The sequence below is a fragment of the Anser brachyrhynchus genome (assembly GCF_964034855.1).
Source record: "Anser brachyrhynchus genome assembly, chromosome: W".
Lineage (NCBI taxonomy): Eukaryota > Metazoa > Chordata > Aves > Anseriformes > Anatidae > Anser > Anser brachyrhynchus.
The window spans coordinates 26,197,022-26,483,038 of record NC_137704.1 but is presented as its reverse complement, the minus strand read 5'-3'; the positions used below and the strand labels follow the sequence as shown (position 1 = coordinate 26,483,038).

The 286,017-nt window shown below is 47.9% G+C and overlaps 1 protein-coding gene and 4 long non-coding RNA genes across 45 annotated transcripts; 2 read left to right on the top strand and 3 right to left on the bottom strand.

Moving 5' to 3' along the window:
• Positions 1-62,350: 62,350 nt before the first annotated feature.
• On the top strand, positions 62,351-273,912 carry TCF4 (transcription factor 4). Of its 41 annotated transcripts, none has more exons than XM_080571847.1 (20): positions 62,351-62,554; positions 64,869-64,960; positions 66,647-66,719; positions 127,127-127,188; positions 129,239-129,335; positions 166,042-166,106; positions 187,266-187,395; positions 187,820-187,869; positions 231,209-231,314; positions 233,463-233,596; positions 236,924-237,056; positions 245,671-245,738; positions 247,034-247,112; positions 249,753-249,829; positions 252,025-252,228; positions 264,911-265,046; positions 265,578-265,740; positions 268,075-268,304; positions 268,807-268,949; positions 269,222-273,912. In XM_080571847.1, the coding sequence occupies exons 2-19, from the start codon at positions 64,889-64,891 to the stop codon at positions 268,941-268,943; spliced, it is 2,016 nt and encodes a 671-aa protein (XP_080427973.1). In that variant the 5' UTR covers positions 62,351-62,554; positions 64,869-64,888; the 3' UTR covers positions 268,944-268,949; positions 269,222-273,912. The 41 variants fall into 41 exon arrangements, with proteins under 41 accessions (XP_080427973.1, XP_080428011.1, XP_080427974.1 ...); XM_080571885.1 differs by having other exon boundaries at positions 62,351-62,558; XM_080571848.1 differs by having other exon boundaries at positions 62,462-62,480.
• Positions 67,341-83,195, bottom strand: LOC308184639. Its single transcript, XR_013942735.1, has 2 exons — positions 82,207-83,195; positions 67,341-77,243 (listed from the first exon to the last, which is right to left on the bottom strand). It is a non-coding gene; the product is annotated as an uncharacterized lncRNA (long non-coding RNA).
• LOC308184637 lies at positions 83,330-93,010 on the top strand. The gene is made up of 2 exons (XR_013942733.1): positions 83,330-83,516; positions 91,389-93,010. It is a non-coding gene; the product is annotated as an uncharacterized lncRNA (long non-coding RNA).
• LOC308184636 lies at positions 96,733-103,521 on the bottom strand. The gene is made up of 2 exons (XR_013942732.1): positions 99,435-103,521; positions 96,733-99,400 (listed from the first exon to the last, which is right to left on the bottom strand). It is a non-coding gene; the product is annotated as an uncharacterized lncRNA (long non-coding RNA).
• Positions 210,208-223,513, bottom strand: LOC308184638. Its single transcript, XR_013942734.1, has 2 exons — positions 215,279-223,513; positions 210,208-214,965 (listed from the first exon to the last, which is right to left on the bottom strand). It is a non-coding gene; the product is annotated as an uncharacterized lncRNA (long non-coding RNA).
• Positions 273,913-286,017: the final 12,105 nt, after the last annotated feature.

The window sequence follows — 286,017 nt, the reverse complement described above, 5'->3', positions numbered from 1 at the left end:
AGCTGTGAAATCCAGTCCGATACAGCCACAAGGCTCTACACAAGCTGGAGGTGAAAAGCACGAAAGGAATGCGACTCGGGGGTGCTCAGGGTCCTGCTCGGAGCTAAAGAATGGCCCCAAATGACTGAGATCTGAGGTGAGCTAATCAAGATATATGAGAAAAGAAGAGATGTAAGAATCCTAGATATTAGCAAACACCCTCCACTGAGCAAGTCAGAAACACAAAGCAAAGGGTGAGGAGAGGTTTTTGCGTAGATATATTCAGATATAATAAAAGCTGCAGAAAAGGCAAGAGGTGAAGGGGAAGAACAAAGCCTGGTCTCAAGAAGCTGAAGTGCCCTGGGGAGCATGAGCAGGGGCAGACACTCAGAGCACTCAGCTTGGAAAACCACCAGGAGATACTCATTTGGGAACAAGGATGTCTCTGTGCTCCCCGGTGCGAGAGATGGCACGAAAAGGTGGGTCAAATGGTACCAGAAGTTACATGGAGGATTGGTAGAAAAAGGAGTTTAGAGGCACGCAAGTTGAAAGCCTGCCAGGGACAGAAGAAGAGAAACAGAACATCTTGTTGGAGAGAGCAGTCAGTACTCATCAAACACAAAAGCCCAGAAATACATGATGTACCAGCAGTATGGATCCATCAGTTGTGTGTGCTACCAGCAAAGGAGAAGATATTAATGAAAGACAGGAAAAGGTGCCCTTGAAAAATACTCAAAAATGGCCTGAAGAACTACTCAGGATAGTCTTCCTTGAATGTGATGAATAGGTTTGCTTCAGAAGATTCAGAACTCAGACAGAAATAAATAGCATTGCCTTATTTGTGACATTTGTGACATTTCAAGTGAAGTGGTGCAGGGGCCAGCAGGGTCTGTGGTTAACTATTTGCAGTGTCTTAAAAATCAAAGCTTGCAATTGCCTTCAGAAAACAGGATAAAATCTGTGATTCCAGCTGACACAGAAGTTCAGAAGTCTGATGATCAGCGGAGAGCATACCCAATAATGCCTTCACAAGCACCTGCCTGTTGTGCCATGGGGACACTGAGCTACATCCTCACGAATATGAAGAGCACAGACATTAGCAACCAGCAGCTTGCTGGTGATGCCCATCTTTTAGATGAAGAAGGATAAGGGTTTGCAGAGTGGACCAGCACCTACTATAACAGTGACAGTCTTCAAATGAATGCGGTAGCAAAACAAATACTTGTGTGAGAGGAAGAGAGAAAACTCAGAGATGTCAACAAAGGGGCAAACAGCTTTTTCTTCTTGCTAAACTAACACATAGGACGTACTTGCTTTCAGATGCATTTGACGATTCTGCTATCGCATGCAGTACAATTGATTTGTAGCCCACGGGAAAAGAAAGGCGAGCCTCAGACACAAAGCTCAGGCTGCTCAACACACATGAGTTCTTGATGTTCTGCGCAGTGGAAACATGAGCAGCTAGATGTCTGGACATCAAAACACAGTGTTACAAGCTATTACAGATAATTCTGTACCTCCCAGGAAAAATTAGAGTGTTATTGATCTGTTTTGAATGCTTAGGAATATATCCATCATGTTGCTTTTGTGTTTGGGAAGGGGAGGCAAGAGAAGAGAATGTGATGCAGAACTTTATTAATAAGAGCAGTAATATGTGTAATTTCATGTGCACTGCACTGGGAAATTACTGCTTGCTATCTAAAACATGTTCCTAATTTAAAAGAGAAAGAGAGAGAGAGAGACGAAAAAGAAGAAGAAAGTAGAAAAAGATTCGAGAGTGGAAAATCAGATAAAATCATGGAGTTTCCTCTAAATAAATATGAGAAATATGCAAAGAATGTTAGAACAGAAGATCATATAAATCTGTTGTACCTGTCCTGTACTTACAGACAGATTTTTAGCAGTGAGTTCAGAATAGAAAGCTAGCTTTGCTTTTGTTATTTTACTTCTAGAAGTAATGCTCTTAAACAAGGTAACTCCTTGCAACAGGAATGCCTTTTCTTCATTAGAAAAATAGTGGATTTATGCCTAACTGCAACACCATTTTCTCTTTATGTGGTATGTTCATTCGGTATGGTCACTGGCCGTGTACTAACACGCAGCTCCACATCAGCTGAAATCTGCACAGTTTGTTTGCAGCCTTTCTTAAAACTAAAGCTCGCTTCTGCTGTTGGCTCTGATGGGCTTTCTATTCTGCTCCACATAAATCAGCAGCAAGGCTGCCACTGGCTTTGCTGGAGCACCTACAAGCCCATAACGAAGCTCTGCATGAAATGGTTCTCATTCTCCTCGTTTCAGTACAAATAGGAAGAACAGTATTTGTATTTGGTTTGTGCAAAAAGGCCTCTTTTTGTACAATCAGCTGGGCAACTTTGCATTTGGCACCATCCAAGCACATAAATAACCATTTCATGACTCCAGAGCTGTAATACATGGTTTGGTGTATTCTATGCAGTAGTATAAAAGCAATATCAAAGCAATCTGCAGGACAAGCCAAATTTTAATCCACTCCTATTACTAATCTCTAATAACACTGCAGCAGTCCTTCAAATGAACTGTTCCTCTAGGACCAACAGCTACGAGGCAGTTGCCCTGGCCTGTGCACACACACGTGCGAGTAGTGCAGAACACCCCATTGCCTGAATTTCGGCTCAGAGACTTACCCGAGCTGGTGCTGTCGCTCAGGAAGAAAGCAGGAGTCTCCTAGCTCTGTGTTGACTGCAGTAAGCTGCAGAAAGGAGCAGGCAAAGAACTAAATCTGGCTTTTGTAGCGTAGGTGCCTGCTATGCCATGATTCTATTAGCTATACCTACAAAAAACATGCACCACTAAGGTCTCTTTAATATGTAAAAACTTAACTAGCACCACTTTCAATTTTTGCCACATATTCATCAATACCCTCAAAAGCTAATGAAACAATTTAATCTTTAAGTAAATACCTTCCATAAAATACCAACACATGTACAATTCATTACAAGCTTGGGCTGTGCTGTTAGTATGGTACTGCCTAACGTGGCCTAACTGCCACTAGGACAGGCAACTTCATGTGCTATTTCCTTATGCATGACAAATCTAAAAGTCAACTGCTCTTCTTTCAGGATGAGTGCCCAAGCTTGAGATGCAAAGCTTCTAAAGCTACTGCCTGAGAACAAAACTCTTCAAAAGTGGTAGTATTTATTATTTTACAATGGTTACAAGTACTCTGGATCCTTTTCAATTACACATGAAACACATGCACTCTCCCCAGTTGCTTTACAAGGAAGGCTAGACATGAACTGATGCTGTGCTGGGAATGAGGATGAGGATGAGGATGTCCTCTCCAGGTCCTTTCAGACTACTTTTTTTTTATTTGGCGAGAGCAGACACGAAGTTTGGCAAGGCAGACACAAAGTTTGGCAAGGTAAGGGTCTATGAAGGTCACTGCAGACCATCATGCTAGCAGGCTGCATGCTGCCATGCGATCATTATGGAATACACAACTTTTTCTTCCACCCATTTCACTTTTGCATTTTCCCATCAAAAATCCATTTTCAAAAGAGCTAAAGAGAATGGTCAACACAGTAAAACAATTCATATGGTGAATGACAGGATTTTTTCCCCCATTTTGACACATTCAAATGTTTGTTATGCATTGGCCTGCCCATTAAAAGCAGCCAGTGTCTCCTGACATCTGCACTATATAGCCAGCCTTATGCTATTAACCATCCCCGCTACCACAACCGCTGCTGCAATATCCCTGCTCTCAGCCATGCAGTCATACACATCTCGACTTGTTTCCTGGCACAACCTGTACTTTTAAAAGTAGCAGCAGTTTTCCGAGCTGCACCGAAGCCTAAAAAGAGCTGGCACGGGGCGAAAAGGGGCCCCGGAGCCCCCTTGCCGCGGCCGCGCGGTGCCGCACACATGGCCCACCTTCTCACCCTTCCCTCGCTCTGCTGTGGGCCACGCAAGCTGCCTCGCTTTTGTCAATGCTTTCTTTAAATATTATTTTGTGCTTTTGGCACGGCGATGAAGCTGCAGTAACCAGCTGGCACTGCCTCTTCCCTTTGATTGCAGCATTGATTGTGCACCACATGCCCTTCGCCTCCTCCTCCTCCTCGGTTTGCTACATCACTGAAGCTGATTGCTGTGGCCACTCGTAGAGAAGGTTTGGCAGCTGCAAGACCCAGATGCCAATTTCTTTCGGCAGTGGCCTGTGGGTGTCAGCTTGTCTCCCTGTTTGGCATTTCCTCTGGCAACGAAACCTGCTCTGTGTCAGTGTGGAGTCTGCAGAATGGAAAAGTTATCATGGAAATACATCAGAGCGAGCCGTGGCGAGGCTGGAAGGAAAACTCGTTTGAAGTTTGCGTGTGAGAAGGGAGATACAAACCTATCTTTAACTCGGGACTTGCCCAAACAGCCTTTGCCATGGTCACACAACCCAGGTGGCTCAGGCAGCACGGGCATGAGGACTGCGCATGGGGCGCCCAGCGGGGCCTGCTCGCGGGGCCTTGCCTTGTGTCGGCGCGGGCTGTGCCCTGGCACCACCCGCCGGGATGCAGGAGAGCCCCAAGGCCTGTACACGTGCTGCGGCACACCGAGAGGCACCGGGTACCCCCCGGGGCAAAGTTTCTGGCAGCAGTGTGTGCCATACACAGCCCCCCGCCTTCCTATCACTGGCGGCATCTCCACCACGCAGGGATTCAGCCACATGTCGGGCCGCCGTGCGCTGTGGGTGCCTTTCGTGCCGTGGTCCCGGCACCAAACTGGGCCCCAGGCACGTCTGGTGGCCATGTGGCGTGCACAGGGAAGGGGACTGGGAGCATGAAGCCACTGGGCAGGACACGTGCGGCCAGTGGAAAAGGCCCACGGAGCTGAGCGGCCTGCCAGCCGTCTGTTTGTGTGCCGCCACTTCCAGAAGTCACCGTACTTCCTTTCCGCCCTTCTCCACCATCGTTCTCATTGAAACAACACCAAGTTTTCTGATTGCTTTCAAAATATTATATATCAACGGAGTTGCAACTGGGAAAAGCGGCTAGAGAGAGATGTAAGGAGCCAGGGAAACAGCCCTGCCACAGTGAGGGGATCGTTATCTACACAGAGAGGACTGTATTTCTTATTAAAAAGAAAAATGTACTTAAAAAGGTTTTCTTGGGAAAAGACATACTCAGAGCAATGTTTTAATCAGTAAGACTTGGCTACCAAAATATAAATAAAAAATTGCATGACCAGTTTGGTATTTTTACAACAATTTTCCTCTATATATCTGAAGTTTACTTCTTTTATGACAGATTTTTACTTGTCACATTAATCTAAAATATCATTTACTAAGAAGTAAGAATTTTACTAAGAATACTAACAATTTTATTTTGTACATAAATCTTTTAAAATGTCCAACACCCTACAAAACAGTGAAAAAGATAAGTGAAACAAGCTCTAAACATACTTTTTCTTTAAATAACATTTTAATGCAAATTTCACAGTTGGTTAAGGCCTAAGTAAGGGTCTTTGCCTTCCTGGAGCTGCTAGAACTGACTATCAGAGAAAGGAAGTCATAAATGGAAACCTGATTATTTTCACAATGAAACTGAGGGGTTTTGCTGCCAATCTCAGCTGGAAAAAAAAAGGGGGGGGGGGGGGGGGGAGCTTAGCAATTTGGTTGGAAAATTTGTGAATGATTGCTTGTGCCTTCTATATAGTTAAAATAATGGCCGGATCGCCATCTGCAGCAATTAGAAATCCTGCTTTTCTCCAGCCTAGCCTTAAGAATTTATTTTATTTATTTATAGATACACAATTAATGCCACTTTTCCTCGCTTAACACCTACACGGGTTCTCAGGCCACCTCCCTGGAGAAGGGCGGTGCAGGGCTCAACCAGGACAGACCTGGGGCTCGCGGGATGCCCCTGCCCTTCCCGCAGGAGCGGCTGCAGTGGCACCAGGCATGGCACTGCGGGGCTGGGAGCAGGGCTCGGGGCACTGCTCTGCTGTCCCCTGCTCGGGACGGCGGAAATCCAGAGAAAAATGAAGCTGAAGCTGCTCGGTTCACCGAACGTGCCTGAGACTCTCGAGGGGGTGTGAGGCTGTCACAGTCCCCGAGTGCAGAAGAGAAATTTGACAACGGGAGACCCACATATGGTAGAAAAAATGTGGCTAAACACAGAACCTAGACAAATTTAATGTAGGAATAAGGCATATTTTAAACAGTGAGGCTACTTAGCTACTGGAACAACTTACAGCTCATCACAGGAAATTTTAACATCACAATTGTATTTTTTGTTTGTTTGTCTTCTTTACCCCCAAAAACCTTTGTTTCTGGGATCAAAGGCAAGAGCCACTGCCCGCCCCAGGTCAAACTGAAGGACCACAACAGGTCCCTTGAAATGCTCACCTCTATACCAAGGGGTTGGATTCAAGCCATAGGTGCCATTCTCTCCTTTTGAGCTCTGATCCAGCTGCTACAAGCACTTCCTCCAGCTGCATATCCTGGGCAATTTGCTGTGCTGGAGTAACTCGGCTCCTTCGGAGGCTGCAGGGCTGTGTCACATCAGCATCACATCTTTTCTTGTGACTGTTAAAAACCAACTCTCTAAATTGTATTTTGTTGTCCTGTCTTTACCTCTTAGCATTTAAAGGCGTGGGGACTACAGCTCCTCACTTCCACTTCTAACTGAAAGTCCTCCCAGTAGTGCCACAGCTGCTCTTCTTGTGTTTCTAGCATAACCCTGGCCCAGGGAGCATCTTCCTCTTCTGTACACAAGCACTGTTGAGCACAGCAGGGCTGAAAAATTTAGGCACTCAAATAAATAAGTAATAATAATGCACCACAGCACGTAGGCAGAGGAACATCAGCGAGCTCCTCTCATACTGGCACCGCAGCCCTGCCTGCACTGAGGACAGCAGGACATCGGGAGGCAGGAGAAGGAAGGACTCTGCCTGCATCCAAGGGAGGTTTGCATGCCGTGGTCCGAGAATCCCCCCTCAGAACCTGAGTGACCTCCATTAGCAGTACGGCTGTGAAAAGATTTGTTGGTCCAGGTTTTATTTAGAGAGGCAGCACGAAGGATGCCACACGTGGGGGTGCAGGGAACAAGCCCAGGTCTGCTCTGCATGCGGCAGGGAGCTGGATGCAACCAACCCACCTCTTGACCTTGTTCCTGGGATGTTCACGGTAGTCGCAGCAGCTGGTTTACCCAGCAGTGGCTTGCTCAGACACAGGGGCAAGGCAGGAAAACAGAAACACTGTTTTGGGAGCCAACACTGGCCCTAAATAGCCACCGCGCTCTGCGGTCACAGCCCTACCGCCCCGCTTTGCTAGCTCGATGGGCTTCCTCGGGAGTGAATTAGTCCCAGGGAAGGAGTGGGGATCAGCAGGGTCAAGGGTTAAAATGACACCAGCTCCCTTGAGGAGTTAAATTTAGACAGAAAGACAAGCTTGGAGACTGCAAGCTCCAAGGTGCCAAATGGGAGCCTCGGAGAAGTGGAGCACACTGGGGTCTGCTCCAGGAGATCAGTTAAAACCTTAAAACCGAGTTTTCAAATCCTTTTATGTGTTCTTTCTGCTTTTTAGATTAAACAGCACTAAGTCTGGCTTGGGTCACTGTAATCCCCTGTTTCCTCGTGGTCCCCGGGGAGACAGGCCGCAGCTGCGGGCCGGCCGGGAGCGGGGCCGGGAGCAGCCGGTGTGGACGTGGGGCCGGGAGCGGGGCCGGGAGCAGCCGGTGTGGATGGACACGGGGCCGGGCAGGCAGCCCCCGGTGTCCCGGTGCAGGAGGAGCCCCGTGCCCGGCCCTCGGCGGGTCCCAGGGGGCTGGGGAAGGCGTCAGCAGCACCTCCTGCCTTCACGCACCTTCTGCCTCGCTCGCTTCGCAAGCACACAAACATGCACACGAGCCCATATTTAATGCTTTCAGATCTATGTATATACACACACATATGCTGTTATTTTTATAACATTTGATATAGATTGTTGAGAATAACAGCTCACAAGTGGAAATATTTTACCTATGGCTGAGTAATATAAACCGAAGTTAAAACGCTCTTTTCCTCAATAGGGTCCTGAAATAATGGCGTGGCTTTAAAACACAGTTTCTAACTTTAATTAACCTTGGGCTCCTCTAGGGAAGGACAGAACAGGGGGTCGGTGTGGCAGGGACCTCTGAGGAGGGAACTTTTCAGCCGGTCTGGAACAGGCAGGAGAGAGATCTCGCCCTGCGCTCAGCCGGGCTCACCACGGCAGCCCCTGCTCCGGGAGGGCATTTCTTGGTCAACACGCCCGCACGGTGGGGGGATTAGCAGAGGAAAACGCCGCCTGCCTGGGGAGCACAGACAGCCATCACGTCGGCCTCAGAGAAAACTAGAGCAGGAATTAGCTACGCCTGGGGCAGGACTCCAAAAAAGGAGCATTTTGCGGGGTCACAGAATCATGATATCCCTGAGAATTAAAGCATCCGGCTGTGTTTCAGGCCTCGGTTCCCAGTGGTCACTTGGAAGTGAATCTCAGTGCCTCAATAGGCTTTTAGGAATTTCCAAGGATTAGGTTTAATCAGTGATCTGAGGTAATTTAATATATTTCCAGTGCTCTCTTCTTTAATACTTAATGACTGATGATTAGGTTTGTGTATCAGATCTGAAATCTGCAAGTTATGTGGCAATTAATGTTTGAAGTACACTGTAACTTCAAATATAATGATCGTATTTGCAAAGTAATTACAGAATATATGTGCCTAATAAATAATAACACTTAGCACTTACGCAGCACTATTCACCTGAGGAGCTCTAAATGAAAAAAATCCCCAAAATAATGGAAGCATTTCAGATGCGAAGCAGGTTTTCAGCGGCAGCTCACGAGCAACGACGTGACAGTTTCTGTGCAGAGCACCGTGCATTCACCGGTGCTAGTAAAGCCCCGTGAGCTGCACGTACCACAGGTGACCAAACATTTTCCCCGGGTTTGGGCAGGGAACCGGGGGTGTAGCTGCTGGAGGAGTTTTTCAGTGCAAAGGCAGCGCGGGGAGCTGCTGCCTCTGCCCCGTGCCTTTTTGGCTGTGCTTGAACAAGGGTGCACGGTTCAGAATATATATATATATACACACAAACTTTAAAAAGCTCAGACCACTTAACCGAAGGACCACAAGGCAGCCCCATGCTCAGCAGCCAGTTCCCCCTGCACAGCCTTATCATGCCCCGCACAGAGGAGCGATGTGGGACGGCAGGCACGCAGCGGGACGTCGCTGACGCCCTGCAGCTCGGCCACGCTCAGTGGGAACAAGCAGGTGAAAGCCCAGCACAGCGGGGCAGCCAGGCCCAGCACGGCCCCAGGGGCAGCAGGCGAGCACCCCGCTGCCAGCATCCTCGTCCTCATCCTCGTCCTGCTCCCCTGCAGGGCACTCGATGCTCCCCTCCCTCGCGCGCCCGCTCCTTGCCCGGTCAGCAGCCGAGCGAGGCACCCGGGGGTGATGTAACGCGGCGGGGTCCGGCCGCGCTCGTTTCCATTACACCAACTTCCTCCCTGCTTAATTCCTGGTTGACCTTGAAGTTTAATTGCAGCCTAAAAAGAACGGTTACGTAACGGAGGCAGCAAACCTAAATAAAACAAAAACAGAAGGGCCATATGCCACATAGCCCAGAAAAATCTAGAATCAAATTACACTCTTTGAATTATTTACAATATTTCTTCGTGCCAAATCTAAGCAAATATTCCACTTGCTTCAACTGCACTGTAAGAGCTTTAACTGTTTACTGTAAACCCAAGCATACAATAGCTCTTTCATCAAGCATTTAACTGCACATTTCACATTAATAAATATTACAAGGATGTTATGAATGCTTCCTTATTATAATAGAGGCTAGATGTAGTTTTCATGAGTCCTCTAGCTGCTGCACAGAAAATGAGTCTGAACAAGACGTTTCCTCTCAGGCCATGTAGCCTAGTAGCATTTGAGCTACTGAGTAAATATAGCGAAGCTAATATTATTATTATTTTAATAGTGGTTTCCCACCGCACATTGAAATAGAGAAAATGAACAAGGAAGCATTTCATAATCATGCAGTGTGTTTGCTTAGATTCTTGTTGTTGTAATATGATTATAAACCACTATGTACTCCTATTCAGTCTCTCAGATTAGGCAAGTGTCTGAACTGGCCTATCCTTATTTTCAGCAGGGAGCAAAACATGGTTTGTGCAGTAGGAGAGCTTCCACCACCGTGGGTCATCCCATTTTCAGACATTTAAATTAAAGATTTTGATGACAGAACATGGATTTGGTAACCTCATTTGGAAAATGGTGACCACTGGCTTAGTTCCCTTATCTGGAAAACCAGGATAATACTTGTTTGCCTGCACCGTAGGAACCTCCTGAGGGTTGCTGACATTTGAATGGCACTGTGAAGAAGTAACAAAGTGACGTGATTAATCACTGTGTAAGCTCTGTGCTTTACAGCGAGGTGAGATGAGAACATCCCTGCCTTGACAAGATGCGCTCTTGAAAGACAATGTAGAAATAAAGAATAAGGAAGGTTGGAAGAGTAGAAATGAAGAAGGAAAGAAGATATAGCAGACTCAAGCAGTGATTTCCAGCTCCATACTCCCACCCCGTGCCACCTCCTCTGCCTTCACCAGGCATGGCTGGCGATGAGGAGGTGGCCCCCGGTGCAGCAGGGCACCGACCACCACTCCTGACCACCGCTTTGGCTCTCTGATGATGTGAATCCCAAACTTTTACCCTCTTTGCAGTTGGAAGTAGACTGTTTTCTCCTCTACCTCCATACTCCTGGTAGGTACGTATCCAGTGCTCCCAAAATAAACTTAGCTTGGATCTAACTTGAGACAGGAATTGACAGCATGAATCATGCTGGTGCAAACGTCATCTCAGTAATTGGAACATGGATATATGCCTGTGGAAATTATAAAAGTAGCAAATAACTGTATTATAGAGCTAAGGAGAGGAAACCTGGCTCTGCCAAATCAAAGAAAGCTTTACTTGGCCTTCAGTAATGTCAAGAGCTAGTCTCATTGCCACTTATTACAGCTGACAGTGTATTCTGCTTACTTCACTCGTCTGCAGATGGGATTCATTGCACCTAACTTTAGTCATATAGGAGTTGGCATGCTGGTCTGAGCCACGCTTCTCTGCTCGTCTTGCTGTAAATGGAAGAGGTGAGTGCCTCAAGAAGAGGTAGTTCATCACATCTATTTCTAAGAGCCAACTTAGGTCAGGACAAATCACCTCTCAAGAGTCCAATATCTCTCTCTATTAATTATAAAGGGAACCTGGATTTTCTTAGACTAAAACAACTAATTTGCACGTAGCCAATGACAGATGTGATAAATCTGGCCATGTGGATTGTACAAAGATTTTTACTGTTACCCACAGTTCAGATATTTCCAAATCTCTGTCATCCTTGTCAAATGGTGATCAATACTTCACATCAAGAAATATTATGGAACTGGTGATTTGTTCTTTTGAGTACATTATGAAAGATAGACCTCTGCCATAATGCTTTGGAGCACCTCATATAATATCCTCATAAATATAAAATGAGTTGAATTATCCATACTGTATCCACATTTCTCTTCGCTATGACATGCCAAATTCATCTCCTCTCATGGATCACAATTCAGGTAAGTGCAAGCAAGCCAGGAAGATGTTTATTTCATTTTTAATGACTTAAAGCTGTCTCGAGGTCCTTCTGGTTATTTGAGAGACAGTATTTCTCAGCTGCTTTATTTTATTCATTACACTAAGCTGCTTCCTTCTGTGCTCCTGGAAGTGCTCAAAAGAGTCTGAAGAAGTCAAACGTGAGGTTCCCTCCAGACAACATGTCCTCGTATATATTTTTACAATCTGAGGAAAACATCCAGCTCACAGAGCTGTGTTAAGAAGTAGAGTAACTTTAATTCAGATGCCTCATGCTTGTGGGACACGGGTACCCCTTATTCTGTCGTTTCTGTCATCCAACAGCTCTTCCTCAGCCCTTTTGACCAGCTAGGCCCCTCACTGCTGTCATAAGCTTTTGTCCAACTTCTGTCTCATTGCCAACTGGGGCTTCTCTGAAAGCACACCCCAAAGTAGAAGTGTTTTATAGGTTTGTGCTTGGTGAGAAGAAATTAGGGGGAAGAGTTCTTTCTTACTTGGATATGAAAACTAGACTCTGGGAAATATCAGAAAAAGCAAGACAATCTCTCTCTTCTCCCACACGGTAAGCAGAGCCCGTGTCTGCATATAAAACATGTGGAAGAGAAAGCCACACGTGAAGCCTTTATTTGATGAAGAGCCATTTCCCTCAGGAATACAACCTCTCTGCACACCCTTTGATACAAATAGAGATAAACCAGGAAGACACTTGACGGAGGAGCAGCTTGTGGCTTATGAAATCAGCCAAGCTGGTTACGATGAGCCAGATCCAGAACACAGAAGAAATTTGCTTAAGTGGATCATTATGAAAATGATACCTTTGAGGCCTTGGGAAAAATCCCAGAGAACTGGGAACACGGCTAGCACGGACACCGTGTCACCTAGCTCAGGAACAGACATCTTCTCCTGACCAAACCCCTTCGTGCAGCTTGGGAGAGTGCCAAAACCAACGGTGGCTACCAAGGCAGGTTTAGCTCCAGCCTGCCACATCTGAAAGCAACGCTAGCTCTCCCCTTCCCCCTTCTCAAGTCTTTCACCTACTTGGACCCGTACCAGAAAGAGCCCGAACAAAAGTGAGAGACCCTGAAGCTCGAAGCCACTCTAAAGTTAGAAGCCGCACTAAGATTAGACAGCGAGAAGTGTGAGATAGCTGAAAGCCTGTGAATCGTGCTAAGGATAGAAAGTTAGAAGTAGGAGGCAGCCAAACCCGATACTGAGAAATCAGAAGTTAAGCACTAAAGTTGGATGAGATTTATGGGTAGGGAACACAGCCTCTTATTGCTCTGGAGGCAAGGTAGTGCCTAGCAGCCAAGGATGTTCTGACAAGCCACTCTGTTCAGATCTGATAGCCTGCTTCCCAAAATAGGGATTATATCACATCTTTTGATAGAACACGTTATGCACGTAAAGTACCAGAAGACCAGAAAATATGCTTTTCATTCCCGTAGCTCCCAGGGAAAGTCCTGTCTCCCTTCAGTGCTCTAGACGGAGCCGGCAGCGCGCCAGGTTACCGTGCCTTCGGAGGTGCTCTGACTTCGTGCAGTGCTTCCACAGCCAGGAGATTTGCATCGCATAGATCTGCCTCTAGATTCTAGAAACATGGTAAAGTAGTGAACTAGCGAAAAGGAAGGGGTGAATGACAGTACTTTTATTGCTGCTGCCTCTTTCAAGCAGCAAGGAGTGAACACCATGAGCTGCTCTTACCCTCGGAATTGATTTAAAACGTGGCACTAGCCAGTTCAAGTCCTCCAGCCGTTTCCAAGGTTCATCTCCAGAGCGTCTGAAGCACTGTTCTTCACGCCTTTGGAAAATTAATCCAAACACCTTACTAATTGTATTAAATGCGAGCATGGTAGCATGGGAAATCACAGATCATCTGTGATGAAAAGCCAGGGGTCTACTGGGTCTCACTAAACCTGGGGAAATTGTCACTTGCTATATTGAAAGGTCTGTAACCATTTAAAACCCACCACGAGTTTTAGCAACAGGAAGTGCGGTAGAACCAAGAGCTCAAAAATTGATTCCCATTAAAAAAAGTAATAAAAAAAAGCAGGAAGCAGATTTTTTTTCGCTGCTTTTAATCCCCATTGAAAACCAAAGTCTGTCAGTCAGGAGCAGTCAAGTACAGCAGGCCAGAGATCACCTGGCAGAGCAGGTTAGCAGGAGACAAAAGGCACATTGGAGCTGGGCTCGTAGGCAAACCTAGCAGCCTCCAGTTGTTACAGTAATTAGGAAAGACCAGGGAGAACCAAGTTCTGTGCGATCAGAGGAGGCTCCGTGCCATCACTGTACTCAGCCTCTACTTACTGGATATCCTGAGCAGGAAAAATGTCTGAGCACACTGGCTATAAGCGAGGGATGCTGGCAAGCCTCTGCTGGAGGCGCCTTCTCAGCAGAAATCTGCATTCATCGCAAATGAAGGACCCTCATGTTTAGGCCACACTTCTAAAAGTGAACAATGCAGCAGCTTTTCAGATCATGGTCAATTAAGTGTTGGCAAGATTGCATAACTTCATCCAGGCTGTGGATGGCCGTGATCAGCAGCAGCTGAAAAGTAGCCAAGAAACATGTGGATTTGTGTCGTACGGGCTAGAAGAGGCAATTTTAACCATTAAAGTGCATAAATGTAGAACTCGAGCAATCAGGATTAATTACAGAGACTACAGACTGGAGGAGGGGGTGGTGGTAGGAAAAGGAGAACGCTCTGCAGATCTTTACAGGTGAAGACCCTTCCTTGTGCATTGGTCTTTCCACAGACCATAAGACAGGTTTGTCTGTGAAAAGATTTGCAAAGTACCGTGTGAGTGATGTAGAAAGTTCCAGTGCGATGCCCCTCTTTTTAGTGGGCCCCATTAGAGTTGTAAACCCACACAGAGATTTTGTTAAATGTTTGTGAATAAATCCGGAGCTGGTAAGAGGAATGTTGGTGGCGAGGTCTGTCCTCACTAGCTGAAATTTTAAAAAGATTTAAGTTGTTTACAGAGGCTCCAGACACACGGGTTAGGAAGCCTGCTCTGGCAGGTGAAAGAAAGTAAGAAAAGCTGCCTTTGCTTTTTCAAGCAAAAAACATGAACGCCATGTGAACAAAGGTGTTAAGTAAGCCTTACACCATTGTGTGAACCGCCAGTCAAGTGAAATATAAGTCCTGAAGGATCTTTGTCACCTGGAGCGACAAGGTGAGCAAGGCTTGCTGCAAGGACCCCAGAGCTTTGACACGCAGGACATGCACATCGCAGGCAAGGAGAACGTAGCAAAAGGTTTGCTAGCATAAACTGGCAGTCCCATGCTTCCCTCCCTGTCCCCAAAACAACACCAAGACAAAAATGCAGCCAACCCCTGACGCCTTTCTGAGGCAGAACATGTCACACGGTCTCTCAAACAGTAGTCTGGGAGTCAATCATCCCAACCCATTATCACTGCAAAGTGATTGCCATCGCAGCTGGCTTCAATCAAAGCCACTAATGCTCTTCTTGCATCAGCATCATTTATTGAGTGTGTGACATGAGACTGCCAAGTTGTGTAGTTTATAGCGGTGTCAGGTTCTATGTACAACGAATCTTTACCCAGAACTCGAGCATAGTCCCCCCAAGCTTTACAGCAGATGAACTATCTCACAACAGCTAAGCACCACAATGTCAGTGGTGCAACGGGAAGAGCTTTGGTAACTCTTCTAGTTCCGTTGAGAAAGATAACGTCATGTAAAGGACTCGTGAAGATCAGTACCCGAGTGGTGCTGCAGGGAAGCCAAGGGAAGAAACTGGGTGTAAAAGCAAACGAGTGACCTCAGGCCAGGTTCTTTTTTTTTTTTCTGAGTGCAACTTGAGGATGCAGGAGGTAGGATCCCAACCATAAAATTAGGTAACTGTCTAAACGGGCTGCCAGCTGGATCACGGGATGAAGGGGCAGAATTGTGCCTTTCTCCCCAGATGCTCTTATAACAAACATAACTATGTTCTTTGGGTTTTGAAAACACATCATTTGAGTTAATTTCTTCTAGCTTATGATAAGGGTGATGTTGAAATAACTAGGAAACACCAAAGCAGAGCAGTTCCTTAAACCAGAACACTGGCTCATTCCTCTAACAGCTCACACCCCAAATGGCGTTTGGGTGTTTTCCAGAATAACCAAATAGGATACCTCTGCTTAGCTGCTGAGCTAATTCATGAGTTAATGAGGCAGAAACTCTGTGGAAGGAGCACTTTCTGATGAAGAGCATTACCCTTGGCAAGCCTCAGTACAGTGGAGAGCAATAGTCCCACCTTGGGGTATGCGTTACACCTGCCATCGTCTGCAACAAATGGCTGGGGCTACGCAGAGACCTTCCGCATGCAGTCGGGACAAATCTGCCCCGCTCCAGTCATCCCAAGTGCGGTCTGCGTGTGCAGATGCCCCAGTGAAGGGACAAGGCCGTGTTCTGTGTCTTGGAGCATTCTGCATGTGCCAAGCTGAGAGCCCATTAACTCGAGTCCCCTGGGAACTCTCAGTGCTTCAGACGTGATCCCTCGCATGAATTGGTATCACGCAGGCTTTTTCAAAAAAACAGGGAGGAAGAAAAAGCAAAATTAATGACCGGTTTTGGAAACATTTCTGTAAGTTCCTTAACAGCTTCCTCCTCTCTGCCTCTGCCATTTTCCAACTTCTGCAATGATGGGGACGATGTCCGAGGGCAGAAGTTTCCGTCACTACCCATCTCAGAGCTCTGAACAGCAAGCCTGTCTGAGGCAGAGCCCTTGGCAGAAGAAACCAACCCCTTTGTGTGCCACCTGGGGTACTTCTAGCATGCATCGTTTTAGCTAATTATGTTACTAACATATATATGTACGCATACGTGTATGTAGGTCTGGGAAAAGCGAGTTATCCAAAACCCTGCATAGCTTGTCAGATTTAAAGTGCTGTTACAAGGTATAGGAACAGGCAGGAACAAAGGCAATCTTAAGAGCACGATTTAATTTTGGAAAGTCAAATCTCCAGTTGCACTAAGAGGCAACCTAAGTACCTTGGCTCTCGCAAAATCCCATGAATCAGATTTTGGTTTTGCAAAGCTGTACCTTAAACCAGAAGTATTTTGAATATAAATTCCAAAGTTTGGAGTAGGATTAGATAAAATATTCTAATGTAAGCCCACGTCTAGTTAATGGATAGAGTTCTCCTCCAGTATTTATCTTTCTGCTGCTCTTTCTTTATCACTACTTGATCCCCAGCTAATCTCTACTTCATAACTGAATGTTTTCTGTGCATATCTTAATCAGCTCTGCCTTCCAGGTCAAAGATCAGGGCATATATTTTAAAAGGGTATTTCAGACCAGAGCAGACACTCGATTGTTACGGTTGCAGTATAAATCATTTATGGAGAGGGAATCTTTCTGGCTAATTCTCAGAGATATGCAAATGATAACTTCTGCTTGCTGCGTGTTTACAATGCAGCAGCCATAAATGGAGATAAAATACGAAAAGTCCGTGTCCCACAGAGGGAGGGGAGGGCTGCTCTCAAATTGCGGAGGGTTTGAGAAAGAACAGATAGTTTGCAATAAATATCCGAACTTCTAGGGCAGGTTTTGCGCTTTCATTCTTTACACAGCGAAACAATACAAGGAAACCACACAGGAACAGCTGGATCCCAAACATCCCTGTTTCCAGAATATATGCAGCGAGATATGCGCGTGCTGCTGCTCAGGGGGCTGCTGGTGGCTTTTAAAGCATGGAGCACAGCAAGCGCTGTGGGAGGGCTCACAGGCTGTTAAAAGGGAATCTCGGCTGTTCCTGCAGGGGCGGTTAGCCGTGGTGCAGCTCGGCTCCCATTGAAGTCAATGGGAGTTTTACTTCAATGGAGCAGAGTTAGGTTAATGCTGAATGTTTTGGAAAACACCATTCCCACTTGCCAGCCTGAATCCTCTGAGATCTTCCCATCATTAGTTTAATTCAACCATAAATGTTTGGAACAGCAGCCAAGGGATTAAAATGATCAACAAAGTCAATTGCTTTGTTTGTAAATGTTCTTTTGCTTAGTTTTCTGCAATGTAAAAGTTGTTCTATGAACCTTGTTTTGACTCATTTAAACCCCATTTAGTAATCCTGCAGGAAATACAGTATTTGTGATGTTAGTGTGATATCTTCTGCCTAGAATAACATCCCCTACCCTTATGAACTTCAAGTAGCTTGTCCCAGATTGGGCTGGTAAGGGCATTTCTGTTTTGCGGACATGTGAAGTGCTCATATTTCAGTAAGGAATTTAAGAAAAAAAATGCCAGAATATTGTTCTTTTTTTTTTTCCAGAGTTTTTGAAGATGAAGACATCGAAGCTTTTAGAAATGCCTGGCGCCACATTTTCTGAAAGACACATTAGCCTGCTTTTGTATTTCAGAATTGACTTTGTCTAGAAGCCTCACATGTATTTTCATATGCTGAGCCTCACAGAGAAATAATGAGCAGGTGGAAATGCCAAAATTAACTGAAATGAAAAGCAACTAATTTTAACTGCTCTTCAGAAATCTGCAGCGATCTGCAGAGATCTGTCTAGGTGAGGTTACTCTTGGTTCAGGCTACACGGAGAGCGCCTTTTGGCCATGCAGATTAGGAGATCAGCTCTGCCGTGACAGAAACCGTTACCTCCTAGCACTCACGAGATGCTGCCACCTCCCCGTTCTTCATCCCTGTCCTCCCTGCACAAGTCCTGCCCACAGCACTGCACTGCGGTCCCCAGCAGCCCCACGGCCCTGGCAGTGGTTTTGGTCGTGCAAATCAGCACCGGGCAGCGAGCTGTGGGGTGCGTGAGGGGGTGTTTTTCCCCTTCTTGTCCTTTCCGAAGGAGGGGTGGGCTGGAAGGCCTGCCCGTTGGCTTCACAGCGGTCTTACGATGGCTATCTGCCCTCTGAACCCTTGGGTGGTATCCCCCCTCCACCCCCTGGCCGTAGCTGCAGCCCCTCATTCTGGAGAGGGATGTCAGATCTCTCCTTCTTTAATCGCCACCTTGCATTGTGATAATTAAATCGCAAATTTGGCTCTGAACTGGGCCAAAAGAAGCTTTAAAATCGGAGGCCTGCGGACCTGCCTCTACCATTTTGCCTTTCGCTTGATGTGTGTGCTTCCCAGCCATTTGATATTCCCCACTCTCTTTGTGATTGATAAATGTGCGTTTGTGCACAGGTGATTTTTCCACCTCTCTAGTCACACCAGCTACTATACCTCCCATTGAGGTAATGGAAAGCATCCACTGCTTATCTCTGAGCAGCACATTAAACAAAGCAACATAATGAGCTGCATTTTGTTGAGGGCTCTCCAGGTCCCCCAAATCCTTCTCAAATGTTATTGTTTATAAAATGTTTGATAAAAAATAAATGATGCTTTCAATTTAAACAAAACCTCACACTGTTACCGGTTTTAATAACAGTTTTGACAGATGAGATTTTCATCATCTGTTTTTTCTTTGTAAAGGCTTCTTCAATAAACTAAAAATGCTTTAAACTAACAGATGTGACTATAAAGTAAGGCTGAGCGTGAGACATCAGGAGCTGAGGTTTGTCAAATGCTACAATATATAAATTAATTCCTAGTTTAAGCTTCCATTGAGCATTGGAACCGCTGTTTTCCCTGGTTCTTGGTTACTGAATGGTTATCTGACCTTGCAAAGGTGTCACACACAGAGAAAAACGGAGCCTGAGAAATCTATACTTGTGTGATTAAAATTATATATGTGTTTTGGACACTAAATAGCGCAATGATTTATTGATGGCGAGTAAGTAGTTTGAAGCCAGAGCTATACACCTGATAATGGTCTGGTATCCACCAACGGTGGGCTTTTTTCACTTCCCTTGAATTCTCAGCACTTTTAAAATCCAGGTAGCCTGAATGCCAATGGAGGAGCTCTGAAAGCTGTTTTGAGGCAAGAATTTTAAAACCTGCAGCCTCAGTTCCTCCCTAGCATTCCTCCACCTTTTCTTTATGTCTAATCCATTTAGCTTCTCTTATGTCACAGACGTGTCTAACAGCCACCCCAGAATCAATTTACGATAATGTTGATCCTTGAATAACTGATAAGCTGTGTATATTTTATCTGTGAAAACTCCAGAAATTAGAATTTCCAATGATATTCTGTTTGCTGTAAACAACTTATATTTACTGATTTGGAGAGGAGTTTTGCTTTGTTTAATGGGCTTTAAGCAAGGCAATTTTAAAAGCTTGATTGCTTGTAAACCCTAATACTGTTTGTTTTTAAATTTCTGATATTATTATTATTCTCGTGCTTTGCATGCTTTTCACCGGTTCTGCTTCTCTGATGATTTGAGCTTCTGCGGCGTAACAGGGGCTTTGCACGGGAGAGGGTGGCCGTGATGCTCTGTTCTGCTGACGGTGCAGCCCCCTGCTCGGACAGCAGGGAACAGCTCTAGAGAAAACCCGACGTGACCTGCACATTGCCCCGCTCCTCGCCCCTGCTGTCAGTCCCAGAGGTGCTTCCAGAGCAGGCTCCTGCTGGGTGACCTGGAGGCAAAGGAGGATCGGAGAAAGGAGAGCATCCCAGGCCACAGGTCTCCTCTGGCCGGGCGCAGCTTGTCCAAAGCTTCCGAAGCACTCAAATCAAAGTGTGGGGCTTCGCGTTGTGCTCACCGGTGCTAGGGAGGGAACCCGCCTTCCCAGGAGAAAAGGTTTGACCTGTTGGCATTTCACTTCTGGTGGTACCCCAGTCCCATGCAGCCCGCCCTGACCACAGCCTCTGAATGAAGAAGTCATTTCACAGGTCACAGGGCATCCCGACTCCGCAGGACGCACTGACACCGCATACAACGAGATCATAGGATCATGTACATTGCTTGGATTTTCACCAAGTATTTTCAGGTATAGCAGCTTCCAAGTGTCACTGCATTGAGACAGAACATTTCTCTGGAAAATTAGGTCCCAAAGCAAATAAGGTGTGAAAGACTGCAAGCAACACCCTGAATTAGGCAGTACAGTCACCGGTATCTTTGCTGTGACAGCCTCCCCAGAGCGCAACGCCAATATGCTGGCAATTTACTCAAGTCTGCTTCGGCTCTGGAACTTCAGAGCATCTGATACAGAGCACAAGATATTAATAGAAGAAACAAATAATATACTCTGAATAAAGGTACGAAATGACCAGCAGCTCAGGAGATCTAAGTACAGCCTGCATACCTGCCTTCGTGACAGACACACCAAGTCACTTTATTTTTCTTTTGCAATTCTTATTAATGAGTCAAGGCTATTAGGTTTCTTTATGTTCAGATAAACCACTTATACAATTCATCCATTGCTTCAGCAACATCTCCAGGTTTTACTGTAACACCAACAATAATAAAGAATAAATAAGACATAATGGGGTCTTGCCTCATGACTATGATTCTTAGGTGCTGCAGTAACACAAAGGCATGCATAAATGAATTAATAATAACCTCAGGGGTGATGGTATGTAAATATATTAGCTCAGGATAGGAAGAAAAGGGAGGATGAAACAAAAGTCACGGTGTCATAAAAATTCGAAAATAAAATTATTTGGGAGTATTGATTTGATAAGTGAAAACTTAAATAAGACTTCGGAAGAGAGATTTTCCAAAAGACACAACTCCACTGAGATCCCTGCTGTCAGATACAGACAAGGTGCAACAAGGACGAATTCTCCATCTGAGAAGTCTTGGATATTTATGTAGATTCTTGAAAAGGTACATTATACTTACTTTTATTTGATGTTTCCTTACGGAGTCCCAGAGACTCCAATGGAATAACTCCTCATTGTCACCGTTTTTATACCTCGATATCGCTCTATCTCAGATTCTCTTTTCAAACTCAGAATGCCGTTCATTAAATTCTTTCTTCTATGGAGCCATAAATGCAGTAATCTAGATCCTGATAAAGGCTTTAAAGCTATCCCATAGGATACTTGCGGTTGGAACTGATGGAACATTAGTGTCAAGGAAGCATATTATTTGAGTCTCAATATAATTAATAAACCCTTTCTCTCCCCCACAGGAATGTGCTAAATCTCCGAGTCTTGTTTGTGTTAGGCAAAAGATTTAGTTACCTCTAACAGAAAAGAGGGAAAAAAAAAAAGATGAAAAAGGCTTTAAATATTTAACAGTTTAAACCCTACATAAATTGGAGATTTGAATAAAAAATCAGCCCAAGTATATTTGTATGAAACTGGTGAACAGAAGGAATATACATGCTCAGAGGAATAGATTTTATGCCAAACATCAATCAATCCCAGCTTCGAAGCCTATTTATAATACTGTGGGGGTTCTGGACGGTTGCACTTCACACTGTGAGGACCAATCCATGACATTATCTGTTGAACAATTGAAGTCTTTACAAATAATTAAAACTCTGTTTGAAAATGGAGATATTTTCCACGGCTTTTGTGTCCATGCACCGGATCATAGATATTTGAGTGTGTAAATAATGACTAGTTAATGTTGAGAGCCTGTAGCGTATTTGCCTTGCAGTTCAGCTCTGTGCTGTGTCTTTCTGCCTATCGATGCCCCCATTGGCACAAACACATACTTATTTCCACCTTACGCTTCCCTCTCCCCTTGCCTCCATCCAGGGTAACTGAGTGCTGTTCCAGACCCTGAAGCAAAAGAAAAAAAAATAATTTTGCCTGCCATTGCAACCGCCGTCCTCCCCCCAGACTCCTCTCTGTCTCCTTGAGGTAGCACAAAATTTCCAATCATTTCCATGTCCTCTGGGCCTGTCAGCAGTGCCAGGCCAGGCCCTGTTGGTTGTCCTACTTACACCTCTGAAAACTAGGGCTAATGCTCCGCAGGCCCGAGTGCCTCGCTGCCAGAGGTGTAGGACTCACCAGGCTATCTACAGTGAGGAAATAGGTTGACAATCGCACAAATTGAGTAACTCCTCCGTTGTGATTTCAAAATGATGGAGGAGTTAGTTGGTCGTCGTCTCATGGACGCATCACCTCATGGTGCTTCATACCCTAAGGAACTGCCCCAGCTTGATGAATTTCGTCAGGGATACTTGGTCCAGGTCCTAACGAAGGGAAACAGTGGAGGTGGGTTTTCTTTCTACAGGTATGTAAGGAACTGTCGTCACAGAAATAGACTTCAGTCCCACTTCCGTGGTGCCATGCTGCTCTGATGTGCCGTGCTGATCCTTTCGGTGAGGGGCCTGCTGATGGGACACGGAGTCACGGCTGAATAGCAGTGCCACGGCTCTGCCCTTGTATTTAGAGACTACAGCTAAGTAGTGTGTGATAATAGGAATGTAATGCAGTGAAAGACCCATAGATCAAAGCAAATGGTGCCAAGGACCCAACATCTATACATCACATATGCATATGTACATATACATACACATATACGTCTGTCCTATCCCTATCCCTATGACCTCTAACATAGGCTATTGAGCAAACGCCCATTAGTAGGTGTCAGTGGTGTTCCTAGACCATTTTATTTTTATTTAAATCTGTAAGAAATGTTTTTTCTTGCTCCAAGGTCACTGAGCAGCGTGTGACACATGGCGTAGCCAGAAGATTCACCTCAAAAGCAGGCTCCTGGCGAGAGCTCAGATGCCAGTGCCGCTGCACCCAGGGAGCGGGGTCACACTGCTGCCCTGTGCTGGCACCGTGCGGGATGACACCAGCACACCCAGTAACAGGACACGAGGCGCTTAGCAGGACTGGTGGGCCTGGGGGGCAGCTGCCCAGCACCCCGCTTGCTGTGCGACGGGGAATGTGCGAGCCCTTGCTCACCGGCACAACGTTCACAGCTTCTGTGTAGGGGGGAATCTGCAAACAGCCTCAAACGGAGGTGAATTCAGATGCGGGAGCATGGGTGGAGTTCACATTGGCATGGAGCACCCCGGCATGCTCCAGAGCCAGAGTTTGTATTTCTGCACAGAATTGGGTGTGGGTGCTTTGGGCGTGAGGAGCACGGAGCAGAGGACCTCCAACTGTGCAGGCTGTGCTGAGACGCTGCTCAGCACAAAGAGCCCTCATTTCCCCAGGCTTCTCAAGGATGTGCGTATTCTAAACATCAGGTTTATTCCCTAAAAATTAATGAAACCTTTCAGCGCTTGAGGTAAGTCAAGTGCTCATATACCTTTTCCTGGACCAGGGCCCGAGTAAACAATAAAAAGAAAAATAAACTACCTGTCAAATCGAACACGTGTGAATTTCTCGAGGCCACATCCAGTATTAGGTCAAAGGAACTCGCATTTCAAAAGAAACCTTGTAGAACTTATTTAAATTTTAAAAATAGTTTAAATGATTTTAATATTTTTCTTACTAGTATTTCATGCTTTATAAGCAGCGCCCATCCACAGTTAAAACATCCAGATGTTTTAACTAAAGTTAAACTATGAAACAGAACAAAAATAAAACCCATGGAATACTTGCCAGATAGCTCAACCACATCTGTTCAGAAAACCATAATACTAGTTCAAAATAATAACAGCAACTATCATTTTCAAGCATGCACAGGATTAAAATAAAAACAAACATGCTTTTGTGCAGAGGATGAAGAACTGGAAAGCTGAGATTCTGCTCTGGGAATATCACTCGCTCCCCCTTTGAACTGGGAAATACGTGCTCGAGCGAGGCCCGACGGAGGCCGAGGCCCACCTCCGCGGCACGGAGGAGTGTTTGTTCCTCTGCTCTTGGATCGGCAGCAGAGGAGCTGAGCCCCGCGGGGAGCACAGCCCTGCTCGCTCGCCCCCCGGCCCGGCGGCGGTGTCGGGTGGGTCACCGCATCCCACCCAAGCGCTCGTCACAGATCCGGCCTTGGATGGCTTAGGCCATGCCGGCACTGCCCGACAGCATGGCTGCTGTACTCAGGAAAAAGGAGCTTTAGGGGCTTGGTTCCTAAAAGAACAAAGTGAGGGGCTTGCCGCCTCCTTGGGGCCTCACCAGGAGCAATAACATCAGTTAGGCTTCTGTCTTGCCTTCAGCACCTGGACGCAGCACCTTCAGCGAGCATTTTCCTGCTGCCAGCATGGCACCATTAGTAACACGGCTGAAGGCCGATGGATGCAACTCCCCAGACACCCCCAGGTTTATTGCTCTGGCACCCCAAATGCGCAGGAGGGAGAAGCGCAGGCAGTGCTGCCATGGGAGCTCTCGGTGGGGAGTACCTAGGGACCCCTCCCCGCCGCATTATTCGGGCTCTGGGGGCAGAGAGGCCTTCCCCTACACCCCGGGAGCTCAGCACCGTGGGATGTGCCCACTGCAGGACTCTGCCCTTCACTGCCACGCTTGGTGCTTCCCAACCGGCCTCACCTACACGCTTGGATGGAGAGGTCGCGCCAAAACCTTGGCGCTTCGGCACTTCTCCCCTGCCGAGACGCAGCTCTCCGGCTTTGTGCCACCCCATTAGACAGCACTTGCTAAACCCACCCCGGCTCTTCTCCTTGCGAATAGCCCCCCTATTTTTCTCCCTGGGTTTGCAGGGAGCCGTGGCCGGGCTGCGGTGCCCGGCGGCGAGGCGAGGCCACCGGCGGAGCGGGCTGCGTGCGGCAGAGCAGCAGGGGGAGCTCAGACATCCCATTTGGCTCTCTCAAAATGTCAGTCCTTGAGACCTTCTGAGCAATTAAACAAAATTTAGTGTGAATCAATCATACAGACATGAGGGTGTAAAATAATGAAGATAGATGTTGTTTAAACCCTTAGAAGAGTTCCTGCCTGCGCTAGATATCATCCTGAGCAGTATTAGATTATCCAAGTGACCTTAGAAGCGTTCAAGTGTCCACATCAGCACGTCGAGATAGGAGGAAGCGGGTGGCGATGTGCAGCTCCACCAGCTCATTTGCCTCCTGGTTTCGGTCCCTTCTTTTTCAAAGTACCTCCTTCCCCCAGCGCTGCGGGCACGATTCGGGTCCACACAGAGGCTGAGCACCGCGGCGAGCGGTGCCCGCAGCCGGGCGGCAGCAACTGCTGGAGCGAGAGGAGCTCTCCTCCCCTGCGTTCTTTCTGTCTTGCTATAGGGAAATAAATCTTTTGCTTTGAGAGTGAAAATCCGCCTTAAAAACTTCCCAGATGTGGGACCAATATATTCAGTTTCACTGAAGGTTCCTGAATCCGAGGTCTGTGCCGGGCTGGCCGCTCGCTCCTGTTTCCTCATCTGTGCTTTACAGAGGAAGCAGGTGGGTTTAAAGCTCTCTAAAGACACCAAAGCAGTTCTTTACAAAGTGACTTGCAAAGCAAAAATGAAAAAAAAAAAAAAAAGATTATTTTTTCCCAGGGATTTTTGAGCATACGAAGCACAAAAATAATCACATAAATGACACAAAGAAAAAGAAAAAAAAAGCAAGCATTAGTCTAAGTCAGCAATCCAAATGCAGCCTCCCTGCTGCTTCGCCTCCATGCCCCCGTGACACGACACGTATGTCTGGATTGCAATGAGCTCTTCTGCTTAGTGGAGACCCCTGTCCTGGAGAATCCCCCATCTCCCTGCTCCTGGCCATGCACAGGCATGAAGTGCTCTATGCATCCTCCAGACGCCTCTCCCAAGCAGAGAGGTTTCCATCCTTGTCTACAGCTCTTTCCCTCTTCTGCCACTTCTTAAATAAAATAAGTAAATAATGCAGTAAAAAACATTGTTCCTCTCGAAAAAATCCAGATCTGTATCTTCCGCCCCTAGGAAAACACGTACAGCATCAAGAACCGATGCTGGCATCTCCTTTCTTCCTGACCTGTGCCAAATATGCAGGTGGCTTTGGAGCAGCCAGAGATGAGCACATGCAGCCCCATCTTGAGCGGTTACCGCCCTTGGTCTAGACAGTTGGGTTTTGCTCCAGAAATTTGTGATAATTTTCATTGAGAAATCTCTTAGAAAAAGAAATGCCCTGGGAGCAGCGGCCGGGGTGTGGTGAGGCCGGCAGGCTCGCAGCCGAGCGCAGGGCTTCCTTTCCCTGTGCCTTCCCGCGGGGATCCTGCAGCCCCGCACACCCCAGAGCCGCCGGGAGCCCCCGCGCTCACCGGGGTCTGTGCAGAGCCTCGGCCTCGGAGCTCGCCCCCCTGCCGGGCCGCGGGCCTTCTCACCGAGCTGTGCTTGGCTTCAGGTGCACATTGCACATTGCACTGGGGAGTCGGTTGTTTTGTCTTGGGCTGAAACAAAAGTGGCATAAAGTCAGCTTAATTTCAGTGATTTCACTAATGCGGTGGGAAAAGAGGAAACTGGCTTCTTCCAAGGAAGAAATGCTGATGCTCTTTCATAATTTCTATAATGACATTTGATATTATGGTGATGAGTGCCTTAGAAATACATATGATAATCATTATAATCAAGCACATGTGTCTGGAGAGTGTAATAGGTACATTCGATAAATTGGAAAATAAACATGTGTTAAGGAACGACTTCTAATATTAATTTCCATTTTTAGAAAGCAAGGTCCCAGATCCAAACGGGGATTAAAGAGCCAAAACGGGACTTTAAATGGGACAGATGCCTAAATCCAGAATCATAATCCCCAGCCCTCCCACTCGGCCGCTGCTAACGGTGGAAGCAACTGCTCTCGCGCGGTGACTCAGTGTGGGAGCGTGCACGTGGCCGCGCCACCAAAATTCTCCAGCAGTGAGGTGTTCCCCACGCCTGGCTCGCTCGGCAGCTGGGCGCTGGTGGGGACACCCTCGGATGGGTGGGTTGGTGGATGGATGGGTGGATGGATGGATGGATGGATGGATGGATGGATGGATGGATGGATGGATGGATTGATGGAAGCACCCCCGGGCTGGCTGCTGCCTCTCGTGCCATGGCTCTCCCATATTGTCGGGACGCCTGTGGGCAGAACCTGAGTTTATTTTCCCGTGCTGAAACACAGTTCTGCTCCTGCAATTAAACGCAAACATACAAATGTGCCACTGCACCTACAATTTAGCAGTAAGCAATGGAAGGCCTCTTACAAAAGCCAGTAAATAACGATAAGTAAGAGCCCCGATTCACCTCTACGCCGCTGGAGCTTTGCAGCGATGTAATGCTACGGCACGCAGCAGAATTACTCCGGGACAAAAGTAGGGCAATGCTCTGCTGAATGAGGCACATCGCATTCTTTTTGAATGGAATAAAAACAAAATATCACTTCATGGACTTCTCAGGCAAGTCCAACAGCTGTTGTAAATCAGAGTAACCCCACTGGCTTCAGTGGATCTACTGCAATTTATAGCAGCTGGGAATCTGGCCTCGCGTTCCCCAGATAGGTACTGGATTTTACCATTAGCAGTTTAATCCTGTAAGTAGGGATTTATTACAGAAAGGAAAACATGAATAACTGTGAACACAATGAGCAGTGCTATATTTTGAAAAGAGTAAAAGAATATTATTAGAAGGTGCATAATAACTCTTAAGAAACAAAATTAATATAACAAAGCCAGAGCAACCAGGCGCTGCAGTTATTTGGCCTCCTGAGCTGAGGAATTTAACTTTTCCAGAAAACCTTGGCCCTTGACTGAAGTGCTGGTAAGATGGAAGACACTGTCTCCATTGCACTACACAGCCTATTGATTTTATAAGTCATCAATGTATATTGTCTGTCTATACTATTAACAGGACAAGCAGGAGGTGCACATAGTCATTTGACTGCATAAGCCAGTTGTCCCATGCTGTGCCCTATGGGAAGCCACTGATTCTTACACTTGGAGCAGGGACAATGCAACTTAATCAGACTGACAGGAAACAGGCAGCAATTACAGTGTGCAGCTACATCTGCTGGGTTCCACTTCACTGAAGGAAGAGTTATCTCAATTTTAATGTACATCCCTTTTTCATGTTTCATTTAACCTCTGCTGTATTATTAAACACATCAAAATATAATGACAGTCGTTAAAAAAGAAAAAGAGAACATTTTGGAAATTTTGGACTCTCCCCCTTTATCTGTAATTTAACAGTACCGGTTTTACTCTCCTGTAACGTTCTGCAGCAGTGGAAGTCTAATTTAATATATAGTAGTGTTTATTTTAAATAGCGAGTACAGACCCAATCCCTCTTCTCACAAAGTCAATGGCAAAATAACTACTGATTCGCTGAGAGCAAGATGTGACCTGCTGATACCACGTCTTATTAATTTAGACAGCGGAGTGAAGCCTTCCCAATACTTTGCTCATTTTCACAAATTGTGTTGCTAACCTTGAGAGGTTCTTATTGTTAGTGTTTCACTGGCAAAGGAACAACTTGGGATTCTTGAAAATGTTGGTGTGAAAACTGGGGTCAGGGAAGGGAAAACTGCCTCTTGAAAGCCAAGAGGAGCTGCCCATGGGCTGCGAGGGATGGGACCTTGTCCCTAGTGCCTCAAGCAGGTGGCTACGGCGCCGCATGCCCGGGGCCAGGACTGGGGATCCTGGAGATCCCAGAGAGCAGGGTGATGCTCTACCAGCGTGCATCCCACCGGGAGTGTTTGTGAGATCAGGGACAGCTTCTTGCTCGTGTGGCCAATGGTCAGACACCTCCACGCATACGAAGAACAAGCCAGTATTGAGCTTCGTTTAGCGACAGATACAAATTGAGATGCAGGAATCACTGGGCTGGAAATGGGACCACAGGCTTAGTGTCTCAGGTCCATGTGAAATACCAAAACTCTTGGTTGTGGTGTCTGGTGCAGACAAGGATGGGTTTATCACCAGCCATACAGCATACTGCTAGTGCTGCAGGGTGGTTTATTAAATATTTTTAATAAAATGCCTAAATGTGTTCAGGTATCCGCTAAGAACATTCTTACCATTCACTTTTTATTATCGCCACTAAAAACAGGATTGGGGGCTTACCATACCCAACTTGCCTCAAACTTTCAGAAATATCCTTTCTGGCCAGATGTTAATTTATTTTTTTTATTTTTACACGACACTTCCGGTAGATGTGAATTTCTTAATATTGCTGTATAAAACCTATCTGCATGACATCTCCAGAGGTTTACAACCTGGTGCTGCTGTCAAGATTCGGTGCTCTTTCCTCTCCAGCTGATCATTGGCTACCTTTCAGTTTTATCTGGGAGTTTTACGGTCAAAACCTCCTCAGGTGCCCCCAGGGATTCAGCCGGGTCGCGTTTACCTTGCTGAGCGCTCCAGCTGGGGACCGGCATGGAGGCCCCACGGGGCAGTGGCCAGGCCCGGCTGGGCGCTGAGGCCTGCAGCTGCCGCAGGGCACGGAGCTGCCGCGGCCAGCTCAGGCCTTAGCCACGTCTCTGCCTTGATCCTTCCTGTTTGCTCCCTTCTCCTCTGCTGATGTTACCAGCCTGCTACAGCTTAGAGTTTCCTTCTGCTCCTGTGTCCACGCTAAGGCCTGGTTTGGTCCCTCATTTGGCGGCCTACCAAACGTCGCTGTCTTCTCTCTGCCCCATCAGGCTGTAATTTGTAAAGCCAACAAAAGAGCGAGTCAACACTATCTCTTGAGTTTCCAGTGTCATCTTTTATCAGTGTGTATCTTCCAGATCCAGCCAACGCTGCCTGTAATCACTCTTGAGCTTGTGAGAAGTCTTACTGAATCACCTTCCCGGGTCAGCAGGGCCATTTACACGCTTCCAGCCCGACGGCGTGCACTGCTGTTTGCAGAAGCAAAGCCGCCTGTCGTAAGCTCCCTAGAACCAAGGCTGAGTTTATTTGTGTAAAAAAGTAAGAACAAAACAAATTAGTATGATGATACCATTGCACTAATTATTACTACTTGGTAATAATCCTAGAATTGGATGCAGAATAATCCCGCAGGAATATATTGTTATAATTTATTTATGTAATATTTTGTTCACTGAGGGAGGCATATGAGTTGTGCATCTTAAGTCAGATTCTCAATCGATTAAATCTATACTGAATTCAGAAGAAATAAAGTGATCTACACCACTGAAGGATCTCTGTTTCGCAGAAGCTTCCAGCAAGTCTTTCCACTGCAGAGACTGCACAGTTCTCCAGGACGACCGCATCGCGCACAAATGTCTGAATTGTTATGCAGGTAGTTCTGAGCAGCAGCAACACCAGCTCATTTCATACTGATGAGCTTCCTTGCCATAAAGGAGGAAAGCGTTCTGACAGATATCAGGGTGAGAAGCCAGCGTGGTGAAGCTCTACCAAAAGCTGCAGCCAGGAGTGCAGTGGCATAAATAACTCCATGGCTACAGCCCTCAGTAGAGACGCGGCAGTGACAGAACATTTTGGGTTTCATTTCTGGGTGGCAGAAATGCATCTAAACCACAAAATCCATAGGTTTGAAATTTTTCATAATCACAGTGCTTCACAGTGGTGCCTTCATAGCATCTAGGATACCTTTGGTATAATTCAGACGCCTTGTAAACAATGTTTGAACAGTCTCATATTCCGATGAGATATATAACAGTACAGATGCATTAGAGGCAAATTTGGGCACAGAAAACAATTAGAGCTCCAATATCAAGAAACTTTAACTTCATAGCAAGAGGGTTATTTCTCTGCCAGGGTGCCGCTGGGACCTGCTCCCATGACAACCCCAGAGGCTGGAACACCTTACCACGGCATCAAATTGCAGCCCCTCATCCTCTGAAAATAACTCTCAAGTACAGGCCAGGTGCATCCATGCTGCATGCCAGATGAAACATCTTATATGAAGCCAACCAGCTCCCGAGCCCGTACTGCACATCTGGAAAGGCCCTGCTGACTTCTGCACGAGGCACGGCTTGTTTGCACTGCGCAGCTTCCACGATGCAGAGTGCCCTCCTGTGCCGCATCTATCTCGTAGCTGACTGCTGGCAGAAGGAGGCAGGAGGGAGAGTGAGGGCAAGAGAGATGGTGCCGGGGGTTAAAATAACCTGTTCTGTACTGCTGGACCCAACAGCACACCCATAACCTGGGGCAGTGCTCCCATAACATCTTCCATGCAATGGAGGCTACCTTATCCCAACTGGACCAAAGCATGGACTGTTTGACAGGCGCTAAAGAGGAGCACCAGAAACCCACCGTCCTTGTCAGCAGAACCAACCCGTAGGCCCAGAGAAGCTGCCAGAAGTTGTCTGTGTCAAAAAGTTCAAATTAGTCCGGTAAGTGCAGGGCCACAGTCCTCTTCCCATCACACGGCCCAGTCAGACAGCTTACTCATGCCTCTGTAACGCTTAACAACTGCTCGCATAACCCACAGCCCACTTGTGTTACTGACATCTCCCTGCATAAAGAGCATTGGCCATGCCTTGGGGGTTTTTGCACAGCTAAATTCAGGAAAGTGCTGCCTGACCAGCTCATCTGCTCAGCGGGAAGCTACTTTTAACAGGGCACTTCGAGAAAGGCCTAATACGTGTTCAGAGCTAAGCAGGGATCAAGTCTACAAGACCCTGCTCTGGGAAAGTCTCTTCGTTTTGGAAAACCAGCACAGTGCTGTAATAGCAGGGCAACTTCCCCGAGAAGCTCTCACCCAGCCGGCCTGGAGCTTACATGACCCTGCAGCCCTGAATTCAAACTGTTTGTATCAGGCTTTGTATCAGTGCTTTCCTCACTGCTTGAGCAAACTGGGCAGAGGACAGGGTATGCTGGTTTGGAACGGGTTCTGCCGGCTGCCCTAGCATCCACGAGTCAGGGAGAAGGAAGGGTGATGCTGGCGGGCAGTCATGAGCGGGAGGTAGCTACAGAAACACCCTCGGGACGAGATGAGCTGCATCTGGCACTCGCTGAACTACGGGATCTGCTTAGCTGGAATGGTCCAGGGCTGACCTGCAGGTGATGGCCCGGCAGCATTTTGCCCGTTTTGCCCCTAGTCCCTACACGATTAAGACGTTCACAAAGGCACTAGAGCTGCCACCCTATTGCACGGTCAGTCTCTTGGTTCCTCAGGCAGGTGCCTGGATTTGCCTCTGACAAAGCCAGCCGGGGCCTCTGGGCACCCTTGGGGTCAGGCAGTGTGGACAATGGGCCGATTTGGTGCTAAGGACGTGATTGCAGGGCAGAACACAAACAAACAAACACTGTGGGTAATTTGCACAGGGAATGGCTGCAAAATTAGCAAGGATTTACATGGTGTATCATGTTCTGAAATCGTGTCACCTGGCTCGGGTAAAGGCACAAGCACTTTTAGAGTATGTTCAAGACCTCCGGGCTTTCACCAGCTGTGCAGGGCACTGGTACTCCCGCAGCCCTGCTGCAGTGACAAGTCTCCTCCATTTACTGCTCCAGCTATCAGGCACTGCTTGCTGAAGTGCACGCAGGAAGCAGCTCAGCAGCAGGTGAAAGGCTGCAGCTGCACTGATGTAAATGTTCTCCTCCTTTGTGTAACCAAAACGTGCCAGGACCCATCGCCGAGGATGACAGGTTTTTTCTAGCTGGAAACCAGCTTTTCTAACACTCTTTTTATGTGTGAGCTTCCAGTCTATTTACCCCAGCTACGTTGCACTGTCACACTAAGTGCAGGGCTTGGATGTGGCCATTTAAAGAAGGGAGGGAGTCACTAAAGTTTTCTCAAAGGTTTTAGTTTCAGTTTTGGAGACAGGTTTGTTCCCCCTTGTTGAAAGATGAGAATCCTGGCATGCACTGTGAAGCCCAGGTGATAGGCACCCCACGCCTCCGGGTTTATTACAGCTCATTCAGCGATGATTACAGCTCCCACAAGTCCTACCTGGGTTACTAATAAAGTCTGACCGTTAAAAATTGGATCCGTTCTACCACTTCAGATGAAGGGCATGGCATTTAAGAGGAAGAAATAATTATCCGTTCTGATTTGCTCTCTGTGTAAGCACAGTGCCCTGTCTGTTGCCCAGTTCTCCTTCCCCGAGAGGCCCAGGACAGCCTCCACCATGCCACGATTCCCACCTGCTGAATGCCTACCTACAGTTCTTGCCTCCAGCCTCATTATGCACTTAATTAAGAATCACTGGTTTACATGTGTCAGTCTAAAACTGGCTTGTCTAACATAAATTGAAAGTGTTAAACCAAGATGATACTTTTAAGCTGTAACCTAAAGAAAATATATGAAAGCAACTACTCCGCCTGGAAAACAATGAAGAAACCAACCGGAGGGGGTAATCAGCATTTGAGGAGTCTTTAATCTAACAAGGACATCTTAAGTGAAGTTGCCTGAAAAAAAAAAAAAAAGGTTATGTGCAATTGCCAAACACCTACCCATATTCAGAGGATTCCTCTGAAGCACCACATGTTAATTGGAAGGAAGTTGGAAAGCTTTCTATCAGGATCTGATAATAAGCTTCATTAATATGGGGTACAGTGGTGCATTGCATATTAATAAAAAGGCAGCTAAGATAATTAAAGGGTGAGTTGGTTGAGACGTATATGTCTATACGATGTGGTAAAAAGGTCTAACCCAGCACTATCTGACATCCACATGCTTGTCAAAATAAATATATACATATACAGATAAGAGAACATGCACCAGTAAGAGATGTAAGGTGCTACGGGTAACTGAGGAAAGCGTGGCTCAGCTGGAGGTGGTAAACAGAAGCAAACGCCCCGCAGAAATGGAGGAGAGTACTTCCATTTCCTTAAGACTTTGCGAGTGCAGGGCCTAAAGAGGTTGTTTGTTTGGGACAAATGACCCTAACATGTAAAAAGTATTGCTGCTCAACTCTAAGAGCACAACTAAAAGAATTGTTCTGTTGAGCAAGACCTTAGATTAGATATGAATTATTCCATTTTCATTTCATTTAGTTTGATTTTCTCTCTATTTCCTATTTTCTAAATTAAATAAACCTTGCTTGATTTAAGATAATTTTCCTTTACTGACTATTACTTAGGGATAAGCGTTGCAAAGCCATTCCATGAGAGGAGGAAGACAAAATTGAAGGTTTAGAGGAACAGAAGTAAAGCAGATATCCAAGCGAGATATATGACGAAAGGTGAGCTGTCTACACCTCAGCCCAAGAACCGTTGCAAATTCAGGGAGATTCTGGATAGAAAGGAAACAGGGGAAAGTCTTAAAACGAAGGTGCTAGATAAAAAGAGACATGTTCTAAAAGAGACCATGTACAACCTGTATATTATATGTCTTGTTCAAATACTTGGTCTCTCTCTCCACATCTAATATCACTGCCACATCGTACCACTCCACATACATACCCACAACTCGTCTTATTGCCATCAAATAAATAACAGAATTGTTTCATATTTCACTGAAGAGACATTTCTGCTTGTAACATCATCTGTGAATTAAAGTTTTATTAAAACGTACAGCTTTAAGAAATAAGCTGGCTTTGATCAATACCACACGCTTTTCCAGTGCTTCTAGAGACACTGCCGAGCTTCCTTTGCTTCTCCTATTCTTAAAATTTTCATAAGTTGAGCTACTCTTGTATTTACAGATAGTACAGCAAGAGGGACCCATAACTGGTAAATAGAGTTGGATGATATACCTTTTTTCTTGGGAGTTATGTGAAGAGATTATGGGCTTCAACAATTTAACTGCCTTGTTTTATTTCTACTTTATATTGCAGTTGCATCTGGAAATCAGAAAATTCAGTTCTGAAAATAAGAGAGGGAGAGACCGGGGAACAGAGGAGAGGAGGAAAGCAAGAAAAAGGAGAGAAATTGGAGCAGGTTAGTCTGGACATGTTCAGTCGCTCATTTGGCTTGATTCAATCACAGAGTTTTTGCCCAAACTATTAATATCTGCAAGCTGAATGCCATTTTTCTCCATATTTTTTTGTTTTGTTTTTCTGCTTCCAGAGAGATGGGCAGCAAAGCATCTCTCTAACATTGTACCTTCAACCCCATGAACATCCTTAACAGATTAATGCCTCCAGTCTTGTAGCTCTTCAGTAGCCACTAATGTATGCAAAGCAAATCGTTTTGGATTTACCTAGAACATCACTGCCCACCCTGTAATTTGTAACTGCTGTTTGCAGTGACAGAAACTCTTAATCACGCGACAGGCCAGACGTATGCCTTAAACTCATTAAAAGCAGCAAACTTTTTAAGGACGAAACACCAGAAGCGGCTAATCTCCACCTGGGCGATCAGACCCGAGCCACGTTTTCCCAGGGGACCAATATCCTTCCCACAGACCGTGCTGGTGGGGCAGGCACCCAGAGGCTTCTGTCCCCCCGCCGCTCCCACCCCACGGCCCCTCTGCACCCACCTGCACCCAGAGGTCCGGGTCTGTGCTCGGTGCTGCCGCTGCGCCTGCCCGAGGACAGCCCCGACGTGCCCCCTGCACGGAGACTTTCCCTTTGCATCGGTTCGGATCCGAGAGCTGGCTTTGCATGGGGAGGTGCCTTCGTTCCCAGCTGTGCACAGCACCGTTCTAACACCACTTGCACTCTCCAAACTCTTGCTTCACCGGAAACAGTAACCAAAGCAAACTACAAGAAAAAGAAAAAAAAAAAAAAGAAAAGAAAAAAGGAAAAAAAAAAGACAAAAATGAGCAACAAATAGGGAAAAAAAAAAACAAGGAAATGCTGAAGCAATCACTCCTCTTTATACATTTGTTTTGCTGTTTGACACACGCAATAGATTGTAAGAGTTACCAAATAACCATTGAAGTTCAAATGATGTACACAAATCTATAATCTCAGTTAGCTGCTCGCTGGCATACTTCAGGAATGCCACTGTGTCCTCCAGTGTAATTCTGTATCAATGACTTTTCCAAATAAATCTAGTTGCTGGTTTATATTAATGAACTGTCACAGTTCCCATTGTTTTCCCATGGTCTTGCAGCTGCATTCTTTCACAGGTGCTTGGCAAATTAAAATGATGCTGGTTTGGGGTTTCAGCCTGATACAAAATCACTCCTTCAGCAGATTGTTAGGGAGTTATTCAAGCAAGAAACACATCTTTACTTTAGACATTCTGCTTTTCTCCTCATCCTTCCCTTCCTTCACTGACCCTTTCTGATGCTTCCCGGTGATGAAATAAAAAGCAAGATTGCTTCTTGTTTCTACTTAGAGAATAACTCATTTGACAGTAATAAGCTGGGAGAGAAAAGCACGGCTCGAGTCTGCTCGGTTATCCTGCTGTAAATCAAAAGCCCTCCCAGCGAAGCTAGCGTGCTGGGCCTCGTGGTGGTGGGAAGCGCCATCGCCCTGCTGGTTTGTGGAGCTGAGCTCGCACACCGACGGGCCAAGGGTCTGGCACAGCTCAGACGGGTAGAGCTGGTGGGATAATGGGGCTGGTGAATTTGTTAATCAAAAAAAATAAATAAATAGAGCAATAATGGTAATTACGATTGTTTCATTTCTAAGCACAATCCGGAGTGGAATCTCAGAGCATCAGGAGCACTGATGGGACAACTCTGCCGCTGCCCCTGGGAGCAGGAGCCCGGCTGCGTCCCCTGAAGGCGGCAGGCGATGCTGGCGTTGCCACTTCTCAGCCTCAGCGCTCCCCCTGCTCCGAGGTAAGGCACACGCTGTGTTCTCAGCCCTGGGGCAAGGCCGATCTCAAGGGCGTGTAGAAAGGGCCATGGAGGAGCCTGCAGAGCCCGCTGGCCACCGGGCTCCGAGGATCCACGGGAAATGTGTGCACCAGCTGTGCTCCGTGATTCCCCGCCGAACCCAAAGGCTCGCTATTAAAGTCGCGGGTGAGGATGAGATATTAAATATTTGCCATGAGGTTCAACAGTTCTTGAAACAATCCAGTAGGGCATCATTGCTTTTATTTAAAATCTTTCACTTGTGACTCAACATTAACAATAACAATGAGAACATTTAATATGCAAGAACATATTCATTTACACTAGCCAGACGCAGTTTTGCTTTGCATTTCCTCCCTCTAGTGCTTTTTTTTTTTTTAACCTAATCCCCTATTTCTTTTCAACTTTTTAAGCTCTCTCTCATTTTACAGACAACACAATCAATGTATCTGAAAAAGGCTCTAGAGTTCCTGCTGGGGAACAGGAGATTATTATATTTTAGGGATAACTTCATGCATTTCCATTACTCCTTCTAAACCAATTTTAAGATATTTAATTATATTTAATGCATATTAAGCAGCAAAAGCCACCACATCCTCATCCCTCGCCTGCTTCCTGCTGCACTTTTGCAGTTTCCTGCAGGTCAGCCTAAGGACGTCACCCACCGTGGGGACCTCGCCGGTCACACTGCTGTGCAGAACTTGAGTCCCTCCGCAAAGAGACCCAGGGCAGTCTCAAGGTAAAATTCAGCTCGATGCTCTCACCGCAAAACCGAAGAGCCACAGAACTGCACCAACGCGATTACCAGAAAAGCTCACGGGATTTGATTCTGCTGTTTCCTCTCTTCAGGCAAAAGCTGTCGGCTCAGGGCCGGAGAGAGGTGTGTGGCCGTTCCTAGCCCAAACGAAGTGCACGGTGCGTTTATTTGCTGGCACAAACGTGACTGGGTTGAAGCAGCAGCTGCCGGTTTGCAGAGGAACCACCGACAGACAGACCCCCCCGGAGCTATCACCCAGCAAGCTTCCTCCGGTTCCCCAGTCCCAGTACGATTAATGAGGCAGGTTCCTAACAAAGATGACAACTTAAGGTAAATTATATGGATTCATATGCTTTTGAACTTATAATAAGCTTCTGCTGCGGGCCCCAGTGTCCGACACAACACACGCTATCCATAACATGTGCTTGCCCCCAGACTCCAGCTCCTGGGTTGGGTCCCAAAAGACTGGGATGTGTGGGGAATCCGGCCAAGCCACGTTTTTCTGAATGGGACTGCGGCAGAAAAGTGAAGGACATTTTATTTTTCAGGAAAGACAGCTTACACCAAAAAAAAAACAACACATCTTGATCCCATTGGTTCTCATACCAACCATGAGCTTTCAGTGCAACTTCTTTTGTTTTTAGTCTTCCTCCCAAATTTACCGGTTCTGAGCATGAGAAAGCTCAGCCCATTGTGTGACGCTAATTGTGTCAGTAAAAATGGCATATCACCATCCCACATTTTGCAAAAACTGTGAGCAGGTTTCAACTGTAAAAAAGAAGACTCCAGAGATTTAAGATTCCGGAGCTCCTATTAGTAATATCATGTTAGTTATCAATGCAGAACTCTTAAAGTGGGTACACAAATCTGTCCAGTTTATTTTTAAAAATAATGGGAGAATCTTTAAAAAAAAATCCTAAAACTACAATATTTCTGCAATCAACATGATAAAGGGATGATTTCAAGTAGTTGAGGATTAAAATTTAGCTTTTTATTGAATAGAAAACATTCTACAAAAGCCAAACCCTGTTTCACTCTCTCCTGACCGTCTTCTTGCTATCTTCCCCCTAAACCTTGCCTCATTAGAAAATCTGCCCAGTTAAGGATGGAAAAAACTTTGGAATTTGATCTCATTTTTACTAAAAATGTCCTCTTGCCTTTTAGGAATCACTGCTTAAAATAATATTTACATTGGATTTAACCACTGCCCTACAATGCTATTTTAGCCCACAGAGGGCTTGCTACCGGTTTGTGCAGAAATGACAAGACATGGGGTGTTTCATCTCTTTCCCACCAGCTGCTAATTGCATTACAAGATGCTAACTTAAAGCGTATGAAAGTATTGTTTCCAGCCTCCGAGCAGAGAGGCAAGTCCAGAGAGGTGCTGCGCACCTGCAGCTCCAGCACGATTTGCTCTAATCAGGTTATTCTCCCTCTCCTGGGTGCTTCCAGGCAGCCTGTTATCTTAGCAGTTGGGTATTTCAGTTCAAACCCAACACTCCCCGGTATTTCAGGCAAATAACTCCGTCCCCACGAGACAGACAGGGTGTGCTGAAGCTTAGTTACTGCCCAAGACCGCAGCAGGCATTTGTGAGGTTTGACCCAGACCCCGTCTGCTCAGGACAGGTGGGAGCCTAACCACTGTCCATCCTTTTCCCCCCTCTGCGAGCCAGTGAGATCCCGTTGGTGCCTGAATTACAGAAGCGTTACCAAAGCACAGGAAACAACCCTTAGACTTTTTCCAGATAAGCAAATTCAGCAAACACAGCAAGAGCACACTTGGGCTTGATTTTGTCCCATTTGTCAGAAATATTTCTTCCTGATCTGCTGGCTTATCACTATATCGTGCTATCCCATCTTTTCCCTTTGCCACGGGGTGAGGCATTGTGTCTCCTTGGTGCTTTTTGCTGAGATGTCTTTGATGTATTTTATGGTTTCTCGTAGCCGGAGGAAGTTTCTCCTTGCACTTCCTCACATTGGACACTGGGTTGAAAGGCACGGCACAGGACTTGGTCACGAGTGAAGTGCAAAAAGTAAACAGATGTTATAAGTGAAAAGAAAGAAAGAAAAAAGAAAAAAAAAGAAAAAAACACACTAAATTAGATTGTGGAATTTCAGAATTGTTTTTCCCAGTCACAGCCGGGAAGTTATTAGGAACAGAAATAAGGATTTGTATTTTCTTTTGTTATCTTATTTTCAACCTGAGACAACTTGCTTGAGCTCATCTTAGAACTGTGGCACTACAGAGTCACCTCTCAGCCACTTTTACATTCACCTATTTTGAGGTTGTCAAACCCATCAAAGACTGTGAGGTGGAAATTTAAGATCCCCCCTGTAGCCAGTGGAGATATGTGGGTGCAAGGTGGCCAAACATAGGTGTCTACACTAGGGTGAGCAGACACATACCTCCCATGTAAACACCCGAAGTGCAGACAGCCTAAATTTAGATATCTGAGTCAAGAGTAAATCTTTCCTGCAGCGATAAGAAGCACTTCATCGGGATCCAAGACCAACAGAGGTTTGATGCTAGAAAACTCATGCCGCTATGGGTTTTCTGCTCTTTGTATTACTGTTTCCTTTCCAAAATCATGAAGATGAAAGTTAAGCTGTTCCTAGGTCTGTGCAGTAATTGCACAGTGGAATATAAACCAGCTGCCCTTATAACTTGTGAATAAAAATAACAACAGAGCTGGGGAATTCAGATCTCACAGTTCAGCAGGAGCCTTCCCACTAATCCTGTTATGACTCCACTCTCTCAACAGAAATGTAACGCTTTATGAACTGACTTGCATACAGACTGTATTCTTATTCATTGTTCCTGATTACTTGTTGAATGATACCGGCTAAATACCCCACTTTTAAAATGCCATCTATAATTGGGCTGCTCTTCTTGAGCAGGGCACATCTTTAGATAAGGCACGCCATCAGTTTGCATTGTTAGATGCGACACATCAGAAGTTCAGAAGTAGGTTGAGGAGTGGACAAAAAAAAAATATTTCTGCAAATATAAAGCAGAAGGTACTAGACTGACTGTTTCTTGGCAGAGGACACGCAGACTGACTGCCTGTGCCCACACAAGAGGCTGGAAACTAGTGACAGATCTGGCTTCAAATGAGAGCAATTCATGTTCTCCGTTGGTTAAAGAAGCTTACGTTTTCACCGCTTGGGGACCTCTAAATCAGTCCAGTGATCTGGACTGAGATTAGAGCAGGTTATTTTAGATAAAATAAACAATAATTTCTGGGATGATATCGATCAAAAAGATTATTCCAGCTTCTTTGCCAGAAGCATAGCATAATTCTGAGATCAGCTGTACTCCTCTCAACAGTTTCCATGCCCATTGTGTTAAGGGCTCGTTCATCGATCATTCCCTTACTGCCCCTTCCTCTCTGCCAGAGGCAGCCTTCACTCCTCTGTATCTCCACCGATTACAGCAAATCTATAGGGAGAAAAGGCTGCCATTTCCTCCTCAAATCTTTCTACACTGGCACTATTAAAAATCCAGAAATCTCCATGGGAACACGACCTTATTTTGGGTGTTGTATTCCCTTTCTTTACCAACGTCAATGGGAGTGACATATCTACTGAAGAAGTTGTCTCAGGGAAAGCAGAAGCACACCTGTCCTCACCCCACGGTCGCACCACATTTGCCCCCCAAATCCCAACCTCATACATGTCCGCACCTGAAAAACTTCTCACCCACGTGCAGTAATAATTCAGGGCCAGGCTCCTGGCAAAGCGAAGCCCCCACGTACAAAGACCCACGGCCCTCTGGAACTGAGATCCTCTGCAGAACGTGGGCTGCATGGATAGCCTGGGCTGTGGGGAGCACAGTCCTTCACAAATAACTTCTCACAATTTGCAGCGAAACAGGATGAGCTCTTCAAACCTTCTCATTCAATAAATCCAAATATTTTTTGCTGTGCAAAATATTACAAAAAAAATTTACTTAGGAATCATGTAGCTATCAGCATTTTAAGTCTTCCTCTGCCTTCTGCCAAAAGAGACAGAGTTAAACAACACGACATAAAAAAAAAATAATAAAATTCAAATATCCTGGATTTTCTCATTTTTCTCCCAAAGTTGGAAGACTGAAGGGCCAAGCGTACAAGCTCTTTTCCACATCCATGAAGGCAAGAACTCTATTTTCCTTCCATGCACTAGCCTCAGGTAATGATGCCCTACAGTCCCTGTAGTTTGTTGGGACATTAGGCAAATGCAATCTGTTTTAATTAATAAGAATTTCAGTCAATATTCATCATCCGTGAATATACACACAGGAAGAGGTCAGCAGAAGAAGACAATGTACCAGCCCTTCCTTTCCGTTGTTAATACTCTTGGAATTCAATAACAGTAAAAGAAACAATTACGTGGACAATTATTTCAGTGTTTCCTTTTAAAACAATATAAAAGGTACAAAATGAACATTTTTATATGATATAGTATATTCGCTCCGATAGTATTCTGATGTTTTCAATTACTCTTGTTTCCAAGATTACTTTGCACAGATAAAATAGTCATCTTGGAACATTAAAAAGAAAAAAATCACTCTCCATTTATGTAAATTTTATTCTTGACTTTTATAATGAAGGCCACATAGAGAAGTTAGTGCATTTGCAATATCATTCTATTCATGCCTTCATTTTTTTTTTGCCGTGATTGTTCAAAATTCCACTGAATAATTAAATGAATAGATGATAGCTCAGAAGAATATATTCTTTTAAAGAAGACATTTAATTATTATGTTTTATATACTGTGGAACATTAAAGTCACTTGGAAACAGCTTCAAAAAAGTGGGTTTATTTATTTATTTATTTTTAAGTGGGGTTTGTTCAAGATTGTTTGTTTTGGGTAAACGAGTGTTTTAAAAGTACACAGGTGACTTAGGAGCCTAAATCCAGGAAAAAGGCAATGAAAGCAGAGCTGTTAAGGTTCCTAAGTATCTTTGTAGAAGGTGTCATAAATAATTTTGAACAAGAAAAGATTGAGACGAAGACAAATTTGTCTAGAATGTGAATAAAATTGGACCATTAATTGGCGATGTCTGATGTGAAATATCTTATGTGAAAGTGAATATGCATACATATGTAAGCCTTATGTACATCTGAATAGGGTTTTTAATGTCATGTATATTACACTTTTTATTATGCCTAACTTCACGTACATGATTCAAAGGGGATCTAAGGGAAATTCTTTTGTGTGAAGCAAAACAAGTAGAGCAGTAGCAAAACGAAGGCTCACTAAGCGAATAGAAAATAAGGTATTAATTGCAGAGAGACTTGCTTTATGGCCCCAGGTAAAGCAGCAGTGTGTATACTTCCAAGGTCAGGGGATAACGGGAGTACCACAGGCTTTGTGTTACCGAGTGCCACGGACAGGCAGAGGATTCCCCGACGGAGGAGTGTTTCCCGTCTCTGCGCACGCAGAAGATATTTGGGCTGAATGGAATTCATCCCATTTTGCCACAAAGCCGTAAGCCTACTCACCTGAATTTTCTTTTCCAAGGAATTTGGTCAACAAGTGCCGTTTTGTTTCTGAAGAAGCTGCTTTACGTTCATTTTATCGACTCGCCGAGGCGGAGCCCCACGTGGGTAAGCACTTGGCTGGTGCCAGACACAACTGGGTTGTATTTGCGGGGCGCTCGGGATGCAGAGAGCTGGTGCAAAACCAGAAGCCGTGCCCAGGACACCCCACCCCGGGCCGCCCCCCGTCCCCCTGCCCACCCCCTGCCTGCCAGGTGCTCGCCGCCTCGTGTGGGGCAAGCTTGCAGGAACCAAGGGGGATCAGGCAGCCAAACGCACACCCGGCCTGCCTCTTCACATCGCTGGCACCACAATGGAGATTAACTGAACTCGGTACGCTTTGGTTTATTATTTCAGTAATTGTTAGGTTTTACCCAGCGATCTGGCACTCAGATTTGCTTGGAGTGTATTATCCGCTGCTCATGCGGCTCCTGCTCGGCAATAGCGAGACTCAGAGCTGCTCGTGTCCTATCTCTTTTTTTCAGAAGAGCTACTTTTAAAACCTGGTGCAGACTGAATTTCTAATCCTTAAAACATTTGCAGAAATAGAGATTTCATCCCACACAATGGATTATCCAAAAGAGAAAGAAATATTGGCACAAGTATCACTCTGGCTGGGGTTTATTCTACAGCAAAGCAAATAATCTGAGAGAGCAGCAGAAGCCTGGTGGCCTGGCTCCCATGTGTAGGTAGCATTGATGAGTAACGTCAAATTTCAATCTGCAATGCTTAACTATAACTTCAGCTAGTCATCTCGTGCCTTAAATAGACCAGAAAGCTCTTCATTACAACGAAAAGAGATGTCAGCTTTTGCAAGCCGAGTCTCCTTTCAGGAAACAACAAGTAAATTTTACAGCCTTGCACTTCACCGTGTTCTGACAAAATGTGACCATCTTCCTGCGTGTCCCTTGTGTGCTGGCGCTTCTCCTTTGAGAAACACCCAGCCCAGCCAGGCTGAGGTTTTCCCGTGAGGTGTGTGTATGGCTGCTCAGGTTTCTCATGCTCAGCCCAGATGTGTGCTCGGGAGCCTTCAGGACCCGGACATTTGGGAAGGTGCGATGGGCTGCCACCACCACGGGCGCGACTGAGGACAAGCAGGGACCTCAGAATCGGTATTCGTGCCAAAACTTCTTCGGGCTCCATGGAAGAAGTAACCGCCCCCTGGTTTGACCACCCGAAGGACAGACAAACAGACAAACATTCTGATGTTCATTAAAGGCGAGTACACCTGACCGGTGTAACAGCATTTGATATAGCTGCTCTCTGGGGCACAAAGCACTCATCCCGTTTTGAAACGAGCAGGAAATTTCCAGATAAGCATGGGTAGAGAACACTGTGTGGAGTTTAACTTCATGTGTTGATTGGTAAGGCAGCTTGAGAGAAAAAGGTGATGAGCATCTGCTGAGCAAAAGCAAAAAAAAAAAAAAAGAGGTGGTAAGCTTGCTAACCCCTATAGCATATGATACAGTCATATATTGTCAGTATGGAAAGCTGTAGTTTATTGAAAAGTAGGTGTGCTTGGATGAGTAATATAAATTATGCCTAATTTTATAATATATATATATAACACGGGGACAAAATGGCATTACATCTACCATTCATTGTCACACTTCAAAAAAAAAAAAAAAGCTCAGACTAAAATTCTAAAGGTAAACTTTGTTTTAAAATTAATTGCATTTTAGAAATAGAAAATTTGAAAATTATTTTTTAAGAATTAATTATTTCCTCAGTTGGCAACACCAGGACTAGAGGATGATAAGCGTAATGCAGATTTCAAAGGAAGATCTCCTACCTGAAGTATTGTGCTCTAAAATTTTTATTTAATCTTTGCAGGCATCCTGGTCTTAGCCATCGTCTCAGATTTTATCAGTGTGTTAAAAGTCAGGGGCAGAGGGCAGAGATTTTCTGTGGCACCCAGATATAAGGTAAAACTTGAAAACTAACTGACATTTAAGGGGGAGATAACTCGATTTTCACGTATTACAGCATTCAGTAGAAAGCTACTGTCTTATTACATTAGCAAAATCATTCTGTTATCAATTTTAAAACACAGAAAAAAAAAATCCTTCTTCGGGAAATCACTAAATAGAGGACAGAATCTTCCTTTCTGTTACATTGGTTTTCATAGCTACTAATTAATGTGAGTTTTCAAAAGCTTCGAACAGCGTGTCTCTGAACTTGTAAAGGTAATGTAATGAAATGCCCATGAAACGCAATTGTGCATTTCGCTTCATCTCACAGAGAAAATCATCTCGAATGGTCTCGGTTTTTGGGCGATGGCTACGTCAGAACACATGCCACCACTGCACAGGAAGGACCCTTGGCCTGTGGTTCACATACCAAGAAACTCATTTTTCCCTCTCATAGTTCCCTGTGCCATGATTATATTTACATTTCTGTAAAGTCTATCGTTAACATTAACCTGAAATAGTTCTTTAAGTCTTGTGATGAACCACCGAGCCTGTGGATGCTTTACAACGGCCTCCTGTATGTAGACTGGAATACAGGGAAACTACCACGATTACAAAATCATTGATCTCTATTTCTGCATTAACATGTAGAAATCATTAACTGTTCTTTGCTGGACAGTTAGATGTTATATTGGAGACAATATGGGATTTTTTTATAATTATTATTTTTGAATATCTGAAAAATATGAACGAGCTAGCTTGTTAAAACAACCAAGGCACTGAGATTCATTCTGCAAGCCAGGTTTTTTACAATGTAGCCCCTCAAAGTAAAGATTAAATGAATGATGCTTTTCATCTCATAAGCTCCCACTAAATGGCCATAAACATTTTTCCTTATTTTTTCCAAAAACGTTTGCATGTGAGAATGAATAGTTCAGGGAAGGGTTCATGATGGGTGCAAGAAAGGGAGGTTTTCTACACTGATTCATATCTAGGGTAAGCTTTTATAGCACACTATCTGCTCTGGGCTGCCACTGCCAGGCTGCAGTTACAGAGCGGTGCAGCGAGCTCCTTGCTACGCAGCCATCAAGGTGCCCAGCCAGTTGTCTCATTACCTCCTGAAAACAGCTTGAACTTTCTCAAGACTCAGGGGGTGCCTTCCTTTAGTTCACAGCTGAAGTCACCGCTACCAAATAGACTACTCAGCAAAGAGAAGAAGAGAAATATTTTTTATCAGAAAAGGTTTCTGTAGTTCTGAAGTCGCAGGAAGGAAAGAGGGCACAGTTCCTGAGGCAGAGCCTAAAAATAGCAATTTAGGTTTTGACTCCAAAAGAGCACTAAATACATGTTTAATTTTAACCACATGTGTGTTCCCATCTTGATTCAACACAATGTTTTAGCATGAAGCACATGCTCAACTAGGATTTAAAAATACACCCAGGGAGTTAAGCACATACGTGTGTGCTTAAAACCACAGAGATAAAACTGCTCATGTCCCTACTTCTGAGCATATATTTAAGTGTCTTCTTGTCATTGTGCATAAGAAAATTGAGTGCTTTGTTCCAGTAAAGGCTGCTCTATTGCCACGGAAAGCACCACAGTGGTCCAAAGACATCTGCTTAGAGTGCTTGTTTCATTGCAATCCTCTGAAGTAAAGCCTGGGGTGTGGAAAATAGATGGAAGAAAGTAAGCATCTGTTTTCATACGGAATGTACTCCTGCAAGACGATAGACGTTTTTTTTTCCCCCCCCCCGACTTCAAATCCTGAAAAGAAGGCCTATGGAAGAAAGAAACTCACTGCAAAGCCAGCTGTGAGAGCAAAGGGTGTAAGAGGGCGGAGGAGACATTTCGTTAGGAAAAGGGAACGAGGTAGGATGCCCACCTAGGACTTTCTTGCTGTAAAGACGGAAATCCCTGAGGATTTGGGGTGACTTTTTGCAGTGACGGTGGACATCAGGCAAAGTGGGAAGTGGAAAACTCAGCAACGCCACAGCGAGTCACTGTTCTGTCAGAAGGGATGGTGCTGCTGGTGCCCAGGGAGGAGAGCCTCACATCTGACGGTGACAAGCTCCTGAGCGGACGCGAAATGTAAAGCGGAGTTTGTGGAGTGAGACTGCAGGGTGTCTTCTCACCCTGCGGAGTGAGAATGTGATCCTCCTGCCTTGCACGTTCGTCCACATGACACAACAGTGGGAGAGCGTCCAAGGCACTTATTAGCCCAAAGTGTGAATGTTGGCCAGATGGTTTCCTTGGATTCGGAATAGTCAAGAGGATCAGACCTGTGATTTATTGTAGGGTCGGTGAGATATGCGGCTACGATAGGCCTTGCTGCTGTTGTTTGGTCAGCGATGGTCGCATGTTCATGCTGCTCATTGCTTTACTGAATCCAGATGCTTTGGGTGAAATGGTGGGCTTACCAGAAGCCAAAACAGCAGTAGCCAAAGACAGCTGAACAGATTGTCTTGCAGCTCTTTGAACTGTCTCATTGGTCATTTGAATATCTACTGCCAGCTTTGATATAGCATTTTCCTTTATGTCATTAGCAAGAACAGTCAGTTTAAATCAACAGTCCAGAAAATAGCCCTAAATGTATTTCCTGAACGCTGGGACACGGGCTCTTTGGACTCGCTCCCCAAACATTTTGGCATCAGTGGAAAGACTCCCTGGGGATTTAATTTTCTCTTTACATGAAGAAGTTTTTTCATTAACTGCACCAGAATGAAAAAAATTCCGCTTTTGTAATATATAGCTGGTCTAGATATACGTGTTCAATACTTAACTCTCTGAAGGCTTGGTCATATGTCTAAAAAAAAAAAAAAACCACTTAGAAAGCAGACCAACGTGGGCCTTTTCTGTTCTCAGTTCACTTCACAGATTTAGTCCCCACTACAGGCTTTCCCTGACCCCTCTCCGAAATGCAGAATTAGCTAAAATATTCTGACCAGCTTCCCGGTAGGAAACACAGTAACATTCCCAGAGCTGCACGAAGCCCTCTGGTTTTCCATCAAGTACTGAGTTATTTTATTGCCTTTGGTAATATTCAAATGCAATGTGAAAGATGCACATACATTTACTCTTTCAATATATATATTTCCTCTTTCTGCGCTTATTTTATGATTGTTCAAACAATCATAAAATGGATTTAATCTATTAAAGAGTATCTCACATATCCCATCTGCAATTTCAGCTGTGTTACTAAATTTGACTGGTTTTGTATATCGATATTTTATACATGTAAACAAATATAAATCCATAAGTATATGTTTACACTTACCCAGTGTCATTCTTCCTCTTCCTGGCTGGAGGAATGAAGACCTACTTCCACCCTTAGTTTGACATGGAACCTGCTTCCCCTCAAATTGTTGAAAATAGTTTGCCATTAAAATTAATTCCACTAGAATTTCCAAGCTCAGATTCATCCCAAATAATTGATTTAATTTTGACCGAATGTTAATGCTTATTAGCTTTCACATGGCTATTCTTTTTGTTTCCTCCAGCTGATAGGGAATTCCACCTACCTAAAGAGAGAGAGACTGACATAATCAAACCTCTGCTGATCATGTCAGAGGACCCAGTGGGAAAATTATGAATCGGTCACCTGGAAAGCAGACCTTATCCTAAGTCTAGAAATAATAATATACATGTGTGTCCAGATCAGAGTATTTAAATAAGCCCTGACGTTTTATGTTCAGTCTCTTTGTTAAGCACAAATACATGTTTGTTGTTGTTGTTGTTGTTTTGTTGTTGTTGTTTTTGTTGTTGTTGTTGTTTTTAAATTAGGTTATGTCTTAAGATGTTCCCAGAAAACTTAAAACAAAGGTTGAAATTTCTGTCATACGCTGTGTGGTTTAATAAAAGGGGCTTAATACCAAAATGAAATAAATCTAGCATTAGAAAAATAAGCAAAATCAAAATCCATTTAACTGAAACCTGAAGCTCTTTATTTTTGAATCATAATACACTTACAGTAGAAGCTTCACTAAAAACTGTCCCTGTCAGAGATAGCCCTTTATTCTTTCTTCTATATCGCTTGTCAAGTAGCTAATTCAAGTAGCTAATTGTGCAAATAACTAATCCAACCACCATGTATTCCGTCAATTATTTTCTTTTTCATTCCCTTTCTGTTGTTACTCCCATGTATTTTTACATCATCTTTTAAGTAGATTATAAGGACAAGCAACATACATCACCACGCAGAACCCGAAACCAAGGATCTCTGATCATCTTCAATGCATCTGGGCTCAATAATAAAAATAATATTTAATAATAATAACAACAATATGCCATTGTCTTCCACCGATGTTGAGCCTTCAAATAAAACTACGTTATTATATGTTAAATAATACCATTTGGGAGAATAGACTAGTAAATCTCACAAGCTCTCTAAAAAGACCCTGCACATGATGTACAAGCCAAGAAAATGCCATCTATCTTGGCATTTGCTAAGCTAGCTTTATAAAATGTTGTGAACTTTCCCCTTGGCCTTAGATAGTTTAAAATAATTTGTCTTGTAAAAACTGTGAGGTTGGAAACTCCATAAAAGAGGGTTATTAGACAGAAGACAATCCTGGTTGTCTTAGCCTGACTTCAGTTGGGCAAAACTGGATGCGAAAACTCTTGCCAACCTATTCAAAACTATTTGGTGCTTTACTTCGTATTGAAAAGAAAAGCTAAGCAGCTATTTTTATGATACTTGGCCTTGAGTGCAAACATATCACCTCCAGTGAATTGGCCATCAGGTTTTTAATCACTTAGTCATACAGCAGCTGCACGCTGGTATTCTTTCATGAAGTGTGTCACGTTGAAAGAAGTTTCCTATTTTTGCAAGTGAAGAACAAGCATGTTTGATTTCAACACAAACAAGTAACTATGTTATTCTTGTTCTATCAAATTCTAGGAAGAAAGAATATAGAGAAAAAAAAATCTTCAAGTGGCTACATTTTCTTTAGCATTCTTCCATTATTGATTCAGCAAAACTCTTCCTGCGTGAATTGTGACACTTGTCCTATCTCTCTGAAGACATTTGAAGACGTTAGCTGCAGCACATCACCACCGGCTACCGTGGGCTTGGAGCTGCTGACGACCCGAGCCCAGGCTCCGTATTCTAATCTCCTTCCTGTGTTTCTTTAGAATACTTTTTCTTGATTTAAATCGTTCAGAAGACAGTGACAGATAGCTCTTCTGTAGATAATGAGGAAAGTGGTAACTTTTTGAAGCATTGAAATAAATTCATGTTTCGTTTCCCATGACATTTGGGAAATGATTGTAGATACTCCCATGTGACTATTGGCACAAGATGCTAAAACCTTCCATGGCACTCTTTCCTGCCTTAGATGTCAAAAAGATTTAAGTTTCCTAGTGCTTCTTAGAAAAAAAAAAGTCCACGATGTCTAATTGATCAGGAAGCATTTCTTCGCTGCGCGGGTGATGGAGCCTTGGCACAGGCTGCCCAGAGGGACGGTGGAGTCTCCCTCCTTGGAGATCTTCAAAAGCTGCCTGGATGAGGTCCTGGGCACCCTGCTCCAGGTGGCTCTGCTTGGGCAGAGGGGTTTGGACTGGAGGGACCCACAGGTTTCCTCCAACCTCAACCAGTGTGTGACCCTATAATTCTGTGAATTCAACATCTGCTAGAATTAAATAAAAGTCTTACAAATCACAAGCCTCTTTACAAATGGCATCATTTATATGAAAATTTAGTTTGAGACAATAGCAATGCCTTGCAGAATTTGCAAGCTTTGTCCTACCTTTGCACAGATAAAAACAAATATTTAGCTCAATGCCAAAAATACAGACAGAACTGCTAATGAGAATAAATTCATAGAAATTTAAATGATAGCATCTGAGATGGAAGCTGTACGCAAAAACTTTAATATGTGCTCAATCTGGGGATGATCTCCAGCCCAGAAGACTTAAGGAGCTGGCACACTAAATCATCAGTCTGTCAAACCAGGAGTACAGACATATTATTGAAGCACAGCAAATGTGGACAACTTTTAAGAAAATGGAAGAAAAGCAAGCTTAGCAGCCACTAAACTATCAGAGTGTAAGCTATACAATGTTTAAGTTTTGAAGAAAACAACAACAAGCACATGGACATAAATGGAAGAAAGATTTATGAAAGACAGATCTTACTAGACAAATCTAATATTTGCTCTGATAGGAAACACGATTTAAGCAATGTAGATATAATGCTATTGGACTGTGGAAATATTTGATGTTGTAACACGTAAGAAGTACTAGCTAGCTTTACAAAACACGATGATTAACTCACAAAGAGAAGGTGGCGGTAAGTTTTCTGAATGTACTGATAGAATTTAACCCACAGTATTCATCACGGATTAGTGCTGAAAACGATCTTACCGCTGATTTCAACAATGATCTCTGTAGCAAAGGGAGGAGTAGGCTAATGAAATGTTCCGGTGGCAAATTAGAGGAGCTAATGGCAATGACAGGTGCAGCACACTGGAAGATCTGCTCATTGAAGACCAAAGCAATGGAGAGATTAGGCTCAATAATACCTAGTGAAAAATACACTCGGTGAGTGATCCACCTCATCTGACAGAGCCGTCCAGAAGACAGGTCTCTAGGCGAACGTAGCTTGGGGGGGGACCTGCCAGGAGTGGTTCATGGCAGCTGGCGTTGAAAACTCTTGCAGAGCTGAGCATCCGTACCTGGCCCGCTAGCGTTAGGTAGGATGAGTCTTTCAGTTTGGTAACTGTTAAGAAAAAGGCTGTAACCTGAAAGGCATCGGATAGAGCTGATACAGGAGAATGATCTGGCCGTATTACTGAGTTCCAGGGTAAATACCAGCTACCAATGTGGTAGAGCTGTAAGAAGTCCAAGTGATCCTAGCTTGTGACCCAGGTTACTACTAGCATACGCAGACAACTATTAATTGCATTAGTACAAGACGCTGTGGTCAATCTATTCAGAAAAGATGAATTCAAAATGAAAAAAAAATGCAGAGAAGGGCTACCTAGAAGAGAATGGAAAATCTGTCATGTAGGGACTTATCATTTCTCCTAGCATGATGATTATTATTACCCATAAACAAACAAAAGAAGCAAACAAAAAAAGAGGAAGCACTACTTAGGTTAAAGGATGATATCAATAACAAAAATATCATCATGCTTACATTTACATGAGGAATTACAAGACATTTTTATCAATCAAGTCACTGAGTTTCTGAAGCAAAGTGAGCAATACAGTAATATTCCATATTTGAAATAAAAATCTCGTATGAAGTTAAAACATTCGTTGAAATTTTGATATAAGAAAGACAAAGGCATTAAACATTTCACAAAATACATTCAGTGTTAAACTTTTCAGACACACTATAAAAAGTTATGTTATCATGTTATATCACAATTAAAATCTTCTTAACTTAGAAAACAACGTTTGTCTTCAAACGTTACGGTGGAGCTGTCTTTGAACTGGCCATTTTGATATCCATATAATTATACTTAGGAGTCCTCACAAATTCCAAATTAGAAGAAAGAACAGAAAATAAAGAAAGCCCAAAGGGAAAAAAAAATAACAGGTCATTTCGTATTGTTGAGGTTTAACCCAGCAGGCAGCTAAGCATCACACGGCCGTTCACTCACAGAACCATTCCATGATTCTGTGATTCTATTGAAGAGAAAAAAAAATGCCTGTTATCCAGAATCCTGTTTGGTTTGGTCCTGCAAAATGACAGCACGTGCAAATGGTCACTGATGACACTCATCGACATCCTGACTTCAACCAGAAGCCTGGACACTTCAGACACATATTTTTTGCTCTTCATAGAATAGCTCGTTCCTGTGAAATGGACGTTTAAGGTGCCACGTCTCATTCCAAACACCCTTTTTTTTTTTTTTAAATTAATCTACTTCGTGAAGAAAGCCAAAAATCATATTATTATAAGTAGAATATTCTGCGGTACTTTAGTCGTTAAAACTAGATGACGAGCAGTAGACAAAGAATAACAGTATTTCCAGTTTTACTGGCTTATCACTAAGTTAATTGGGCACAATATGCACCTCCAAATTGCATTTCCCTGTCTTTCTTAATAAATAAATAAATAATAATATAAAAGAAACAAAACCAACACTACTATTTTAAAAATGTTTCCAGGGAAAAACATTTTTTCCAGATGCTGGTTCTTTAGGAAATATTAAAGATGCCCGCTGAAATCTTTATAAGAAATTGCTTTATTGCACATTTTGTATTCTTAGTCAACCTGTCATCACGACCTCTGTATTTCCATAACTACCTACATATGCCCATTTACTTGAGTGAAGTAAACTGACAGAACTAACTTCACTGTAGCATGGCTCAAGACAGAAATTTTTACGTGCCAAACTTAAATGGCAAAAATATAACATAGACAGGAAACCTTTTTTGAATTAAAAAATAATGTTTTTTTTTAATTCCTTTGAATTAAAAATAATAATAATAATGTTTTGACTGGAATACTTTATTTAAAATCTATATGTATATTTTTCTATGGTAAATTTCAGGAGTGTAGACTTCCCTCAAGTACAGAACATACTGTGCAGGCTTTTTGAGAACAAAATATCCCCAGCTACCGCTGCTGCCAATTGATACAGTGGGTGCTTGTAGCACACAGCATTTCCAGCCGGGCATGGCTGCTCAGACCCACGGAAACAACGATGAGGCTGCAGAAATTAAGAAATCCATCACCAGAAGGCTCTAATAAAAACTCCCCTAAACACCTGCAACTACAAAGCACGGCAGGCGAGAGGAATCCTCTGCCCCTGCTGAGCTCAGCTGAACACGGTGCCGGGCGGATACCTGAACCCAAAGGTTTTCACCATGAAAGCGAAGCATCCTGTGTACCTGCTGGCCTTGTTCCAAATCCACCTCTTCTCCCTAATGGACTAATGCAATGCATATCCGCTAAAACGATGCAGGATGTCCTAAAATGATGACATTTCATTTTAATTGAAATCAAACACACGCTTCCGCTCGGGAATAAGAAAGTAAACCAAATTTTAATAGAAATTCACACAAGTACAGGAGAATATTTTTCTCCCTCCTATATTATCTTTCCATGGAAATCCAAGAACAAATATTTTTGAGGCAATAGATGAAACCTACTCTCAGTTAAACTGTACTGAAACTAGTGAAGTTATATTAGGTATTGATTCGGTGCCTCTGCTTCTGTGGAAACGAAACTCTACTGGATATATGTTTACTAAAATATACTACTTATCCTCAACTTCACAGTGCATACCTACCAGATTTTGGCTCAAAAAATACAACTTTTCCTACTTATATGAATCCTAGCATAAGACCTCAGACAGCAGGAAACTGTTCTCTCAGAATTTCCCTCCGTACCCTCGAACCATCAGTTCTCAAAATATACAACCAGTTCTCAAAACTGGCTGTATTTGAGAATAGAAGCAGGGTGAAGGCACAATTTTTGTTTCTGTGTTCCTGTGCAATGGGACGCCAAGCTATAATTACCCAGGGACTGCAAAACGTCAGAATTCCGCCTGCAGAAAGGCCAGAGCTGATAAGGTGCTGGTATCACAGCAATCACAACCTCTGGATTTTCTGGGCTTCAAAGGAGTGCTAGGAAAACCACTGGCTGCTGGTAACAGCTGGACACGACGGCAACACAGATCCCAGTGGTCAAGGAATTTACAGTCCTACAAGCAAGGGAATAAGCGGTCTCTGAAACGCCTTCCCTAAACCAGACACCGTTATTACACACTGCCTGCTCCCGATGCTGGTTGCATCCAGAGGTGATACCCTCAACTACTTGTTGCCATAAAACGATGTTGTTTTGCAGAAAGAAAAAAATCGGAGCCGATTAAGAGCTCAACTACAACTTGTTGCGTGTCAGTGGAAAACAGGCTGCACATCTCACAACTGTAATTCTGACTCTACACTCAGAACTTCGGTCAGCAGAGTTAAATAAAAATTAGGTTGGTTTGGTTATATTTCCCCTTTGTACCTTCCTCTCAGGAAAACACAGAATCCTACGATATTCCTATTGCTCTTGATCGGACCACAATACCCAGATTTTGCACTATATTCCTGACATTCGTATTTTTCAGCCATCAGACCACGTATCACCGTGAAGATCTCCTGTGACAGAAAATGCCATCAAAGGATTCTGCAATTATCTTGAACTTTCCGTAGTGATGATGTTTTCCAAAATTCCTGGCAATGCCACACTGACTTGTACACCCTTCTCTGCTCGGAGGCCCTGGGCTCTTCTGTGCTCTGTTAGACTTGAGGAAAATCTATGAAACCTTTAGCTTACAAGACATAAGGGCAGACCTTGACAAAAGTTTTATTACCATACTTTTAAACCCGATCTCTAATCGCTATCCAAAATTCAAGTACACTTTTTTTTTTTGGAAGGAGTAAATCATGTTCGAGCAGAGAGTGGAATATGTGGAAAGGTACCAAAGAAGACAAGTGGAGCAGTTCGTGTTGAAGAAACACGTTGATAAATACATATGGAAAACTAATACATTGCAACTGCAAATAAGGAGCAGAGTAACGTTAAGGGAAAGACGAAGAAATGTCAATGGTGCTGAAGTGTCACAAAACTTACAGTGAAATACTAGAGGTCCCAGCTGATGGAGGGGGAATGTCCTCGCTCGCCCAGCAATGAAGTGGCTTTCTCACTGGCTCACAGGCTTTTCATCTGACATCCAGATAGGATATATTTTTTTTTTTTTTATGTACCTCTTTAATCCCACCAAAATCAACAGTAGATATGTAAAATGATTTAACCACGTATCTCACAGGACTTGGACACATCCTTCAGGACGTATCAAGCAGTCTCACCCTCACTTCCAGGAATGCCTCTCTACTGACAAAATATTCTCTGCATTTTTGAAAGGGGAAACGGTTGTGACAAGAGCACAGTGAATAGGACCACTATGTGACAATTCAAACGCTCCTGAAGACACCAGAGAAAGCATTTCGATCTTCTAAGGCCAGTCATCCTCCTCCAGTTCTCTTCCTCAGACTAAAGTTTGCAGCAAGGATTTTGAGGTTCTTGGGGAATTTCTTCTTTCTTTGCCTGCAGAAGTGAAAGTTTTCAGCCCTTACTTAAACCTCCCATTCATTCTACTGAGAATTTTGCTACAAAGACTACGGGATTTAACCTCCAAAAATACTTACTGATTACACAGTGTACTATGGATTCAAGGTTCCTTGGAAATGTGAATTAACCCTCATATACTTGTGAAATAAAAGAGACTCCCACATTTTTCTATAATTGTAAAATAAACCACAAACTACAGAAAAAACCAGCTATATAATTAAGCCATAGAAATATTTACTGATGTCGCAAACTCAAGTACCTCAACCTTATTCTGTCCCCCTGTCTTTTGCATTGTTTTCAGAGAATGAAGCAGAGGATAACAAAGAAACACAAAGAATTATAGAAGAGGTTGCATGGAAATGATAAGCATTTTCTGTGCTTCATTTTCCCACTTTTTAAGGGGGGAAAGTTGCTTTAAGAAGCATCCAGTTTGATGTAGTTTGGTGTTGAGAAGTTCCTACTTCGTGAGACGCCGGCAGGGTCTGAGCAGTGGCTCTGAGGTCTTCTGAGCTTGGTCCCCTCTCCTCTCTGCTCCACCTCCTCGCTGCGGTCTCCCCGCTGAGGTTCTGCTCCCCAGCTCTGAAGTACTGTGGGTACTGAGAACATCCTCGTGTCTTTAAGCAGCTCCAAGTGAAAGAAGAGAAATAACAATTTTTACCAGTTTATAATTCACCCAACGTGAATCCTGACACATCTCAAACGTCGAGGGTGTTAGGTTTTCTCCCAAAAAAAGGCCAGTAGTAACTTTCTCACAGGCATGTGTTATGCAGCCTAAAAATACATGTCACTACCATCTCTGTCTGTAATAGAAACTCGGAAGGTTTTTCCTCAGAATGTTCCACAATACCTGGACTTTGCTCTGGTGAAGGGTCCCTAAATTTATTACTGCTGGCTTGCTGACGCTTCCATGAACCTTCATCGTGGTTACACAGGGACGGTGAGTTTGTATCAGAGCAGCTTTGCAGAGCACAGGCTGGGCATCCTGGCATTAGGGTATTTTGAAAAAAAAACTCGCCAGGTCTTATCTGCTTATTTCTAACCTGGTGAAAACTACTGGCTTGCTTTTTGATTCCGGGGGTTTAGCGCTCAATATCAGAAGCACCATCATGAGTAACGTGAAATGTCGTATTTTATAGGAGCGTGTGGTCCGTAGTCCTCTGTCTATTTTCAGTCTTAAACGGTAAATAAGTGAAGGGTGGGGGGAACCAACTGCAAGGTGTTATCTCTGGGCAGAACACGGCTGTGTTCTAGATTCAGTGCCAAAAAAATACCCAGTTTTTGAAAACTACCTCTCACCACACATTACTTGAAACATACCCAAGCAAAGGAAGGCCACACCCAGGGAAGGAGTCATTAGCAGTAATGTTGTGGTTTCAGCCTTGTTCCTCTAAAAATGACTCACCAGAAAAAAAGCTCAGAAAAGTCCTCTGTCATAACTGTTGTCCTGGCTCCAACGCGGCTCACGCAGAGCCGTCACGCGAGGAACTGGCCAAGCGGCAGGCTCGGTCTCCTCCTGCCCTGGATCCCACTGGTGGCATCAGGCAGGAGAGCAACGCTGCAACGCCGCAGCAGCCGCCAGCTTCCTCAGCATAAATTGCTGAGGCAGGCGTTAATTACCTCCTCGCTTGCCATTTTTTCCAGAGGGCCCCTGCTTGGTCCCGTGCATGGTGCTCGCCGAGCAAACTGCCGTCCCGCCACTTGTTTTGTCATCCTCGCTCGCGCGGATGGCGTGGCGTGCAGGCTGGGCATGCCACGGCTCCAGCATCAGCAATTTCCACTTGGGTTCTGCCACGGCACCAGTTGTTGTGGCAACACAACGCTTCATAACATTAATAGGTCTATTTTCAAAACACCCTGGTAAAATTTCCAAAGAGTGTATCTGCAAATGCACAGAGCATATCTACCGAACATGTGCACACTCAACTTTTCGCAGGCTTATGATACGGCCAGATTTTGCTGGATTTTTATAGCAATGAAAAAGGGCACAATCATAGTCCCAAACTTGAACAAAACGCAGTCTAGTACTTTGCTGTTGTGCTATTAAAGTCTGCAGACAGGGTGAAAAAATTTCTTTGGAGACATATAGTTAACAGACACATTCGGGAACCTAAAGATGTGAATTTTTGTCTAATGCTCTTACTTGTAACACCGCTTATCATGTTAACAGCGCAATTCAGCTAGTGTTGCATGGATCCAAATTGCTTCACATGTCTTCAGAGGTGGGAAAAGACCCAACTGCCAATAGCTCCTGCCGGTCCGCAACAACATCTGCACTTGTGAATTGTCGATACAAAATTCTGTGGCACGTTGAAAACTGAACATATGGGGACAGTATAAAATACAGTGGATTAAAATCTCAAAATAAATAATACTGGGGCCAGTATGGCAGTTGTGTTATTCTTTTGCCTATTTAATTTAAAAGCAAAAACCCAAAGCCTATTATTACGCGTAGCTTCTGCATTAATTTTCAGTCTGCCAACCTAGTGTACTCCAGAAAGACAGGGTCTTGCTACAGAAACTAGCTGCACTTGTGTTACTATGTGTGAAGTCGTACATGTCACCGTGAATTTACATTTTGTGTTCTATGAATATTTCACTGTTGTGAGGTGAATAATTATATTTACCTCTATTTTCCCTGAAAGTACCGCATTTTTATATTACTTTAATACAACCAGTGTTTCAGTTATTGCTAATATTAAAAATGGATTTAATTATGACTTGATTCATCCAGAACTAAAACATGGTTGATATCTGAACAGGCCAGGCACAAATCAGGTGCAATTTACATCCCTAATTATTATATTAACAATTTCTTGCTTCTGAAACACTGAAATGACATGCCCAGTATAATCATGATGAAGAGCAGCAGCAGGCCAGGAAATGCGGCAATCTTAAATAAGGTACACACTGCACTGAGATATGTAAGCACAGCAGACAGGAATTATACCAGTGAAGCATTCGGAAATTACAAAATGGGACCTGGACAACCCCGCCTGCCATGCAGGCGTATAATCTGGGGGGTTTCCCTGCTGCTCCAGGGGGGAAATTGTCCCGTGGGAGGGTTTATGAAACCCTTCAGCTGAGAAAGGCCAGCGTCACGGCAAGCAGTGAGCAGCACCGAGGGGACCATCAGCGTTAGCAGCACTCGTTGTCCTGCTCCTTCCTGTCCGGGGGGAATGAACCTTGTCCAGGTCGGCAGAACTGCTCCAAGGCTGATCTCTACTGGTGCTTCAGTTTGTCAGTGGTATCTGGAGATCCCAGGTTAAATAATAAAGTAAATGTGCCTCTCCTCTGTGGGCTCACACCATTTTTTCATCCAGTTTTCTCTGTATTGATTTACTTCGGAAAAAAAGAAATCTGCATTTTAAACAATAAGCGTTTTGGCACTGGAACTGTCTTTTCTTTGTACCATGTATACTGCTAAGGCTATTGTTGGTGCCACCGGAATAACTCACAGATAAAAGAGCTCTAATAATACCGGGAAATGACTGTGCTTTGAGTCCTACCAGGCTGCCAGGCCCTGTGACACCCACCTCAGGGATATGGGAAACGAGGACCCCCCCGCCCAAACCTTCCCCCTCCTGCATCTGCGTCACCTCCAGGCAGAGCCGCTCCGTTCCTGCTGGTTTCCCCACCTTTCACCCCCTGAAAGCCCTCTCCCATCCCCTTGCGGGGGCTGCTGGGTGCCAGATGCTCTGTTGGGCACAGCAGACGTGGGGGCACAAGCCCCGCATGCTCACAGATTTTCTTGGGTGCCCTCAGGCCTCCCCTGGTGCTGACCTTCATCTGGCAACCACCGCGCTGATGGTGATGGTGATGCCGTGCCTGTCAGCTGCTCGGCCTACCTGCCAGGGCTGTGCGACTGCGCCCCATCGTCCGCTCTGGGGGCCATGGGACTACGTGCCATTGTCTGAGCTGGGGACACGGGACCGCATCCCTGAGGGGCCACGGGACTTTGTGTCAGCGTCTGCGTGGGGACCGGGGGGCTGCACCCCACCCAGCTCTGCCTTTCCCCGTGGGGCACTGTGCTCGTGTTGCTCCCTGGCACCCACTCGTTCTGCCACAGTTTGTTCAGAGCAATGTCCAAGGCAGGAGCAGGGATGCAGTACACACCAGGTCCCCGTGAACAGTTGTGTTCAGGAGCAGTCTCGGTGTGACGCTCACTTAACTCAGTATTCCGGTCACTTAGGCAGTCGTTGAAGACAAATTGAAGCTGATATGCTAAAAGCACTAAGTCATAATGGCTGCGTACACTGCCCTTAAATGTTCCCATCAGTCCCCTGAGGCCAAAATCCTGACTGCCCACATTAGCTCTGCCACGGACTTCTTTTGTCATCCCAGTGTGCCCCTACTCCTGGATGGCTAACACCTGCAGAGCCCATCATGGCCCTGTGAATACCGTCCCATGCAGCGTCACCCACTTTACATATTCTGGCACCATACCAGGTGCTAGGCCCTTTGAACAGGTTCCTCTTCCAAACGTCATGGCTGGGCCCGAAAACGGAGCCCTCATGGCAGCGGGTGCCACCTCCTCCTGGGAGGATGGCTGTGCCCCTCTTTCCCTACGGGCAGGACACACAACAGCTTTGCGAAGCTGCTCTGAAACCGGCTCTCAGTAGCCCACAGCACCAGCAATGTCATGGCAACATGTGCTCAAGCAGTACAGAGAAAGGCATCCTTGACCTGCATGCAGCGTGCGATGGAGTTGTTGGAGGCACTGAACATGAAGCTCTGCTCAGCACCCACTAGGAACAGAAGGGAAGGCATTAGGGATGTTATCTGGGACTTCAGCTTGACTTCCATGGGGCCAGCAGCTCAGCTGGATGCACGAGGAGCAGGTGAGCGCTCTCTGAAGTATTACATCCCATGAGAAACGGGGCTGTGGCGGCCTGGGGGCTCCTGAGAGTACCGGAGCCGGGTATGGGCCGCTCTGACTCGAGAACACAGACACCTTCCAGCTGAGACGGGGCACACCCCGTGCCTGGGCCCGGTCTCCTCACATCCAGGCCGAGCCCAGGGAGCACCTCCAGGGGCATCCCCGGCCCCATGCGGCCCTGTGAGCACCCCTGTTCCCCACTTGCTTCGAGGGCAGGCCCGAACACAGCCTTGTTGACACTGCTGTGGGAAAGCCTCTGCGTTGACACCCTGCTTGTGGAGCACGGCTGAGGGCGACCAGCGTTCAGTGGTGCAGTTTTTACAGTTGTCAGTGACCAGGTATTTTTGCATCATATATGTCTGCACCCCCTGCCCTTAGAGGAGGCCCTTATCTCCCACGTGCTTTCTGCTCTTCCCTCGCCTGTTCTCTGTGGGGTGCCGGTGACCACGTCTGTATGCAGGAACAACTGCTGAGTGTGCTGGAGCATGTGCATGGTGGACAGTTTGGGGGGGAGCTACAGACTTATGAAAACAAAGCCTAGGATCTCAAGAGCCAGGGGTTTCGCAGTGGGGTGCACCTGGACAAGCCGGGTCACACCGCAATGCCAGAGCTGTCCCGGGAGGAGGAAGACATCATCCCTTGGTGCACGGGTGCCATTTGCATCTAGGTATGTGGTTAGTGCAGGCCCGGGAGGATGACAGGTCTGCGGTGACACAAAGTTGTTTCTCACTGTCATGGCGGTGATGGGCAGCAGTGTTGGGCACGTTTCACCTCCTGGGGCCAGGACAGCCTCCCCAGTCCCGTACCCTGGCTAAAAGGCTCGGATCGTGCCATCCTTTCTCTTCCACTGCTGCTGGCAGGTTTGGCCTTCCATCCGCAGGCCCAGCAGAGAAACGTGGGTGCGGGGAGACTCTCGCTCATCACTGAGGGTCTCTCACCCACCCCCCGGTGAGCTGAGCAGGAAGAGTTGGGGGCCGCAGCCCAACCGCCCGGACGGGTGCCCCACTTCTCGTCCCTCCTGATGACCAGGGCAGCGCGTCCACCTCTCCTCTCCCACCCACCGCAGCCTGTCCCCAGCACCTCCTCCCGCCCTCCCCCCCCCTTCCCACACACACTCCCACCCCCAGGACCTATTGGAGCACCATGTGCTCAGCCCCCCCATCCATCCCTCACAACAAAACCCCACGTTTCTCGCCTCACCCCCCCACCCCCCCACGACCCCCCAGACCCCCGCCGCCACCCCGGGGCCGGGCGCTGCGGCTCGCAGGGGGCGTGCGGGGCGGGAGGGGGGGGGGGGGAGCGGCGGGGCCCCTCCATCTTGTGCGCGGCGCCCCGCGCCGGCCCGCCCGCCTCGCCTCCCTCCCTTCCTTCCCTCGTCATTGTCTGCGAGCGGCGGCGCGGCGCTTATAAGGCGCGGGGCATTGCCCGGATGTGAGCGGCTCGCGATGGGGCTCCCGGGGAAACGTGCCATTAGCCGCGGCTCCGCGGGGGAGGCCGCGGTGCTGAGGAGGAGAGCGCTGTAAACTTGGAACGACAACTTTGGGACCGGCTGCTCCGCTCCGCTCCCTCTCTCTCTGTGTGTGTGTGTTGGGGGGGGGTGGGTGGGGGGGGTCGTGTTTTTTTTTTTTGTTTTTTTAAGGAAGGACGGAGGGGGTGAAAGTCCCAGAGCCACCACGGTGCGAGCGGCTTGTCAGTCACCATGTGTCTGTAAAAACAATAGGGGCAAAAGTTGCTGGACTTTTAATTTTTTTTTTACCTTTTTTTTTTTTACCTTTTTTTTTTTTACCTTTTTTTTTTTACCTTTTTTTTTTTTTACCTTTTTTTTTTTTACCTTTTTTTTTTTTTTTTTGAAATTTTGTATTTTTTTTTTTTCCGGCTGGCTGGTGTTTCGGCTGGCCGGGTGGGGGAGCGGTTGGCGGTCGGTAACCCAAAAACCCAACAAAGCCAGGTGTAGGGTGCCTGTAAAGCTGTGGAGTACCCGGAGCAGCACTGACCCCCCCCCAGTACTTCTTCGTGGTTTCGGAGGGTCACACACGTGTGAGATAATAAAGCACTTTGGCAGAAGATTCCTTTTTTTTTTTTTTTTTTACAAAATTTTTTCTCCCTTGGAATATTGTGAACATATTTGTGGCCATTTAAGGTAAAGTTACAATTTGCTGTTAGAGTAACTCGTGTTGTTTTTTTTTTTCTTTTTCTCTTTTTTTTTTATATATAAATTGTCGCTCCCGCTGCGTTGTTTAAAGAGAGGTGCAAACTTCCACGGCGTGTAAATGCGAAGGGCGAGCCGCACGGCGTGTGTGCACGCGGGATCGTGTGGCCGAACCTCCTCCGGGCTCTGGCCACGGCGTAATTCCCTGGGCGAGATGCACACCGGGGTGCAAACGCTGGGCGCGACGGCTCGCTGCTTTCTCTTTCCTACTGGAAAAACCGAAGTCGGACTCGTTTCGGGGGAGCGCGGCCGGGCCTGCGCTAGCGAAATGTAAAATAAAAAGTATGGGGGGGTGGGGTAGGATGGGGGGGGGGGGGGGGGCTGGCAGCGTCCCCAGAAACTTGAGCGGAAAGCGAAGGAAACGGTCGGGTTTGCAAAAGTTTTTTTGCAGCGATGCTCCCCGTAAATCGAGAAGACCTCGCTTCGGAAATTTAGCTGGAGGCACGGGGGGGGGGGGAGGAGGGGGGGGCACAAGCAAACCAAAACAAAGAGAGAATATATATATATATATAAAAAAAAAAACCAACAAACAACGGACTGGATAATACGAGGGGAAAAATATTGTTCCTCTTGGCAAAGTCCCCGCATCACGTGTACGTGCAGCCTCGTATAAACTTGCTTTGCCATGTGTATGTGTGCGAGCTGGGGAAATTTAAAGTCTAATCCGTGCAAAAGTGCGGCGCGGGCGGCAGTCGGCGGCTCGCCGGGATCTGCAGCTCCATGATCTGCGGGTAGGGAGGCGGCGCCCAGCGCCGGGCCGGGCCGGGCCGGGCCGTTCGGGGCCGAGCGGGGCCGTGCCGGGAGCGGGGGGCGCGGGGCCGGGCGCGGGGCGGCGGCGACCCCGCGGAGCTCGGAGGGGCCGCGGGGCGGGAGGCGGCCGCTGCGCCGGGCTCCGCGCCCCTTCCCTGCCTCCCTTCCCTTCCCTTCCTTCCCTCCCTTCCCTTCCCTTCCTGCCTCGCCTGCCCTCCCCGCTCGTCCCTTCCCTTCCCTTCCCTGCGCTGCCTTCCCCTCCCCCCCGGGCGCTCGGAGGGAACTGATGACTTCGCACAGGCCCGAGCCGCCGCTCCTCGGTCGTTGTTATTAACCACCCGTCTCGGCACTAATTAGAAATTGGGGCTAATTGTCAAGGGCTCTCCGCTCGCCGCTTCCCTCCCGGCCCCGCCACCCCCGCCCCGCGTCCCTCCGCACCGGCGCCTCCGTAGCCTGCGACTTCGCATCTATTGCTTTTTATTATTATTATTATTGTTTTTTTAACCGCTGTTTTTCCGTTTCTTGCCTTTAAACGCTACTTTGCGTGGAAGAAGGAGAAGGGAAAAAGTTGGGAGCGGATGGCTGTAGTTTCTTCTCTGGGATCCTCATTCATTCCTCGCTGAACCTCCTGTTGCATAAATGATGCTCCGGGAGCGAGGCTTTCTCTTTTTTTTCCTCCTCCGGATTTGGGTTTAGAGTGGATGTTACCGGGTTTCGATCGCCTCTTTGGAAATACAATATCGCCTTTTCTTTTTTTTTTTTTTTTTTTGGTTGTTGTTGTTGTTGTTTTTGCTGCCCCTCCATCTTTTTTTTTTCCCTCCCTTCTCCTCAGCTACCCACCCCCCGACCCCCCACCCCCCGAACAACCCGCTTGTGTTTCCTGCGAGGCTCGGGACTGGGTTTCTGATTGCGGTTATTTCCATGTTTCTAGGTTTGTGTGATTTTGCTAAAATGCATCACCAACAGCGAATGGCTGCCTTAGGGACGGACAAAGAACTGAGTGATTTACTGGATTTCAGTGCGGTAAGAAACAACGGTGGAAATTAACAACAGCTGTAAAAAAAAAAAAATATCTTCTAGCTGATCTGTTAAACTGGAAAAAAAAAAAAAAAAGCAAAAACCAAACCAAACTGCGATCTGAGTACATTGGGTAATTTTTAATCAGCAGCTAGAACCATGCTAAATATCTTTTTTTTTTGCTTAAAAAAGAAAGAAAAAAAAACCCCAAAAAATTAGAGCCTTGTTTTTTTCTTATTTCTTATTGTATGTGATGGGAGATGCAGTCGTGTGCGCAGCTTATTTTAATGTCTCGGATGCCTAAAATCATTTTTTTGCCGAAAGAGACGCCCCCAAAAGCGCCCGTTTGCCGCCCGGAGCCGGTCCCGGCACGGAGCGCTTGGGCCGTGCCTCGCCTCGGCCGGCGTGCCCGGCACATGAGCTGCTCGATGCCCGGCGAGCGCCTTCCATCCTCCGTGCGGTTCTTCCCTTGTTTCGTTTTTTGGCCCGCGGAAAGTGCAAAGAAATCCATGAGCGTCTCAGTTGAAAGTTTGGCCCCGGACCTGCCCTGCCTGCAGCCGCCCCCGAGCCCCCGGAGCTCCCGGAGCCCCCGGCCCGGCTCCCCCCGGGCCCTCCCCGGGCCCTCCCCGGGCCCTCGGCGGCTGCTCCCGGCCGGGCCGAGCGGGCCCGGCCCCGTGCACTTGTCTGGCTCCTCGAGGCTCGGCTCCCCTCCCCCCGGCCCCTTCCTTCCTCTCCCCTTCCCCTCCCTTCCCCCCGGTATGGCAGGAGCAGCTCTCCATTTATTTATTTATTTGGGGGGGGGGGGACCGGCTTGCTGGGAGATGCGTGTGTGGCTCGAGATGAACCCCCCGCAAAACTCCGAAGCACCTTGTAAATGAGGCTGCTGCAGGCTTTCGCTGCTGCTGCTGCTGCTGCTGCTGCTGCTCCAGACTTTGCTTTGGAGGAATGGCTTTGGGAAGTTTGGCCAGGAAACGTAGCCTGAGGCAGCTTCGCAGCCCCCTCTTTGCTTGTTGCACTTTTTCCATTTGTTCCTTCGCTTTTTGCAGGCTCTGACTCAGGGAAGGTGCGTATTATCCACTAGACACGTCGAAGAAGAGAGAAACCAATTAGGGTCGAAATAAATGCTAGCGAGAGAGAGGGTGAGAGAGAGAGGGGGAGAGGGGGAGAGGGAGAGAGGCTCGCCTCAAACTGCTCTCGTGTTAGAGACGAAATGAGAATTTAGGGCAGGTGGCACTTTGCATTATTATTATTTGGGTGCACAGATGACAGGCAAACCCTAAAGCGGGCTGGAAATGGACGTTGCGACCTTTATGGCCAAGGTTTCGACCAACAAACTTTTTTTTCGCCTTTGTCAACGAGCGAGCAGGAGAGGGGAGCGAGCCCCGCTCCCGACTGCGGCCAGCCCTGCGGGGGCACGGGGGGCTCCCGAATGGTCGGGGGGCAGATATTGTCCGGGGAGCTAATGAGCCCGACCGAAACGTGCTGCCGGCGGTGGTGAGGGGCCGGGGGGGCTGTAAGAAATACCGAGCTCGCTCTCGGGTCTGTGGGGGACGATGCCTCGCACCAGGCAAACTGCGAGCAGAGTTCACAGCGAGCGTGGAAGGAACTTTTGGCTAACGGTGGACCAGGAGCCGCTTCTTTCCCACTAGTAATGTCTCTTTGTTTTTTGTTTTTTGTTTTTTTTTTTTTTAGATGTTTTCACCTCCTGTGAGCAGTGGCAAAAATGGACCAACTTCCTTGGCAAGTGGACATTTTACTGGCTCAAGTATGTAACGTTTTTGTTCAGTGCCTAGTCGAAATGCTCTTAGATATTTATCCATAGGCATTACCTTTGTTGTGGTCGTGTTAATCTCTGCTGGGGAGCAGATTCATTCAGATTTGAGCGGAATTATTCCTAAGTGCTGGCTGTTGTTATTATTACTATTATTATTGTTGTTATTGCTATTTCCACGAGGCTGGGGCGTTTTCACAATATTTCCAGACATTTATGATTTTTTTTAAAAACTTTCCCTCTGTGTAATTCTTCGAGGTGGGCTAGTTTAAATATTTTTCCTTTTTTTTTAAATTTTAATTTAGCATTGGAGATTTTGATTTACAATTTGAGACGCTATCTTTTCTATGTGAGAAACGATGATCAAAACATCTCGTGTGAGAATTAATTTTGCGAATAAGAAGGAAGGCTGCCTAAATTAAATAAATAAATGAGCAAGTATCCGAGTATAAACACCAAGCCCTTCCAGGAAAAGCACTCTTTAGTATCAGAGATCGGGGCTTGCTGACAAAATATTTTTCGTTGAATTAAAATCTCCAGGCTAGTTTCTTGATCGAAAGTAAGGCGTTTTCTTTCCAAATATTTGACTGCTTTTGACGAGTCCCTGAAATTTCACTGGAGGATTTGTTTGTTTGTTTGTGTGTGTGTTTATTTGGCTGCAGTGGGACTGCATGGGCAACTCCTGCGTTCCCTAAAAGCAGGAGTCCTGTCTGATGACAAAAGAAATATCCGAGTTCTTTGCGGTAGAACATGTGTGTGCAATAATTGTCTGGCAACCGAAGTTTTATATAGAGGCTTTTATATGCCTGACAAATTAGAAGTAAAACTAGCGAGGATACTTACGCGTTTGAAATTTCCTTACTCTTCTATTAAGTTCCTTTAAGAGGGCTCCCTGCGTTGTGGATGTGGGGTTTTGGACAGGACACAAATGCATCTCCGGGTGGGGAGTTGCAGTGTTTTAAAAGCCCAGGCAATTACACATACCAGCACACTGTACGTAGTATTGTTATACTCCGAGTACTGTTCTAAATCAGATGGTAAATTTGGACAAGTCTTCACTGCAAACTGCCAGTGGATATCTAGCTACAAACACGTCATTGCGTATAGTTTCATGCCTGGTATTTGCAGTTTGTGCTCAATTAAAGGAACCTCTTCTGTGCACTCAGTATAGCCATTTTTATTAAATGCACCACTGTATTAATTAACTTTTTATTTCCAAAGAAAGACTTCCAAATTTGAAGGCAGTCTGTAACATACAGTTTTAAGACACTGTATCAAGTGCCACCTGCAATTATTAGGCACTCATTTTAGGCATTTTATTCTGTCCAGACTCGCAAAATAGCATGCTTTGTTTTCATAAATTTGGTTATATTAAGAATATAGTGACTTGGAGAATTTTGTTGTTAGCTTTGAGTAACTTTCCAAATAGACTTTGCCTCGTATCTCACAAGCTGAAGATTTTAATCCCATTTTTTGTCATTTTCTGAATTGTATAGTTTAGATGCCTGATTTAAGCAAATTTATAATGTTTGCTGTATTTGTTTTCACTGGAGACAAGTGAAAAGTATTTGTGCCAGACAAATCAATTTGCCATGCTTCTATACCAGCCAATGCAGCAACTAACACTTGGTCTAACAGCAATTAACTAGATAGCTGTATTTAATCAGTGCATCGCAGACCTTACCTATGAAGTCATTTTGAGCAGAAATAACAGAGCAAAGCCAAGCAGTGGGTGAAATGGAGGGGCTGGTGTTGGTTTTTACAGTCTCTAAAGCTGAGAGCATTCAAGTAACTTTGAACGCATCATTTTAGACGTACTAATAATTTAATGAGCTGAAGTCAGCTAGTAGTATTGAGACAGGGACCACCTTAAATAGCACCTGAAATCTCCCACCGTGTGGCAACTCGTGTGTGCTCAAACACACCAGTCTCTGGTGGGAGAAGCTGAAGTACCCTGTTTGATAAAGGAATGGATTCTGTGCGTTGGCTGCTTGTTTGCTCAGTGCTGTGCAGCACAGGGTACGCTCATCTGAGGGAAAATCAATTTGAATTTGCTCCGTAAATCTCCGGTGCTTGGCATCGGACGTGGATTTTTGTAGTGAGCGGTCAGTGATTTCCAAAAAGTTGTCCGAATCCACGTACCGGTGAATCGCCCCGACCCGATCCTCGGAGAGAGGGTGGATGCGTGGCCCGAAGGTAGAGGCGCGTGGGGGAGAAGCGCGGCCACTGCTGCACGGTGCCGCTGGCCAGCTGCGGGCGGTGGTCTCGCTTCCTAGAGGTACTGGCTGTGCGTTCCTCTAATGAGCCCGGGCTCGAGAAATTCAGGGTTTGTATGACAGTGCCCAGACAACTGCTTCAAGAGATGCTCTGTGCAGCTATATGGAAGGTGTAAAGGTACCTTCGTTAATGATATGTGGACGGAGGTTATTATTCTAGCCATGCATCCTGATAACCCGGAGTTTTAGCAATCGGCGCGCAGCACGTCCATCCTCCTGGACAGACGCCCTTCTAAAGTTTGAGCTCGCCATCCCTTAGTGGTCCTCTTCTAAAAATCGTATTTACTGTGACGGGGAAGCGCAGATGTCATTCCTCTGCATTAACCTGAAACTTCACTTATTTAAAAAAAAAAAAAAAAAAGACCCCAACAAAAAGTAATCCCAAGCAACGAAGTGAAACTGACTGTACTTTACGAAGTGTGGTAATATTTCATGCTTAAAGTCATCTTAATAGCTTTTTACTCATCTAATATATGATGCTCCATTGTGATTTGTAACGTGTGAATGAAAATAAAGTAAAGCCACATTTCCTTTTAATCTTTAATTTCACAAACATGGCTCCTTCCCATGTTAAGAAATGGTGAGGGCTGCAAGGGAGAAAGGAATGTAACCTGAGCCACAGCCGTGACATTCCCATGGAGCATTTTTCACATGAAAGGCTTTTGTCAACCCAGTAAAGGACCAGGAGTTTTTGTTTGATGTTTGCAGGTGTTCAGCAGAGAGCACTAAAACAATTCAGCCATGCTGGCTTAGAGACTCTGACCTTAACAGGGGGAATTGGTGGGGACTGAAATTATTTTTAAGAAAACTCCCCTGGAGTTACCTCAAATTTATACTGTATTTGTAAAGTGATTTAATACCTGTTACTTAAATTGAACAATGCACGGCCCTTAGAACGAAGGGGTTTATTTATTTTTGTTGTTAGGACAGTTGCCAAAATAAAATGAATTTTCCCGGATGTTCAAAAATTTTCTGAATAGTTGGGCTTCCGCACTGAAAGCATTTGTCGTAACCTAAGTGTGAGCCATTGTAAAATAAGGCGCGATTGCTGAATAAGATGCTCGCTGGGGCTGGATTTGAGAATGGATTTTGAAGCAGATTTTCAGCAATTGTGATGCTGAAGAATTCGCTAGGTCTGTCACATTCGGCACGCTTCGGTTTTTGAACTGTTCATCAAAGCCCACAGCTTCCTGATCAGGCTCGGTTTCTGCGTCTTCTATTTTAAGTATTTAATTTTACCTAAGTTTTTTGGGCATCTGTTAGAGATTGCCCGCTATGTATACGTCTGAATATCGTGTGGGTGGGAGTAGCAGTGGAACGCCCGAATTCCTGTCCTTGGCCTTTCCTACCGCACAGAAAAGCTGTGCCAGCACAGCCACCACTGAACTGAGCGCAGTCAGTTTAAAGGATTTAAAGACTTGCTTTTAATTTTGCCATTAGTTTGATTAAGGCTCGTCCTGCGCTACGATAACGGTGATTACAAATTAATACATCTTAAACTAGGGAATCGCAAATTCAGCTCGGTTTTGAAGTCCTTATTTACTTTCGATGTGCCTGCGGGCAAAGTATACCAAAACAGAGGTCGTTTAGGTCCGGTTCAGTTTTCGGAGCGTGGCCTTTTGGGAAAGGCACATCATTTTGCTGTTCTCAGTCGATCAAGAGAAAAAGCCAAGTTAAACGTAATCTTCGTCCGGAGATGTTTTGGTAGCCCCTCGGAGCGGGCGCACCTCGGCGCGCGTGCGGGGGCCCCGCGGGCGTCAGTAGGGGTAGGAACGTTTGGCCTGCGGATCGGCGCCGGGCGTTTTGGTACCGAAGGACAAGAAGCGGAGGAACCGCGGCTCTGGCGCTCGGGTGGGTGACCGGAGGGCGGCTCGCCTTGGCAGCGCCTGTGCCGGGAGCGAGGCCGGCGGCCGGGCGCCGGCTCGGGGCGCGGAGCCCCGCGAGCTGCCGGCCGCGCTGTGCTGCGCCTCGCCTGCTGGAAAGGGCGCGAGGGTTTAGCTAGGGAGCTGCACGAAGGCGACCGCGGCCACGTTTCTCATCCCTCCTGTTTCGTAATTATGATTAAGAAGAAGAAGAATGCTCGTTACCTCCCACCCTGCCAGCTATGTTTACTCGCGAGGAGCCGATCCTGCTCTCCTCCTCTCGGCGGCTGGGGCAGGATGGGACCCAGGCGGCGGTGTTTGAATCGGCCCGAGACACCTCCGCGTGTACCCGGGGGGACCTAAAGGCTTAGATACAAAGGAGAGAGGTTCCTTCTGTGTTTGTGTCCCGACCGGGGTGGGGAACCGAGGGCATCCCACCGAGGCCGGCCAGCAGCACGGCCACCTCCGTGCTGAATCTGGAGGCTCCTATCTTGGCAATTAAAAAATGACGAAATGGTTCCCCCTCGTTCCTGATGCCGGGGGAGAAGTAGCCCTGGTTAGTGGCAGAGGGCCTGAATAAATCGTCTCCGAAAGGGTGGCAGGGGATGCGACTGAAGGTAACTGTGTCTGAGGCAGTTTAGTCACGCCTCTTGGATACTGTTGCTTCTTTAAAAATACTTTTTGTCCTAATCGCTCGACGTCTACCTTGTCAAGGCTCCCGCATACATTTAATAATTCAGAAACGTACACATTAGCTGTCTGGGAGACTGAAACGCTCGGGGGCCAGATTCAGCCAAATGTCACTTGGAGGAGACGTTTGTGCCTGCCGCAGCCAAATTTAGCAGCAGCAGCAATGCTGTTTGAGATGATTCAGTGGATACAAGTTCTCTGTGAAAGAGGTATCTGATAAACCGGTGAACTTGGGGCTGACTGGGAATTAGGTAGGTGTAGGAAGCTTGTGTAACGCGCTCGGGAAGGGATGCAGAAAAAAAGAGGCATTTGGGAGCGTGAGCTATGGTTTGGCTTCTTCCCATTAGGGTTTGTGCTCTCACCACTCCCAAATTCATATCGATCCTTGTCACGCGGCTTCTATTGACTGAATTCCCGAGGAACATTAAATAGGCATAAATAAGGGCCAGCCTGCGCACCTCGTGAATACCAGGTCCCACAGATTTTAACCTTTCACCACTTACACTTATTTTTTGGCTACTGCAGAAATACTTCGTGATTTAAAAAAAAAAAATTATTTTTTCCCCCACGATTCTATAATTACCGAATTTAGAATCGTTTTGATATTTGACTTACCTACTAGGTATAAAAAATAAAAGCTTTCAAACGCGCGCGCGCTTTGAGATCCAAGGAGCGGAGCGAGTGAACTGCCTGCCGTTTTTCTACAAGATCAGCAAATATCTTTACCATGCTATTGTAATGAGGAAATCACTTAAATAACAGATGAACAACTAAGTCACATAAACATATATAATAGAACTATGTAATGAAAGTTTATGCTGTTAATTGCTTGAATCTCTCTTAAATGCACAGAATCATGGAGCACTAAAAGCTGTCATATAAACAGTTTTGTTTTGAGTTTAAAATTATTCCTTTTTTTTTCTTTCATCTGCTATGATAAACAAAGTCATTTTGTAAGCTTTACAGATCAAACATTTACTTCTAATGGTAAACTACATTTTGGATCTGGCAATTTGTGTCTTAGGAAGGCCCAGAAAAGAGGAGAGCCCTGGTGGCCCCAGGCCTGTGGTTTTCAGTGTTTGATATCACGATGTTATTTAGATCAGTTCCCATAAGCCGAGATAGCAGATCTGCGATTGTTTAATAGGGAGCAGGGGATGTGTTTGTAATGGTTTAAAGGTCTCGTACCCAAATTCTCCCGGATAAACGATAACCAGGGAGGTGGACACAATCAAAGCGCAACTAAAAAGGGCAAGAAATTACATTTCAAGAAGCGGGAATTATTTCTGATGCCGCGAATCCGAGGCAGCCTATTGTTCTGAAACCCATAAAGCGCAGCCAGGTGCCTGCACCTCCTGGGGCTCCCGGTGGCTGCCGGGGGGAGGCATCGCCCCACGACATCCCTGTCCGGGGCCCCGCGTCGCGTCCTGGAGGCGCCTGCCCTCTGCCAAGGGACCGAGGGGGCTGTGGGGGCTTGGCGGGCCCTCCTTGGGTGCGGTGACCCCAGCCAAATCCCGCTGCTGAAGCACAGATGAGTTTCCCGTGGAAGCCAGCTCACGGTGTGGTCACCGGAGGGGAGAGGCGGCGTAGCCCGGGTGTGTTTTACACGTCCCGCCGAAGACGAGCGTGTGTAAAATTAATATGTAACAGTATGTGCCATCTGCCAGGGGCTGTAGGCAGTCCGGAGAGTTCCTCTCGTACCTCGGAAGGCAGAAGGAATAACGGCACTTAAAACGAGTCCCTTGAATAATTTAACCTGGCGGCGTTTAGGCTGCACTGTTCGCTGCTAGGTAAAAGTCACCACCACACCTCCTCACCTGCCCTCCCGCACGAGCTGCCCGTCCCTCACGGCACGGAGATGCCGAGGGGTCTCCGCTCCCTGCTGTGTCACCCGGGTGGCACCGCGGGACCCGGCCCAGCCCCGACACCGCCGCTTGTGCTGCTCGGGGGTCCCCAAACCTGCGGGTTTGGGCTTCGTGCCTGGCTCCTGTACGGCTGGCCAGCAGAGCTTTTTCCTTTCACCTGCCGCTGCTGGGGGGAGCTTTCCCCGGCAGCGAGCGCGCTCGCAGATTGTTTTTCTACCCGTTCCCAAAGACTGCTCCCTGATTTTCTTCGCAAACTCGCAGGATGGCCGGAGCGTTGGGAAGGGTTGCCGTGTTTACCCTTCGCGCCAAGGCAGCGGTGCCGTCGATCTGCACGTCAGCCGGCCAGGTGGATTTAAAACTGGGGTTATCTCGCCGGGCGAGAAAGCGTTTCCTGCAAAGGTGCAGCAGGACCATTGCTGGCGCCGAGCTCTTGTGCCGGTTGCCGGTTAACGATGTCTTTCAAGACTGCTGTTGGTAGTGCTGGCAATCTGGAGCTGCAATCCATTGTTGTCTGTCTGGGTATTGATCTATTTTGGAAACAACCCTTCACAGGCGCTGCTGTATTTGTAGAGCGCTCTTGCGGAATTTGGCTAATCCCCGACGAGTTGATTTGTTTAACAGAATGATTTTCTTTTCACCTGGGGAAAAGGCTGCCGGGGTTGGGGTAGTGGATCTGGGGGCCTTCTGCCTTGCTCCTAGCGGGAGAGATGCCTCTCCTCGCCCGCAGCCCCGTCCTGGGCATCGTTTTCTAATTTTGGGGCTGTATTTGCAGCTTTGCCAGCGTGCCGATGGTGCTGCAGAAAGGGGAGCCCTGCTGCGGGCACCCTCAGCTGGGCCAGTGGTTGCCCGTGCCCGCAGCGAGCCGCAGAAGGCGGCGGTGTTGGGTCCGGTGCTGAGGGTCCTGTCCCTGGAGCGGGTTTCGCTCCCGGGAGGGCAGGGCAGGGAGGTGCCAAGCTGCAGATTTTGCCCACGGGCTCCTACCTTTGTGGCAGGTTCATTGGGGTCCATGGGCTATTTCTAAGGGTTCCCGAAAAATTAACTTCAAGCAATAAAGCCCCAAAAAACCCTACTGCAGACTGCATTCATCGTGAAGTGATCAGCGTGTTCACCAGGGTAGTTTTAGGGGTCCAGAAATTGAAAAAAAATTGAAATCATTGAATTAATTCCTAGGCATGTGTGTAACCCATAACAAAATAGGGATGGAGTTCTTTTGGTTGTGTGCTATATGAAAATCAGACTCCCTCCTGAATGAATCCCGCTGCTGGTTCTCTTAACTAAAAGGCTGCCTTGTTCCTGCAGGTTTGGGATTGTCGGATTAATGCGGCATGGGGCACTTTTCCTTCTGACTGTACATTTAAATACGATCGACCTGTTTGATAAATAACCGGTACAAAGGTTTTGTTATATTAAAAACAGCTAAGTACGACTCCTGATCGAATATCAGGACTGTAATTGAATCTCGGGGGTTCTGGTGCCGTTCATAAAGCATTTGAGTTGTTTTGTGCTTCGTGACGTCAGCCAAAAGCCTGATTGAATTATGTCCTCGCATTGTGGGAGCACCTGCCAGTGCCACTAGCGCGAAGGGTCCGTCAGCATTCCCATTACAAACCTTCCTGATAAGTTGGTGACTCGGCTCCGAGCGGCGGAGCCGGGCTGGATGCTCGCCCAGCGACACCGAGCCGACCCTGCCCGCCCCGGTGCGACGCGCACCGTCCCGTCCCGCTGAAATCCCCGCGAGGGGAGAGGCTGCGGTGCCCCTGCGAGAAAGGGGGCTTCTTCGGGGTTCGCGCTGCCTGCAGCCGCGAGCCGTCGGGGCAGGGCGCCTCGGGCAGCTCCGCACCGCGGCCGCCTCTCGGAGGGACGCTCCTTGCGGGGAGAGGGGCACGGTCGTAATGCGGAAGTAGAAAATTGTACCGAATTATTTCGGGCTCCTTGTAGGTCTGCGGTCTCAATTGTGGCACCTCCGCGCGGCGGTTGACCCCGAAAGGCGCGGGAAATATTTGGTGCCCCACTGCTCGAGGTGCGCCGCGTCGGGAATAAACGCTCCTTATCCCGAGATGACTGCGGTCCATTAGGCCTCGTAACTGTTTTAATGCTGCGGATATTTGGAGAGAAGGGCAGGGATGAGGCTGCTGGCTTGGCGATAAGGCACAGTCACCATCAGACAGCCTGAAAGGGCAGAAAGTGGCCTAATAGCTTGATTGAGTTTTGAAACCGGGAGAGCATCGTGGTTGCGTGCTGGATTCGGCCCAAAGCACGCCCTGATGTGTGCGCAGGAGGGTCCGGTCTCCTCACCCTTCCCGATTCTCCAGGATTAATCCCAAAGACTTAGCAATACTGCAGAACCCCGTTCACATGTCCCTTCACGTACCGTAAATCCCATCTACCCGAAATGGAGAAAACCATTCGGATGCAGCCTTGGCAGTGCCGTGCAGGCGAGGCGAGGTTGTGAACGCTCGCTCCGTGAGGAATGGCCCCAGATGCTGTTGGGTGGCTTCATCTGATTGTCAGATGGTATTTTAGTCTTCAGGCCCGGGATACTTTTTCAATGCTATCCGAGCGTTTGCGGCGGAGACTGGGGGCAGAAATGGAAGCAAGGATTTGGAAAATGCTTTTTTCCTGAGCTTTTACACGTAAATGAATTACGTGCTGGGTCATTTCGGGTGTGCCTTTTGCTCGCGTAGCACGGATGCAGATTTTCTGGTCAGACCTCATAAGCCCGTCTTCCTCTGCTCCCGCTAACCGGCGTCAGCCCCGGGTTCGGTGCGTTGCCAGGAGCTGGGTTTGCTTTGCCCTAACCTCGTGCTGCTGGGGACCGCTTGTGTTCGTTGTGCTCATCTGGCCTCTCCTCAGCCAACTTTATTCAAGATCATTTTGCCCGATACAATCCTTTGGGGAAAACTGTGCGTTAGGTCCTGATTAGAAACTAGATAATGCATTATTCTGCAGGAGCGGGGCTGTTAGCAAATGCGTTGCTTAACTTTTGTTTTCTGTGCCTAATCGCTTTGTTGATTTTATACTCTTTGGAAAGATTTACTTACTTAGGAAATACTGTGTCTTGTTGTATAAACAGGGGAAAATTCATGTTCCTAAAATTAGATATTTTGTAAACATCAGAAATTAGAGCATTTAATTTATGAACCAGCTTGTTAACTAATGGACAGCGTCTTTCTCCCTCTCCTAATTTTCTCATTTATATTCCTTCTTTTTTTTCCCTCTTTTATCTCTGTCTTTTAAAACCGAAGCGGCTAATTGGCACCAGTGGCAGTGCAGCGGTGAGAGTGCTTCAGGTTCATGCTCATGTCCAGATTTGATTAAGCGGTTTGGTCAGTGTGAAATACTGACGCTTCTTCGCGTCTCCCTGCCTGTGACTGAAGCATACAAGCTGCTGAAAACGTGTTGATGTCCAATTAGGAAGTCAACATGGCAAAATTACCGATTACCAGACAGTGGGCAGGGCTCTGGAACGCTCTCCCCGCACGGTGGTCAGCGGGTGCCCTCTTCCCATGGGACCGCTGGTTCCCTAAATCCTTAACAGCAACATTATTGGCAGGAAAATACCGTTTTTATTTTTATTTTAAACCACAAACCTCACTTAATTGAAGTACAAGAACGTTGTCACATTCAAAATAAATATGTTAGGAGCCATGTGCTACTTCTGGTAGTTTCTGCTGAGAGTTCAGCTGAGTTTGGGTTACTTCAGCATCGCGGTCACTTCTTACCTTCCTGTGCATCCCGGCTTGTCCAGATGTGTGGCGTTTCATTTTCACCATTTCTCCCCCTTTATTTGTTTTTAATCTTTCCTTGGACTCGTGAATGCAAGCTCTGTAGGAAACGAAAAACACTGCAGTCCATCAAACCCTCATTATTTGAGCTCTGCAGGGCAAGATTTAGGCTTTTTGCAGCTCAGATCCCATATAGAGCTCTGCCATTGCACTGCGAGTGTGAGATGGGGCAGCAGGGGAACACTGCCTACTCTTGGGATTCATCAAGTCCAGAAGAAAAGCCACCACTGGCCCACACAGCAGGCTGGGTCTGTCTGATACAGCCACTTGAACCTTGGTTCCCAAATCCTCCCCTTTTATTCCGATATTTCCCTTCTTAGGGTTCAGGAGAGGTGATTTATTTCAAATTTGGAAGCGAAGACAGGTATAGAGGAAGGAACTGAAAACACCATAACCCAAAACTTCACCAGAAAGCAGACAAGGTGATTATTTCTGTGCTTCTAAATTCTGCTACCCAAGTGTTTTATGTGGCCATCACACCCAGAGTGTCTTAGCACAAAGAGGAGATATTTGTTACACCAGAAGTATGATATTTTAAACTTTTGAAAATACGTATCTGTCTTTCAACATGTTCTTAGCCGTAAAAAAAATCATCTGCCTCATTGCCATTGAGCAAAATTGTGATGCCTTTGAAAACAGGGCAGCGTCTAATGCCGTGCCTAATGGAGAATTGTTATTTTCTTAATCCAAAATAGAAAGAGCTTAAATAGAAAGTGCGGGATTATAAAAGAAGCAGCTTTATTCTCTTTAATATAAACTTGTTTCCTCCTGCTCAGCTGAGTCCTGTCCCCGCGGCTGGAAGCAATAAACGTGGGGTGGCCTGGGCAGGGGTAGGATGCCAGCCGTGGCACCGGTGCGGTGCACTCGGGGTGGGTTGCAAGCACGCTCCGGAGTCGCTTTGCCATTCTGTTAGTAGCTGGACAATCGTATTTTTCTGCTTAAGCTTCTTCCCTATCCGTTGCTGCCTAAAACACCTACTTCAGCAGGAAATTGAAAGCAAAAATGAAAATGGGTGATCGGCAGAACGTTTTCGAATTTGTGCGTTGAATTTATCAGAGGTGGATTTGAAAAATAACAGCGAGGAATAAAAATAAAGTAAATTTCAAAAAATCACAGAGGCAACGCTAAAGGAAGCCTTAGAGACCCACGCCTCTGCCTGGTCTCCCGTTTGTGCTCTGGGGTGAGATCCCAAAAAGGAGCAAGGGGAGCGTCGTGACAGAGGAGGACAGGCTGCGCGGTTGCTCGTGCCCTCGCAGATGGCACCCATCTTCCCTACCGTGACTCCCCTCAGACTGGGATCTTCATCTAACGTGACCATCGAGGATATCAGTGGAGGGGAACAGGCATCTGTGCAGAGCTAGGGAGGCTTTTCCCTTTTTCAGGTGATGGTTTCCGATGGGTTTTGCAAGGCACCCACCTCCTCGTACTGACAGTAAAGAGAGCTTGGTGACCGCACGCCTGCTTTTTAGATGGTTGGAATTAAATGAGATGAATCCAATCTTAAAGGTCCCCTGGGTCTACTTGAATCCTTATTTTTTGTTTTTATTTTTTTTTTTTTAGGGCACAAAATCCTTCATTCTTATGTCTGAACAATCAAGAGCCCACATCATATAAACTTGAAAACCCTTCTCTCGCTGCAGTGCTCTGTGCTATTATTTATGTATTTATTATATTTATTAAAGACTGCCACTGTGTTTGGTGTTGTGCGTTTCGGAGGGTTAATTGGTTCCAGTTGCAGAGTTAATTGATTTCAGTTGGCTCCCAAGGAGGAGACGTGAAATGGAATTTCTTCTGAGGGTGACGCTTCCCGGGAGGAGGAGACGCCTCCTCTCCCCTTGGCGTGAGGTGCGTTCTGCTTTGTACCTTGGGAGAGGAACAGTTCCCCGCGTTGCCATTTCATCTCGTTCTTAGCAGCGTGTCCTACAAAATGCCTCCTTCCGAGTGGCAGGGTATCTGTGCAGTCCTGAGTGCACATCGCCGTTATTAGCATCTTTTGATTTTCTTCCAACTCAGTGACTAATAGCAACAGATTCCAAATAGTTATTCTGAGACTCTCGATTCAGTCCAAATTTTGCCTTAAAATGGGTTTGCTTACATACAAGAGCTATTTTGCTCTCCTGCATTCATTGTAGCCATTTCAAATTATTTTCGAGTTGAAAAGGGTTTTGATCTTTTTCTAATTTAATCAGAGTTTCCTGAGAGGTCTTCAAGGAAGAACATCTCATTTACCGATCGGTGAAACTGGAAAAGTTCCTTACAGAGGATCAGCAAAAATTCTGGCCGCTTACTGCCTGACGCTGGATTTATGAACCCCGCTGAAACAGTTTTTCTGGTGGATATTCACACTTCTTGTGTCTGGCTCACTCAGAAATACTGCAAATATCGCACTTCTCTTTCTCATTCAAGGCGGCTAATTAGTAAATATGAGAGAGTTAAACAACGGTTGGGAGAATGTTATCTGGGCATTGCAACTTGGTAACCTTGACTTTTCTTTGGAGTAATAAAAACTAATAGATAACATGCAGAAGGAAGTGGTGGTGGATTTATATAATCTGTCAGATCCACAACTGGAATAAATCAGCGTAACTCTGCAAACACCCACGAAGTTGTGCCATTTTACCCTATCTGAAGATCTGGCGTTCTGCTGGGAAACTAATAGGATAAGTCTAAAATATCTTTATTTTAGTTTGGGCAGCGGGGAGACTCGTTGCTTTCTGGGAGGAAGACGTGCGACAGCTCTTTAGGTACTTGTGAAGCTGCCGCCTCATACCCTTCCTTTTCATCTTTCATTGTAAAATTAAAGTACACATTTCCTGGTTGCTTATTTGGTTGAAGCCTCCTTCAAGTGCACATTCAATAATTTGTCTTATTCATCTCCTCATCATGCTCATGGTTATGTTACATTCACCTACAGTAAGGATTCAGTGATAGAGGAAGAATGAATATGGATGAATCAATGAATACAAGTGCTGTAAGTGATTTTTAGAGCTGCTCGTATTCAGTTTGACAGTCTCAGATGGAAGACTGTCAAGATCAGGCCTATGTTTTGAATCGTCAAGTGCACTTTATGTGCTTTTTCCCCTGAGCTGGAACCCGGGCTTTTGGGTATTAAGCAACGGGAATTTTCCTGCTGACTTCCCTGTGCAAAGGATTGGGCTCTTTGTCTGCCTGGCTTCTGCAGATTTATACATTTCATTGCCCTACATACTCATGCTAATGAAGGAGATAGGTACAGGAATGGCAAGGCATGATATGAATAGGTGGGCTTGGAAAAGGAGGGTTCCAGTCATTTATTTATTCTTTTGGGCTTGCCCAGAAGAATTATTTTCTCATATACGCTGCTTTAGATTTTGCTGGAAGAAGGCGTTTGCCAGGATTGGAACGGCCAATTGAGAAGTTGTTTCCTTTCAGCGTTTTAAAGTGATTTGGAAATGTTTTTTCTCCACCAGCTCCACATTAATTTGTAATGAAAACTTCTCTTTAAAAGATTCACTGCCGTCCTTATAACTAGTGTGTGCTTTGTATTTCCTTGTCCTACTGTTTGGGTTATAAACATATTTAAAAAAATATATTCACATACACAACATTATCATGATTCGGCTTAAGCATCTGTGGTTATAAGTGCACTTCATTTCACCTAATTAAGTTATTTAGTCATTTACACATTAGCAATGTACTACATATTCCACTTTTACAGGAACTTATTTTAATTATACCCACAGTTCTGTTCTGCTCCATTATAGCCATAGATCAAGCTGAATAATAACCATTCTAAAAGCCATATGCTAAAAGAGATTATAGGTCATTAAGGCCAAATTAAGGTAACATTTCTGATGGTCACAAACAGAAGTCTAACCAACAATTATCTTCTTTCAGGTCTGTAGATACAGTCCTCTATGAGCTTTTAAGATGACAACCAAAGGACAATCTCTGATTCCTAATCGTTGGCATTGGTTTCAGAGGTTGTAATTTCTGAAATTAATAAGGTTTGCTAAGGCATAACAATGTTTGTTTGTTTTTCTCTCTCCGATTCTGGTATTTGCCGGAGGGCCCCAGTGTAAACTTGATCTTCCCAACGTTCAGCTCCTGCGGAGTACCTGCTCCGCGAAGCATCCGCTCGCTCAGCTCCTTCCCGTAGCCGCGCGGCTCGTCAAAGCTCATTTTCACTGGTGTTGGGTTCTACAGCTCTGGGCTTAACTGTCTTCTGCTGAATAGAGTTGAATCTAATTGTCTCAAGATTAATTTTGGCTCGGAGCTTGCACCTAAGAAGCTTACCAGTAATTCCCTTTTGACTGAGCCTCGGTGGTATTTTCCCCTGGAAAGAGCTGAGCTCCAGACGAGCTTCCCGCAGGGAGAGACCTGGTGTCATGTCTGCTGTGTGCTGCCCAGCAAAGAAACGTCCTCCGCCAGTCCCTAGCTTTTGAAGCTAACTTTAAGAGTCATCATCCTCGCTGTCCAAATGCAGTCACACGCACACAAAATAATAATAAAGCCCCTTCGTCTACGCTGCAGTCAGCAGCAAATGTTGTGTTGCAAACAGAATTACCTACCCACCACCTGGAATACAGATTCCTGGCCGCCCAGGACGCAGAAAAGCCCTGAGGAAGTGCTTCAGATGGGACAGCGCTCCTTAGAGGTCAGCGATGAGCAGCCCGGTGGGATGAGGAGGGCCCTGCGAAGGCTCGTGGGGGAGTTCAGGCAGGAATGTCGCAGCCACCCCTGCTGCCTTGGGGCCTGGGGGGCTGCGGGCAGGGATAGAGACCCCTCTGGAGCACTGCAGGCTGTCCTGCCTGGCTTGTGAAAGGAGAAAGCATTTATTTTCTTGGGAGAAATGCCAATTTCTAACCAGAAGGCTTTCTTAGCTTACAGACAACACTTTTCAGCAAAATAAACTGGAAACCATTCCCGTCCACATGTTATTGCCTTTCTGCTCTTGGGGGTATCTCAGCAAATTATTTACAATATCCTTACTGGAGTAAAACAACTATTTTAAATATACATACGTATAAGAAAAAGAGTTGTCGGTGGTCATATTTAAAATGCTTGGTTGGTGCTTGGTTCAAACCAAGCTCCCGTAAGAAGGTTGAAAAGGAATTACGCTCCTCTCCTGTCCAGTGCATTGCTGGTGTGTGCTGTAATGGCTCTCCCATCCCCTCGTACGTTGGAGTGCACCGTGCGCGCTGTGAGATATTGTTGCATACGATCCATGAGCAGCCGGGATTCCTGTTGCATCTCACAAGTAGCAGCAGAAAAAAATCCCCTCTCTTATCTAATGGATTTGTTCAAAACAGGTAATCCCGCATTCCTGAGCAGTTTCTCTCCCTAGATAGCTGGCTGGCCGCTCACAGTTAATCATTCCCACGTCTGTGTCTTCGGTTGCCAGCCGTTGGAATTCGTAATATTACACTGCAGAGTGCTTCTTCAGCGTCGGTAGGCATGGGGACGTGTATCAGTGCCATTCATTAGTGTTTGAGAAGGAAGTCGGGACTGGAAGGGAGGCTTTGGACGCGTAGGTCCAGGTGCCGGGTATTGATTAGGTTGTCATGCTCTGTCTGAAAATCGTTAGGGTTTTTGATCCAAACGTTGTCTTGGAATAGCGTTCCAGCATCTCAGTCCTGATGGCCAGAAGTCTTATTGTAATGTTTTGACAAAAATTAAACACGGCCAGTGTATGTTCGCTGGTTCCTGTTCCAGCACTCGGGTAGCATGTTTCCCGTCTCCATCTGTCCCCCTCCCCCAGCGCGAGGCACGTCTCTGCAGGAACGTGCCTTTTTCGATGGGAAGAGCCACCCAGGAGGCATCTCTGCCTCCCAGATGCAGGCAGGCACTTGTCCCGGCTGGCTTTGCCCTGGTCCCATCCCGGGAGGGAGCGGAGCAAGGCCACGACGACAGGTGCCGTCTCCCCTCATGCAGGGGAGCGCCATCCCGCCCATCGCTACAGCTGAGAGCGCCGTGGTGAATTCAGCCTCCCCCGGGGCGTGGAGGCACCCCAGGTGCCGGTGGGCTGCCTAATTGCAGTGATTAAAGCACGGAGGGCTGGGGGGGCTAGGGCTGGGTGCTGGGGATGGCTGCTCGGGTGGGTGGGGCTCTGTGTTGGGTGCTGGCTGCTGCTGCCTGAAGGTAAGAAGGGGCGAGCAGGAGATTTCCGGTGGGATATTTTGGAAAGAACAGCATGGAGAGAGACTGGTGTACCCTGTCCTTCATGCTCTTATTCTGTGGGAGTTCAGGGTTTTGCACTGTTTTTTTTTTTCTTGGGAACTCTTCCCTTGTGATTTCTGAATTGACTATTTCTGCTCTCCTTTAGTATAGAGACGTAAGGTGGGGTGCATTTGTGTGTGTGCAAATGCGTCTGTACATCTACGTAGCTGATTTTTGCTGCTTGTTTTCAAAATCTTACTGCTAAAATAAGCTAACTTGCTTACCCAACCTATAGGTTTTGGTGTTTTAAGAGAACTTTATTCACAGGAGATTAAAACCCTTTTCATTATTAGGGCTAAAATAGTGGAATCCTGACTCCTGGTTGGAAATAAGCTGATGGCCCAAAATATAGCCCCTGTGGACTTGGTAGGGTGGGATTCCTCTGCTTCTGTGGTGAGAGGCCCCCGGTGCCCCTCTTGTCCCTGTGCCTCACCTGTGCTGCTGCCTTCCTCTAGGGTGAGGCGGGTCCGTGCACCCTGGCACTCGCCGTGGTGCTTGTAGAGGCTCAAGCGATAAAGAAATCTGCCTGGGTATCGGTGATGAGATGCCTAACCGAAGTGTGTGTGTTTTTTCCCCCCCCTTATTTTTCTTCCCAGTAAGTTTTAAGGCTTTCTGTGCTCTCCCGGTTCAGCAAACTAGCACAGTCCTTTTGGTTGCGCTAATGCTGTTCGGACTTCTGTCCGCCGGGGGTACTGAGATAAGCGTTGTTTGTGTGTCTGAAGTTCTGTAAACGATAGCGTAAGCAGCTCTTCTGCTGTTAAACCTGCTTTATTGTTCAGGGGTTGAAATGTAACATGCATGGGATTTTTTCCTAAACTGTGGCCCAAATCCTAAGGCCTTCTGCTCAAGGAAGCCTCCCGCTGGCTTCGCTGGGAGAAGGATCGCACCCGTTAGCGATGTAACGTTGAGCTGGGTTCTGCTTGTACACAGTGGCTCGAGTTGGGCTTAGCGTGACTGAATTCAGTGGATTTGTGCCAGACCCATGCTCGTGCAACTAAAAAAACTTTTTCTGCGTTTTGTCACAGAACCTGATAAGTAGTACCATGGAATCAGAAGTGCGCACAATGTGCAAAGTCAAACTATATTTAAAGCGCCTTATTCGCAGAGGAACACCTCTAACCTTTCAATATGTGAATAAGATGTCAACCTAGTTCTGTAACTCCACCAGGTTTTGACATGATAATGCATTTGCAGTCGCTTATAGGCTTGCATTGGTGAAGTGCAATAATTTGCCTATGTTTATTTAAATAGTGCAAACTCTGAATGTTATCACCTTTTTATTTAAGAGAAAAGAGTATGAAGATGACATCATGGGAGCATCATGCTCTTCAAAATGGAACTGTCTGTGCATGTATTTTAAAGTGTTCCCTGCTCCTCCTCCTCTCCTTCTTGAAATTGAATTGCAATATCCATGGAGTTAAGACAATTTTTTCCCTTAAACTGAAATTTCTATCTCTATGTCTTGTATTTACAAAAACAATTTTAGCTTTCCTTTCTATGTAATTAGTCATCTAAGTAAGTGATTGGGATTTCACAGTGTTATCCGTGAGTTGGAGGTAGATGGCTTTCGTTTCTGAAAACCCAGCCATTGATTTAGCTAGAGGAAATAAAGGTGTGGAATAAATCTGCTTGTTTCAAATAACGAGGGTTTTTTGGTCCCTGAAACAAGCAGAGGAATTGGGATTGAGAAGTGTACATTTTAATTTGAAATTTCAGGAGGACTCCATGGCAACTGTGATATGAAAGGAGCAGGGTCTTTCATGAATCCTTTGGTCTTTAGGTAATCAGGCTTTGTTTACTTGCTTATTTGGTTTTTCGGGGAAAATAGGCCACTGGACTGCCAACTTCTGTGCAGTGGTCTTTCTTCAATGCCTAAATTATTTTGAAATACAAATTTTGTGCTGAGGCAGCCTCGAAAATTCATAAACCCCGCTGCACTCTCGTATGAAAATATGAACTGTGCATTGTGAAAACATGAACTGTGATGGTTTTGTAAGCCAGAGATTAAAATAAAGGAATTATACTGAAATTTTAATGTAACAGTAATTGTGAAAATGGGAAGAAAATGGGCAACTATAAATATATTTTGTGTAGAGGATCAAAAATAACTGTGGAGTGATATGAAAGCAATGTTAACAGTGATATCAGATAAATCTAGTATTTATTCAAGATTTTACTTCTTGCTTCATTCATTGCAGCGTATCATTAATGTTTATTTGGAGTATGAATGCAAGGGACAACTTTACCAGTTTGCTTGTCACAGAAGTTGATATCTAAAGAGAAATATCACTGATGGAAAACCAGAAAGACTAAATAGATATACTTGGTCTCACAGGCAGTCCATTAATTTGCTCAAATTAAATATTATCTTTAAATATTGAAAGGTTAAATGTACACTGATAATGGATTTAGACAGCCATTAAGTCATAATTGCTCTCTAATGTAGTTAGCAAAAGACATTATTTGATATAACTTATTGAAAAGGGACTAAAAGCACCGGGATTTTTTTTTTCTTTTGCTTGCCCTTTCTCATATAAAAGTCCGAGATTAAATTCCATTTTCATTTAATGCTGTGGGCCCTGCCGGGGTGCTGTGCGGGTGCTGTGCCTCGCTGGGCCTGCGGAGGCCCTGGGGGTCCCTGGGGAGCGCGGGGGCCGCTCCTGCCCCTCGTGGGGTGCTGCAGGGCCCTCGGGGGGCTCCTCCTGGGGCCGATCCCTCAGCTGTGAGGCACGAGGCAGGGTTGAGGGAGCGCGGTCTGGGCTACAGGTGTGTTATGGTCAGCGCGATTTTATTTGGGTTGCGATATAAATATTAGGAGAGCTTCAAAATATTTTTCCGCAAACGTATGTTCGCGTCGCTTCCTGGCCAGGCCAGGTTTCCCAGCCATCGCAGGGCCGTGGGTGCTCCTTGGCACGGTCGTGCTTCACTGAAGGTCTCTTGAGGTCCCTGGGGGCCCAGCCCTCAGCAGGTGCAACTCATGGCTTGATCTGAAACCCTCTGGGGTGCTTCAGAGGTGACTGCCCTCAGCTGGAGGCCGGCTGGTCTACCTGTGGGACAGCCCTTGGGGAAGGGGCTGGGGCGCTCAGGTGGGGCAGCTGGGGCTTGGCCTTCCTCGTTTGCCTTCATAATTTGAAATGACAAATCACCTTTGCAATTTGTCTCCTTGCACGCAGTCGGTTACCTTTCCTTTTTTTGGGGGCAGTGGTAATCTAGAGAGGAAGGATGCTCAGAAAGGTGGGAGCCTCTACAGTGGCTCTGGGTTGAGCCACGGATCTGCCCGTGGCTTGTGAACCCAGTGCTCAGAGATCTTGCAGGACTTTCTGTAATGTCAGGAAGAAAAAGATAAATATCAGTATTTTCTTGGGCAGTGCCTTTGGTTTAAAGCCTGGAAGGGGCTTAATCGTAAGTGGATGTTGTCCTGCAAATGGGATGTTTTTCTTCTCCGGTGATACTTAAGGAGATGGTATCAAGCAGAAAACTTAAAATGAAGGAAAATGCTGCTGTCATCTACTACAGTATTATAGTAGAAGTAAAAAAGTCTCTAGAACACCGTACTGTGGATTTTTTGCCTTTTTCATGCAGTCCATGTAAGGTTGATAACGAATCAGGATGTTTTTTGGTTTTCCTGTTCTGAATCTTGGGAGAGTTTAAAAAAAAAAAATGCTGCAGAATGATTCACAGTGAAAAACTTTGAGAAGTCTAAATGAACTGCAAATAATAAGAAGGTTTTGAAATAGTTCTTACTTTTTAAAAATATCCCAAATTGTGGCGCAGCGTGTAACTGCGGTGAGGACGCTGCCTGACCCTTCCTCCCTTGGCTAATGGCAGCAATGAGTACATGGTGACACCGTGAATGGAGAGCACATTTTTAGTGGGTTAGGGGATGCCTATAATAAGCAACGTAATTGAGTTGCCAGTCTTCTGCTCTGTGAGCTAAATCATGGATTTGAACCACTGCAAAGTGCCCTGATTAGATACCTCCGAGTATCTCCTGCGCTCTGGCATGTGCGAGGAAATAGTTCACATTTCTTACCAGTGAAATGACTGAATAAAAGCCCTGTCCTAATGAAGCAGGTATTTCCTTTAAAATGCATCGCATGCCTTTTAATTCACATTGCGTTATTCTTTGGCTAGTTTAATTTGGGGGTCAGCTTTTAAAATGGACGAATACCTGAAATGTGTTTTGAAAGTTAACCGTATGTAGTTAATTCTTCCCCATACGTTTGTTGTTCTTGCAATATTGGCCAGTTTTTGGAATACTCAGGGTATGTTATTTCTATTAATTAAAATCAACCCAATTATGAAAGGAGGGAAAGCAAACCAACCTGTCTGTGAAACGCTAAAACACCCTGCAAAAGCAATTGAGCTGTGAAAAGATTACACTTCTGTACAGAGAACGCGTTATTTTCTTAATACGGTTTCCATTCCTTGTCCTATGTCTTCCATCACGGCTTGGGAAAAAAGAACAGGGCAGTGATATTGGGTTAAAAATCCCTAATTCCTGTGCAGTGGGTTTCCTGTAGGTCAGTCTGACATGGGTTTTGAAAATCGTGGTCAAAAACGAAGCTCTTTAAAGCTGGGAGCTGTTAGGGCTGGCCTTCTGAATGAGAGGGCTGTTAGTGCTGAGTCCAGACTGTCTAGTGGTTCCCTTCACTCTCGCTGGGTATACTTTGGTAGTTGGGCTTAAGATGAAGTTTCCGGCATGCTTCGGGACCGAAGTGCAGGCTGCGGGCTTACTGCGCACCCGCTTCCCGAAATGCAGCTCGCGGTGTGCAGTGGCAGCGTCGCTCCTAGGCCAGCAGTCTGTGGCTTTGTGAGCATCCCCTGAGACAGGTTCCTGCTCCTTTATCCCACCTTATTCCCCTTGGCTAATAAAGGAACATCCAAGGTCCTTTTCAGAACAGGTATTTTTTTGTCCAAGCGCTTGTTCTGAGCAAAAACGAAGAAAAAAAATTGTCCTTTTTCCCTGTGGGTCAGCCTGCTCCTTTTCCTGCTGCACTGCTTTTTTTTTTTTTACCGATTCCTGGACCTTTTACCGGATAATCTGCATTAACATGGGGACGCTTCCTGGCACATGGGAGGCGGAGGATGACTCCGCACCCCCGGAGGTGTAAATAGTTTGACAAGTGTGTGCTGTCAGCACGGGGCTGGCGGCCCCGGCCGGCCCGCTCGTCCGGAGGGGCCCGAGATCAGAAGTAGGGCGAAGCGGGTAGGAAATCCTCTTCTTAATGTTGTTTGTCAACATTCGTGTTGTCTTTGTTACGTTTTCTTCAAAATGTTTGGAGAGAAATGTGAAAGCCAGGAAGCAATAATATCGCTGGCCTTCTGCCTTTGTCCGAGAAATGTCTTGCTACGTTTTGTAATGGTTTGCTTCCCTCCATCCCCGTTTTAGACAGAATTTCCCAGGAATCAATGCTGGATTTTTCTGAGTAGGCTGAGAAAAATAGTTCTGGGAAATTCACTGCTTTGACTACGGAGAATTATTGCTTAAAATTCAAAAGAAAAAAGGTTTTAAGGAGTTAGAAGCAAATGAAATCTAGGTTTTATTTATCCGAAAAAATCTTCGCACCGAGGTGGTCTGGTCCTGAACCGCAACCTCGCTGTGACTGAGCGAGCCCCAAACAAAGAGAAGGAACCTTCCCCAGGAGCTTAAAATTGAAGTATAAACCCAGGGAGAACAGATGGATGGACAGATTGGGGAGCACGAGAAAACAAAGAGACGGCATTGTTCGGCATAAATAGCTGCGGTGGGCTCGTCCCCGCAGCCCGGCCGAACCGGGGGCTGGGGAATAATGCGGGGCTGGTCCCACGGGGACTGGGAGACCGTGAGAGGGATGCGAGGAGGGAGGGTGGCCGAGGGGGTTTTTGGCTGTGTGAGGGGTTGGGAGAGGGTAAAGTGGGGGGAAGGGCAGGGCGTAGGGTCAGAGCGGAGGAAGAGGTGGGGAGATGGGTGGGGTGGATTGGTGAGGGCTGGACAAAAAGGGTGTTGGGCTTGGGAAAGAACCGTCCTCGAGACAGGATGAGGGAGAAGAGCAATGAGAACAGGTCGGTCGCCCACTCGTGGGCTGAAGATATGGAAACGTGCAGGGATGGAAAGCAGAGGGGAGGCAGAAGTGTCCCCCTCGGAAGGTGTCTGGCTAGTTGGGAGATGGAGGAGGGACGCGTGGCACCGTGGTTTAGGTGGGGAAGGGGTTGGGTGGGGAGTTGATGAAGGCTGACTGGTTCACTCTGGTGCCCAGGAGTGAATAGGTGTCGCCTACCGAGTGCCTAGTTACTGCTCTGCCAAATGGAGCTGGCAGGTAACGGCCTTGCTTCATGGGCTGATAAGGGGAGGAAGAGAAAGAAAACACCTCCTGAATCCCCAGAAGAGTGGAAATGCACAGAAGAGCAGAAGTAAAATAAGAAATCGAGGAAAAAAGCCGGTTGAGGAGTTGTAGAGGCCAGGCACAGAGATAAAAAGAAGTGGAAAAAAGTGTTATATTGCTCAAATTAAAGAGTAGGGAGGGATAAAAGGTAGGGTTTGGGAAGGGCAAGATGGGGTAGGAAAACTTTAGCATCCTTTTCTGGGCTGCAGAGTGGCAGGGAAGAGCAGGCGTCCCCAAAGGCAGCTTGGTGAAGGACCTGTCTGTGAGAGCTGTGGCATGGATAGGTTGTGAACCCCTGGGACCTTCTTATACCTGCATGGAGCCCCCGTTTCCCTGTATAACGGTGCTGCTGGGACAGGACCTTTCCCAGAGACACGCATGTTAGGAGTGGCGAGACGAGCAGCGCTGCAAGCCTAGCGTGCTGTCTTCCAGGTAGCGAAAGGTGCCAGTCGGTGCTCGTTCCTCAGATAGGAACCTGCTGCTGCATAGCGATGGGAGGGCTTTGAACAAGGAAGAGAGGAGCCTCTCCATCTGGTATTCTCTGCATTTTACGCTCGGCTCATTTAAAAATGGGAGAAGAATACCTGGGCTGGGTTCCTTCCTGCGGCGGTGCCACGCGCGCCGGCCTCGAACAAGCGGAGCTGATGGCCACGAAGTTTCCTGCTCCGCTTTAGGTGTGCTGTGATTGCTCCTCTCGCTGCTGTATGTCTTTCATCTGGGATTTAAATATCTAATGGCTCTCATCAAACAACATTTAAACTTCCTATGAAATCCTGCAAATGTTCTGTTAGATCGCATTATAAGGAACAATGGATGAAATGAGCTTGAATGGGAGGGCTGTGTTGCAGTCTCGGGGGTTCTGCAGCTGCTGGTGATGACAGTGGAACACTTCAATTGAACTGCAGCCTGGTATTCAGCAGCTCCCTGCCCATTAAACGACGTATAAAAACAGTCTAAATGGTCCGGCACATTTCCTTTTCCACACTATTTTCATCTTAGTCACTGGAGTGTTTCTGCAGAAAATAATTTATTTACTGGGAAGCGAACAAGGAATGTTTTGGTCACTGGGAGCACCAGATGTGGCGTTGGGCTTGTAGCACGAACCGACTTAATTCGACAAGGAGGCCTTTATGCATTGAGGGGGGACCTCACGTGGCTGCCGCGTCGGCTGCCGGTCCCGCGGGAGCAGACCTGGCCTCAGGGGGAGCGGAGCCGTGCCCCCGCTGGCTCGGGCGGCCTCGAGAGCCTTCAGGGGCATTTATTGGTGTTTGTTTATTCGGATGGCGCCCTGTTTGCGTTAGGAGTTTCATGGAGACGCGTTCGGTCGCCCAAGGATATCGCAATCTAGCGTGGACAGATGTCACATCGAGGGAAGAAATCAAGCCGCGGGGGTTGGAGAGCGGTGATGTGATAACGCAGGGGGAGCTGAAGAAGCGTCGCTGGGAAAAAATAGGTTTATTATTAAGAGTGCTATTATGTAGAAGCTGAGTTTTGAATATAGTTGAAATCCTACTGTGAAGTATATTTTAGTCAATAGCAACCACATCCGTGGCCATAGGTAATCGCGCCTCCCCCATCCTCCTTGCAGTTCAGCTGACTTCTAGGTTTTTGCTGCCTTCCAGAGAGAGATTCACACACCCACTGAAGCCGCTATCATTAAGCAGAAGAAAACAAAGGAAAAGCATCAAAGGCAGCCCCGTGCGTTGTCTCCAGAAATACTCAAATGTCAGCAGCCCCGGCAAGCAAATGCCCTTGTACCCCTTGTGCCCCGGTGCTGTGAGCAGCCCTGCTCTGCTGAATCAGCGAGGAGGACCGGCGAAATTCCTGAAACTGGACTTGTGCTGTCGGGTCTCCCCCAGAGAACTGCAGGGCCTGAGGGTGGAGGGACCCCGAGGAGGCTGGGGTGACGGAGAACGTTGCTGAAACACCTCCCGCTCCGTCATGCGTAAAGCAGAAGGGTTTTTATCTTCTTTGTTTTCATACCGCTTATGAAACGTTCATCCACGTTTTCTCAAACCGGTGACTTAACATAATATGCACAGAAGAAAATCCACCTCCTCAGTTTCCTGGAGGGCTCCTCCAGTGATAGTGCAGCTCGAGACACCTTTATCTCGCTGCAGTGAACTGAATGGAAGTGTAATTCAATGCAAGGCAGTAAAAATGAAGTTTGAATGTGCACCAATTCAAAGTTAAATATAAAAACTATGGGTGGCTTGGCTGCTCTTAAAAAGTATTTGGTGGGCTCTTTGAGAAGTCGATAGAAGGCTTCTTGCCCACTTTCTTGGGCAAACACAGGGGTGATACTCTGTGCTCCTAAGGTAACTGGCCTGCTGGAAGCCCCGCGCACAGCACCCGCTCGCCTTCCCTTTGTCTTTGTTTCCTCCCCACTTCTCATCTATGATTGATGGAGATGCTCACGGGGAGTTGTTTCTTGACATCCTTTAAAAAAAAAACACACACACATCCTAAAAGCATGAAATGCTATGATAGTGTTATGTCTATTTTTGAAAGTAAGGCTGCTAATGTAAAAAATGGTGCTGGTATGCTGGAGTGAATTGTAAAGGCAAGATTATTAAATCCCTGAAAATTGCTAATTTATTATTTTTCTCACCTAATTTTGATTTCTGGTGCATGATTATAGTGACACACATCTTCAAAAACAAGTGAATTGCTGAGAAATTATTTGCATATTGCTGAAAATTTTTCGAGACTTGAAATTCAACATTTGCCAAAAAAAAAAAAAAATCCACCCCTCTGGTTCTCTGCTTTCATTTGAAACCTTCAGAGCTACAAAAGATTGTGAGGAGTTTAACTTTCATTGCTTCCTTGTGCAAGCAAAAGGTGGCCTTGTCTTATGCCTAGTAAGGTTTCTTACCCTGTTAGCTTTGCTCCCATGGGGAACGCGTTTGGGTTCCCATTGCTGCACGCTGCGTGTTGGAAGCTCTAGCACCTTCATACATGGAAAGATTTAAGTAAAAACGAACCAGCACAAACATATATTGAAAAGAGTACTGGGAAACGGGGTCGTGCCATGTGTAGTTCTCGGAAAATCGGTGGGATTTGCTCGTGGGATTTGTTTGGTTTCCTTTGGGTGGGCTTGCGGGCGGGCACCAGCACCGGCCAGCAGGAGCTGGACCCTTCCAGCAGCGAGGGTCGCCATCCCCTTGGAGAGGGAAGGGGCTGATATATCCCGCTTCTCTTGGGGTTTGTGCTGAGGCCCTGGCCGGCGCCATCAAAAACGTGTGCGCGCGTGGTGGGAGACGTGTGCCCAGTCCCCAGGAGCGATGGGAACCATCGTGGGGGCATGGCTGGGCGCACCTGAGTCTGGCGCGGCTCCAGGCTTCGGCAGATGTGAAAAGGGCCCAGATTAGTAACACGGCTTGCCTTTTTTTTTTTTGTGAACGCCCACCTGAGCGCACCTCGCTCTTTGTGTGCGGGAGATAATTGAATCAACGCGTTCATTCGGGGCTGCCTCCGTCCTCCGCGAGTTGTGGGGAAGCTCCCGTTCCCCGTAACGGCGCGGGATCAGGCTCTGACAGCCGGATTTGTGCGGGCTTTGGGTGCCTGGGCTCGCGGACAGGTACCTAATAGGATTTTAAGAAGCACAGAGACATCTAGCCAGCGCTGAGAATCAGGTACCAGGCACTCGGGAAAATCCTGCTAAGCGCCTCTCTGCACCTTTAAATGCCCTTCAGCTGTCTTGCTCCGAAAGCCAAATCCGGGGAAAAAACAAATGAAATCAGTGGCAAAACTGACCTTAGTGTGCAAGCAATAAAGCAGCTGAGGATAGGGGAAACCACGATCCCTTGGATTTTTATTCATATATGAAACAAGCCTGAGACTTGTTAATTTTGCTTAAGTGCCATGGCAACATACAGATCTGTTTTGCAGCTTATGAAATGTATTTTTGGAACTACTGACTCACACGCTTGCATATTTCTGCTGCTCTAGGCGAACGTAGTTCCTTTTGCTTTCGTGCGGCGCTCAGCTCGAGATCAGCCTCGCTGCCGCCCTGTGCCGGGGCTGCAGAGGAGGGCAGTGCCCCTAGGCTGGGTCCCCTGGGGGGGGGGCCACGTCCTGCCACCACGGTGCGAGTGCTGGTGGGCACGGGGCCCTTTTTCCACGGGCACGAGCCTTTGTCCCCGTGTCTGGGGCCGGCCGGGCACTGGGTGGCTGGGGCTGGCGGTGAAGAACATTTAATTCATGTTTTGTCGATTCATATTTTATCAGCTCAAGAGGCTGGCACGTAAGACGACGCAAATTACCAGGTTTCCAGGCCCTCTGAATGTACGGAGACCATAGATGGGGTGGCTCATGTGCCAGTGAGGTGACCCCACAACAGCCCACTGGGGCTGGTGCCTTTCGTCCTGCTCCCACCATGAAAGCTCAGGAGAAGTTCCTGCCCTCAAATACTTGCCCGCGAGGTTTTATTGCGGGCTCTGTGCTTCTTCCTGCTGCTGTGCTGCCATCCTGCTGGAGAACTTCTCTGCTGCCCTGAATCGGAGGCCACAGGGCTGCCCTTGTCCATAAAAACTGAAGGACCTCGGTTCCTGGGTTGGACCTTGCCAGGCTGTAACAGTACCTGCTTACCTCACAGGCTTTTAAAATTAGCATTGAAGTGCTTTGCAGTGTGCAGAGTGCGGTGTAGTATGCAAATTATTTTTTATTTCGCTGCTAAGTGGTAAATCCATGCATGCGCTGTCATCTAGAGAACATCAGAACCCATCACTTAAAATATCTGCCTAGCAATTTTGATGAGGTTATTGTACTGTTTAAATACTAATAATAAAAAAAATACAGTAGCAGTAGGAAAAAAAGTGCATTTAAAATGGGAGCTTGGATATTTGTACTGGTTTTTGAAGCCCTAAAAGCAAACCCTGGAGGATGATTGCAGCGAGGTGACGAGGTTCTGTCCTGGGGGACTGAAAATGGGGGTTGTGGGGTGAGGCAGGACACGGGGTGGGCATATCCTGTAGGCAAGTTCTAGGCAAATTTTGGCAAGCTGTAGCCTGGGGAAGGCCTGTTTATTACAGGGAAGAGGAGTGGGGTGCCGTCAAGGAGTTCAAGTACTTGGAGCTTGTTGGAGCTTGGCTGTCCTGGCGAATAAATGGACTGGACGACCCACCAGGGCTTCTTACGGCTCTGTCTGGCTTTAATTGCGTTTGTCACTGGACTGTGTCTAGAGGTAAAGGATTGGCTTTGTAGAAAAGGCTCTGGGTTGTGCTATCGAGACCAGGTGGCAGCAGTTTTACAGCAGGCTTTTTCCCTTCCAATTTTCAGCATTGGAACTTGTAGAATGTCTTTAACTGATAATTTAACTCCCTACCTACTAATTGGACCTAGGCGTAACTTTGGAGCTTTATCTCTTTCCTATTCCTCATTTTATTTCTGTTTCAATTAGCGAGCGTGCCTTTAGCGAGAGACTAAGATTGTTTTTCTATCTGTTATAAGATTTGCCTGCGAGAGAAATACATTTTATTGCCTGTCTTCTCAAAAGCTCAGGCAGCATTCTCCCCGTTACAATCAATGGAAAGACCCACGAGCTCGATGGCTTTAGGTTTGGCCTCCCCGTGCAGTGCTGTTGGAGCTGGGGGGAAACTAACCTGTGACACTCTTTTAAGCAAAAATTGCTTCAATCTCCATCTCGTGCCAAATTTTACAATTGGCAAGAGTGGGCGTGGGAGCTGGAGGAAACATTTCTGCCACAACCTGCCAGGGTCGGTGCCCTGCTGCCAGCGGGGGCACCCGTTTTGAGAATAAAGAGGGGAAACGGGAGCGCCTGCGTAGCCTGGATGGAAGTGATCCTGATCCAAACTGTGGGATGACGGCAGACTGCATTATGGCACATGGGTTATTAAGCTGGATCCACAACTGTTCCATCCGTGGGAGGGTGGTTTGCACTGAAGTAGCTTTGTTTCGATTGATATTTTTGGTTATTTTAGTTGCAGAAGTTTGGGAGCTACTGGCAGAGCCCTCCGGGGCTCAGCTGCGTCTGAGGCAATACAAAAGGGGTAGCGAAAACTTGAGGCTTGACCACATATTGAAAGTTCTTCTAAACAGAAAATCTCCGTTTGCTGACTTTGGCACGAGACCGAATGCGATGGAGAAAATGAAAACCCAATGGGTAAGAGTGCACGGAGGTCCCAGGCAGGGACGCCGTCTTGTCACCCACGCAGAGCTGGCAGTTGGATGCGTCTTGTAGACAGCCAGTGTGTCCTGACAACTCCTCACAGCTGCTGGGTTGCTAGAAAATGTAAATTCTCGTTGCCACAGTTAATCAGTTATTACTCGTTGTTTATTTAATGCCCTTGTTGACCACTCGCTCGACTGATTTTTAAAATGCTTGCAAGAAATTGTCTTGTTTCTCTTGGATATTAACAAGCAAAATGAAAACATCAGAAGTCTGAAACTTAAAGCCTTCTGTTTCAGAGCTCACGAAGTAGCTCGGTGGGTGTAGGCTGTCAGTCTCTCCAGGTACCGTTCTCAAAAAGCAGAAGCTGTGCAGTTCGGAGCCCCGCGTTAACCTGTAGGCTTTGTGTGCGGGGATACAACGTGGTGCTGCAACGTGGTTGGTGTTGGGTTTCTGCTCGTCGTCTCGGAGATGGGCATCACGGGTGAAAGCATGCCTAAAAAGTACTCAGCTGCAAATATGCCATGCTTTGTCCTGGGGTACCTTATTTTCCTGATTATTTTAATTCCTTTCAATAATTAATCTGTTCTAAGATGGCTTCCAAATTACTTCTCTGCTCTCATTCCAACCTCTTCGGTGGCTGCGCTGGGTCTACAGGAGATCAGATGTGCCTGGGTTCGTACCCTCTTACTGCTGTCATCTGTGGGTCCTTGTGGATTCTTACTCTTCCCTCAGCAGTTGCGTTTTGGGGATGAATTACTAACTTAATCCCTTGCAAACTCCATCTTTCTGTTCGTTTCTTCATAATTTATCACGGCTCATTCAATTTTAAATAGGTTCTTCAGCTTCCATGGTGGCTGCTGTATATTACAAAAGAAAAGTCCGAGTCTCGCTTCACCTAAGGTTCACTGTCCACGGGTTAAATAATCAGCTTCCTCCGAGGAACTTCCTAATCTGCTAATTTCTCTTGATTTTCTTCTCTCGCGTTCCCCACCCTCCTCTTCCTGGCCTCATGATCCATGTTTATCACCGCGTAATGTTATTTCCCTCCAGCCCAGGCATCTGCCCGGGTGAGCACATCTTCCTGCCCGCCCGCGGCTCCGTGCCGTGCCCGCCGCCGTCCGTGACCCCCTTCAAATGTTGGGGGCCTGCTGGGGGTCTCTTTGTACCTCTCTGCTCTCCAGCAGACCCCCCCTTTATTGGAGAAACCGAGCACTTCTCCAGTCAAGGTTATTTGTAGTTTATTTATAGCCGTCGGCTCTGCTGGGTCCCTCCCTTCCCTGGCAGAAAAGCAGCCAAGTGGCAGCCGGACATCTCCCCTCTCCTGCCGGGGGCTTTTGAAGAAGAGGGAACTTGCCCTGCTTGCTGCTCGCCCTGAGGACGAATAAAGGAGCCTGAGATACTACAGAGCCTTGCCTGAAATTCGCATGTAGCCCATGTTTTTCGCGAGCTGGCGGGAGAGTGTTCTGATGGCATTTCTTCCCCGTGTTTTGCTCTGAGCACGCCTCTGCGCTTCCTGGTTTGGCCGGGACCAGAAGTGGGAGCGCTGAAATGCCACGAGACAGGCTGTTCGCGGGAGGTTTCCCACTCTGCTTTTCCAGACCCAAGCAGTCTCAGTAAGCACCTGACATTTCTGGATGCTGACTTGACCTGAACCTAGTGGCTGTGAGGTGCTTAGTGATGCCCTTTTTCGCTGGCTGGCTCTTGGTCCCCCTTGAAAGCACGCATTCGGCCATCCCTTGCGCGGTTTCATGTTCTGTTCATCTGCTGCTCGCCCTCTGCGTTTTGTCCCCTTAGACCTTGAGGTCACCATTTGGACACTGTAGGGGTCTCTTTCCTGAGGGCATTTCCTTGGAGCCTGGCCTCTGCGGAGCACGAACAGGCGATGCTCCTGTCCAGGTGGAGGGGTTTGGTAGGGAGGGAGCTAAATCCTGTGTTTGAACAACAGGCATCAGCTCTCTGCCATTTATAACCGTGTATTATTTCGCTAGAAAATAGCGATCCTTTAGGTATCAGTTGCATTTCAACAATTATGTCACTAATTCAGGTAGGTAACCTTTATATTTGTCTTGCACAAAAAGGGTGAATGAAACTTTCATTAGTTATTCAGGCGTGATTTTGAATTGTGGTTTCCAGCAGGTTTTGCTTTTGGATGAAATTTAGATTTCAATTATAATCGGCAAAATCCAGCAGTTTAAATCAGTGTTTAGTAACTTGATGACTAAGCTTGTGAAATTGTTCTGCATTGAGACGAGCAGAAGCACTAAAAATACAAACTACTAGCTGTTTGTATTAGCTGGAGTGTTGAATTGATTGCTTTTGGTTAAGGCATCCTTCAGTGTGTTAGAACTAGCAAATCGCATGCTTTGGGGTTTTATTTTCATTGATAAACTGCAATAAAGGATAAGCTATCATCCATTTTTCAACTGTAGCCTTGAACAGATCAGCCATTGAGCTGTACTGGCAGAACAAATGGAAATGAAGGAAATGTTCCCTGTGTGTTAGGGGAAGAGGCTGGTGATGTTGAAAATAGTGCTGTTTGTCTACAGGCCGCAGTGCTAGGGATTTGGCTCGTTATTTCCACTAGGTTAGTGGTTTATATTTCTTTTGAAATACAAACACCATATTTGCAATGCTTGAACATTAACTTTTTGTCTCTGTTTAACTCCTGCGAATTCAGATTTTAAAAGAAGCCAACGTTTTTAAATGTACTTTGAATTCTCTTGAAAAGAAAATATTTCATTCAGCATGTTTGCGGTTTGATTTCTGACTGATAAAAGTAATTGTTTCCCCTACCCTTGTGTTAGTTTTCCCCTAGAGTCCCTGGTTTTCGGTCTTGTAGTGCAGCCAAGGAAGCTGGGGGAGGCAGTGGCAGCGAGAACTCCTTTAAGATACTAGATATTGAAAGATTAAGTAAAATAAATAAACAAAAAACAGCACCAAAGAGACTAAAATCTCCCCCCAGTTGACTAATGCTATATGTACTATGAAAAAAACTGCAGTTGTATACATCAAATAAGGAAAAAATCGATTGTGACCAAACTCAGTACTGTTAAAGCAGGCAGTTTGGAGCTTTCCATTAACTGTCCTAGAAATTTCCTATAAATATTTATATAAATGTATGTATTAGAATATAGAAATGTGTATGTATTTCTTACGTATACATAATATATTAATTTTACAAACATATATACATTGTGTGTAACTTGCAAATTAGTCCTGAATATTTTCTATATACGTGGCTTGCTTCTGCACCCGGGAAAGTTAATGGCAGATAGTTCAAATATACAGGGAGTTGTAGAGGTTATAGGAGTTAGATGAAACGTGTAATTTCTCCAAATGAGAGAGATTTCTCCAAGCTACTGAGCCTGTAAACAAAATCACTACCAAAAAAAACCTCACACCCCAGCCTAATCTGTATCTTTTGTCTGATATCTTAAAATATTTTAAAATATCTTAAATTCCAGCCTGATTTTTTAAAATTTGCATTTATTAGGTCAATACCTAATAAATGCAAATAAGAGTATTAGGTCAATACCTAATAAATGTAAATAAGAGCACCTTAGTAGTAAGCACAGTTCTTGTTCTCCCTATTCTTCCTTGCTTTTCTCTGCAAAGTGTTCCTCCTTTGCTGAAATTCCTTAAGTGAAAAAGCATCTGAAGGATCTGTGCGTTTTGATGCAAGACGGCCTAGCGATGGAGCCTTAACTACTCTTTGTAAAGCAGTAGTGAGAAGGGAGTACCGAGCGTTTTACAGCGGCTTACACTTTTATTTGTGAATCGGCGTATTTAAATGTTAATGTTGCACGCCTCCACTGGAGCAGAATACAGGGTATAAACTTCACACTGGGAACATGAAAATGCATCTGTGTCAAGACATTTTTGCCAGCTCTCATTATTAGTTTCGTATAAAATTATAGCTGACAAAGGTCAGGGAAAAATAAATTGAAGTATCTCAGACGCGTTTGTGTATTTGAGATTATTTTCTGTATTTATTTTCACTTCTTCCCTGGCAATCCCCGCTTTGACAGAGCACACGTAGGAGAGAGCAACTGCTGAAAATAGGAAAACTTAATCTGAAAAATGAAGCGGTTGCCAGGCGGTCCGTGATCAGGTGTCTTACCTTTCACTCCGCTGAATTGGCTTTCTGAAATTAATTTGGCCGTTTAGGAAGAACATTTGTGTTATCATAGCCTGGAAATGCATCATAATTTTGATACGCGCTCGTAAATCACGCGGCCCAGCCAGTAATTCCAAAGCTTGTCCAAGAGTCATGTTTGTGCTGAAACTCTGCAGAAGATGTTTCAGCTCAAAAGCACAATTTTGGAACGAGACGCCGCGCTTTGCATGAGATGGAATGGCTCTTTCAACATATGGCAATTATGATGTAGCTCGTTCTGGCAGGGGCCGCAGGAAGTCTGCTGCTCGCATTCCTCAGCATCTCGGGGCGCTGACAACGGCTCGTACCGGTGGTAAAAGCAGCCCTGTCGCAAAGCCGGTTTTCTTCTGGGGTCCCGAAGTTCTTACGGTTTATGCGGCTATTAGAGACTCAGCCCAACCGTTGCAGGTCCCTTCTGGAGCGGGGCCGCGTGGGGCACAGGCACGGTGCTGCGAGAGGTGCTGAGCTGCGTCCTTCACCCCGTGTCCTCAGCAGGGCTGGCCCTCAAGGTAAATGCTCTAGCACGAGGTCAGAGTCCATGCAGCAAGGCTTCTTTCTGCTGGGCAAGTGAGGCCAGCCTTTTTTTATTCATTTTTCAATGGAAAGCAAGTTTGAGATGGAGTGCTTTGAGGGGAGGGCTAGGTGCAGGGCTAGCGTGCACCAGCCTTGATTTTTGGCGTGCTGAATCTAACGCATTACTCAGTATTTCTTTGGAACCAGTTATAATTTTCCCATCCCCTTGAAGTCCGGAGGGGTGGCGGGAGTGAAAATACAGAGTGTGGAGTGAAAGGAGCTGCCCGACGGAGGCACTGGGTGCAGAACTTGCCGGTCCACCTTGGTTCTTTCCCCTTATCCTCCATGTCCCCGGTGTGCTGGGAAGGGACCACGGTAGAAAGATTGCTGGAAATAAAAAGCACTTGTGTTTATTCTCTACAAAACAGATTTCAAGCATCAAAACCCGTACTCAGTGTAAATTGTAAATGAGAGAGAAGGGGATGGATTGGTACTGAGGAGATTACTAAAGGCTTGATCTAACTAGTCGTGTTGCAGCCCATAAACCAGATCTAAATCTCCGGAGTGAGCTTAAAAGACTACATTGAGGTCAATCTTTATAATACCTGGGCTTAAGAAAATTGAGAACAAATTTGTGTGCGGGGGAGCTGAGACGCAGAAACCCCCGGTTCGTTCTGCGGGGCCAGCTCCTCTCCCTGGCCCCGCTCAGGACCGGGCGCTCGAGCTGAGGGGCGATGCTGACATAAGCAGCAGCGGTGACTCCATGCAGCTTTGGGCGGTCGGGCAAGCAAAGAAGGGGGGAAAAAAAGTGTCCTAATCCTCTTACGTGCAGGAGAGGTGCTTCTGGGCGCCGCTGCTTGAAGCGCCTCCTCTGCAGCCCTCTCTGTCCAGCACCAGCTGCGCTGAGCAGCGAGCAGCCTCAGCGGGGCACCGCCTGGCAGCTTCCAGCCCCGTGGCTGGCCACGATCAGCACCCCCTGAGGTCCTGCCGGGGGTCCCCGGCGGGGTTTGGGGCTGCTGGCTCACACGCAGCGCCTTGCTGGGCGCAGCGCAGGCACCCGGACCTGAGAGTTCTGCCTCGGGAGGTGCAGGAGCTTCACAGCTCTCTCTGACACTTTTAAATGTTATTTTTCTTTATGGGGCAGCGGGGGGGGGAAGGACAAAATTAGATGTGTGTTTTCGCTAATTTTATAGCGGATTCTGGCTCTGCCTGAGCAGGGAGGTGGGACCAGGCGCCCCTTCCCACCCCAAGCGGTCTGCGGCTCGTGCTTCTTAAAGCCATTTCTTTCCCAGCTCCTCCCGTAATCCTTTCCTGTGCTGAAGTAATAGCCCAGAGCATGACATCACCTCTCTTCCCAGGAAAGCACTCTGATGTAGTTCCTGTAATTCAAGCAGTAATGCAGTTAAGTTCGAATTAAAAGAGCTGTTTCAAATGAGTTTAGTGCAGGATCAGAGCATGGCTGGGAAGAGTTTTCCTTTACAGCCGAGGGAGGCTCGCTAATTACCTGGCGGTAAGGAAGTATAGGGGGGAACGGCACGAAGGGCAAGAGGAACTACATTTGTCCTCTGATCAATTTGCACAAACTGCATGCGTTTGTGCACTACTTTATTAGACTATCGAGAAATCTGTAATGGTCTGCCAATGCAAGGAGCGTGCCCAGACCGGGTACCCCATTATTTCGCGTGGGCAATTAGCAGCTAAGAGGAGCTGCCTCTAAGTGGCTTGTCTGTATTACACAGAAATCCTTGCTTGTATGCTTCTGCATGTATTCAGATGTGTCGTACTGGTGTACGTGAGCAAGGCACACCATTTAATTTCTTTGCGTGTACGGGAGTATATAATTTTTTTATGCCCACAGGGTTTTTTATGTGCGAAGTTTGATGTAAATCCCTGAATCACAGGCCCCTGCTACGGCCAGATGTTGTCTCTGCCCATCCCGTAAGCACAGTAGTGGTTTGTCATTGTTTTTAATGTGACCAAAACAACATGTTTTTTTCCCTTGACTTGTTCTCAAGAGCGGCCAGAAGTATTTTGGTGTTCCTCCCAGCCACAACAGGGGCAGGAGGCTGGAGTCTTTTAGGAATTGCTGCTCCTCCACAGGAGAACATGCGAAGTTGCCATTGCCGTTTGCGTGTATCTGGGAAATGCATAAATATATTAATCGGGAGGAATTTATGGGAAGTCCTTAAGTGTTGATTAGATCTTCATCTTTTTTTTATTCAATGAATTTCCAACGCTGGTGTCCAGTAACAACCGTGTACCTACCAGTCCTGTTACAAACCCTATGCTCTTAAAGGCAAGCGAACGACGAGTTAAGGTCAGCGTGTGTGATAAATACAGCTGGTTTGGGGCAAGCAGAGATGTGTGCCCCTCTCAGTCAGCCCCATCCAAGGGTCTGAAAGCAGCTTCTGCAGCCCCGACGCCAGGCACGGACAGGGCACGGTGCCCCTGCTGCTGTAGGGCGCTGCGGTAGCGCCCTGGGCTAAGGGAGCAGGAGGGGACCTGAAGCTTTGCAAATTGATTTAAAACCCGTTATAAGTATGCAACATCCATCACCTTCTCTACTGGTCTATGCAACATCTGTAAATTGAGCTGGCAAGGGAAATTACGGGCTAGGCTGGTCTGGAACATCGTAAGCGTGAAGAAGGCAATAGTTGTTCTTTTATTTTTGATCAAACCTACGTGGGGGAAGGCTTCCAAGTTCCCGGTGTCTGTGCGAGATGGGATTTGGCTTGCAAATTACACCTGGTCATGGCTCTTGGTTCTGGATGCTGATGGGAAGGGCTGGCCTGGAACCGGGGGCAGCCCCCGGTGGCTGCAGGGCTCGCTGGTGCCCTGGTCACCCGCTGTATATATAACATATATAATATATAACAATATAATGTATAATAATATGGATTTTTTTATTGTTATATATATTATATAAGTAGTTTATTGGAAGGCATAACCCTAGAAGGGGTTTATTCCCCAGTTCTGGTCCCTTCCTCCAAGATCTCTGGATCTTGAGAATTGCAGAGAGCATCTGCAGCAAAGTGGGAGCCAGCAGATGGTTCTTCCATCCAGGTGCGTATTGATTACGGGTCAGTCAAACCGACCTCTGCAGTCCACTCTGCGTGAACCCACCCCCAAATATTGGGGTTGATAGCATATTTGTGGCAAAAGAAGCAAATCTTACGGTGGATCTCTCAAAGGGCCGTGAGGACAGGGCAGGGGCGAAGTCCGGTGTTGAGCCACGGTACTGAAAACTGGGAGAGGACCGATTAGGGAGTGGGGTGCGACTGCTTCATTCAAAATATTGAAAACGATGCTTTGTACTTCCTCCTCTGCCATCCAGGCATGTGGAACGTAACTGAACAATAGCCTCATATATATATATATATGTATTTAGGAATGCTCCTGCTGTCTTTCAAAATAACCTATAAAAATAGTGAGGTGTAATAAGCAGACGTGAATGAAAAGGCCACAGGACGTGGTCAAGAGGTGGGGAAGGGCGAAGAGCCAGCTTTGATGGGAGGCACTGCTGGGAATCCCAAGCGTTCCCGACGTGGCCATAAAGGGGGGAAGCGTGGGAAGGGCGCATGGGAGCGGTGTGGTACCGAGGTGGAGGTGTTCCTACGGCCGTGCCTGTGTCAGAAGCAGGCCGTGAGGGCGGAGAGGGGGCTGTATTTTTTTACCCGCACCTATGGATTCCCTTTGGTGACCAACAAAAACACGATACCTGTGTAAATCTCCTCGGATGAGCCTAAACTCAAGCACGCTTTAATGACGGTAAAATAAAATAACGCGAAATCCCCTGGGAAAATAGCAAATGCAACTCTTCCCGCTGCAGAAGTGTTAGCTAAAAGGCACAGACGGCTTACGGGTGGGAAGAGAAGACTTTTTACTTAATCCTAGAAAGAAAGTTGAGACACATGTTAGCGGCAAAGCAATTACAGAACGTTAGAGAGGAGACAGTGATTATTGGACTTTATGACAGGAAGTCATTGAGAATTTCCTGAAAGAAGTAAAAGAGGAGCGTATTTGCATTCTGCTCAGCGATTTGGGAGTACTTAGATATTTATAGGAAAATTCCAAGGGGTTGTGTGTGTTTTCCATTATACAGATTTCCTATAAAAAATAAATGTTGCCACAGCAAACTAATGGCTGTGTTTGCTGCTCGCTGCTGCAGAACTCGCTTATTTTAGATTACACCGGGCTGAGGTTTTTACTGAATCATTAATTCACTTTGCAAGTTTGCAAATTTTTATAATACGAAATATGAAAGGTCTATTGTACTGTAAAACTCACAGGGCTTTGAAAAAGGAACGCCGGCGAGCCTTGTAAATGACAGTAAAACCTAAGCAGAGCACCTGCTTCTTTATTTACCTGTGGAGTCCTTACCGCTTTTTTTTATTCTTCAGTAGAAAGCCCCGTGTCTCGTAAGGGTGACTCGGACACAAGTTGGGTCTGGGCACCGCTGCCGTGGGTGACTTGAGTGTCCCGGAGTGATGAGGATGCCCTTGTGCCGTGGGGCAGCAGCTCTCCCTTCTCGTGCTGGCCCTTCCATTTGAATTTGTTCATCCCAGAATTGCGAATAACACACGGGAGGAGGAAAGGGGGGGAGATATAAACAGAAATGCGCGTTATGAACTTGTAAAACTTCACACCCCAGCCTCTTTTATTGCTCCCTGGGAACTATCTAAACGTCTGCTTATTTCTCCTCTCTGGCTTTTTGTGGCCAAATGTGTTCTAACAGGGCAAGGACTTTCCTGTCGCTTTAGCTGCTGTCCTGGGCTGGTGTGTGGCTGGGGGCTCTGAGGGTGCTGGGCGCAGGGTGCTGAGCCCTCTACCTGCATGTCGGGCAGCTCTGGCGCGAGGATCTGCTCGGAGGCACTGGAGATGCTGAGACGCGAGGGGCCTGATGATTTTAGGATCTTAAATACTGGGATCTTAAATAGTCTGCTATGTCCTAGCATGTACACGTATTTACTGGGCGCTTCCAGGCAAGTTATTTAGCATAAAGATGCTGACATCTGCGTGGATGCCTCAATCCCTGTGTGAGCACTGAAATGTGTAGTTCTCAGAGAGACGGAGCACGCAGGCTCACGTTGTTCTTGAAGCCACTCTTGGTTTTAATTCCTGTATAGATAAAGTCAGAGCCACTGCCCCAAAGAGAGGAGAGGGAAATTGTTTTCTATTGTTTGGTGTGGGGGCTGGGGTGAGGAGGTCATGATTCCCCTAAATCGAGGGGGAAATTGGATCCTATCGATTTCATTTTTCCTGTAAACAAATTTTCCCCCTCACGTCCCAATCCCAGTTCTGCCTCAGTGTTTTAACAATTAATCTAAACCATACTAGTTCTCGTTAGTGCTGCTCCCTACACAATGGCTTTTGTTTGGCTCCAAGCTGCGGTGTGCGTGCGCTTCCTCCTCCCGAGCCCGGATCCAGCCCAAGCTGTGAAATCCAGCGCTGCTCCTGGGGAGCCGGAGCTGACCTCCCAGCCCCGAGGAACTCCTCTGGCAGTGCTTATCCCGAGGGTCTGAAGGTTTCTGGTTCGGAAACGGAGTTGGGTTTCTTGTGTGGCTGCCGAGGAGGTGCAGCCAGGCGATATTCTTCCCCCTGAGCTGGGTTCCCCGGGAGCTGTGCGTGTCCTCCGTGGTGAAATTCCAAATCCCCCGTTATTTCCAGCTCCTGTTGGGCTCGATCCTCAGAGCTGGTCGGCTCGAGCGAGTTACGTGGACTGTCCCCGGATGATTCCCTTAACTGACATGTATGTGCACAAAGGCCCATGCATTATTTGACATTATTTTGCTCAGAAGTCGGCCTGCGCGGGCATCAACAGGATATTATTAGTCCCCCGAACTGACGACAGTTTGACAGCCTGATGCGTAGAGGAAGGAAGTTTACAAACATCTCGGAGAGAGCCATGTCGAGCAGTTGAAGGAAATGAGGCATGTCCTGCTGTTATTGTCCTTATAGCGCTGGGATTCCCGAGGGACGGCACAAGCCCATCTTGAGACCTCAGTCTGGCAAAGCACGAGTTGACTCATATTTTATTTTTGTTGGTTTTGTTACTAGTCTGTTATTGTTCCAATTGTGATGTTGCTTGTAAACAAACTGCTGCTATAATTTTATTTACAGCTATTGAAGGGTAGCTTGGGCACACGGAGAAAACAGGCATCCGAGGCTTCTTGTTGTTTTTCTGTGTTTTTTTTATGTTGCTATACATCAGCTGTGCTACCTCCCAGGTTAAGAAGTACGAGTGCCGCATCTGACTTGACTGGAGTAGGAAGCTCGGTGTGAGACACGGTGTCCTGAGGGCTGCTCACCTGCCCGGTGGGCTTGGAGGTGTGGGAGACGTGTGGTCCGGGGGCTGCCTGCTGCACCGAACCCTAGCACAGGGCACGGAGTGAAATGACAAGGTAGTGGGAAGCCTTCTGTAAAACAAGCGTTGGTCAGCGACACGGTATCAGCAGGGCTGGAAACCTAAATCCACCGATGGTGCTGAATGGGAGGAGCGCTGGCACCAGCGCCTCTAAACCTAGAGGAGCAAATTCTGAGGTCTTAGATGTCCAGTGTGCCAGTGAATGGCTTTTTTTCCCCTTAGTTTTATTAGTTTTATTTTTTTTAAAAGTACTTCTTTACTTGGCTTTTTAATCTTTTGCTATAAATCTTTTATTTTCTCTCCCTATTTATACTTGGTGGCTGTTTTGCTCTTCTCCCCCCGGCTCCTTAGCACGACCCATGCTCCGAGCAAGCGCTCGGGCTGTAACGCCACCCAGCATCTTCAGGGCAATGTCTTACTTCCAGGCTCAGACTAGATCTGGACACCAAATGTCACACCGTGCTTCCACGTGGTGGTGGCGTGAGCATCAGGACAGCCAGCACTGAGCAGGGTCACAGCACCCCTTCCTCCTGGGGACAGCCCGGTGCCACCTTCTGCCACCAAGCGTGATGCGAAGGGGGGTTGAGGAGTCCCCAGGCTGTGTAGGTGACTGCTAAGATCTCGTCAGACACAGCTCATGGCCCAAAATTGCTTGGTCTCGGAACAGCAAGTCAACTATTGCCTTTTCCAGCAGTTTTTTCACTATTTTTTTTATTTCAGTAGCTAAAGTGAATCAAGACTTAAACAGTCGTTCACAGGAGGGAAGTAAACTAAGCTTCGGAAACTTATATGCTAAATAAAAGACTTCATGCTGGCACGTTGATGAATATCTCTAGCTCTTTCTAAAGCCGGTAGATTATCGCTTGCGTTATGACGAACAGTTAAAACGCCCCAACCCCCCCCCACCCAAACAAGGTTAGTGTGTATCCTATCTTCTTCATGTTTATAGCACGGTTTTATTACTGAAGGTAAGACAGATAACTGGGCATTACTCCAAATTCCTGGCAGTTCTCCCTTTCCGAGGCACTAATATTGGGATTAGCGTGTTGTTTTAAAGCCGTTACCTTTCTTCACCTTCATAATTGCTTGCTCTTAGGGGAGAATACTGCAAACTCGGTGCTCGTAAAGCAGACTTGTTATGCAATGTATGCACTTAGGTTTTATCACCTGGATTTACCATAGTCTTTCTCTGTGTGCATTTTCATATACTTCTATGTACATCTGCATGTTCTTCGATTAAGGGTATATACGGTACGCAAGTAGCGAGGAAAAAACAGAACCCAAGGCTTTGAGCTTCAGAAAGCTGCTATGGCATCTTACAGGGAATTTATTTGCCTGGTTTTGGCATCAGGGTGGCACGTCCTGTGCTGGAAGCTGTAGATGTGTATGAAAGGGAGAAGACTTGATGTTGCTTAGTGCTATTTTCTGCATAGAGAAGCGACTGAAGATCCACTTCCTTCGGGTGCTCCTGCCCTTCCCGGAGTGGAAGGTGTCACAGCTCTACGTGGAGAACCGTCTCCCATCTGAGAAGCTGGGAAACAAGCACCATACGCATTGATTCACTGCCCCGCTGCTCCTGGGAAAGAAAGCCACCTCTGCCTAGCGATCCCGCTCCCGTCTGGCTTAGAGCAGGAGAAAAGAGCAGAAGAAACTGGCCTCGGACTGGGAAATAGGTAGGCAGCGAGGCAGCAGCAACCTTCGCTCGCCGCAGCCAGGAGAGCCTGAAGCAGGCTGACAAAGAGACAGCAGGAGAGAGCATTTACTGCTAACAATTGACTGGATCCCGTGCCCTTGGGGAAGTTTTTGTTCTTTTCTTGGTAGGGGAAATAGCTTGGATGAAAGATATGAGGATATGAAATAAGTTTAACAGCGGGAAGTTGTGTAAACATGATTAATTCCATTAATGGAAACTTTCAAATTGAAGGTTGTCAGTCCTTGTGTATATACCTCTCGTTTTCTTAGGAAATGTCACGCAGAGTATCGAAACGCTGTTCTACAGGAAAGTATTAAAAAATTAAGAGAAGAATACGCTTGGTTAGCTGCCTGGAAAGAGTAAGAGAATTCTGCCGCCTTGCCCAAGCTCATAGCAGCTTTGGAAGGCTTCATGTCATATTTTCCTGCTAGGCTTTACTTGTTCTGTACGAATAGCACGGTCAGTTTGCGGAGCGTGTCTGGGAACGAGGCGTGCAGAAGAACACAAACAGCTTCTCAATGGCTGCTGGTGAGAAGCCTCCTTGAAACTGTGCGACCAAGAAACCCTGAAGTTCAGAAGCGGGTAGCATCGCTCAGCAGGACAGCTTGCAGTTTTGAGTTGGAGATGCTGTTGGGAAACGCAGCCAGTGTCACTGTCCCTTGGTCTGAGTTCAGAGTGACAAGAGGCCCGCAGACACCACCAGCTGCCACGGGAGAAGCGCTGCCACCAGGTGACTTGGCTCTCCGCAAAAATCGCGGCAGCGCTGAGATTTCAAAGGAGAAGCGTACAAGGTGCTGTGCTCTGCTTTGGAAGAGGTAATGAACCTGCACTCATTTTCCTCATTAATTATTCAAGGAAAGACTTAAACGTACACGTGTGTGTATATACACATGTACGTGCGCGTGTGAATTCACGGACAGCCCTGCTTACACTCCACAAAGCCTTCCCCCATCCTGCACGGTTGAAATAAGATGCAGCTGACGACAGTCTCTTTGCCTTTTTATGATACGGGGATGCGGTGGTATCAAAGCAGGCAGGATGAAAGCACAAAAGCTTCCTGTTTCCAGCTGTTTTCCTCAGCAAAGACTTTTTTTCCAAAGATGATGCTTCCTTTTAAGGGGTTTTTAATCTGCAAACTGTTTCCTCAGTTTATTTCACTACAGTAAAATGTGTTCCCTTTAGGTCATATCTGTCTCTTAAAAACCAACCTGCCCTTTTCAGTAGTTTTATTTGCTACTCAAAAGAACAAACATGACTTTATAAGAAACCTTTAATGAAGTACAAAGACCAATAAACCTTTTGCCACTAGAGCTGAAAATTTATAGTGATTTTTTTTAAAGAGAAACCTTGAATAAATTAAATGGGGAGAATATACTGACTACATAACACTTCAGGGTTTTAGGCAGTATTTAATACTGCATTTGTACCTGTTTAGCATACAAAAAATAGGTTTAGATTTGTCAAATAAAAAAAAACTTGGGGACACAAGTAACTTTAAATAATGGAAGAAATGGTGATTTGGATTAAAAAAAACCCTTCCAGCTGCTTCCATTACGTTAGTCTCTTTTCATTAAACTGATCTTTGTTTACTTTCTTCTAAAGTAAACATGTATAATTAAAATATATTCTGCCTCTCTCTGCGGCTCTGGTTCTGAATGTGGGCTGGTCGCAGTTGGAAATACCCTAAAGTGCTGCCAACAAGTCGGTGGAAGAGGGGCCCTGAATTTTAAGGTGAAACGTCAAAGGGGGAACCAGGTGGTGGCTTTGGGCTCTTGCCCAAGCTGTCTTGGGCAGCTATAAGTTGGGTTGCTGCCGGTGGAAACCCTTTGGTGGGTTCCCACCCGTTCCCTTGCCCAGGTGGATGGGGAGCAAGCAGAGGAACCCCAACACGAGCTCTGGGTGGTGTCACTGGAGGAGGGCGGCAGGTCCCGAGATGGCGACAAGGTCCCGAAACGGCAACGAAACCGAAAGCAGAAGGGAGAGAAGCACCTCGGCTGGTTTGTGCTCTAAAGCTTTCTCTAACATATGTTTTGAATGGCGATGGTGTCCCAAATGCCAAGATGTGTTGAAGGATAGCTGGTTGTTTTTGGATGAGATTGTCCTATATTTACTGCTTACAAGTTTCATTGTTGTTGAAAGTCTGCTGTGGTCTGTAAATATGTTCTGGAGCTGTATAAAAATATCACAATTAACATATTCAGAAGGACAACAATTGTCATGGTTGAATGACTTAGAAAGTAGCACAGGCTGTAAACAGGATGTGCTGAAATGAACTAGCACTCCGTTCCCTTGCAATGGTCTCTTCAACAAACGTCTGCTTGGTATCAGCACTTCTGAAAATAATCTTTGGAGCCTCGAAAGGACATAATGCTCTGGTTTCAAAATCAGTTCTTCGAAGACGAGAAGCTTAGCTAGCATTGCTACCATTAGAGAGATCCAGGTTTGGTTTGGAAGCGATGGCTGGGTTCTTGCTCTCCAGCTTAGCAAAATGCTAGGAAGGGAGAGGGGGTGGACAGATGAAAGTTCTCCCCTAAATTCTGCTGGAAAAACCCTTCTAGAAAAACCCTTCTATTAACAAATTCAGAAGCTAAGAGAAAGGCAAGATGTCCTGAGAAGAACTCTTACCCAGACGCGGTGGGTGTAAAATTTCCATTCCTTGAGGTCCTTGAGGTTGTGGTTGTTTTCCACTCTGTAACCTTAAGGAACATAACAGCAAAAAGGATTTTATCAGAGCGGTGTTGTATGCTCCAGCAAGATATTGAATAAATTGCATCACTCCATCAAGGACACATTCAACAATTTCATATCTCTGCAGGTTTCAATGCTGTACCTTCATTTCAAAGGACACTGTAGTTCTTTAAGGTCGATTTCTTTCTTAATGGTGGAAAAAGTAATGGAAGAGGAGAGAATTTGCTAAAAACAACTTTCAGAAAGCTGTGGACTCTTTCACAGGTTCAGTTCTCAGCAGCATTCTCCAAAGTCCCTGTAATTTAAACAGGAGACTTGAATGATGAGCTAAAGACAGGATTTCCAGCAACACGTTGGAACTTCTCCTCTTGGCGTCTTTCCCTGCTGGAGCTGCTGCTTTCCATAACGTTGGGAGGAGTGGCTTCATCTTGGGTAGGCATCTGGGCCTCGAGTCCAGCAAGGAGGGCCAGATGCAGAAACGGCTTCCATCCTTTCCTTACAGGTGGCTTTTGTGTTTTTTTAATGAGTTCCCTTGCAAAGGAATTGTGGCCTTCTTGGGAACAGCGAGAGGCTCGAAGCCCCGTAAGTTTCTTCCGAGCATATGGCCAGGCTGAAAACTAGCAGATGCTGCCTGAGCAAAGGGCAGCGGCTCAGAAGGCAGGAGATGAAGAAGGCTTCAAGAGCCCCTCTCTCAGTGATCTCGCAGTTCAAAATCAAATGCTGCCATTATGTAAGTTATCCCTGGCAAAAGCTTCAAGGCTTGCAGTCATGCCTCAGCTGTTCCTGGAGGAGTGGAAATGTTCCAAAAGTGCAAAATAATTTCTCAGACTTGAGTTTTGTCAAATGCAGTTAACTTATGTTGCCTCAGGAGTCCAGTGAGAAGACCCTTCTAACAGTCTTGACATTTGATATCAGAAGCTATATAAGAGATGCTGAAGACTGAGGAATTGGAGCAGATTTATTTGGGGTATTCCTTATTATCCTGTAAAAAGGACAAAGCCTTGAGTTCATGGAACGATCCGCTTCGGAGAAAGGAAGCGTTGCTGCTGGTTCTTTATATACAAGGGAATAACGTGTGCTGGAGGTGGCAGGCTCCCCAGCTGGCTGAGGCTGGCCGTGCTCATGGTCTGTATTTAAAACCAACCCCTGTACTGGGGCAGGTGGCTGAAATCTGTGTCCATGTGCAAGATTCCTCATGAGTCTCCCAGTCAGCGGTACCTGTGACCTCCTCCAGTTGTTCGGTGAGGATTGTCCTCCCTGTATTTTCGTCAGCAAGTCTAACAAGTGGGTAGTGCTCAGTGTATTCTGCAGTGATGAATTAATTTGGTGTTCATTGTGGTAGCACTGATCATAATGAATTAATTTGGCATTCATGCGGATGTCATGCTTTTTTAAAGCTTTTCTATTACAATGCAGAATTAGTAGACACTTAAAGCATTACACATCCGATTCAGTTGTCATCATAACCTGTTTATACTGTTCCCTTGTCTGGATGTTGCAAGTGCATTGTGTTCATTTTCTGGAGAAAGACTTGCTGGGTGGCAGCGGGGAAGTCTTGGTTACAGTGACGATGTGGCAGCAGCGAGGCGTTCAGGAGGTGCCTTTCCTCTCCTGACCTCCTGTTTTAGAGTACCTGAGCAAACTACAGGGGTGTAGGAAATGCGTGGCTGGTCCTAGACAGCTTGGAGTGAGAAAAGGGAGCTTAGTTCTGCTACACAGTGCCCAAATTGAAATGCATCGCCAGTAATTAGTGGCATAACTGAAGAAAAATAGACTTCATAAATATTGAACAGTGGAAATGACACAAAAAATAGTCCTTTGCTCCTTTGTATTTTATTCCCCAAATGTGTGAAGATAAATATCATAGATATATATCCCTCTTTTTAAGAGTTTGACTGCACGTGCATTTTCTTTTCCATTACAAAGTGGTTCAGCTTCACTGGGAGACCTGGAGGTGAGTTGAAACTGTTGGAGTTGGTTTAAAACTGACTTGACGTTTCCTGCTACTGCAGGAAATGTGTTTAAAGGACGAACCACTCCCTTGACGCGAGTCTGAAGCCTTTAAGTAGATGCATATTTTATTAGTGGATGCTCTCGTATTTAGTTCCGTGTACAATGTACATTAAGACTTTAGACAAAAGATAGAAATCTCACTAGAGATCCTGTGAGGAGGTGCCTTACACACGGTGCTGTTACCTGGAATTTCTTGTTCATGAAGTGCGTAATTGTGAGTGATCTGGGCCTGAGAAGGTACAAACGGTGGAAAGAGAATAAGAGTTGCAGTCAGCAGAGCAGTATGATCCTCCTATGCAGTGGTGCCAATTTGACATTGCACCATGAGATTGGGCCAGAGGAAAAATGATGCAATTATCCCAGCATTTATTTTCTCCCCTTAATCAAAAGGAAACTTCTGACTCTTGCTTGCAGTTGAAAGAAAAAAAAAAGAAAAAAACCACCACCAAAAACCAACCAACAAACAAAAAAACCCCAAACCCAACCAAACAAAACCTATGAGCTGAGCTCAATACACCATGAAAACTAAAAACAGAAATCAAAGAAAGGAAGCTCCCTTTTTCCTGATCATGAGCTAAGCTGTTGGGTTCAGCACTATGTAGTATGACCTCATTCCTGCATCAGCTTTTGGTTCAACTCGAGCACGTCTTTTAGGAGGGCTTTTCAGCCCAAAGCCTAGCCCACGACACGTTACACGCTGTGTAACGACACAGCGCAGAGGTGATTCTTGACCAATGAGGGAATGTTTTTGGTCAGTCTTTTTGATGTCTGGTGCTTGAAACCCATGGTCAGATGCTCGTGTCTTTGCTGGTTCTCTGTGACTTTGCATATGGGTGCGTGAGGAAGGGCAGGAGCCATTCCCTCAAAGCTGGAGGAAGCCTGAAGAAATTATCATGGAAACGTTGGGGCTCATCAGCCCCTGCAGGACATGTCCCAAGGCTCAGCCAGGTGTGTGGGTACGAGTGTAAGGACAAGTGATTCCTTTTTGGGGCTGCCGGGTGTGCCTCCATCCACCTAGTGAGGGACTTCAGCAGCAAGGACGCTGAAATAAGTGGGGCACATGCACAGTGCGTTTGGGGGGGCGGTTCATGTTTTCCACCTTTAAATGTTGCGGAGTTGCAAAATTGCAGGCTCGGTCTGAGGTCTTCCTTGGGACCAAGGAGTCCGCATCCTGTACTTTCTCTCCTTGCAAATTCAAGTCTGCAAGTGTGGAAAGAGAATTCCCGTATGTCGGCAGTTTGCTCAGGTACCTCCCTAGCCAGAGCCCCTCCTTGGCCATCAAATCGATCCTGTTCCAATTTCCAGCTTTGGTGTCAAATGCATTTTAAGAAGCTCTGTGGGAGGCGGTGGCTGTTGGAAGCCCGGACCTGTAGCAGCACAGCACCGCTTGTGCACCAGTGCCGATGGTTTCCATCCCCGCCTGTTCCCAGTCGAACCAGTGGTCTGACCTTCTGCCAGAGGCTGCCTGGAAGGGAGCGGATTAAGTCAGGTGAAGTCACAGCATGGCCTTGAAACTCTAATAAGAAACTCTAATAAACTCCCTCACCTCGTCTTGCCTGGAAAATCCTTTCGCACTACAGCGCAATAGATCACTTAAAATTTTCTGTAGCATTGATTTCTGGTAGACTTCTCCCTTGTCAGTTCATATTCTTTGCCCAGAAACACGCGGCTTGTCCTACGATAGCAAGTGTCCGGTAAATAGCAAGTGTTTGCTACAGGCTGTCATAATACACTTTAAATGCAAATACATCCAGGGCAGTTTTAATGGAATTTTCATATAGATGAAGTCATTTTAAAGTACACTTAAATTAAAGCGCTGTTCTCCAAAGACTACAAGTGTAGCAGAAAATGTCCTTTAGTTTCGTTAGAGATTTTTCTTCTGTCTCCATCTGATTTCCCTTTCATCAGATTTGCGTGGCTTGCGATCAGTACGGTGTCATTTATTCTGTCGTCCATATAATTTGTGACTTTTGCAACGGCCAGTTGGATGGTCTGGACTGGTGGAGGTTGTTTTTTGGTTGTTTTTCCATTTTTTTTAACCGTAGCCTTTTCCAGTTACACATTCCTCACTAATCTTTCTGTTTCCAAGAAACATAAATATTGGGAATTAACCAGTCATGTACTGGCCAGAGAGGTACAGAACCCAGCTGCTGGTGTGCTCTGCAACAAATCTGGTTTAGATAACAGCATCGCAGCGAAGTGTATACAGAAACGGCCCCAGCAGATGCGGTCGCGATCCTGAGCCATCCGCTCAACACAAACTAGCGATCCCTGAATTTATTCCCCACCCGAAGCGGAAAGAAGTTTGCATGGTTTTAGGGTTTTTTTTTTTTCAGTGTAATGACCCAAGCCAGCCTTCGCCCCTTGCATCGCGGGGCAGGGGTCCCGCTGGAGACGGGGTGATCCCCACAGCGGCGGGCGAGGAGCTGGAAGCTGTCAGCGCAGAGGGGTGAGGAGCCAACCCCTTCCCCGTGGTGCTGGCAGGGCGCTCTGAGCTCGCTTCTGCCTCGAGGCCTTGCCGAAAAGAGGTCTTAAGCCCACTGGATTGCCTCCACTAATTATGGCTTTCGTTTATTTGTTTTTGCAACCTCAAAGCCCCCAGTTAATTTTAACAGTTAGTAGTTAGGGACAGTTTGGGTCAAAGACTGTAGGAGTGAAAACAAATACATCTTTTATTATTAGGTAGGGAAAATCCCTATTTGCACCTTGCACCTCTATGCCTTTACCATAAACCTTCCTGCACGGTCTGCTTGGAGAATCGGGACTCAGGGTGAGCTGGAGTTCCTATAAAGCTGTCCTAGAGGGAGAGCTCCTGAGCCAGACCTCATCCAGCCCTATTTAGATGCCAGGACCCTGGCTTTTACAGAAGTTTCTGGATTAAGCTGAGTGCTGGATTAAGTTTTTAATGATCTTTTTCAGCACCTAAACATATTACCTAAGTTTGAAAGTGCCCAACTTCCAGCTTCTTCCACTACTTTCTGCTGGAGGCAGCGCGTCTCCTCACATTTAAATACACCATTGTGTATTTGAATCACCTCCATAGTTCGGGAACCTATTTTGGGGCACTTTTTCAGATCAGGGCACGTACTTTTCACGCAAGTAACCACTGCGTGCGAAGTGTGCCATTGTCTAAACGATGCTATGAATGATTGGACTGACTTATTCCATAAAATAATCTCCTTGATGCGCGTGAGCGGGGCTTTAACCTGGTGGTTCTTTTCCCATGCTCGGGGGAACCCCGGAGCCCTCCCCAGAAGGGTGTGATGTATGGCAGCGGCGCTGCCCATGCCTAACGAGGTTACTAACACAGCGGAACCGTGCAGCGAGTTATTAGATGCTGTTCCCTACAATTATTCAGCTTATTTTAGCAATTTGCGAGAGGGGTGCTCCTTGTAAATCATACTCTTCATGTATTTTTTTTAATTAGGAGCTAAATTCAATCTGACGTTTGGAGCTGTCACTACCCGCGTGTCCTCCGTGCCTGTCTTTGCCCTGTCAAAAGGCTTTGGGGTCCTTGTGTGGGTAATAAATCCGAAGGATGTAAACCTCAGGAATTGCCTGGTTTTCATGACCAAAGCACAGGCTAACCTAATATTTCATGGCACGGTAAAACGGGCATCGTGGTATTACTGCTCTGCTGGAAAATCTTCAGATATGGAGTGCCAGCTTATTCATGTAACAACTTGGAGTGTTACTACCCAAGCACACATAACTTTTTAGAAATGTCATCCGTATATCAGGCTAATGACACTCCTTGAAGCTTGGTTTCTTGAAAGAGATCATCTTACGTGGCTAAACATGAAATCATTCATTTGGCTTGGGCCGCGAAGCTGTATTTCTGTGATTCTTCTCTTCCCCAAGTCCGTGTGCTTTGTTTACAGCATGTCTTAACACACGGCTGTCTCCCAGAGAGTCAGGATGTTCTAGCCGCATGCAGCCTTTCCACGCGAAGCCCATCCTTCCATAGACTGCACCAATGCACAAAACAAAAATGTTTGTTTAAACTCGACGCAGAGCTCCCTGAGGAAGGGAGCAAAGGCAATGTTACAAGGAGGGGGTAACCTCTGCTGCTGGGCGTTACTGGCCCTTCTCAGCGCTCTGTAGCTGAGGCCAGTGTGCAAGGGTTTCCGTGCAAGGTTTCCATGCCAGAGTTTCCATGCAAGAGTTTTGCACCAGCTTTGGAAGCAGGTCTTGAGAGAAGCTTGGTGGGCGGATTTGGGTGCGTGAGGCACAGTTGAAGGGAATTATTTGCAAAAGAAGATAGAAAAACAGTGCAAGTGGCAATGATGTTTACAGATGAGTGCTCAGTCCCTCTGACTTGCCGGCGGTGCCTGGAGATGTGCGGGGTGCAGAGGGGCTGGGACTGGGCTGGGCTGCTCCAGGGGGTGCTGACACGGGAGGTGGGTGCGGACAGACAGGGGGAAGTGGTGTGGAAGGTGGAGATGGAGGAGGATGAGGTTATAATGAGCCCTCTGGGAAGTCCGCAATTGTCTCTTAATTAGCCGTCTTTCCAAGTGGCCTCACCTTAGGTTCTAATAAATGTCTGCCACCACCTTTTGGCTTTGACTGCTAGTTTGGAAGTGAAATGCCCGCTTGCTTCATACCGAGACCTTCGTAACCTGGTAATACAAGGAGAGTCTAAGTAATCTGCCCTTAAATTAAATGCTTCTAGGCTGCAGTGTAGAATGCATGTACTCTGCTTGGAGCAATGGGATTGACTGTTGTAATTTAGGAGTGCTCTAGGTTATTGGGTCCAAGTAAAATTATGTACTTTAATATAGATTATATATGAACATACAAATTAAATAGCCAGAGTTTATAAACCATGTTCAGTTCGTAACTGAAAAAGTGTCCTAAGAAATGGATGCTTTCCTACTAAAGTCTCCTCTCAGGTTAAAACAAATAAAACGTTTTGCTTTGGACCCTGTGTCCCCCAGAGCACTCTCAACCCCAAACTGATCCAAAACCAGGACGAAATCAAATGTTGAGTATCCTGATGAACTGAAAAAGGCGTTACAACACTTTGTACATTAGTACCTTAAACTTTGTTGCACTGTCTGCTTATAGTTTCATCAGATCTGATAGAAACTGATTAGATGCTGGAGTTATGCAAATGGAATGGATACGTGAAAGTCGGCTGTCCTTACAGGCAGAAAGTCTGTCGTATGTGTGTTAGAAAATAGCTTATGTAACTCTGGAAAACACAATGTGAGGTTTTATGACCTCATCCGAAGGCGGGATAATGCAGTTCTTTGTTATGAATATTAAGATTGAGAACAGTTTAGATTGTTTACCCTGTTGATGTTTTATAGCAAGTGCTGTCAAGTGGTGCCTCAGACTGTCCGCAAGTATTTGTATAGACTTTGAAAATCCAGGCGTAAAGTAAAATGACCATCTGATTCAAATGAATTTTCCAATTATTTGTGGCTTTAACAGAAGCTATTGAAGTGTATTGTATATATCTGGCAGCTGGTCCTACTTCTTTGGAAAAAAAAAAACCCAAAAACTAAAGCTTTGTATCTAATCCCTTGAGCAAACCAATAGTAAATTGTTTATCAAATAAGTAGTAGAATTTTCCTATTTTGAATCTGTGCTTTCTTTACATCGCTGTCACGGAAAGGATAATTATATGCAACTTGATGCTGGAGGTGCACGGAGTCGCCGTTTGTGTGTTCCTCTTCCCTCCCTGAACTGTTGCCCGAGCTTTGTGCAACTTCCCCCATCCTGCGCTGCAGGCTGTCAACATCCTCTGCTGCTTCCCATGTCGTAGTTAAGTTTTCTTCACTGGCTTCCAGGGCCCTGCAGTCTGTGCTTTTGTTTGTGCCTCCATCTCCTGGCTCCTTTCTCTCGCTGAAGTCAGTCCTTGACTTCTTCAGTCACCTTCAAGATTCATACAGCCCTTCTTCCAGATCCCCCCCCCATCTATTTATTTATCACGTCCTGGTGATATTTAGCTCAGAATCTTCAAAAAGGTTTGCATCAATGGATATGCATTTTAAACTTGCCAGTCCTTTAGCATACGAAATGTCCAGGTGACCAACTTATTCTTCCCTTCATCTGCTGGTCTTTAATCCTCCTTCTGGGCTTTGTCATTTTCCGCTCGGCTCATTTGTTATGTAGTTCTTAAGCCATAACGCTCTGAGGAAAAAACGTTCTTTTGGAAAATAAAACACTTAGCAGAAAAGGTCTCAATCCACAAAATGGGTTTGTTTAACCTAATTTGTATTAGCAGTATCTGACATACTGTTTGTAAGGTGCTTCAGAGCACAAAGAGGTAATAGCGATCCCGAGGTATCTGTTTATCAGACTCGTCTGCGGATGGTAATCATAATTAGAGTCTAGGATTTTTCCCACCCTTCTCATTTTTGACACAACTGTAATTCATACAATGGAAATGCTAATCAAACATTAGTATGGTGCGTATACAAAAATCTCTTGTGTAGAGATCGTGGTCCTCTTCCTCCTAGTTTGAAGGTATTTTGACTGCTAAATCCCTTATAAAATTACTTTTGGTTAATATGCTATCTTTATCTTGAAGATAAAAGTGGAATTTTAAGATATTTGTCTCTTCATTCACTGTTCTGTGTATTTTAGATCACGCTAGCAAATAAATCAACCCAGTTGGCAGGCTCTTCAGGGGAAATACTCAGGGTTAGCATATGAAAGGGTTTTCTGATGCAGGTAAAGTTATACTGGCTGACTTCAGAAGTGAAATGTGTATTTTGCAAATAGACCACTTGTGACACTTTATGTATGGGCATAATTATTACTTTTTATATTTATTTTTTTTAGCAAATACACTATCTTTGGATAAAGGAGTAACAGAAAGGGTATGGACTACAAAACAACCGCCTTTTTTTTACAATTTTACCATAGAAAATCAAGCTCCTTTCCTCAAGGACCTTAGCACTGAAGCCCTCAGAGATCAGCTCATACCGCTCACCCAAACTGCTCTTGTCATTCTTCTGTTCTGTCACTCCAAAACCAGCACCACAAAAGCCCATCCAGGGAGGGATTTTCGTAACTCCGAATGCATTTTCCCCAGTAAGCATGGGCTACCTGCTCCTCTTAGCTGCCTTGGGTACCTTTTTTTTGTGTTTCTGTGCCATTTTCTGTAGCAGCTTCGCTGCCAGACTTTCCTTTGCAATCCTTCTGGTGTCATCTTTGCCCTCTGTCTTTTGGGGAGCTGGGTGTATATAACATGTTACTCTGATTTTACGATGCTACGAACGAAACAACGGTCTGACCCACCAACCCTTGCTCGGCTGGTCCTCCTGGTGGCCTAGGCCTTGGACCTCGCTAGGTTTCCTCCAGTTACCTCTTCATCCAATCTTCAGCTGTTTTCTGGAGAGCCTGGGCTTCCCATGTCCTTAGGAAGAACTTCTTTACTGAAAGGGTTGTTAGGCATTGCAATGGGCTGCCCAGGGCAGTGGTTGAGTCACCGTCCCTGGAGGTCTTCAAAAGACGTTTAGATGTAGAGCTTAGTGATATGGTTTAGTGGAGGACTTGTTAGTGTTAGGGCAGAGGTTGGACTCGGTGGTCTTGGAGGTCTCTTCCAACCTAGGTGATTCTGTGATTCCCTGAATCCAGAATGTGTGGGTGGGAGCGATGGGTGTGGAGGCCGAAGGCTGAGAGGTTGTGGGGTGAAGGCCGCGAAGGCCGGCCAGGCCTCCTGCAATGGCCTCGGAGGATCCAGGGGAGGAGGGCAGGCTGGTGCACATACCCAGCCCCGGCACTGAAACAGAGACACCCGACCCGAGCACGGCGTCCAGGAAGACGCCCACTCCTCACGTGCAGGACGAGCTCTGCTTTTTTAACACCCTTTTCCTTGGCACCTTCCCCCAGAGCAAACGCCTGACGCCATTTTAAGGGAGGTTAAGCAGATGTATTAATTTTGAGTACAGTATGTCGCCTTCTGACTTTGGGAAATCATATTAAATACTTTGTGTTCACCAACGACTTTTTGGGAGACTTTCCTTTTGCTCTAGTCGTCCATAACTGATCCCATTTGCTGCATAGGTAAATTCAAGAGCACGGCACTTAGCATCTGTGAAATGTATGTTCCAGTTGGTCACAAAGGATAAAATGTCATTTCAAGCATTTTTGTGCTCTTGAGTGCTAAAATATTTTCCAAATTTGTTACAGGATTTTGGAATTATAACAATGCAATTCTATTTCTGAGCCACTAACACAAGTAACTATATCAATATTATTTTGCACTTGCATGATATTATCGGTCTTCAAGAATTATCTTTGGCTTGTTATGTAGTTTATTCAGCTCCTTTAAAAGAATATATGGCCCTAGCACTAAGTTAAAGAAAAGTTAAAGAAACAATTCTGTATTTCTTGCTCTGAAATTGATGGGTAAAGGCCACAGGCATGCTTCTGAGTACAGGCTGCTCATGCAGCTACTGTATTACTACATTCACCAGAAGTCATGATTTCGATTGTGCTGCTTCTCCGGGTATTGCTGTTTAAACACGCAGTATTATTTATTCTGGATTCAGAGAACAAAAATACTAAAGATGAAATTTCAGACTTAACTGAAATCAAATACAAATCAAATCGAACTCCCACAGAAGCAGAATTTCACCCGTGTCTTTTCAAAGCAAGGAGGTTTAGCCAATGAAAACAAACTGAATTTGCCCTTTGGGCTCTCTCTATTTGAGCATCTAAAAAAAAAAAAGAAAACACACAAATGTATATGTATAATGGGTGCTTCTCTATTTACTTGCATGAGCATAGTAATCGGGTTACTTAATTTGTGGCCAGAAGTAGGGATGACAGCATCAGAAGGGTGGGAAGAGGCTTGGGTTCCTGGTTCTGCTGCAAGAGATTGTGAGCATGATGTAGTTTTATGTGGAAAGGTTGAGGTGGTGACCTGTGTGCTTTATAATGCACGTCCTCAGTCCCCCTCAAATAATACCGGATTGAGTAATGTTAGCTTAATGCCTATTTTTCTATAAAATTATTTGAAATACTGCAGAGCATGGTGGTGGGAACCAGAAATGCTCTCCTGGTGCAGACAGCCTCGCAGTCCCTGTCCTCCAGCAGAAAGCTTGCTCTTGTGGGACACATGGCTAAGCAGCATGTATATACGTGAATGGTGGAGAAGTCAATGCTTGTAATCAAATTTGCTGCAAAATTAACAGGATCGACCACTGTGCTCCTTTCTTCTTTCTCACCTAATTGCTAGACTACTGTTACTTTGCTACTTGAGCATCAAGTATGTATTTCTTCTTACCTTTTGTTTTTCATACCTGTCTTTCCAAATGACAGCTCTTATGAAATGGTTTAAGTTCTTAGTTACTTTTGCTAAGTCTTGAGTGTTTTGTTTTTTTTCCCTCCTCCATCTAGAGGAGCAGAATACCTCTAATATGTAAGTGCCTCAGTGGAAGGTATCTCTGCCCATGGCAGGGGGTTGGATTTAGATGATCTTTAAGGTCCCTTCCTACCCAAACCGTTCTGGTTCTGTGATATCTGTGTTGCCATTTACTGGGGTAGAGCATGAGAATATCATTTTCTAGCTTGTGATTTTAGGATTTCATGTACGTGCTCAAATTTGTTATTGGAAGTGGTGGGAGGCTCAAACGAAATTATTTTCCAGAGTCATCTAATTTATTGTCCTGTGTTATTGCTGTAGTGTTGGATGATTTCCCAAGTATGTTTGGCTTATACCTGCGAAAAGGAAGGTTTTTTGAGAGTAGGGTGTGTTTCCAGAAAAATATTATATATACAGATATTAATTTCTAAGCCTAGAGCCTCCCTTTAGGAAGTCCTTAAGGGAATGAAACATTTACCAAAGAAAGTTGAAGGAACTGAGTGTTACAGCGTTACAACCAAGGTCAGGAAGCCTTGCTTCGTGCTTCAGGATCATCGAGAGAGGTGGCATGGCTTGAATCCAGCCAGCCTCAGCCCACAGCGCTGAGCATCTCTTTTAGGATCGGCAGAATCTGCTTTCCCAGGTTGCGATGATTTGCTTTTGGTAACGTCACATTGCCTCATGCTTCTGATTAAGTGAGGTTAATTTACAGGAGCCAGATTCTGGAGAAAATTACATATGTGTTCAAGTTTGCGCACTGTGGGATAAACCCAAGCGCTGAGAATAAGTCACTGGAGAATTCTGCGGTGACTTTGGTGGCATTAGGGCTTCACTGTCCTAATTACCTAAGTGGCAGTCCTCACGGGGTACGTAATAAATTCCCAGCATTAGGTTTAGGGGACTGCAGAAAGATTTGTAAGATCTGTCGTGCTAAATTATTAGCGAACCAGGCTAGATTAACTAGGTAGCAATTACTGAGGCTTTTTCTTCTCTGCAGAGGGAGAAGTGCTGTTGATCTGAGCGCTGTTTAAAGGGGGGGCGGAAGTTAGCTGGGTTGGCCTGTCGATAGCTGGCTGGATCATGCTAGAAGAATACTTTTAACTGAGATAGGCAAGGTGCAGATGTCCATCTATTTATCGAGTGCTCCTGTGTTTTGCCCCACCGTATAACCCCTTTGTGGCCACAGGCAGATGAAAGGGCTGAGAGCTCTGTGTATCACGCGGGCAAATGGGAATGCTCTGGCCAATTCCACTTGAAAATGCAGGAAAAAGAATATTTCTTGGCAAATCTACAAACAGAGTAAAATTATTATTTTTTTGTTTATGTCTAACGTTAGTTTTCATCCTAGTAAGCTCTCGATTTCCCAGCTAAAGAGCTAGTGTTCTTTTTTTTTTTTTTTAAATACATCTTGATACATCTTATTCCTCAGCTGTGGCTTATGTTTTTATAGGGCTCCATGATGTGTTTTAGAACAAGTTCCTTCTTTTTTGACTGTAGCTGAGATAAAGAATTAGTAGTTTAAAACAATAACTACATGTTCCACTGTGATCAAGGAATTAGATAATCTGGCATGTTTGCTTAAGGGGTCTGTATCTTGGGGCTTTTATAGGGCAGTATTAAAGCCCTGAGCCTTCTTATTATGCCAATACCCAGAAGATTGCTTTAATGAGAAGTAAAGGGCCTTTTTCCAATTACAAGGGAATAACTGTATTAAGTTCCTGTGTTATGTCAACCTGCTTTGATTTGATTACTGCGAAAGAAATGGATTTATCTGTCAGTGTTACTTAATTAAGCCTTCTCATTGATGTTTTGCAGAGTAATATAGTGTAGTTTGCACATTTAAGTCTAAATACAAAGAAAATTGGTCGAAAGCTAAGACACGACCCCTGAAGATAAGGCACAAGAGCCATTGCTTGTCATTTTCCGATCAGAGTCCAGAACTTTTAACTTTGGTGGATGAACTGGAGCATTATATGGACTCAAATTAAAGCAAAGCAAATGACAAAGAGCAACCCAGTCCTGAGGTATGTGTTCTTCCCGGGTCATTTTAAGGATCTGATGGTGCCCTCCGGCCATTGGCACCTTGGCTCAAGGGAGGAGTGGGAATAACAGAGCAAAGTGCACCAGAAAGGACAAGTGGGCAGGGTTCACCTCTCCCCAGGTACATCTGTTTGACTGTAAGCCCGTAAGTAACGTTTCCCTTCTTGGGAAAGGTGCCTGGGGCTGTGAATGATCCCCCTCCTGCTGCTGTTCTTAGGGCCACTTGGTGTGAAAGGATCCCAAAACACAGTTCTCAGGTGTTTGCTTAGGTGCCTTGTTACAGTGCCCCAAGACCACAGCATCTGTATTCTTAAAATATAAATAAAAACGTACAGTATGGCAGCCCAAAAAGCTTTACTGGCACATAAATCGTGCTCCCAGCCCTGACCATGAACCAGTGTAAGGGGCCTCGGCACTGCTCCTAGCACACGTGTTGGGGTACACGAAGAGATATGAAGCAGAGGTGTAGGAAATGTTGAGGGATGTGCGCGATGTCAGCATCTCTGCGTGTGCGTTTCTCTTGCTAATTTTTCTAATGGATTTAATATGGATTTTGGAAGCTGTGCTCCAGGGTGGTACGATGCCCATCAAAGTCAATGGGATAATATCCATTGATTTTTAACAGGCAATGGATCAGGGCTCTACAGAGTTAATTGCCTGTTACATAACACAAATGATTTTTAAAAATATGCCTAATTAACCTAATAGAATGGTTGATCTGATCTGTCAGGTAAATGATACACATTTTCTTTCTTTTTCTGGAGCTTAATTAAATATTTACCTAGGAGTGTCTTGTGCTATTAACACGTTCATCTGTTATTGAGATAATAGAAATTGTAATTGAGGGAAAGTATTAAACTTATACATTTTTTTTTTTATGTTGGAAACCAACCAGATTTGGTCGCAGCACCTGTATTTGTAAGTGCTAACGACCGTATCTGTGTCTCAGGCGGCTCGAGTTCCCACTACTCCTCCAGGAGTGGCTGAAGCAATGCCAGGTGGAAAGGTAGCTCTTGCGTTTGTAGTCTGAGGGAGCACTCGGAGTTTCTCCAACCTGCAAAACCAAACGCATATTTTTCCAATTAAAGCTACTGTTTGTGCGTGGCAAAAGGCAAACAAGGCTGTTATTTCATTAGGGTGCCGGTGGGCGCACAGGAATAAGTTAGAAAATAGCACTGAAATGTGCAGTAATGCTATAGATCGACGCCAATCACATTCCTTGATATTTAGCATACAGTAAGTAAAAAAAATCTAAGCAGTATGGTCCATCTGCACACTCAAGGATGCGTTTATGTTGGTGTGAGTGATCTCAGCTGAATTAACACCAGAGTGAACTAGGGTTTCGATGGAATTCCTCACAGGCTTCCACGAAACGTGTGCTGAGGTGCCTCGCTGGTGTGCCTCTATCCATCCACTTTTTAGGCCAGAGGAAAGTCTCGTGAGACTCCCAACTCTCTCTGGTAGAGGTTTCGTGGTGGCCGTGGTTGTGCCAGCGTACATCTCCTGGGCAGAGGGTGCCAGGCCTTCAGGAGCAGCCTGAAGGCAGGAGGCGGACGTCAGTGACTTCTGGGCTGTGGGGCGACCTCCGGCGCAGCGCGGCCTTGAGGTGCGCGGCCTTGCTTTGGGCACCTTTGGGTGCCCACCAGCTGGGGTATCTAGCGAAGAAGGTCCTAAGTCTTTTTTTGTCTGTTCCCACAAAAGCGGAGCCTTGAAGCGTCACAAGGAAGTTTTAATGCTAGTAAATTGGTTTCATTGACAATACCTTATTTTTTTCCTGGGAAAAACTTGGGGAAAGTGGAATAAAAATACCACCATCAGAAGAAATATTGGGAAGTATGAAGTGTGGAGTGCCCCTTATGCAAAATGTTTGATGTGATTTTTGTTAGGCTGTCTGAAACTGTGCGCGTCTCCTAATGATTGCAGTGAATTTTGTATTAAACAGTGAAGGAAAAAAGAGGTACTTGCGATGTGCTGAGCTTTAGGAATGTGCTTTTCTTTGCCGAAATGTTTTTCTAAAATGGTAGCCTGGCTGGGGTGGTGAGAGTTACTCACCCTAAATACGCCTTACTCGAACTTCCCAGTTGCTCCTGCTTCCTCATATTTTGCTTTTACCGTTTGACCATCCCTGGCTTTGTGCTGGAGGCTCTGGCAGGACTCGAAGTGGTACGGTGCGGCCACTCCTCAGTGGCGAGGAGCGCTGAGCCACTGGAGTAATTTTATGTTCAAACCTCGGGTTCCTGAGGGTCCGGTTCATTTCTGCTGTGAATTTAAATGAGTTAATTTAAGCAGTGGGTCAGAAGCCACTACCATCGTAGTAGCCCTGTGCCTGATTCTTAATTAAAGGCAACAGGAGATTAATTTGAAACATTAATTTAAAAGTGCCTATACAAAAGGAAAGAATTATTGCAATAAAGCCTAAAGAACTTTTTTGTCCCTAGATGTAGAAGACAGAACTAGCTCAGGGTCCTGGGGGAATACAGGACATCCTAGTCCATCCAGGGTAAGTATATCTAATCTTTTTCCCCAAACCAGACATCCTGCATATGTAAATTTGCAATCTTAAATACGAGTTTTACACCTGATTGTGCAGAGAAATGGGCATGCAAAGTTGGCAGTGGTCTTGTGTTCCCTTTAAAATTGCCTTTTTTTTTTAAACATTCAAACCTGATCCCGTGATTGAATTTGGCACCTGCTCCGCTACTGCTAACAGGTAGTGAGAATATTAATTAATCATTTTGCGCGGTGTGGTAGCAGCCACCTGGCCGTGGCCGTGGAGCAGCGAATGCTGGTGTTGAACATTGTTTTTGTAGTGAGGTTTTTTTTTTGGGGGTGGCTGGTGCTGGTGACCCCAAAGAGGGCCGAGGCAGTGCAGCTTCTTGAGGAGATGGGGAAGGGACCCCTGGGGCAGGCAGGTGCTGGGCTGGTACGGGGCAGCCAAGCAAGGTGTTCACAGCACCTGCAAGGCAGCTGGATTTGGCCAGCTCCCAGACCCTTTAGCTATGCAGGCCCTTCAGGCATCTCGGGCTGCAGCAGGGCCGAGCGCTGCTCCGTGCAGAGCCCCCCTGCACGCGTGGTGCTCCAGCGTCGCGATCGTTATTTCTGTTTACTTCCTGCAAGGGCATGAAGCACTCTTAGGCTGGGCAAAAAGTGGCTGAGCTCTCACTTACGCCCTTATTCAGCCAGTTTGTTTAAATTGCTTTTTAATTGTTTTCTAATTAACGTGAAGGATCCAGGCTGGTGAGCAGTGCAGACTGCTGCTCGGTGCCCCCGAGTGCTTTCGCTGCTCGTCCTTGGGCCCGTCTTTCCCCTCGGGGTGGGTTTTTGGTAGGTGCCCGCATGCAGAGGGGGTCCCCAGGTGCTGCCCGGCGGGGACCCTGGTCCTGCCACCAAGGGAGGAAAGCCCGACACCTTTTCTTCCCTCCCGCTTAGCATCCATTACGTCATTACCGTTCACGTCTGTCAGTTTTATTTTTATCCCTTTTTTTCCTTGACACTTGTATTGCTTCCCGGGGAAAAATGTTTTGAAAAGTAAATTCTAAATTTGCACACACAATTATTTATGCATGCAAAAACTTGAATGTGAGTGTACAATTAAGTTTTGCGATATAAAGAAAAGAGCACGAGCCTGGGGAGAATTCTGGAGTTTCAATCAAGGCTGTGCATTAACTTGCAGAGTTACACCCCAAACAGCCTGACCTCTCTCTGTTTCCCTTTTTGTGAAGTGATGCTGGTGTTTCCACGCTGGGAGAATGAGTTTCTTGTGCGTTCTTCCGAACCCAAGAAACAAAACATTACATAACTCCCTGCCCGGCCAATATTTGCAGTTAATTTTAAGATTTGGCTAATCTGCTGACTGAGGGTGGAAGGTTACTGTAAGACGGTTTTGAAAGTTAGGGGCCCAATCCTGCCAAGGTCTGCTATGTTTGCTCCTCTGTGGGTACTGTCTGATGCTGCTGATCCCCCCCCCAAATATACTCACAGGCCAGCAGTGCAGCACAGGAGGGGCAGCGGGTACTCACCGGTCACTTACAGAAGTGTGTGCACAAACACTAGCGCTATGGAGGGGTATTTTTCAGTGAAAGGTTATTTTCCACACCCCCTAACAGACTTGGAAATTTGTTTTATAGGCAATTGCACGCATATAGCAGTGAAGTGATTCAGAGAGCAAACTTCTACATAAAAATAAATTTTAAAACCAAAACATTAAATACTTTTTTTTTTTTTTTTAACGTTATGGGTAAGAAGACTTTCATACTAAGAGAGCCTTTTGCTGCATTACACAGCAGAAAACTCCAGGAACCTCATCTCAGTTGCCCATTCAGGATTACCCACAGAGCAAACCAAAGTCAATTGCTAACAAAATAAAAATTTGAAACAGCTTTAAAAACGCTCTGGAACACATCACTTCCAGCAGAATCAATAGAGGAAAACAATAAAAGGACTAATATTTCTTATAGATGACTTAAAACTTAGAAGGGGAATATGGGCATGTAGGTTTTGAAAAATGCTGTAAAAATGAGTGAAATTGTTTTTTCCCAATTTGTTAACAGAACTATGGAGATGGGACTCACTACGATCATATGGCGAGCAGAGACCTCGGGTCACACGACAATCTCTCTCCTCCTTTTGTCAATTCCAGAATACAAAGTAAGAAACAATTTCCTAACTTAACTGTGTTTTTGAAAGTGGAATTAATGAACCAGAAACAAAATTCTGAGGGTATAAAATCCTTATCCTCATTCTTGGGGTGATTGTACTCGGTATAAGGGTGGGAACATGGATTTTTTTTAAAGCTACCATATGATTACAAAACGTACATGAGTTGCATTTACCGAACGGGCTGTTTGCCTCTGGTAAGGGGGATATGACTGCTGATGTGGTGACTATTTGCTGAAGGAGGTAAATCTATGCGTCCTAAGGCACGGCCTTTCCTTTTTTAAAGACGTGACCAGTTGGCAGAGAAAATAGGGATGTGCTCTGAGCAGGACTTGAAGAGTAGGAAAGGCTTTCTGAAAACTTTAGAAGTCTATGTTCACGGAAGGGAACAGATAGATAGCTGCTGAGGGACACCGAAGCCCTTGTTTGTTTTGGAGCGTGATGGGTCGCTGCCTGCTGGGACCTGTGAGCTGCAGGCTCCCGGGTTGCAGATGAAGGTGGCTGCAGCATGTTCAGCTCACAGCGGCGAGATCTGCCCAGGGCGTTTGGCAGAGACCCTCCTTCTGCCCCACACCCCATGATAGGAAGTTTTGACACCCCTGAATAACCGTTTAGCTTAGCAGCAAACACCACGGCAGTATGAAGCGAGGCTGTAATTATTTGTAAGTGAATGATAGCTACTTTCTTTAATTATGGTTGATAAATGAGTTTGGTTAAAGTAAATATATGATGTAAAAATATTAGTAATGTTTGTGCTTGGCCAAGATCACACCCTTCTTCTGCAGTTGTCAATGAACTAACCAAATGCTTTGCTTTAAAGGGTTGAATGTAAGCCAAAAAAAACGTGGAGCTGTAACTGTGATATATCATTCTTCAGCTCTAATATATGTCCCTAAAATATGCCTTGTCTTTTAATATTGGGAAATATTTGTGAGTTGTTTAACATATGGGACAATGTTGGAGCTTGTAGTCATTTGTATGTATTCACGTACAAAACATGGTTACAACAGTTTTAAAGGGTCTAATATAAGCCAAAAAAAGCATGGAAATTTCAACACTCCCTTCTTAACTCACGCCATGGGGCTTAGGTAGTGCACAGAGACACTTCACAAATAGCCACACACTTCTGTGAAACCCACTGGGCTGTGGGATGCTTTCAAGTTTAACCTTTAATTTGAATCTGAAGAACTTAAAAGTGTCTCTTGCTTCTGCCTGCCCTTAGGTTACAGAAAAATCTCATTCCTGTCTGATTGTTTTTGCCAATCTTAGTGAAAATACTGGTTTCGCTTGGTTTAAGACGTTTGTTTTCTAGAAACGTGTTCAGAGGCACACAGTGAATTAAGCCATGTGGGACTCTTAGAAATTTTGGATCCCTCATTTCCGTGTTGTTCAAGTCCCAGTTGTCCCCAGCAGGGCGGTTTGCACAGCCGTGGGCTCTGTTCTCGAGATGTCTTCTCCTGCCCTTGGTATGAGCTAGGAGCATGGCAGAGTCCTACAATTTCATGTTCCTGAAGCACCCCGAAACTTTTGTCTGCTTATACAACTTGGAATTTTCAAGTTGTTACATGTGCAAGCCTGTGTTACCGTGTGTAAATGCATGTGTGCTGCTGGGGCCATCAGCTGCCTCCTGCAGCCCCAGTTCAACGTAACTGGTAATTGGGGTGGACTCTTCTTAATCTGTTCTCTTCAGGCAGAAGAGATAGCAGGGCCCATGCCCTTTTGTGCTGTGGTGTTGGTGCGTTCCTGGATGTGTGGGGCATTTATCTGGAGGAGGTGGGGTTGATGGGATGTGGACATTTCCCTCCAGTGGAAATGCTGCTGAGGCATCCTTGGCCAGGATCTTCATTTTGTGTGGTGTGGGACTGGAGATGGGGCTGTGAGTACCTCTGCTAGGATGGGTGACACTTGTGAAGTGCTGCCCTAATGAAGACATCTGTAAATCCATGCTGATCGCCTGCATCTGTGATTTGGGGAGCATTCTAAATATTGCTGTGATGAACAGCGCATGTTACTGTTTAACAGAGCTGTCCTGACCCCAGGTTTTTGAACCCCCTGAAGGAGAGGTCCCCATAACTGCTGGTATAGCATGGCCTGCACCTCCACGAGCAGGCAGTAACTTTCTTTTCATGCTCTTCTCTCTCTTGGCAGCTGATAGAGCCTGGTTATCATCCATTTTGAACCGGTTTCATACTGGTGCATGCTCCTGACTTGAACGAAGCTGCTCCTAACTTGAGGGGTGTGGCAGCAGTGAGGCCTTCATGTCACCTCTGGTTTTATTGCTTTTAAATAGCATAATTGGTACATTGATTAAATGTGACTTACTTGTCTTTACGAGTAAGAAATTATTACTAATGCTTAAATCAGAAACAGGCTAGATAGCTATACGATTAATATCTGTTTTACAGAAAAGAACCACAAATGGCAGTTTATTTGATTTCATGTGCTGCTGCTTCTGTTCACATGCTGGTTTTAGAGCAGCTCTGTGCTGTTTACACCAACACCCCCCGAATCTTTGCATCTTTTCGTTTGCTGACCCCTGCTTGTGTCTCAGGCAGCGGTGGGGATGGGCCTGGTGCTGTCCTTACGCACGGCAAAAGGCCTCAAAAGCCCCGGGTGGGAACGGGACGGGGCTGCTGGTGGCCGGGCCCTGCTTTCCCTCAGAGCTGGGCCAGGTGAGCGCCTCCCTGTCACACTCACCGTGCTGGGATATTTATTGCTTAAAATCTGTGGACCACAAGCGTCTGCAGAGAGAGGTTGTGCTTAAATGAGGGCTCACGTTGTATTTTATTCTCCAGATGCCTATTTTTGACATACATTTTCCCGTGGCTGGCATCTAGCGGGGAGCCTGTGCCTCAGGCTTCAGGGCAGGCCCGGTGGTGAGGAGCAGGTGAAGTTGCAGAGCTCCTTGTGTTGCTCGCAGTTTCTCAAGCCCTTCCTCAAACTACTGCTTGTGTGTTTTCAAGCACAGCTTGTCTTGTGCATTTCTGAAGTCCAAGTGCTCTGTTGGGTATTTTGGTTTTGTTTTAAGAGTAACTGAAGAGTACCCACTTGGCCCAGAAACGAAACGCGCATGGGCTGATAGCTGCAGCAGGCATGGCGTTGGTTCTTGTTGCCTCTCCATTTCCAAGTGTGTCCTTGGTGAGCATTTCTATCCTGCTATTTGGATATTTTGCTAGTACATTATATCAATATCGTTTACCAATGTACAGTAACTTGTTTCTAACCCCCCTGTAGCTTAACGTAGCATCTCACTGCAAGGATTACGTTGAGGTTTTGGGCGCTGTCGAAGAAAGCTGCTGGCTTACGTGGTGACCTTTGAGTCTCATCCGGGCTAGTGGTTGATATTTTGATTTGGTTACTGTGGTCCTATTGTGACAGCTGCTGGGTCATTGTAATTCAGTTCCTCTCCTTGGTTTGCCTACCAGGAGTATTTAGGTTTGTGTCGCTTCGAGCTGCAGCAGCCCGGTGTGCTGGGACGTGGCGTGGATGTTCTCAGCCGCAGCGACTGAGGGCATGGGGAACACTCCAGGAGAGAACTGTCCCTGACTTGATTAAGTGTTAAGTATAGTACTTATGAAAATAGATAATGGAAATAGAAAATAGACGTGAAAATAGAAAAGATGAAAAATATTTTGCGGAATGAACAGTTTGTGTGCTCTTCCCCTCCACCTGTAATATTTCTGGTGTTCAAGGCAGTGCATTTTATAACTTATTGAAAAAGGTCCTAGCCCACTCACTGACTGCAGTGTTAGAAGATGGGTATTTTACCGCTGATACTGTTTTGAGACTCAGAAGTCTTATAAGCTCATTGAATGTACCTCTCAATTTTTATAGCAGTTGGTCAGTGATGTGGTATGTGAAGACAAATCTCTACTGCTAAATGCAAAATGAAGAAGTTCAACTTTTTCCCCCTCCTCATTGTCTACTTCAAATTGATCCTGCACGGTGTAGGGTTGTGCTGTTACACAATCACTTGCCATGCTTTTTGGAGGGCTGGCACTTTCATTTTCCAGAGGCAGTTGTATCACAAAATACATGTTTTCACGTATGGTTTCTCCCCTCCTTTGAAAAACCTGCAAGTCGAAATTTTCCTCTCTGCATTGTTATTTCTGAGAAGGTGGTGTTTTCTCGCGGTTAAGTGACCGAGCCCTGACCATGCCAGGAGGTGCAGCTGGGGTGGTTGGTGCTGGGAGTGGTGCTTGCTCCCAGCTGGTGTTCCCAGCAGCTTGGCTCCACTGCCCGGCTGCTGCGTAGCAAGTTGCTGAATGTCTTTGTACTCGGAGGAGCCTTCCTATTTATCTGTCTGAAGAATGCGCAGTGTATATTTTGCAGGGATATTGTGAGATTTGATAAATTACTGTCTGGAAAACATCCTGAGTTCATTGGATACTCTGTGTATATGCCAAATTTTAATATTATTTTTAATGCTATGATAGCACTTGTCTCCGTATGAATATTGCTGTGGTATTTGCTTTTAATCCGTACAGCTTTGATTCTGTTACTGTTATTATAAGTAGAACTGGAATTTTTGCAGATTAGTTAAGTTTACCCAACACAGCATTATAAGGCCTTGCTTTCAATTGCTAAACTATAAACATTTGGGATGAAATTTTCCATGCTGTGTATCTGACTCAGCCTGATTATTATTTTTTTAACCTTCTGCAGAAATGATTTCAACATTTCCTAAAATGAGATTACATTTCATCCTGGCAGATTTTTGATTTTCTCAGTTAGTGCCTGGCATGTCATGAACATTAATTCTTTTTCACACCACCTCTGTTATGTCAGGTGGCTTTGGGTCCCCCTTTGCAGCTGGAGAACTTAAGGTACGTGAAGAACCACGAGGGAAACGTCAAAAACTGTCTAGTAATAATTCAGAAATGCAGAAGGTTTTGATTCTCGTGGTTGTGCTGCTTCATACTGGTCATCTGTATGATGAGAACACGCATTCAGCAGCCACTTATTTACCATAGTGTTGTCTGCTTTTTTTCTTATTGTATTTTTTGTATTGTTTAAAACTTTTTCAGTGCAGTGCAATTTATTATTATTACTAAGAGGGCCTTTGTTAAAGGCGTCAGACAACTTACAGTGGATAGAAATTAAGAGACAACTATGATATTTGCAAAAAATAAATTCCATATGACGGACAGAAGGAAACACGTGACATTGCTTTTTGGATAGCAGTTAAAGGTGAATTTTCAGGAAACACAAGCAGCATCTTTTCCAGAAACATCTGTGACTGTCTGGCTAGCTTTACCATCAAGTAAGATGTTTTTTCAACAACAGAAAAACTTAATCTAACAACTTAAAAGGCCAAGAAAGGCCTGAGCACCGCACCGGCAGGTTTAGGAGGAATTGCACACGGGGCGAGCGCTCCCAAGGCTGGCCGTGCTGGCTCCTCGAGGGCTCTCCCCGTGATGGAGCAGGCAGGCCTTCCCCTTCCGCGTGGGAGCTGTGGGGAGTGGTGTGAGCCCACTCGTGTCCAGCTGGGGAAGGCTTCACCAGGTGGGTGCACTGGAGCCTAGCCCCAGTCCGCTGGGGAGGGCATAGGCTTAAGTGTGACGAGTGTCAAATCCCCCAAGGAAGCTGAAGTGTGGTGTGGCTGGGCTGCAAGGAGACCTTTGACGTGGTCCGGTGTTTGTGGATGGAAAACATGCCGGGAATGCGAGCAGCACTGCTATATTTATCCATAGCAGCTATGACCTGGAGAAGACCGGTCCCACCGTCTAGGACTGCGGTGTCCTTGCTTGTGCTTGCAAGAGAGGTGGGAGAAAGGTCTGAAACCCTGGGTTCAGCCGCCACCTTTGAACCGTTGGGCTGATTTGTCATGTGCTTCCAAATCTGCCTCTGGCATCTCATTTTTTGGCAGTTTTATTCACCTCTAGACCCACTTAACTCTCCTTCAACCACCCCTTTGAATGTTGCATGGCTATACATGCTCACCAACCTAACTTCTGCTGCTTGTGAGTACCGAAGGCTGTCCAGCTGAGGCATCTGGAAGGTCTGAGTTAGCTTTCAAATAGCACCCAAAATCAGAAAGAGCTGTGTTGAATTGTTTTTGGCCGAATCTACAGTTACTTCACCAATCAATGTTTCTCAACGTCTCCGAAATTCAGAAACAAAGCTAATCTGAGAAATAATTGCACCCCCTTGAGCACTTTTCAAGTGTGGGGCACTGTAAATGCATCTCTCAGGACCAAATTACAACACGGTAACGAATTTCAGGCACAGTCTGTTCTGTTCTTCAGTGGACATGTCTAAATTTACACGTAAGCTACAGCTCCCAGTTCCTTCTCCCTGTTACGTGGGAGCAGCTGTATGGGATTTCTCCCAGCCTTTTCTTCTGGAGTAGTTTTAGTGGTTTCAGCACAACAAAGCAGAAGTGCTTCTGGATAGCCCTGAGGAGCAGCAGTCAGAGTTTTAGCTATGCGGGGCGTCAAGGCTGAGACCTGAGGAGCTTGGATGTAGCATTTTGGCTTTCAAAGATAACCACAATGGAAATCACACAATTTATTGTCCACAGGGACCTTGAAAGAGGCCTTAAAAATGCTTGGTGGAAGGCAGGGGCTCACGTACCTCTTGTCATGCAGTATATCTGCTGCTCCTCCCATGTTTCACTTGTGTACGAGCAAAATTAACAGCAAAGATCTGTCTGAAAAGCTTTTTGTAGATGAAGATGGAAATACATCGCAGTTCCTAAGCACAAGGTAATGCATTTTGTCTGCAAAGTGACTTGCTACGCTGCCAGTCAGGGTTCTCAGCTCCAGCATCCAGCCCAAGCCTCTCGTACAGTCCCGAAGAAAAGAAACTGCAAGGACATTTCCATTTATTTGGGGAACGAGCAGCAGATGTATAAATAGAAACCGTAGACTGTGGCAATTAATGTCTGCATACTGAGCAAAGAATTGAAATATTATTTTGTACTACATAGTTTCAGTGAAGTTTACATTCCGTTGTATTTTGTTCTTAAACAAGCCCAAGCATTTTTAATAAGTTATTTTGCGCGACAGTTGTGTTCTGCATAGCGTGGCACAGACTAGAGCTGTGTGAAAATTCTGCGTTGAGCTGCAAACGTGTTTGATGGGGCTTTGGGGTACAAATTACAGCGGGTTGGAAGTCTGCAAAACGCTGGCTGAAGTTATCCTCCCTGTAAAGGGCGAGGAGAGTCCCCGTGCTGGCAGCCCGGTCCTGTCTTGGGAACGGAACTAGATTTTAAGGGAACATCTGTAAGGCCCCCTAAATGGTTAATGAGCTTCTGCCCTTTTCATAGATGAACTTAGTTTGGCTTTCAAATCAGCCTTTGCTGCTCTTCTCCAGCTGAGCTGATATTAGTGGCAGAGGGAATTTGAGCTCACACCTGTTTGAGCATTAAAAGAAACCTATAAGTGGCTTCCTTAAAATATTCATGGAGAGGGAAAAATTCAATTTCTAGAAGGTCCTACCCCACCAGGAAATACATCGATAGGCACATTGAAAGAGGGAGGGGGATCAGCAACAACAAAAAGCTGGCTTTGGTTTGTGAATTACTTGAAATCTTTATATTTTCCAGGGTGTTTGGTAGTCACGTAGTCGGTGAGCACACACTTAAAGGTAGAGGCGTGCTTCTGGAGGACGCGGCTGGCCTGGATGTGGAAGAGATTTGCATTACAGCTGGAAAGCATACATGTGGGAAAATCTGTGAAACAAAACAAATTTGTTGAATTACTAGGTCATTTACATAGCTGCTCCAGTCATGGTCCGTTAAACAGGCAAAAACAATGGTTTTGTTCTGCTCTCTAGTTAAGGCACAGAATGTGTAAAACAATGCGGAGTTAGCTGGATAATTAATGACGATTCTGAGCCTGCTCTTACCTTAAGTCTGAGCTTCGCAGCGTATAGAGACGTTGCATCGAATAACGCATCAGCTAAATAAGGTCGACTTCTTTTGTTAGGGCCTGGCGTGTTCTCCTCCGAAAAACAGATAAAGCTGCAACTGCCGGGGCTCAAGGGTGGCTGAACCTTTATGTTAGACACCACTCGAGCCGATTCGAAGGCAGAGCTTTGGCAACACGTTGCCGGTCAGAGCTAACTGCCGTGTGTATTTCTGGAGCAGATTTCTTCCAAGCTTTTTGTCTGTAAGCTAGGGCATGTCCGGGAGAGAAACGTATCTCGTTGGCTTCTGCAGGAAGACAGGATTGTCTTGTAACAAAGTCATTTTTACTTTCATAGCTGCATTTTTAATTCTCTCTCAAGGCTACTTCTGACAGCTCGTGTAATGGCGTCTCTATTCCTGTCCCCGGTCTCCGGGACTGCTCTGGGTTGTGCGCATTTGGTCAGATGCACAGAATATATAAAATCAAATATAAAAGAGCTCCGATGAAAATGATAAAAAGGGTATGACAGGAGGGTACAGTAATTCTCTGCAGCATCATGCCAATAGATACATCTTGCCATATGGTCTGAATTAAGGACAGCACCAGTTCTCACACTATACGAGGCTGATGGTATACTAGGTCCGTGCTTTGATCCTTGTACCATGTGAAATAAAAAGATACGGAGCATGCATTTAACAGGAACCATCAGTACTTTAATTAGATTATATTTCTTTTTAACTAAAATCAGAGTACTCCAATCCGTTTCTTTACTTTGCAGACTTTTACTATGTGATTGTGGTCTTAAGCACATTCAATAGTTCTAAAAAGAGTGCGGAATGAAAAGCGATAAAGGAGGGTATTCTGGGGAGACATGCTGACTAGATGTGCTAAGGCAGAAATTAGGCTAACTATCAAATATTGCAAGTGAATTATTTGGAAAAAGCCATCCTAATTCTTAGATGAGGAAGCTGTGTAGTTAGATCAGCAAGAATTTAGTTACAAGCATTTTAAATTGTTGTTTAAATACATTTTAATTATGGTATCTAGATCAAACATATCCATACCTTTCCTACTCTCTGTATTTACATTTGTTATATATCACTAGAATTGAAAATGCCAGCTTCTGGTTCTCACAGACAGCAAATTTTGTTTTTCCAAATACTTCCAGGACTAAATTTTTCCTTCCCTAAATGTTACCGTTCACATAAATCTCATAGGGAATTATTCCAAGGCCGGTTTAGACCTGGATTTGCAATTGGCTGAGATTACAAATCCCCCGTGGCATGGGAAGCGGCACCTGGAAGATAACTGAAATTCTGATGAGATAAGAGCTTATTTTAGGAACTACTACATGAAGGAGTTTGCAAGTGTCCACAAAATTTGGCCCAATCTACTTAATCGGTCTTCATTTCAAGAAACAAAGACGATGCCATGTAAATACACACCATCAAGGGGAATCGGTACCTGCTGAAAAAAATAAGTGTGGCAAGCATATTCTACACAGTTATGCTGAGAATAAATACTACGATGAGAAGGAAACTAGTAGCCTAATATAGACGAACAAGCGTGGCAAAAAGTAATCATCAGAAAGGAAGGGAAGAATATAAGATGGGAAACATCAAGTACTGTTCAGAGAATGTGTGGAATGGGGTTGACTGTTAAAAAATAATGATATGAAAGCAAAGATAAAGAAAGGAGAGACTGTAGGTGAGGTTAGGATAAATAATCATGAAAGATTATTGCAATGCATAAAGAAGGAAGAGGTCAGTAAAGTAGATTTTAGGACCTCTTAGAGATGGAAAGGGTAATTTATTGACAGATGATGTAGACACTGCTGAAAAATAAATGGATTTTTCGCCTCAGTGTTCACAAAAGAGGATGGGGAACAGATGCCAGAATCAGATATAAATTTCCCAGGAGAGAGTCGAGAAATATTGAAGGAAATAGGGATTATTCCAGAATGGGTGATCACACGGTGGGTGAGAACATCAGTAGATGGATTAAACCCTGTAGAGGAGCCATCACAGAATTCTTAAACGAGAAAAGAGAAAGGGATGTTTAATGTTGGGGGGCAGGGGGAAGGAGGGATGAACAAAACCAACAAACCCTCTCTTTTGTTCCATGGTGTCCTTAGTTGTCCCCATTGGTAACCATTGAGGAGCTCTGTTTCTCCGTAGGGGCACAATGTTTTTGTCCCGTAAGGACTTTATCGACGAGTTTTGTGCATGACTGTTTCACTTATTTTAAAGTAGTTTTAAATACTTGAAATATTTTTTGGAACAAAGAGTCCGGTCTCCACGAAATGTGTAGTCCTGTTTGGAAAGGGCGCCCCCGAACCTGTGGCCACCTGAAAGGAGTAGCTCAGTTGGGTCAGGAGCAGATTTGCTCTATAGGAACCATTGCAGGTCTTCAAAGGTGAGCTGAACCTAGGGGCTTCTGCCATCTGGAGGCCTCTGCCTCCTCCAAGGAAATCACTGGTACCTTCTAGTTCTGCCAGAAGAAACACTACCCTTGATCTGACTGGTGGCGCGTTTATCCCGACATTCAGAGTTGACGCTCAGCCAGACGGAACCTGGGTCTACAAAATACTGATTTTTTGATGCTCTTCTTCATGATCCTCCTGATGATCTAGAAGAACCATATTGAGAACAACCATATTCTTGTGGCACAGTCTTCGCTGTACAAGCTTCTCGCATTTATGGATGACTGAACTGAAACGTTCCCTGTCGTGATGAGCCATCTCGCCAGCCTTGCTCCTGAGTCTCGTGTTTCTTCAGAGGCATTTTTGCTGTCAGACGTTCTCATGCCTCTTCCTGGTCCAGATTCATTGGTTTATTTTATTCATTAGGTTTAGTTCTATCCTCAGGAATGAAGTCTAAATGGCCAGCAGTAGCTTTTACTGAAGCTGGAGGCAAAAAAAGATGCTTAATTTCCGTTCAACAGGCAAATGTGCAAGCGCTGTTGGAGGTAACGGGTAGAATATTTAACACAGAGCTAAACTGTTGCAAGGTTGTACGCTTGTGGTCTTCTTCAGCGTGAGTGTTAGAAGAACGGCAATTAAAACGCACAGATATTTGGATCGAGGGGAGAAAAACAATGCAGGCTGAAACTGAGGTTGTCCATCTGGCAGAGGAGATCCTTAACATTTGGATACCAAGCTGATTCAGCAAAACACTTATTTTTAAAACCTTGCAATGCTTTAGAAATAGAATCCAGATCAAACAAGATTTCACATATCCCCCCCACGCCCTCCCCCCAAGCAGAAGTTGCTCTCCAGTCCTTTGGAAAGCTTTTGCAGAAGACCAAACCCTTTCTTCTGTCCCCCGAGTGGAGTCTTACCCTCTTTCCGAAGGCAGCTGCCGGCAGATTTCCTCTGCTGGTTTCTCGTCCCTGCAGCTGCAGGGCAAAGGTTGCAGCGGAGATCCCCTTCTGCCTTCATCTCATCTGCCCCCCGCGACCTACAGACTGCCAGTTTGCTTTGTGTTGGTCATCCCGAGGAGACGCCTTCTACCTCCACCCATCCTCTTTGGTGGCATGTGAGGTGGTTAGCTGAAGGCTGTGGTTGGTAGGTTTCCTAAGGGTCGGCAGCCTCTGAGTGAATTTAACTAGGCTCCCCTTTTAGGGATCATCTCCCGGCTTCTGCTGAAACAGTAAAACCATCTCCTAGGTGCGCTGTAGCCTGGATGTTGCTTTGCGTGCATGTTTGCCGTGACGGGCTTGTGCTTTGGCTTCAGCCTTCGGTTATCCCACCAGCTGCTGAAATGGCATCTCTTGGGATGCAAGGGATTGCGGGGGAATCTTTGAATAGATGATAAATTGTCTCTAAGCCCTGCTTTGTGGATGGAAAAATCTCAAATGCTTCCAGAGACTGAGCCTCTTGCCTGCAGCCGTCCACCCATCTGCATTTTAATTCCTGGAGCTCCCTGCCACCCTCCTGGCCGTGACCAAATAGCGTCCCTACTACTCGGTGGCCTAAATCCACTCGTTATTGTCTTAGTTCAGAGTTGACGGAGATTGCAGAAAGCCACAACCTGTCAAAGCACGAGTGGCTACAGCAACAACTTCTGCTTTTTTCTACGGAGAGACCACGGTCAGGTTATGCTGCTGTGACATATTTGGGCGTGTTTGCCTCAGGGTGATTTTTATAGAGACACTTTGACCTTCTCCAGTAAATACAATATTTGGCTTTCCATGCCCCTAAACAACATTTTTCATATGTGTAACACACCCAACATTCCTGCCATCGTTAAGCGTATTTTGTGCCATTTTGTTGCTGTTGGATTCAGGGCAACGCCGTTTTAGCCTTTGCATCTATGAGCTTCTCTCCTCCTGTAGTTGGAAAAATTACCAGAAACTCACTATTGAAACGTTTCTGCTTTTCTGGGGAATAAAAGCCTTTTATCACCTCCCAGAACCCTTGGTTTACGCTCAGAATATTCTTATTTGGGGTCAGAATATGCTTGAAGTGGGGAGGACCCAGCTGAGCCTTGCTCCTTGAAATGGCCAGTCCTTTGCAGCGTGTTTTGGTCGCCTGGATTTTACCTCTCTGTACGGCAGAACCATTCTTTGTCTAACTTTGATATTTTTTTTAACATGCGAAATGGTTTTGATCACGTTATATGGAGCTGTCATCACGCCCCGACCGGTTGCAATCCCCGTGCCCGCTCATGTGGCGCACACCTGTAACATGTTGGGAACGGACCGGGCTTTGAAGCTCGACTTGTTCTCTCATAAGAGTCCACATATTTCTTCCATCATGTAATGAGATTTGCTGATGATACAAAACGGAGGGGAGCAAGCTGCACTTAAAAGAAAGGCAATATAAAATACGGCTTTGGCCGCGGTCCTGCGCTTGGACCCGTGCAGGAGGAGCCTTGCCCCGGCGCAGAGCCCTGGTGGCTCGCACACGGCTCTGCGAAGCAATAAAAACCCCCTCGCCGGTTTCTCCTGCTGTAGTTTGTTTTTAACGCTTTAAAACACGGAGTGAAATAATTACTAAAATGCGGAGGGAGAGTGGGAGGGGAGGAAAGGAAAGGAGAGATGTGCTGTGTTTGAAAAAAGCTGGCGGTTTGGGGAGAGACTGTAAGATTTTTCCAGCTGTCGAGGAGGGGCGAGGGGATGTCCCTCTTCTCCCGACCAGAGATGGAGAGCAGCCAGCACCGGGCCCAGGATAGGAACGAGGCTGATAGGGGACCCGGAGGAGGTTTGAAAACATAGAAAAGTCTTTTTTCATTCAGCTGCTGATGTGGAAGGGAAAGAGGGGGTGACGCGAACCTGCTTTTCCTCTGATCCGTTAGAAGAGAGGCGATGCCAACACCGAAGTGAAAGGGAAACCAGATCCAGCTCTCAGGGCTGTCGCGTGGACTTGTTCTTGAAATGCATCGCTGCAGGTAGGAAGGAGCAGGCTCTGCGCCCCGTGTCCTGTCCGAGCTGTGAGGGGCCGCAAGGTGAGGCGGCTCCGTGTTCTGCGTAGGCTCATGGTGGTGGTTAATGGAGAGAGACAGGTCCGAGGGTTGATGGAAAACAGCCCATTGAAACCTTCACCCACATACAAAACAGGGTTTTTTTTTTTTCCTTTTTTTTTTTTTTTGAGCTAATAGGCTGAGATTCGTGAGCAAAGGTTGAATAAAAGTCAAAGGAAACTATTTTGGCACTTTATAAGGGACGAGTGAGGCCACATCCGTAATCCTGTGCACGGTTCTTGTCACCTTATTATTAGAGCTGTGTAAATCTGGCAAGGATTTGTATTTGCCAAATATACCTCTGGCCTAGATTTGGGCTTATATTTGGAATTCAGTCCAGTTTTAACGCCTGTGCAGTTTGTAATTTTTGCCAGTTTTAAGCAAAATAACAGGAAAGAGGATAATGAAGGACAGAGGAGTCAGGAAAGCGGAAAACTAAGAAAGGAAGGAACTAGAAAAAGAGGAGAGAGAGAAAGGAATATGGAGCCCATTCCTTCTCTTCTACCTTCATTACACCCCTTCCTTAACATAGCTTTTCTTTTCCGTTCATGCTTCGGTCTTGCTCTCTTTGAATTTAGAAGAATTAACTAAAGCCAGCCCCTCTCTTCTGCTCTGCTCGCGCTCTCGCATTCTTTCCTTAATTTGCAGACTTCTCCCTAGCCTCCCTCTCATCAGTTTTTATTCCCCCACCTTCAGTTCTTTTCCTGTGCCCCGGCATCCCTCAGAGCATGTGCTCGCCGTGAACGTTTGTCTGCTCGGCACACCCCGTCCTGGTGCGCGGACGCTTTGATGTACTCGCATACCAGCAAGATTGAAATTCGAAGGCTCGAGAAGTATCGCGCTCCCGTCCCCGAGTTGAGCCTCACAGCCGTGCCGGTGGGAGGGGTGATTTGCTCATGTCACCTCATCCCACACCTCGGCCGGGCGGAACAGGCAGAGGTATGCTCCTTGGGAATCCCCACAGGGATTTTGGAAGGGCTCCTCTCCGCGTTGCTGGGGTTAGGTTGTAGGATCTGCTTTCCCCGAGGGCAGTGAATTGGATCCGAGTGGTCCGAGCAGCCCCTGTGAAAGCAGACCCCGGAGCAGCCAAGCATCCTCTGCTCTCGGGGCACTCAAGAGCAGCCCAGGGTTGCTTTCTCTGGGAACGTAGTGCCTGGGCGAGGTCTAGATTTGCCACCTTCTCGCCTTTGGCGTCTTTCTCTTGGGGAGACGGACGAGGGGATGGGGAAGAGAACAGGAGCGAGAGCAGGGGACGGACAAACCTCTCCACCCGGTGGGCAGGGCTGGTGGCTGGTGACGTCTCTGAACGGTGGACAGAGGAGCTGCAAATTCCTCAAGGTCACCCAGGAAATCGGAGGGAAAGCTGGAACAAACCCCGGGAGCAATCAGAGCAAGAAGCGCTGATTCTGCTTGTAGGCAGCACCGGTCGTCAGTGCACACCTGCGGTCGTACTGTGCTGGGAGGCCAGGGTTTCGACCGAGACCACCGAAATCTTAGCTTTTAAGCACAAGATACGTCTGCTGCTCCTCCTCTCTCCTGCAGGTGTGGGAGCACGGGGAGGCTGGGGCCCTGTGGGGTTTTGTTAGAGATCCTTATCTGTCTCGCAGGGTTGCGTGTGATGGGTGGATCCAGTTTGCTGAATTGTTTGGTTGCCGACTTCAGCGATGATTCATTGATCAACGCGCACAGATTTATCAGGACAAAAACAAAGCAGGTATATAGAAGGTACCGGTGGGGTGAGATAAAATGAACTTTGGGAATTCCCCCATTTCACAAGGTGAAGGGGCTGCCTTTGCTGCTTTGGGGCAGACGGGGTTGCGGAGGATCCCTTCTGAAAGGGATCCGCGAGGCTATTTGAGCTGGTGACAAATGTGAAATCGGTCACGAGCCTTGAGCTGAGCAGAGGCCAGATGTGGCAGGAATTGCACGCAGAAGTTCTCGGCCAGAGAAAATAATATAGGGACACGGGAAAGGCCAGCACTAGGACCAGATCCCAGTTAAAAATGGGCGCGTTTTGGTACTAGCAATAAACCAGTCAGTGGGTCGGTCGGAACCACCGGGGCCCTGAAATTTCTTCTCTTTGCGCACTTTTGGCTCCCCGCATTCTCCGTGCCGGCGCTGCAGACAACACCTCAGAGGGGCGACGTGCTTTTCTTTTAAAATATCATTTTGGGATCTGCTTTGCGTGCTTTTGTGACTGCTCACTTCTTCCTTCGGAGGCACGTGGGAAGCTGCTACGTTTTCATAACTTTCTGACAACGTCTGAACTCGCAAGACTCCCATGCCCTCCCTCGCCGCCTTTCGTTTTAGCGGCGCTAAAAGCTTTGCTTCTCCCCTGCCCCAGCCTCCTGCCAGAACGCGGCGCGTAACCTCGTGTGCTCCTCTCGGCAGCTTTGGCACGAGGCTCGGACGGAGCAGAAACCTCCAGGAGCAGAGCGCAGATTCCCGGCGGATACCTCCCAGCCCCTGCGGCGCGCCGCTTGGAGCCGCGGGGTGCGGAGCCGCGCAGCGGCAAGCGATCATTATTTCTCCGGTTTTAAGATTTACCTGTTGTGCTCAGCGCAACAAAAGGAACGAAATCTCTGTAATTATCCTGGAAGGGGGAGGAGATCGCGTTTTAGCGCCTTTGATCTCGAGCCGGAATAAGCTCGGCTTTTGGAAATTCAATTTGAAAGATTCCGCCGTACGCATCTGCTTTTTGTACCGCAATTTCTTTTGAGCCAGAAAATAGAAATTTATTAATGCAAATGCGCAGGTTCTGTTTGTCGGAAGAGAAGGAAGCCCGTTCAAAACACGAGGTGACTCTCTTTCTAGCACTAGGAAATCTTAATGGGTGTGACGGGTGTTAGCGTTCTGGAGTTGATAGAAAAGTTTTGGGGGAGCGAGCAGACAGCAGAAAATGGCAGGACGCTTCTGGGAGATATGATATGTGAGTAGTTGCAAGGTGCTAAGGAAAAGAATTGGGGAAAAATTGAAGAAAAAAATGAAGAAAAAAGAACTGGGGAGCGGGGCTTGCGCTCGGTTGCTCTGCTGATGCCCAACGTGCTGGAAAATGAGTCGCGCCTTGCAAATTGAACGGGATCCAACATTCAAGGTAGATAGTTTCAAAACATTACTTAAGAGATGCGACTTGTGTTTCTCAAGGCTTTGCATACAAACCCAGAAAAGACGGGTTGGACAGCACAGCGGGTAGGAGATATACCTTGGCTCTAATAGATGTTCCATCAGAATTTCCCCTCTGAACCTTTTTTTCCTACTCCCTGTCAAAACCTGCCAAACGGGAGCGTGGTCAGTCTGAAAGAATACCGTATAAATGAGAATGTATATCTTGAAGCATATGTAAAGAAACCCTGATCAGTCTGTGCGACAGCAGAGAGCTAAAATAAACCCCAAAGGTTTTGTTTGTTTATTTTGAAATTAGCCCCTTTTCGTGCTTTGCGACCGAAGAGTATTTTCAGGTTTTAAATGCGATTCATTAGGTGTTTGCCTGGGCAAGACCTTGCGTCAGGTGAGCGTCTCTGGACCAAGAGCACCTCTCAGATCTGTGCAGTCAGATAGGCCGACTGCCTTGAGCTTGCTTTCAAGAACTGGACGTTTTTATTCCTTTATTCCTTCCTCGTGTCCTTCCAGAAATTGCACTTTCCTTTATATTAGTACCGCAGCACAGCCCTGTACTGCGGTTCAGCCTCGTTACAAAGGCAAAATCTGGCCGACGATGGAAAAATGAGGGTTTGGTTTCAAGTGCTGGAGCTTTAGGTTTGCTCTCGAAGTACCTGGGTGGGGTGGTGGCCGTGGACGGGGGCGCAGCTGGCCCAGCACAGGCCTGGTGTTGGGCTCGGGGTGCACTCGATGCCGTGGGAAGCGGAGACGTGGGCAAGTACCCGAGGCGTTGGCTGGCACAAGGGTTTTGAGTCTGCTTTTTTGTTTTTTTCCCCGTGTTTAGGAATAGGATTCTCCACGTTTTGTTTACCAGCACAAGCCATCTTCCCTTCCCTCTCCGGTAGCCCGTACGACTTGGCCAAGGTTGGCTAGGATTCCTGTTGCTCTTCTTGGGTTTCATTGGTAGATGGGAAGCAACTTCTGCTAGCACGAGGCACGAGCCCGCGGAGCTGGCTTTGCTGCGCGATGGCAGACGATGCTGGAGCTGAGCTTTCTACTGGGGGGCGATTCCTTGAATTCCTTCTCTGTCCTTCTAGTTGGAAGAGTACGAGGCAGCGTTCGGTGAGCGGCGCTCCGCGGGTGGATAGGTGGAAGCTCTCCTTTTGTTGCCTGCATCCCGCAGCGGTGCCCCGGGCATCCTGGGGCCACAGCGTGGCACGGGGACACCCAGCGTGGCACGGGGACCTGGGCACCCCTTGGTGTCCGTGCGCTCCTCCAGGCATCTCTGGAGCCCCTCCGGGAGCATCGCGGCTCCTGGTCCCCACGTATGCCGTGGGCACCGGGCACCAGCCTCGATGTCCAGCAGCGTTGCCATGCTTCTCTCTGGCCGCTGCCGTGCTCGCCACCGGTTCTGAGCTCGGAGCCATCCCCTCCTTTCTCCTCCGCCCCGGGGGCTCGCGGGGAGCCCAGCTCGTGGCGGCAGGGCTCCGTAGGGCTCGGCGCCCTCGCCCCCCGGCCCCGCATCGCCCCCTCCCCGCGCGGCGGCGCCGAGACAGGGCGATTATGAAGACGTCAGTCGGAGCGGAGGCAGGCGAGAGGGGAGCCGCGCTCCAGATGAGGTCCTGGGGGAGCCGAGGAGGGTCATTCATGTACGACCATGTGTATGTGTCTGACAGACTGTGAAATGGTGCGTTGTTGCGCGGCTGCGCTGCACCTGGGCCCTTCATCTGTGATTGATTGGTTTGGTCATGTGTAATGGTCCCATCTGCTCCGTGTTGTTTTTCTTTTTTTACTTATAAACACCGTTCCCAGCGGCTGGGAGAGGATGAGCTATGTTTTGTCATCTTCACTTACACTTTAGCTCAAAAAAGTGGTCAAGGAGGTAAGCTCGAAAGTCTGTCCAGGCAGCACGGAGCGGGAATACTTTTTTTTTTTTCTTTTCTTTTTTTTTTTTTTGATTTTTTTTTTGCCGTTTTTTTCCCTCCCGCGTGGAATTGAATCCCGACTGATATTTGACTCGTTCGTGAACCAGGAGAGACCCAAAAGCGGCGAGCGAAGCGGTTTGCACAAATCTGCGGATAGCGACTCTTACTGCAGCGAGGAGTTTTTTTGTAACCGAGCCAATACTTAATTAAAACCGCTGACATCATGGTGTTATAATTAAGCGTGGCATTAATTAAGCTGGAATAACGATTTTTTTTTATTAAGAGCCGCTCCAATTGTATAAGCGCACGATCGGCAAAAACAAAATAATTTTTTATTAAAGGAGGAGAAATCCGTCCCTGCGCTCCGGCGCGCTCGCGGCGCGGCGCCGGCAGAAGTCTTGTCCCCAGCACAAACTTCGGGGGGCTGCGGCGCGAGAGGGGAGTGGGAGAGGTTGGAGTGAAATTTGGTTGTTTCTTTTTTTTTTTTCCTTTTTTTTTTTTTTTTTACCCAAAAATGCTGATCGGCTCCTGGCATTCTGATGGCTAATTATGCATCGGAGAGCTTCGACAGCTGCATTCATCATCATAAAATGTAATAATTAATGACATTCCAACAAAGAAAAATATGCAAATGAGAACTCATTAGCATTTTCATATTCAGCTTTGATAATGCTTTTGCTGACAAGGTTGTAATTAATGAAAATTCATGTCGCAGTCAGGAGATTGGATCGGTTTCATTCCGCTCACAATTCCCAAATGCTTGCATTATGGAAAATCGGCGGCTCTGCCAACTTTTCAGGGAAGAAAAAAACACACACACACACACTAAAAGCACCAGATGCAAATTAATGGTAGGGAGCCTTTAACTCTTTAAAGTCTTATCCCCCGAGCCCCCCCCTCCCCGAAAAACGTGAAAGAAACCCAGCAACCCCCATGCAGAAATAGTTTGATGCGCAAGTTTCGGGGTCTTTTAGAAGTAACTCCAGCTTTCTTCCCAGAATACAGAAATTCTGTTAAACTTTTTTTTTTTTTTCCCCCTCTCAGTTTTTCCTTTTCCTTATACCTGTGTACTAATAAACTCGGCGAAAATGAGGCTTCTCAAAAGGTCTGTTCCCTCCTGCCCTTCTCTAATTAATTCTGCAGTTGCTTCTCCATCCAGAGCTTCCCAGTGCTTAAGCAGCTCCGTGGCATCAGCTGGACGGCCGCGTGGCGAGCGGCGCAGGATGTGGCCCCGCTATTTCCTGCTCCTTAGAGGCCAGCATTCGCGCGGGCGTGTATGAATCCCTGTAAGGCCTTGCAGAAGCGCTGCTCCGCTCCCTTTTTCCTCTCTGCTTTTATTTTGGTTTTGCGAAGCGGCCGCCCTTGGGTCGGGAGCGCTCCCAGCGCTGCGGCTGGGGGCCGGTCCCGCTGAGCCCAGCTCCGGGGCTGGGGGTGGCAGCAGCCAGGATCCAGCCGGGCCGGTACAGCCACACCAAGTGCTGGTCACACCTCGCCTCGCCGCATGGGAAGCTCAGGTTCGACAGCAAAATGACGGAGGAAGGGATGGGGATCGCATCCCGGGCCCGGTGGTGGGAAGGCGGCGACGCTCTCGACGCGCGGCGGCAGAGAACCGAAGCGTTACTGCGAGGACTCGGGGCAGCAAAAGGCAAACTTCGGGTGGCCCTTTGGGCGCCCAGCCGCCACCCGCGCGTGCTCCCAGCCTGCTGGGTGCTCGCTGAAATGCCATTGCCCCTGTCGGTCCCGTGGTCGCGCGTTGTCCCCGCGGCACCGCCAGGCGCCACGTGCCCCATGCCGTCGTCGTCGCCCCGAGCTGCCGGAGCTTTGTGCAGTCGTGGGATTTTCGGGAACTCGCGGCGCCGTGCGGAGTGACTTAATTTGTACTTCCCCGTAACATCACTCGGACTCGTTGCAGAACTATTTCTTTAAAATGCATCAAGCTTTACTTTTCCCTGTACTTTCCCTTTGTGCGGGCACACTGCCCAAGCAGATGGTGTAATGTCACCTGTAAGCAAGCTGAATAGATAGGTTCATTCTTACGTTTTAGAGAGCTTTTATTTCCTTTCTGTACGGTACAACCATCGCTGGGAGCCTGCTCAAGATGGTGTTTCTTTTTTGTCTCCTTTTAAAGAGCTTCCTGCTGCGATCGGGTCTTTTTCTTTCCCCCCAAAGTCTCTGGTTTTGGGCTCAGCTAAAAATCTGTGACTTGAGAAACTTTCCCGGTATTGTTGAGACAACATCACAGGAAATCCTTGCCCATTTTGTAAAAAGTGTAAACGAGGAAGGATGGAATAAGTCAAAAACGCATTTAATTGTTCAGACACACGCTGTTTTAATTTTGTAAATTCAATATTTGCTTAAAAACAAACAAAAATCGACTTTAAAAAAGAACATCTTTTAATTGCCACTTATTTTTGTAAACCCAGTTCTGCTGGCCCTCAGTCCTGGTCCTCAGTGGGACCTCCGTTAACACAGGTCTTAATGGTCCGAGCCGGGGCTGCTCTAGATAAGCCTCAAATTAATTAATTTTGAACTAATAAGGAATTGGGGATTGTTTTAGTAAAGGCCAGGTCCTGCTTTTGTATTATCATGCAAACAGTCCCCTCGACTTCAGTGGGGCCGCTGGCAGGAATGGGGTGAGGAGATGGTTTCGTGTTTAGAAATCTGCAGAGAAACTCTGGACGTATTATCAGGCTTAAATACATTTCTACTACACAAGATCCTTAAAAAAAATAGTCGTGGGGGATTCTGTAAGGCTGTATTTGTAGGTTTATCGTGGGGAGGAGCTGAATAAAAGATTTATTTTTTAAATTTATGGCGAATGGCAAGCAATAGGATCTTGAACGGACTGAGAGGGGTGGTTTTGTTCTTGGAGGGAAGGAAGAGAAGCCTTTGCGTGTAAGCTTGCTATCTATTTTATACGTGTTTATTTGATGGTATAAAATCCTGGGGTACTTGGGGGGAACTATTCAGAGTTGCTGCTGATGGCAGCGTGCGCCGGGTGACACACCGGCTCCTTCGGGAGGCCAGAGAGCTCCCATAAACTTTATTTCCAGTTATGAATACTTCATTCGCTGAAAATCAGGCCTGAAAGTGATGCGTCTGAAATTAGCGACTGTTTCCAAGGGGAAAAAGGAGTTTAGTGGATTAGAAGAAATAAACAGCTCAGCTGCGTTTTAAAAAAAAAAAAAAAAGGGGGTAATTTTTTTCATCATTGCAATATTTCCTGTTGAGAAGCCCATTCCTGTAGCCTTCCTTGCAGGCCGTGGGAGCACTGCCTGTAACAAAGCGCTCACGGTTTCTCACCGCTTTTGCAGGGAAGGGAGGAGAAGGAATCATCCCTGGCTTTTGCAAACTGTGGTAAAGGACTGAAGCTGGAAAGATCAGGTTGTCCTCTTATCCTTCGAGTTTGGGATTTTTTGCAAAAAAATTTGTTTCAGGCCCACTTTAGTATCTTCTTTGTTTTTATAGAAATTTCGTAATTAACCTGAGCGTTTTATGCTTCTAATTCCAGAAAGCTGTACAATATTTTTTCTCTTTTTCTGGGAAATCCTACCGTTTTTTATGAAGGATGTTCTTCTTTTTCTGATCCAAGGAAAAGTCCTGATTTGACTGGGATTTCTGCTTCACCTCTTAAAAAAAAAACGCCTTGGCCATTTCTTTGCTAGTGCTCGAACGCTCGCGAGGCTCCTTCCAAGTTCTGCCCCGGTGCAAGATTTTACATTTGCAGAGTGTTATCGTTCCAGTAACAATTCACCTGGGGATGAAAAGCAAACCAGCTGATAATTTATTGTCAGAAGTAGAAATATTTGCTGCGGTTGCTAAGGCAGAAAGTGGAAAGTCTAAGTATGAATCAGCCCTCTTCTGACCGGGGTTGTTTCTAGTAACAGAAATCACAGCGCTGGGTTCGAAGGGTTTTAAAGATGGCTGGAAGTTGAAATCTTTGCAGCTTCCTTCTGTCCAGCTCTTTTGGGGCTGAAAATGATGCCCAGTTACTAGTTAGCCCACCAAAACCCTTCTGAGAAAATTTTCGGAAAGAAGATGTCTTCAGTACGATTCAGGAAGGCCATAATTCGGAATGCCTGATCGCCCCCAGTAGGAGCTGGGAGAACTCAGAGTTTCTGAAAATCAAAGCGTTTTGGTAATGAATATGTATATTGGGGTGCAATTAATAAGTTGCTGTTTCTCGGGAGAAAAAATGGAAAAAATTGCTCTTGCTGGAGTCAAATGGGTTCGTAGGGCTCTAGTGCCCGCTGAGATCAACTGGGAACTTCTTTGCGTGTTTTCCAGCCACAGGATCGTTCCACCTCCCCTGTACGGCCCCAAGGAAATGTGGTTAGTGCAGGTGAAGCACACAACAAAGAGGTTCATTTTCCTGCAAGGCAGACCCCGGGGTTTCGATGGCCGTGAGCAGCCCCAGGAGCAGGCTGCTGAACGCCGCGGTTGCCGGCGCAGCTGTGCGTGGCCGGCGTGCTGGATGCTGAGATGCTCGGAGCCGAGCTGCAGAGTTTAGGGCGAGCGTAGCTTTCAGCTGCTCTGCAGCAAACAAGACTGTCCCTAGAGATGCCGTGGCTGACCTTCTTGTCCTGTGCCTGCTGCTCGACGTTGCCAGCCGGACCGAGAAGATAGATAACAGCCAGCGGTGCATGCCGTCGGTATCGGGCACAACTCATTTTTCTTCCCTGCTATCCCGAGCCTTTCCTGATATCCCAAACCTGCAAAATGTGGACTCGGCTCCCTGGAATGTGGCTGCGGTGAGAGGTCGGCCCCGTTGGCGGCGGGACCCAGAGCGGTCCGCGATGCCGTGCCTCAGGCACCGCAGCCCGTCAGCAGGAGCCTGCGAGCGTTTTGGCCATGGTGTCTTCTCTCTGCTGGGTCTCCAGTACTTTCCTCATGACACTGGTGGAATTCGGGGCATTAACAGCACACTAGGCTTGTAGTTGAACTTATTCATAGACGCGTTAAGTTTTGTAGCAGATAGGCTTAACTTCTTGATAAGGAAACAATGAATAGTTCCAGTATTTTTTTTTAACTCTGCATTCCCTTCTTTCAAATGTTTCATTCTTCTCTTTACCCCTCCCAAAGGTCATGATATGGGGAAAGTAATTACTTTGCTAAAGTTTTTATTCTGTTTCATGAATGGCTTAGAAAAGCGCGCTTGAAAATTTATTGAAAGTAAATTTATGGAAAATAAATCCAGGCCAAAATTTCAGGTTTGCTGAAGAAAGGTAGGAGTTCAGCACTGGCAATTGTATTTAAAATCTCCCTGGGTCAGGTGTTGCTTTTACCATGTGAGGATTTAATTAGTAATAACAATGCTGATCTGGGTTTAGTAGTGGAAACCGCAAAGCGCAAATATCTGCCTCGTTTGCTGGTGAATTTAGCTGTGTTTCTCTTCCTGTCTACCTGTGCTTCATTTATGCGTGTATCTCTATTGCTGCCGATAGCCGGACAGAATTCAAGATTGAAGGTCCCTTCCAACCCAACCCATTCTGGGATCCTCTAATATTATAGGTTGTACCATCATGAAGTTTTTTTCGTATATGGGCGAGCAGCCTGTAGAGCTGTACTATGGAAACATCAGTTTGAAACCTTTTGTCTTCTCGATGGTGGGATCCTTATGGTTCACCAGCGTCAGGAGCGTGGTCAAGGGCCGTTCTCCACGTGAAACGTGCCCAGTAAATAGTTTAGAAACCCACATACGCTGGCTGTGAGGGTGCAGGGTGATTTTTCTGGAGCTGGGTAACCCTAAGGACAAAGCGGGGAGATTACTTGGAAAATTTGCTGCCCTCCAAGAGCTCTGCATGAGGCACGGTGCGGGGAGGGCAGGCTTGGCCACGTGTCCCCAGTGGCTCTTGTGGCTCCGTGTCCCCGGCTCCTGCCCATGCCAGCCCCTGGGAGCACGACAGCCCCCCGCCAACCCGCCCTGCGATCCCTCCCTGTCATCTCTGACAGTAACCTTAAATTGTAAAAACACATTCTGTAAGATGTGTGACTTTTTGAGAAGTTGATGTCCTTTTAATATGCAGGATCTTCGGGGGGGGGGAGAAAAAAAAAGTCCCCTTTTTGAAAATTAAAGCACGTGCCACAAAAGCATGCATTTATAATCATAGGGGTCTTTGTTTCAGCGCCTGCAGTACGAAATGCTAAATCAATAATAAATTTGAGATCAGCGTGAAGAACTACAGCACCAGAGCTGTGGAGCTGCCTCTCTTTCAGCATTGGTTTGGTAACGGTCTTTGTTCTGCCGGCATGCCAGAACTCCCGTCTTCCGTTCACGGTGTGTTTCTGGCCAGGGTAGTCCCGAGCTATCGAGTTCAAAACGGTCACTGCTTGATCTGTGAAAAAAGGCTTTAAAAATTTTGGAAATCTTTACAATTTTTCTGCTTAAATAGTTGTTCATGGTAGCAAGAACAATAGCGGTTTCACAAAAGCACAGAGTTAACAATAATACTTTTAAAGTCATCTAAAACCATTTTTGCATAAGGAATATAAAACGCAGATATATTTTGAAAGATTACATTCTTCTTCCTACTGAAACTGGTGTTTTACAAGTTCATTAACGCCTGCTTCAGTTAAGTGACCACCAGAATTCCTGTTAAGGACTGTTTTAGTCTCAACTGCTTGAAATCTGAAAACAGGAATGCATTTGAACTTAAATTTAGCAAACAAGTATATGTGAGTAGCTCTATACTTGATCTTCAGAGGCAATCGTATCGCCGTTTAGCTAGAGAGGACGTTGGGTTCCTACAGAGATGCTCTCAACGGGAGCTTCCGAGTCCCATCAATAACCCGTCGGCTTTGCGTGTCTGAAACCTGCTGCTGTGCTGGGTGTTTGGAGGTGGAACGAAGCTGCTGGCCCCTCCTGGTCATTTTGGGGTGTTGGGAACCCCCAGTGTCCGTTTGGGTTGCACCTGGGGCACGGGTTTAATCATCATTAAACAGTGAGGGAGTACCACTTTCGGCTCAGAAAGGCATGCTTTGGCCACCGGTGTCTTGCATTTCCCTCCCCTTGGTTCCAGTGAAAGCATTCGCTGTGTTACCATGAGATCCCTCTGGACATCTCTGGGAAATTTGTGCTGATCCCAACTCTGAGCAGGACGGGCCCTTACTGGTAGCAAAGCTGGCTCAGCATTTACAAGGTCAAAATTGAAAAAAAAACCGCAACAGGATTCCAAAAATAAGCGCTTAAAATTAGGTTCCCAATTCCAGAGCCCAAGTACGTGGTTTGTTTTGGTTAGTCGTGCACCAGCAGCTTCCACTACCATCAGTGACACTGGCTTGGATTTACAATACCCCTGACTACGAGGCTTTAGTTAAATGCCTAAATAAGGACGTAGCTCTAGGTTACCTACTTTATTTTTGCATCGTGACCCCAGGGCATTGCCCAAAAATGGTTGCGCAGTTATTTCTGCATATTTTATTTCTGAACCATAGCAGACCTGTGTGATATTGGAACGGAATAATGGCAAGTTCATAGAAGTTTTGCTGTCATCTTGAACAGAAGAGATTCTTTGCAAGGACTTCTGGAAATACTAGTTACTGCTGTCAGTACTGTATTTCCAAATTATTTAGGAACTTTATTATACACACTAAATTCACATTGCTTTTCTTCTAAGCGGTCCATTTGTTATTTATGGCAGTGAAGACCCATCGGTGTGGCAAGGCAAGTATTCCCAGTTCATGGGAACGCACGGCTCCCAATCCACTGGTGCACAGGTTAGTTACATCTGCTCCTTCCAAAGAGCTCGGGAATTTGTCTCTTCCAGCGAGGGTAATTATGGGCGGTGAGCGTCTTGCGGAAAGGGTTAATCCGTGAATATGATTTGGTAATCAAAACGGGATAGAAAAGGGCCATGGCAGCCGTGGGCTCGTGCCTGGTAATCACTCCGAAGCGGGTCTGGCTCCCGGTATGCGTGGAACAAGCATGGCCACGATGTTGGGTCGTGCCCAACATGTGTAGGGTGTGTAGGGTTCCACCATTCTGCACCGTAGATCGTAAAGTCACGGACCTTGAAGATGGAAACGATCTCTTAGGTCATCGGTGCTGTTATCTTGCCTATATAGGAATTCTCCTGACAAATAAGGGCCGATCTGGTGAGAAACACGGAAACGTGGTGGTTTTCAGTAGGATGACTGCTGTCTGCTAACGCTCGCCGTCAGGTGTCTGAGTTGTTCTGTGGGGTGACATCTCCATTGAGAACCCATCTCTAAGGCTTTGGAGGCATGGGTTTTCATCTTTTTGTCTTATTTAATTTTTCTTTGGTCTTTAGCAAGCTACTAATAACGTTTATGCTGGTTAATAATAGAAATGTCCTGCACTTAGCAAATTTACCAAGAATAAAAACCAGCTTACTCAGGAGCGCTATTTAAAATAACTAAGACCATAAGATTTCGGAGGAAATAATTTTGGTGAACCACCTGTTCACGTACAGCTATTTTGGTAGACAAGGTAGAGGCTCTGGAAGGGCTCTATGAAAATTGAAAGACTACAATATCTAAAATTTAATAAAAAATAAAGTAAATCAAAGTAAAGTCTATAGTCAAACTCCTTAATTGTGATGCATTTGCTGAGTTTCCCTCTTCCATCGTCGGCCCTGCTCTGATGCCATATGGTCTACCATGGAACATTTAACTTGTCAGATATAATGGATTGTCCTGGAAGCAGATTTTTGCTTTGAGCGTTCGGCTCCTTTCTTGCATTTCACTCTCAGCTCCAGGCTGCAGGATGAAGGATTGTGGTGGAAATGCAAAGAAGAGACACACAGTTGATTCCCCTTAAGAGAGTGACCTATATGCCACAAAATTTTACCCACGTAAAGAGGCATTATCCCTGTCACTGACCCTAGCAGGCTGCATGTCAGAACCATTTAAATTTGTCTGGACTTAACAGATTGTGCAAATGTTTCAGAATCGAGTGCTTAGGAATAATAAAGGCTTGTCATTTCAACTTAGGCAGCGGCGGCGCAGCTCGCGATGGCCAAGGGATGAGTATTATTTATTGTGACCTACATGTAACCTAAGCCGCCTGGCTTGTAGACCTTGTAAATTAAGTTCATCTCCCAAGGCTACTGAAACTTAAAAAAATATATTATCTGATAAGGAACCTGAACAGCCATTACTCTCTGGGCTGTAAAGCAGAGGTTAAGGTTGGAAGCGATCGTTTCTGCGGCTGGCCCAGTAGCAGTTAATTGCCCTAATACGGCCCTGCGGCAGGAAATGGACGTTTTTCCCGTTGTACCCACCTGGACACGGGGCTCGGCCACCGCCGGGAGAAGGGACCGGATTCGGCAGCTGCGCGTGCAGTGCTTCCACGGGAGGAATCTGGAGCAGGAGCAGACACTACAAAGTTTTCTATAACGCAAACTTAACCAAGCGATTTCGGAAACAAGCATGACAAATGACAAATTCTGCCCTGGATCTTTTTTTTTTTTTTTTTTAATTTACCTGAATTCACTGGAATAAAAAACAGTGAAACTGTAGGTAGCATTGCTTTCTAGTTCTGTGGAGTAATTAAAGAGTCTAGGATAAAAATCTAACCCAAGATGCTCAGTTTTATTTAGTATTAGTGCAGCCAGTATTTCACCTGTAGAGAACAAAATGTTTGTAAGTCTGAATTTTGCTGTTCAGTATAGCACTCCTTTCACATGAGAAGTTTGTATTGAGGAACAATAATTTTTTTCACGAATGTTATTGTCTTTGCCTCTAGGAGTGGAAAATTTGAAGCTAAATCATCACCCGGGAGTGGGGAGAAATCCCTCTCTCAAGGGATTTTTTTCAGCATAGGAATCACCCTTTCTGGATTAGTTTGCCTGAGACAGCTTTATCATTTTTGCTCTGGCACTGCCGGAGAGCGTGTGTACTGATGCTATGAGTTTGCCTGTATTCTCAGCCCCAAATGTTCCCGAAACGTTGAGGAAATGTTAGGTCTCAAGTGTAACAATCTTATTAGGGTATGCATGCCCTCTGCTGGATATTACCGACCGGAGACTGTTGGGTATTTCATAATGTTGCAATCTATTTTACCACATTCATTCCCATTCATTCCGTGCACATATATTCCACGTAGTGTTTTGCCATACCCTAAGAAGCTTGTGGTTTGTTTTGCCTTCCTAACCAGCCCAAATTACCCTATCCAAATTGGTTTTAAACCATCAAAATTATAGAAAAAATAAGTTAGAGGGTTTTTTTTTCTCCTTAAATTTCCTGTACCGAACAATATTACAAATGAATGACATTGAAGTGGGAATGTGTAACTGAGTATTTAATAGTCTAATGACAGACTCAGGTAGTGCTGCCTGTATATGCGGAGAGCCTGGGAAAACGGGGGAGAAACGGGAGATAACCGCTGCAGAGACATCTATGTTAGCAAGTCGCCCTTCATCTTTGTGATCAGACTTTTGAAATGGACCAGGGCCTGCTCGCGGCCGACATCTGTGCCCTCCTCCGGGGCTCGCAGAGGATGCTGCGGTGGCGAGCGCGGCCCCGGCCGTGCCGCGAGCGGGCGGCGCGGTGTCCTGGCGCTGGGCCGTGCGAGGACGGAGATGCCGAGTCCCCCATACTCGGAGGGACGCAGCCGCCTGACGAGCAGGGCCTTTGTTTATCGTGGGGAGGTGCAGGTTTGACCCCCAGCCTGGAAGATAAGGCTTTTGATCTCTTTATCCTTGCTCTTGTCCAACATGGTTTGTTTTAGTAGCCTTTTAATAAACGCTACTAGATACGGGGCGGTTTACAGAGCAAAGATTTAGAGCCCAGACTTGGCTGTGGGAAGGTTTATTGTCCTCTTTCAATTCTGTGTCTTTCATGGCCTCAGATCCTTATCTAACTTGTTTTAAAGTGATTCTGTTTTCATGCTTGAGTGAAAACCCAGGTTTCCAGATACCCGATAAGGATCTCCTGAACCGGTCCCTGAACAAATGATGAGGGATCGCCCCGCGGTATATTTCAATTTGAAATAGCTCTGGGAGGCTTACTTAGGATAAAACAATATTCAGTGCTTTATATTGAATTCTTAGATATTGCTTTCAGGTCTGGAGCTTTATTGCAACGTGTTTCTATTTGTCTCATGTCTTTATGAAAATGCTGCCCCTCGTTATTACTCTGATTCTTCAGTGTTGTATAACGCTTTTGGTTTTTTTTGGTTCTGTAATGCCTGCCTTCATCCCCTGCCCATCTTTTGACTATTGCATGCTCCAAGAATGAGAAGGGTAAATCACGGTGAGTAGGTTTTCTTAGAATTTTTGCTTCTTTACAAAATAAATTTCCCTATTATTTCCAGAATTATACAGGTGTTCAGGCTTAGATGATCGTAATTATTTCCTCTAAACTGAAATTCCGTGCACATATGAAAAGGAAGGGAGGCTAGGGATGCTTACGAAGTCAGACACATCTTCATGCTAAATGAAGGATCCCTTCCAGTGAATGTTCTTCTGTTCCACGGCTTTTGGGTTTGGGTGCCCAGTCGTTCGCTGCCGAGCATGACGGTTAGGATGAGCCTAGTCTTTGTGGGACACAAACAGTGGCCGTGATGGGGAGGATTCTCTAAGGTTTCCCTAGCTCGTTAAATATTTCTTCACACAACATTGAAAGAAACATTGTTTTGTTTAAATACCGACTTTAAAAATGAACGTTTATTATTCTGGTCTCAATTAGTGCCTGCACTTGATGTGAAAGACGGCGACGTTCCTTGCCCACAGAGTGCAATATTATGCATCAGTTGCCCAATTGTACTGATGGCTCTGAAATGGCAATACCTTCGTGCCCTCTCTTTAATTTCAAGGTGCTGAAGACCTGTTGCAGAGCGTGTGATGTGCTTGTATTACTGGATTAGACCGCATTCGGTCCCTGTCATGCAGCTGTATCGTGAAGGCAAATCGGTATCCGTGTCAAACATTTTTTTTGTAGGACAGCGCGATAACCTTTGCATTGATTTTGGTGGGACTAGACGAGGACTAAAGGACTATTCTATGTACATCTGGTAGAATGCAATCTTTGATACTCGGTCTTCACATTCTTATTGTTTCAAATATAGTTTTGCCGCAGCTATTTTGTTTTAAAAGCACGCAAACAGAGAAATCACATACTGCCCTGTAATAGATGCTATTATTTGGTAGATTACAGAAATAGACAGAGCAATTTGCCTCAGTCTTTTGATTTGGGGCCAACATTTCATGAACCAAGATCAGTGACAAAAAAAAATTGCTCTCGTAACTGAATACGCAGAGAGGGGAGCGCGGAGGGGCCGGCGGGGTCGGGGCTGCCCCGTCCCGGGGCGCAGAGCTCGCGGGGAGCGCAGCTGGGGAGCGCGGGGCCGTAATGCCAAGTCTGAGTGCTTAATTCAAGCCAGCGATGGTCACTGTTAATATAATAAGCGACACGTACGGGCACACGAGCACACGTCTGGGGCTGCGTAGAGGAAGGAGTCTGGCCCTAGGGGTGTTTGGGAATTAACCCTGCCTATTTAAGCAGGAGCACTAGGGCAGTGAGGGGAGTCGGAGATGAAGCACCACTTCTGCTCTGGATCTCCTTCCATTCATTCGCTTGTTCAAGTCAGATCCGTAGCATTATTTTAGTATAGGTCTTAGGATTTAATTTCCTTTGCATTTTGATGGTATTGTTTAAAAAAAAGAAGGAAATCTCCTTTTGTAATAGCACTTGCTCTGGCATCGTAACGTCTCTTTAAAAACCATTACTGTTTACTGCACATCCGTGTAAGTGGAAAAATCCTCTTTCATGTCAAGCAGATCTCTTTCTCCTAGCACTGTGCTACGTTTTGGGGTATGATGCCATTAAAATTATTGGGATTAATACCTTCCCTTAGCTTTGTATCTAATTTACGGAGCTTCCCTAGATCACTTGCTGTGTCATTTGGGCTATATCGCGCACGTTCTTGCACAAACTTTGTTTAAAATCTATTAGATTCCTTTCTTATTGTCTGTACTTCACATAGAGCACAAAGCAGAAATAGCTCATTAACATGATACTTCCATTACCATCGGGTGAGATTCTTTGTGATGTAAAATACGCTGTTCAGAACCTCACTGAAATAAATAGGATATTTTGACTGTATATCCTATACCAGGAAGCGCATTACTGTTGGAGAAATATGTGTACATAACCTAGGTCAAGCCCGAGTTACTAACTGAGCCGAGCTAAGTAACTCTCTGCTGTGTAAATGTTGGCAGAGGAGAGATTGTGCCCGTACCCCCAGCTTCAGCAGTTACTGCTCAGCCCCGGTTGCCTGAAACTGAGTCCAAAAAAAACCTCATTTAATACTAAAAGCATTCTGTTTTTTTTTTTTTTATTTGCATTTTTTTTTTCTTTTAAAGAACAGAGGACGCGGAAGTTCTGAAAAAAAAAAATAAAGAAATTACCTGCTGGCTCCTCAAAAGATAACGTGGGAAAGATAGTTTTTCTGCCAAGGTCAAAAGATTGCAAAGCCCAGGAGAATATTCCTGGAGGGCACAGGGTGCGTGTATGTATTTCCCTGAGAGTGAGGTGCTCGTAGGTGTGTGTGGACATATAATGTACAATAGCTCATAAAGAGTGTTTTTTTCTTTTTCTTTTTTCTTTTTTTTTTTTCCCCTAGGATAATTTGTAATGCAATACAAATTTTAGCTTGATTTCTATAAGCTTGATTTTTTCTTGATTTCAAATCTCAGAGACCAAAAAAAAAAAAAAAAAAGCCAATAGTCCTGATAATCTGGATATCAGAGACAAAAGCTGCTGTGCAGAGCCAGTCCTTGTGGCAAATTCAGAGACCAGAGGTGGTCCTCTCGCACACGGGTGAGCACGGAGAGGAGCCCTGCCCTCCTCTCTCTAGTGCTCGAGCCCTTCCATCCTTGTGCAACCAACTTGCAACACGCATAGGAGAATGCTGAATGCAAGAGCTATAGATACAGGCTGAAGACAACTGTTTCACGATCGTCATAATAATGCAAATAAGCCCTGCTCCAGCTGATGGTATGTATCTGTTCATTAGAGAAAGACAAATGCGGATCTCTAAAGTTCAGCCCATTCTTCAGGTCCTGAGAACTTTTTTTTTTTTTTTTTTTCAAAATCTGCTCCAAGCTTTGTGTTTTCTCATGCTTGGTCTCGCTTCAGCAGTGAGTGCTCCCTGAATTTGTCATTCCCTTAAGGGAATCGGTCAGTCTTCCTTCAGGATGCACCCGAGACCCTTGGACATCAGAAGGAATGAGAATTAATTTTGAATAATGTTAGAAGTGCAGTAGTAAAATATGAGATAGGTTAAGGAAAATTGCAGATCTGAACAGACCCAAATTTGGAGCCATTAAAATTTCAATCTTTAATTCATTTTTTTTTTTCCAGACAGGTTTTCGTTCTTCAGTCTAACCAAGAACTAAACCCCAAATGTAGGGCATCGGAAACCTGAATTAGAATATTCTGGTTGAACTCATCTCTAAAAAAATATGTCAAACACGAAATCAATGTAAACATTGAATTCAAGTCATTTATAGAAATAGCTTCACTTCCTTTTTCTCTGCAGATGGAAAGAGTTGCCTCATGCCTCTCATTCTGCCTACCCAAAAAAAGACAAGGTGCCCTATCTCCCAGGGCAGGGGAGAGCAGAGCGGGGAATCGGATGACTGGCATTTGTGCTTGGGAAGTTGCTTGAATTTTCTACTTAATTTAATTAATTTTTCAAAGTGCACCATGGAAAGGCGGGTGGCTTCTTTATTGATTGATTGGCAATCCCAGGCTGCTTTTATTTTATTTTTGCACTTAAACAAAAACGCAAGCGAAATATTTCCGAAGCAGTCGTTTGAGTTTAGCGAAGATAAGCAGTGTTCTTTTCTTGAAGTAGTGAGAGAGCACGGCCGTGAGACTCAGTGTGTTTGTCAGGAACCAGGAGCTGCATGGAGTTCTTTCTTTGTCTCTCCTGTGATTGGCATGCATTGTGGCAATTAATTGCATATAGATATATATAAAAATATATTTACACACCCTAAGTTATTACCTCCGATGACAACGAAAATGCCTTTTCTGCATCACCTAAAGAATAAGCGTGTACTTGGAAGTTATTAACCACCCTTTGTAGGTCAACTTCTTCCATGAAGCTTTGATTCAGTTGTCAGATCATAAAGCCACGTAAGGATATATGTTTTGTTGCACGCGTGGAGTGCTGGTAACAAACGGCACGCTTTAGCATTTGGTCCTCTAGGTAGAAAAAATTAATCAGACGTCTGCCTAGATTCGTTACTCGTCTGTATTTCAAGCTCCTTTTTTTTTTTTTTCCCTCCTATTTTTTTCTTTCCCCCTTCTCCTTTCCTGGCTTACAACAAATATTACTAACGGGTACTTTTAGGTTTTAAAATATGGACAACAGTACTCCATGCAGTAAAAGACTTGAACGATTAATGCTACCCTTATGCCTCTTTTGAGTAGTTTTAGCCATGGGGCTTGGCACTGCCACCATTGTCTTTGTGCCAAAAAATATCCGCAGCGGCTGCCGCATTCTAGTACTAGAGGGTTGTCTCGAAAATTCCGCAGTGAATGCGTCGGGTGTCTACATCGCTGTAGACGCTCTCTCTTTTTTAAAACATTAAAAAAAAAAAAAAAGAAAGGGGGAGAGAGAATCTTTAGCTCTCGCAAACCTCGGAAAACGCACAGCGCAGGCTGCGGTGCTCAAGCGACTGAAAATGATGCATAATGTACAGTAAACGTAGAAATTCAGGGGAAGCTTTTGTATCTGTGAGCACAAATAGTTGCTTAAAGAGCCTACTCTTGCATATTATCAGCACTCTTGCAAATTTTATTATCTGAAACAAATGTGCCAGTGAATTTTAAGCAGAAAATCAACATCAAGACTGTAGCTAATTTTAAATGGACAGTTTATACAAAAGATATTCCTCCCCCCCCCCCCCCCCCCCCCGAAATGAAGTGTCGGTACAAAAAGTATGATAATTTCATAATTACAGTTGATGGTGAAAATCTGTGTGTGTGTATCTTTTTAACGGTTTCTTGACTTTTTCATGAATTTCAGTTATTTATTCTTAATAGAGCAGGCAGATTTCTAGCTGCATGCGGGAACAACAACAACAACACAATGTAATAAAGTTAAAGGCTTACACTCGCGGAATGAAATGTGTTCACTCATGATCTCCAAAGCTATCTGTTTGGTGGTAAAAGTGGATGCTAGAGATGAAATCTTTACAAGGAGCATAATCCTAAAAAAAAAAAGTCAATCTCCTGCTGGCTGCTGTGCCGCTTTGGTACCTCACAGACTTCGACAGAGTCCTGGACGAGTGCCCATTGATGTCATGGAAACACTCAAATTACTGAGAATGATTCATGTCTATGCTGTTCTCTTATCCTCCCCCACACAAATAGAAGTAGATTTTAACCCTGACAACTTGTAATTTGCAGCGGGTTTATTTTAGTATCGGGATAAATATTTTTTAACAACTGAAATTAAGACGAGGCTGCCTGTGTCTGATCCGATAGGAACGGGGGCTGCCGAGAGCCGGGCAGCGGCGAGAGGAGCGGCGAGAGCCCCTCGTGGGACCGCGTGCGCTCCGTCCCCTCGCCCCGCTCGCCTCGTGGGGCTGGCGTTTCTCCCCCTGCCCTCGCCGCCCCTTCCCGGCCCTCTCGGGGCGGCGGGCGTGCCAGCGAGACGTTTTGTTGTCAGGTCTCGGCGTCGGGCTCACGATTAAAATTTCGTTGTCATTTCCAGCTTGAATTATCTCTGCGGAGGCTTCCAGTGCTCGGAACCCGAGGGGGGCTGTGGAGTGGGTGATCCATCATTTTCCTATAGCCAGATACAAGTGCTTTCAAAAGTTATTACGGGTGCAAACGTCCTATGAATTGCAAATAAATTGTGGGGGTCCCTGCGTTTAAGCGAGGGGTTTACGTGGCGAACAACAAAAGCAGTAGCAACCAAACAACGGGGAGAGGAACGACCAAACAACAAAAGGAAGCTCCAGACTCAGATTATTGTGGGGGAACGGCAGGGATTTGCTCCCGGCCAGCCCCAGAGCCGGGCTTTCTCAGCCTCTGAACGGCTCTGAGCGAGCCTCGTGGCCGTCCCCAGCCGAGCGCCTGGTGTGGCTGGCGAGGAGGTGTGCTCGGCCAGCTGGGAGGTGTGCTCGGCCACCTAGGAGGTGTGCTCGGCGTTTTGGGAACGACTGCCATGAGCTCCCCCGGCCTTTGTCTGTCGGTCTGCCTCCCCGTGGGCTCTGCAGGAGAGGGGGAAGGCGCTGGGAAGTCCCCGCAGCAGCGCCGCCAGCCCTGGGCGCGGGTGTGCCGGTAGCCCCGCGTCCCCTCGCCGGGCTGCCTCCGTCCCGCGTGCCCTTGGCTTTGGGAATTGCTGCTGCTGCTGTGACCATCCGAGGCTTCCTGAAGACGTTCAGCGGGTGACACGGTGGTGTCGGGGCCGTGTCTCGGGGTGTGGGTTCTCCAGGGCCTGGACCGGGGCATGGGGTGCCACTGGGGCAGCATCCCGTCCTGCCCCGGCGCAGGGCGCTCCTGGTGCTCCAGCCTATCCTAACGACTTTGATGTCACAAGTGATTTTTTACGGGTGTTTTGTGAGATGATACCTCCCCCCGCCGTGATTATCCTCACCATAAGGGTGGTCTTTTAGTGTCAATATGTTTTGTATCAGCCCTCTTGACTGCTCTTTGTCTCACTAGCACGTGGTGTAGTGCTACTCAGCCGTGACTTAATGCTCTGCAGAAACCACCTCTTTCCTTCGCGATTTTGCTCAAGCCTGGCCGTTCCCACCTGAAAGACCCTTTATTTTCCTTTGTAAATACGGCATAACCGTACCAGTGCTGCACGTCACGCCATCAGAGCTGCGTTTTAAAGCCTTCCTGGGGGGGAAAAAAAGAAAAAAAAAGGAGAGAGAGGGAAGGGCTACTTGGGGCTGGCAGAGCGTCTCGGCAGCCGTTGGGCCCCCGTTCAAGTCCCCGCGCCACTGGGGCGGCCGCAACGTGGGCAGGGAATGGCGAATTTCCAGCCCGGTGCCAGCCCCATCGGCGGCCGGCTCGGGGAAGGAATTTCCCCGGGCCAGGGCGCGATGGCGGGGCCGTGCAGGTGCCCCGTGGGGCGAGAAGGGACAGCGCTCGGCATGGGGCAGAGCGGGGGCCCTCCGCACCCCGGTGTCCGGAGGTGCGTGGAGCAGTGCAGCGGGGGTTAGGAAGTTTATTTCACATTGCCACCCTCAGCTGGAGAAAGCCTTAATCCCTGTCGGTTGCCTCCATACACCACGCAGCCAGCAGTGCCTATTTTACATACGTAAACAGCACTGGGAAACGTGGGGAGCGTCGTATAAGGCGCTTAGAGACGCCGTATGTATCTGTTTATATCCGTTACACACCTATCTGTCTTCTCTTTTATTAACAGGTAAAACAGAAAGGGGTTCGTACTCGTCGTATGGAAGAGATTCGAATTTACAGGGTTGCCACCAGGTAAGTGGAAGTCTGCTCAGCGGAGAGGTTGCGGTAAATACTCCGATAAACGAGGTTCGTGGCTTAAAGTTGGGCACCCTGGAGGCAGGCTCCGCCACGCACGGCGAGGGCGGCGAGCGTGGGCTCTGTTTGCCAGTGCCTCTTTTAAAGCTCCTGCCTGAGCTGTGCTAGCCAGGATACGGTTACTGGAGACTGCTAGCACTTGGGCTGACCTAATCCTGCCCTGGCCCAAGCTGCTGCAAACTATTGATTATTGTCCTCCGCAACAATGCTGCAGTGTTTCGGCGTAGCGGCTCCTTCCTAGCAGCACAACTTCAGGAACTGCAAAAGTGGAAACACACCGCAGAGCTCGTGTCAGCCCCTAGCTTTGGATGGCTACTGCAATAAATTATAGTTTTCATAGAATCTGTATGATGTTGTGTGAAAACAAGGTTGTATTGAGGGATAAAAATGTCTGTGAAAATATGATTTGTTGTCCCTTTTTGTTTCTGAATTGTTTTTGGCTGGAAGTCAAGGCCAGCAGGCTAACAGCAAAGCCGTCTCAAGGGAAGCATGCGTGAGCTAGAAAAATAAGAGTAGTTTAATTAAATAATAAAATGCCAATGTAATACAAAGGTATAGCATGTGTGTGTGTGCCTCTGTGCACTTTGCATTTGCATACTTTTAAGTCTCCAGAGAAAGTCTGAGTCTAAAAATACTATCAATAGCCTCAAGTCTGTGCTTTGTTTCGAGACAATTGATTTTTTTTAAAAGACACTTTCTTTTTAATTTCAGTAGCAATATTAATCATGTGTTTAAATTCATTTTGCTCACGAAGAGTGCTAGGCTTCCTTTTTCTGAGTGCGGCAGCTTCTTACTTTGGGAAAGTATTGAAAGAGTTTAATGGCCTCCTTAATATTCTGAGCTTTCCACCGTTCAAATCTGCCAGGAGAAAAAAAAATTAGTAATATGGGGAAGCGGTTTATTCTCGTGTTTTGAAAACAAGGCTTGTTTTGCGTAGCAAAATGGATCGGTTTGAGCAAGTGACTGACCTCCTGATTTCAGTGGCACTAGCCAGAACAGGTGAGTACAGAAGGTCGCACGCCTAACTCTGTCTTCACCCGGTCCAAAACAACCGCAGTAGCTCTTAACTAATTTAGGAGCCACTTTTTGCTGTAAAATCCCCCCCATGCTTCTGCTTTGCCCCGCTAGGAGCCAGCAGGACGTGCTGCTGCCCCCAGCGCTCCCACGGGGCGCGGGGTCTGTCCACACGTGCCTTTCAGATTTCATCTCAAAACGCGCCTTTTCTTCGCCGCTTCTTGGTTTTCTTTCGATCTTCCTGTATTGGAAGGGGCTTGTAATACTGAAAGTAAGTCAGAAATGAGTTCAGAGTGCCTTGTCCAGGCATTAGAACCGAAACCTCGCCGATTCCAGTAAGCAAGCCAATGTAACGTGAGAGTCGGTGCAATTTTTTCCTGAATGATATCACTGAGTAATCACTGCCCACACTTCCGTGGACCGGTTCTGGAATTTCCTCAGGATTCAGGGGGAGCAGACATAGCTCTGCTGTCTGGGCAGATCGTCTCATGGTGTCCTCCGCGGAGTGCTCTGTGGTTGTGTAGGGTCAGTGAAGAACTGATGGAGAAAACTTACTGCCCTGCCTACCCTCTCTCCCTTTTTTGTGGTTTCAACTCATGAAAATTTGAAGAATATTAGGTAAATATTGCAAAATAATACAAATAACAGAATTTCCAAGCCGGGGAATAGGATCTTTCTTTCTGCCGCATGCATCCACTTTGTTGAAGTGTAATGGAGAAGGGGATGAAGCAGATGACCAATGCCCAGACGTGAAGGAGAAGAGCTATTTCTAAAATAAGAATCTCTTGAATTCCTGAAAGGTACAGAAGGAATAATGCTGAATGCCAAGGCTGGACCATCTGTTGTCTGTTCTCCAGGCTGCAGAACTATCAGGATCCACCAAATTATTAACAAGCATGAACCTTCAGGCTGGGAAGAAAATTTAAAAACTACAAGTCTATTGCAAGATTTCTAGGTCGTGCTTTCGTGTGTGCTGAGAAAGATTAGCTAACCTAGACAGGAGATACTAAGGAAGAGGATATTTGGTCAACTCCAAAGAAAACATCGGTGGTGATGTTACACAGAGCTGAGAACACCCCGAAGCTTCGAGTCGTCAGAGGGCCCCGTGCAGCGGGAGGAGCCGCGTGCGCTCCCTTTTCCTAGACCCAGGAGGAGCGTGCAGATTTTGTTGATTTCTGAAAGGTAAATTGCTACCTCCAGATGTGATGCATTGCTCTCTGTAGATGAGTTCCTGGAACAATTAAGGAAAACTAAATACCTAACGATATTGAACTTGCTACCTATTAATCTTCTGGTACGAAAAAAACCACCAACCCCTCTTTGAGCAGGCAGCAGCAGCGATCTGAGGTTTCCTTCCCGTGCTCTGCTCACACCGAGGAGAAGAGGTCAGGCACGCAGCGAGCCATTTACTCCAGGATGGGTTTTAGTCCCGAGCCCAGGGCCCAATTCTGCTCTCACAGAAAACCGTAGCAGATACAATGCTGATTACAGTGGGAATGGAGGAAAGCTCATCTTGGGAACCATTTAATTCCATTAGAGAGAAGCCATCGAAGAAACATGTACCGAAGTTGTTGTCAAGGTGCTTTTGAAATACTGGCTTCATTGCAGTTAACGACAAAAATCTCATTTCATTCAGTCAAGTCAGGATTTTGTGTGTTGTCTTAATTCTGTGCTACTCACCATCTCCCCAAAGATCCATTTTTTTTTCTTATTGGGCTGGTTTGGGGGGCATTAGCAAGGCAGGAGTATTTAACAAAGCGCTCCTACTTTATTCATCTAACTTCATTCTGGTTCCGCGCTTCGGTTTCCCGTGTGACAGATAAAAACGTTATTTAAATAACACAATTTAAAAATAAAAAATGGTGTTACTCGTGCAGTGTTTGTGAAACGTTGATGTGCCTTTCTGCAAGAGGGTCTGGATGTATAGAATATGGTTGCTAGACTATTGGTAACGTGCTGCTCGGCGTAGCGAGGATCCACTCATCAGTTAATAGTCGATGAGGCCGACTGAATAGTCCAGAGCCACCGTGCTTTTCTGGGCAATGGTTAATTCAAAAAAAGCGATGAATAAAGAGACCTGTAAAGTGAGCTTGATGGCCAGAAAACATCCACCCTAGATTTCCAAGGCAACGCATGAGATGGTGTGTGGGAATAAATTAGAGTTCTTGGACGATTTGGATTATGCCTTTTTGGCAAGCGCAGAGTGAAGGACGTTCGGCTTTTAAGGTGGTTTAACTTCAAGCAGAATCCCCAAGTCCTAGGATGACTTGTTTTTACTATTAAGAAGTGAGCCTCGATGTTGGTTTTGGCTGTGCTCATTTACTCGGTTCTAGAAATACTCTGAGGCTAGCTGGAACCAGCCCATGTCGAAAGCTGGATCTGGAACGAAGCGTTAAGGTGAAAGCGAGTAGAGTTACACAAGCTCCGCCAGTTTTTTCTCTTTTTTTGGTTTTGTTTTTAAATACCCGCTACCAAAATATTATAAACTTAATCCCGAATGAGATCACATCTGCTGGACTTCAGCTTGATTCAGGGTACCCTGGTACAGGGAAAGGCTGCCGAAGGGAAGGCCACAGGCAAAGTATCTACAGGGACATCACACGCTCCCTCCTGACCTCCCTGCCGTGTGCCCGGGCTCCTCTCTCCTCTCCGTGCTGCCTTCCCTTGCTCCCCCATCCCTCTGGGGCAGGGTGGCAGGGGCAGAAGGGTTGCACGTGGTGGGCGAGGGGGATCCCAGCGCGTCCAGGCTCCACGGGACTTGGCGAGACCGAGAGGAGTCCTTGGCACACGATGGGGCTCCAGTCCCCCGTCTGTCAAGCCTTGGATTTTAATTTTTGAACGTTCGAGGCTCATTGAGCAGACTAGGGGGTGTTTATAACATACCTTTGACAGGGATTTTGTATAGAGGTAATGGAAATATTGCTGGAAAACTTTAAAATGAGCATAATGGGAATGAAAGACCGAGGCAGCTTCTGTGGCAAGTGCGTATGGATTAATTCAGCCCAGCTGCCCGTGCCTGTGTGCCCAATAAGTGTGTAAATCCTTGCATAATAGCGTTCTCATGCTGAGAAGGGAATGGACAGAAATAGCGATTGCCCATTTTCTTTTTTCTTCCAGAAGTACTGGGACTTCCTTTTTCTGCTGTGAATTATTGAATTGTTGCAACATCTCTAATTATGTTAAGAGGAGTCCAGCAAAGAGAGAAAGGGGGGGGAAAAAAAAAGAAAAAGCAAGAGGGATTATCTTTTTATCTGATATGTACTTTTAAAAGGTCCTTCTTCAGTGCTTCATTCAGCACGAGATTGAGACTAATGCATATTCTGAAATCGGGCTTCCGATTTAAGCCACTGCAGAATGACTGTTAGAAAAATAACTCTGGTAGCATTGCACAGGGGCTTCGGGCATCTCGGAGACCTCACAGCTGAACTCACAAAGGCTGTCCCACGCATTCAAATGCTTTTGCTTTTTTTGTTGTTGTTGTTCAGCAGCACGTTCTTCACTAGCTTGCAGAGCACTTTGGGGTTTTGTTTTCTTTTTTTTTTTTTTCCTTTTTTTCTTTTTTTTAATGGCCTGACCACATTTTCCTGGTAAACAGTAAAAAAGGCAGCGTTCTGCCTGCAGCCAGGGAAGGTGTGAGCAGGGGTTGTGTGCGTGTCAGTGCACAGCGCTGCTGGGCTCAGAGCTGCTTCTAATTTGTACTTTGTTCAGGAACGTCAGGGCAAAGAATCTTTCGGTTTTATTGGTATTGTATACAATAAGTTATTAAATTTCATCTCTGTAATACACCTGCAGTAAAATAACAAAACATTACTGCACTTAAGGAACATGTGTGTGTGTTGCAATGTTCCACCCCTCCCTTCCAAACAGCTGCTTACGGATTTCAAGATCCATTGTATATATTCCCTAGAGCCCACCTCTAATAATCGAGACACATCTGCCATTGCAGTGTTATAGGCATATGTAGTTTTATTGAAAACTATACCTGTATAAAAAAAAATTAAATAACTCCTACCTCAATTAAATTGGCAAGCTACCTTTTCTGAAGATCATATTGCAGACCTCTGGAGACACAGCGAGTTCATTTTATTCTTCTGTTACAAATCACTTAGTTTTTTTTGCTTAGTCAAATAACTAGATTTCCTCACATTTTGATGGCAAGATTCCTTTACCTGTAATAATTCCTCCTTCGTTCTCCATCCCTATAAAAACACACACAAAAGCTATACTAAGATGATAAAAGATACCTAATGTACCAAGGAATGCAGGTCCTACAAAGTCTATTGCTAATCCATTTTTGTGATGAGATGTGAAGCGCCAGTGCCCTGAACGAACGCGACGGCGCTTTGTTTATTTGCTTTTAAATATTTGGACGCTCCGACCTCTTGACTGGGCAATATGTACTTACCAGCCACAGCTGCGTGGGGATGCGATACGCCCCGCAAGAAATACGGTGCAAAATAAAATGATGCTCTACTGTAAGTAGAGCCTTTGATACTTCGATACCAGATAATATTTTGGTGGGTGGCAAAAGTCCCACTGTGTTCAGCGGGGCCGGGAAGCAGCGTTTCTCCTGCTAACTTCTGTGGTGATTTATAGTTGGAGAAGGTTCACCTCTGTCATCGTTTGTGCTCGAGCATCTTGCTTTGGGAGGTGGAATCATTGCTTCTGCTCCAGAAATTAGTTCTAGCGCCCATAAACTATCCTCCTGTGATCGTGGGCACGTTGTGGACTAATGTTTTTGATGTTACAGCACTAAAATAATGACATAAGAGATAAAATTTCCATGTTAATCAAATGTATTAAAGGAACAGACTTAAGTTCAGATGTCTGAATGGCTCATTTAGCAGAATTCCTCATGCATCCAGAAAGACACGGTTTCATTGTCCATATCATAATTGAAGAAATGCTAAAACCCAACACTGCAATTTAGTGGTAAAAGGAAGTGCTTTTCTCTTAGCCCTTTGGATCAAATGTTAAGCTGAGGGCTATTTTGTTGGAAGTGAGCATTCCAAGGGCACCTTTCTGGAGCTTATAACCTGGCAACAGAATAGCACTGCTATTTGTAATGTGCAATAATAGGTTTATGTTGTGGTTGAGTGCTAATAGGAGCTTGGTTTGCCTTTGCAGTCACTGCACTCTGACTTTCTGTGCTATCGTGAATGCGATAAAAAGGGGAGTGATGCTCGCCTGCGGTGGTACCACAGCAAGTTGTGACCCCGCTACACGGCACGTTGCTGGTTCACGTCTGGTCAGGGCTTGATGGAGGACCTCCAGCAAAAAGGCGGTCTGCTTTGACTAACTCAGGCAATTTGCAGGGCTCAGAGTTGACTGGTGAGTGCCCTGGTGTGTCCAAGGGTGACAGCCAAGGGTGCTGTCCTTGGCATATAAGGTATGGTTTGGCAACTTCTGCTAATCTAAATGCGTAAAACCTAAAAACAAACAAACAAACAAACTAAAAAACCAACCCATCCATGCCCAGATGGGTTTCGAGTAGGGCAGAGTTCTCCCAGGGCAGAGTTCATCTGGGCAGCCTCTTCCAATCTTTCACCACCCTCCCAGTAAAAACACGCTTGCTGGTGTTTACATGGAATTTCCCCTCTTTCCAGTTGTGCCCATTACCTCTGCTAAATGAGCCTTTTGGATTACTGGCCTGCGGGGCGCCAAACTCCAGCTCTATCTGGGCATTTTATGGAATCACGGCGAGACGAGGAGCTCGTGTGTGCATGTACACAAACAGCACGCGTGCCGGTATTTCAAAGGATCGTGACAGCTATGAGAAACGGATTTTGGGGGGAAGCTTCGCCATGCTGCTATTGACCTGATTCCTGGCACCTTTCAGACGAAGTACCCTTCTGGTTGATGTGCCAGGCCCTGGGAGGCAGCTCGGCCTTCTCCCATGGCCGCCCCCAGCCTTCTCTCCAGCCCCGACTCCTCTCAACCTCCCTTTTCTGTTTGTTACTGCGGGGCCGGGTTGCTGGCGGGCTTTTCCTGGGTGCCTTTCTCTTAGTCGTGTCTAGGCCGCGGCCGGGCTCTCGGCAGCCCCCAGTGCACACAGGAATAGAGGCGATTTTAAATGTTATTTTCTTGGGGTTTGTAACGCTTAGGAACGCGTTGATCTCTTGTAGTTGCCACAAACCCACGTGGCCATTTTTGTAGCATTTGCTGCGCGCTGTCGCATTGCTCATTTCCAACAGACCATTTCCAATAGCCTTTTTACTGCCCAGAAGTTACTCCGCGCTTCCACCACCCCCTTCTGACATGTGGTTACCTGCTGCTTTGCAGGGGAATGAACAGCATCTTTAATCACACTTAATTACCATGCGGCTGCAGACAGGAACTTCACATACAGAACAGCTCAAGATGGAGAAACGAGATCTTTTACAGGCACAGATAGACACAGAATGCTGATTATTAAAATAAACACTATTTTCAAAATGTATGCTGCACAAAATCTAGTCAGGATCTGTACTTTCTAAGAGAGCTATTAATTCACATTTATAAGTAATATTTCTCTCATTTTGCAAACTTCTTTACAGCATTTCTAGTTGCAGTTCAGACAATCTGCAAGTTGTCTAGATCTCCCCGAGTTTCGAAACCTAGTGTATCTCTTTTGCTTACGCTTTGCATGGGCTGATATTTATATTTTAAGTCATTCAAATCAGTCAGTAAACAGTCCGGTACATGTAAACACCGATAAATCAGTGTTTTAACAAACCGATGCCATAAACTCAGCAGATATTTCTTGCTGCATTGGCTCTAGATTTTTTTCACCTGTTTCAATGCATACTCCTTGGGAAGGTCCAGATAAACACAAGCCCACGATCTGTATATTTTTAAGAGCTTTCCAGTAAACTCTCACCACCTGATTTTCACAGAAAGCTCTTTAACTTCCTCCTTGGTAATAACTGGAGAAAAAAAAAAGAAAGAAAGATGTTCACATCCCCCTTGAAAGACTGTGTTTCAGCATTGCAGTTGCCCCCTCGGTGTCTGGTGCCAGCCTTCACCAGCAGTGACCTTAGAGGTGACGGAAGATGACGCTCTGGCCGGGCTTCTATTATTGTGTGATTTATTCCTTTGCTTCTTGGCTTAAAAAAAAAAAAAGGAGCAATTTCTTCTGACAAGTAGAGATTTCAGGGAATGTATGAGGATATGAATCCTAGGAGCTATTTATGTATGGAATAATTAAAAACAATGACTAAGTTGTGCTCTCATCCTGCCTAAAAAAAGAAAACCCGCTGATACCTCAGACACAAGCGCCATCAAACGGCTTTAGAGTTGTCATGGAGCATCCCCTACTTCTTTAGGAAATTCTTTGTCTTCTCACATCTGAAGATGCTTCTCTAGCTTGTTTTAATTCAGGATAAAAGTCACTCTCATAAGAAGAAAGGACAGAATGACAAACTGCCCAGGGCAACACAGCGCAGTGCATCCCAGGGAAATGGGGTTCAGGCTCCAAGTCCCACCTATGTTGCCTCTGACCCTCAGGAGCCCCCCGATTACCTAAAGGCCTTTCTTGGGCCTTGTGGGGCCATTCAGAAATGCGAGGCAGAGGGGTGGTCGGAGCTGGGGAGCCCCTCTGCCCCCCGTGTGGTGATCGGCTCCTGGTACTGGGTTCGCTGAATCACCCCCCGGGAGCAGAAACCCCCATTTCAGTGCAGCCGTGCCCGAGTTAGGCCTCCGCATCTGTAGGCTGGGGGCCATCGACCAACGAATTAGCAAGGCCTTGTGGTGTGTCTTTCTCGCTTCCCCTTTCCTGTTTTGCTTGCTTTTCATTGTTCCCCTTTCACAGCCTTTTTTTTCCCCCCGTAACTGTCTTGTGTTTTGCTGCAGTCTGTGGCTGGTGTGAGCACAGCGGGAGGAGGAGGAGGGCTTTGTGCGAGGGGCTGGACGTGCTCCTCGCAGGTGGAGGAGTAGGCCTTGAGCCCCGTCACACCTCTAAAGTGGACGTTGTTCAGTGGATTACACAAATGATCAAACTTTTTGTGTAAGGGGGTGGGTTTTTTTTCTCTCTTTCTCAGTCCTGTGGGACATTAATCCCTGGGGGTCAGCAGGACAGTGCGTGCAGGCTCTGTGACAGCTCGCCAAAATCTTGACATTTTTGCAAAGTTCAGTTTTTGGCTCTTGAAGGTATCAGTAAGAGGTGGTTAGTGCCAGCCACACGCTGGTGTTTGTGGAGGGTCAGCCGAGCTCGGAGAAGAGCCGTGGGCCCGCACCTTCCCAGCCCGGCAGCCAACCTGCCCACTGCTAACCAGGCCGCGCTGCTCGCAGGCAAACCTCAAAATACCCTCTTTGTCCTCTCCTCCAGTCAAACGGTGCAAAACTCTGCTATCTCTACACCTGCCAGCTTTACAAGCCGGATATTTTCCAAATTCTTCTTATTTCAGACCTGTTATTGTTAGGCCCGACGCGTGGCAGCGTGGGTTTCCCTCTTACTGCCCTCCTGCTTTCCCGTGCCCGTGGTCTTATTTACCTCAGGAGCAGCATTTTTAAAGTACACTTTCGCCCCTTCTGGCTTTGAAAAGTGCCGAACACATTGTTGGTGCTTAACAAATAATAAATAATAATACCACAGAAGCCAGGTATGTCTTTATACCTTCGCAGCAGATGAGGTGCATGTCTGCCAGGCATTCAAGTCTTGCTGCAGTATGTTTAGCAACAATAGAGAAGTTAATATTTTTATTTTGTTTTGAAGTTAATGACAGAATATAGCCATCTGTCTGCATGTTTATAGGTCTTTCTATTTTATTTTTTAACTGTTTTCCTTCTTTGAAAATGGATCCTGGTTGACTGTCAGGAGATTATTATTCTTTTTAAGAGTAAAGGTATAAGCTATACGAGAGGTAGAATTATGGATATTTCCAACATCCTTGTCTTTCAAAAGTATCTGGGGAAAATGCATATAAAGTCTAATAAAAACCAACGGAATCACTGAAAATATAACTCACTTGGGTATTCCTCTGTTGGTTTTTTACATACCACTGTAATATACAGGATTACCTTTACAACATAGACATTGGATAACAAGGTACTGTGACAAATACAGTTTTTAGACAGAGGTTTTTATTCTTTAATGTAATGCAAAAAAAAAAAAAGCCAATTAACTGCTTAGCACATCATAGCCATCTACAGAGAAAATCAGCCACAAACTCCCCCCTGCTTTATGGCCTCAGATGAGGCCATCTTGCGTCGTCACAAAGAGTCACCTGCGTCTTGCCCCACGTCTTGTTGGGAGCAGAGATCCTCTGCCTTCACCTAGTGCCCCTCCAGCCACCGTTGTCCCAAACACTGCCCAGTAGTTGTGTCCTGGTTCAGTGCTCCCCTTTTTGGAAAGTTTTGGTGTTGAGCAGTGAGAATTTTCCAGGAGCCCTTACTATTTTCTTTTCAATATGTATTTCCTCTTAATCGTTTTTTGAAAGTTTTATTCTGAAAGTTATGACCAATCTTGGGCAGGCTTTGTAAAATGACTGATTTGTAGCCCAGCTTTGGAAGACTTGTGAGAAAGTACACTTGCAGTTCGTGCTCTTCCAGCGGCACCAGAAGAGTGTCCATCATCCCTGGTGCGACCGTGGCACAACACGCATGGAAATTTCTACTGCTCACGCGATTTATGGGCACATCCTGATATCGTATGATAGACTTCGTGTGGTCGTCCACATGTGGAGCAGCACAGACAATTTCAGGATTACAGGTGCACAAAAGGAAATCGTCTTTGATGCGTATTTTGAAGTAGCCCAGCAAGGACGAGTGAGGCTTCTTCCTCGCCTACTCTTGCTACTGGGCCTGGGTAGGGCAGCAACGATGCTGTGCCAGTATCCTTTAGTTTTCCAGTTTCTAGAATCTCATTCTGAAGTTGTCGGGATTTAAACGTTTTGTCGTGTAACTTCTGCTGGCTCTTTGCTTTCTTTTCTGCTGCCTTCCTTTATCGGTTCCGTGTTGTAAGGCACATTGTGTGTATCTCCACGGGGCGCTAGGTGCAGTCGAGAAGAAAGCAGTGCCTGTAAAACGTTGCTCTCCGCAGTGCTTCTGTTTGGCCTGGTGTTTCCTTTCTGCCAAGTAGCTTAGCTTGGTGGCTTTGATTTATTTGTAGACAATGTCTTTCAGATAAACTGATTCCACATTTTGTGACGTTTGGCCCTAATGGCGGCCTGAAGGGGTGCTGCCAGCTCTGCTCCACGCCAGCTCTTTTCTGCATCTTTTGGCTCTGAAAGCATTACTAAACCTTGCATCGATGGTGGGAGTCGGACTTTGTAAAGAAATAAGAGAAGACCCAGGTGGGGACATTCCCACGTGCAGTCCTTTGCTGACTACGGACATCGATACCGGCCCGTGCAGGCACTTGCTTTGAGTGGATGGCTCGTGCTGGCTTCCCCGAAAGCAGCAATATTGCAGAGCAGGAGCAAAGCCTCTCTCTGCAGCGTAGGCAAACCAAAATGTTGCCTCCACAACAGGGAAGATCCTCACTACCTCCTCCGTGCAAAAAGGAGGGAGGAAAAGCAGCCATGCGATAGCAAGCGGGACGCTCAGCAGGTCTGCTCCTCCCTAGCTGCCCCAAATGCCCCCTCGGTGGCACCAAGAAGGCAAAACTTCATTTTCCCTTGAAAGTGCGTTTTCTGAGCTAGCTGCAGGGCAGCGTGCAGCACTGGAGGAGAGCTGGCCGGGTGGCACGCTCTGCTCTGACTCACCCAAACGCCAGCTTGTTCTCCTTTCACCTGTGTCAGCACAAAAAGGTGCTTTTTCTTCCTGCCGGTTCCTCAGAGCAGCTGAATTTGCCAATTTTGTTGTTGTCACAGGGCAATTCTGATTTTTTTTTGTCCTGTCTTAAGCACAAGGTGACCTAAGCTTTGCAGACTCTACTTGAAGTGAAGAAGCTTTCACATTTTTTGTTTGCATGCATCTGTAAAAAAAAAAAAAAAGTGATGTTATAGCTCCGAGAGGAGGCTGGGGGGACCCAGCCACCCTTGCCCTCCCCTTGCCGGTGCCCGCGGCGTGCATGGACTGACGGGGACGCCACGGATGTGATTTATTTCCAACTTGTCATGTACCGTTGGGTCCAAAGCCCGCTTCTTCCCCCCGCTTCCTTTCCAACGTGTGCTCCAGGTTTCACTTCCTTGCGCCTCGCCCCAGGCAAGCGCACGCTTCTTGGTGTGAACGTGGGGATGGAAGCAACCTTCCCCAGCCCCTCCGAGTCCCAGGCCCCGTGTCTGACACGCAGGATCGTTTGGGGGTCTTTAAATGGCTTTTAGTCTGTGGACAGCTTTTTCTTTTTCCTACAAAATCTTGCTTCTGCCCTAAAAAGGGGGAGGGCGTTGTTTATCTTTCAGGCTGATGAATAGTAATAAGTCTGAAAAAAAAAAAAAAAAAACAACCCACACATCCTCCGAGGCACTTAAAGTATTTAGCATGGGTTTTGTTATTTTTTTGGACAGGAAGTTTCTTCGGTCTCTCAGATGTTTTTACAGTAACTTTTCTTTGGTTAAAAATATTACTAACGTAATTTCAGAAAAAGGCCGTTTCCCATGCATTTGAACTTCTGTAAGCCTTTTTCTGTGTTCTCCTATTCAAAGGGAAAACAATAATTATATCATTAAAAATGGGAATTCAGCCACCAAACACCTTTTCAAGACTGAGGCGTGTCAGAGTGTTTTACCCTGCCTGAGACAACTTGAGCCAGGCTTTTTGTTGTAAGCCGTTTGTAGTCGAATGCTTACACGGGGAAGAGTGATGATAATTGCCTTGTTAGGTTAACGGGGCTTTTTTTAGGGTTTGTAATAATTTGCCAGAGAGAACCATTTTGAAGCGAGTAGTGGTAGGACATCCTTACTGAATCATGTTGAAGTGCTTACTTGAACTGAAAAAAAGCAGAGCCCGGCTAAGGAATTCTTGCCAGCGAGTCTTCAGTATTTTTTCTCAGGGAAAAATAGTGCAAAAATGTCGTTCTCTGCACAGCGTTCGTTTCTGCATGTCATTAATCCTCCCTGTCTCCTATCCGTCTCCCCCCCCATAAGTGACCGCGATGCTGATACTTACCAGATGGTATAGGATCGGAGATGTTTGAAGAAGTGGGCACTTGGAGATGTAGGGAGCTTCGGAGCCGCACGGAAATACGGCTGCTTGGGTACCGGGAGGCGCTGTGAAAATCGGGGAGTGAGGACACACGTTTCAGATTTAGTGAGCAGCCCCAGTGCACAAACCAACGGCGCTGGTTTTGCCCGATTATTGTTGAACCCTGCAGAAAGTGTTTTTTTTTTTTTATGGTACCCTGCTTTTGCCGCATGCCAATACTCTGATGTAGCACTCTTTTTCGCATCTAGGAACATTAAAATAGATATCGAGCTTATGTTTCTGAGCAGACTATGGATTTTTTGATAATTTGGAAAGATGTCCTAGATCAGTTGGGCTCTCCGTGATGCGGCAAGCCTCCTTTATCGCGTCGCCGCGTTGCTCCGTAAAAGCACTGCAGACCAAGCTTTGCTATATTCACAATCCCCGAACATCCAGCTGCTGACCGCGGCCCAAATTCTTCCCTCGTTAACACCCGGGAGGCCCCGGTGCCTTCAGAGGGTTTGGCGTGGTCTGGACTGGGGCCGTGCAGCTCCTGACCAAGCCGTCTGCCCTGGACGGCGGTTCCACCGACACGCTTCGGGTAGGAATCGCTTCCTCGTGCACCAGCAACCCCTCCAGTAGCTCCAGGCTTCAGTTCCTTGATTGTGAAGTCTTCTGAACGTTACCACGTGGTATTACAGTCTGCAAAGAGACGGGAGCGCTCTGAACGCCCCATGCGCTGGGTTTCCGCGGTGTTTGGTGGCAGATTGTTCTGGGCTGGATCTTCTCAGGCACAGGCACCTGTGCTTCACGCTCTCGGCTCCGTCCAGCTCCTCCTGGGCGCGCTGCTGTTTCCAGAAGCATTTCTCTGCTCGGGGAGCACATCTGCAGGTGAGGACGTGGGCTTTTGTCCCGTGTGGCACGGGGCCGGCCCTGGCACCTCGGCCATCTGCAGCACCAGAGAGTCACCAAAGGCGTCACCCCGTCCCCGCTGGGCACAGCCAGCAGCACGAGGACTCGCCAACCGTGAACCACTGCCCACGGACTTTGACCAAAGGCTCCACTTGCTTCTTCGGTCCCGTTTCCCCCCGCCACCCTCACGCGCTGGGTGCTCTCGGGATCATCCCCAGGGGTGGCACGGGGCAACCCCTTAACTGCGGCCGTTATAAGGCCGTTTTTGCTGCTCTTTGCAGCAGGGAACCCGCTGGTGTCGCCGTTTGGGCTGTGGCGAAGGAGCCATCTCCAACTCCAAGCACTTCCAGCAGAAGCTGCACAGCAAAAAAATCACAAGCAGAGCAAAGACTGCATTTAAAAAACTCCTTAGTGGAGGAGGAAGTCCCTTCTTTCCTTGATTTTTTTTGTGCCTCGCACTTGTTCAGTTGAATCGCTTTTTATCCATTTTTCCCCGAACGCGAGGAAATGAAATATTTTCATTCCACTGAAGCTTTAGAAAAACACTGAAAACCGTGCAGTTGATGGTGAAATCATTCCCTGCAAATGTGAAAGATGGGATCGTTAATGCAGACAAGTAGCTAACCTTTCGTGATAATCAAGCAGCAGTATAATCATCTGAGTCATCGTGCATAATGGTGAATAAAGACAGTGGAAGAAGCAAGCATACAAGAGTAAATGTGGGGAAAATGAGGGGAAAAGTTACACATGTTTTTTTTCTCCTGCTCACCTGGAAGAGATGAGGAAAACGAGTGAAGGACAAATTGGAAATCCTTGCTGTCAGAGGCTGCCGAGCCTCAGGGATAGTTAAGAGCGCTCTGTTCAGCTGCGTGTCCACGAACTGCTGCCGAAACCACTGAACGAACCTGGGAAGTTCCTGCTGCTGTGCTGGTGTTACAGTCAGTCCCCAAAACAACACAACTGGGAAAAATTACTCCGGAAAGGTTTAAGCCTAAAGAGCAATTTTAAATCACGCAGATGAAGAGAGAGTGAAAAAAATAATAGTAAAAAAAGAAGCAGAGAACTGATACTGATGACATTAATGCACGAGGGCTGGTTGAACATGAAAAATTATTTGGTAATACCTGCAAGCATTTTTTAGTGGAAAAGGTCAGAGTCAAAAGAAAAGTGCTGAACGCTGCGCGCAGCCATCTGAAGGGGCTGCCCTGGAAGGCAGAAGAAACGAGACAAAAAGGTTATTTGCCATCAGATGGAGCAAGGAAAACAAACAGCGGAAGATTTCTCCTGCTTCGTGCTTGGGAGCGTTCACGAAAAAACAGAACTCGGTGAGAAATGAAATCTCGGTGCGAGAAGCTCCTTTGTTCTCTAAAAGTCAAAATTTTTCTGTAAATACTTTTTAAGAATTATGGTTGGCTGAGAAAAAAGGAAAACAGTACCTTAGCTTGAAAACATACTCAGTGAAACCGGAGGAAATTGTTTCTCTGTGTTTGCCATCAATGGTTTGCAATTTACACTTGGCATTAGAGAGAAATACTGGACGTAAATGACACACAGAAGATTTTACAGAGAGCTGCCAAATTTCCAAAAGCCAAAGAAAGGAGTATTTGTAGGAATTGGACAGATTATGAACAGATGCCCTGATAGTCACATGATAAGTGGAAATTTAGTTTCATAATTTGATTAAAAGCAGAGGATTGAAATCACAGAAGGAAATAACCAAGAAATGATTCAGATGTCTATGCGGCATTACTTAGTTAACTTGACTTAAGTGAAAATTCATAAACCGAGGGTAGGGCATGTAAAAGGAGCTGCGACCCGGATGACGAGATGCAATGCTGCATCCTGCGATTTTGCTAGAGGAAAAGAAAACAGAACAGTTGCAGTTAGAAATTGGTTATGTTTGAAGAGAAGAAAAAAAAAAGAGACCTCCTATTCCTCTGTTTCAGCATAAATTAGAGGCGATTTCATCAAATTCGGGTTGCTTTGGTTGCACCTTTGCAGTACCCTGGATGGGGAGAAGTCCAAGTGAGGTGGTGGAGGTACAGGCAGGGGAATGGCCTGGGCCGCGGTCCTCTGGGCCGGTGTTTGGTGGGGGCACCCCAAATTGTGCTGGTGGGTGTGTGCAGCGCACGTGGGGCTTCAGCACTGAGGGTGACTGCATCTGTCTTGGTTTGCGCTCTTTTTTTCTGGAGGAAAAGGTAATTTGATGGCAGAAAAGCCCCACAACACGTGGGTCCCCCAGCAGAGGGAGGCTGTAGGGTGCGCAGAGGCGGTGGGCACGGGGTGAGCAAAGCGAGCAAAAAGGCTCCGGTCTTCAACGGCGCACAGCCTTCTGATGCGAGCAGTGCTGCGACATCGGGAAGGCAACAGGGCTCTTCTCCTTGGACGAAGTGCGTGAATTCTTGGTGCGCGTAGGAAGTTTATTGCAAAAGGGTCTAGCTTTTAGAACGACGCGTTTCGGCAAGGTAGCCGATGGGGTTACAGAAGGCGTGTGCAATTTGGATAATGCTGGTGTCGGCTCACAGCCCTGCCCTGCAGCGTGCGGACGCGCGGGCACAGAATCGCGCTTGCTGAGCGCTCCTTGCCATCGGATCGAGCACGGAGCAGGGCGGCGGAGGTGGGATGTCCCCAGCCCGCGCTCAGCAGATTTGCCACCTGCCCTGACGATGCTGAGGACCGGCCAGGGCGACGCCGGCAGCCTCAGCCTTCGTCCCCACTCCTCACCCTCCTCGCCCTCTCCCAGTGCACGTAGCGCATCGGGTGGGGAAGGGGTGGCAGGATGCATGCGGCGTGCCCGTTGGCTTCCAAAGCTGCTCCGAGGCTCGCGGTCCTGTGCACCGCGCGGAGCGGGGACCATATGTCCCGCAGTCCCCATCCATCCGCTGGGCTGGGGAGCGGCGAGCGGGGCTGCAGCTGTGTGCGCGGGGCTGCTCCGCCGTGAGCGCAGCGCACAAACGGTTGGCAGTCGTTCAGAAAAGGAGCTTAATCTCTTCTCCTCTAAGCCCGTTTTTCTCTTCCGTACAACATCCCCGTGATGGCGCGTTTGATACTGGATCACGATGTAGCGTGGAGACGTCAAAAAAAAAAAATATCTATCCAGGTTGTCAGAAAAAAAAAAAAAAGGCCCTTTCTGAAATATTTTTTCCTGATCACTTTTATCAGAGGATTTTGGATTATGGGCTTGAAGGACGTTTACCTTCAATCTGAATTAATGTTCTATTAGCGAACGGCAGCGCGCTGTCGTACCCTAATCTCACCTGCTTCTACAAGAAAGGAAATACAAAATAATTTTTGGAAATCTATTTCCTACCTATATAGGTCTGAAGCAGAAATTTAAGTGAAATGCTTATTGGCATTCATGTGATTTTCGTTTGAGGAGCAGAACTCCGGGTTTGTAATGGAGCAACGTTTGTGTTTTTCCAGGAGGGGTAATATCGCATCCATATGGATCTTACTTTGTCATAGTACGCGCGCCTTTCCTCCCCATCCAGCTTTAATTCTTTGTCTAGTTATTCAAATTTTGGAGGCAGGATTCACTTGTTAGTGACTTATTTTACAAATTACTAGAAATAAGACAGGCTTGTATGTAGCAACGACAAAAGCAAAAACATTGCAACTGATGAAAAATACAGCTGCGTGCCTCAACGCGATTTTGCTCTGTTGCATTTATTTTCTTCTGTGGTTGTTTTTAGCCTCAAACTACCATTCAACTGGCAAATCCCGCACATTATTCGCTTTGTTTATTATAAAACAAATAGACTGCCAACTGTACAGGTCCGCGAGGACGGGGCGGTTTGTACAGTACGCGCTATAATGCCAGCATCCGCCTGCAGGATTTGTACAGCTCAGAGATTTGTAATGTTTTGTGTCTCGCCTGCTGCACCGGTTGCACCCAAAGATACCCCGCTTCCCCTACCTCCAATACGCGCATGCTTAGGTAAGCCCCTCTGCAAAGTCTGCAGGGGAGTTTGACAGACGTAACACTTTGGTTTTAAGCTCGTCCTGTCCTAATGGTAAATACGAACTTTGATGCCTGATAAATTCATGCCGCATCTGAGATCCGGTTTGGAGAAAACGCAAGCTCCAAAAGCGACGTGATCTATGGCACCGTGGTTTGTAAACGTTGTATCGTTCTCTTTGTTGCAGGCCGTTAACAGTGTGACGCGTAGGCTGAACTGTAATAAATGCCCATTGTGCCTTTTAGGAGCATCGCGGAATAGGTACATATATGTTTTTACGCGAGTTTTCCTCCCTGGGGCGCTCGGCAAGGTCCCCTTAAGTGCGCAAACCCACCTCTATTTTTTTACCTTGAAAGCAAGCGCGCCTGGCTGTCCCGTGCCAGACAAAGCAGGGTGCTTGGCTGGTTTGGGCTATCTGGGGGTTCGGGCGCTTTTCGGGAGCGAATGAAGAAATTAGCCCGCGACGCTCCGGACGGAAAATTTGGGAGACGCGTTTGAGAAAACCCAGTCTTTGTGGCAGCGCAAGCCGCCTGTAGCCCAGCACCCGTGCCGAAGTTGTTGGGAGGCGGACATGCGGCATGAGCGAGGAGCAGGCTTCGCACGGGCGCTCGCGTGCGCCCGGCCCGGCCGCGGGGAGCCCCGTGGGCACCGCCGTGCCCGTGCCGCGAGCCCCCGTGGCTGTCAGCTCCGCGTGGCGAGCCGCAAGTACGCGAGCCCGTCCGCCGTCACCCGCATTTCAGCACCTACCTGCTAGGTCAAGAGGAATGAATGGTCATTGTGAAGTGCAACTAGTGGCAACGAGAAGTATTCGATCGCTAAACAAACAAAAGGCGGGCAGCGCGTAGGACTGGCGCATCTGTTTACTCCTAATGTAATAACGCAAGTTTGGGATTTCATTTTTTTTTTCCCAACCCCGTAGAAACCTCTGCATCTTTGTAGAGGGAGAAACGTTTGGATGAAAAAACAAAAACAACATAGGGTATGTGTGTGTTTTCTGCTCCTAAAGTGAATCTTGTTTAATCTAAAATAGTTTGCAAACGCTGTCGTATAGACTTTTTTTTTTTTTAAATCAAATTAAATCTAGTAGGCTGGGTATAGGAATTTATACAGCTGATGGCTGTAAGTCTTTCAGACTACCCGACATATGGATAAACCATGCACAGATTTAGCAGGTCTGTCTTTATGTTAAAACGTATACGTGATAAAAATATATGACTGAATAGGATTTTTGTGGTTAGCACTGTTTCATTCGGAAATGCTCCGAGACGTTCAATAAAATCCCGTTTATTTTCAGAGGATATTCACAATGAATTGATAACCTTTTTTTTTCTTTTTTTTTTTTCCCAAAGAGTTTTTGCATATATTTCTTTGCCATTATGCAATAGACTTGCAACCCTTTTTTTTTTTGTCGGTGCAGGTGTTGTTTATTAAAAGGAGCGTAGTCATTGCAGGTGTATATTAGACATGAGCTAAACATAAAGATATTAGCAAAAAGTACGTTTCTGACTGGCGTGCCTGTATTTTTGACGTCTTCGAGGGGTCTGCAGAGCCAAACGCTGGGCTGCACACCAAGAAGGGGTTTGGGGCCGCGTCCGTCACGGCTCGCTTGCCCATACCTCGGCGGCGATTTTCGTTTAGCTGCTCTGGGGAAAAAAGAAAAAAAAAAAAAGTAATATAGTTTTCGTGAAGCAAAAGTTATCTTCGGCTGTTTTTAGAAGTGCAGTAAAGGGAGAAGGATGTTTTAATTTCTGATTTTCCAGCTCATGGCTCATATTTGACCAACTGCTTTCAGCAGAAGACATGCCACTTTGTTGAGCTATTTAGGAATCAAAAAGACTGTCTTAATTTAAAACAAGGAGCCTTTGTTTTAGTTGGTGACTGCCTTGTGAAATTTTTCAGTTCTCAGCGGGTTAACCAGGGAACAGGGGCAGAGTCATAATTGGCCTATTTAGAGTATTTTGCATGTGAATAGTGTGTTAGTGAAGCATTACTAAGTCTGTTGTGAGTGACATGGTGATTAGAATTTAGATTAGGGAAAACACATTCTGTACTTTATCAAGTACAGTAATTAGTTCAGTCAGTAAAAGTTGATTACAAGTAACGATAAAGTTAGATTTTTGGTACTTAATTTTAAAATTTCTTTATTAAATGGTAAATTTGTTCTTAATATAAATGGTGGTATCTACACCTGTTTTATTGCGTATCAGAATAATTAAAAGAACAATGTGTTCAATGCAGAGTATAATCAGGGGATTTATATATTATGGGTAAGTTTCCACGTAGTTTATAGCAAATAGAACATTACTCAGGAAATTGTTCTTCTGCCGGAGTCTCTTAAAGATGTGTAATTTTTCTTTCAGTGGTGGTCAGATAACGTTTGCTGCTCTTTCGGGGGAGCCAGGCGCCTTTCGTAGCTGAGGAAATTCTGTGCTTGCCGGGATGCTTCTTGTTAGTTAATGGTAGAGGCATAAAATGGATATATTGAAAGTCCTTTGCTGCTGCTACTGCGGCTGCTGTACAATAGCGTTAATTGTTTGGGATTTTCAGAGGTGCTTTTTTTTTCCGATAGCATTGCGAAAAAATATTATTAACGCGCAGTTTTATATTCACGCATTGCTCACGTTTTATGTACAGCCTGCCGTATAGATTTTCATCTTGCAAAACGTGATCCGTTTAATTCTCCGAATTTTGCCTGACGTGGGGACAGACAATGAAGCTGCTTCATGCACTCCGAACCAACCGCACTGTCAACAGCAGGATTTTTTTTTTTTTCCTTCCCTTCAGTTTTATTATGGCTAAATCTGTACGCTTAACTGTCTTGTTTGCAGCGAGGAAACTAAATGACTCTCAAATATATTGGTTAACGGAGCTCCAAAAGTTTTTAAAACACTGATTGCGTTTGAATAAGTAGGCAATAAGTCTCCTTTAAATGTAAATAATCGTATTTTAAATTAATTACTTTGCGGTTTCCCAGTAAAAGTAAAAATGCTAAGCTGGAAATTTTTTGCGATGCCGCCTTTAAAATGTTGGCAGGTCCTGGTTTCAGGGTTCCGGGTGCTTATGAAGGCTTCTCTGCCGTGTTATTTTTAGGGGTGAGAAATAGCTAATGATGGGGAAAGGCAACTTGCACATGCACGCGCACACACGTGTGTGTTTTTTCGTCTTTTAGCAAAGTCTCCTGGGAGGGGAGATGGACATCGGCAACCCCGGGGCACTCTCCCCCAGCAAGCCGGGCTCCCAGTACTACCAGTACTCCAGCAATAACCCCCGCCGGAGGCCTCTGCACAGCACCTCCATGGGTGAGTGACTTCGTGCTCGGCGCTTCTCCCCCGCTTCCACGGACCGCAGCGCTTCGGGCCCCGCGTGACGGCGCGGGGAGATCAGCGCAGCCAGGGCTCGCTGCCGCCGCCGCCGCTCCTCTTTGTGGGGCACGCGAGGAGCCTTCGAAAGTCGCTTTCTCAAAGCAGACCCGCGTGAGGCGAAAACAAAGGCCCCTAACGCTCGAGGTGAAAATATGACCAATTTCGCAGCGCTGCCGGGGTGGGCAGGAGGCTGGCACCCCTCCGCCCTACCCAAACCGCTGGGAGCCGGGAGGGAGCCGCGGGCAGGGCGATTAGGCGGCTTGCTCTTTAGAAATCCTCGCTGGCGAAAAAAAAAAAAAAAAAAAAAAAAAAAAGCCCGTCTTTACGAAGACACCGTTTTATCTTTTTTTTTTTTTTTCAGAAGTACAAACAAAGAAAGTTCGGAAAGTTCCTCCAGGTTTGCCGTCCTCAGTAAGTACCGCGCGCCCGCCCGCCGCCGCGCCGTCGCTTTGCTGGGGGGCAGGCAGACACGGGCACGCCGCTCGCGGGCGCTTGTAGCGAGCGGTACAGGTGGTGGGCAAGGTGAGGAGAGGTCCTGAGCCTCGTCGTAGGGCCTCGTCCAGCCCGCGAGGCGACTGACGACACGGCGGGGACGAGCGTGCGTGGGTCACGTTGCCTTTGAGCGGCGCGAACCAGAGGCAGAAGCGCCGAGCCGCCGCGCGCCTGGTGGGACGGGCGCGAGCTTCACGTGCCGGCCAGCGGCGCTGTCGCTGCGAGGATGATTTATGGGTTCGCACGCGGAGCGAGGTGCGCGGGGAGGGTCCGCGAGAACTGGCCGCGGTCTCAGCCCGCGCTGTGCCTTCGCTCCCGCGCCAGGGCGGCGGGCGGCCGTACCTGCAGCGGGCGCTGCCGGGCCGGCACCAGGTGTCCGCCGGCGGGAGCCAGCTGCTGCCGGGGCGCTGGGGGATGCTCAGGGCATAATGAGAGAGCTGCTAATTACCCAGGGCTTTCCCAGGTATCTGAAAGAACCTCTCCGATACCTCTTTGTGAGGAGGGCCGTGGATGCCGTCCATATAAAGTGCGGATTTCTCAGTGTTTGTCTCGAAACCCTCGCGCCGCGCGGTCGGGACTTGGTGTTTCTGCGTGGCTGGGTGAAGCCCTTTGTCTCCCGCTCCGCACAACCGTCCTCCTAGTTTTCGTTTCTTCGTGACGGTGTAAAACCTTTGTAGTTTGTTTTGTGTTTCTTTTTTTACTGAAAAAGCCGTACCATGGTCAACTGCATCTTTTGAAAGCATTTGCTTTTAAAACCATTAATATATATATTTATAAAATAGTGATTTTAAAAGAAACGATAGGACATTTCAGTAAATAAAACATCGAGTAGTGTTTTGAATTTCATTCTACTTACTATTACATTTCATTCTAGCATTGCATTTCATTCTACTATTTTTAGTCTAATTTTTTCTCCACCATTGCTTTAAAAATACATAATACGTATTTTCCTATCGATATCTGCAAACAGAAAAGAAAACGCTAATGAGGGGAGAGCGTCCTTTTCATACTTGCTAACTGTAGTTGTTTTACCTATAAATCTGGTTATTAGGAGGAGCCGAGTGGCAATCAATCCTGCAGAATATATAACAAATTGACATATTAATCTCAGATGGGTTTTCTGTTTTTGCCGTAAATCCAACTAAATTTGCAGTTTGCAAAGCAGCATACTTTTAAAGCTTCAGTTACCGCAGTGAATGTGCTAAGCAGTAGTTTCATCACCGGTCACTTTATAAATAAAAAGATTGCAGTCTAAAAGAGAAAAATACATACGAAAATCCTAATTTAATTGCAATTTAATAATTGATTATTGTAAGCTTTATCACAGCGAACAATACAAGCGTAAATCTATTTATCGTTGTTGAAATATGGAAATTCTCAAGTGAAAGTTTCCGGTAGAGTAGTAATACTAGTTTGTTTTAATTAAAAATAAGTTCCCACGTGCGTATTTTAAATGTCTTTCACGGTGTGTTTTTTGGTTTGGGTTTTTATTGGAGCCCTTTACAGCAACAGCTCATATCCCCCCCCAAAGGCCTTTATGGGCACCGTTGCGCTTGAAGTTAGAGGTGGATTTCATTTCGACGAAACTTCAGCTTTCCCTGCCTTCCCTGCCAGCCTCGCGTGCTCTGTCCCCCGCAGCTCTCTGCGGCTCGAGGCCAGCCCGTGGCGCCGAGCATCCCACGGAGCCCTGGCGGCGCAGGGGAGCTCTGTGACCACTTAAACATGCGGCGCCCTGGCTGCCTGCCCCCGTCGAGGGCTGAGTTGTGCAGTCCTTTGTGCTGGCTCCGTAACCGCGTGCCGGACCGCTGCTTTTTCCTTCGGGCATCGTCAGGGACAAACGTACACATTTATTTTATGCTTTACGATGTTTCTCAGCGGAGAGGTGACCATCTCAGGACATTTACGTGAATATTTCTGCGTCCGCGTTCTAAAAGATACATTCGGTAGAACGGTACCCGCTATCTGCTCTTGCTGTAAGAGTGATGACACTGATGTAGGAAATGTCAGCATTCGGGGATTTGAAACTGCCGCAAAAGTTTTTTTATGGATTGCTTCTTGCTTCAAAAGAATGAAATGCAATTTGTGTCTGTCACAGATTAGTCTCAAATGTGTGCTTCCTTTAATTTTGTCTGAATGCTGTTGTTGTACAGAACGGAAATACTTCCACAGCTCAATACTCCTTAACTATTTTAACAGTATTTTTATTTTTCAGTCAATTATCTCCAAGTAGAACATGCGCTTTAAATATCTGAAGCGATTTTAAGGAGATGTACAATGTATGAGGAAATAAAAGAGCAGAAAGGCACGCCCCAATATTTTAATCGCCCATAGGTGTGTCTTCCAAGAGTAAGGAAATTAATCTGCAAGTCCAATAACGTGAATATGGGAATGGTTTGGTTCTGAAAGCAATCCAGCTTTTCCTACATGACCGTACAGATGCGTGTTTGAGCCTGGTCGTCTCTGTTACATCATGAATCATCCGTTTCCCGTGAAGCAATGCACGCCTAGGTGTCTCAAACAGCAGGAGTATCTGATAAAAGGTCAGGTTGTGTTTTGCTGATAGCTCGTGTCACGCTGAACTGCCAGGATTTATGGGGCTGGATAAAGTATATGCGTTTATAAATTGACTAACTAGATGATAATACACTTAGTTGATAGGGTGGAAATATTGCCGTATTTCTCTTAAAATATGTATATTAACTTGTTCTCTGTGTGATTTATGCAGTGGATATGGAGATTAATGCAGCAGCGTTGGAGAAAGCAGTTATTGTTGATTAATTCATAAGTAGTCTTATAAAAATTTCAATGATAAATGGTAATAAATACGTTGTATCAGCTCCCCTTTACGATAAGAAATGGCTATGAGTTTTGCAAACAAAGTAAATTAAACTAGGGAGCTAATCAGCATTTAAAAACTACTCAGATCGGAGCCACGCCGGGTGTCACGAAGCCGATGCCGTCGGCCACGTGGGGTGGGTGCGGGTGGTTGTCCCCATGCCACCCCTTCCAGTTCCCAAAATTGGGACCCAAAGAGGGCGGCGAGCTTGGGGCATTTGGGGTTGAGCCCCCTGGCTATATAGGCTATACACGCACGGCTATATAGGCAAAAATGAGCGTTGACGGTTAAATTTGATTTCCTTGTTGAGTACCCGCGTGGCTTGCAGAGCTCTAGCATGGTGGTGTCTCCATACCCAGGCTGCTAGGTGCGACAATAATACTTGTATTCCTAGGAAGAGACGAGGTTTGGCCCGTGTGTTTATGCAGCAAGGAGCTTGAGGGCACGTGAACGCTGAGGCGCGGACCTGCGGGCAGGAGCTAACTTTACGGAGCAGCTATAGCAGCTCCTTCGTGACGAGCTGTGCGACCATTTGGTAAAATGTTCTGAACGGTGTCAGCTGCTGCCATCGCCATTGTGCAATCAGAATTGCTCTTCTGTACGATTATCTTCTCCCCTTAAACTTCATTCAAAGGTTTTGCTGTTGTTTTAACCGTTAACCTGAAGCCTTCACCCCCTTTTGGCTGCTGCTGGTTTAATCACACGTGACCTTTCACAGTAAGCGTTTGCAAAGTGCTCTGGCATTTTCTTACCTTGACCAGTGAGAGCCGGGCGTGAGCAAGCTGCCCTGGACCAGCTGGCCCCCAGAGCCACCAGGGACCGGGTGGGAGCTGTCTGCGTGGCCCTGTGACGGGCACAAACCAAAGCCCTGCTTCAGTCCTCGGTCCAGCAGCTCCTGCTGGCCACTGCAGGGAAGGTGCACAGGCAGCGCGAGGCACCGACGGCCGGCCTTTCACAGGCTGAGCGGTTTAATTTCAGCTGTGGAGTGAAAATAATTTTCCAGTTCAGCTCTAGAGCGAGTCCACCGGGAACCGTCCGTCTGAAATGGGTATTTGTGTTACAGCAATCTTGGCGTTTGTGCTGGAGAGCACCTTGGTACTTCTCACAGACGTCCTGGCTGCAAGGGGCAGGGTCCAGGCTGGGTCACAGGCTGAAGAGCTCCGGCGGAGATAACTCGGATAGATAAAGATAACTCAGAAGTTAAGCCTTCATGGAGAGCTTCTGGTGCTGGGACGGCAGTCATCTGCGGGCATGGTGCGAGTGCTCGGTGGCTTTGCTCGGAGCTGAAGGGGCACCGAGCATCGAATCCCGAGCAGGATGGCTGTGGGGCGGCGCGTGGCTGCCTTCTGCCGCACCAAGGGGCCGCGGGGGCTGGAGCAGCTCAGGGGAGCGCAGGCTGTGACAGTGCCCTCGAGCCCTGCATGGTGGAGGCAGGCGGGCAGCCTGGGAACGAAGCTTTCTGCGGCCTGAGGTGCTCTTCTTTGGGGCCAGGCTTCCCAGGGGCACGGCTGGTTAAAGCTTGTGTGTTTCCTCCATCGCCAGCCCTCTTTCCTTTGGCCCAATTGTCATCTAGCAAGGAGTGCAAACAGTCCTTATGGCACAACACATTCACTTCCAATTTTCCTCCTCCTTGGACGCTCTTTTCCCTTACAAGCACACCGGGGGCTCTCTTCCCTGAGCTCCGCGGGAGGAGTCGGTGGCTGCGGTTGTCCGGTCTTTGCAGCAGGCCTGGGAGCTGCAGCCCGAAGTGAAACCCCGTGCGCTGCTCTGCCCCTGGAGCAAAATGCAAAGGGTTGCAAAATGGAGAGGACAGGGAAGGTATGGCTGAGCTGGGCTGGCATTGTCCTGAAGGCAGGTGATGGGGGAGTCATCAGACACCACAGCCAGAATAAAGGGTGGGACAAGCTGAATGTCATCTCTGGTGCGTTAAAGGAGAAAAGAGGAACTGAACAACCGTTTCTGTTGAAGAACCAGCAGGTAAAATCTCCCCAGCCTCTCTTGTAATGGCAGCAGCCTCTCTTCCATCTTAACTCGAGGTGTCCCCCCTGGGCAGGAGCCATCTCGTTGCACTTGCTGTGCTGCGTGTTTAGAAGCGTACCGGCTTTGACCTTGCTAACCAGACAGATAAGGAAGTGCATGACTCAGTTGTACGTCCTAAGGAAACACCTGCTTTGTTCCAAAAAGCAAGGAAAGAGAAACACTACTGGGATGCCACCTGGAGCTTTTCCACGGCTTTATTCTGGTTTCCACAGGAGAAGCCTTGGAGTAGCTGGGAGGTGAGGAAGCACCCTTTGTGCTTTTTGTGCGGACTTTTTGCAGGCTTCCTACCTCAGGCGAAAAAACACAACCTTAAGAATTTCCCTTCCCGACTTAATGTGGGACTTTTCCAAAACAAACACGGCGTCCCTGGCTGTCCCCGTGTCTCTGGCCGCCACCTGCCTTACCAGAAGGTGGGCCTGGCTGTGGGATGCCAGCACCGTCCCCGCTGCCAGCACCTCTGGGGCCCTGCCTCAGCCCCGGGTGCCGCAGAGCTTCCCAGGAGACATGTTAAGGTCTTCCAGCTGCGGCCAGGCCTCCACGGATGGAGCTGGCCTTCCTGAAGCAGGAATCTGTGGAGATTTGGGGGGACTCATTGGGAGCAGGCTGACAGCTCAGGGAGAGGGGCAGGAGACGGCCTGAGGAGGTAACAGGAGCCGAGAGGGGCAGGAGATGGCCTGAGGAGGTAACAGGAGCCAATCCGGGCACTTTCGTGAAAATATTTCAGTGTAATTCAGCCACTTCTGGTGGCTGGGAGCCCACGGAGGTGAGGAGGGCCTGTGTAAGAAGCAGCCTGCCCCTTCCCCTGGCTGATCCATCCCGGCCGGGCCGCGGCCGCCCTTCTCTTGGGGCTGAGGGGATCCCTCTGTCCCCTGGCTTCTGGGGCCATGGCCTGGCTGCTGTCCCTTCCCTGCCTGCTGTCCCTTCCCTGCCTGCTGTCCCTTCCCTGGCTGTTGTTCCTTCCCACCGCTGTCCGGCCACGTAAATCGTACCACCCTACGGGCCGGGCTTTGTCCATATGAGAAATATCACCGTGTTAAGCTCCACCAAGCTATCTTCCAGTTACGGCCAAGCTCTGCTTTTTGCTTTAAAAAAAAAAATAAAATCGGGAAATGCATCTTTAGCACGTAGCACAATGAAGTCAAACCAAGCAAATTACTAAACCCTACTGTCGAGCAGTCAGGGGGTGGGTTAAAAGAGCTTCTCTTGCAAACTGTACCTGAAATTGCTCGCTGACCCCGGAGGACTAAGACGACATTTTGCAGACAAAATGCTCTGGTGGTGGTGTTTTTAAATAGATTAAAACGCAGTGAAATGCAGATAAAAATTGCTTAGTTTTTAGTTTCTGGTAAAATCGCACAGGATATCTTAAACATGAGAAAGCGATCCGGGAAGAATTGTGTGATTGGGGTATTTTTCTTAGGCCTCGGCATTACGTTGTATTTCAAGGCAAAACTTTTATTGCACGATTCACACACTTCTAAATGTTGAACTATCCTGGACTCAAAAAAAAAAAAAATTATAAAAAATCCCATACTGAATAGCGCTGGCCAGCTGGTAACAGAGGTGTGGGATTAGTGGGGTTTTTTGTTTAGCTTGAGCATAGACTCCCTCTTCAGAGTACTGGAGGTAGTGCAGAAGGCAATTTTCCTTCATGGACACAGCATTTTGGCCAACAGATCCGGATGATTTCTGTGTGCCTCCAGAAAGGGCAAAACTAGACACGGTAGATAGCACTGTTTTTACGGCAGCTCTTTGCAAATTGCCGCTTCTGCGTAGCAGCATTTACTCCTCTTGGTGCAGGGGGGATTTTCGGGGCGCCTGGAGCGGGGCCGGCTCGCAGGGCGCTGGGCTCCGTTCTGGGGAGGAAACCCAATGTGTGTGCTGGAGCCTGCCACCATTCACCCCGCTCTGAACTTCGCACACATTTTTAATTTCACAATTAAAATTGCCCGGCCTTCTATTTTCCTCCTTTATACAGCTATGTAATTTGTAATTCTTTTTTTTTTTTTTTTCAGTTGGAAATTAAGCCGAGTTTCACAAGTGTAAAACTCAGCACTTAATTTTTTTTCTGTTTGAATTCAAGGCTAATTGTTAGTAAAAGGCATTCAGAGATGAAAAAAAAAATATCTCTATGCAGCGATTTGATTTTGCAGCTTTTCTTTAAATATTATCTCTAGATGGTGTTCGTTACAAGCACTGCAGTGGCTTCAGATCTCTGATTAGCACAGTCCAGCATTTAAGAAAAAAGCATTTAAACCCTATCTCGTAGCAGGCCTTTCCAAGTCGGTTTTAGGGAAGGGCGGCTTCCTGGGCTGGGGGGGGGTTTGTTTATTTGATCTGCTTTAAGTTTTTCTTCCATTTTAGAACTGATTGGGCGCGGGGTCAGGGTGATGCAGCGTGCGGAGGGGAGAGCACGGCGGTGGTGGAGTTATCTAGGGAACTTTGAGATAATCTGTCAGGATTGATACGTTTGCACTTTGACTCGCGGGCATTTGTTAACCGAGTCTGTGTATTTTATCAAAGGAACATTTATTTTTTGCTCCAGAGTATTTTTTGCCTTTACGCTGAAGCAGTAAACGTGCAAAAAAAATCAGCATAGCGAAAACAGAAAAAAAAAAATGGCATAGAGAGCTCCAATAACTATTAACGTTGTTAAATGCATAGCAAAGCTCCCCTGACAGTTTCTTGGCACAAAACCTAGGCGGCCTACAATGGCTGGTTGTTTTTTTATTGTTATTTTATTTTGAATGGCCGTCAGCGCATTTCGACAGGCCAAACACGCGCTCGATGTCGGCACCCGAGCCGAGGGGACACCGCGGAGGGGACGCTGGGGCCGTGCCCGACGCTGCCTTCGGCTTTCTCATCCTCGGGCCCCGTGGGCCTCCTCCCGGAGGAGCAGGACGGGTGTCCCTGCCCTGTCGAGCTGTGCCCAGCCGCTTCAGCCGGACAAAAACGGCAGTGCCCCCAAACAGCCTTTTTCTGAGTCCTCGCAGAGCTCCCTGCGGCCACGCTGCGGTGATCCCACGCGCCCACCTGCTGGCGCCGCGTGTCGCATTTAGTGCGTGTCACGGCTTTGGTGCCTCTGTCCGTGCCGTGGAGGCAGAGCTGCCCGTGGGGTCTGGAGATCCCTGAGCCCACCCGAACACGGATAGGACACAGAGGGGACGCAGACAGGACACGGACAGGGCACGGACAGGACGCCTCCGCATGCTGGACATGCGGTGGGAGGTGTCTCAGAGGCAGCATCCACGCAAGGCCATCCTCCCCACGCTATGAACAGTCAAAGGCTTCAAGGCACCCATTTTTGCGTTTTTTTCTGGCAAATACAGAAGACTTGCACACTTCAGGTGCCCACAAAGGCCCGTTGGGCGCGTGGCGCTCACGCATCAAAGCCTCGCCCAGCGCCGCAGCCAGGGAGCGGCACCCATCAGCCCCGCGGCAAGCAGGCCTTAGGTAACGTTGGTATTTTAGGCCGCGTTTGCGCATTACACATGATTTGAGCCCGTTGCCAGATGAGAGCATCTTCGCCCTGCCAAATGCAGGCCGCAAAGTGACGAGGAGAAGTCCAGCAGCTTGGTCGGAGGCCAACCACACCGCCACCGCTCCCCGGCCGCAGCCACCGTGCTCCTGCCCCGGCCCCGGCCCCGGCCCCGGCCAGCGCCGTTGCCACCTGGTGGAGCGCAGAGGATGTCGGTTTGCAGCTCTCTTCCATTTCATTTTGGCTCTTTTATTGCAACCACACTTTGGCACCAGTGTGCTGGAGTCCTTAACCAAAAGGATCCTCTCGTTTGCTCTGCAACACCTCATTTCTCCACTCACAGTTCATTTATGATTCTGATGAGAGTGTTTTTTCAGGAAACACACATTTCACTTTTTGACCTAGGAGCATCTGTTAGAATTTTTTTTAATACTACTTTGGCATTCTGGAAGTGTTAATGTCTTTCATATCTGTTTAATGCTATTTAGGGATATTTATGATCACCTCTTGGTTACTTGGGGTAAAGTGTGTTGCAATTTTTTTCAAACAGACAGGAAAGCATTCATATGAGGAAACAGATTGCTTTAAACATGTGCTTCCTGTGACAGTAAAAAGAACAAATTAGATTTAACACTGTGTAATGAATGCATAAATGTGTACGTTTAAGCTTTTAAAAGCCTTACATTCAGTTCTGGCCTAAACAAAAATCAAGAGGCACCTATCAAGGAGCGACGAAGTCGATTTAAACACGTGTAGCCGAGTCTGGTTGTATTTTCCGAGCGTTTTTGCTGCAGTTTCCCACTCCAGCCTCGTGGTTTTCCCCCTTCTTTCGGGAAGGGGTGGCCTCTGGCAGCTCTGGCGCCTGCCAGCAGGGAGAGCTCGCGGGGCCGGGGCTGGCGGCCGACCTCTGGCTTTTGAGCAGGGCTAACAGAGGCCACAGGGCGAGTTCAGTGGCCCAGGAGGGCACCTGGAAGCACTTAGGGGCCAGCCTGTGTGCGCGACCTGCGCCTCTGGTGTGCAGGTTTCTGCCCCGGCTTCGTCTCGGAGCCGTGCCCAAAGCACCGGGCTCTCCCTGGGAACGCGAGTGAAAGGAAATTCTGGCACGTTAAACGTGTGCCTCTACATCCAGCTTAAAAACGCAGAGCGTGTTCGAATAACGCACCTAGTTGTTGTTCTTCGCTTACCTACTGGGGGTAGAAGCTTTCCCAAATCATAGCTGCAGCAGTGCTCTAGGAGCTATTTGAAATGCCTGCATCTTGTTTGCCTCCTTGTTTTGCTTTGAAGATGCATCTGGAAAAGAATTAAAGGCAGTTTCTGCCCGCCTTCACCCAATTAGTTCCCTCGCACCCTTTATTTGCAATCTTTCCAAGGCATTTCTGAAACAGAAAAGCCTACCCAGGTGAACAAGGAGCGGGGGCTTTTGTGTCGGTGACCGTCGGAAGCACGGGCTGCAGGTGCCGTGCTCCCAGCCCGCGTCCGGGTGGATTTGTGCCCAGCACCCAGCCGTCCACCGACGCAGCAAAACGCCAGGGAGATGACCGGGTTGTGCCGAGCCTGAATTTTATTTTTTTTATTTTTTTGCAGGCTGTGGGAGTTGGGTCTGGAATACAGTTTGTTTGATAATTAGTGCACATCTCCTCCGACTTGCCGAGATTCCTGCTTAACCTTTGTGCCACCACGTTCGAGCACAAAATTAACACACCTTTTATCTTCCTCCGGTATTTAAGTAAATATTTTTGAACCATCTCGGTGCAACAGGTTTCCAAAGATTTAAAGTATGCCGCAGGTTTCCAAAAAACTTCATTTTTTCTTATATTTTAAATGTTCTGTTTGTGCAAAATTTTGAGAATCACCATAAGGGCTTCTTTGCATTTTTAATTTAGTAACTAACATATGAATAAATTTGCATATTAATTAGTTGCAGATTAAATCATGCATACATAATTGCCTCCTTACTGTGTTTAATGTTTGTCAAAATCTCCAGCCTGGTTTGATGGATGTCGTATGAAAGATTACAATTTGATGTACCCTTGGAAGTATTTACACCAATAATGCAGGATTCTTAATAGCAGAATTCTCTAGTTATATACAGTTTCTAATAAACATGTAAGATAGGTGCATGTCCCTTTTGACTAGATTTTTTCCTTGCACCAAGTCATTTACTATTCATAATCATTAATGCATCTCCTAATTATACAGCATATGTCTGTTAACCACTTCGTTGCCAATCTCTGGGCTGCAGCGCCTGGATTTCTAGTACAACTTGTGTTACTGGAGAGTGTTCCCGAATTGTTTTGCCCCCAACGTTAGGCAGCACCTCGGGTTTTCCTAGCGGGTGATATCTGGAGGAAGAGTTTCAAACGCGAGGTGCATTTTGCGGTTTATTCTTCGGGCTGAAGAAACGAGCTGCGCTTAATTCATGGCTGAAGGCTCCTCTGCTGGGGCTACTGCAGTAAATAATCAAGGGCGTTCCAAGAGCAAAAATAATGCCTACTGCAGCGGTCCCTAAAGCACTGCTGAGCCCTGCCCAAAATCCCGGAGCGGGTGGGCAGGGAAGAGCCCTGCTGGTGGCTGCCACCCCTCCTGCTCCAGCGGCCGGGGGCTGCTCGGGGACAGCTTCGCCCCCGCCAGGTCTGTGCCACCGAGCCGGGGCTCTGGGGCGCAGAGGGCTTGTGCGGGGGGGTTTCGGTTCCGCCAGGCTTGGAAAGGACCAGGGCACAGTTGCCGACCTCCAGATGCGTGTCAAAAATCCTGACCTGGCTCCCTGGCACGCCGAATTTGGCAGACATTTGTAAACGTAATGGGTTTGTGTTTGCTTCTCTTTTTTTTCCTCCTGAACTTGTAGCTCTGCTCCGATCACACCTTCAGGTTTTGCCCACAGCTACAAGGGCCTGAAACGAAAATTTTTAATGGAGTCCAAATTTTTATCTAATTACAGAATTTTTGGAATGAGGCTTTTGGGGAAAAACAAAAAAGGAAGCAACCAAAACCCAGGAAATAGTGCAGAGCTCCTGCTAAAATCCCAAGAGTTGGCTACACAGTATTTATCAGCAAGCAATTGATTTTCTTCTTCGTTTGGCTACGCGTTACCCACTTCTCAAGCAGCAGCAGTTTTATAGGCCCTCCAAATAACCATATTTTGTTATAGAAGTTGGCACTAGCATGTGTTAGGCATTTAAGTGTGAATTTGAGCAGTCGATGGGAATATGGCACAGTGTTAGGAAACAGAACCAGGGAAGTTGGATCTTGCTCCCCAGGCTCCTTGATGCAGGGTTTGCTGGCGATCCCCTTCACCTCTCCGTGCCTCAGCTCCCTTCTTCTTTTTGGCTGTCTTTGTTTGCCCAGGCTGTAACCCCTTCGGGCCAGGCTCTGGCTCTGGCTCTGCACCGTGCTGGCGCAGCGCAGGATGGCAGAGGCTCCTCGGAAGGGCCGTGGGGTGAGGATACATCTTTTAGTACGGCATCTGGATCCTCACCGCTGAGAACGCGCTTTTGAGTATTAATTAGGATTGCTGAAAAGAAAAGTTTGCGGGGAAAGTGTGCGTGTCATTGCAGCGAGAGATTCGCTCTGTAATACGTGTGTGTCTGCAGTTGGCTTGCTGCGTGTTTTAAGTGCGTGCATTTTAGGTATAAATAAACCACCTGCACATTTGATGTAAAATACCCAGCAGAACCTCTGCATGACCCCGCGTGCTCACAAAATCCCGTACTTTGTTTCACAAGACCCAGCATCCTGGCATCTCTAGTCCAACTAGTCAGTTTGCGAGATAGATTTTAGCACGATATTCGCTGTGAAAAGCCCAGTGAAACCAAAGGTACAAACACCCAAAGGATCGCGAAGGATTTTACATGGTAAAAATAAAACACAGAGTGCCCAAAGACCTCGCAGACTTCTCCTCTAATCACAGAAGAACACAGACTGCTTAAGACTTACCCCTAATTATCCTCCCGCACCGTGCGATTCGGTATGAAACCGCAAAAGCATGTTCAAAAACCATTAGGGGACAAATCTACAAAAAGAAATATCGTAAGGCCGGGCCAAGCTCGGCAAACTCAGCCCGGCGCTGAGCGGGTGCGGCGTGCGCTGCCATCTCAGGCCCTGCCCCGCGCGCACCTTACACCAACCCCCCCTGTGCCATTTTAGGAGCTGCTTCGTTAGCGTGCCCTCATTTAGCGAGCCGCCCAAACCTTCACTGCCGAGCCCCATCACGGTTGGGTCGTGGAAGAGCCACGCTCAGCGCCCGAGGTCCAGGAGCGCGGCCCTTGCACCTGCTGCCCGAGCGCCTCAGCCCGCTGCCTTTAACGCCACTGTCACATCTAATCCAGCTGTGCTATCCGAAGGGTTAACATCCAGTCGGAAAGCTGAATTCTTCATGTTTAATGGGAAAATTGACGCTAAATGTTGCACAGAACATCTTTTGTTTGAAGATCTCCAAGAAAAGATGGATACCCGGCAGTTTCCCTCCTCCGGGCTATGTTCCTGGGAAAAAAAAAAAAAAAGAGACACAAAACGATTTTATGCAAAGGGAGAACAAAAAAGACCGTGAGAACCAAAAATGCTAGCGATGGTTACAGCCCGGTCCGGCGCGGCCGGCTGGTGCTGAGACCGAGGGCGGGTTCGGTGCCGGTGCTCGGATTCTGTCCTGCTCGGGTCGTGGGAGCACCGGCACAGCAGAAAGCCAGCTGCAGCAGTCCGGGAGGCAGAGGGAACCGTGCTTGGTGTGTGCCTTTGGGAATCCCGAGCCCTGGTCCTCCCGGTGGCACCAGGAAACTCTCTGGCTGGTGGGTGGAATCACCAAGTAACACTTCGGGGTCCTGAAATACCCATTATTCAGGATTCTTTCCTTAAATATCCGTTATTCTGGATCCTTTCCTTAAATATCCATTATTCTGGATACTTTCTTTCTTTCTTTGAGCAGTAGCTTTAAAGAAAGCCTTGCACTTGGCCCTCCTTGCTTTCTTCTGAGCAGCCTCGCAGTGTCATGAGCTCCACCTCTGGCCAGATCCAGACCTGAAGCCGGAGCACTCGCCGTGCCCTTTCCACCTGGCTGGGTCTTTTCCCAGAAGAGGGTTCAAATCTGCCTGCATCCTATTTCTTTGAGGTCTTCAGGACCAACCATTTTACCTCTGCTTGCCGTGCCCCTCCTGGCAGCCAGCAGCAAAACCAAACCGGATTGCTCAGCAGTGAGGGTGATGGGCACGGGTGGGCAAACTGAGAGTTACCCTTTTTTTCCAAAACATGTACAGGCACAAATTCACCCCAAACACCTCGTACGGGCTCCTCACCCTCGGCGCTGGGTTCCGTGGGGATGACAGCAGGGGCTTGGCGACGAGGTGCCACCATGCAAGCGCTCGTCCTCCTCCGAGGTGACAAGTGCCTAGGACCGGCGCGGCCCCACGCGCCGCTGACCTGCTGGGATTGCAACCCCTGGCCCCTCCGAGCTTGCCTTCTCCGTCTGTACAAAGGGAAATAGTGACAGAATAATATTTAACTGCTAGATGGAGGGGCTGCGAGGCCTAACTATGTAACAGCTGAAAAGCCTTCCATATGGCAATGTGCAATAAATGAGAAGCAGCGCTTCTCTCCCTCCGCAGATTCTTGTGGCAGAGTGGGAAAGAATACGAGTTTGCAGGATCCCACATCTATGTTCAGTCCTGCAGATCATTTAGCAGAGAGCAGGCTAGTGAGAAACGCTTTTGAACGCTTTGATCAGCTCTGTTAGCGTTTTACTATGTAGACAAACTGCTGCATGTGACTCTTTAAAAAAAGACCAAGTTTGGGTCCATAAAAATTAGCCATGTGGCCATTTGCATGGTGCCCACAAGTTTGTTTTTTTTCTTTCCACTTTTTTTTTTTTCCTTACTGGCCTACGCTGCAGCTTTTACTAGAGAGTTGCCATCCCATTTCCATCAGCACCATGGGGCCAGCACCAGGCACAGAGCCCCGGTGCCCATCCCATGGGAAGGGGATTTGGGGAAGGGACTTTGGCATCTCCAGCCCTAGGCACGGCCCTGCCTGCCCCGCGGCGCTTTGCAGCCAGGGAACTTTCTGGAAATGCTCTCGGTTGTATTTAGTACTAATAGCTCCGAGTATACGAGCCCTGAACTCTTGTATTGTTTTAAAAAAGAGTTGTGCAAGAGCATAACGTATATAAATTCCCTCTCCAAGTCCCGGTTCAAGTAGGTCTTTTATCGTTTATAAAACACTGAACCCATGTGGGGGAATATATATTGTTCCTAATGAAAATCGTTATGTTATAGCATGCTTTATTTTCCTAAAGACCAAATATAAGACCAGGGCCTTGATTGCCTTGTGCTTAAAACACGTATTTAGTTTGTACTGGCAGCTCCTGCTGATGGTGAGCAGTTGACCGAGAACTTAGGGAAACCTGTCGGTGAGGGAATAGCAACAGTAGCTACAACACCGATGGCTACAGTTGGTGTTTTACTCCACCAGCAAAGACTTCCCTCACAATCCAAACAGATTTGTTGTCAGTGAACTGCTCAGCACCCTTTGAAATGTAAAAAACCATCACTGCTGATTTATTTTGCCAAATACCTCCACAGGGGCTTCCAGACTGTAGGGTAGATACTGGGCATCTTGGATCTCGTATTGGGACAAATGACACCAAACTTCCCAAATATCCAAACCTCCCACCTCTTCACCCCCGGTGCCTTAGGGACACATAGAAAAGGTCGGAAATGATCCTTAAAACAATTTTCCTGTTAATTTCTGTGGTGAATCCTGAATCGAGGCCAGTGGGAGGCTCCGGCCTGCAGCCCGTGCCGGCACTATTTCTGACTGGGCCTTGAAGCCCCGCTGCCACCGTACGAGCATTTTCAGGCCTCTTTATGTTGCCAGAGGGCTGTGGAGAAGCCATCGCAGCGTTGCTAACCTCAAAGGTTCAAATATCCCGAGTCAGCCGCCCTGCCACCCGCAAAAAGACGAAATCATGAGATTTTAAAGCCTGGGTTTGATGCCTCAGAGCCCCCATTTCCCAGCTCTCTTCCTTGGCTATCAGAGTCTTCAAAACGTGCCGTCTGAGATCACCCTGCAGTCGGTGACTGGAGAAGCTCTGGCTTTCCAGAAGAGCTCACCAAACGCTCCGACGCTCGAGATAAAATGGTAAAAATTGACATTGGTGCCTCTGCGCGACGAGAAATCCTGGCCCATGTGTTTTATGTGTCTCTCTTGGCTTTTCGCAAGCAGCGTAGCCAAAAATAGACCGAGTGGCAACCGGGTATTTTAGATAGACAGTTTTGTTCAAAATAGAGTAGCTGTAAAGTAGGCTTCGATGCCGGAGGTTTCTTTCATGAGGTGCACTTTAGGGAAAGTGGCAGAATAACCAGGTGGCCTCGCGCGGCGTGGAGCAGGCCCACGCGCAGGCGGTTGGCCTGGGCTTTTGTGGTGCTATTAGCTTCATGTGCTATCTGGTCGGTACCGTCCGTGGAGCATTTGAGCTAAAAGGAAGAAAAGTTTGACGCTGGGCCGATTAAACGTGGCTTAGCGAGACGTCCCCTGGCTCGTTGTGGCAGCCTCAGCTTGCGGTGGGGCTGCAGGCCTCCGCCACAGCACCCAGCCCAGCCCTGCACCTCGCGTTTGGGTGCGTGCGATTGTGCCGCCGAAAGCGCAACTTGTGTAAGAACTCCTGTGGATCTGGCAGATGTGCCCGGCTGACATTTGAAGTACATAAAAACGTACGGAGCAAGAGTTTGGTAGTAGCAGCACCCACAGCGATACCTACAAGTTGTAGCTGGCCACTGCTGCCTGGAAATCGGGTTGCAAATGCGGTCTCACTGAAACGACTGCGACCACAACTCCCGTGCAGTGTGCCCAGGTGCTTCCCGGCTCAGCCCCAAGCCCTCTGTCCCCTCGGTGGGCCGGAGCAGCTCGGTTCGGTGCTGGGACCACGCGTCCCCCCGGCCTCCAGGCCTGGAAACAAGGCGTAGCGTTGTGGGGTCGACTAGGGGTGCCATCGGTAGGCAGCCCTATTAAAGCAGACGCATCCACATTTGGCTGTTTTAAAGTAGCTTCTCAGAGCCGGCGGCTTTTAGGATCTGATTTATTCATACAGCATCTGTACAATCAGGCAGTTCTGCTGCTTTCTGTCTGCGGCAAACGAAGATCTGAACACGAACCTCCTCCCAGGGAGAGAGGGGGAATGTCAATGCCCAGAGCGAGCTGCGGTAGCTGCAAAAGAGACACCAAGAAATTACTTCTCTGGGTGCTGAGCAGGTTAATCTCCGGTGGATTTGGGATCCCCCAAAACCAAGGCCAGACAACACCCCTAGCACACGCAGCTTGTGGTTTATTCAGCATCCCGAGGAGCTCGCTGGGTTTTTGGTTATGTACCTGCCGGTCAGCTCCGTGCACATCTCTCACCGAGCTCTGCCGGTGATTTTAAGAAACCTTTAGCTCAGAGCTGGCATCCTATAAAACAGGCCTGGCTGTGGGGAGAAGAGCTGCAGTCGGCTTTTCTTTGTTTTGTTTTCCTTAACCAGGGGAGAAGCTGGTTGGGAAAGGCTGGTGGGGCAGCAGCTGGAGCGCCTTTGTGGGACCTCTTCACTGAGGTCCTGGTCACTGATCTGGGGCAAAAAAGGCCCAGCTTGGCAAAATTCCCTTCCCCTTCAGCCATCGCATCTGGGGATGCAGAGCCACCTCTCCCACGCGCACAGGGTCCATTTTAATAACGACACTCAAGGATTTGTGTAAGAAGGATGAGATTATCCAAGTGACCCAGACGGAGAGGAATACTGGTTATTTTCGTCGTCTTACTTGAGATTTCACCATTATCCCTCGGAATTTGTGGCCAAGCTCGTCATCTAGCAGACCGCTTCCCTTGCTTTGCTGCCGTCGTAGGGCCTCGGTCGCAGCAGCGGCGCTGTCCCCACAGGCCCATGACTCTTCCCCTCCTCTCAGTGTCCTTTGCTTTGGTGTTTTGTGCAGACCCGAGGCGCGCCCGGGGCCAACGGGGTGCCCTCCATTGCGGTATCCCTGCTGGGAAAGGACGGCTTCCTGCCCTGCCTCCTCTTCCCGCGGGAGCTCAGGCACTTGGGGCTCTTTTTTCTCCTCCTTGGGCGTCTCCAAGGTTTCCTCACCCTCTTCTGGAATTTGCTGCTGGGCTCTGGCAAGAGAGAAGTGAGGAAAGAATATACCAGCGCACTGAAGTGATACCACAGGAGCTAGGAAACTCTGGGCATTTCTAGGCAGCTCCCCCTCTTTTCTCCCGCCGCTCATGGATTTCGGGCAGCCTGCCTGGGTGGGGTGTCCTGCGGTGTCAGCTGGTCCCGTCCTGAGTTGGTCCCCACTTTGCTGGCTATGGGGAACATGCTTAGGCCAGGAGCAGCATGTGGATGGTTTTGCTCTCGGTGACCTCGAGGCCACTGGAAGAACGTCACCTGATGTAGAAAATCAGGAAATAACGCATCACGGGAGTTTGTAGGCATTTTCTAGTTTTATGCATTATTACGTCCCCTGCCCTGTGGTGGCATTCCCTCCGGGTACAGTACTTTCCCTGAAAGAAAAGCGCAAATGCCCACCATGACCCTTCGCTTCGAGGTGCGTGCCCGCGTGCAACGCGCCAACCGCCTGGCAGCGGTGCGGGGCAGTGCGAGGACCCCAGAAGTGGGTACGCTGCCTCCAGATGCATTGGGAGGTGAAAACACCAACAAAAAAGATGTGATTTTTTAAAAAGGCTGCTTCTCCTCAGATAAGTCCGCTTGTGTTTTCAGCAGTTGGCTCGCTCGGCCAACAGGCTACACCAGTAGGGGCGGTGGGGCCATCTCCCAGCACATGCCCGCGACCCCAAAGCCGGAGGGCAAGGGCATGGGGTAGGTGGGTGGCAGGGACCCCAATAGCACCCAGGGCCGCGGTGTTGGGGTCCCAGAGGCGGTGGGTGCACCTCCGCTAGTGCTCTGGCTGCTACCAGCAGTAGGAATTTGATGTCCGATATTCGTTCCCGTTTCTGAAAAAGGGACAAAAAATACATATCCGGGACAATCACAGGTTCCCAAGCAAGGCAGGAAAATGCATTACAGTTATCGCAGTGGATGTGTCGAATGCAAATAGGATATGGTAAAGTAATTAATTTTTATTGTCATGTGTTGAGAATTCCGTTACAGTTAGGGGCTTACTTCCCTGCAAACCGCATTAACTTCTTATCACGCCGTGTACAATACATTTGTACCGAAATTCTCCCGTTCAGAAGAACGAGAGCACTAATGTGACAGGATCCAAATGAAGCCGGACCGTTCCCCACGCCGAGGCTGCAGAAAACAAACCGAAATCGTCTGCAGCCATTTCCGTGACACATCGGGCACCATTCAGGGGTTGCTTTTCCGAGCCCTGGTCTCTCTCCATGTGCATGGTCTGCAGGCATCAGCAGGAGAAATGTGGAGGATTCCCTCGTGCCGGTCAGAACAGGCGTCTTCGGCTGGAGTTCAAGGATTGCTCAGTGGCAGAAAAGTGATTAAGCTGTATGATTTAAAGGTCCACCCGATCCGATTTGGTGCTAAAATCCGCGCTAAAATGTAATGCCCGTTGTATAACTTTGTGTGGAGCTGTGAAACCGCAGCTTTTAGGGGGAGAGCGAACGCCGCGGTTTGCAGTTTGCAAACACGGGAGGGAAGAACTCCCTTCATTTCTAGGCGGGCCGTTGGGTTTTTTTAGCGACCGATCAAAGCGCTCGGTTATTTTTCACCTCCGGAGCATCACCATCTACGTTTGTAGGAAAGCGGTGCCGTTAAGCAGAGATCTTGGGCTGGTGAATCATCTGCTCCCAAGAGAGGAGCCCTGGGGTTTGAGGCGCGTTTCCTCTCCCCTCTGGGTGCAGCTCTTCGCCGCACGGTGACCTGCGGAGGTTGGGATTTTTGGCCCGCTGTACCGCACGCCGAGGGTGGCTTAAAGGTTACAAACGCGCTCTTGTCGGATTGACAACGAGCCGTTCTAATGAGGAAGAAATCCTCAAAGCATGAAATGTGAATGAAATGTGTGATTATAATTCAAGGACTGTTTACCCGAACCTCCGGGGAGCTCCCGAATAAATGCCGAACAAGTGAGTTAGATACAGCTCCGCTCGGTCCTCCCTCCCGACGCGGCCACGCACACGCAACCACAACGCCCGGGGCCGGGCGGAAAGAAGTCGGAGGGAAAACTTTGCCGTCGCCCAAGCCGCCAGCTCGCCGCCGCCGTGCCTTTGTCGGGGATGAATGCTGCGTGCGCTCCGTTCCCGCGGCGCGGGGTAAGGCAAGAGGTGCTCTGAATTATTAAAGTTGAGCCCGGAGAAGCGCCGCACGCTCGGATGGCATTTGCTTCGGCATATGCAAATGATTGAGTTGCATTTGGGATCGAGTCCCAGGGGGGCCCTCCTTTCCCGCGACGCTCACGATTTGGCAGGCTCGAGTGAGCCTCCGACCCCCCCTGACCCCCCCCGGGCCCCCTCGGAGCCCCCTTTTGCCCCCGGGGGGGGTGGGGGGGTGCAAAGGAAGGGAGAGAGGGGGCTCGGGGCTGCGCGGGGCGGGCGGCGGCAGCTGCGCACAATGCTGGGAGCGCGCCAGCAGCACGGACAGATGGCGGAGTTATTAGATGTGCATCATACGATTCCCTTCCTGCCACTCGCTTTTTAATCAAATTAAACCAAAAAAAAAAAAAAAAGGGAAAAAAAAAAGGAAAAAAAAAAAAAAAAGGAGAGGGAGAGAGAGGGGAGAAGGAGGAGGAGGAGGAGGAGAAGGGGGGGGGGGGGGGAGGCAATTAGGCGCATTTGTATTCCGCTCGCTAATGGGCCCGACTCCGCGGCCCCGCGGGCGGCCGGCTGGGAGCGCGCCGGGGCGGCGCGGGGCGGGCGCGGGGCGGCGCGCGCGGGCGCGGGCGCGCGGCGGGGCCGGGGAGGCGGGAGAGGTTCGGGTGGGGAGGGGGGGGGGGGGTAGGAGGGGATGGGAGGGGGGGGGGGGGGCGCGCAGCCTCCGCCCCCGCGCCGCGAATGGTCTCGCCCTGCTTTGCATATTGAGCGCGCCCGGGCCGGCCATCTGGGAACATGCAAGTGCAGGAATTGTGGTGAAAAAAAAAAAAAAAAAGAAAAAAAAAAGAAACAAGAGAAAAAAAAAAAAAAAAAAGAAACCAACACACAGGGCGAGCGAGTTTGAAATAAAAGTTGGGAAGAGTGGGAACCGGAGGGGAAAAAGGCTCCGGGACCATGTACTGCGCGTACACGATCCCCGGCATGGGCGGCAACTCCCTGATGTACTACTATAATGGCAAAGCGGTAAGGCGGCGCTGCGCCGGGACCCCCGCCGGGACCCCCCCCCGACCCCGGGCACCGGGCACCGGGACCCCCCCCCGGGGCCGGCAGCGGGCGGCACGAAGGGGCCGGGGTGCCCCGAGCCCCCCCCCCCCCCCCCCCCCCGTCCCCATCCGCGGAGCTTTTGGGGGGGGGCCGGGGGGCGAGGGAAGGAGAGGCGAGAGCCGCGCGGGGCGTTCCGCGCATAACCCCAGCAGAAGGTTTGGGCTCGCCATCTGGAGGGTTCTTTCCTTTTTTTTTTTTTTGTCTTTTTCCCTTTCTGCGCTTTTTTTTTTTTTTTTCTTTTCTGGCTGGGTCTCGGCGAGGAAAAGTATTTTAAAATATCGGAGGCGGGGGGGGGGGGAGAGCCGTGGCTGGGAAGAAGAAAATTTGGGGAAAAGCAGGGAAGGGTTGGGGGGGGGGGGGGGCGGTCGGGCGCTCCGAGCTGCCCCGGCTCCGCCAACTCGCTGCCGGCTCCGTGCCGCCCGGGAGGGGGGGGGGGCGGCTGCCGGTGCCCTGCCCGGGGGGGCCGCAGCACCCCCAGGTCCCCCCCGCTGCCCCGGGGCGAGGCGCCGGGGGCCGCTCTCCGTGCGCGGAGCTCGGCGGAGCCCCGCGGACCTCGCCTTTTGTTCCCGGTGCCGGGGAGGGAACGCGGGGCGGGGGGGGGGTGCTGCAGACCGAGGGGCTTTGCTCGGGAGCAACAGCCGGGATTTAAAAACCGCTTCAACAGTACAAATAAAAGCTGGTGAATTTACCAGGAGGCGCTTTTTTTTTTTTTCCTTTCTCCCCCCCCCCGGTTCCTTTTATTTTTTGAATTAGTTGCTCCTAGCGCTCTTAAGGACAAACCTACCCGGCGTTCCCACGCGCGGCGGGGCCGGCCGGCCCCGGTAGCTTTGCGAGAAAAAGTTTGCTAACCGCTGCTAATTCATCCTCAGTAAGTAATAAAATCCCCGAGACAGCGCACTGTAAACAGGAAGCGGCACCGCACGGCGCTCGCCTCGCACCCGGGACCCTCCTCGACATTTTTCACCGCTTTAGCCCAAGTTCCTTCTTGCCCGGGCTTTTCTGGCCGGGGGGCGAGATGGAGAGAGCCCGAGAAGCGAGACGGAGGGCCGTGGGGCCAAGGGGGGGCTTCGCCATGCTCCCCACCGCTCCGTCGGGGCGATTGCCCGAGTGTCGGGGCGCTCCCAGCTTGCGGAGCCCGCAGCCGGAGCGAGGCCGTCGCGGCGGGCCGTAAAACCGCCGCCCGGGCCATCGCCCCGCCGAGAAACCCCGCTGGGCTGCCAGGCCTTCGGGGGGCTCCCCGCTTCCCCTTTGTGCTCTTCAGGAGGGGGCACGCGGAAAAATCGGGAGAGCGCTCCGGCACGGCTTAAACGTGCTTAGAGGAACCCTTCCGAGGTGCTTGTTAAGAGCAGAGCTGGCCCTCGGCGGCTCCCCGCGCTGCGGGAGCACAAAGGGGCTGCGGGGCACCGAGGCCGGCACGCTCGAGCCACCGGCGGTGGCCGTGCCCTCGCTGCGGCCGCGCAAAAAGCCGCGGCCGCACGGTTGCAGGAGTTCGGCGGCCGAGGCCGGCACCGCAGCGCCGGGGAGAGGGGGAGAAAGTATTCAGCCGTGCACTTGACAAACAGATTTTTGTTTTCTTTTTTTTTTCTTCTTTTTTTTTTTATATATGCGGCTGGCATTGTTCTGGCTCGGGTTCCGCATTGTACGGCCCTTGAGCTGGTGCCAGGCATCTCGCCGAGCCCGGGGATGCCACGCACGGAGCCTCCCGAACGCCTCACCGAAAGGACCTCCGCTGGCGGGGGGGCTGCGCATCTCCCTCCCGCTCGCCGGAGCGGAGCAGGGCCGCTGGTTGTTGCACGAGCCCTCGGGTGAGGAAAAGATCCAGTCCTAAATTCCTCCCTTGCTGTTTTTCTTCCCCCCCCCCCCTTTTTATTTTTTTTTTGTCTTTCCCAGTGACAAGTCAATTACTTGTTTAAATTCGGCTTGAACTCCCTGAACCGAGCGCAGGCAGCGGAAGCAGGTCTTCCCTGGGAATAAACAAAAGCCGAAAAATGCAAAACCCTTCCAAAGCGCTCTGAATCCCGGTTGCTGTTGGGGGGACGAGCAAGGTCGGGTACAGGAGTCACAAAAAAAACGACCGAAAAAAAAAAAATAAACTGCCGTCAGCGCGAGGTTTGCAGAAGGCTTTTTCTGCAGCCTGCTTTTTTTTTCCCTCGCTCACGGGGCGTTTTAGGAGAGCTGGCTCCGGGGGAGCGCACTTTCTGCCTTTAACTGTTTCCCCGCGTCCGTCGGTAAGGAATGTTTTCCTTCACGTGCCCGCTGGCAGAGGGCATTTCTTTTAGGAAATCTTCACACAATAGCAAAAGTGGAAGCGTCACATAACAAAACGTGAACGCGAGCCAGCGCTCGATGATTTCCTTGGCGATGCGATGCAGGAACGGGGAGCTCTTGGTTCTCTTTTTTTCCCCTAAAACGTTTTGGAAGGGAAGTTTCAGCGGAGGAGTTTTGTGACCCAGGTTGTACCAGAGGAACGCTTTGATTCCGTCGGAAGCAGGGGAACGAGACACGAGGCGTTTTTTCCAAGCCCGGCTCCCCGTTACCCGAGCTGTGTGCGCGATGTTTTAGGACGTGCACGTTACCTGGGAGGGGACGGCTGCGGGATCGCTTTCCAAACCTGATTTTCCCAATTGCTTATTTTCAATTTCCTCTACCAGGAGGTTTTAATAAAGCATTATTTGGCCCTATACACACAATATGTTTAAACGCGTGGGACTATTAAAGAAGGAATTATTGCAAATGGAAATGAAACACAAAAGTGGCAAAATTTTCTTTTAATGGTATCTTAAGATCGCATCACCAGCTCCCGCCACGCGCATGTGTTAAATCATATAGGGAAACCTATAATTATTGTAATTGCTCTTTTTGCTTTATCCTAACAAGCTTCAACCCATCTCTCCAACTAGTTGTTTTGAAATAGTTATTTGTCAAGTCATCAAATCACAAAAAGTAAATGCTAATGAGTTTCTCCTGTTTACATTCTGTCTGCTATTCTTATTATAAAGCTTTTCAACCCCATAAAGTTCCGAGATGAAGATGAATGCTCCGTGGTATCGTTCCTGCTAATGGGCTAGGCCAAATAGTGTAATAATTCCATGTGCCACGCTTAATAATGACAAGTGCGAACTTGTGAATGGCGTGAGCCTAGTGTCATCCTGGGAGCATTGCAGGAAAAGTTGTCTTTTTGAGCACGAGGAGAAAGAAATCTCTAAATCTAAATTAGAGACCTTTTGTGTTCGCCCCCCCCCCCCCCGCCCCTCGCCCCGAATAAAGCCGCGGTAATTCAGCGCGGCGCGATATTTACGAGTCATCTTTGTTTAAAGGGGTGGCAGCGCTTCGGTCGCTGGAAATAAGCGGAGCGCCGACACCCGGATCATAAACAAAACAAAACAAAACAAAAAACAAAATCAAAATATTTGTTGGCCAAAGTTAGGAGATACTTTCAAGCGGGTTCCTGAGCGCGGGGAGAGCTTTCGCACCGCGGCTCCGGCGGCGACCCAGGTAGCTGGCCGGGGCTTCGGGCTCCGCGGGGCGTGCGTGGAGGCGGCCGCGTGCGCGGAAGGACGGTCGCCGCTGTTCGGGGCCGTGGTTCGAGGCCAAGGCGGCTGGCAGGCTGGCAGGCCCATTGTTTGGGGGGGGGGGGGTTGCGGCGAGGCTGCGCGTTTATCTCGTAAATCAAGAGATTCTCGGAAGCTCCCTCCCGAGAACGAGGGGAGAGAAAAATCGTGCGAGTTGCGAACCCGGAGGGTTTGACCGGAGCGGCGTTTGCGCGCTTTACGTCCCGGAGGAAGGGCAGGGGGACGGAACGAGTTCGTTCTGACCCTGCGAGCCTGCAGAACCAAAGCCGGTTCCAAAGCACCGATTTAGGGCTCAGCGAACCTCACCGGGCAGCGCAGCCCGGCTCTGACAGAGCCCGGCGCTTTCTTCCCGTTGTACACGCCAGAAATTGAAGCGGCCTCACGGCGGCAAAGCTGGCTTTTTCGAAAATATTTCGAGAATTTCTGACGCTTAATGCCCTTGCAGGATGTCGGGCTGAGCCCCGGATTTAAATATGCTTTGCATGCGCCGGTCAGAAATGAACTGCGCGTCCTCAGCTGTGCCGGTTTGGAAATGACTGTGGTCGGGGGTTTTTTTAATTAATTTATTTATTTTCGTAAAAAAGCGATTATAAATAGAATCTTATTCGGTTATTGATTGATGGGAGACACGGCGAGTTAGGGCCTGGTGCTGACATCCTCTGACAGTGTGTGTTCCGAGCTGCTTTTTTGTGGGCAGGGCCGGGGGGGGGGTTAACAAAAGATCTAATAGCTGGTGCAGTCTTTAAATACCTTTCCAATTGATCTACAGGAAATTGTGCAGAAGAATTGTTTGTTTCCTGTTTCAGCATAAATCTGGTTTGCATTAAACTTGGTTTACTGTAAAATTGCCGTGGCACTTTAGAGACGTGGGATTTGCTTAGTTCATCCAGGGAATTTCTTTTCAAAAGGGAACGTTTCAGCCACTTTCTTTCTCGTTTTATGACGGTGCATTGCCAGTGGAACTTGTTCTTGGTGTGTTTTTTTTTTTAACCAGCCCCTGAAGTTTTGCAGCCGACGTGGTGGCAGGAGAGGGGCACACGAGCTGCCTGCTCCGGGCTGGCCTGCCTTCCTGCTGCTTTTTTTATTATTTTATAATTAAAAAAAAAAAAAAAAGGCAGGGGGTAAGGTTTGCGTAAAGCCGATCGGGTGAGAAGTTCTGTGCTCGTTTTTCGGGTCGCTGTCCGTGATGCGCCGCCTCCGGCTCCCTTCCCTGCTGCACTGCCCTGGCTCGGGGAAGCTATTTTTTAACCATTTAGCTATTTTTTCCAGTCGGGCTTCTGCGAAACTGCTGAAAGCGAGTTTAAAGTGAGCCTTTCACGAATCCAGCAGCACGGGTGTGTAGTTCAGTGTGCCACTGCCAGCACCACTAACCAAACCGTGCTGCATTTGTGCCGGCAGTCACCTGGCGGGCAGTCGGGCGCTGCGTGGCACTGCCGGTGGCCGCCCCGGCCCCGACGTTTTTATCTCGGCGGCGTGTTGCAGCCGGGCCGGTCGGAAGGCAGGCCGTCACCGAGAGCTGAGGTCACGCCGGCAGAAACGACCTCCCCGTTCCCTTGTGTGCTCCTTTCACGGTGCAAAAAGCTCGGGCTTATTAAGAAGTTTTATTTAAATCCCTTGGGGTTTAACGGGGGGGGGGGGGGGGGGGGGGGAACGCGTCCCCTCACCTGAGCGGGTATACTCGGCAATACTGAGCGTACGGCTTTCTTCCCGGCATTCAAAAACCCCACAGCACGGGTTTCACTGGGAAATATTTCTGCCCCCAGCCTTAGGATAGGCCTCGTTTTGGGAAACTTCCCAAATTCGTGCCTCTTCATTTGTGAGTTCTGTGCGCGTTACTTGGTTTTGGTTTTGGTTTCTGAGGACGTATTGTCACGGCGTTACCTCCTGGAAGCCAAAGGGAGGTTTCAGGTCGGCTGCAGGAGGAGCAGAATCAGCCCTCGAGCCTTTGGGGATTTGTCCTCCTGTGCTGCTGGGTGTCCGCTCCTCTGGGGCAGAGCTCCACCAGCGACATCCCCTCAGCTTTTCCCAAAGCAGCCCGTGAAATCCAGCGTGCAGCATCTCAGCCTGAAACCTGCCTGCCACAGACACCCTCCGGCTGCAATTTGCAGCGTGCAGTTTGGTACCCAACTTTCCAGTTCCTTCCCCTGCAAGGACCCGAGCTTTGCCTATAAAATTAATAACGTTAAAAAAAAGAAAAAAAAAAAAAGTTGCGGCGGAGGCAATTTCGTGCACCTGCAGGGCTTTATTAGGTGTCTGAACAGGAGTGGGGCTGGTGTGAGAACCCATGTGTGCGCGGGATCGAATTGTTCCTTAAGACGCCTGCAAAGCCTGTAATGAGAAGCACATGAGCTGCAGCACCGCGGCACCGGGGAGCCCGGCTCGGCTGCAGGCAGGGCACCGCTGCTGCTGCTGCTGCTGCTGCTGCCGCTGCTGCTGCTGCTGCGGCCGCGGGCGCAGAGGGGTCCCGGCAGCGCCGGCTCCGTCCCCCCGCGGGCAGCAGCGGGGACCCTGCGGCGGTCGGTGGCCACGATGCAAGCAAGCCTCGGGGCTGTGCCAGCAGCTCCCCGCTCGCCCAGCGGCCCTCTCATTGCAGCCGGAGGAGTTTGTCGTGCAGCGTCTGGCCGAGCCCTGCTCCGAGCCCTGCTGGGTTGCTTTTTGCCCTGGAAATCCGTGCCCGGTGCGGTCCCTCCTCCCGGAAGACGCAGCCCACAGCCTCGCGGAAAGGGCCTCGTGCGTCGTATGCAGCCAGCTGAAAGGGAAAAAGGAAAAAAAAAAAAAAAAAAAAAGAATAATGCCGAATTGCTCAATGGCTTTCTGATGAATAAAACAAACCCAATCGATGTAACATGCATATTTAAACCCATTCAGCTAAGTGCTGACGTGATTAAAATAATCAGATGTATTACTTAAAAAATTAAAAAGGATAAGTTCTGCACCCCATTATTTTATTGACTTTTAAATAGAAATTGCCGAAATGTTTACGTTCCTAATGGCATTATTAAGCTAAACTGACAAATCAGAGGGGGAAAAGTTGATTGCCCAGCATATTATTATTACTGCACCTGTTATTACAGTGCAGCTCGCGGAGGAGCAGCTCGGGCTGGGGGCTGCTTCCTTGGGCTCTCGTTGTGAGCGGTGGAAGGGGCACGCCGACGTGTTTGCGGCGTAGTTTTTGCTTTGCAGAAGCTCCTTCTCGCAGAAAAGGCTTTCGGAAACCTTAGGCCGTCGGAGAAGCGATGCAAACGCAGGGAGAAGTCGTGCGTTCGGATACCTGCTGCCTGAGGTCCCCGGCAGCAGATGCAGTGGCAGGTAGACGTGGGGACGGACGCCCCTGTCCCACGATGAGGGCCGAGGGCCTCTGTTCCCAAGGGTTACGAGCAGCAGGGAACGTCACCGTGGGCACGAGTCCCGGCTAGGGAACGCTGAAGCCCCTTTAATGCAGTTTTGTTGAGTGCCGCTCCTCGTGTGCCCGCTGCCATCGGCACCTCCCCGCCTCGTGGTTGCCCGTCCTCTGCCTCGGCTCCGTGCTCGCCGTCGTGGTGCTCCTGGCTTCTCCCAGTCTTTAATTGTCAGAAACGGGGAGAAGGAAATCTCGCGGCTCGGCTGCTCCGTTCCCGTGCAGGGTAGGTAGGGTTTAAGAGCCGAAGAAGGAGCGGTGAAGCTGGAGATGTCTTTCTAGTGGTGGTGGTTTGAGGTGCGGAGACGACTGCAGATTCGGAGTCGCAGAACGACTTGAATCCCCGTCCTTTCTGAACACCTGATACAGCCCGCATCTCTCTTACAGCCCCTCCAGCTTCACAGCGAAACGTTTGCATAAATACGTCCGCAGTTTCGCAGTGGCTGTCTTGACTCGAGATTTTTCCGAATTAGCGCTATTCCCAGAATTAAAAAAAAAACCCTCCAGCTACGGCAGAGGGGGAGCACAAGCAGCAAACCGAACGTATTTCCTGCCGTTCACAACCTCGCTGCCGCGGCGGTGCCGGGGCCGCGCGTGGGGCCGGTGCCAGCCGTGCCAGGAGCGGAGCTGGCACGGGCAGCAGCGGGGACAGATCAGCCATCTTCGCACGGCGCCGCGTTTGCAGCACGTCCTTGCGCGCTCGAATGAGCGGTTTTGGAATGCGGACAGCTGCGAGGCTCCAAGCGATCCCAGCTGCCGGGATGCAAAATTGATTTTCTGTATTAACACCTGAAAGAGAGAGCCGGCTAGCGCTGCGAGCTTCAGTAAGGCAAGGCACGGCAGCGTGGGGCGCCTGCCTGCCTGCGGCAATCCCCGGCAGCATCACACGGCCGGGGTCCGTGTGCCAACCGGGGACACCCCGCAGGAGAGTGCCTCCCAGTGCCCCCCGTGCCTCCCAGTGCCTCCCAGTGCCCCCCAGTGCCCCCCAGTGCCGGCAGCCGCCACGGTTGGAGCTCAGCCGCTGGACACAGCGGTTCTTCCCCACCGTCCCGGCCGGTACGTGAAGGCTGGCTCTGGGATGAAGCTCACCGTCCCCTATTTTTTATCAGGAATAATAACAACAACAAACGGCGCGCACGTTTTTGGTTCGGCTTCCTAAGCGAGCGCTTTACGAACCGCTCGCCATTTCTGAACTTGAACACACGTTGTTTGCGGCGCTTCGTTAGGATACAGTGCTTCGGTGCTAATCGGCTTCCAACGGGGAGCGGATTGGGGGAGTCTCGGTCCCTCCAGCTCCCAGCCCCTCGCCGTGTCCAGCTCGGGGGCAGCTTTGTGTCTTCTTGCCCCGAGTGCCGCCAGCGGGCGGCTGCGGCCTGCAGCCCTCCTCCTGGCTAAAGAAGCGCCGAGTCCCGCACCTCTTGTTTTTTATCATTGCTATTTTGTTTTTTTTTTCCATGTTCTGCCCCTTCTCGCCCCGGCAGCACGTGTCGGTGGGCCACTCGGCTCAGGAAAGCGCTGGGGGCTGTCGCCGTCCCGCAGCTCCAGGCCCATCAGGAGCTGGTGTTGAGGACGTTTTTACGGATGGTCATCTCTCTCCAGCATGGAGAAGAGAGAAATATCCCAGCCCGCTCCTGGGGAGCGCCGTCCCCCCACAAACCCGCCTGTGAGCGTGGTGCCAGCACACATCTGTGTCGTGGAGAGGGGCCGCTGGCTCTGCCAAAGCCAAGAGAGGGCACCTTGTAGGGGAAAACAGAATTACCCACGCAGAGACAGCCCCGGACTGATCACTGCTGGCAGAAGCCTGTTTCTGATAATCCCTCTCGCTGCCTGAGCCACACACGCAGATCTGTGGAAGTCGGCATGCAAAATAAGTTCGGCTGCTCTGATTGCACGCAGAGATCTGCCAAAATCTTGAGGTCGCAGTTGTACGTCTTCAAAAGCTCGAGACTGAGGCCTTTAATTTGGTATGCCATTAACTCATAGGATGGTAATTTGCTGTCGGTGTCTCAGTGCCTTATTTATAGCTTTACCCCTTTTTCAGAGCAACTTTTACTGAGCTAGGAAAAAAAGAAGAAGAGAAGAAAGACCCAGTGGAGAAACTCCAGGCACATGCAGCCACCCTCGCTGTGCCCCGTGGCTCCCTATTCCACCCCAGGGGCGATCGCGGTGCTTTTAGGGCCGTGGGGCAGCAGCCGGGGCTCACGAGCAGGCCTCAGAGCCCTCGGAGCACTGCTAGGCCCTGCTGTGGGGCGCCTGGGCCCGGTCGGGGAGCTGAATGCCGTGAGGGGACGGTGGCCGCGGGGCTCCTGCCTCGGCCTGGGCCACCTGGACGGCCGGTGTGGCTACCGGCCTGCGCTCCGTGACACCGGGCCCAGCCTCACGGCCAGGCCACCCGCTGCGGTGCTGGGAGGCACCGGGTGCCTCTGTCAAGCTGCCGCGTACAGAAAAGGGAACTGTGGGGTTTTTTTTTTGGTGGTTTTGTTTTGAATCTTCGTTAGCACCGAGCGGGATCTCGTCAGCACGCGCACGCCTGCGGTGGCGTCACTGGAGGCGTTCGTGTGCTTCCCTTGGCCTGCTAAAGCTCCTGCTGGAGGAGACCCCAGGGCTCTTACCTGCTAAAAAATAACGTGACGCGTAATCACACACCTGCACGTGTGTGTATGTGCTGTGTTTGCGACTATCAGCACGAAGGTGGGAGCGTTTTCAATGTTGGAAACCTTTACTTCGGTTCCTTTAGCGTTTACTTCAGAACCACTGTAAGGTTTCACAACTTGGTGTCCTCTGTGTCAGAGTGAAGTGCCCAGCCACAGAAACACCCTGTAACCTTGCGCAGAGTTAGCTGGAGGTGGTAGGGTGCCGTAGGCCATTAAGGCAAGCCCCCACCGCAGGGATGAGTAGCAGCAGGCGCCCTAAAGCAGCGGGGATTTACCCCGCTCCCTGCCGCATGGGCTCCCCGGGTGCAGCCTGCGCCGCCCTGAGGCCTGGTCCTGAGGAGGCTGTGCCCTTGGGGGCAGCAGGTCACCCTGACAGGGGCTGGAGGACCCCCGAGCCCTGCATTATTTTTACTTTTTGCTAGCGTACGAGGCGTTCTAGTAGCAACGCAGAGCTAACTTTTTACAGGCGACGCACGAAAGAAATAGTTGAGTGACTTCCGTTCTTCCTGATAGCTCTGAAAAGGAGACGCAGCAATGTTCGGCTTTATTTTTAAAACCCAATCTGGCAGCTGTAGCCCTGCAACGGGTGCAGACCCCCGGCTTTGCCCCCTTCTCTGCACCCCAAGCGAGGCTTTCAAGGTTCCTCCCAGCGCCGGCTGCGGCGGCGGCGATGTCCTTCAGGCTGATGACGCCCGTTTGCTAATAGGTAGGGAGTAATTGGCTTTCTGAACAGCTCCTTTCCACTCGCAGTAGAGACACGTTTTTTTGAAATATTGCTGTGTCAGAGTACAAAGTCTGGTTCATAACCGTATTTACTTGGAGATACTGATTACTACGGCTAATGACTGCTTTATGAGAACAGGAATACCTTTGGCTTGGCCTGTGGCTCTCAACTAACAAGCTAATCTTTCAGCGCTACTGGCAGCCGCGCATTCAGCTGCCTCTTGTAATTTTTAGTTCCTACAGTCGTATTTGCATAAAGGCGTTGGTATTTTTTAAAATCGCGTCTTGTACCTATCTTGTTTATCAGCCCCAGTGAGTGCAGTCTTTTCAGACCCTCTTTTCTTGGGGAGACTGGGCATCGGGAGATAACGGTGTCGCAAAGTGGCAGATGCTTTATCCTTGAGCTCATGGTGGTGTGCACAAACCATCGTTTTTTCCTTGCAATAATTATGGTGTTAAGAGGCATTTTGTGTTGTGCGCTCGCTTTCAGCTTGCACCACGTTTGGTTCCTGTTATGCAAATACCGCTTTAAACTTAGAAATGCCAATTTGCATTAATATTTTGGTTTCATATAGCTAGCTATTGCATTGCAAAAACAAGTGCATTTTAATGAGCATTTGGCAGAATGTTAAAAAAAGATATGGTACTCATTAAATTCTATTATATGAAATGCAGTAGTTTGTTGCCAAAAATCATTAGGATAAAATATAATGCAAGTTAAGGCCGCGAGTGTAGCCCTCATCAAAGAGAGCTGTGACGCTGTGGAGCTGCAGAGCCGCCGTGCTGCTCGCTGCATCGTGCAAACTTCTCCGTGAGCGGGGGACAGGAACGCCGAGAACTTTTTGCCTTCCTTCAAACCTGCTCGACCGTCCCGGTGCCATCTGCCAGCCTTCCCGTTCCTGACCTTGCTGCTCGAAGCAAGCTAACGTTGGCGTCTGTTCGCTCCCTCTGATTTATCTGATCCGGCAGACTCTTAAAAGACATAAGCACCAAATTGAACACCGGTATTTCATTCCCTAATGCGTTCCCAGAGCCTAATTCCGCAGCAGACTTTTCGTTAGGCGTAGGTTTCCTTTGGCGTGCTCCGACCAGAGTCGTGCGTGACTACAGGGCTTTGTCGTGGCGAGGACGGGCGCTCCCCATCGCACGTCGCCGCCCGCGTGGGACCCTTTCGCGGAGGCTTTTCTCGCAGGTGCTCCAAACCACGGCCGCGGCGTGTGCGCGTAGAGAAGCGCGCATCCCCAGAACGCGTCGCCGGGTGGTTCCACGGCGGCTCTCCCTCTCCCGGCCCCGCGGTGCCAAGCAGCTGCGAGCCGCTGCATTTTCCGCCTCCTCGCTCAGCGGGGACCCGCGCGAGAGCCCGGGCGGCCCCGCGAGCCCGAGCCCGCTGGCAGCCTGCTCCTCGCCGCGTGGGAACGCCGCCGTCTGTGGGACGGCTTCGCCCCGCGAGGGAAGAATGCTCGCTGGCAGAGCCAGCCCTCCTCCGACACTTCTTTTTAGTTTTTTGGTTTTTTTTTTCTTTCGCTGCTCAAAAAAAAAATGTTGTTGGCATATTGATACTGGAAATGCTTCCAAGGCTGATACTCGAGAAGCTGCTTTTCCGCGAGCTGGCTGAAGGAGGACGAGGACAGGGTTAAAGGAATTCTTTTCTTCGTCACTCAGAAGTGATAGAGACTTTTCTTTGACTAATGTAGCTTAATTAGTGGTCAATTAAAACTGAACATTGTTGAATTGAAGTTCTTTGATCAAAATCCTTGGCATGGTCTCCCTTTCTTTAACTAGCCACCATCTTGAATTCATTTGGAATCAGTAGTGTAAACAAGTTTAAAACTGGTTCTTTTATAAGAAGTCAGCAGGCTTGTATAGCTGTGGTTTCTTTCTTTTCCTTTTTTTTTTTTTTTTTTAACTTCTGTAGGCGGCAATTCAAAGCGGTGCTAAATGAAAACAGTGCTACACCCTGAAAAGTGCTTTTTTTTTTAAAAAAAAAAAAAAAAAGGTCGCATTAATTAATCGGAACAGAGCGGTTCTTCCTTTTTCCAGTTCTTGCCATAATCTGTATTTTCTCTCGAGTGAATAATTCCGTTATTATCCGAAATTTATCTCGTCCCGTAATTGGGCAGCGGTTGTTCAGAGCGTGTTCGGGGCCTTCACGGCCGGCAAGCAGGCGAAAACAAAATTGGCAGGGAGAGGAACACGCTTTCAAAAACTGCCCAGGCTCTGGAGTTTAATTAGAAAAGCGCAGCTCCGACTCCTGGTGATCTTGGACGGTCAGAACTTGACGGGGGATTTGGTGCGCCGCTGGTAAATTTTAGCTGAGGGGTTGTTTTGGGAATTAGGTCTCGGAGGGTTTCTGGCAAGCGAACGTGGCGTTCGCCGTTCACGTGGTGGTGATAACGTGTCCCGTAAACTGTTTGGGGTTAAATCGTCATTATTTGAAAACGGGGGAGGTGTTTGTTCTTTGGATATTTGTAACTTCCCGGCACTTGGGTGGGGTTTTCTCTCCGCTCGGGTTGTCCGAGCTACCTGGAGCCCTCGGCGCGAGTCCCAGCGCGCGGCGCCGCTCGCGCCCGTGCTCCCCGCTTCTGCCGCCGGTGCCGGGGCTGTTCTGCGTGCCTGATTCGTGCGCGCAGTTACGGCCATTGCGTGTCCAGGCCGCGTACAAGGGGTTCCGGCCACGCGGAGCCGACCCAGGCGCAGGCCCGGGCGCTTCGTTTACACGCGCTCACGGTAATGGGGCAAACGCGGCTCCGAGCGCGCTTGAAAACCAGGCCCCGAGAGTAGCCTTCATTCGGAGTGCTTGTTAAACACGAGCAAACGGCAGGCTTCGAGCACGGTTCCTTTGCTCCTTTTGAACCCGCCCGCGCTCACGCGGTGGAGTCGGATTGAGCCGAACCAAACCTGCCCGGGAGCCTTCGGTGCTTCCTGCGGGCACCCGCCGGCCTCGGGGGCTCCCGGGCGCTGCCGTGCTCGCCCCGTGCCGGTGCCGCCGGTCCCAGGAGGCTGAGCCTTGGGTGCAGCGCCTGGGGTCGGGCACGGGGTGGGCTTCGTAGCCCTCCCGATGCCTTCACCTCCCGTCTTCGGCCAGGACGGTTTTTTTTTCCGAACGGAGATCTCGCGCTGGAAATCACGCTAAAGAAGTCGCCCCAAACGACTCGCGTGTCTCCTGCCTCGCTCTGGGCTTTAATTGTAGGAGGGCCCGAGAGGAAATTGCTCTGCAGTGATGACACGAGCAGATTTCTTCCTTGCTTTGAATGATGGCGTTTTAAACTTTTAATCCCTTTCATCAAAAAAAAAAACCAACTGGGTAAAAATCGGAGTCCTAAACAATAATTAAAATAAAATTTCCATCTCTTGACAGAGAGAGAAATTGTTTATAGTAAATGTGCCTTTCAGCCTTCCCTCATGCCTTCTCCCAAAAGGGCTGATTAGGATGTAATAATTGGGGATGATAGCAGGAGGAAGACGACAATTCCATTTAATTAAAGATAATTTATTTTACTTTAACTTGGTGATGTCCCACATGAATAAGAGTAGATTTAGCAGATAGATTTATTAATGGGTACTGACATCTCCGCTGACACAAAAAGCAAACATTTTCTTTCCTCATTGTTTTTATTGTGTCTCAGCACCTGAAGCTGCCGTCACCCCGTCCCCCTGCCATTCCCGGCGACGGAGGCGTTTCCGCAGAGGGCACCGCTCGTGAAACATCGCTCGGGGCCTCTCGGAGCCACGGGCTTTGGGTCAGGGCCCGCGCTTCGAGCAACCGAACCGTGGGGGCGCTGGGAGCTGCCCCGTGGGCGTGCAGCACGTGGCTGGCAGGGTTTCTGCGGGGCTTCGGGCAAACGGACAGCATCCTCTTTGTGACTGTCAGCCCCAAGTTATGGGATCGTGTTGGGCAAGGTCGATACTGGCCAAGGACAATATTGGCCAAGGCAAACTCTTTGCTTGCTTGAGATTTGAGAGGAGAATATGGGCAGACGTCTGGCGCGTTCCCCGTCTCCGCGCGGGTTTGTAAGCAGAGCGTCGAAAATTTTCAAAAGAAGAAAGGGCAAAAAAGCACAAAATGGCTCTCGGTAAAACCGGGGGAGAAAAGGAAGTTACAAAGCAGATCCCGAAAAGAGGGAAAACGCGTGGAACGGTCCCTTTCTCTGCCTCTTCTGGGAAGTCCTTCACTTAAAAAAAAAAGAAAAAAAGAAGCTTGAAACCACGCTATCTTCTATTAAATGTGAATTAGAATTCACATCTGAAAACTCGCCCTGGAGCCCGGCCAAGTGGCACCTTTGTTCTTTTCATCATCACTTTTATTTCTCTTTTCCCACTTTTTTTGCTCTGCTCGCTCTTTATTGCCTTTTTTTTTTTTTTTTTTTTTTTTGAGGTCTGGTTCTGACTCGCTGCCTATCGGCGACTGCCGGAGCTGTGGGAGCTGCAGGATGTCAGCTCCGTTCTCTGACTCTGTCACATCTTTCCTCCCCAGTCACACCCCTGGTTCTTTGTCCTCTCTTCCTGCCTACTCCCTCTCTGCTTTGCTCTTTTCGCCTCTCCCCCTGGACATGTCTCCTGCTCCTCTCCGGTGACTTCTCCGTCCTCAGGACCGTCCCCGAGCCCTGCCGCGGCCAGGGCACTCGAAGGGCTGCGTGTAGGTCTTGCCTCCGCCAGGTAAGGTGCCCACCCCCGTCCCTTGGCTCCTGAGAAGCAGCTCCTCGTCAGCCGTCACAGACTCGGTGTCTCTGCAGCCTGTCATTTCCTCTTTTCTCGTTTCTCAGCCTCTTGTATCTTCTGTCCCGGCGCTGCTTGCCTGCCTTCAGAGCGTTGGCTCCGGATGTCCCAGGGCTGATGGCAGCGGGTGATGGCCCGCGGAGGTGCCGCCAGGGTCGGGCTGAAGCCTGGGGAGCCCTCGGAGCACGGCTCCGGATCCGAAACCCTCCCGTGGCCACCTCCCCGCCACCCGGCACAGGCTGATCCTCGCGTGGTCGCATCCCTGTCACCTGGTGGCTGTCAGTACGAAGGAAAAGCAAAGCCCGATGGCAAGGACGCGTCCAGCTCCCTCGTCGTTTAGCCGTCCCGAAGGCCTCGTGTGTGACTGCTGCTCGGTTCTGCCCGTGCTGGCTGCTCCCAGCGCCGGCGGTGCCAGGGGTCCCGGGCCTCCCCTTTGCTTTGTCCCTGCTGCAGCCCCCCCGTAGGAGCATCCAGGTCTTGTGCCGTGCCCGTCTCCGTGGCACATCCCTACCAAGTTCTTGAATTCCCCTCTCTACGAATTGTTCTCTTTTCCTTTCTGCTTTGCTTTCCCATCTCTTTGTTCCCCACCCCTGGGACTTCCTCTGCAGTATTTGGTCACCTCTCACTCTCGCGACCTTCTCTTCCGTGTCCTCCCCCTGTCCCTCTTGCCTTTCTTCCTTCTCTTTTCCCTGACGCCTGTTAGAAGCCGCTGCGTCTTGGCTGGACCGCTTGGTGGGCTCTGCCTCCTGCTCGGTCCGGGCCGGCTGCACGGCGCAGACAGAACCGAGTCGGAACAGAAAACCTCCGGGTCCCTTCGTGTTGCTGTTGCTTTTTTAGAACGTGTATCGCTGCACGGGGATGACATCACGGTGCAGTTTTTCCCTTCATTTAGCTGACCCCTTTTTAACTTTGGGCGTTCACAAGATGTAGAATTCAGCGGTCCCATCTGGAAGATATTTTAACCGAGCAGGATCTGTGGGCTTAGAGGATCGTATAGGGTGGGATAAGGAGAGGAGGGGAAAAAAAAAAGGACAGCTAACGTTCGGGGTACGCTGAGCGTAGGGCAGCTCGTTGTGTTGGTGCTGGTTCCTGGGGGCGTTGGAGCAAAGAGTGCAGAGCAAGCGGTTTGCTCCAGATTTCTGCGTTTCGCCCCCAAACGAGCTGTGGTTTATCGGGCTGGCACTTCGCAGGAGCTGCCGAATGTCCATCAGCCTTCGCTGCGAGTTTCTCCTGGATCGAACCAAGGGAAACCCGGTGCCTTTGCTGCAGCGGGAGGAAACGGAGCCGCTTTGCACGCTCCGGGACAGTCCCGTGCGAAATGTTTGCGCCCGCCCGGGGCGGCGAGCACCGCCGTGCGCGAACCGAACCGCCGCTTCGGGGCCTCCGCCGAGAGGCCCTTCAGAGCGGGGGCTCCTCCAGCGAGGTCCTGGTGCATTTTTTACTAAACCCCGCAAATCAACCCTTGTAAAGCCCGCGGCTCGGGCTTTCCGCCCCCGGTGCAGGCAGGAGAGCCGTGCCGGTGGAAGGGCGAGGCGCGACGTGCCACAGGGACAGCCGCTGCCGGGGCCGCGGGCGTGAGCGGCCCCGCACCCGCGCCCGTCCTCGGCGGCACCGCACGGCCCCGCCGTTAACCCCGGGCAACCTCTGGCCCCGGGGGCTCGCCGGCGGCGGCGGAGCGGCGTGGCGGTGCGCGGACAGGTGGCTCCCCGCGCCGCGTACACTTGTTTTTCCTGGTGCACCGTGCACTTAACGGCTCAGCGGGACCTGCAATTTCATACCTCTCCCGGGGCCGGGGGTTGCTTCGCATGTGCTTTGCTGTTCCGTGGCTCATCTGGTCTCAATTACCAGCTGATGGCAACGCCAGGCCCCGGGCCTTTGGCGTGTTTGTCCTGCGAGAAAGATCTGGAAGAGCCGACATCTGGTTTTGATTGCTGCAATTGCAGGTTGATAGAATAAACGCGGGGTGAGGTGGGTGGGTTTTCCTTCCGGCCCTTTCCACTCCAGGCTGGTAATGTGCTTCACTTGTGGAGCTGCTCTTTTCATCAGCGCGCGCCTCCCCCTCCGCCCCGCTCCCTCTTCCTCTCCCTCGCATCCCCGGCAGCAACATGTGGCCGAAATTAGGGACCTGCAAGCCCAACGGCGTCCCTTCTGCGGGAAACCTGGAGCAGGTCAGCCCGGGGAAAGGGCATCTGCTCCTCACACGTACTAAAAATCTGAATTAGCGTGTTGTTGGGTTTTTTAAAAAAACCTAAAAGCTGGGGAAATTCATCCCCGGCCTGGCAGAGCTGTTGCTGGTCCAGTGGCGGGGCTGGGAGGACAGAGGACGGCAGCCAAGGAGGGTGGCCCTCAAGTGATTAGAAAGGACAGAATGCTTTTTTTTTCTTTTTTTTTTATTGAGTATTTGAAATTTTAGTGTTGCTGGTGAGAACATTTCCCCTCTGAATGCTCGAGCAGGGGACGGTGCCACTGCCCGCTCGTCCCGGCCCCGTTTTTAGCCTCGCGGGGATCTCGAACTCACCGGTAAAGGAGACGGGAGCGGCACCGCCCGGCGGTGGCACCCCATGGGTGACAAACTGGGGCAACCTGTGGCCAAGAAAGCTTTCTTGTCCAAGACAGCACGTGGCAGCAGTCGGCCCTTGGCTCACGCTTCGCTTTGAGCCTCCCCAGCGTTACCTCAAGCCACCAAGCCAGAGGTGGATGCCGCGAGGGGTTTTGCGAGGGACTCCTGCAAGGAGCCGCCTGGGCAGGTGCTGGCGTCGAGGAGCTTTTAACGTCTGCAGACGGATGAGTTGGTTCTCGTCGGAGATGTTTCCTTCTGTCGGGTACCCGTCGGAGTGGATCGCTCTGTATCCAGTGTTTTACAGCTCGCGCTTCGCGCCCGCGCCCTGCGTGCCCGGCGCTTGAGGGCCTGAGAGGGGAGGAGAGCAGGGCCAAGACGGGAGAGGAGGAGAAGATCTCTCGCTTCGCCTTGCTCAGGCTCAGTTTCCAAACACTGGCAGCCGGGCGCCTGCGGACAGCTCGATGGAGAGCTGGGGAGGCGGCCGCCCCAGCCACGCCGCGCTTCCTGGAGGCACCTCCCGGGACTCGGACGCGCCTCAGCAAGCCCTTTGGCACCGGCCAGAGCCCTTCGCTCAAAAGCCAGCGATGCTGCGACGTGTTACAGGCATTCCCAAGGCTGGTTGCTTGGTAGACCCTGGATTCCTGAGGTCTGAACGTGTCACCGTGGGCGGAGAGCAGCGCACGGCCAGGTCAGCAGCTCCGCGAGCTGGCGGCTGAGTCCCCAGTACTGGAAAACGGGGGATTTCTGAAGCCCGTTCTCAGGACAGCGAGCTTTCCAGAAGAATGAGAGAAGAAAAGGTGTTTGGAACTCGAAGGCAGACTCCCAAAACTGGAGACAATGTGATAATTTTTTCATCATGTCATATTACAGAATGGCTTGTTTTTCCCAGATCGTTATTCATCATCTCTTCAAACCTCCCAGCATGAGTCAGAGTGATTTTCTAAATTCAGGCTCTCTTTAAGAATATTAACATCTTTAAATCTATAATACGTTTTCTGTCAAATCAGAAAGTCACTCTTGTACACATCTCGTTACTCTCTCTTCTCGCAGGCGGCATATTTCCATTTCTACCAGTGCCATAAATTTAACCCGTTTAACTTTCCATCTTCTGGATCAGGTTATTAGGTGGTTTCCTTTATCAACGCTTATTCGTGAGAATTTATGCCTGTTTAGATGGGGTTACAGACACAATTCCCCTGTAAAATGGTCTGGCAAGCACTTATGGATAGGTTATTGATATGGTAAAGTGGTATCGTGGCTTTTTTAAACATTGCTTTGCAGAATAATGGCAAAAAGGGATGGGTCAGTCAGAATCTTATCGCTCATCCCGTTAATCATTGCCTCCGCGCCATTTATTGCCCGCTGAAAATGCTGCAGTCCCGATGATACAAAGGCAAATAAATCTGGAGACTTTGGTACAGTTCGGTACGAGAGGAATTTCCATGCGTGCTCTTAACCAAAGTCATGATAACTTGAGAATCCCACTGTGACAAAAATCTGAAAATAATGAATATTTATGTTGGAAGAGTGACACTTCTGCAGGAAATACGAGAGTTTTTTCAAAAGCTTCCTTACATCTCCTCAAATTCCTTCTTATGACTGAGCCTGTCACAGCAAAACGAGTTAATTTCCTTCAATCCAGTGGCTTTCTCTGTGCGAAAATTTAGCTATAAAGCAGCAGAGGAATAAATCAAGCGTCGGCTGTTAGCAAGGAAGAGTTACACCCAGCTACGTGACGTTTCGGGTGCTGGCATTTCTTTGGGCTATTTTCCGCGGCGTTTCACGACAGCCAGGCTCGGCCTGCCCTCCCCGTCTCTGTCGGACGGTTTCGTTTCCTTCCCTTCATGGCCTCGCGCCCCGCCGCTGCCAAGGTTTTCATTCATCGCTTCTGCACGACTGCTCCGAGCGGCGCAGGGTCACCCGACGTGCTTGACCCAAGCTCGTAACGTAGGGAATTTAGCCAGCGAGCACCATGAAATAGGGACCGGTTTCCTTCACGTGGTGCACAGGTGGTTGTTCCACCTTCATAGCTCGCGCTCTGCAGGTCCTGAAGAAGGTCAACGTGCAAAGCCCAATTTCTGCCAGGGGAAGGGGCCTTGTCCTGGGGCGCTTCGTGTTCAACTGGAGTTGTATCTGAACGTCGTCGGCCTGTAGGAATATAGGGAAAAAACGGCGTTGGGTTGAGCCAAATGCATGTCGCCGTGAGCGGGTAGCTGGGTACGCGGAGCCTCCGAGGCTGAGCAGTGCCCTCCGGGTGTCCGAGCATCCCTTTAAATGAGACAGGCACTAGTGGGGAGCACCCTGCTTCTCTGCGGGGCCACCCGGAGCACGTCAGATGTGATCCAGTTGACTTCTGAGCCCCACTGCAGGGAGCACTGGGGTGGGCGACGTGGGGCACAGGAGGGAGAGCGCCAGGCAGGAGAGGAAGAAGAGGTGGCGGTCACCCTTAAAATAGCAGGAGCTCCGTGTATCTGTAATCAGAAGGGATGCAGGAGGGTTTTCCTCGTCCATCTCTTCCCAGACCCGTGCCCCTCGTGTTTTTCCCAGGTGAGAGCTGTGGCCGTGGCACTGCGGCCGTGCTGCCTTGCTGCTGAGGTCTAATGGGCGAAAAGGAGGAGGGCCGTAAGCTCACGTGGCTTTTTAAACTCAGAAACATGAAAATACTTCCTTTGGACTACTTTCCTTTCTCTCCGCAGCCTGCATCAGACTTCGTGCATGCCTCGTAAGCTGCAGCACAACCGTTAGGGGAAAGCAATGACTTCTCTCCCAGGGGGAAAGCAGCGTGGCCCGGGGACAGGCCCGGGCTGCTGGACGGATCAGGAGAGAGCAGGACAGCAAAACTGCTGCGGGTTAAACGCAGCGGCGCGGTGAAGCTGCTGTTAGAGCTAACCATCATACCTCTTCAAGGCACGGCAGTGTAGTACATCAGCTTTGCCATCAGCATGCACGCCGCTTTGTTCGAAAGCCCGAGAAGTGCCTGACGCGTGTTTGATTAAAGCGTCAGCACAGCACCTCTGATGTCGCTCCTGCTGCTGACCTGTGCTGGCTTCCCCCCCCGGTGTACCCCGGGTACACCGAAGCACGACGCCCATTTTCTTCGTGCCCATCCGTAAAGATTTTACCACCAAACGGGCACTCGGGTACCTCTGCGACGAGCTCCCCCGCTCCGTGATGGCTGGGGGCCGTGTGCCGGAGCAGCGCCTGGGAGGAAGGCAGCGCTAGAGGTGGCACCGTGGGCTCACAGCTGGTGACAGGGGGACCCCGGGGCTTGCAGGCGCATACGCTCGTGTGCCTGTGCCTTCGGTCCAGCTGAACGCTGAGAGAAAAGCAGAAAGTTCACTGTGGCCTTGGCTGCTACTGCGCTACCTCAGCTCCCCCTGCGTGGGCAGCTCTTGGTGCCGCACGTCAGGGCCGCGGCTTCTGAGGAGGGCTTGCTGTGGGGCCCCCGAGCCACCGTTGCCCAGGGTTGAGCCCTTTGGCCCTGCCTTACCAAAGGCTCTCCCTTCGGCTCCAGTTTCTCCGGGTACGGGGCTGCTGCTGGCGCTGCCCCGTGCGGATCACGTTGCGGGCAGGGCGGCGCTTCAGGCCCCGGCCTGCACCCGGGGGCACGGGTGGCACCGCCCGAGGGATGCCGGCAAGTGGCTCCGCGTCCCGCAGCCCTTCTGCTCGCCCCTTCTTAAAACCCTCTCTTGATTTTACAACGAGGGGATCCCTTTAATCCCCGCCGCGGCGGCTGCGAGGTGCGGGCCGGGGGGCGCCGGGCTGCTCGGGCGCCGCGTGCGGCTGCGCTTCGCTGCTGGATTTTCTCTTCCCGTTCGCCGTGACCTGCGAACGTCGGCGTAGGCGCTCTGCCAATTTTGTGATCTGCTGCCTGCTTCAAAATGGAGGCAGGAAGGTATCCATTTTCATCAAGGAGATGACAGTGCTTCAGTCTTCCTGACCATCTGGAGAGAGGCACCTCCAGCGCAGGAACAAAACGCAGAGGAATATCGAGAGCTATAGGGAGAGGGGGTGGAGAGGGAATGAACCACGCTCTAAATAATGGATTACACTTAGCAGCCTGGACCAGCTTTTGCTTTTTCGTGTGTGTGCTTTTTTTGTGTGTGTGTTATTTCGTTCTGTATTTTTTTATTATTATTATTATTTTTTATTTTTTTTAAATGCCATCCTGGTTGAACTAGACACGAGCAAGAAACACAGCAGATATGTTATAAAAGGCAAGTCACAGAAACCTCCGGTGTATTAGGAAACAAATGCAAGTAAATTAGTCTTTTGGCACATGTACCGAGTTTATTGCACACACAAATACACTAAGTCCTAGGGAAGGAGGAGTTTTCCCCCCGATGTGTACACATGCTGTGTTGGTGGTCTTGTGTCAGTCCAGGTTTCGAGCAGTCCTTTCAAGCTTCTCTGGAAGGGGCTGGGTCCATGGGAATTTAATATCCCAAGATGTGTTTGTAATTTTCGGTGTTCTTGATAATGCTGCTCTTCAAATCGTCGTTTTCTTTTTCTTTTTTTTTTTTTTATTTTGGGAAATAAAGTATTTCACTTGCTTGCACTGCTTTCCTTTTTGTTTTTACATGTGTTAAGTCCGTACGCTTTCAGATGAGAAAATCGCTATTGTTTCAAGTCCTTGTTTATTTTAAGCTCCTCAGTGCTCTAGGAAGAACATATGTACATCTGCTTATTCATTTTATTTACAGAAATAAATAGTTTGACAAATACCTTGCAAATATCCTTGTTTAAAACTGGAAAATGTCAGGCTGGAGTTTTCTTTTGAAGCTTCAAATTTATTTCCCAGTCACACATATACGGAGGGTTTTGTGTTCCGAGAGAAGAATTATGTGGTGTTGCGAACTGATTTATACTGAGCAAGGTAAAAACTCAATATTTCTTTCCTGCTTCCTGCTAAAGGCACACTAAATTAGTCTTTTTTCCTTAGGTTTATGCCCCGTCAGCAAGCACTGCCGACTACAATAGGGATTCACCAGGTTATCCATCCTCAAAACCAGCAGCCAGCACTTTTCCTAGCTCCTTCTTCATGCAAGGTAAGATGCCGCTTTCAGAAGGCGAGCTGTTTTGCATATATTTGCCGTGTTTGTATTTTGGCTCGTGTGTAGTCGAGACACGCTGCAATATCATCTTGTGGGCTGTAGCATTACCATGAAAATGAAGGCCTGGAAGTCTTCGTTTGGCCATTATGCCCCTGAACGTCTCGTTCTGATCCCGCAGTGAAACGGCAGAATGAATAACTCGCCAGCCTCTTAGCACCTGAGTTTCTCGAAGCGTTTTTTTTCCGGCAGTGCATGTGCACATCTCTTACGCGTGTACTAAACGCACACAAATTTGGGCATGTACTTTGTGCATCGCTGTTTTTAAGTTAATGAGGAGGATTTTTGTCTTATGTAAAGTATACAGCGCTACAAGTGCGTCTGTTTGTGTGCGTGTGGAATTAGAGCAACCTTCGTGAAGTGATGCAGTTTCTCTTGTTTGAGGCCGGGTTAATAGTTGTCACGTATTCACTGTTACCGTGTTGTCTTTCTCGCTGCGATTACCTGCAAGTTCGATGAATTTCCCTATAACTTAATAAATAAAATTCTTACGGTTTGGAAAGATCTGCACACAGTTAGGGTACTCATCTTTTGCCACATCTAGGGCAGAGTAACTTGCTTTTAAATGCTTCCGCATAGACTCTGATTTTGGCTCTGCAGAGGACAAGTGAATCTGTTTAATTCAGTAGGACCGCTGGGCTGAAGTACTTGCAGGGCACGGGGTTAGGTTTTGCTGCCCCTATATATACTTCCTAGTTTCTACCCCCACAAAAAAATCCCTTTTGAGTCGAAAAAGGGATTTTTTTATGGGACCCAGTTGAAGGTTCTGGGTGCTGCTCATTGTCTCCAGGCCTCTGCTGGGACTCTTCCCATCCCTGGGGGTCCCGTGACGGGCAATGAGGATGGGAGGGATGAGGACGGCAGCAGAAGCACTGCCCCTTTCGTCACCTGCTTTGGTGCAGAGATCTCCATCAAGACCGGTCCCCGAGCTGGGAAGGATGGGCGGTGGCTGAAAAGAAAATGGTGCTCTTGGCTTCAGCGTCAGCAAATACTGCCTAGAGAGCACCGGGAAGCTCCTACAGAGCTATAAAAGCTGGAGGTTAATAGGGTTCTAGTGCCATCAAATATTTACCCTTTGTAGTGCGTAGCCATTCTGCCTTTTTAAATGATACCTTCTCTCAGATTTGCATGGAAGACATAAATCTCCGTTAAGTGACTGTTCAAACAGCTAGGGGAAGGTGATGCTAGAAGTGCCGCTGTTGCCTGGGTGTTTGAAGTGTATAAATAAGGCAGGGTTGTAGGTGAGACATCATAATTTTTTATTAGACCAACTCCTGGAGTTTGAAAGAGCAGGCAACTTCTCCAGCCCACGTGCCTGTCTTTGAGGTCTGCTGCTCGTTAGGGAAAAGTTATCTTTCTTTTTTTTTTTTCTTTTTTTTTTTTTTAAGGCTTTGGCATTCCTCCAGTGGAAAATAATTTTCGTTGCGTTATTGTAATTCCATTTCAGCACGTCTAGTTAAAGGCAAAGCGTGCAGCTTGCGCTTCCCTTTGATAAAATTTGGGGAGCCCTTTTTGTAAGCTTTGGTGCGCGTTGCACCTTGGCGGCGAACTCGGCTGTGCAGTGCTCGGTCTGGGCAGAAACAGAAAGTGGAGGAACAACGCGAGTGGTGCTACTCTCTCTGTTAAACAAACAAACAAGAAACAACGACAAAACCGAACAACTCAGACAGCTTTCTGGGTGTGGAAACATTCAGAGTTCGGGATATATCCCAGCATTTATCGAGCCGAGGCTTCTCCAAAGCTCGTTAGCCCATCCTGATCGCGTAGGCTTCCGAGCGTTTCATTTCAAAGTTCGGATTCCTGGCTGATGGAGCTGGTTACAAGTGAGTTTGTGCGCTCAGGCTTATGATGCAGTGCAGGAATAAAGCTGCAGGGAGCTTGCAGGCAGAAGTTCTGCCACCGAGGAGAGGTATTTGGGGATGACACTGTTACTGCTGCTCAGCTCCGCTGTATTTTCTCAGTATGCCTTTGTGCCAAAACCACGTAGTCGCGTAACCCCGTTAGAGCCTGCAGCAGGACACAACGGGAGCTTTCGGAGGATTTCCAGCCTTGGGACAGCCGCGTCTGTGCCCTCCTCTCTTGCAGATGGCCATCACAGCAGCGACCCGTGGAGCTCCTCCAGCGGGATGAACCAGCCCGGCTACGGGGGCATGCTGGGCAACTCTTCTCACCTCCCCCAGTCCAGCAGCTACTGCAGCCTGCACCCCCACGACCGCTTGGTAAGGGGCAGGGGCACGGGGCCGGGGGGGCACCGGGGTGGGCAGCGCGGCCTGGGCACCCACCGCAGCACGGGCACGTCCTCGGGGTGTGCCGCTGAGAGGGCTCTGCAAAAACAGCCTGGAAACATCGCAAAAAAAACCCCAAGCATTATATTTAGGCACTTCTGGGGGAAGTAAGGGTTTACGCTGAGCCGTAAAACAACTCGGGGAGCCCTCGGGAATGGAAGCGGCCACGTGCGCCCAGGCATCGTCGTGGCGATGAGCTCCTTCGCGTGGTTTTCGCAGCCTGTACCGTACCCGTTTCCACTGGCAGTCCCGACGTGTCACAGCCCCTGTACCCGTCCCAACCTCTCCTCGTGTAACCGGGAAGTGAAAAGAGCAGAAAAAGCCGCTGCGTGGGCTGGTGCTGAGCCCACAGCGCGAGGCGGGGCGGCCTGGCCTTTGATTTCTGGCAGCCGCCGTCCTTCGCTGGTCCCAGGTAGCCATCTAGCATACATTTGCTGTTTTCAAAAAGGGATTTTTTTTCATTTTCTCTGGTACATCCTGATCTCTCACACGAGGAAGTTGCTGGGACTGATTCCATCTATTGTATTGGAATAGAACAAAATTGGAATTAAATCTGATTTGAGTGCAGCTTAGTGGATATTCTCCTAATATCGCGGCTGAATTGGATATGTGGAAATGACACTGGGTTGCATCAATTCAGCCCTCCGCTTTGCTTTTGTTTTTAAGTAAAGGAGGAGATAAGCAAATGAACAGGCTGCTGAAGTGAAGCCCTTTTCCTCAAAATGCATGAAACATTAAGTTTTTCCGTTCTATACCTGTGCTTTTCGCTCCTGAAGACCATTAAAAACGAAGAGCAGAGAGTACTGGTTTTAGGGGAGAAGTCTGTTGCCGTGAAGTCTAGGAGAAACGTCGTCTGAGGAGTAAGGAGAAACAAACTTCACTGTTGCAAACTGAAAATTAATTTGCAAAACAAATCTTTAAAGTCTCACATTTAATGAGGTTAGCACACTGCTATGTAAAATTAATAGGAAGTCAAAAGCAAAAGGAATTGCCTCAAAAACTGCTTAATCATGTCCTTATAAAAAACGTAATTAAGGCACTAAGCAAACTTAATGTTGCTCTGAAGTGACAAGCATATATTACAAAAATTGAGCGTAACTTTTAAAAGCCAATTTCATCTAATTTGGTATCTACGCTGGTACTCATCCATCAGAATTAGGTGGCTTTTCCATGGTACCAGCTCAGGATTCAGGTAGGAGAGCTGAGTGCCTTCGCTGGGCAAGTCTGCAAACGTTCTCGCATTTCTTTTGAGTTTTCTTTGATTCTGAATTTCTTGGTTTTGTAACGTGTAGGGGGGGTTACGAAGACTTAGAATATTTCTACAGTGTAAAATGAGAACAGATATTCCACCTGTAGTCCCCAAAATGTTTTTTTTTAAATAGGTACTATTATTTTTCCTAAATTTCAGAGACAGTGAGGACCCAGCTCTCTCACTGATGCCAGTCTGAGTTGCAGGTGCTCAGGGCTGGCAAAGCTCATACTAATCATCCATTCTGGGCATCTGGACGGGCAGAATCTTCCATATTTTCAGTAGAATTGAGACAGAAGGAAGACTTTGGTAGTTTAAGTACACTTTGCATAATTTCTGGTGGGGGATCAGTGAGAGGTCAGCAGTTTCACTCTAAGAAAAACCCGGGGAGGAAATTTTGGATGATTTCAGTTCAGTTCCCTGCAAATGTCCTTAACTTCTCGGTGACCTGTAGAGAAACTGCACGTAGCAAAAAGAAGAAAGAAAAGCTGTTATTATTCTTAATTTTCTCAGCCATATCAGTGATTTTCTAAATAGATGCTCTGAATACAGAGAAGAGTTCCTGGCTGAGCTATATTCGGATCCCACATTTTTCCTGAAATATTTAGCAGTAGCGGTTTGATGTCTTCCCCTGAGAAATGAGAGAATCACGCAGCAGCACTTCCCTGCGTGTCACGGAGCAGGAGTTCAGCAGGGGAGACAGAGTCACTGACGTTTAGGCTGTTGACCTAAGCAATCCTCGTTGACTCGTGCCTCCATCCTGGGACAAATTCCCTTCAGCTGTGCCAACGGGATTTGTGGCTGAAGTCCCGGAGTGGTTTACAAGCGAGCCTGAAAAAAAGCTTGAACACCTCATTCAGACTTCGGCCAGAGCTGATGCTATTTTTTTCCATAGATAAGAAAAATGGCATTGAGTTATATTATTTTAATTCTTTGAGAAAACTTCCAAATATTCGGTTGCTTGTTGCTTTGTTATGGGTAACCTGTAAAAGTAATTAAATAGTGCAAATGAAGGGAAAGATGCTTCTAGCCAGCTTACTGAGAACAACCTAAGGACACAGAGGGCATGAGGATTATCTTGTAGTGGCATCTGAATGCCTCGATTTTGGGCTAGGTCCTGTCATTTGTCTGCAGCCGCCTGTGTTGCCAGGGAGGCTTTGTGTCAGCCCCCAAAACCCGGAGGTCTTCTGCAGGACCTCTCTCTGCTGGGGGCACGGCTATGGTAAAGATAAAAGCCGGGCGTGTTGTAGGCCTTGTCTGCACCCAGGATCTCACACTGATTAAAAAAACAACTATTTAGCAGTGACACACAGCGCGAGTGTAAGCTGGGGTTAGCGTAATGTGAATCCAGCAGAAGCGTAACCGCAGCTATGTTGTCTCACAGTAATGAAGGTTTGTGTTGATCCAGCCACACAGCTACCAAAGCCTTCCGTGTGTTGCCCAGACGCTTGTCCCGGGCTTGTTTGGAGAGTGTGATCCATCACATTTTTGGTCATCTGTCGCGCAGACACACTGCAGCAGGAGGGAGGACTGGCCCAGCCGATACCTGGTGTGCCAGCGTCTTTCCTCCTAGCAAGTTGTGTAGAACCAGGCCCGCATGCCTCGCAGTCGAATCTTGCTTTAAAGTTTGAAAGCATTATGAGGTTTCTGCCTCTTCTCTTGGAAGACTTTTCCTCCAGCCCAGAGCCGTCCCTGTCAGAAAGCTTTGCTTGGGACATCACCTAAGCATTTTTTTCTTAATTTCTTCTCATCGCGTCTCTACAGTACCACCACCAGTTACGAACCCTCCTCTGTGGATATTTATGCGTGGCACATAGGTATGTGCTGCATCTTCTCCAGAAGCTGTCAAATTGAGGTAGAAAAACACGCTCCCCCTGTAGTCCCGTTGCTTTTCTTGGTTGGGTGAAGCACAGCAGCACCTGGAACTGGAGCAACACGAGTAGCCTGCTGCCCCTTATGTTCTCAGTACTTAAAATATTTCCCTTTTTTTTTAACTCCTTTTCTCGGCACAGAGCTACCCATCACACTCCTCAGCAGACATCAACTCCAGTCTTCCTCCGATGTCCACCTTCCACCGCAGCGGCACGAATCATTACAGCGCCTCGTCGTGCACGCCGCCTGCCAACGGGACCGACAGCATCATGGGTGAGTGCGGGCGGGCGCTCCGGCTGCTGCCCGGGGCTTCCCTGCTCTCTCCTGCCTCTGTTTTCTGCGCCAGGGCACCGTGCTAATGCCAGAGAGCCAAAGTCAAGATGGGGAAGTGTATTGGCATTGGGGAAGTGTATTGAGTTCAGTAGGCTCGGGGAAACAGCAGAATTTTCATGGAAATAAGTACATCCTAAATGACGTCGCCCTCCTTTGCGCATATATTTGAACACTATTACTTTTTTTGGTGGAATAAGTAGAACTGCAGCCAAGTGTTTGCTTCAAAAATGGTACGGAAGATGGTATGTTACCCCCGGTGCCTGCTCTGGCTAGTTTTGAAGCCTGGCTTTAGTGTCCTTAGCGATCTAATTGCCTGCAGCACCTCGGGAGCACCTTGTGACACACCTTGTGTATCACAGCGGTCATCCCCTTCAGTGTTTTCCTGATTTCCCCGTGGTGTGGGGGACGTGGAGGTGGCAGCGTGTCCCTGCAGCGAGGAGAGCCTCCGCTGACATGGCTGATACTGTTCTGACACGCTCTGCAAATAAAGAGCATGCATTTGTGTACTTTCTTAAATAGTTGGCAAATACCGGTGCAGACTTCAATACAGGAAATAAAAAATATTGCTTTGCCTGTATTTCAAAGAACAAATAAAGCTAATTAAATAATTGGTAAATAGGGAACACATCGCTGGACACATGTTTCGGATTACACACATGATTCTGTATTGAATGACTGGGAGCAGGACTAATGCAGCAAGAATGGAGGGTGGGTTCAAACATTAACACATGGGCATCATATTTTTCAAGGTCTCTGAACAAAGAAAAAACTAAATACAGTCTCTTCTTAATTTGTCACTGTCTGAGAAAAACGTATCCTGTTTCAGGATAGTGTTTCTGTGCTCAATCTTGCCATTCCATTGAGACTTCTTCCTTTACAATGTATTGCTGCTTCTGTGTGCACGACACGCAAAAATCACTCTCTCTTTCTCCCTCAAAAGAAGCCTAATAGAGTCAAACTTAATTCAGCCATTTTACAGCCATGATGCAGGCGCCTTACAGATAACATTTAGGGATGCAGAATTTTGCAGAGGGATGCAAACGGGCAGGAGTGAGAATCCTGTCTCCTGCCCATATGCCTCAGTGCCTGAATTTCCCATGTACAAAAATTCCTCCAGACTTTCGTCTGGATTCCTCTCCTGAAAATCCAGCGTGCAAAGAAAAGCCAGAAGAGCTGCAATCCAAACGTGCAAATTGTTTCAGCAATTGTAAATATTAATCAAGTAGTACTGGTGAGCCATGTCTGAGGGCAGCAAAAATATTTGACGGATCTGGATGCAAGTCCTGCCCTCCTCCCAAATCGGTGAACGTGCCCTGAAGGCTGTGTGCATGCTGTCCTTCCCCTGTGTGCCCTGATTTTCCTAGACAAGCAGCCTGGGCAGGATGACCACTGCATAACCCAGCAAAGGGACACAGCCACGGATGTCCTCTAAGTGTCCGGTCATCCGTGGGACAGTGTGCAACGGCAGCGGGGCACAAACCACCACGAATAGGGCTTGGGTAGATGAGCTGCGTTCGCTGATGGTGGTGCAGTTTCAAAAGGCACCAGGGAGAGGGTTCTTTCACGAGGCTGCCCGATGGCATCGACAGAAAGCAGTGGTTAATTTTATGCAAAGTGTTGGCTTTTATTTTCAAAGGTCTGAAGCAGTGCAATGTTTAGGCAACCAGTTACTGAGCGAGGCTCGTACAGCGTATGCTAAAGGCGCTCCATCGTATCCATCTGATGCCCGTATTAATCCTGCTCGCTGCTTTCAGTTCTAATGACATGTTGTTTGTATGACATTATGCACTGTGACATGCAGCTTTTCCAGGAGAAACATTATGTGCATTTCCCCTTGAGGCACTGGTTTCACAGTAATTTTATTACTCTAGCAGTCACATAATACTGCGCTGTATATTTTACAAGAATGTTAAGCTTCCAGTTACACTAGGGTGGCGAACTGTCGCGCAGCGTAAGAAGGATATGACTTCTACCCAGCAATGTCAGTCCCCCATAATTTGGGAAGATCATCAGCTGTGAATACCAAGATGGTGCAAGTTTTTCCACTCTTCTTTACATAGAAGTATAATTTCCAGCCCTCTGTTTCAGAAAGCACTGTTCCATCGGAACAGCGTGAGTTTGTGCTAGAGTTGAACCTATAAAAAGTCTGGCTGGAATTCTCTCATGGAAGGCTGCAGCCTATCTGTTACACTAGATACTTTGCTCGATATAATTATCCTCGTTGAGATACAGATTCCTGGAAGTTTATTCAATAATCTAAGATTTACAATCCGAGTCCCACCAGAAAGATGGGAAAAGGCTGTACTTCATCATCCTGTCCGGTTGCCTTCCAGTGCGGAATTGTTCTTCGCAGAAACATGCTGAGAAAGTTTTAGGAGATTAAGTATAACAATAAACACGCTCTTCAGCGTCGTTAGAACCGATCCATCAAAGGTTGCAGTCTTTCACGATGTCTTCGGTACATTAATAGTTTGGTGAGTGGGGGAATAGCTCCCAAGGACCGGTGACAGCTCTTGCAATGCATTTTCAAGTCCTGCCGTGCAGTCCCGTTCCCAGGCTGTCTTTGTCTCCTGCATCGTGCCAAAATTTGCTGATGCCTTGTGTCAGTGGAGACCTGCACCCAGACGTGTCGTGTCAGAGGGGACATCCCCGCCTGGTTCTGCAGGCACCTGCTTAGGGACCTGTTGTTCCTGAAGCTCTCAACCTCCTGTGAACCTGCCAAAAGTGCCTGTGTGGCTTCCCATGCCTGCGTTCTCACTGCCTGTGGTGTGGAGGCAAGCTTTACCTACCTGGTTTAATTTGTTTCCCTAAAATTTTCACTGAGCGTTCCCTAGCTCTTCCCTCAAACCTTTGTCCCCCATTAATTGAAACCTTTCTGGAAGCCTGCATTTGGCAGCTCCATCCCGTTACAGCCTGCTGCGGCGATGTTATGGATAAACTGTGCCCTTCCAGTTCTGAGGGAGTTTCGTGGCATTCCTAGCACTAAGTCTCTCAGTGTTTTACATAAGAACTTGAAAACATCTGTCCTCGTTCAGACCAAAGCTGCTGTACACCATGGGCCTGTCTCCGGCAAGGACCCTTCCTTGGGAAGGGTATACAAGGAGGGAGTGAGCACATGTGGTACTTTCGCAGGCATTTCCAGCCAGAGCTGGGTGCTGTGCTGAGTATTTAGAAATCTGAAGCGTTTTTTTCCCCACGAAGTGTCCCAGCCCCTCGTGCAGCCCGTGTGAGCTCGGCACGGCCCCGCTCGGCCTGCTGCAGGACGAGGACCTGCCATGGCTTCGCACCAGCTCTGCCCGGCTCCCCTCATGAGCCCAGCTCCCCCGCGGGCACCGGCAGCCACCACCACTGCCCCAACCTGTTCATGCCACAGAACATTTTTAGGAATTTCAACCTTCTCAGCACCAGCTCAGCTGGGAGAGGTCCCCGGCACGGTGACGTGTGGTGGCTCGGCTCTCCTCCGCTTCCACTTTGACCCTGCTCCGTCCAGGCCCGACGTGGCCCCCCCACGTTCTCGTGTTGTCACAAGTACCAGATAGCCCTTCTTCCCTCCTCTTTGTGACTCTGTGGCCTGTGTCGTGCCCTGCCGTGGCTCTCGGAGAATCCACATTTATTGTGGGCATCCCCTGGAGGGACCGCCCCACCGCCCTGCTGTTCCCTAGGCCTTGAGGCTCATTCTCGGACTCCCCAAATCTTTGTTCCACAGCTGTGGGCTGGGTCCGTGGGGGCGACGTGACAGGTTTCTGCTTCACCCCTGCTCTTTGCCCAGCGATTGCTGGCTGCTGGGCCTTCCTGGTGGGCAGCAAGGGGCTGCTTGATGGCCAGGCCAGGGTCTGAGCGAGTTACTCGTGTCCCTGCGGGTCTTCTCCTTCTGGAGCATGTTTGAGGGAACCAAGCACCCACCCATGTCCCTTCACAGCATAAGGCTTTTTTCCCCCCCGTACTTGTTACAAGAGCTGTTCTTTGCAGGCGACATTGTCTTATTATCCCCAGTAGTACGTTTATCTTCAGGATCTCACCAAATGCCACAACCTCAGCCTGTGTTACTTTTTTTCCCCCAGGCCACATACGGGTGCGTTGAACAGTACAGATCTGCGCAATGGGGATTTGGGGGGGAATGTTCCTCTGTTATAGAGCTAACTATTAATTCCTACTCTTGTATTCTCTCCCTTAATCACTTCTTAATCCGCAAGAATATCTTCCGTTCCGTCTTATCTGAGACCCATTTAGTTTAAGAGCCTTTGGGAGATGGCTTTGTTGAAAGCTTTCTGAGAGCACAAATCCGTCATATTTACAGGATCCCCTGCATCACTGTGCTCCTCGTCTGTTGGAAAGAATTTAGGTTTGCAGGACATGGCTTCCCCCCACAAAGCATCGTTGGCATTGCAATGTAGTGTATTTATCCATTCGTATATTGTTCTTTGGTATTTTTTCTCATGGGGAAGTCAGATTTGAAGTTGGGTGGCTCTTTGAACTCGCAGAACTTTGTTTTCAGTATCGGTGTGATGTTCTGCACCTTCTTGACTCCAGTGCTAGGTCAGTCTAAGCACGTTTTACGCTGCAGTAAAAGTTACAGAAATTTGTGTTTGAGTTTCTTGAGAGCTCATAGAAATGTCATTTCTTTCTTCTTTATTTTTCTTTTATTGATTTATTTTAAAGCCTTTACATTGACACCTCAGTTGGAGCCAATTTTTCTGACTAATCCCTTTTAAAATACCGTCCATCCTGTGGACAAAGCTGATGAAAATAATCAGTTCAGCATTTCTTCCGTGAGCTTTTTTTCTTTTTTTTCCCTTGCGTTCTGCTATTGCATCATCATCTGATGAGCTTGAAGAAGTGCTTTAATATTAGCTTCCAAGCCATTAAAATAGTTCTGCTAAGGTATTTTTGGCCTCATCCAAATACACTTGCTTGCTTTTCCTAGGAATTTTCTCCCATTCAGTGTGCTGCTCTGGGCACCAGCGATGTGGAGCTCGGGAAAACATCCCAGTTATTTAAACATGACCGTCGTTGTGCAAACCGAAACTGCCAGCTCAGCCTGCGCTCGGTCCCCACGGCGTTGGTGGCTGTATTTAAATAGCGTTTCATTGAAGCCGCTGGTAAAAGGGCGGACCAACAACTGTGAGATATTAATAGAAACCCTTGGTTATATTCCGTAGCCATCCGCTGCCTCAAGCACCACTGTATGTTACTTTTCTCTGCAGTGAATCCCTGCTCTTCCATACACTTGACGTCCATTTTCTCTTCGTGTAGTCCCACGTCCTGGGATGATGTTTGGTGCTGTTGCCTCTGAAGCAGTTGGGCTCTTGCAGTAGACAGTGCTTGCTCTTCTTAAGACTATATTTTTCTGTTAATCCTTCAAATATGGAGTTTTCTTAACCACCTACAGGTTTCAGTCATGTCTCTTCTATTACCAGAATAACTAAAAAAGACAATTTACGTGCAAAGCAGTGATGTGAAAAATAAACACATCCATTAAAAGGTTAGCTATATTTAAGTAAACCTGGTTATTTTGGGGACCTGAAGACTTCTACAAGATCTCTGTCTGGTTATGTTTAACTCGGTCTTCCACACAGAAGGTGCCTCAGCTACCCTCCTTTGCCCATTTTCTCCCGTCTGTGGAGTCATCCGTCCTCTGGCATTTTCCTGGGGTTTTGCAGTCTGCAGCTGAGAGCCAGCCTGAGCTGGGGATGCACCTGGACGTGTGTTCAACAACCACGGATGGATGTTTTCCCCCATGAATTTGCCCAGTTCTTTTTTAACCTATTTGCACGCTTGGTCTTTGCATTCCTTAAACCAAAGACTTTTCCCATTTGGCTGAACACCGGTGAAAAAAAAAACCATTTTGTTTTATTTTAGTGGGTGCCTTTCAGTTTTTCTGTGCGGAGAATGATGAATGGTCGTGCCCAGCTTGCCTTCCCCGTGTCACGAACCTCAGCTGCATCGCTCTTCACGCTCCTCTTCCCCATGCAGCACCCTGTCTGCAAAAGGAAACTTTACACACTCCTGCCCATCCTTGCGGCTCTCCCTGTATGATTTCCGGGCCTCTTGTAGTAATTTGTCTTCGAAGTCTTTCAGGAAAAGCCTAATATTCAGCATATCCAAGGAATTCCTTTGTTTTTGACAGCAAAGAGGAGAGGTGGCCCAGCTCACGCTGGAGCAGAGCTGCAGTCCTTGCACTTCCTTCTCCCGCAGGAGCGGTACAGCTCATCTCATTAGGAGAAACCAGCCTTCAGACAGACAAATGTAGGACTTAATTTTAGAATAATGTAGTTAGGGTCACTTAGAAAAAGGAAAAAACAATGCATGATTTACATTTAGATTCACAGTTCACTTTAGAGCGAAGTAACTGAATTTCTGGACATCTGCCTGGTTGCAAAACCTGTAGGTTGTGATTTACAGCATTAAATTAGCTTGATAAGTTGTATCTCTAACTGAGGCCATGTATTCTGCTGGTGTGCTTTCGCATTTCTGTGTTAGTATTTGGGGCTGTAATAACTTCATACTTTCCCTGTCAGCTCAGTGGTGTAAATCCTAAAACTTTCTATATCTTGATACCTAATTTCAAACTAAGATGAGATTACAAATAGGCTATCACTGCCATATGAGCATATTTGCAAGTGTACAATAATGAAAACAAAAGTTTAAATAAGAATTTCATAAGAATGTGTAAGTTTATGTGAAAGAGGTGAAAGAGGCAGGGACACACGTAATATTTGGGGCTTCTTTAGATGATTCTGCTGCAGGAGAAGTGCTGAAACAGGGTTGTATGCAGTCAAATTAAATGTACAGGTACTGCATTTAACAGAAAACGTGTGCATTGTACATGAAATACAGAAGGAAGATGCTCTCCTGTGCCATCCCTTAAGTTTTTCTAACTGGACATCAGACAGTTGGAGTTGGATGATTTCTGAAGTTCCCTTCCAGCTGAACTACTTTATTCTAGGCTTGGCTGAAGCTGCTACTGGAAAGTTTGGGCTTAAGCAGGGTGGAGGATCAATAACACCTGGGCCAGGGTGCAAAGGTCCCCAAAAGCCACATTTCCCTGGTGCTGCCGTGGGGCTGCAGCATGCACAGGCAGATGTCATCTGCTGTGAGCGCTGGGCCAAGTACGTTCAGCTGGCAGTGACGTTCAGCTGTAGTTACCCAAAGAGCCCAAATCGAAGAGCTGTGAGATGGATCCAACACTTCTTCCCATGCCCTGATCTTCGAACGGCACAGTGCTGCAGGAGGGGACGGTTATTTTTCTTGTAATGGCCCAAAAAGTATAATATACACGCACACAAGTGCATCCCTTCAGTAAAAAAGTTGCAGCGTCAGTCATTCAGAAGTTACAAAACACGAAGGTTGAAGGGCGGCATTAATTGGGATGCCAGATATCAGTCCGGCCTTTCCATGGGCGGCGACTGGCCGCTTGCTTCTCATTTTCTCTTTGCCTGACTTCCAGTCTGCGGGGCCCGAAGCAGGAGTATTGATCACGCCCGGCAGTCAGTCAGAGCGGTGCTTTTCCTTTATAAATGGACACAGAGATGCTGAAGCTGGTGGAACACTTTGCCCTAATTTTTCTTGCCTTCAATTTCTCCTGTGAACGGAGACGTTTCAGTCCTATCACTCGAGGGTGAGAAATTGGTGGACTGTTAACGCCACGATTTTTCTTTCCCTAAATTGCTTATATGAAAGGTGCGATCCTATCACTTGAGAGATGGTAAAAAAAATCATTTAATTAAAGGTTCGTGCAATGTTTTAAGTACAGTCAGAGGAGCGCTTCGGAGAAGTCTATGGAAATTAATAACGCCTTTAAAACACGCTTTGAAACGTATACAAAGGACTAGGGTCACCGAGTGAATGGGGAGAAAACAAAACCCCGGGTAGCTGCTTATTACCAGCACTTTGTCCTTCCCGTGCGCTGAGCGAGGCTGGGGCTGCGTGGAGGAGCAGTAAGCGATCGTGTAATTAATGCCTGGCTCGCGGTACAGACGCAGAAGAGAGAAATTAGGCTCCACTGGCAGACTGAATTCTGGCATCCCCGGCTCTGGGGAGTTTATCTCTGCCGCCTTTGTAATATTCCTCTGTGGTAGCTTCTGGTGGCTTATACGAGGAACATTGCCCTTACGTATAAGTTTTGGAAGAGAAAACCCTTGCTGGAGCAAAGTTCGAAGAGCCCAGAGCACAGGCACCGAGGCTGAGCACGCGATGGAGGGCGGGCAGCCACTCCTGAGCCCGGTCTTTAGTGTTAGGAACCTGCACAATGTCCATGCCTTTGAGCATCTTCGACTAGCAACCTTTTATTTAGAAAAATAAAGCCATATGGCCGAGTACTATCAAATCCGCGATATATTTTTTTATAAAAACAACATCTCGAGTTTATATTTTATGTGAAAAAATGGAGCGTGAATGTGTTTGATATCTACCTTAGCAAACAAATTAATGGCAATTAAAGATTAATTTGATGTAATTAGCATTAAAATGCAATTAAATTATGAGTAAGTGGACCAGGAATAGAAACGGATGATGTCTTTCTGTCTGTTTTTACATTGAGTCTTTTGTTTTTCAGCAAACAGAGGAAGTGGGGCGGCAGGCAGCTCGCAGACTGGTGATGCGCTGGGGAAAGCACTTGCCTCTGTAAGGAAATATTTACTTTGGAATACACGTTTACCATTTTCAAAGTGTGAGCTTTAATCAGAATTGGACGCCTGGAGTTTGAGAAGATGAGCAGCAAACAGGAGAGACCTGGTCTCAGAGGTCACCCGCTGGGAGTCACTGCCAACTGAGATATTTAACAATCAGTGCAAAATGGTGTTTACAAAGTTCTAGAATTAATTTTATGCTAGACTAGAAATGGAAAGAGTGGAAACCTTGACCTGTTCCCATTCACTGGGTGACAATGAGCTGTGTCTTTCAGTCTTTCACACACGTCATTTACTCGGGCAAGGGAGGTCTGAACAGAAATCGGCAGCAGGATTACTTCTGTGCTACTGAGCGATCTGCAAACAGGATTCGCTCTAAATTTCCTTTGCCTTCAGATTTTATATTTTTCACGGCAGTTTCCACCTATTCAGTTGCTGTGGTTGCTGTTAAAGTCAGGAGTTCCCAGCTCTTACCGGGGTAACTGGGGCATGGCAGTTTTCCACCTCGAGCAGAAGGAAACACTGCCGTGCCTCGGTGTTTGGTAATTGTTGGCACGGACTGACTGTTAATAAGGACCACGATAGTTATTTTCTGGGCAGAGTGGGTTCCATTGAGTTCTCATGAGAGTTAATTTTTTTTCGCATATTCTTCGATGCTTCATTGAAAAGACGAAAAGTCAGACTCCAGATTGCCTGAACTAACTGATACAGTACAGAATCCACTTTGAAGTGGTGCCCTGACCAATGGCACGGATGGCGAGCGGTGCGTGGCAGCGGCCCCAGGGACACCGCAGGGCGGTGGCACCCTCGCCGGGCACGGGGCAGGCAGGGGCTTTCTCGCTGGAGCAGCGGCCGAGTAGCTGGAGTTTGCTGCTGCAGATTCCCCGCTGTGCCAGGGCGACGTGCTCCGTGCCCTTTGCTTTATTTTGGCCGTTAAGGGATTTCAGCAGAACAAAAAAGCAATTTTCAGGCTTGCTTGAAGGCCTGTCAATGACAGTCATTCGTAAAGTAGTCTATACAATGAAAATGTGTACATCTACCGTGGCAGATCTGTGTGACAATCAGAAACCATCGCTTAATTGGCTAGTGTCTGTTCCCATCAAAAGGGGTCTGTTGTCTAGCTTCCTGCATCTAATACAGTTTTGTCTTTATAGAAATATTAATATTTGAATAAGAGGCTTTTTAACCTGTCCTGCTTTCATTTAAATGAACTGAATGCATAAGAATTCCATATTTCTTTCTGCATCAGTTTGTGATGGCTTTAGATTAATTCTGTATCATCTTTTAAAGATCTATTCTCCAGATCACACCAACAACAGCTTTTCATCAAATCCTTCAACTCCTGTTGGTTCTCCCCCTTCTCTCTCAGGTATTGTTGTTACAATTCTATTTTACTGAACGTTTCAACCTATTTTTGGTAGGAGATGCCTAAATGAGCTCCTACGGTACTGGGTGTGCGACGTGCATCCAGCCAGCAGCACCAGGCCAGTGTTTCACCGACGTGCAGCACACCCAGGTGGCCGGTGGTCCCGCGGAGACGAGCAGAGAGTTTTCCCAAATGCTGTAGTGCCAGTGCAGAGAGAAAGTCATTGCAGCTCGTAGGTGGATGCCTGTACAGTAAAGCAGTGTTTTTATGCATCCTTATTGAGCTTCCAGCAGTGCCCTCAGGGTCTTGTGGCCAGCGCCTTGTGCCGTGCACGGAGCCTGTCCCGTGCCATGGCCGTGCCCCATGGCAGCCTCGCCCCGGGGCCAAGTGCATCTCCTTGGACGTTCCCCCGTCCCCTCCCGGGGCTGAAGCAGATGCTGGCTGGAGTTTGATCCATAAAACGTATCTCTGGACAAACCGAGCCCCCACGAATCCCATTGATTTATTTTATGCTCTGTTTATAAAGCTGACATATTTTAACTAAACCCACTCATATTAATAAAAGCCTGAACTGAAAAGATCCAGAGGCCCAGGGTAGTTCTCATGAGCATCGGGAGTTTTAAATATTTATCTGAATATAATTCAGATTTCATAAACCCTGAGACTTTTGGACTAGAGCAGTAGGCTACTCCTCCCCTGCACCCACACTAATGCCTTGGAGAAGACCTTTCCACCCTGTCTTTGTGACGAGGTCTTTATCACCAGTAGCCAAAGACTCCAGTCTCCTTTCCGTATGGGCCCTGCATCGTGTTCAGGCCGTCCTAAAAGGCAGCCGAGGCTGTTTGTGTAGGGTAGTGCTGGCGAGAGGTGTGCTCCTTCTCGGCGGGGTACGAGCACCGCAGCAGGCACCTCCCGTGCTCCTTTAAAATGGCGGCACCGCCTCAGAGGCCTGGGCCTAACCTGTCTCTGCAGTGATGAGACCCTTGGGGAAGGAGAGGTGGCAGGGAAGCTTGTGCTAGGTGGCAGTGTCTAAAGGAAGGAGAAGGGAGCTAGGTGACGGCCCGGCCTCCGGAGGCAGGGGTCCGTGAGGAGGGGTAGGAAGACACCACGTCCACCTCCGTCACACTCATCTGCTCTGAAGGAGCGCTAACGTCGGGGTGGAATTCAGTCAGAAAATATCCCTCCCTCCAAAACCACCCCTGGCAGGAGACCGGCAGCAGGACTGCCTGCCCCGTCACAGCCTTGGGGCTTCAGAAAACCCTTTTCTGCCCTTTTTTTTTGGCCTGAAATCACCCCTGAGGTGTTAAGCGACACCCCGGCACTCTGAGCCGCATTTCTCCTAGCGAGGCGTTGCCATTGTTCCCCATGAAAGGGTCCGAACCAAAAGGAAAAATATTGTGCTAATTTGGGCTGCCTTGCTTCCTGCAAGTTTTAGTGAATGAATAGAAAGAACCAAGTGTCAAAATAGAGAGAAATAAGGAGTACAAATGCATTTAAATAAGAACTGAAAGTGTTTAGCATGCGAGACACTTTCCCTCAAGGATATCAAGGGCTAGTTAAAAATGATTTTGAAAGTAAAGATTGCTGTTCATTGCTCCATTCAGTGCTGCAGCAAAATCTCAAATAAAAACTCCATGGGGACCAGAAAAGGGAAGATTTAAGTTTTAATTAGAAGTGACATGATTTTTTACTTTTATGAGAAAAAAAATAATCATGCTGTCAGAGCCTAAAAAAACGTGCCATGAGTTCCACCCTGGCCTATCTTAGTCCAAGCAAGTGCCACTCAATGTAGACATTAAGATTAAAATCCTAATATTTCCATCTCAAACTCTTAAGCCCATTTTATAAGATCGTTCAGAAGATGACTCATTTAAAAGAAAGAACTTTATAAATGGTCTAAGCGTTGTGCTAAATATATACGCTGTTGGAAAAAAAAATACTTGAAAAAAAACTTCTTTTCCCCGTGTCTGCTTTGCTTCTTTTGCAAGGGCAATTTTTTCTTTAGAAAGCATTGCTGGAGACGAGGAGACCTTTTATTCCTGCAGCAGGAGCAGATGTAGAGCAGTGGATGCAAACCAGAATTTTTTTTTTGGTTAGACCTTTGGCATTCTGAACCTGCCAAACCAAATAATCTGGCCGAGGAGAGTGCCGACCTTATCAGAATATAATAGCGTGTTGTGTGCAGTGCTTTTACTTATTTTCTTTTTTTAAGATTTTGCGAATTTGATGGTGGAATGACGTAATCAGTGGCACGGACTACAGCTCGAAGTGAGGTTAGGATAATGGGCTAGTATGTGCCGGGGCTCGCGCAGAGGCCCAGCTGCCCGCAGCACCGCGTGGAAGTGCTGCTTCTCCTTTCCCCAGCGAGACGTTTCCTTCTCCTGCAGCCGCTCGTCGGTACAGCTGCTGAATCAATGCAGCCCTCTATGTGGAGAAGCAGCCTGGGGGAACTTTGTGGCCTGCATCTACGTGCTTTGCTACAAAATACCTTTTTTTCACCCGTGTGTATTTTGGAAGTTCTCCATATGTCTGCTCTATAGTCTATCTGGAATACGGCATTTACATGTCTACAAAACTGTCCAAAAAGTTTGAAAGACATTTTTGTTTGCATAGTTCTAATGGTAATTCCAATTTTACTATTAGCAGGCACAGCTGTTTGGTCTAGAAATGGAGGTCAAGCGTCATCATCTCCCAATTATGAAGGTCCCTTACACTCTTTGGTATGTTTTGATTAGTGACCTCCTCTGCCTCAGTATTTTACTTGCTGTTCTTTCCATTTCTCATCCATTCTTCTCACACAGGTTTTCATTTCGTTAGCAACTGCTATGCCCTCGGACTTGATTTTGCCACCCCTAAATTCGCAGCAGGGTGCCCCGTGCTCTAGCTCTCGTAGTCTGGTTGGAGCTGCAGCTGGACAGGATCTCCTGCTTGCTTGCACGGCAGGGGATGCAGTGCTGAAATACCCTGAAAAGGGAACAGTGCATACAAAAAGAGGGAACGGTGAACAGGCAGGTGGCACGTATTGCAGAGAAATAGAAAGCAGGACAGAGCGTGGTCACTGTCCGTCAGTCCCGTGGAGTTGGGAAGTGAGAGCGGCCAGCGTGGCAGCGGTGGTCTCACCGGGAGAACACGAAGGGCTGGGCTTGAGGGGAAGAGTCAGGGGCCGAGCTGGTGATAAATGTTCGTGTGACGGATAGGATTAAAGGGGTATCAATAAGATTTGTTACCTTTTTTAATGGAAAGATTAAGTCACACATTAGGGCAGAGGAGAACTTTAACGAACCCGATACCCTCTGTCTCAACCTTAGCAGCTGGTTGTTGGTCTCAACTGGAAGTCTAGAAGGTTCCAGTGATCGCTGCGAGATGCCTGACATATTGTTGGGTGTAAAATCAATGGTACTGAAGTTTTAAAGTTTCCTTAAAAAAGAGAAAGCAGGTAATTCCCAAGAGCACAGTGCTAACCCACCAGTAGTGCTGGGGGATGCAGCAGTCCTGTGGACTTCACTAGAAAATTTCCAGGTTCAGGAATTAGCAGGGGCTATTTTTTCTGCCCGAGCATGGAAATCCTTCCCATGATTGACTGTGATATTTTTTAGACTATCTGTCTTCTGGAGGTTTTTTAGCTACGTTGGTTTTTGGAGAGCAGCGGGTTGGTTAGGAGGTTTGCTTAAGAGATCCATAAGATCCATAGATCCATAAGATCCACAGAGCTATGTCTGTTTTTGCAGCTGAAGCTCCGCAGAGCTCTGGGACTGTCCTGCTGAGCTCCTCTCCTATTTCAACAAGGAGCAAAGCGTTGGGGTGCCCTGCTGGGGACAGGCAAGGAGAGCGGTGGGGCTGAGGAAGCGGAGCAGAGCAGGGCGTGTGGCAGTGGCTGGCCGTCCCCACGCCGAGGTGGTGGCTCCTGCAGGAGCCCGTCCCTCTTTCCATGGAGCAGCTGGTGCAGCAGGCAGTGGGAAGCCCAGGTAGAGGTGGTGGTTTCCCCGTTGCTTCTCTCCTTCCTAGCCCTGCCTACAACATGGCTTGGAGTTGTTCTGGCTGAGCAGAAAGACGACAGTGGAAGGAAGTAACTCAGTACAGCAGCAGCCAGGTTTCTTCAAGGAATTCCCCGGTGCCGTAGCTGGCGTTCGGGATGGTCGGAGAAGCAGGGAGGAGAGGTGGAGGCTCCCGGGGCAGAGGGGAGGTGGTTGGGTGTCACAGACCTGGCTGCCACCAGGGCTGCACCCTCGCCCCCAGCATCGCAGCGGTCACCGTGCCCATGGGGTGTACTGGCCAAGGACAAGTGCTTATTGCTGCTGTCACCAGAGGTGGAAAGTGATCCTAGGGTGCGTACCTGTAGGGGAAAAACCCGAGCAGTGTGAGGGACTGTGTGGCCTGGTAGTTTCTCCGTTTCTCCTTGTGTGTGATCCTGTGACTAGATGGGGGGAGGAAAATCCCAGTTAGAGATTGACTCAAATTAGAGGGATATTTGTTCCTTTACTTCTACTTCTTTTTTTTTTTTATTATTATTATTATTATTATTATTTTTTTAAGTATCACTAAAACTTTTCAAAGACATAGAGGGCAACATATGTACTGTAATGATTATGTTCATGAGGAATCATTGAACCTGTTTTGCCCATGAAAATCAAAGCTGCACTCGTGTTAACCATGCTCTCTCCTTCCCCGCAACGCTGTTTGAAACATGTCCCTAAGGAAACAAAACCACTCCTGTAAAAAAATATATATATAAAAAAAAATAAAAATAAAAACGTGAAAAGCAAAAAGAAAGGAGAAAAGGGGTTGAGAAGGCAGGCCTGGCTGCGGGTGACCGTGCCCCCCGTTGCCCCCGCGCCCAGCCCTGCGCCCGCCTCCGCCGCTGCGGGGCCCCGCGGCTGCTGACGCTGCTCTCGCTTTCTTTCTCGCACGCCAACAGCAAAGCCGGATCGAGGACCGCCTGGAGAGGCTGGACGACGCCATCCACGTGCTGCGCAACCACGCCGTGGGGCCCGCCACCGCCATGCCGGGCGGCCACGCCGACATGCACGGCTTGATAGGGCCCTCGCACAACGGCGCCATGGCGGGCCTGGGCTCCGGCTACGGCACCGGCCTGCTCTCCGCCAACCGGCACTCGCTCATGGTAAGCTCTGACAGAAAACACACCGGGGAACAGCTCGGGGGGGAGGAACGAGGGGGTGTGAGGTTTGGTGGCTTGGCAGAGGGCTGGTTCGTTCACGTCTTGTGTGCGAGGTGGCCGCAGGACCCTGCACAGCCGCCATTTGCCATGGCCCTCCTGGCCGCCGGCTTGGAGCCGTGGGTGGAGGTGTGAAACCTTGGGGTTCATAAGTTCTCTTTCGTTCCCAGCCTGCACAGTGTAGAGTCACTGCCCCACACCGGTCTGGAAATGCTTTTCCTTCCTTGCTGTTAAGGTTTCGGGAGTGTTGCATTTCATGTTCGGGAAGCTGGGTGCAGATTTCAGCCTAAGGCCCCCGTTCGGCAGGCAGGGCTGGAGAAGGCTTAAAGAGTAGGAGCTAATCCCGCCTTTGTGTTACACTTGTGCTTAAATCTGGGAAGAGAGGGTGGCTCCGAGTCCGAGCTGCGCACGCTCACTGTGCCTTGTGGTTCACTCTGGATTAAGTAGCCCCTGTATAACATGGAGTGGTCGGCGCTCAGCAGCCTGCTCCTTCCTCGTGCCACCGGCTCTTGCTTTGCGTTACGGAGTCCCAGCCCTGTCACTGCTGCTGGAGTGCACAGTGTCAGGACGTGTGTCACCCTGACAAAAGCCTCTGACCAGGTCTGGAGTATGCTGTTGGGATTTCCGCTCCCGCGGGGCCTTACGTGCACCCTTATGTCTCCAAGACAAACGTCTTGCACTTGGAAAAGGAAATATCTGGCAGCTAACTTCCTTTCATGTGAAGGAAAATCGTGTCTCTTCAGTCTCTTTTTTTTTAAGTGTAATAAGGAAAACCATCTAACGCCACGCATTCGAGTCTGCAGAAATCTTAAACAAAGTCGCTCAGCGGAAGTTAATGAAAAACTAACGGTCCTGTAGGAAGTGAGAAACAGCAGTTCTGGATTAGAAAGCGGTGAGGGTGCGTCTGTGCAGAGCTGAGCTAGATGTGTGATTTTCATCAGGATTAGAGGGCAAACTTTTTTATACTGCAAAATTTCGTTCTCGAAATAGAGTTGCTTACTTACATGCGGAATGGGGGAAAGGATCGAGGAGTCAGCTGGCAGCATTTTCAGATAGTTCAAGCTGTTTAGGTTAATTAAGACTGGGGGAAAATATGTGGAAATAGGAAGGGACTTGACAGATCCACGGCCAGTTAGCTGCCGTGGTGTTGTGGGAGGACTAGGCTTGATCCCCGTCTCATCCCACGTACTGAGGGTAAGGCAGAGCAGATTAGAAGAAAGAATTTCAATTAACCATATACATATTGGGCTCTATTCAATTTGGGAGGAGAGCGTGTGCCTCTGTGAGGGTTGCCTGGAAATTTCTCTCCAGTGTGCACGAATCATTAAAATAAATAAATAATTGAATGAATGAATAAATGAAACCTACCGAACTGAAAAGGAACATGAGAAAGGACACCAAGACTGATGCAATGCCAGTGTATGCCTCGGGTGTGTCCTTACACACACACATATATATGTTTTTGTGCCTTACCTGGAGTTGTTCTGCTTTGGTTTTCCCGTCTTATAAAAGTGTAGTGGGATTAGGAGAAGTTCGGTGACAAACAGCAAGAGTGATTGCAAGCATGGAAGGATTTTCATGTGAAGGGAGATTGAACAGATTGCGGTGATTTTGTTTAGAAAGGAGATGAATAAGAGGAGACATAATAGAGGTACGTAGAATAATGGATAGCATAGAGAAGGTAAATCTAGCTCTTCTATTCATCCTTCCTTATAATTAAAGAACAAGGGGACATTCAGTGAACCTGACAAAAAGAAATACTTTTTATTCAACACACAATGACCTGTGAAATTCATTGCTCCAAGATGTAATCAAGGCCAAATGTTCAGAAGCATTCCAAATAGGATTAGACATCATATGGAAAATGCAAACATTTAGAGTTTTATTTGACAGGATTCAGACAGGATTCCTCCTTTTTTTCACAAGGAGAAGAAAAAAAAAAAAAAAAGAAAGAAAAACTTTGATGCCAGAGCATGAGGCAACTGCTCGGGGAAGGAAGGAGCTTCTTCTGGTGGCCAATTATTTGATAATTGCCGTGTCCTCCAGGCTGCTGCACACTGCTGATGCCCCCAGTGCCGGGCTCTGTCGTGATAGTCAGTTAGGTGATTATAAAATAATTAGCCCCAGTGTTACTGCGAGCCCTGCTCTATTCAGCGGGGCCATTCCTGCGTCCCGTGGCTGTTCTCAGGCGGCCCAGCCGAGCGGAGGGGACGGCTCTGCAGCCCCCAGCACACCCCACAACCCGCAGGGGCAAGATTTTGGGGGTCAGCCTGGAGCCCGAGGCCTTGCAGACTGAGATCTGCTGTCTCATATGGAAATCAGAATATCCCGTCCGCCTCCTGCTTTCCCCCTCCAAGGAAAAGTGGAATTTCCAGATATTCTTACCCAGATACTCTTTGATAGTTCTCCCCTTCATAGTTGACCACATACAATGCTGTAACCTAAATATTTGCCCATAGTTCTTCAGCTCTGAATGAAATAGTTTCAGGTTATTAAAATGTAACATCAGTTGCTGGAACTAAGCACCTGAGAAACTAAAATAAGGTTTTTTTTCGTTTATTTTTTTTTAATCGGGGCGGCTTTGTGATAGGCTCTGCTCCTCATTAAATTAAACGTTACTAGAAGTGACTCTTGTCATGGGTGAAATATCATTAAAAGCCACAACTGAGCCTGTGCCATTTGCAGATTCAAAAAAAAAAAAAATAATGTTAAGTGTTAACTGAAAATGGTCTGGCAAAAGGCTCCGAGAGGTAAAAAGATGCTTTTTCAGCAGCTCAGTTAAATCCATCTCCTTTCCCCTTCCCCAATAAAATTAGCATGAACCAGACATTGTTTTGCTCTCTGTGGCAGTTGCTGAGAATTCACAAAAGGAAATTCTAGATTGTAATTTAGCTTGGCCTCAGGTAATATGTTAAATACACTTGGGATACATATAATCTAAGATTTGAGTTTGTACAAAGCTATTTTTTCCTCCAGTGTTTAAACAATACTGCTTTTAATGAAGAAATCTGGCTTTATTAAAAGCCAGATCTGTGACTTACAACTGTTTCTGTATATCTGCTCTCAATCAAGAGAAAATAGTTTAATTTTTGTAGCTTTGTTCGCTTTGCATATGTTAAACTGATGCAACATGCACCCAGGGCATCACTTCAGAGACAGTTTGTTCCATAAATATGTGCTCCTCGCTTAAATACCAGATGTAGGTGAAGTTAGATTTAAACAAACAACAACAACAACAACAAAACAGCACCAATGAAAAACTGAAGGGATCGCATCCTGCGTCTGAAAAATGCGCTCGGATTTTCGGCTTTTTCAGAAGTTCGCGTGTTCTGCCTTGGAAATGCGGGGCGGAGGGGCTCGCGCTGCTCTGGTTTCGGAGGCGAGCTGCTGCTCGTTTCTCTAGCAGCCCCTGCAAAATCAGTACGCAGGCAAAGCGAGAGAGTTGAGGAGGGGAGTTCAGACCGAGGTACGGTGCTTTGAGGGCAGTGCTGCTTCTGAAAAACAAGACGGGCACAATTTCTGTGAAAAAAAGCAGTCTGCCGAGCTCCCAAACAGCATTACTCACTGTCTGAAACTGTAACTTGTGTGAAGGAGTCAGGCCTGATGATTTCTTTTGGAAAACTGGTATGAATTTTGAAGTAAAAACATAAGAACAAAGGAAATAGTTTTTGAGTAGAGTCAGTCTGAAGTTAGCCTTTGACCATTTGATACATTCCACGCTGAAAAGGAAGTTGAAGGGGGAAAAAATTCCAAAAAAAAAAAAAAAAAACGAAAAAGAAAAAAAAAAATCAAGGAGGATACTGGTAATGTTTTCCACATTTGAATTTTAATACATGAAACAGGCTATAAAACGCTGGCCAGCTGCAGTAAATAAAGTAGCAGTGGGAGGTATGGACCGGAAACTTGTACAGAATGTGCTGGTGGAAGTCTCCTTGCCCACTGTACACCTTCGGCTGCTGCCTTCGGCCCCGGAGTAACTTGAGCCCGGTGCTGGGACCCAGCGGCCCTGCCGTGCCCGGCGCCCTGCGCGCTGCTCCCTCTCCCCGGACAAAAAGAAGGCGAGGGTAGGGCAGAAGCTGCTCTTCTGCTGAAAATATGCGGACGGAGTGCTCCGATTTTGGTGGAGTTAGCCCAGATTTACAGCCGCGTAGCTGCGAGCAGAGTCCTGCTAGCTCCGCGAGCCCTTTGCTGTAGCAAGCTCTTCCTTCACATTCGCTCCCTTATTTTTTTAGCGGCCCGGTGAGGAAGGCATTTGAGCACTTGCTAATTTTTAGCAGGCCCCTGACGTCCCTTCCTAAGCTCTCCTTTGACTTCGGCAAGCGGCACGCGTTAATCCACACCGTTTATAAATACAGGATATTCGGTGCTGGCGCAGCGGCAAATGGGCTCAGCCGGGAGGGCTCCTCCGGCACCCCCGGAGGTGGTGCACGGGCGGTGGGAGGCAGCCGCCAAAGCTGCCCCTCGCAGGGCACGGCGAGGTGGGTCGGGCCGGGGGGGGGCCACACGGGGAAGGGGGCGACCTCTCCTCTGGCAGGGGAGAAGGAGGTTCAGGTTTCCCGTCCCACAAGGGCCCCGGTTCTGCAAACGCACGTGTGCTGAGCTTTATTGCCGCGAGTCGTCCCGTTGGGACTATTCGTGACGTTGAAATGAAGCACACGCGGGAGCGTTTGCAGGACTGAAAAAACGCGGTGATTAAAACGAAGGTAGCCCCCGCTCGCCGGGCTTGTAAAGCGAGCACAAAACAACCCTGGACACCCATAAAGAAGCTCCTGTGAACTGGCTGCGAAGAGGCAGAAGTTGCTTAGAAATACGGGCGACGCAGGCTTTGTTTTCAAGCTGCTCATAATATTTATGCCTCCGTAATGGCCTTTACGGCAGAAGTCGCGTGTCGAGACAAAAACTTGGAGTTTGCGTTGATTTCGCGGGAGCTGCCCATCTCCAGCTCTCAAGGGCATGAGCTCAGCATATATTTTCGGCTTTAACTGTGAATTTCCTGGCTTTCGGTAGTTCCTGTTATTTCAGAGGTTATGCAGATTGTAGGGATTTTATTGTAACATTTCAAATTAAATTGGAGCAACCAGCGTTTAAACGCTAACTTTTACACGGGAATCTTAGCAGACACATGTTTCTTTTGTAGCAGTGCATGAAGGGATTGATTAAAATCATTATAAAACACAAACTGGTATACATTATTTTTAAGGCAGTACTTAGAAGTCCATCAGCTCGCCTGCATGCTTCACATGAGGGCCCACAGGAAGAGAGCATGTTCGTGTATATTTTTTTTACATCCACATTAAATTAACTTACGGAATTTTCCACCCCTAGGAATTAAAGTAGCAGCTCATGAAGTAATTCGGTTATGTCATTCATACATAAACAAAAAGAGTCGAGCAACTTGGCGTTATTTAAAAGGCAAAATCTGGCTTTTGCTATTTTTTCTTATTATCTTTTCATCTTCTCGATTCTTAGCGCCGTTGTAGCTGTTGCATCTGTTGTTTATTTTGCCTTGCTGTGTTTTTTAGCTAACAGGTATCACGTACGTTGAAAAAAAAAAAAGGGGGGCGGAATGACCTTACTGGAATAAAATCTGACATAACAGGCACCAGTGCAAGGTTTTTATGTAGCGCCATTTTCTGCCTAATTGGCTGACATTCCGACCGCCCCGCAAATTACGGCCTTTATCATATTTTTAAACGATTTTCGAGCCGTAAAGCTCGTCCCGGCCGGGAGGGAGAAACCGCTGACCGATACCGAAGCGAGACCTTTTTCTGGAAAAACGCCGCCCGGGCACAAGGGCTTCATTCATTCCCCGGCAGCTAATTAGGCTCATCGTTCAGACCGTGGGGTCTGGGGCTCGGCATGCCGCCGCCGCCTGCCCGCTTGCCCCGCGCCGGCTGCGTGCGGGCGGCACCGGAGCGTGGCCGGCCCTGGGCAGCGCTGCGGCTCCTGGCCCCGCTCCGCGGCCCCCAGCCGGCCGGCGGCAGCTGGCTTTTGTTTGGAAAGCTGCCGGGGGAAATGGCTGCACCTCGAGGGGCGAAGAGCTGAGGTCACCGCTAAAGCAGGTGCCTGGCAGAGAGCGGCAGGCGGTGGCTCGCCGCGGGGGCTTCTGGTGCTGGCCCCCCCCGGCGGGGGACGCGCCCCCAAACCGGGATGAAGTGCCCAAGCTGGGCGACTCACTCGCGGCGTGGCCTCCTCCGCTCCCTCGCCGGCGGGTCAGTGAAGAAGAGTTAATGTTCCTAATCCCGTACTCGAGGCCCTTTTCTATCTCCGGATTTAGCCGGTGCTTAAATGAATAATCGCCTCTGTTGGAAAGAAATCGGTAAGGATTATTTCAGCGACTTCACTTCAATGGCCGCGGCAACCCACTTTTCCCCATAACAGGCTGCCACCGGCCGCTTTCCCTTAAAACACTTCCATTTCCTCACGTAGCGGTGGGAGACCGGCGCGCCTGGGCACGGCCCGGGGAGCCCCCACGTGGCTCTGAGAGCTGCGACGCGCTCGCGCTGGGTGCTCGGGCGCGGAGCCCTGGAAGAGGGAGGTCAGCCCGCGGGCCCTGCTGGAAGGAAAGCCGTCGGGGAAGCTGGCCCCGCGCATCGAGGGAGCGCGACGTGCCAAGCACAACTTCCCCTCGCCGCGCCGGGCTCCCGGGGGCGGCGGGGGACCGCAGGGCGGATGCCGGTGCCACCGCTCGGCCCGGCCCGGGACGTGGTGCTCGTCCGCTTCGTTCGCTCCTTCTCCTTTGTAACGTTGAGCTTGGGCTGTGCCGCTCGGGGCTGCGGGGAAATGGCTTTTGCATACAACTGGCTCGCAAGAAGCCCTTTCGTAAGACGCTTGGCGAGCTGCGCGGCGGCGCTCCGGCACTGCTTTTTTTTTTTTTTTTCTTTCTGGAGAAAAAAAAAAATTTGAACTTTGCTGTTTTCCTGATTTAATGCCACTCCTAATGTCTTTTTTTTTTTTTTTTTTTTTTTATTAAATCCTTTCTTTTGCTTTTGATCTTATTTATAGCTGAGCCACCGGTCATATGGAAACTATTATTGTATAGCATGGAGATGAAAGACTTCAATGCAGTTAAATAAGAGTGAATAATTTGGACCAATAATACACACATACAGTGAGAGACCATTTGTGTCAGAGTGCCCTGCGCTGTTCCCTTTTTAATATAGCGCTGGAGGTTTATAAGGGCTTTGCACAAATCTGCTTTCTGTCAGACTTATAAATTTTGACAATATTGAACACATGTTAACATGCATCACCTTACAACTTCCCTGCCGCATGTTTTTATTTATCTAATTGGATAACACGAGGTCATCAGTTTGAAAAGTACAAAGCCCGCTGCTCGCTGCGTTCGGTCATTACGTGAGCTAGTTAGGAGCGATCCCTTGCTAGCCGTAGCCTGGAGCCGTGATCCGGGGAGCATCTGACGGCAGGTGATTGCTTTTCCTTTGCGGCGGCGTGTTCAGAAAGTTAATACTTGTGTGAAGGCGCCGCTCGGCGCGACGAGGGTTAACCGTAGGGAGCGGGGTGCAGCGCTCCTAATAGGAAACCTTTCCCCGTTTTTTACAGCTTGTGCCTGCTCCTTGCGGTTCCCAAACTTCAAATGCCCATCTGCGAGCAATAAAAGAAACATTTGTATGACCATTTCTTAGCGCTCCTCGGGATTCGCTGCTGGGGCAAATGGTGGCTTTTCTTGCTCTGGAGGATAAAAGTTTCCGTCTTCAGCTACACGGCAAAGGTGCAGGGGGAGATAACTCCAGATAATTCACAATGAGGCGCAGCACTTTGGGGCTGTCGGGTGCAGCTGCTATTTCGCGGAGGTCGCAGCTCAGAGAGCAGCGCTCTGTGTCGATGGGCACCCGAGGACCATGCAGGCACATCGCATCTTCTCTTTATGTGTTCACCAAAAAATGGGGACAGGAAAACCTGTATGCACAGGTGAGCCCACAGGCACACGAGGTGTGTGACATAGCCGGGGTGCCTGATGTCCCCTCCCCGGCCCCTCCGCGCCCCCGTCCTTGGTTTCTTTCCTCCTGTCCCTGCCTGCCCCGCTGCTTTCAGGGAGGGGTGTTGAGAGAAGGGCTTTGCTTCTGAGGAGGCGAGGTGTACATCTGCAGCAGGGAGCTGGGAAGCTGCCCTTCGGCAGGAAAAATCAGCAGTTGCTCTCTCGGAAGAGGCTAAGGTTGGTCTGTGGGCTGCCAGCCCCTCCGCTCTCAGGAGGCACAACCGCACGGTGCGTTCATGGCCGAGGCGTCGGAGGAGCAGTGCCGGCTCTGGGGGCATCATCCGGAGAGGCAATATTCTCCATTTCAGACTCCTCGGGGAATATGCTTCTGAAAATCCCAGTATCGTGCTGTTTATCCGTGCTAACTACTGATACCCATCTCTAGCACGAAATGCTGAGTACTCCAAATGGATTTCCAAGCATTTTTTAAGAGCTTCCCATCCGCGATGAAGGTGGGAGATAGTGCAGGTAATCTGAAATCCGCACAGACCAGTATAACCAGAAAAACCTGGCATTTGTGCTGAATATCTTTTACCGTGTATAAAAAGGAAAGCACGAGTTAAAAGGAGACGAGGTCTAGCCTTCTTCCAGCTCTTGAAGAGTTGAAAAATGCTGTAAAAGACAAACCAAGCGTGAATGCAGACATCGTTCTGGCCAGGTTTTCCTGCCGTGTCTGTCAGCCTGGTATGTGAGCGCCTCCAAAGAGGCCTTGGAAAGTCCCGCGGGACGATTTTGATCCTTACGTACCCCCACCTCCGGGATCAGCCTTCTCTCTACTTGCATTTCTTTGTCTTCCAGAACCCTTTTTGACCTTAAATAGCCCCAAAAAAAACCCACAAGACTGAGGTTTCTCATGTTTTTTTTCCCTTAGGCTGGGTTATCTCAAGCATACTGCGCTTCATCTCTGAGCACACACACGTATGCTCGGGCCCTGCTGCCTGCACGCGTGTGAGGTTAGGATTTCAAAGAGGAGGTTAGGGCAGAGATTTGCACATCAACAGCACGGCCTGTTTGTACCTCCCGTGCGCGTCTTTGGATTTGCTATCCGTTTTGTTTGGGTTTTATTTCCACTCCGATCTGCTGAGCGTTGCAGTAGGGGCTGTTTAAGGAGATGGAAAGAAATAAAATATTAATAGAACTTCAAAGTGAGGTCGATTCTCTGAAGATAAGGATTATTTATAGGTCTGCACTCCTGGGCTGGGGGGGACGATGCGTATCTTTGCTCCACCTCGGGGCAAGGCTGTTGCTTGTACAACAGACAGACCGGCGGCACTGCTGGCTGCGGAGGGGAAGCAGGAAAGGCAGCGTTTGTGTCCCCCCCCCAACGCATGGGCCTGGCTGCTTTCAGCCCCTGAGGTCTCAGATAGGGCCGGTTTTGCTTCAGAAAGTGCTGTCCCTTCCCTCCCAGTTGGGGGTTTTCAGCCAAACTGGGTGGGATGGTCGTGCTCTTACTGGTACCGAGCTGCTGGTGGCTATGTGGAAACGGCTGATGACACTTAAAGGAGAAAAGTAAACGTCCGGCCCCTTCTGGGGGGGAAATCAGGCCTGAAGTTTCCTGTCCTAGCAGTCATTTGGGTACCCACGCAGGACAGGGCGGCTGGGCATCCCGCAGGTGGCACGGTGCCCCCCCGGCGCGCGTGGGAAGCAGCCTTCCTGGTCCTCTGCGCATGGCAGTACTTGCTAGGCAAGGTTAATTTTGTGGGTTTTTTGCTATAAATGAATTAATTTTGGTCTTTTGCTACAAATATATGCATGTGCGCTTACACATGTGCACGTACGCAAACATATCTGTAGCCTGGTAGAGCTGTAGCTGATGGGCTTAATATCTCAAAAACCACGTTGCTTATGGATAACGATGTGATTGTGAGCAACTGAAATGGGAAGAATAAAATATCCAGGAGAATACCCCGTGGAAAGGCAGTTGCACAGGGGTGTTTTTGTGGCTGTGGAGGTAGGAGGCATGAATATTTTGGAGCAAAGCACCCCCCTCTGCTGCGGCGCAGGAAGGACTGCAGTGAGACGAGTACTAGAGCCTGGAGGTTGATCCTATGTCTTGGCAGAAACCGTGTCTCCCACTCGGAGAGGGGAAAATCTGCTCGAACTAAATCACAGCGGAGAAGAAATGCTTATTCTTATTGTAAGAGTGGGCTTAGTGTAAGGGTGGGCTTTAGTACAAGGCGATAGGGTGGGCTTCCTCCCTAAGCGAGCCTGAAATTTGCCAGTTCGCAAGACAAAAAAGGAACAAACCTCAACAAGTGAGGCTGACCCCATTGTAGGTGGTAGAAAAGAAGAAAAGGAGTGACAGTTCTTGTCGGTCGGTTGTGAGACATGACATTCATGATTACCTTCCAGATCTGAGAACCTAAAGGAGGAGAAATTTGAGGATTTTTTTGTTTAATCAGAACTATTTTTAAAAACATGAATAAAACTTTGTCGATACATGAGTGGTACAGCGATGGGGGCTTGATGGCGTCTGATTTTGCGTCTGAATTCAACAGTTCAATTTAAAGATCATCTGTACTGTTGGCCTTCGATCGTTATTGCCGCTTCTGCTTCTTGACGTGATAAATCAGAGGTCGTCTCCCAGCAGCCAGGCCGAATAATCAAGATATCCAGGCTGCCTAACTTCAAGCTGGACCACCCAGCTTGAGGCATCTCGTGGAGTCCCGTGGTGGCAGTGGTCCACAGGAGGAGGCGGGCTGCTCCGGGGCAGGAGCAGGAGCAGGACGGGGTGCTGGCAGGCTCCCGGTCGGTCTGTCTGTCTGTCTGTCTGTCTGCACAGAGCATGGCTGGAGCCCAGAGAGGCTCGCAGGAAAAGGGAGGGATCCGGAGCGAGACGTTGCGTCTGTCAGAGTGCCTTTACAGCTTCCAGTCGCTCTCTGGAGCTCCGTTTGAAGGTCGGTGGTTGTTCTCCAACCAGAAGTGCTGTCACGTGTTTCTTTGTCGACCTCAAAATGAAATGGTTTTCGTCTTCTGTAGAATCGCGGAAGAATGTAGATGGGAGGGGGCTGCTGGGGGTCACCTGGGTGAGACCCCCGCACCCTGCGGGGCCGCTTTGAAGTCAGGGCCGCCCCTCTGGGTAGACCTGGTGGCCCCAGGTCCGGCCCGGCAGAGCATGGCTCGCTGGGGACGGGGGAGCACAGCCCTGTCACTGGTACGTGTGTGTCACAGCGGGTGGGAAAAACACTTTTCCTCCTCGAAAGGATGCCATTCTGACTGTACTGTGTTCAACCATCTGAGATTTAAGGAAGGAGAAGTGCAGACCTCCGAGCACAGCCTCTCGCAAGTCTTTCTTCCTTAAAACCAAATAATGCCGGTTCCAGTCTTTTCTTAGCACGTCATGTTTTTAAAATAAAAGCGTCTCAACGAGGAGAGAGTTTTTGTCTGTGCTATTTTACACTTGCTTTTGGTTATTTGCATTTCGTCTAGTAGTAAAAGATTTTCTCAAGTTCCCCTTGGCAGGATTCCCTTTTATCTTTCCTACTGCGGTCTCGACTCGCTGTTAACAATTATACTATATTATCTTGTAAGTCTGATCAGAAACATTCCTCCATCTTTTTTATCTGCCCGAGCACTTTACTTTGGGAGAATAAAGAGAGATTTACAGTTGGCTGCTGAGTTTATCAGCCACGGAAACCCGTTTCACACCAGTGTTACGGGAGGCGCACACCTGAGGAAGTCCGGAGCGTGTGCGAAATTTTCCCTGTAGAAAATTTTCTTGTCTGTAGCTCCGGACGCGGGGCGCGTACCTGCAGCCGAACGGTGCCACTCAGAGCTCCAACGCTGCCCCTTCCTGGCTCTTCTCTAGCTTTTCTCCTCCAGCTTCTGTCAGTGTTGCTCGTCGGCTGCCCAGCTCTCCTCCGCAGCCTCCTTTATGTAGGGAGGTAACGGCCCCGCTCCGTCTGTGAGCGAAGCAGGTGGGAGGAATGGACGGATTTCCATCGCGCTGTCAGCTCCGATGATGGCACAACTGGAGTGTTTAATAAAACCTTCATGGGGATATTACCCGGAGTCACGGCGTTGGCAGGCCTGGCGCCCCTTCGGCTTTGGGACTCGGTGGTTAATGAAATACGGCTAATTTGGACGGGGCTGCCCGCCTCGGGTGGCGGGGGACACGGCGTTGCGTTTGCGCTGCCGCGGCCCCCGCTGTCAGAGCCTTCGCCGGCGGGACGGGGAAAAATGGCAGGCCCGCGATGCCGATCCCCGAAACGAGAAGTCGGATGCCAAATTGAAATTCCTGCAGGATTTCCGCTAGCGATGGGGGAATCGAGAAGCCCGCAATTAAGCATATGGGCATTAAGATAATTGTCAGATCTGTTGGCGGACATGATAGAAGACAGATGGGCGCGAAGCGGCGCGCTCGGCTGCGGCACCCCGGGAGACAATTTGACGTTTTACCTGCCTGAGCCGCTCGGCCGCCTGCACGCCCGGCCGGGCTTCGGCTCTGCGGGCTCACGGCGCCCTCTGGCGAGGCACCCAGCCCGGGCTGGCCTGCCATCGGCGCCCTAGGGCGGCACCGGGGCCCCAGGGCAGCAGCAGGACCCCAGGGCTGTAGGGCCCCGGGTCCCCATGGCCCCATTGCAGGCCACCACCGCCTCCTCTCACCGCCCCTCTCTCCTCCGCCTCCAGGTCGGCGCCCACCGCGAGGACGGGGTGAGCCTCCGCGGCAGCCACTCGCTCGTGCCAAACCAGGTGCCGGTGCCCCAGCTGCCCGTCCAGTCGGCCACGTCCCCGGACCTGAACCCGCCCCAGGACCCCTACAGGGGTGAGTACCGCCGGGCAACAGCCCCGCAACATGGGGATCGGGCCCCCCCTGCCTCGGTCCCGTGCGTCGCAGAGTGATTGGGGTTGGGAGGGCCCTTAAAGGTAACGCCCGCCACGGGCAGGGGCACATAAAAGCAGCCCAATTACCAAAATAATTCTGCAAATTGACCAAACAAATCTGGCAAGTATCCAAGGCGCTGCAGGGTGCCCATCAAAAAGATGTGGATTTAAGGTGAAACTCGGAATTTCCACCCAGTTTACGATTCCAGCCGTGGGAAGGGCATCAGCAGAGTGCCTGCCCTTGGCTCGCACGATGTGTGAACTATTCCTAGAGGCTGAGGGGCAGAACAAGACCTGAAAGCCATCACTGAAACCTGTTTTAGGGCCTTCACGCTTCGCTCAGTGCCAGTTATCTGGGGCTGCACGCACAGGTCACCCTTCACTGGGCAGCAGAGGCAGAGGACTTGGACCCAGATCGCTCTGACATTCGCGTAACCAGTGTTTGACGGCTCGTCCGTGTGTTTTCTCCCAGGCATGCCAGCTGGACTGCAAGGGCAGAGCGTCTCTTCAGGTAGCTCCGAAATCAAATCTGACGACGAGGGCGACGAAAACCTCCAGGACACAAAATCTTCTGAGGACAAGAAACTAGAGGATGACAAGAAGGATATCAAATCAATTACTAGGTCAAGATCTAGGTAACAGTATATAATAGTGTCGCTTCATTTAATTCCTTTACTGGATTTTGATGAAGTGAACAGAACAGGAGGAAACTATGAGGTTTTTTCCTGGCAGGTAAAACCACAGCCTAAGTGGAACAGAACGGCTGTTCTGGCAGTACTGAGTACGCTTCTGGTACTTGTACTCCAGGACTTCCTCAAATTTGAACAATTCACAAATTTGGACACTGACCAAGTTCTCCACAATCTCTAAAGAAATTGTATTTTGCTAAAATGCGTTAATTATACTGCTATTCCTCTCTGCCTCTGCTTGCAAACGGGAATACAGTGTGGATTGGCATCTTTCTAAAAATGTGCCTAAAAGTCGATCACACCTGCATCTGAACTAACAAACCGTATTCTTTTCTTTTACCTTTAAAATAAATTCGTCATGCCATGTCCTCAATTTCTGTAAATCTCCAGAGCTGTGTAGGTTTAGCTGGCAGATTTAGTGGCATTATTACAGCAGGTGAGGATCTGGCCCTCCCGTAGTTCCTGGAAGAAGATGGGCGTTCTGCTGCCTCCTCGCCCTGGGAAGGGCCAGGAGGATTCTCTCCTCCTTTGAGGCTGAGATGCTTAGGAAAGGCAGGAGTGTATCTGGACTGCTAGTGGGACAAGGCTTGTGCTGCATATTATTTATACATTTTTGGAAAGGATTACTTAAATCCTAGCTGTATTGTATCATTTGGGAGCTCGTGCCCGTGGTGAACCTGAGCAATGTCTATGGGCACAGCAAACACGAACCACCTAACAAGGGGCAGGCCACAGCTGTCCCATTTATCCTAAATTTCCCTTGTCTCACCTGCATCTCACCATACCTGAGGTACAGCTCAGGAGCGCAGATACTCTTTATCATCAGTTGAGTCCCAAATCACCCAGCCAAATTGCAAATAAGGCTGAAATTCTGTTTTGTTTAGGGGATTTTTTTAATGATTGTGAGTGGCCATGTCTTACTGCCTTTTCTCCTTCCGTGTCTGCTTGTCTGTAAAAACTGAGGCAAGGTAAGAAACATCTGAGCAGACATTTTGCCACAGAAAAAGCGCCGAGATTCTGACCTCTCAAGCCTGCACACACTGATTTTTAAGCTGTTAGTCGCATTCACATCTCTTACGACTGGAGAAAACGTGTGACACTTGAGATTTTCTCTGAATAAATGTGTTGAAGTAACCATAAGCATAAGTGAGGCTTTCATGTCCGTTTCCAACATGGTAAGAAGAAAGGACCTTGATGCTGCTGTAAGGTGGTTGTAGTTCTTGCTAATTCAACAATTACGCTGCCGCTTATGCATATTTATACGTGCTTTGATGCTTTTGTAGGCTAACATTTTTGCTTTTAACATGCTTGCGGCTCTAAAAGGTTACTCCCGATATTTAGTTATATATCTAAATCCATGTTGTTAGGGCTGCTGAAAATTTATTACTCTATTTGCATAACCAATTCAAATTGCATAGTGGCAGTGACTCACTAGCTGATGTGTTTTCAATTTAAAATCATTATTTCATCTGGCTGGAAAGCAGTTTTGTTGCAGAAATGGTGCACGAGTTCACTGTAGGGCTCTCCGCAGCCGTCGATTCCTCCTGTGGCCGTTTGCCCACCGGCATTTCGGTGCCCGGGCTCTGCGCAGTGCCTGGTGGGCTGCCCGCCCCCGCCACCGTCGCTGCTGATAGCGGAGAAAGTTTTTTCTAAAGGACGGTCTGCAAAAAGTACAAGCTGCACAAGAGCCTTTACACGCATGCTGTAGCTTCTTTATATTTTAGTGTTTCTGCTTTGACCTTCTCTCCGGTCCTTGCCCGTGTCACCTGCAGACAGTCTGCTGGGGCCTCTGCTACCCCAAGGGCCACGTGCTATAAAACTTGAGCTGAACAGATCTCAAATCTTACGTTCGGCATAGAAGAAAGTCACAGAAATATAAAAACGGCCTGGAGTGCTGTTTGTTTTAGATGACAACGAGCGTGCTCCCTCGTTGTCAGCAAATCTGTCACTGCAGCAGCAACCACACTGGCCCTCAACAACATTTGTCACGACGTAAAAAGTTGAGGTATCGACCGTGATAAAGCATGTTATTGAAAAAGTACATTTTCACTTCTTTAAGGTACCTTCCTTGCAGAATGTAAAGGTTGATTACCAACTTAGTGTAAAATTTAAGGGGACTGAATTTTGCCCAGGTTCACTGGAAGAGGAACAGCAAATACGAATAGCTTATAAGGTGTTTGACTGATTTGTAGCCCTGGTTTTGGACAAACTCTGTTTAAAATCTTTCCCCTGCTTGTTTTCCACGTCATTAGAAAATAATGTATTCCTTTTGTCTCCCAGCAATAACGACGATGAGGACCTGACACCCGAGCAGAAAGCCGAGCGAGAAAAGGAGAGGCGAATGGCCAACAACGCTCGGGAGCGCCTGCGCGTGCGCGACATCAACGAGGCGTTCAAGGAGTTGGGCCGGATGGTGCAACTCCACCTGAAGAGCGACAAGCCCCAGACGAAGCTCCTGATTTTGCACCAGGCTGTGGCTGTCATCCTCAGCTTAGAGCAGCAAGTCAGAGGTGAGTGCCGCCCTAGCTCCTCACGTCCCTCCCGGGACAAAAGGCACCACGCTGAGTCTGGGGAAGGCTGCCCAGGGGCACCCGGTGACACACAGGGGACAGGACCTGGCCCCCAGGGACTGCTGAGCGCCACAGAGCACCCGGCGTCGCAGTGGGGCACTGGTGTTCGCCTGTGGCTCTGGCACCGCAGATGTTGGCGGCGATCCTCGGCAGTCTCGGTACATTTTACATTCTTTAGCAAGCTCCAAATTCAATATTAAGCTTGGCCGCTCCTTAGCAAAGCGCAAACACGAAAGGATTTGCAGAGAGTGTGTACCGAGTTGCACTGCCTGCGTCTCGGCATTGACCTGACCGGGCTGCGTCATCTGCTTCAGCCCCCTGAATTCCTGCAGCCTGACTTTACCAAGTCACTGAGGATTGTTTTAAACGCGCGTGCAATATCAAAGCCAGCCTGATGTAAAAATGTGAACGTTTGAAATTGTGTTCTGCTTCAATTCAACAGAAAGAAACCTGAATCCTAAAGCAGCCTGTCTGAAAAGAAGGGAAGAAGAGAAAGTCTCTTCAGATCCTCCTCCACTTTCCCTGGCAGGACCCCACCCTGGGATGGGAGATGCCTCCAATCACATGGGACAGATGTAAAAAAAGGCAAGTTTCGTTTGCAGCAGCGCCTGGGTGCTGGGAACCTTCCCCCAAACAGCCGGTCACGGGGAGTTCAGCCCCGGGCGCAGAGCTGCGCGCCCCCTGTGCTGCTGGGGGCGGGCAGGTGGGCGAGGGGCACCCCTTATAAAGTGGGAAGCAGGTCATGCTGCCAGCACGCCCCATGGCCAAAGGCACGTTCAGACCATGTGTTTAGAGAGGCTATAGTGACGCGTATTCAGCTATCCTTGACTGATGTGGTTTTTTTACTTCTTTCACAGGTCCAAGTTGCCACATTTCTTCATTTAAACAAGAGACCACTTCCTTAACAGCTGTATTATCTTAAACCCACATAAACACTTCTCCTTAACCCCTTTTTTGTAATATAAGACAAGTCTGAGTAGTTAAGAATCACAGACGCAAGAGGTTTCAGCATTCCCGATTATTAAAAACAAGAAAAAACAAACAAAAAGTGCAACTTGAGGGACGACTCTCTTTAACATATCATTCAGAATGTCTAACGCAGTATGTTACGAGCTGTAAGTGCACAGCCTAGAGACTGAATGGCAATCTTCTCCACACTGTGGGACAATGCATTTGTGCCTAAACTTCTTTTGGAAAAAAAAAAAAATATAATTAATTTGTAAGTCTGAAAAAAATATTTAATTTAAAAATTGTAAACTTGCAATAATGAAAAAGTGTACTTCTGAAGAAAAAAATGAGCGTTTTTGTTGGTGTGCTAGACAGCTAGTGTTTATACTTACTGGATATTAAAAGGGAAGCTTTGCTGCCCAGATATTTACAAAACCAGCAAACGTCCTAATGAAAACTGAAGTGATGACATTAGCCATTCCTTAGGGTAGGAGGAACAGATGGATCTTATAGACCTATGACAAATATATATATATAAATATATATATAAATATATATTAAAAATTTAGTGAATATGGTAAGCTTTTGTTCATTTGTTTCAGACTTTTTTGCTCCTGTAAAAAAATAGTACTGATTAACTTTTTTAAAAAGAAGATTTTACTGTAAATAAGGATTTTTTTGTCTTATTTCTGTCCCTCTCCCCTGTTTTTGTTATTGTAACCTGTAGTGCCAACTCTGTCTCTGGAGGGGTAGTGCAGGAACGAAACGCTGACCCTGACGTTGCTTCTCATTCATAAATAAGTAGAGAGTTGTTTCTTCGGTCTTTTTGGGAACACAGGACTTAAAAAGTCACGTCGTGTGTAGATACTACAGGCAGCGTTACCGAGCCCGGCGAGGCGAGCTGGTCGCATGGTGACGTTGCTCTGGTTGACCCTTTTTCTGGGATTTTCAGAGGTACAAGGTTAGAATGCTACAATGTTACCACTGTGCCTTCCAATGTTTATATCATCAGAAGCATAACATAATCAAAGTGGCTGTGATTTAACGAACCGATTAAAAGTGTTACCTATGTGTGTAGCCTAAATAGTGTGCAGTGAGGCGTTTCTGAATACATGGTCAGATTTTGGGGGGGCGGGAGGGGGGGGGAAACCATCCGGGGGGAAAACTGCAAGTAGTGTGACAGATTCGATTGACTTCTTTGCGTTGTTCTTCTCTTGTTTTTAAGTGGATTATTTAAGTGTAGACCACTTGCTGCCTCCTCCTTTATTTGTAAGATGCCAATTTCAGTCATCATGCAGCATTATAACAAGCCTTATGAGTCCTAAAGCATTAAGTTGCACTTTCTCGAGGAGGGGTGGTAGTACAGTATTTCTCTGGCCAGTATGAATGAAGTTTTTACTTAACATATTTAATAGTAACATAGATCAAACTATGGCACAGCAACTCATCAGATAACTAGCTTTGAAGTCTGGGCACAATTGAACCAACTTCCATAGTGAATCTTTAATAATGATTGACTTTGGTGTACAGTACAATTAACAGATAGTGCTCCTAGTTAAGTATTTGTCAGCATCCTTTTGTCTCTAATTCCAGTTTCTATTTTTACAGCCACACAAACCTGGCATGTATTTTAAATAAAATCTCCCTGTTCGAGTAGATTTTCCACCTATCAACACTGAATAAATGCCATAAATCCATCAAACGGTCTAAATGTTCCATCTGTTCTCCTGTTTTGCCAGTTATATAGTAATGAAAAATACATTTGTAAATTTTATGCAACAAATGGCAAACGTATCATTATTTTGGAATTGTGTATGTAAAAGTTATATTTTTACATGTAGACTCTTGTTATTATGTGTTTTAATACATTGTATCAGTTTTTGTTTATAAAAAAAAATCTGTGTGGTTGAAAAAAAAGTCTCATTTAAATGAAATAGTGAGATACGAGAATCTGAATTTTATGTTTGTTTCTGAAGACGTAAAGAACAAATATGATAGCTACCATGTGATCACCTTCGACATACCCATAAACATTTTGATTAGCTGTGTGCGTGCTGAAAACTGTAAATATGTTCAGTAGCGATAAAACTGAGAAGTGTTTTGATTTGTCGATAAGTTTCTCAAATGTGGAGGTGGATTAAACCACTAGATAAAAACAAAAAGCAGTAGAGGAGAATGCACTAAGGTTTGATCCAGAGGTACAAATGCGTATTATGTTGAGAACGCCAGACTTTCGACGGGCCTGGTTTCCATGCAAGTGGGGGTAATAAAAGACGAATCCCACCCGACGTTAGCGGCAGCCGCTGTTTCTGAGTGCTGGTATCCTCAGCGGGGTGGAGGCTTCCGTTTCGTGTGCGTGCTGTCACGCTGGATGGTGTTGAGAGTGAAATGACGATGAACAAGCCATATTTTTTTTCCAGGAGATCTCAGACCCGGTGGAGCCCACTCAGTGTCTGTCTGTAATGTGGTCTTGTAAGGAACCTGAAAGGAGCCTCTCGATTCACGGAGATTTTAAGAACTGTGCTTCTGATAAACAATGTAAAAAAAAAAATAATAATTACGAGACCAACTTCATGTTTATTTAAAACAATCTGTGGACAGAAAATAAATGACAAGTGTAGTTTGTGGAACGTGTAAGAAAGAAAACGCTTTTGTTGTTCCGCTCGCAGTCCGCTTTCGCTTAACTTGAGGAGCAGCTCCAGGTTGTGTCCGACGGCTCTGATGTGCGCGGCCACCGCGTGAGAAGTAGATTGCACACTGAACTTCACTTTCAGGCTTACGGTCCGTAGTTTGCGCAGGATAAGCATTCGTCCTTCCCGGATTGAAGAACTGAAGATCCTGTCCTGCTTCCACTCCGGATGAGGCAAGACCCCCAAAAACCACCACCCCAAAAGCAAACCGCAAAGTGTGTCCTCCTGAATTTTTTCCATTCTTTCCCAAAGCAGGTAAGGTTTGTGCATCTCAAGTTGCCTTCGTCAGGGGAGATTTAGCTGATGATACTTAAAGCAATGAAGGTTTTAGAAAGCTCTATCCTGTGGTAACAAACCGGGCTAAGAAACTCTCTACGGAATAAAATACCGAAATAGCAGCTTTTACCGAAACGATCCACCTCCACATTCAAGTAATTTATGAATATGCTGAATAGGGAATCTGTTCATCTAGAACTTTTTTACCATTTGTCTTCTGTGTAGCTGCAAGGAACACTAATGTTTATACAACTGTCAGTCCTACCAGTGATGCAACTTGTACTGATTCAGTCTTCCGAGGTTTTCTTTGTTTGCTTTTGTTTTTGCTTTTCTTTTCTTTTTTTTTTTTGTTCTGTTTTCTTTCAGGGGGTTGGGGGGGAAGGCGATAAAGACGGGTGGTCAGGGAGAGGAGGGTTTCATCTTTGTATCCAATAGGCAGAATATGATCCGTGTCCAAAAGTGAACAATACCGTACATTGCCAGGAATGAAGAGATTTCAGCGGAAACAAGCACAAAAAAAAAAAAAAAGGAAAAAAAAAAGAAAAAAAAGGAAAGAAAAAAAAAGAAAAAATGAAAAAAAAAAGAAAAGAAAAAAAGAAAAAAAAAGAAAAAGAAAAAAAATTAGTCCACTGGTTGACTGGAAAAAAAACTAAAAACCTAGAGGTGGAATATGATGAATTCCAACACAACGGGGCACCAGGGCCCTTGGGGGGCCCTACCTTTTTGTTTTGTTTTTGTTTTGTTTGTTTGTTTTTTAAGAACATGTTCTTTCTCATGGGACTTGAAGTTGATTCATATTTGTGCAGTGCTGGTTTGACCATACTCATTTCAAGTATTATAGACTTATGTAATGGTGAAAATATATGAACTGTGGCCTTTTTCATTCTTGTTACTTGTGATGCAATTAAGTGAAGATAAGAAAAAAAAAAAAAAAGCAGAGATTTACCATGTATCAGTGCCTGGCTTTTTGTTATAAAGCTTCGTTTGTCTAGTGCTCTTTTTGCTATAAAATAGACTGTAGTACACCCTAGTAGGAAAAAAAAAAAACTAAATTTAAAAATAAAAAATATATTTGGCTTATTTTTCACAGGAGCAATCCTTTTATACCATGAATATTACGGAAAAAAAAAAAAATTGTCAGATTCTGAATATTTCTTCTTTGTAGATTTTTGGAATCATTCTGAGTAAAAGTTTGTTACTTTATTTTACTATTTAAAAGATGTTATTTTACCATGTGTTATTGAGATGAAACTGTATGGTAGCTTTTTTTTTTTTAGTTGTAGGTCGCAACGGGGGAATTTTGCGACTATACACATAGCTGCAGCAGTAAAAAACAAAAAAAAAAGGGAAAAAAATGAAAAAAAGGGAAAAAGATCAAAAAAACAAACAAAAAAAGATGAACAGTTACACCTTGTTTTCAATGTGTGGCTGAGTGCCTCGATTTTTTCATGTTTTTGGTGTATTTCTGATTTGTAGAAGTGTCCAAACAGGTTGTGTGCTGGAGTTCCTTCAAGAAGATTAAAAGCAAAACAAACACAGCTTGGTGTAGGCCATTACCTGTTTCTCATCTGTAGTTATTCGATGCCGTCATGTACATGACCGTTCTGTAGCAATAAATGTGCCATTTTTATAAACCGTTTTCCGACACCTTGGTTTCATTTCATTCCCCATTGCCGCCGGGCTGGGGCCGGGCTCTGCCTCGGGCTTGCCTGGAGGACGCCGGGCGCGCTCGTCCCGCGTGCGTGTCCCCGGAGAGCGCCGGTCGTGCCGTGCGGGGTCGGCTCCGTGCTTGTTCCTGACCCCGCTGCTCCCCGAGCTGCTCCCCGCGGCGCTTCTGTACCTGCTGGTGGTAGCTGTAAGGCACTTTGGAGTCCTCCTGGAGGAAGGCGCTGTAAAAAGGCAGGATCATTTCCATGCTCATTTCCATGTAGAGCTTTGTGTTCCGTAAGGAAACCATCTGTGTCGCACCCTAAAACTGCTTGAGCCATTGGAGGAAGCACTTAGTAGAACAAATGGGGCTGTACCGGCGTGCGCGCAAACCGAACCAGCAGCCTCACATAGGCAGAAAACTGGAAACGTAGCCCAAATCTGTAAAACCTGAGGCGGTGCCTGTAGAAACACCAACTACATGTGTGCCGTGCCGTGCTCTCACCTTGGCCAGATCGGTCTCTGCTCTTGGCCTTCTCTCTGCTGTGATTTTGTGGTTGGTGCCGGAGCAAAGAGCTGAGATGTGTAATTGTTGTAAACCCACGGTCGTGGGGTCACAGTATTTACACTCCTTTTTGCACCACGCACTGCTGGTCGGCACGGTTGGACCTGCTCAGCCCAGACGGAAACCGCACAAGCTCCGTGCGCCACGGCCTGCCAGCGGTGACGGGGACGTGCAGCACCGCGAGCGAGGTCCGGGTGGCCTCGGGTGGCGTTTGGAGGCGTGAAGGGGCCTGGCTCGCGCAACCTTCATACAACATCCGTGTATGTGCATGAAAACCATTGCAGGTTTGCACTCAGGAGTTATTTACCCGTGTGGTGCGTTTAGGGTCGTTTCTGTTATGGTTTATGCTCCTGTTGTGGGGCTGGGCTGCTCACCAGGGGGACGTGGACAGCCCATCGCTCACGGCCATCGGTAGCAAAATGTGAGGACACGATTTAAAGCGTTGTACATAACACGTACCTGACTCTCGCAAAGGTTTTCAGTGGTAACACCGTTCGTTTTGGCAATGAATGGAGCTGTAGTACATTCACCGTTGTACAATGATTCTCCGTAGCTGCTGAACCACGCAGCTCGGTCTCCTCGAACGTTACACCCGAAGCAATGCGTTTAACCAAGTTTTCTTCCCAACCAGGACAGTCGGTCGCTGCACGCCCCGAGCACGGCGCCTCTTCGCCATTTCCAGTGGCGGGGGCAGGAATACTCTTCCATCAATCCCCGGTGGAGACAGCGAGGCCGCGGGGCCACCACCTGATGGCCGCAGCCTCCGTGCACCCCCTTGGGTCCCACCGTGCCCGGGGGGTGTCCGCCAGCACCCACAGCACCGCCGGCACCGCCGCCTGCGGGAGCCGTGCTGGAGGGCGCGAGGTCCGGGCTGGGACCGCGGCCGCCGGCAGCAAGCAGCCGCTCGGTGCGAGAGGGCTTTCAGCAGGACATTCATGCTGTAATTCATTTACGAGGAGCTCGGGCTTTTTTTTGTTTGTTTGTTTCCTCATAAAGCAACGGGACTCCGCAGTTCTTCTGAAAGGCGAAATGAATAGAAGAGCTGAAGGCTGGAAGAATGGTTTTTATTCTTCTGCCTTCTGTATAGATAGGGCTTGGATGAAGAGACATCCCACCCCGTCCTGTCGCTGACAGCTCTAGGAAAGTTGGCTTGATATCACATGCAATTACGCTCTCATTATGTTGGTAGCCAGTAAATACATCTCAAGTGTCTGGAGCTTGTAAATCTTACAAGTGGGAGCACTGGGAGGGAAACCGCCCTGTCCCCACGGCTCAAGCCCAGGCCAGGGGCCCGGGCGTGCTGCATGGCACCGGGGGGGTCACTGGGGGGGGAGGCAGGGGCTTCAGCCCCTCTCTGAGCCGGGGGGGACCCCTCCTGCACCCCTCGGCTGTGAAATCCTCTCACAATGATCTTCTGTGCACAAGGGCTGACAGCCACCGAGGGACGGACGGGACTGACGTGTAGCTGTGGCTGGCTGTTTTTTTTGGGGGGGGGAGGGTGTGGGTTGGTTTTGGGGGGTTGGTTGTTTATTTAACATCGCTGCTGAGGCCAAAGAGCAGTTCCCCAGCACTTGGTCACCTGCTGCGCTGGTACCTTAAGGTCTGCTCACGTGGGTGCAGACAGAAGGTGACCCCAGCACCAAGCCCTGCGAACACGTCTGTCCTTTGGGATGCCACCTGCAGGGAGCCCGGCTGCTCCCGGGTTAAACACCAGCCCTCACAAATCAGGTGCGTGACCCATCTTTGAAGTCGAGCTCGCCCAGCCCGGAGGGAGTTGCGTGGTGTTTGAGCCCCCTGTCTCAGGCTGTGCCCCCAGACGGTGGCGGGGAAAACTTGGAAGCTTTTCTGGTGAAAAATGAAAACCTTGCCCAAAATACCCTGAAATAACCCAGAGCTCCCCGGCACCCTCCCCTGGAGGCAGCTGCTGCCCCGCAGGACTCGCTGCAGCCACAGCCCTCTTCCAGTCCATGTATGCCCAGAAGTTTCTCTTTGGGTAAATAGCAATTTTGACAAAAAAACCCTGAAAACTCTCAGTTCGCTTCTAGGCACTGATTCTCTCCAATGCTGCCGCCGATACGATCAGATAGCTTTCTATAGCATGATCTGGGTTTAAGCCCGTAAAAAACCACTCTGTTGTAATCTAGTGTTAATCAGCTTGCAGTCAGATGTCCCTCGCATAACCCAGTGGGCGAGCGAGGCTGGGAATCCTTCCTGCAGGGCAGCCTAAAAGCCCCGCAGTGTTTGCACGGTGCCGGTCCGTCAGCAAAGAGGCTGTTTTAGTGGCCGGGTGCGAGGACCCGTGTGCCGGGGGTGAGCTGCTCGGGGCACGGAGCAGCACGGGGGAGCAGCGAGCGGGGCTGGTGTGTGCTGGGGGGGGGAAGCATCTCTCGGGCTCTGCTTTATGGCTTTCCACTTGCAGTCCTGGCATCCCTCCAGAAGTGCTAAATACCTTTGGTATATCCTTAGCTAGAACTCATTTATCTTCTTTACTCCGCTAAGCCAATATTGTTATTTATAACAGAAATCCGGCGGCCTCCTTCCAAACGCATCTTCCCAGCGCATCTGGGCTGGACGTTGCCCGTCGCGGGCGTTGCAAGGCTTGTGGTGGAGCACAAAGCTCTGCCCAGCCTCGTGCTCCTCTGTTGCTGTGAGAATGATTAAAAGAACAAAATGTTAATCGAGGCCCAGGCCTTGCAGGCGTGGGTTCGCGGTGAGGAGGTGCAGCGCCCGGTGGGAGCAGCGTTCCTTGGTGACAGCACCGTGTAAGAGCCTCCTGCTGACAGAAGCAACTCTCTGTTCTCACATATTCAGGAAAGAGCATCTGGAAGGTGGCGCTGGAATTAAATTTCGCTCTTCCCTGAAAGGACGCCCAGGGGAAAGGTCCCCGAGGTGGGACCGGGCGCGGCGGGGGCTGCAGGCCGCGCAGGCTCCGCACAGATGTGCTCCTCACTGAAACGCGCTAAGTAACTGTAAGCCTGGGATTCGAAGGAGTCGAAAGAGGATTAAATCGTGCAAACTAGGCCAGAACTGCCTTGTTGTTGTCAGTTTTTAACTTTGTCCAGGCAGCAGTGGCTAGAAGGAGGCCGGAGAGCTCCCGGTGCCGCCAGAGGCCCCAGAGCCACAGGCGGGAGCCGCAGCATCGCCCGCAGCGTGCGCAGGCCGGGGGCTCTAAGCCAGAGACACAAATCATACCTGTGAAAACAAAAAACATCTACTGCGCTGCAGCCTGCAAGCTGTTGATCCCAGGCTGCCCACTGCTGCTGAAGCTGAAGTGGGGAATTTCATGTGGGCTTTTGCCCTGTGCCGGCTCAGCCCCAGCAAGGCCGAGTGACCTTGGTGACAAAGTCACTGAAACAGAAGCACACGGAGGGGCCGAAACATCCCCTCGCGCTGTGTGTCCTCATCCTTCGAGGAGTCGTTGTCCTAAAACCAAAACCACAAAGAACAAAGAGCCACCTGAGGCCTTCTCCTGTTTCCTCGGTTGAATTAAGGAGAGTGCAGCACCCAGCAGGACCACAGGATTAAAAAGTGATAGAAATGCTGGGGTTAAATCAAGGCAAATCCTTAATTTTGCACATGTAGGTATAGGAAGAGGTATTTAACACTCAGAGTTTTGGGACCATTGCCAGTCTAGGCAATATAAAAAGGCAGCGCAGTCCTTTGGGGTGGACCCCCAGGGCATCCCCGTGGTGCGGGGGCTCAGCAGACCTCACAGGGAGCCCGTCAGCACGTGCCGGGGGGGCAATTAAAGGTTTGGCTTTAGCCATGACCTGAGCTGTCACACTCGACTCATCCACTGTGTTTAACAGCAAGGCCTCTGCTTAGCATTTAGCCCTAGAAACTGGAGCTGGAGGAGAGAGAAGTGGAGAAGAGGCAGGTCCCGCAGGGCCGGACGGTGCTTGGGTCAGCGGCTGGGCTCAAGGGGGGGCTGAAGTTGATGGGTGTTCTGGGGGTAAATCAAATGATATGGGGCAGCGGCAGAGAAAATCACTGTCGGTGTAGATTATTAAGCTGAAATAGGAAAAAAAAAAAAAAAGGAAAGAAAAGAAAAAAAAAAGAAATGAACACAACACGAGCCCCTCCAGGAAGCAGATCAGATGCTTTGCAGATGCAGGAAGGGCGCTGGGGATGGAGGGGTCGGGGGCTGAGCCCCACAGAGATCCCTGTGCCCTGTGGGCTGAAACCACCACGCTGCTGCAAGCTAAATACCTGCAATTAGTAAATAACACCTGACCTTGCTGCAACTGCACAGGATTGTACCATCACAAATTGCCCCTGTCTGATAACAACTTTGCAGCACCAATTAATAATAATAATAATAAAAGCACGGCACAGAATGAGCAGGTGAAAACCAAAGCCTTTGGTGGAATGTGGAGCAAAGCCAAGAGAAAAAAAATATCGGCGTGGATTAAAGACAGCAGAGACACACTTAGATGCAAAGATTATGCGAAATTCCTGAATTATGTGGAATAAAAGGGGCTGAAAGATCATTAAAATTAATCAGAGATTAACCGAAGCAAGACTGCTGAGCCAGTGTTATCTGCTGTCAATTGAACTTATTTTAGCTGAGAAATAAGACTCAGATTTGGAGCAGACTGATAAGGATAAATGAGATCTCTTCAGTCTCCGGAGAGGCCCCGTCCAGAGCCGCCAGCCCTTTTGTGACCTCCTACAGGTCTGTGCCCCCACCCTGGGCAGCCTTGGGACCCCCGGGGGTCCCTTGTCCCAGCCGCCCCTGCCACTTCTCTGCTGTCAGAGGAAGGATAATATTTGGAGAAACATCTCCCGTCAGCAAAAAGCGTGCTGCTCCCTGGGGGAAGGGGCCGGGTTTTGGCGGGGGGTGAGGCACAAAAGCTGCCTGCTGGGCCGGTGCGAGCTGGGCCAGCTCCTTTCAGCTGCGAGAGAGCTACAATGAGTTACATCCGAAGAGGGTCTGGCACGCAGGATTTATTTCAGGAAAAAAACACAGCAAATATGTAGCGGCTTGTTTGCAAAAATGTGGTTCGGATTAAAAGGGCTAGGCTCAAGAAAAAGACAAATAAATAAAAAATTAATACTGCTTTTGAAACATCACAGGGGAACAGCCACGCACTTGGGAACGAGCTGAATCGGGCGGTGGGGCAGGGCTTTGCACAACGCCCTTCCCAGCCCCAGCGCGGGAAGGCGCAGGAGGAGACGGTGCTGACCGTGGTCCCTGCTCAGCACCAGCCCCAGCACCAGCCCCAGCCCCGGCCCCGGCCCCGGCCCCGGCCCCCAGCAGCGTTTGATGCTCTCAGTCGGAAGTCGGTGGGATCGGAGGGAGCTCAGGATATTACAGCATCAGAGCCGGCGTAATTAGAGGCAGATCTGCCATCGCTGTAAATTGTCTTAGCCTCATTGAAGTCGATAATCTTTGAAGTCGATAGAGGTATGATAACGTACACCAGCTGAGGATCTGCCAACAACTGTTGGATTTTTACAGTCAGTTATTCATTCTTACAACCCAAACGCTAACCATCGGCCTCACCTGGTCAGGCAAATCCCTGCCTTAGAAACGCTGTTAGAAATACTGCTCCCCTGCCTTGGGAGCCAATATCGGATCCCAAATAATTACCGTGAGCTGAGAGTATGAAAATCAAACGGGGGAAGGAAAATTATCGCGTGCTACAGCACTAGTGGCAGAGCAAACCGAAATGCAGCATCTCCTGCAGGGGTTACTCAGCAGCAGGGCCCGGAGATGGGGGTTACCAGGAGTGCTGAATAAATAGCTATTTGCTGTTTATTATAGAGGTTATTGGTTATTTGCTGTTGATTATAGAGGTTAATTAGCAAACCAACATGTTCGTAAAGGTGAAAAATGGCGGTCACCTGGTCATAGACCAGCTTTAACTTTTAAAATAAAAATCTCACTGTTTTTTTTTAAGAGAATTTTTAAAAAGCTAACACGGAGACTTTTCATCTCTCCCCCGCACTGCTGATTATTGTGTTCCTGCAGGCTTTGCAGCGATGCCGGAGGACGCTGCTCCACCAAGGGAAGGAGCAAGTGTTTTTACAGTGCAGCATCACAACTGGGCTTGCGTCTGCTCGGAAATGTAGCCTTAGATGTTCGCCACCTCTCCCCCTCGTCTGAAAACTTGCGTCGAACCAGATGAAGGGAGGGGACTGCCAAAGCCTGGCCGGCCCTGGCAGCGAGGCACACGGGGCCTGAGGACAGGACAGCGCCGGAGACCTGGGGCACCCACACCGCGAGGGCCGGCGGCTTCGGGCAGCTCCCTCCCCGGCCCCTGCTGCACCTGGGGACGCTGCCGGCAGCAGGTCCCCGTCCCCACGTCTGCCCCGGGACACACGCATCCCCCACCGAGCGCCCCGTCCTTGTGTCCCCTCGGAGACACGGTGCGGTGGGCTCGGCCCACCCAGACCTTTCCGTCTCGCTCCATTCCCCTGATCTGTGGGTGAAGCCCGTTGCTGCGCTGCCGCAGTAGCTCTGCCTCCAAGCTCCTTCTCAGACCGTGAGGGCAAACTAATATGGAAAGCTAAATTAGACATATTGCACAGGAATGCAGGCTCCAATCAGACCCTCGCTGCTCATTCCTCTGCACAAAGCATATAAATTCATCCCAGATGGGTAAATAAGCAGTCAGCTTTTATTGAGAAAACTGTGTATTCATTTTGCTGCTGCTGACTAATTTCTCATAGACATTCCTTCCTATGTATTGAGCAAGCATCTTCCCGCATCCCTCTGATGCGCTGTTAGCAGGCGAAATTATATCATCCTCGTTCTAATTTGTGTTTAGTCATTCTAGCTCTTTTTAAATAGCCTTATCCAATCAAGCTGGGGCTGCGTGATGGAGGCGCTCCAAAAAGCTGCAGACCGCCTGCCAGGCCCTCGTGCTCTCATGCTCTGGGCGGCGGGGGCTCGGCCCAGATACGTGGCCGGGGGGGGGGGGGGGGGGGGGGACGTCTCCAAGACCCCTTTGTGGGGGAACGGGGCCGTGCCTCTGGCCGGCGGTGCCTTGGGGCTGAGGGCTGGCAGCCCGGGATGCCGCACGCCACGGGGCTGCTATTTTGGGAGCCGTGCGGGGGCGGCTGCGGACCCCCCCCCCCGGCTGGCCCCGCGCAGCCCCGGGTATTGTCTCGGCGGTGGCTCTGACCGGCTGGAGCTGGCCGGCCCCGGCAGAGCGCCCGCGTCCTTCGGTTCCCATTCTTTGGGAAAACTCGTGGGGAAAAGAAACAACAACAACAACAACAACAACAAAACCAACAAAAACAATAAAGTTGAAAAATAAGGAAGTTTCTTCATCCGCCTCCCTGTGGGGATATCACGGTCCTATAATGGGCTCGTGGCGGTGAGGGGGCAGCTCCCCCCCTCCCGGCACGCATCCTGCACCCGCGGCTGGGTGCTGGGCACAGACCCACAGGTTTCTGCTGCAGTGCCAGGTCCCTGCCGCTGGTCACCGTGACACACAGCAGGGACCTCAAAGCCACCAGAACGTCTGAGAGCTGCCCCCGTTCACAAAGCCCTCTCCTTTGGTGGGGCGGTCTGTCCCCATCCCGTGGTCTTTCTCTTTCGGGCAGTAATTTTTGTATTATTACGGGCTGAGAGGTCCTGAGCACTCCAGCAGTTTCATCCCTGTCAATTGGTGCTCAGCCAGCCCAGCAGCACCCTCAGGACGTCCTCGTAACAGGACGGATCACCGGCTTCATCGTGGTCCGAGCCCTGCTCCCCGTGAGGCCTCACGCCAAGGAGGCCTCGGGACCACCTGCGTGCGGGCTGCCCCGGCCGGGTGAAGGCCCCCCCGAGCCAGCACCGCTTCTGGTGTCATTTGGCAGTGAAATTCAGTGGTGGATGTTTGGTGCGGTATCATTTCAGTCCCTTCTTTCTCCTCCTCCAGCCCTTTACCCTCTCCTCACCCCCTTTTTCAGCTACTTACCGGCAAATACGCCGTTAAGGAAGCCTGATGGTGGCACACATTAATTCCTTGGTGATTTTTTTTCCCCTGTATTTTCATACGTGTCAGTAACACGTGGTGTACTTCCAACGGGAGAAATTATGTGTTAAGGTCTAAAATTTATCCATTCAGAGATCGCAGTTAAAGCCCGGGTGGGTCAAGCAGCCTCCTGGAAGGCTGGTATCAATTTTAACCTGGTATTCAGTTATTGCACAGGTGCAAGTTCTTAAAACAGCTCAGGAAATGAAAAGGAGGGAAGACATCAGGCCAGGAGATCGCCACTCAGGCAGGAGTTTGCTCGGGGCTCAGGGGTGGTGCGGGGCAGCTGCAGGGGCTGGGCCGGGCGGGCAGGGGGATGCGGGGACATGGGGTAAGGGGAGCAGCCGCTGCCACCCTGCGGTGCTGGGACCGGGTCTCTGGGCAATCAGTACGAACAAAAAAATGCCCTTTAGTTACATCCTGCTAATTTGGAGGGAGGTTCAAAGGAAATTTTAAAAAGTCCTTGTGGTTTAGGGCCAATGCAGTCATTAACAGCAGAGCCAGACCCTGCCACTTGCCAGCACCGCTCGCTCAGGCGAGGGCTCTGGAAGCCAGGAGCCACCCCAGGATAAAATCGGGGACTGGACTCGGGCTCAGAAGGAGTAGAGCTGCTAACAGCCCCTGCTCCTGCCAAACACTGCTGCCATTCCCAGGAGGAAATATCCCAGCCCTAGAGGTGAGGCTCTCCTAAACCATCTGGCAGCTTTCTCCTTTCATCCCTGATCCCAAATACTTAATTTTCTCAGCATTGATTTTAAAAACGGCCAAAAAAAAAGGCCCATGTAGGTTGATTGAAAGCAGAGAGAGATAGGTGTGACGTGCCCATCGGCCCAGCATGTCCGTAGGCGTCTGTGCCCTGACCAGGTTTGTTTCTGACGTGGGCAGCCCCAATCCTGACTGCTTCACGTGCAGCCCCAGCAGCTCCTGAGCCCCGTCCTGGCTGGAGTCGAGGCACGCAGGGACACCGACAACAATTCCACCTAATGGGAAACAAATGCTCTGCCCCCAACGTCCCTGGCTTTCAGTGGGAGTTTTACAAGGAAGTCAGAATTGGATTCAAAGGGTTTGTCTCACATTTGTCTTAACTCCTGGCTCTGCACCCCAGCTTGTTCTTATTTTATCTAAATCTGGTCTTAGTCCCTAGAGCTCTGGGATTTGTCCAGCTTAGGGCTCGGTTCCCGTCTCACCTACGTGGAGCACCCGCACTGACCGGCCTTCAGCTGGGGCCGGTGGCTCTCAGGTTGGTCTGGTGGCTGGTGACAGTGTCCTGGCAGCCTTGTCCCCGCAGTTGTCCCCTCTCTGTAAAGAAAAGGACCCGAGGAGCCGTGCTGCATCAGCCCAAGCCATCCATGGCCATTAGGGTCTGGTACAAATTAGCGTCGGCTTCCGGCAGCGCTATGCATAATACAGCGCGAAGGATGCACAAAGAGCAGCACCAGCATGTGGGCTGTCCGCGGCGAGAAATCAAAGCTTCCCCGGCACCCTCCAGCCCGCGCCCGGTGCGTTTGCTTTCGCAGAAGTGCCTGGTGTGGTGCACGGCGAAACCCTTTCATGTCCGGCTCGGGCCACATCCTGCTGCCTTCCCTGTTCCTCAGAGGGCCAGAAGGTGAAAAGCTGTGTGTCACTGTCCCGCAGGCACCTGTGTAAAGCAAAAGGACATCTCTCGGCACGGCCACGAAGGTGAAGTGGAAGAGGACCCTGGTCCCTGCCACACCAAGCGTCCCCACGCCGGCTGCTGAGGTACCAGGGCCCTGTGGCTTTGGATGAACTGCTGGAGTTTTTAATGCACGTCAAGTGTACCCTTCTTGTCCCCTAAGCCTAAAATACCCTGAAAAAGTGCCAATTTATTACAGATTTTCAACCAGGCCTGAAAAAAAAATCTTCTTGCAAATCTTGTTTTTGTTGAGCTTTGACTGCAAACCGTTATCAAACCTCACTTGAAGTGAAGCACTGACGCCTGCTGCAGGCCTTCTTTGAGGGCACACCGTCAGCAGCCCGTGCCGTCTGAGTGCAGGCCGTACACTCATGCTAGCAGACAACAGCAAAGTGGCGATATTTGTCAGAAACTAACAATGTAGGCAGGGGATGAAGCCAGGTTTGGGGCTGTAAATCCCCCTCCCACCACCGCCTGAGGCCGGGGAGGCTCCCAGGCTGGGCCGAGGCCTCAAACCGCCCGCTGCAGCCAGGCACTCGCCTGGTCAGGATGCAAAGGCAGCGTATATTTTAAGTGCAGGGATAGATTTGAAAGACAATACATTAAAACACACCATTTCTATATATATATACATATATAATTCTTTTTTAAGTTAATTTTCATTAGGGTTTGAATGGTGGCTACTGCCACACCATACACAATTCCTGCAGACCTATCAGGTGGGCTTAACCTGTGTAATCCTCAGTCTGCAGAGCAACCACTTCTGGGCCAAATCCCTTGATTTCTCTAGAGATACAGAAACCTGGAGTGAGCTTGACCTGACCTCGTTGTTTCCACTCAAATTTTCACCAGCTGAATTGAAGCAGAGGTGTGGTGCTGTGGAGATGAAGTCTCTTATCTAACAGTGGCTGTGGAAACACCGAATTTTAGGGACCGAATGACTGAGGTGGCACTGTTTTGTCGTGCTTCCCTGTGTGAAAGAGATTGCCTACCACATGCCTAATACATGGGAAGGAAAACATCTCCTGGGCAGTCGTCAGCACTCGTGGATTAGGGTCATTACAGCGGGCTAAGACTCAAGCACAGCTCCTGGGCTTAAGGCTGTGGGTCTGGGCGAGGAGCGGGCTCCCACAGCCACTCACCTCATGGGGCTTTGCTGGAAAAGCCCGCTGGTCTTTTTAAAGTCGTGCACTGAAAGCATTTCACATCGAATCGTGATGCTCCTGCCACCACACAAAGGCTTTGTAGGCAGAAAATGTTATCATGAGTAAGGCTATTTCCAACCATTTTACTCCAGAAATTGCTTCATAAATGAAACATGTAAGAGACTATATTTATAGTAGAAAGAACAACTCTCTCGGGATGTGAATAGCATTATACCATATCATGTAATTAAAAGCTGAATATGACTAACACATTCCCATACAGATGTATCACAGCACTGGCGACCATGTGGGCTATGCGGAGAAAAAAGACCTAGTTAAAGAAACCACAAATTCCAGGGGTGGGAGTGTGAGGAGGGGGATAATGAAGCGCTTCGCGATGTATTTTTCTTCTCCTTTTTTTCCCTTCCGAGAGGAGGAACACATGAGAAGCATTAGGTGGCTGCGTGTCCCTGGCCCCGCTCCGGCACAGCCCCTGGGGACGTGCCCTTAGAGACCCAACCAAGCGAAGGCAAGGGCTCGTCCCGAGCCAGGGGGTTCCTGCTGCAGGAAGCCGGGACAGGGCGAGGGGACCCCAGGAAGAGCCCACGGGGCGAGGAGGGGACGCTGCGGGTCCCACCCCAGCCCTGGGTGCAGGCATGGGGATGGGGACATTTCTGCTGGAAGGAGGCGCAGCAAGACAACTGCAGACAACTGCCAAAAATAAACCAACAAAACAGAACAAAACCGACCAAACAACAACA

Excerpts from the sequence above, each read along its gene's own strand:
- TCF4 (XM_080571846.1), top strand. The coding sequence starts at position 64,224 with ATGACTTCGCACAGGCCCGAGCCGCCGCTCCTCG. Across the intron at positions 66,720-127,126 it reads TGGACATTTTACTGGCTCAA|ATGTAGAAGACAGAACTAGC; the intron begins GTATGTAACGTT and ends TTTTGTCCCTAG. Across the intron at positions 237,057-245,670 it reads CGGGACCGACAGCATCATGG|CAAACAGAGGAAGTGGGGCG; the intron begins GTGAGTGCGGGC and ends TTTGTTTTTCAG.